The sequence below is a fragment of the Gallinula chloropus genome (genome assembly GCF_964237585.1).
Source record: "Gallinula chloropus genome assembly, chromosome: 2".
Taxonomy (NCBI): domain Eukaryota; kingdom Metazoa; phylum Chordata; class Aves; order Gruiformes; family Rallidae; genus Gallinula; species Gallinula chloropus.
This window is the reverse complement of record NC_140086.1, coordinates 14738135-14981209: the sequence shown is the minus strand read 5'-3', so window position 1 is coordinate 14981209 and position 243075 is coordinate 14738135. Positions and strand designations below refer to the sequence as shown.

General features: G+C 40.5%; 4 protein-coding genes across 7 annotated transcripts in view; 2 read left to right on the top strand and 2 right to left on the bottom strand.

The window, feature by feature from the left end:
- Positions 1–20152: 20152 nt before the first annotated feature.
- COL14A1 (collagen type XIV alpha 1 chain) lies at positions 20153–139277 on the top strand (the record flags this gene model as incomplete). Its single annotated transcript, XM_084280445.1, has 47 exons — positions 20153–20240; positions 25819–25935; positions 27034–27177; positions 29517–29603; positions 53573–53728; positions 54446–54565; positions 56557–56721; positions 57109–57270; positions 58629–58780; positions 59758–59887; positions 64961–65106; positions 66443–66572; positions 69653–69792; positions 72096–72222; positions 73303–73442; positions 79329–79461; positions 80438–80509; positions 81290–81441; positions 85289–85418; positions 86429–86551; positions 87816–87965; positions 88627–88743; positions 91000–91146; positions 92662–92748; positions 94053–94192; positions 95425–95548; positions 96649–96792; positions 98024–98188; positions 100462–100500; positions 100715–100853; positions 103088–103230; positions 104647–104756; positions 106430–106588; positions 111334–111411; positions 111688–111774; positions 114623–114676; positions 115078–115173; positions 116120–116173; positions 117361–117414; positions 124738–124791; positions 125714–125785; positions 127738–127773; positions 128199–128265; positions 128761–128949; positions 136491–136568; positions 137468–137623; positions 138952–139277. 47 exons carry the CDS (start codon positions 20153–20155, stop codon positions 139275–139277), a joined length of 5679 nt encoding a protein of 1892 aa, XP_084136571.1.
- Positions 139278–141617: 2340 nt separating this feature from the next.
- MRPL13 (mitochondrial ribosomal protein L13) lies at positions 141618–173634 on the bottom strand (the record flags this gene model as incomplete). 2 transcript variants are annotated; one of them, XM_084280559.1, is made up of 7 exons in its annotated part: positions 173589–173634; positions 172710–172833; positions 168778–168871; positions 167644–167704; positions 160109–160195; positions 159670–159791; positions 141618–141931 (listed from the first exon to the last, which is right to left on the bottom strand). In XM_084280559.1, the coding sequence occupies exons 1-7, from the start codon at positions 173613–173615 to the stop codon at positions 141907–141909; spliced, it is 540 nt and encodes a 179-aa protein (XP_084136685.1). In that variant the 5' UTR covers positions 173616–173634. The 2 variants fall into 2 exon arrangements, with proteins under 2 accessions (XP_084136685.1, XP_084136686.1); XM_084280560.1 differs by lacking the exon at positions 141618–141931 and having other exon boundaries at positions 159666–159791.
- A 148-nt stretch (positions 173635–173782) lies between these two features.
- On the top strand, positions 173783–199118 carry MTBP (MDM2 binding protein; the record flags this gene model as incomplete). Its single annotated transcript, XM_084279874.1, has 22 exons — positions 173783–173855; positions 174280–174360; positions 175324–175397; positions 175486–175631; positions 176090–176148; positions 177036–177180; positions 178247–178364; positions 178949–179083; positions 179785–179879; positions 180646–180718; positions 182292–182409; positions 182787–182960; positions 184102–184215; positions 185522–185686; positions 185986–186079; positions 187451–187606; positions 190065–190160; positions 193045–193311; positions 194869–195115; positions 195800–195913; positions 198017–198082; positions 199083–199118. The coding sequence occupies 22 exons, from the start codon at positions 173783–173785 to the stop codon at positions 199116–199118; spliced, it is 2646 nt and encodes an 881-aa protein (XP_084136000.1).
- A 4550-nt stretch (positions 199119–203668) lies between these two features.
- Positions 203669–243075, bottom strand: part of SNTB1 (syntrophin beta 1) — a 114906-nt gene continuing 75499 nt past the window's right edge. Inside the window, exons 4-7 of one of the 3 annotated variants that reach the window (XM_084280048.1) lie at positions 216803–216942; positions 209725–209921; positions 207898–208088; positions 203669–203796 (exon numbers count right to left, since the gene is read on the bottom strand). In XM_084280048.1, the coding sequence (XP_084136174.1) occupies positions 203785–203796; positions 207898–208088; positions 209725–209921; positions 216803–216942 (540 nt within the window). In that variant the 3' untranslated portion in view covers positions 203669–203784. Of the gene's footprint in view, positions 203797–205982; positions 206331–207897; positions 208089–208313; positions 208354–209724; positions 209922–216802; positions 216943–243075 lie in introns of those variants that run through there. The other 2 variants (XM_084280047.1, XM_084280049.1) reach the window with 2 other exon arrangements.

Genomic DNA, 243075 nt, shown 5'->3' with positions numbered 1-243075 from the left:
TGTGTAGTACCAAATTGTAGCTGGAAAATACATAGTATGTAGAAGCCATAAGTTTTTTGGGAAAAAAATAATTTAAAAACCCCAACAATTTAGCTTGTTTTAAAATTCTTGTTAATATTTTAAAGAAGCAGCAAAATGTGTGTAAAACCAAATCCAGAAGAGCATCCCCGAGGCAGGTGCAGTGGTAGGGTGCAGCATGGAAAGGTTCTGTCACATTAAGTTTCTTAACAGCATCACAGAAGAGAAAAATGTCATAGTTAGATGGCTAAAATTATGATTTACATTCTTAAACCCGTGTTCTCAGTAAGGAAAAGGCTGCAATTAATGCTTTTGCATATAAGAACATTTGAACATAAAATGCAGTAGATAAGAACATAGTAAAGATATATGTTTGCGAAATATTTTGGTTTCAAATGTAGCCAGCTACCCCAAAAAAACATTTCCTTTAAGGAAACAACTTGCATTCACACTGTGAAGTAATTAAAACTTTTTTCCATATCTTCATTTTCTAAAATCTTTATAAAATATTTGCATATATGTGCAAACCATGCTTGTATCTACTGAAAATAAATGCACGTGCAGATAAGCAGGCTTGACTGAACAACTGATTTGTGAATGGAACTAAACTGAGCTCTTCATGTTTATTAGCAAAAGTTTAATTAAGCGTGGTGTTGAGCAAAGCCTGGGAAATATTAAGTGATTCCACTCAGAAGAAGTGCTGAGCTGTTTGCAGGGTCAGGAATCCATTTAATTCCTGTTCCCAAAGTGCCCTAACAGTCTTGCTTTACCTGCAAAGTATTGTTGGAAACAATATTTTCTTAAAACTCATTTAAATGTTGCAAAAAGCTACTGGCTTTTACAGGTACATTTTCCTGTTGCCTGTTTTGTTTTATAAGCATTGTCAGGCCAGCTGCTTTTCGAAGATAACTTGCTGCACCCTTTTGTTTGTTACTGCAGTTTGGGATGTGTGTGCTTTGTTTGTTTTGCCAGGCTCAACAAGATGCTGTTGAATATTAAAAAAATAAATATTTCATCTTCCATTACGCTCCAGCAGGCAAATCATCTCTTCCAAATGTGCTTAAAAGAAGCATTTACAAAAGGGTGCTGAGTTATCCTCTTGAATGTTCATTTTTAATGCTAAAATATGTATTACACTTTTCAAATTTTGTTTCCTCACCCCCTGTACATGTATCTGCACGTTTGTGTTATTGTTTGTTCTCCTAAGAGATTATTTTCTGAGGGTTATTGGTTTACCTTTCTTATAGCAGCCTCAGTATTCCATTCCAGAGACCATTTAAATATAAATCCCCTTGACCTCATCTCCTACACAGTTACAGAAAACAAAAAAACTCTTCTGCTTCAGTTGGAAATTGCATTTAGAAGAGGAAGGCACAGAAAAGATTTACCTGAACTCTCACTGATAATGGTTTCTTTTGCAAAAAACAGACAATGCAATGTGCAGAGCTTCTGGAAGCTGTGTAATACAGGAATTAAAAAAAATTATAATGAAAGTCAAATTGTCCACATTTTAAAGGCTCTTTGATGATACCCTTTTACTGTAGTTATCACAATTACCTCCAACAACAGGCTTGTAATTGCAAAGATGGCTTTTGGCCCTTGGGCTAATGCAGTGCTCTTTTCCCTGATTTGTAGATCATCTGAAAAAGAATCACAGCAGGGTGATGGCATCTACTTCTACTTACCTAATTGGAATCTGAACTCAGAAACCAGTGTCTTGGTTCTGTTGCATACACACAAGTGTTGAGTGCCATCAAAGATGCTTTAGGGCATTTGAGACATTCTTATGGGACAGAAAAAACCTATGGGGTCCAACCCCCCTGCCAAAGCAGATTCCCTAGGACAGGTTGCACAGGGAGGCATCCAGACAGATTTTGAATATCTCCAGAGATGGAGACTCCACCACCTCCCCGGGCAGCCTATTCCAGGGCTCTGTCACCCTCACTGTGAAAAAGTTCTTCCGCATGTTGGTGTGGAACTTCCTGTGCTCCAACTTGAAGCCTCAGTCATGGTTCTCCCTACTACGCCTCTTGCACCACAGTCAGTCATGTATCCCAGTGTTTGACATCTTGGCTCTTGGTACAAGGGCAGCTTCTGTTTATCCCCTGTAGCATAAGCAGGACTAAGGCAGTGTTTGAAACCAAACAAGGAATTCAGAGTGAAATTTATAGAGAATTTAGGTGCTGACATTAAAAAAGAATCATAACCCCCAACTTGTTAACCAACACAGGTGTTCAGAGGGCCATCAGTGTTGAAGTTCCTAACATCACATAATCACAGTATCACAGAACATTAGGAGTTGAAAGGGTCCTCGAAAGATCGTCTAGTCCAACCACCTGGCCAAGCAGGATCACCTAGACTAAATCTCACAGGAACTCATCCAGGTGGGGTTTGAATGTCTCCAGAGAAGGAGACTCCACAACCTCTCTGGGCAGTCTGTGGCAGTGCTCTGTCACCCTCACAGTGAAAAAGTTCCTCCTTATAGCCACATGGAACATCCTATGCTCCAGCTTGCACCCGTTGTCCCTTGTCCTATTGCTGGCCAGCACTGATACGTTGTGACTGTTGTGACTGTGCTACTAGCTGACTTACACAATTTTATGTTCAATAGGTTTTACTACAGGCAGCACATGCTCAGGTCTCTTACTCCCACCATTCTCCAAGTGCCACCAGAAGAGCTCCTAGACCCACCATGCAGTAGCTAAAATCCACATGGGCAAGCTAGATGAGTAAAGTCATCCAGGAAGCCGGAAGAGGAGCAGAGCTGAAGCTTGTTCTCTCAAGCCCTTGGCAGGTTTGCTGCTCTCCAGACAACCCTTCAGAGCCTTCAGAGGGGAAGGCAGGCACACACCCTCTAACACAGAAAGGCAGCCTTTCCCTGTATTGATTGCAACCCACGGGCTGCGTGGCTGTGGAAACATATTCTCCTTTATGTATTTTGAATCATCTGTAGCTGTAAATGTGTTATTTGCGACCCCTTATGTTCCGTTTTGGCAGGCTCTTGTCACCCCTGTGCCAGGTACCCGTCGCGTGCAGCCGACCTGCGAGCTCTTCAGCTCCACAGCCCTCTCCAAGCTCCTCTCCAGCTCCTCTTCCTCCCAACCTTTGCGAGCCAGAGGCTCCCTCTGCGGCAAGCCTCAGCGCCAAGCTCCGCCGGCTGCCAGCTGAGCTTGCTGAGGGCTGGATCAGGCCCCGCTCCCCGGGTGCGGTACAACCCCTCGCTCAGCGCAGCGCGTGGGAGGATGTGGAGGCCAAACGGCACCACGTCTTGCGCAACCGGCCCCGCGCCGCGCGGCGAGAGCCGTGTGTACCCAAGCGAAGCCACAGAAACAGTCTGCGGTTCCTAGAGAAGCCGGTGGCACAAAACACCCTCAATAGCACATTCAGTTCGGGGCTTGGTTTGTCCAGCGCATTCCTGCCTATTGCTAAAATGCAAGCGTCTGGAAGCCCAGAGGCTTTGCAGAGGAATAGCATCATAGCTGAATAATGAACTGTGTTACAGATCATATAGTGTTGTTTGTAAAATAACAGAAGTGGAAATCACAACTGCAATATGTGGTTTCACTCATGTAAAGACTGTAACTGTGAGGAGTTCAGATTTTAATTTTACCTCCATCTATCATTCTAATTTTATTACTGACATTAATCACATATAGAAAGCCATATAGATCTTACATAATCACTAGGCAAGTGAAGGAAATGAATGCTAATTTAATAAATGCTGTTGAAAATTCTCTGAGAATGCAGTTTAGGTAAATTCAGTAGTGAATATCAATATTTATGGTGAGGTTCTGGTTTATTTACCCACTTGAACATTAGGAATAATTCCATTAACTGCAGAAAAGTGTCTCTTGACTGTAAGAGCAGAAGCAAAATTACTCTGACCTTTTATTGGCAGGTTGATTTTAACAGCAAAAAGATAAAAGACAACTTATATTTAGGATATCATTTTGTAAATCTGAACTGGACTTGCCTACCAAAAGCAGTCTTGGTTTAATATGAAAAATGATTCAATGTGAGAAGCTCAGATTTGACTACGTTGACAATCTAAATCACCCCAGAGAAATAACAAGACAGAAAAAAAGAGAGCGCATGCTCATTGTGACTGCTGCCAGTACAGAATTATGCTGTTCCACTGCTGTATGAGGTGGTTATTCAGCATCACTAAAGCACCAAATGTTGTTCAGCACCTATTTTAAGAGGTTACTTTATATGTGGCAGACTACTTTTTCACCTAATCCGGTGAACTCAGAAATAAATCACAGCACTGCACTCTGAGAGTGTTCATCTCTTTGTTCCTCTGTTCAGAAAATTTTATCTGCCATGAAATATGAGGAAAATCTTGGAAAATGAACAGAATGTACATAGCAATCTGAACTTACTTGCCCTGCCTTGTGGTTGCAACGCTCACTGAACATGGCAAAAGGCCATGAGTGGAATTGTTTTTAAAAGATAAAACATATAAACGATGTTTCACACTGGAGAAACAATGCTGTCCTTCACTGTTTCCAGTTTTTCTTTTCTTTAGAGTGCAGGCAGTATCTACCCAAGTTTTAAAAGCTGTCAGCAAATATAATGCGAAGAGAATGAACTTCAGACTGTGGAGAAAGGCAGAAGCATGATTTTAGGAAACGTACCTTTATGTTTATCAGTTGATGTCGGTAACAAGACACATGGTTACTGTCTGTTCCTCCTTTACTGAGACAGTACAGAACCAGCTATGGGCAGACAGCACCTGGGGGATTGCTGCTCGGGAAGAGCTGCTGTGTGAGAGCTGAGCCTGGGGCTTACTGAATTTCAAAGGTGCTTATACCTCTCTTTGAAATAAGCTGATCCTATCCTCCTATTCCTTACCAATCAGTTTCGCTCTTGATTTTAATGGAATACAGTGAAATCCCACTCCAGTTGCTTTTATTATTACATAATTCAAGTCCTCATTGTAGACTCCTACAGCTTGCTATGTCCAGTGAAGAATAATCTTACTGAGGAAGGCTCGTTGCCCTGAAAGCCCACTCTGCTGTTCAGCTTCCCAGGTAGGCTCTCCAGGCTGGCTGAGTGATGATGGGGAGCAGGGAAGATGAGAGGGTAAGCTTTCCAAAGGTTAATGTCAGTCAGTGTCTGACTTCTTCATGAAGAGTTACCTGTGTTACACAGGACATGGGGAGGCAAGGTATTCCTTTGGCTGGCATAAGGAAAAGAGAACTGAACAGAACAGAATAGAAACATGGTCCATCTTGATTTATTTGATCTGCTATCTAATTGTCTGTATACTCAGTCTCTTACACAGGCTAGTACTAATTCTAATGAACCAGCGTATGCAGAAGCAATAGGAACGTACAGTTTGTTACTACGAGGCCTCGTGCTCATTTCTCAGTGGAACAGCATTCAGGGCTTCCAGATTTTAGGGACTGATCCTCCAAGACAAACCTCGCTGATATTTGAAGGGATGGATTAGCTGGTGCCCCAAACAGCAGTAACTCCTTCCCGCGTGCTGAATTGTTGTTGTTATTAATATGACTACTATTATTATTGTTATTATTATCAACATTGTGAAATGCCCAGTGGCCTGAAGCAGATGTTTTGGCTATTCTTCCAAGTCTGCAAACCTTGGGACAAATGTTTTTTTTTATGCTAGACAGTGATGAACATCTACTATTCCACCAGTGCCTCTGAAGATCGTGCTGTAAGAAACATTGTGCTCTTTGAGGCATATTTTTTCCTGGGGCCCTGTTGTAATCTGATTTACTTTAAACACTGGGCTAATTTAAGCAGGCCCCAGACAAGGATTTTCCTGTGAAGTATAAGATTAAGAACATTATTGCAGCCAGTGCTAATATTAAAAGAACATTTAAACTAGCATTTATGAAGGATGCCACCAGCAAATTACAGTGAATAATCTAAAGGAACAGTGATAATCTAAAGGAAACAGAAAAAAAAACAGAACCAAGAGATGATATGCAGATTATAGTACTTTGTCAAAAAAGACCTGAGATGAAAAGTCAGCCACTACAGTTAAATGAACAAATACTGGAAAATGGAGTAGCATCCTGGATGGAGTGTTGCTGAACATCCTATTTTTACCTGGGTTTTGTGAAGAACATGGATTGAAGTGATGTTCAGTGCAAGATCCAGATGCTGCAAAAACCTGCACAACTGCATCAAATACAGTCTCTGAGTGTTGAGAGGAAAAAAAAATAGGCTAACCCCAAAGCTTTTGAGATGTTATCTGCTTTTTGTGGCTGTAGATTACTGCCTCTGCTTTTTACAACTTCACATTCTTTGTCACAATACCTTATAATTCTTTAAGTCATCACATCAATGGCTTTGGATCATAATTACTACCGGCTATTTGTTTAAGGCTAGTATATACAGTTGCTTCCCTCCTGTGTAATTTCCTGTTATTTTTGGCTTTATATTTAAGGCACAGAAGTCATGCTCAGTGGGAACCGTCCAAGCACTTCCTGGGTGCATGTGTGACACAGCTAGTTCTGCAACACATGCAGAGCAGAACCAAAACTTGCCTCCTTTTCTTTATCATAATGATTATTGGTAAGTGTTTAGGCAGCAAATGGCCATCGTAGTCTACATCATCCTTGCCAACACTCACACGTACTTCTGCAGTGTTGGTATCACTCTATGACTTGAGCAGGAGTCCCATGCAGCACCATAGTCCATCCCATAGTAGCACCTTCTCAGCAGAGGAACTTTTTATGAGTTAGCTTTGGGTGAATTGAACCCTTCTGCACAGAAGCTGAGTAATACAGGGTTTTACAGCTGATCATTACTCGGTGGGTGGGTTTTTTTAGCAGATACAGTACTTGAATTTGCATACACAGAAACTAGACAGAAGTTTGTTAATAGACAAAAGTGATTTTTGTCCAAGACTGCCCCCCTCTGTTACTGCTTCACAACTAAGAAAAAATGTTTAAAACTGCTCTGAATTCTTCTCCTAATTGATAAAGTAGAATTTCCAGTATAGTGATTTTTAGTATTGGTAGTGATTGGAAAAATTAACTGACAGGTATTTCAGTTGCTAAAATGCCCCATAAATATAAAAATGGAAGTGATTTTGAATTTTAGTAAGCATTTGAGTGGGGATATTTTATTGAGCTGCTTGCCACAATAAAATTTCATATTTCTCTTGGCTTCATTCACATTTTATAGAAAGTTACTCTGAAACACAGGCTATGATCTTTTGCAATAATACATCTTTTTTGGCAAATACAAATCACAGTGCTATTTCTCTTTTGTAAAATTTCTGCTAAGGTCGATTCAGTATTTTATTCAGAGAAAGCTACCTCTGTATGTTTAACATATACTTAAATAAATATTGGAAATCTGGGTCTTGTTTTGAAATTCTCAATTGTAATGCTTAAAAATGTGTAGGGGTACAAATGTAGGTACAAAGCACCCATCTCTGAACCTCATCACCCACTTCAAATCCCTTAAAGCAAAAGCAACAAAAAATTGTGAGCAATAAAAACTGCTGTTTGAAAGGAGAGTTTTGTTCAGGTGCTTATTCAATGGCAAAAGAGACTTGTGTGTTGTGATATTCTGGGATACAGCTCTCTTTTCTAGAGTCTGATGAGCAGACTTGCTTTTCTAAAAACTGCAAAGTAGAAAACAGAAAATACTAATCGAAGAGCTGGAAAAATCAATCATTGGACAGCATTTAATTAATCTTGCTTCTCTTGTCAAGAACTTAACTCTCACAGACACGTGTACTAGGAAAGTGCTTAAAGTGGTCTGAGGCAGCCCAGAGGTGTGCAATTATAGCATTCAAGATTGAATGGGGTAGGAGCTCAGCCATGAAGCTCAGTGGGAGACAAACAAAACACTCTGCTTCTTTTAGGTAACAGTTTAAGATACGTGTTACTGGGAAAGGAATTCTGCCTTGTTCCAGACATCTCTTGTATTCATTACTCAAGGTATATATTACAGAGACCACCGCAGTATTGCTTCCAGCTCTTACTGGGTTTAGATACTCATTTCAGCCTGGATTTCATTCCAAAGAAAATTACTTCTGGCACAGCCAGCCAGAATCCATTGGTCTTCTGGTTATTCAGTAAAACATGGGGGGGATCCTTTCTTCACGGTGGTACATTGTACCATTGGTGGGCTGCAACTGAATCTGCAGCACAGTGTAATCCAGTGAAAAGAAATCTGCACCCACTTTTGCCATCCTAATGCTGTATTTGTGTCAACCTATTTCCAGCCACTGGTAGATCTGAGCATCATAAAGCTTGGTCCTTCCTCTTCCCTAAGGGCATCCCTGCCTCCTTCTAGCAGCCTCACAGGATTTGCCCACCAATTTCAGCGCTCTCTCCAACTCATTGAGGAAGTCTCAGCACACAGTCTGGGACCCAGTGGGAGCAGTGATTGTGTATTTGGCATTTAGACTGCAAAGTTGCTTTAACTTTAGTAACACTTTCTCCTGTGTCTTCCTCTTAGACACACTGATGAAGCGTGGGCTACATAAGCAGTCAGTGATGGGAACTGAGAACTGGCCACATTGCTTGGCTCAAGGGATTGGGATCACCAGCCTGAAATCCAACTGGAGGTCAGTCACTAGTGATGTACCCCAAGGGTTGATTTGAGCCAATACTGCTTAACCTCTTCAGTAACACACTAGTTGATGGTGGATAGTGCACCCTGACCAAGTGTGCAGATATAACAAACTAGGCGGAGTGGCTGATACACCAGGGGGTTGTGCGACCATTCAGAGCAGCCTTGAAAGGCTGGGGAAATGGTGAGACACCAACCTCATGAAGTTCAGCAAAGGGAAGCACAAGGTCCTGCCCTGGTGAGTAATAACTCCTGGCACCAATACACACTGATGGCCAACCACCTGGAAAGCAGCTTTACAGAAAAGACTGGGGTTCCTGGTGGACAAGCTATACCTGCAACATGCCCTCACAGCAAAGCAGGCCAACAGCCTCCTGGGCTGCCTGGGGCAGACCATTGCCAGCAGGTTGAGGGAGGGGATCCTTTCCCTCTGTCCAGCCCTGGTGAAGCTGCATCTGGATGCTGGGTCAAGTGCTGGGCTCCAGTCATGGAACCTCACAAACCAGGCAAACCCAGACAACAAATAATTAAAAAAGACATTTATTTTACAAGATGGAAGAAAAAAAAAAATCAAACTAAGTTTTATTTTACCTGAAAGCACTCTGAGCCTTCAACAGACATTAACAATCCACAGGTTCAGGATGTTGTTTGCAATGTTATTACTGCACCACTGACTTAAGGGCCCCTAAGATTTATGGTTAATAACCCAAAACATGCCAAATCACTGACACATTCAAGATGAGATCTCTTAATCTGTACAGAGCATGGCATCCCAATCCATCCCTCTGACTGCAGATCAGTTGCTCTGAGGGAGACCAACTCAAAATGACTCTCTTGGGACTCCATTTATACCCAATTCTAGTTTGACCTGTGGTCATATATGGTCATGTAGTCCTTCCATTGGCCAAAGATGTCAGCTTTGTTACCTGTCAACTGGAATGGCCACTGCCATGTGGGCATGATTCAAACTCTGTCGGGAAGGTTTTCCTGTGGGCAGGTGCATCTGCCACAGCTCCCCAGTACAAAAGAGGCACTGGAGTGAGTCCAGTGAAAGGTCACAAAGGTGATTAAGGCCTTGCAGTATTTTTTATAAGAGAAACTGAGAGAGCTGAGGCTGTTATGCTGAGAAAATAGAAAGTTCTGGGAGATCTTATCCATATAAATACCTGATCAGAGGAAAGGAAGAAGAGAAAGTAAGGTTCTTCTCAGTGGTACTAAGAAACATGGTGAAAGGCATTGGTCACAAATTGAAACATATGAAATATTATCTGAACACAAGAAAATGTCTTTTTTTTTTCCAACTGTGAAGGTGGTCAAGCACTGGAGCAGGTTGGCTAGAGGTATTGTGGAGTCTCCATTCTTGAAGGTGCTCATAACTCAGCTTGATATGGCCCTGCCCAATCTGCTCTAGCTGTTCCTCTTTGAACAGGGAGGGTTGGGCTATATGATCTTAAGAGGTGCCTTCCAACCTCAGCATTTCCATGATCCTGTGTCGTGCTCACAGGTCCAGAACATTGCTCAGCAGGAGACCAGGAGCCTGAGGAAGAATAAACACACATGAGCTCTCCCTGTGCAGTGAGGTAAGGTGGGCTCCTACTGTTTGAGTACATATGCACATCAGAGAGGGTAATGTCTCTTCTGTGGTGTACTGCCTTTTCACTGCAGCTGTGAGGCTGTGGGTGCAGGAATTATTGCTCAAGGGCTGTAACGTGTGGCTGAACTCACTGCCTAAATGGATCTGAATAAGATACACTTGTCAGAAACTAGGAAGAGGGAGCGTAGCTCCTGACCATATCTCCAGGCTTGTACATCTAGGTCTGTGACTCAGCACTGGCCAGAAAAGGGCTCAGGACCCAGCTCAGATGTTGAAGTATAAATCCAGGATAGATGAATCTCACCTCACAAATCTAAAAGGATCTGTTTTGATAGCAGAATGAAAAACTAACTTTACAAAATGCTAAACTCTTCATTCTCCCTATTACCTTCTGGAACCCTCATACTGAGAAAAATACATGACTCTCCCTATGGTCCCTTTGTCCAGTTCTCCTGCACGTTTGGAGGAGCAGGACCAACCCTAAACATGAATTTATATGCTTCCATGGCATTGGCTTCTTAAGTATCCTTTTACCCACTTCATTATGTGTAATGCATTTCAGATCAATAAATCCAGCATCTCACTGAAGTGCTGACAGAACTGAAATAATCTAAAAAGTATCAAGGAAATGACTGTGACTCATCAGACATGCCAACCAATAACAAAGCAAAGCTGGACTGCTCTGGCAGTTTCTGCCTGAAAACAGAGCTGTAAAATGGCCACACTTGTGGGGTTGATATCAGAAAAACAGCTGTAGCACAAAGTAAGCCACCCAAAAAAAATTCACAAACAAATAGGTAGCCTTTTCAGAAGTAATTTCACTGCATATTCATATCACAAAACAATTGTGACATTGTTTTAACTAATGAAGACAAGAAAATTAAAAAAAAGTAGGCATGGCTTATTAGCCATGTCAGAGACAGTGTATCACCGTTACTTTTTTCATTAAAATACTTTTTCTATTTTTTAATTTGGGAAGAATACTGTCACAAGTCCTTCTCTGATCTCTCAGCACACGACTTTGTAAATCAATTATTGCAAATGTTGACAGACTGATCTTGGCAAACCACCTTCCAAAGAGCATTGCCTGTACCATCAAATTTAACAAGATTTACAACATTTAAAGGAAAAGTCAGGTAGTATCACTTCTGTCTTTGTCTGTTCTCTCAATAGCAAAACCAAAACTCTAGGAATAATGGTTAGACCTAGGGACTAGTTCCAGTCATACAAACAGACGTTCCATAGTCAAAATCATTAAATGTGACCAGAGTTTTGGATGCTGGAGGAGAGAGAACATTTACAAATGTATCTTAGTAAGATATGTTAGTTTAGGAGATAAAAACAATACTCACCTTTAAAAAAAGAAGTAATTGTAGTAAAGAATGCAAGACCTGATTAATTTTTAATTAATTGATATTCTCATTTCTCAAGTCTTGGGAAAAATGGCACAGCAACTAACATTGCATTTATTTGTATATCAAAAAAGTCAGAGAAATATCCTTTGTATATCCCAAAAAGCAGAAGATGAGGATTAAAAAGATGAGTATTGGTAATTACATGGTAACTCTTCCCCAAAGCCACCAATATCATCCATTATTCTGGCTTTTTTTGAGTTCCCACAAATACTACAGTCAGTGATCCATCACTTGGTTCAATTGTGCCATCAGGTATTCAGCCCAGCTCACCTTGAGCTCATTCGCCTGCACTAATTCTGTTCTTGCATCAGACTAGTGGGATGGCTTCCAGCTGTTGTCAGTATCATTCCCATGTAATTGTGTTTATAGAAATTTCATGGAATCTATACTAGCCAAGCAAAAGGTGGTCCATTCACATCTTCTTGGTGTGAATACTAAGATGTGGTGGCAGTAAATCATTGTCACTCTTTTGAAATCACTGAGGCTTGGCCAGTTCAAAATAGCAGAAGGTGACTTCATGAGGCCATTTCACATTTAATAAATTTCTTCTCAAAAGTTCAGGGTTTGTTTTTTTTTTTTTTTTGAAAGAAAGACAAAAAGGTAACATTGGTAAATCATTTGCATGTTAATATTGTGCATCTTACTCCATTTCCAGATGTGCAACTTATGTTAAAAGCTTTCCCTTTTAACGTTAACTTGAAGTTTTAAACAACACAAACTCTTCATTGTAATTAGGCAAGGAGATTTATGGAGCTTTCCAGAGGAGCTGAGTAAAGCTCAGTGGAAAGAAGTGTGATTCACCCTAACAGGTGAACAAATGGTATAGAAATAATATCATAAATCAGGAAAATCAACTGATATTGATAAGTTCAGCCAAGTTAGCCTTCAAAGCCTATACTTTTGTAGAATCACAGAACCACAGAACGGTTTGTGTTGGAAGGAACCTCAAAGATTTTTCTAGTTCCAGCCCTCTGCAATGGGCAGGGACACCTTCCACTAGCCCAAGTTGCCCAAAGCCCCATCCAACCTGACCCTGAACACTACCAGGGAGGGCGCAGCCTCAGCTTCTCTGGGAAACCTGTGCCAGGGTCCCTCACAGGGAAAAAAAATCATCCTAGTACTTCTGTATCTCCCCTTTTCTAGTTCAAACCCATTACCCCTTGTCCTGTCACTGCACTCCCTGACAAACAGTCCCTCTCCATCTTTCCTGCGGCCCCTTCAGGTACTGAAAAGCTGCAACAAGGTCTTTGCATGAACTTAAAATATTGGTTTCACTTCTGATGCAAACAGGTGATTAAAAATTTAAGTACAAAGTCATCGGAAAGCTTCAGAGATTTACAGAATCTATTTACCAGTCAGTGGGAAACTCGGGAGCTTTCACCGAGTCCCAGTACTCTGACTAGCTGCAACCACTGGAGGGTGTTCATGGACTGTGCATGGTACATTATAAACCGGTTAAAAAGGGAGAGAGGGAGCCAGAGAGCCAGGCTCTCCTTTTGACAGGCTGTTCCTTGTCCTGCCCTGAAATACATGAGCCAGCAAGCAGTCATGGGCTAGGTGATTTATCTCTACATTTACCCAAACTTCTAGGGCACTGCAAGCAGACCTACTCATCTGCTTGTCTTATGGATATTATTTTTTAGCTAAATACATATATTAGGGACTGAAAAGGTACAAAATATTTCACATTTAGCCTCAGTGGGCTGTACGTCTTACTGCTTCAGAACAATTATTAGGGATTGTTATCAAGCTGCTCTCTTCTTGACTGGCACAAAACATTAGCCATCTCACACAGCTGGTGCTGCAGCAGAGCTGCTGCAGAGGACAGGATCTCCCATATTCCTAGAGCTGGGAGATGCTTTCTAGATCTAGGAATGTTTTTTATCTTTGCTATAGAAAACAGCTGGACTTAAAGAGCTTCTTTAAAACTCAAAAATGCTTCTGCAGCTTCAGGGGACGTCTATGTGTGCACTGTGAATTTGGACAGGAGTCTGCAGGACTGGGAATCCAACTCAGCAACAGAAAGTCCTGCTTTACAGAGTTAGTCACAGTGATCTCTCTGAGACTTAATGCCTTCCTCTTCCCTAAAGGGGCTCCTACTCACATTAGGAAAGGGATGCACGTCTGTTTCACCTATGCCTGTTGCTTCTTAACTGCAGTCCTTCCATGATTTAATTTGTAATTTTATACAGATGACCAAGCACATTGTAATGAGTATTTTCATTCAACCTTTTGTGTTCTCAAGATTTACAGACTTTGTGAGTAGCAGCCTTAATTCAGCAGGATATACCATGGAGTAACTCATGCTACTATATGAATGGAGATCCTGCAATTCCATCTGCCCATTGCAGTGCCTAAGAATGTGGCAAAAATGCATGTATGTACTACAGCGCTTTTAATCCAGGTTTATACTAAGGCAGACAAGTACTGGAACACTTTCATATAAATAGTTCCCCGGTGACTCATCAATCTGCACGTCGCAGTGCCCGGCTCTGGGGGATGCTTGCATTCCAAGCCGTGCTGCAGAGCGGGCACCTTTTAAATCGTTTAAACCAACTGAACGAGTAACTTTGGGGAGAGGAAAATGAGTTCAAAGGTAGCGAAGGCAGGAGAAAGAGGACACCGAAAAGCACTGCACTTGCGCGGGTAACGCTGCCCGCACCCCGAGCCCACCCTGGCCCTGGCCCTGCCTCCCCGCGCACCTGGCCGCGCCCCCGCCGCGGGGCTCGGAGGGCTGGATCTCAGGCATCGCTCATGCCTCTCCCCCCCTTCTTTCCACCTTCGGCTCTATAATTGCCCGCCTCCTTTCTCTACGCTTTTTGCCTTATCAGATGCGGCGTAGTGAGGGGAAGAGCGGCCAGAGGGGAGGGAAGCGGTTCTCCCGCAGCCGCCTCAACACCCGCAGCCCTGAGTGAACACGAGCGGCCGCACCCCCACCGGCTGCTCCCCCGCCGATGCCCGCACAGGTCGGTGTAAACTCCGCTTCGTCTCCCTCGAGGAACGGGTTGGGAACAAGGGCAGGAGCGCTTCCCACCCACCTGCCCGGCCACCCCCACGGCAGTCGGAGCGGAGCCCCAGAGAGAGAGAGCTGGGCGAGGGAGGAGATGTTGGGGTGGGAAGCGGCGAGCCTGGGGCGGGGAGGAGGCCTTTAGAAAACCCTGCCAAAACCTTACTTTTAAAAATAATCATAATTAAAGGATAGCCAGTCACACTTTAAAACGGAGCGTCTGGTGGTTGCTGCCCGCGTTCCCCCGCGGCTGCATCCTCCTCCTCCCCTCCGCGGCGCGTCGAGGCAGATCGCTTCGCCCCGGCTCCTCACGCCCGGCGCCCGGAGGGTGTTATTTTAGCGGGCGGCTGCCCGGGCAGGCGAGCCCGCCCCCGCCGCGGCGGTTCCCCGCTCCCTGCCGGCGGGGGGTTCCCCGCGGGCAGCCCCTGAGTCTCATAGGGCCCGTTCTTCGCCTCAGCTCCGCGGGGCAAGGAGCCCCTTAACGTAGCCCTCTTAACGTGGTGGTGCTGGCGGGGAAACCCGCTTTCAGACGGGTGTTCCGAGGGTGCTGGTGTCGGGGAGCGCTCCGAAGAGGAGGCGGGGTGCTGGGAGGTCAGGCGCGGCTCCTCACGCCAGGCTGGAGCCGTGTCGGGGGGCTGTGGAGAGGCGAACGAAATGCTCCCATTTGGTCCTGGCACCACCTGCGGGTCTGCGACAGCCGGGACAGCGTCCCCGCCTCGCCGCCGCCCCGCTCCGCCGCCCTCCCGCGCTTCCCCTGCGGGGGCAGCAGCCACGGCGCCGGGCCCGGCGGCTCCCTCGAGGTCGCGGTGGTGCCGGGGCAAGTCTCGCGCTTCGCTTTTACCCAGCGGGACGCTGACCGGAGAAACTTGTCCCTGCTCACAGACAGTGTGTGTGTGGACCGCAAGGTCACTGCTCCGTAAGAGCCACCGAGACAGGAGGAGTAACCCCTCCTGTCTGGGAAGTCAATGCCAACCTCCTGCCCTGGGGAGAGATGCCGTGGCTGTGCTGGGGCAGCTCAGCCTCCTTGCCCGGGCTCCGTGCGCTTCCCCAGCCAGGGTGGTACAGAGCACAAAGATGTTACGTTTCTCCTGGGCTGGGACGTCCCAAAGGCAGCTTGTTCCCTCACAAGAAGGTGCCTGGAGCGAGCCCGCCTGGAAGAGGAGCTGCGAGCACAAGGGGAGTGGGGCTCAGCTCGTGGGCAGGGCTCTTGGCTTGGGAGGGTTTGGTCTCTGCTGCCAGGGCTACTCTCTCAGATAACTATTACCAAATAGTTACTCAAAGGTGAAACATAGAAAAAGCAGGCAGGAAAAAAGAATAAGGAATTTCTTTTTATTCTCAGTGATGTCAGCCACAAGGTGGCTGCAGACTGGTCGTTGCAGTTCCTAGTGAAGGGAACCCTGAAGTTGGGGGCTGTGTGTGTGTGTCACTGCAGAGGTGAACTTGTGCCTAGTTTATCCAGCAGCGATTGTATGTGTCCCAGTAATTCTAACTTCTCTGTGGAATGGCTTTCCTTTACAAGCATCTGTAGAGAGTGTTTCTTTGTAGGATTACTTGTCAGTATCTATAGGCTGTATTTGGGAGGAGGGTTTATATCAAATCTAGCAGATGGGAAATTGAGCCACTGATGTGTGCAAGTATTTTAATGTTTGGGTTATTACAGGGAATAAAATCCACACATAGTCCGTGGTGACTTCATTGAAGAATGAGTTACATACTGCTCTTTGAAAAGTCTACTTGGTCTGAGTTGTATTCCTGAGTGAGGAGAGAAGCCTTGATACCCAACATAAGATACACGAGGGGTGTGTTTCTGACTATTTAAGACTTAACCATCTTAATTTTTTTATATTGCCTGTCACTAGGCAGCTGTCTGCTGACTGTGTTAGCTGGTCTGGATCCAGCTCTTGGATGTCTGACTCTGTGTTCATGTAGTAGGAAGCCTGAGCACTTTGCTTGAGTTTCTGAATTCCACGTGGGGGATGTGTCCTAATAACTGGGTGTAGCAATACCCAAGTTCCTGGTGCACAACTTTGTTATTGGATCTAGCTATTTGCCTTTGTCTTGGGAGGTTTATAATGTAAGAGATGGATTAAATATATATATATATATATTTAAGTATTGTGAAATTCATTGATAATTTGGCTAAAACTTTGCTAAGCTCCTGTGGGGATAGAGTTCACAATGATTAAGCCCTCTCTGTTTCTAGGTGGTGTATCAAGCATGTATGACTGGCATTTGCAGCAGTAGACCCACCAAGTAATGGGATAACTATGGCAATTTGTGAATACTTGCAGAGGAGATGTAGATCTTATTCTCTTACCTGTTTAATAATGCTTGAGGTACTTCAGTCTATTGTTTATATTAGATCGGGTTCAACCATTTGCTTTGTGCCTTCCTCAGAAGATGATGGAAACATGGAAGGCAAATTCAGTGATGGTATGTTGGGAACATTAGTGAAAATGAAACAGGAGGTAAATGAGAGGGACTTGCAGCACAGAAATATGTAAACCAAAACTTAACAAAGTAAACCTTCAAATGTTGACAGTAAGAAATCTACTTTTAATTGTCTTTAGTTCTTGTAAAATACTAACAGGAGAGGGCAGCAAAAATTCTTCTTGGCCCAGGAAATTGACTAAAACTAGTGCAGTAAAGTTGAGTGATAGATAAGCATTTATAAGCACAATGTTACAAGCATATTGATGCTCTCCAGGCAGACAGGAGGGCCAACTGCATCCTGGAGTGCATCAAGCACAGCATTGCAGCTTGTCTGGGAGGTGATTGTCCCACTCTACACTGGTGCAGCCTCAAGCACTGTGTGCAGTTTTGGGCACCACAGTACACAAGTGACACAAAATGGAGAGTGTCCCGAGGAGGATGACAAGGATGATGACGGTTCTGGAGGGGAAGCCTTACGAGGAGAGGCTGAAGCCCTTTGGTTTGTCCAACCTGGAGAAAAAGAGACTGAGGGGAGACCTCATCATGGTCTGTGGCTTCCTGACACAGGGGAGCGAAGGGGCAGGTACAGATCTCTTTTTGTCAACCAGTGGTAGAACCTGAGGGAACAGTATGAAGCTGTGACTTGGTTTAGGTTGGGTATTAGGAAGAGACTCTTTACTGAGAGGGTGGTCAGGCACTGGAACAGGCCCTCCAGGGAAGGGGTCACAGCACTGAGCTTGTCTGAGTTCAAGAAGCCTCTGGAGGATGCGCTCAGTCCCATGCTTGGCTGGCCCTGTGTGGAGCCAGGAGTTACACTTGATGATCATAGAATGGTCTGGGTTGGAAGGGACCCCAAGGATCATAGATCTCCAACCCGCCGCCACAGGCAGGGACACCAGCCTTCAGCCTGGATCTACACAAGGCTGCCCAGGGCCCCATCCAACCTGGCCTTGAACACTTCCAGGGACGGGGAATCCACCACCTCTTTGTGCAGCCTGTTCCAGCACCTCACCACTCTCTCTGTAAAGAACTTCCCTCTAATATCTAATCTAAACCTTCCTTCCTTTAGTTTTGATCCATTTCCCCCTTGTCTTGCCAGTGTTTACCCTTTTAAAAAGTTGATTCCCCTCCTGTTTGTATGTTCCCTTCAGGTACTGGAAGGCTGCAATGAGGTCCCCCCAGCAGCCTTTTCTTCTCCAGGCTGAACAAGCCCAGCTCCCCCAGCCTCTCTTTGTAGGGGAGGTGCTCCAGCCCTCTAATCATCTTTGTGGCCTCCTCTGAACCCTCTCCAACAGTTCCACATCTTTCTTGTATTAGGGGCCCCAGATCTGGACACAGTACTCCAGATGGGGCCTCACGAGGGCAGAGTAGAAAGGGACAATCAGGTGATTGTCCCTGCTGGCCACCCCTCTTCTGATGGAGCCCAGGATACCACTGGCCTTCTGAGCTGCAAGAGCACACTGCTGGCTCATGTTAAGTTTCTCATCCACCACAATCCCCAAGTCCTTCTCAGCAGGGCAACTCTCAAGAAGCTCTTCTCCCAGTCTGTATCTGTGTCTGGGATTCTTCCAGCCCAAGCGCAACACCTTACACTTGGCAGTGTTGAACCTCATTAGGTTCCCCCAGGCCCACCTTTCCAGCCTGTCAAGATCCCTCTGGATGGCTTCCTTTCCTTCTGGGGTGTCTACCACACCACTCAGCTTGGTGTCATCCGCAAACTTGCTGAGGGTGCACTCAACTCCATCATCGATGTCATTGATAAAGATGTTAAAGAGCACCGGTCCCAAGACAGACCCCTGGGGGACACCACTTGTCACCGGCCTCCACCTGGACATAGACCCATTGACCACCACCCTTTGGCTACGGTCTGTTAACCAGTTTCTTATCCACTGGATGGTCCACCTATCAAATCCACATCTCTCCAATTTAGAGAGAAGGATGTGGTGGGGGACTGTGTCAAAGGCCTTGCACAAGTCCAGGTAGATGACATTGATTGCCTTCTCTTTATCTACCGATGCTTTCACTCCATCATAGAAGGATGATCCTTATGGGTCCCTTCCAAATCGGGATATTCCATGATTCTGTCTTGAGGAGTTCTTTTGTATCTGTTGAGTAGCTGTACTGGAAAGTGTTAAAGGCCAAGTTCAGGTAGGCGGATACATTGCCCCTCTGGAACTTGTTCTTTGGCACCAGTTAACCCAACTAGTTCATCTAGGTCTACTTTGAGTGTTCACATTGTGCTGCACTCTAAAGTCTTGATGTTTCTGGTTGATTAAGTTAGAGGAAATATTACTCCATGGTACTACCTACAAATAGAATTAGTGCTTAGTCAGATGATACACTGCATGTCTTCTCAGCTGTATTGCTGTAAGTGCCAGGTAGTACAACAGAGAGCACAGACTAAGTTGAGTAAGACAGGAACAGGAAAAATAGAGTAGGCTGTAGAGGACAGTGAGAAGAGGACTTGTGTTTTCTCAGAACAAAGTTCTACCTTTTTTGACAACTGACTTGCAGAATTACTTGGTTAAACTGATCAATGATTGTTTCACTGGGGTTATTGAATACATATGTTTGCTATTTTATGGTAGGCTTTCAGGGAAGTTCTCATCTTTTTTAAAATTTTTATTATTACAGAATCCTGAGATACATAATTTAAGATCCCATCCTGGATGTTTCCTAGTTTTAGCCCTACTTTGTTATTGAGAGCTTCAGAGCTCTCTACCACGGGTATTATGATAAGGTGCTAGCGATGCTGGATTGTATAAAGATACCTATTTTTACCTCGTTATGCACAGGAAAATCTACTTCCAATACTCCTGTATGCTTAGCAAAGAATATAATTTTTTTCTCTCTGTGGGCCGAATTTTCAGGAATGTTGAGTGGCTCAAATGTGTTTCTTTGTTCTTTTCAGGTAAAATATGCTTTGGTTATAAAATTGCTGTTAGGATGAAGTTTTGGCTCCACTGATGTTTACAACAAATTCCTAGTTTTTTAAAAATGGAAATCAGATTTTGCCTATAATTTTCATAAAGTTGATGCTTTATCTTTGCAGGTTTAGTAAGTCTGTTTTTTCCCCCATGTGTTTTCAGACCTGCTGATACTGTGTGTTTTGAGGAGAAGATGCTTTGTCGGTATGAGATACAGAGCTGCTTCCTTTTGGCTTTTTTAGCTGTCACAGCTTTCTTCATCAGTGATGCCCAGAGCCAAGGTAAGTCATCAATAAGAGGGTAGAGCTCTGATGTGCAGAAATAGACTTCCTTCTTCCAAATACACATGTTACTTCCCTCTTAGTAGGATGTAGATCCAGTACTACTGAAATGAAGCAGCAGTTTTACTGCTGATCTCAGGGGTGGAGTAGAATTATACGTTCATGTGAGCTCTTTGAACCTACTATCCCAAATATCATAAATCTCTTTGCAAATCCATGTACCTCAAACTGAGTTATATGGAGCATTTTTTTAAAGCTAATTTACATGAAAGTACTGGTCAGAAATTGCCATGACTATCCTCTATGTAATCAAGTAAGCTTGAAGGACCAGCTATGGTACTTGTGTTGAATGCATATATTTTTTTTCTTTGTTGGAACAGTAGCTATTGTAACACTTACATCATAGTGTTGCACAGGACCATTAAATGTCACAGACTACTTCTGCAGCTTTTTAAAAAATCTCCTTTGTGGGTATTAAAAGATACTGCTGAGATTGTTAGGCTGAAGTTCTTGTTGGATCATACTGACAGGGGTTTGACTTCTAGAGAAATCCTATTGCTCGGGGACGAAGGGAGGAAGAATGCCAATGAGTTTTTATGATTTTGAAAGAAAGATGTTTCTCTCAATCTTATATTTATATAATCCCTTTGATATGAGACTGCATAGGCATAACTGGGAGCAGAATTTGATCCTGGGGCTCTTCTAGAGCGTCTTGTATAATGCATTATTCACGAGCACATTCAGAGACTAATGGCAACCTGAGGCTTTCCAAGTTCTGGTAAATGCAAGTAGCAGCGCTGTCTGGCCTGCGTGGCACTCAAGAGCAGGGGAAACATACCATCTTGGATGTCTGGGAATCTGCAAGCATTTTACAAGTCTCTGCCGGAACACATGTAAAGGGGACACATGTAAGCAGTAATATTTACTGTGGGCGATGTGAGGTGAATGAAGAAATACATGTTCCCAATGTTCAACACATCAGTTCTGGTCAGAAGTGAGGTCCAGAATGCTTGTGACTTAATGAGCCAATAAAGCAAAGCATATGGTTAGTCTTCTCTCTATGTGTTTCAGTCCTCATACATATGGTTAAGATTTGCAAAACAGGGTTGGGGATTGAGATCCATCTCCAGAAAGTTTTGCGTAATTCTTTGACCTTGGAAACTATACTCTTCCCTCTCCACCCATCCCCACCCGCCCACCCCCATTTTTTTTAAGTCTGATTTAATCTGTTACATGTAAGGGAGAAAACTCTCAAACTATTGATACAATGAAATGAAGGTCAGAGAGATTTTTTTCCACAATCATCACACTAGCAGAAAGCTAGAGTCAATGTACTTGGTGAATAAAGAACAATACTTCCCTTGTTCTTATACTCTTTCAGCAAGCCTCAACTGCTGAATGCTGTCAGCAGTGTGATACTAAGCTAAGTGCACTGTTGCCTTGGCCCAAAATGACTGTTGTGTTATTGAACGAGGTGATGCAAAGTCTCTATTCCATGTTCACACAATAAAAGTATCTCTTGCTACACTTAAAGTAATAAGATATTTCTCAAATCATATCTCTTCTTGAGATATTGCAGTATCTTCATGCAGCTGTCTATTTACTATTTAATACAGCACTAACAGTATATTTGTCTTTTTAAGAATTTGTATGTTCTGCCAGCACGTAGGAAGAGCTGGTATTAGTTCCAGCTTGTTTCCTCCTTTTGGCAAAGATGCATAGGTAAAGGTGTGTAATGTGACTTCTTGGAAAGGAGTATGTGTCAACATGCCTGAAGCTACAACTTATTCCTTCAACCAAGGAGCTATCTGCATTGAGCTACATGGTTTTGTCTCTTTTGTTGCCTGAACGCCTTATAAACCACACAGTGCCCTTCAGTTTTGACTCCACAGCAGTTTATTTTTTCATCATTGCTCTTTCTTCCTTATTCAGCATAACATCACTTAAATGAGAGTAACCAAAAATTCCAGCTTTTATCTACTTATGTTCTTATACAGTGCACAAAAATAGCATTGGGCAAGAAAAATACTTTAGAATTTTCCATTTATTCATAAAGTAACTTGCTTTAAGTTTTTTCCTTCTGTATTTAAAATGGAAACTTTTCATTGTGTAGCAATAATGTCCATGTGTTACTAATGTAATTGCAGTGCATTTTAAATTAGTCAATTCTTAGGACAAAAATAAATTTGAAGCCACTAAGTTAAGTTAGTATCCAGTCTTAGAGTACTGGATGCCTCAGAGACCTACACATGTGCAATTCACAGTATTTTTCCTTTCTGTTAAGATACTGAATAGTTCAAAATGCTGTTTCCCAGGTTGTCCATGGGAGTCATGTATTTGGAGTGCTAATTTATCTGGTGGCATAAACCAATGCCTTGAACTTGTCTGTTGCTTTCTTTTGGGTGACTGCTCTAATGTTGCTGACGGCCATTCACTTTTGCATTCCTGTAAAACTACTTAACAAGCTCTAGCTACTGATTTTTATCAGTTAACTGACTCAGCTTGGATTAATTTTTTTCCCTTTCTACAAGAAGTGAGATTTTGTTCCACAGACAATAAAGGTCCAAAGAAATAAAGATATCCTCTTCAGGTTGGTGAATGTGTAGTAATTCCCATCAATATCTTGTTGTCTGTTCAAGTATTAGTTTAACTTCCTTAGCTATATGTACTTTTCTATGCCAGAACGTTAGTCTTTGCACAACTAAGATGCAGTTGAGTACCTGTCTGGTGAATAAATCTTTGCTTTGGTATTGTTAATTGCTGTATGGGAATGCCTGTTCCACTGTGCTGCCCCTTTGATACAAAAAGAACCCAGTGAAAATTGACTAGTTATGTAAAGACTATTCTGGCACAACTTTTCTAGTCTTTCACATTGTAACTCTGTAGTAAACAGAACAACTTTGGTGACTGTGTCTTTCTTTGCTCGTAAAATCTGTGATTGTTTTTAGGGCTCCCAAAATTTACCTGGTTTGGTGATGGCTAATAGCAATTAGGCCAGACCTATGCTTCTTTGTTAGAAGGTGCTTTCATAAACTGTTAAGTTGAAAGTAGGATGGAAGGGAATAACAGGGGAAGGAAGAAGATGGCAGAGAAAATGAACTCTGAAACTCTAAGTCATGATATTTTTTTTGCTAATCCTTGGTGTTACTTTTTTGCTCTCTGCTCTGCCTTTTCATCCCCATATAAATTTACCACTTAATCCTTGTAAAATGGAGCACACACTTGCATACTGTGGTTGTTCAAAAGCTTATTTGATATTCCTTAGGCAAAATAAATAATAAAAGGAGCTACATATTTTGCAAACTTCTAGGTATGATTTGTTGCTCTTGGTTCATTCATCCCCCATTCATTGTGATTTATGTATAGCTCAAAGACAGAATGAATCTTGAGAATGAATTAAAAACTGTAATCCATAAATTCCGTCTGCTTGGCCTTCAAAGCTTTTTGCCGTAGTCTCTGTCATTTTATTACAATTACAGCATGCTGAATGTTCTTGCAGAAACCTGCCCAGCTAAACATTTCACAATACAAGGGCCAAATTTTCAAAGAACTGATTTTGTATTTGCAGTAATTTCTGCACACACTCTTGCTTGTACCTTCTCTTTCTCTAAACTTAAGGAAGGTGACAGGCAGTCTGAAAATGAGGTCTGACAAGATTGTCCCCGGTAACTGGGGACATGATGGTTTTGGTGTAAGCCCAACGTTTTGAATCAGCACTCTGTTCTCTTGTTCCACTTCCTGAGCTTGTTCTTTGAAGTCTTTGGGGATGTGGAGGTGTTACTAAGCTATTGGTGGTGCTTATGTGCTTTCTTTTCTGTGTTCTGGTGTTAAGTCCCTCAAGGCAGAGAACTGCAGAACCTGCCTCTGATCTGGCCAAACTCTCCTGTACGGATTGAGAGGCTGGATGCAAAGGAATATGTCTCTTGTGTTAAACCTCCAGACTTTTACTTCTAAAAACCAGAAGTGTTTTTAATGGTAGGTGACATGAAAAAAGCACCACCCCAAATATATTAAAAAACCCCAACCCACTACAGCCTGCCTCTTTCCCTTCTTCCCCCCCTCACCCCTCCAACCTGTTGGAAAAAGAAGCACGTAGGAAAAAGTAATCAGTTCAGGACAGGTCTTTGGCTGCTGCTAGTGCCAGAGCTGCATTGACTGTAGCAGGTTAAATGGAGCGGCCAGAGACTGTTGGCTAACACGTCCTGCCTGTTGACTCAGATGCTCCATGTGTTGTAATCTTTAAACATCAGAAATATTGTGAGAACTGTTGGTTTATTCTATCTAATGAACTAACAAAGTGTGCACATGAGTTTAGTCGACCAGAGCTATCTTGGGTAGTGCAGGAAAAAACCTGCTGCTTTCCCCTTCAGATAATTCCCCTTATTGCTTAGACTTAGGCTTAGGCTGATAGTGGTAGTGACACCAAGGGCTTGGAACGTGAAGAAAAAAGGTTAGGGGTTCTGGAGGTAGCAGGAAGATAAGGAATAAAGTTGGTGGAAGAGTTTAAGCTTTTCCAGCCCTTTCTGTTCAGCTTCTGGGTGGCTTCCCTGGCTGCCTTTCCTTCTTGATCTGTTAGTTATGTGAGCCAAACCCTGTTCAAATCTATGAAGGTTTTCCTTCAGTGACAACCTTGGGTGCCACAGGCTGTACCTGTAGCAGCTCTGCTTCATGTTTTTGCTATAAAAGAGGGATGTGGCTCCCAGAAGCAGAACAGAAATACTATTTGGGGTGTTGTCCAGCATCAATGGAGCTTACCTGAGCAGAGGGACGCAAAGCTGTTGAATACTAGTGTATGTGCATAGACATAAAGTTGCTGATACTACAGTAACAACGTAGGGTCGATTTTTCCATTGGTTCCTCTGCACTGTTTCACTGAAATATCACTCTTTCTCAATTGTTTCATGCTTTTACTCACCTGCTGCTTCTATTTGAAATCTAGGTGATGGCACACTAGAAATAGAAGCCAGATTGCCCCTGTTTAAATCTCGACTAGACTGCCTCTGGTCTTAATGAGGCCAAAGCAGCGCTTGCAGTGTGCTGCTTAGGCCAGGCTTGCAAATTGGACACCTCATGGTCCCTCTTCCTTGTGCATGTCTGTCTTTCCTCTTGGTTATTGTGTCTTCGCAAGGCTTTGAAAATTTGGCCCTGAATGACCTTCAAATGTGGGGAAATGCCCATGGTAATGTGAGGTAAAGGAGACTAGGTAATGTGTATTGCCATTGTAAGCAAGGAGAGCAATTTTAATTCTCATATATTAACAAAGAGCATTTTTTTATTACCAGCTTTGCCTGCTATACTAGAATCTTAACATCTAACACTGTCTGTCTTTCTGTCCTCTGCTGCTAGGATGCTAGTTTGTTTTTATAAAGAGATGAAAAATACATCTGAGGGAAGTAGTGCACCCGGGGATGTCATTTTACAAACTAATAAACTGATGTATGTGACATTTTGAATAACTTGCATCCTTTATCATTAAAATTTTGTGTTGTCCTCCTATATGTGTTCATTTTTGTGTTTATTATAAAATTGATGGTTGCTTTTTATATGAATTTAAAATGTTTTCTTTCCCCACTTGCAGTGTCCCCACCAACAAGACTAAGATATAACGTAGTCGGTCCTGACAGTGTACAGATATCTTGGAAAGCCCCCAAAGGGCAATTCAGTGGATATAAGCTTCTTGTCACTCCAAGTTCAGGTAAAACAAAAGTCCATACTTTCTCTTTTAAGGTGAAAGGGCAGTATTCCTACAGCTGAAGAACATTTCAGAGGCTAGTGTCATCTTTCAGGACAAAGGACCTGTGAGCAAGCTGTGGATAACAGTTTTGATTGATTAACAGAAGTGAGAAATCAATCTCAACACAGTGTGGTCATAAGGCATAAAATACAGGAATTGACTGGGTAAGGTAGAAGGGGGTGGATGCTACGTACGCTTCGTATGCAGTTGTTGGGAATCGTCACTGACAGTTTTGCCTTTCCTCTAGTGGGATATAGGGAAGTCTAGGAGGTGTTCAAGGAGGAGCATAGGAACCCGACTTCAGTCAAAGTTGTATCTCCCTGAGTGAGCTCCCCAGAAAAGACCAAAAAGTTTTTTAGGTCAAACTTTAGAAAACCCCTAAGACCACCCCCACCCCCCCCCCCCTTTAAAATTTTTTTTTAATTAAAACATGAAATAGGAAGACAGGCAGCACAATGGCTATGTCAGGGTAACTGTGTAGAGGTACTACTTCTGTACATATTTAAATTTAGATATCGGTACACTTTTAATATACAGCTAAAATACATATTTGTATATAATCATTATATATGTATAAATATACATGGAAATGTTTAATATTTGTATTTATACATAAGAATTTCTTGCCCAAAGGAAGTGGGCAAAGAGGGTGTTCAGAGATGATATGGTTTTGATGGGATCAGAATAGGCAGCCAATCACAAAGCAATGTGAAAGGCTGTGGGGATGACATTACTAAATTTGATGGCTTTTTGCCATATGTTTCTTTCTTAATTAATAGCTTTGTTGGACATGATGACTATTCCACAAGGCCCAGACAGAAAAGCTGATTCCTTGCTTGTGGAGTGTTTCTGTATAAGAAAACTGGTCCATGTCTTTGGTCAGACTGCTTAACTTGTTGCTTTTCTCCTGTGCCCTCTGGCCTGGCTGTATGGATAGTCACAGAAGTGGCATCACTTAAGTCTCATAGCTCTTGAGGTAGTTTTAAGTTGTTAGTTTCCAGTGCTATAAAAATCCCAATGTTATGTATTTATGGGTTGTTTTGTCTTCTTTTCTTATAGGTGGAAAAACCAATCAATTAATTCTTCAAAACACAGCAACCAAAGCAATTATTCAAGGTCTTATTCCAGATCAAAACTATGCTCTTCAGATCATTGCCTTTAGTGAAGACAAGGAGAGTAAGCCAGCCCAAGGCCAGTTCAGAAGTATGTGTCGTCTTATGCTTGATGCAGAATTTATCCAATGTTTAACATAACTTGTGAAATTGTAACAAAATCTGACACCAAGAGGGACAATGGTACAAGAGTTTCTTCCAGGGTGGAAGGCTAATCATAGCCACAGATTTCAACTGGCACATAAAGTGCGAGATCTAAACTGAGGCAGTTGTTCTTGCACAGGAGACTGCTGCTTTGGGCTCTTTGTTTCCACTGGTTTGAATCCCTTCCTCCCTGATTCCATTATGAAATTAGGCAGTATCTGGTAGAAGAGAATATTCAATGAACAGAGAGAAGAGAGGAAGTGCTATATTCTGATGCTAAAAAAATTCCTTTTCTTCTTCCAACTTTTTATTGAAATATTCTTATAGCTGTGCCAACTGGCAACTAGTTGCTAGTTCAATGATACTATGAAAGGCTAAATTCTTACTGTGCTTCAGATGTCAAATACATTTACAAATTATGCTTAAGACTTTATCTGACCCTTAATGTCAGTATCATAGTGATATATATTTTGTAGCTCATTTGTCTTGATCTGTGTCTTAAACAGTTCAATTAAATATGGTTAGTGGAGATTTGTTCAATAAAGAGAAAAATGTGACAGTCTGGGAGTACACTTGAAAGCCTACTGAACTCCCTTGATACTGAAGATTTCTCACTGTTATTGCTAAACCACCTTTCTCTTAGAATCAGCACAAGATAAAATACACTGGCTGCTTAATGTGGTGTGTGTCAAAGTCTTTCTAATTTTTCATTGCTACAACTCTGTGTTTACTACTTTAAGTTCTGTCCTGGCTAGGAAGCCCACAAAACCACAGATTACTTAAGCATTAAAAAGCAGTCCACAGAAACCTACACTAACTTCTATAATATTAGCTGTGGCTGGTTTTTAAAGTACCTCTATTCATTAGGAAAAGCGGAACCAGCAACTTCACTTAAAAATACAGGGTTATGTTCCATTTAGTGTACTTATTCTTTGCTGCAGGTGAAAGCATGCAGTCAAATGAAACTCTGGCCTCTACAACTACACTATGATACCTTCCTTGCACAAGTAAAATCAGATACAGACTTACATGAATCATTGTTTTTTTTCTGTCCTGTATTCTGTGTTTTTTTTCCCCTTCTCTGACAAGTGGTCATAAATTCTTGAGATAAAAAAGACAAACTTATATAGTGCTTTGAGAATATTCTCAGGTTTAGTGCATTGGAGCTATCTTTTAATGCTGTTGAGTTGTAGCTGATATACAAAGAAATCTCAAGCCTATAATAAATTCTTAATGTTAAGAGTATTCCTCTTTATATAGTCAGGTATACTTTCATATTCTAGTGCTGCTTGTAAGTTTTTGTATATAGTATGTAATTAACAAAGATCACTAGGGGATTTTTTCTTTTAAAATGCAGGTGTGGGTAGATTTGTGAGTAAAACTGGTGTTGTCTTGTCTGTTCTTCTGATGGGGTTAGAATTTTGACAGTTAGACATGAATTTTCCAAATCCAGAAATATTTGACATGATATGGCCAACTTGTCTCCTGTGAGCGTTTACATGCTTTTGTACTGTTTCTCTGAAGACTTGCCACTCAACAGCATTGCCATGGGAGGAGGCCATCAAACGGCTCCTTAGCTTGCTCGTAGCCTTTCCCTTAGAAAGCTAAGCAATGGCATCTTCTTTGACTAGTATTATTCTGGTATTGTCATGTCACTGTACTTTGGTTGGAGACTCTATGCGAGGATTAAACCCAGATGCTGAATAAAACCTGGTGTTACGGTGGCGTTATCTGTAACCCAACTAATAACCAAGATCTACCTTGGTAAAAGCTGACTCCTCTGCAAGCTTGTGGACCTCAATTTGCTTTTGAATCAGTTTTGAATCAGAGCTTTGGAGCAATTTTGCTCTCATGGGAGTATTTGGAGCCCTGAATACAGTTTTGGGCATGGGATCTGAGCTGTTGCTTTAAAGAGGATAATGTAACAACTGGCTTATATGCTTTTGTGTTAAATCGAGTTCTGAAATGCTGGACTTGACCCAGCTAGCTTTGCCAATTTTCTGGACTGTATTTTCAATGCTGGATCTTGTAAGTGTGGGCTTAGGTGCTGATGTCACTGTGTTTGGACTCTCCTGTGTGAGGAGAGTCCCTTTGAGAACTTTAATGATGACAGGATGGGGAAAGATTCATAAAATAAACCCGAAGAGAGGGAGAGAAAAGCCAGTAACTCACTTGTTACCTAAGCATCACAAGATGTTCTGTGCAACTTCTTTATGTGGAAGAAGAAAATAACATGCTTCTGACTGCACTATTTTGAGTCTGATTTTTCCCCTCTTTACTTTTCAGTTAAAGATATAGAGAGAAGAAAAGAAACAAGTAAATCCAAGGTGAAGGATCCAGAAAAAACAAATGCGAGTAAACCAGCTCCAGAAGGTCAGATCCTAATACATATGACTTGTGTGATATTCTGAAACTAATCAACTTTCCTATTTAACTTGGCCATTGTATAGATTTTCTTTAAGTCAGTACTTCAAATCTGGTTCCTGGTGTTAAGTTAAACGGAAAAGAAAAAAATAATTTTCAGAATATCGGAGAGTTTCTACAACAAAGGTACTGCTTTTAGTTCCATGTTTTGCTTTACTGCAGTAAGCACATATAGCAGAAAAGCAGACTTTGAACCTACATTAAAAAAATGTGTTGCCTCTACTTCCCCAGTGGGTGCAGTTTGAGTATTGAAAGAATCACATGTGTGTATATATATACATAATAAGTCATATTATCTTGTCTAGAAGACAGACTTGCAGTATTAATTCCCACCTAAGGTCAAATTAGTGTTATTGTATAATCAGGCACATAGATAATTCTGTCCTAAAGTAGTTCATATATATGAAACCATTTGAAATATTTTTTTTTTTATATTTCATAGAGGTAGAAAAAAGAGTTAATTTTTCCTGGTTGCAAGGAGCCCATCTTCTAGTGAAATGTGACATTTCTTGTCATGAGAAGCTTGTCTAGTATGGGCAGTAAAGTCTATTTCAAGCTTAATATATAACTCTATTTCCTGTTATTCTAAAATTCAAATAGCATCTTCTGTATGAAGTAACCCCAACAATAATTATTCCCTTCCACTGTTATGTATGATGTACAGAACTAGAACAGACAACAATAGCTTGATATGACCTTAAATAGCCTCAGTGTGAATAAATTGGACTGTTTCAAGGATCCTGTTTCTCCAGTCCCTTTTAGTTCTGTCTCCTACTAATGCACGTATCAAAGACCTCACCCAAAGCCTGTTGAAGCCCATGCATATTTTTCTCACTTCAGTGGGTTTTTCTTCTTACCATACATACTTGTGTCATGTTGTATTTATTAACACTGAACAAGTTTGTTTCCATACAGCATTTCTGAAGCACATGTGAATTCAGCACTTTGAGTGCAGTGGGGAAAATGTTAGCTAGAGTTTGTAACACTGAAAGAAGCGAGTTATACCTGCTAGGTCATGGTGGGGGTAGTGGATAGGTGATCTTTCATGTCTAAAGGAAGACTGAGTGGGAAGAAATGAGAGAACTAAAGAAGGAAAATGTGATTTGTTTCCTTAATGAAGGACAAGTGATAAAAGTTGAAGGAGGGAAAACTGGACCGGTAATAGGAAAAAGTTGATTAAAAGCAGAGAGAGGAAAGTGTTTGCCAGACTGTGGGAGAGGATTTATGCTTTTTCATAGAGTGGGGGCAAAAATACAGTTGGCAAGAGGAGATTGGAGTCTCTCCCTTTTTAGGATTCTTGTTTATTTGCGAAGTCTTTAGCTCAATCATTTTCCTCTTCACCACACAACCTTTTACTCATCTAATCTTCAGTCGTATTGGGGCAGTTTGTATCAGAGCAAGATACGCTTCCATCCTGGGGTATATATCTGAAAGAAAGGCAAAACTTACTAACTTCTTTGTCAGCAAAACTGAACAGAAAGGAAAAACGTTGTCCTGATTTCTAAGAATTCTTGATTTTTGTTTAGCCCTATTCCCAACCCAGCTATATTTAAAGTAAAAGACTTTTTTTCCTACTGTCTAGCTATTGCATATTTCTTCCAATTGCGCACTATAATGATTATTCAAAGTGATGGAGATTCCAACTGAATGACTTCAGTGGGAGTAGGGTGAGAGTCCAAGCAAAAACGTTGTGCAGAAATAACAGCATCAGCAAAAAATTCATAGCTGGGATAGAAGTGAATTCAGAACTGATACACAAAGAGTAATGGTATCAAAACTTTCCTAGTTTAATATATATTGACCGTTTTGCCTCAAATTGAAATTAGGTTTTTTAAAAAAAGAACAGTGAGTCTGAAAGAAACAGATTAAAAGAAATGAGTGAAATCTTATGGCAAACCCATGAAGAATAACTTGATCTTCTGCAGATGTTTGACGGGAAATGATTTGAGTATGACCAAATGAATTCAGGCCAGCTGTTAATTGGTTTCATAACAATTCAATATATGTCTAACCTTGATGGATACATTTTGTGGCTGTGTTGTATCTTTGATCAAATTGGTAAGATCTTAGGATTTAACAGTACAAAAGAAATTCTTAGGTATTAGAATATCTTATCTGAAGACAAGAGCAATCTTTGCCCACATAACAAATTGAAAACAACCATTGCCGAGACTGGTATTGTCAGTGGTTGTGGCTTCTGCTGTTGTCTTGACTGAAAGATTAGCAAAAGCCTATTTTCCTATTTCTGCAAGTATTGGAGTCAAGTTGTGATGTAAGGAGGTACCTTCTGTGAACATGTGCCCCCTTGTTACAGAAGGGTGTTTATACAGGAAGAAACTAGAGTGGCTTTGAAAGCCTTAGAAAGGCACAGGTCAGCAGTCATTTTCATGCAGATGCCGGATTGCCTGGCAAAATTCTCCAGTGTGAGTATCAGAACAGGTTTGGCATTTAGTAGATTTGAAAATTCAAAATCAGTGTTTTGGGGCAAAAACTGTAAAGCACAACAATAAACCTGTTGGTGTGTATGAAGAAGCATGTGGACTCTGCCAGTAATGCAAGGTCCATTTTGTAAAATACGATAACTCGTGTAACCTGCTGATTTTCCATAAAGGTACAAAAGGCACATAATTACCATATCTATAAACAACAAATTTGATATGCCTTCTTCAGAGTCACATAATAAATCCCAGAAATTTCACTTTCAATTTCAGCAGGACAAAGATTTCACCATAACCCTTCTACTCATAGAAACCAGTTCTTCACTAAGAAATGCAAGATGGACATCTATTATAATGATTCCAGATGGTTTCAAGGTTTCTCACTCTTATGTTCACCTGTGGCTTGGAGGACTGATTCTACAGTGCTGTCTGCTATTTGAGTACCAACTGTCTGAGGCTCTAGGTAGTGCTGGGAGATGTGGATGTCTTCTGTGTGAACAAATCTAGCTTTTTCTTCTGTCCTTAAATTCGATTGTATTTGGGTTTCACTCTGTGGAACTCTGTCAGTGGCTTGTGTGGCTTGCTAGTAATTTTTCAAGCAGCTTCAGTAACCTAGATAATTATTTTTCCTCTGTTGTGTCCTGCTCATTCAAGTGGTTTGAAGAGATTTATTCCTTTTTTTCCTGCTTTTTGTACTGTGCTCTTATCTCAACCAGACCTCCAGTGTATATCCAGGTAATGCCATTGTGCCAAATTAATTCAGACTTAATGTCTAGCTCTCATCCATCAAATGTTCACTTTATATTTGTTTTCCAGAAATCTTCTCTAGTTCTTCTGCACAACCAATTTAAAGTTTTGAATCTCCTTTCTCTATTTTTCAGAACCTGTCGGTTTTCAGCTCGGTGATTTATTGCCGCTCTGTACACTTGTATTAATAATGTCAGAAGCCTTTTCTCTGTCTTTCTGATGAGATAAAGCTCACAGACTCAGCTTCTTTCAGCACGCACTGATATTTGAGTACTTGTACTCTGGCACTTCTCCAAAATCCTCGTGTACAAAGCTCCTTTCTGTGCAGTGACAGGGGTTAATACATTCTGTGCCTTCTCAGATGTTTTACAGTTTCTCAGAGAGCTTCTGCAAGTGATTCTCTAATCAAATCCCTTTGGGGAGGAGAGAATCACAGTGCTTAGACTGTATCTTGCAGCACGTATGCGAGTATCCTTTCTCTGCAGAGTATTTATCTATGTCTGAAATGTTTTTAGCCACCCATTTAAATGAAAACAACAAAACACTGGGGACCAGTTTTATTTTCTTGCTTGTGGACTTCATTTTGCGGGTTTTCAGTTAAGAGGTGTAGTGGCTTAGTCTAGGCCAGCAGCCAAATTCCCACCTAGCTGTGTCCTTGTCTCCCCAGCAGGACAGGAGACAAAATGGTAAGAACAGGAATTGAAGTGCTTCTAAGTTGAGATAAAGGCAGGGAGACTGTTTACCAATTACCTTGGTAGGTAAACAGAGTCAACTGGGGGAAATAAATACTTAATTGCCAATTATGAAAACAACAGCTTTCTTTTCTGCTTTCCTAGGCTCAACTTGACCTCCTCCCAGACTTTTCTCCTCCTCCATCATTATCACTGCATGTTATGCTCAGTCCAAGTCCCTTCAGAGAGGAAGCAAGCAGTGCAAAAGGGGTGTTGAGAGGTTATGATCAGGGCATAGTAGTTTCTCTCTGCCATTCCTTTCTTTTTATGCCTTACTTCTCCAGTGTGTTCCCTCCAAAGGCTGCAGGGAATATCTGCACCACCACGGAGCACCACCTCTGACCTTGGGTTTCCCTTTGAAGTTTCTCACTCTTTTTTTTTTGTAATTATTTTTTACCTTTTTATTTTCCCCCTTCTTCTCCTCTCTCTGTATGCCATTTTCAATCCTTTATCAAATAAGTTTTCTCAGAGGTGCCACCAGCTGTGTACAAGTACAGGGTGGCCTCTGGTGTCTTCTCAGAAAACACCCTTGCAGGGCCACTGTTGCCAATCCTGGGCACAGACACCCAATACAAGAGATGCTGTATTAATTCTCTACTAAAGTATTTATGCAGTCTTCTTACACCTGCCTTGTTCAGAAATTCCTCTATGTGAATCAGGATGATTTAGGACAGCACAGAGCACAGATGGACTAGGCTTGACTTCTGAATCCAGTTTTCACAGGATAAGCCATCTACAGACTCCAGACTGTAAAAAAGATGAGAAATAAGGTCCCATGAAAGATGATGTGACTTGTGTATGATGCAGTGTAACATTTACTTTCTCGTCATAAGCTGCGTGTAATACAGTCATACAGTAAGTATGACTTGTTAGGGACACCAGAGATCTTCACTGCACTGAACATTCCGGTTAGCTCAACCTTCCCAAATCAAAACTGCATTTCATCCCTGGAGCAAGTCCATTAGGGACAGGTGTGGGTTTCTTACCAGTTCCTGTGAAAATCTGGTAGTGTGTGGCCCAGTGGGACAACTACAGCTTTTAATCCCTTAGATGCTTCTTTCTGATGGAGGCACCTTTATCACATGCTAGGAACAAAACTGGCAGCACATCCATCACCTGATCTGCCTGGGCTGGTGTGGGGCCAGCTGGGTGATCTGAGGAAAGGGGTATTGTTCATCAGTTCCATGCCCAGAGTGTATAGGAGGAAGCTCTAGAATAAATCAACTGACAATAAAAGCTTAGATCAGAGTTTCTTATTGTAGAAGGCTGAAATAAGCAGGTAGAAATTTAGGGAAGAAAACTTCTAGCTAATCTGTTAGGTCATGGATATAGAAAGGACAACTTGAGAAAGGAAAAATAAATTAGACACTGGGTGAGTGGAAAAATAATGTAGAAACCATAGTGGGCCTCAGAGGTAGGAAAAAAACTGCAGAAGCTCTTTGTAACATCATACCTTGTCAGCCACTAAGTCTGATAGAAAGGCCCGGATGCCAGTTTATATTAGCTGTATGTAGGTAATATAGCATGAGCTAATGTTAAAAACATTGAGTGGTGACTTCATGGGTCTCGAGTGATATTCCTGCATTTGTATGTCAATTTAAATATATACGTTTTTGAGGAAGAGGTAACAGTGACCTGTAAGGATAAGCAAATTGTTCCTTTGAAAGAATTTAGTATTTTTAGTTATATTACTATGAATACATAAACATATAAACATATATTATATAAATTATATATACAAAATTATACTATTATTAATTATATTATAATTATGCATATAGCTACATACAAGTTACAAATATCATGGAGAATAGCTCCTTACTCTCTCAGAGCTCCCACTGAACACATGCTGGTCCCACTCCCATCTACTTTTTTTAGTGTTGTGCAGAGAAGAGACTTTGGTTGCATTGTAGTAAATTCCCAGTTTGTACCACTTTTAGTCTTCAGAACCATAAAGTCTCCTGCAAAGAGACCTAAATGCATCTGTCAAGGATACCTGCCTGGTAAGTATTTATAGGACTAAGTATGCCCACAGCTTCTTTTAGGAGCTGTGCTCTGCCAGTGCTCAGAACCATGCAGAAACTATGTCTCTTCAGTGCTGGATATTTTGTAGTTTTTCTTTTTAGCTTCCTGCTCCATGGCTAGAAAGCAGATGGAATTCTCAGCTGACTGCACAAACTATGTAGATATATCCAAAGTTACTCTGTTTTGCACTGAGAGAGTCTTGGACTTTTTTTTTTTTTTTTTGGTCTTCCCAATGTATTTTACAGTATTATATTTTAATAATGTTTACACCATTTCTTCAGTTTTTCAAATGTTTCTGGATAATTTTTCTTTTTTCAGTGGTGTGCACAGTAAGCAAAAGGCATACCAAAAGGTGTACCAAAATTGCATGGAATACATACATATATACACATATAATAACTTTTGCAGTGAGGTGACATTGATCTTCAGATAGTGATAGAAATGAGAGGTGCAGTAAACTTGAAAAAAATCTGGTTTTCTTTCTTCTTCCAATACTATCATCCTTGATGCAAATAAGCTTTGATGTTTATTCCATAGCTATTGAATGGCACTGTTTAAACAGAGTAGAAACACTCCACATATTAAGATAGCATTCAGCAGAAGAGATTAATACTCTAATTCATTAACTCATCTGTTTAGTTAATGTCAGATGCTTCAGTAAGTATTACTAGACAGTGTGAAATGAGCGCGATGAGGTATTTGACTAAGCCACAGGAATGAATAACTTCTGAACTTCTGCTCTGTTGGCTGTGTTTCATAGTTTTACTCACTTTATCCTGGCTAATGTAACTGCAAATGTTGGTTTTAGTCATGACATTTTTCTATTTTTTTTGTTACTTACTGAACTCCTAGGCTATGGAACTCATTAACTGTGTCTTTACACAACTTACAATTGGCCTTACCAACAGTGTTTCCCTGAGCTTTCTGGAGGGCACTTTAGCCAGCAGAAGAAAGAGATTGTAATTATGTGTGGGCAGCTTTCTCTCATGCTATTCTGTTCTTCATAAACAGTCCTAATCTTTTCAGCCCTTGCACATTCATCTGTTTCTGCGAGCTGAGGGTAAAAGCAAAGTTAATTGGAAAGTGCTTGATTCTTCCACTGTTGATGTGAGTTATTTTTTGTCTTGTGACTCCTGTAGCCCAGTAGACACAAGCAATGTTGCCCCAGCTCCATGCTCCCAGATCCAAAAAGTGGCAAGACTGAGCATGTAGTTTCAATAGGTCTGGGGTGATAAGCACAGGACAAACAAGTAAAACCAGCCACCTCTGTAGATGGAAGTGGCCCTTTTTATCCCTTTAGCTTTCTATTTTCCCATGCTCATTCCTTCCCAAACTACCTTGATCCCTCCCTTTCATTGCCTTTTGTTCCTTCCCTAAACATATCATACTAAATCTTGTACAATCCCCAGATACTTTTTCCTGCATCCCATATGTCTCGTTACCCCCTAGGCAGCAACTCCCACCAGTCTGAACTAGATGTGCTCTGAGGGAAGTACAAGTTATAAAAATGTGTTGCTGATCTTGGAAGATACCAGCAAGATGAGCTTCCTGTAACTAATGATTGGTTTCTGGGATTATGCTGGGTTTATACAAGAGGCAAACACTGAACTACTTGGCCTGAGGCTTCATAATAGGTAAAACACAAGGTCACCAGGGACGTATCTTGTGGCTTTTGAAAATTCTGTGATTCATATTTGCTAATCGGGTGTTGTGTTTTTAATTAAAGTTTCTGCTTACCTTTTTTGTTTGGTTGGTTTTTGTTCTATTGTGGTGCAGTATGATATCGAAGGGTTGCTTCACAGAATCACAAGGTTGGAAGAGACCTTTAAGATCATCCAACTGTTCCTGTCCTATGCTAAACCATATACCTAAGTACCTCATCTACCCTTTTTTTAAACACATCCAGGGTTGGTGACTCCACCCCCTCCCTGGGCAGCCTGTTCTAGGCCCCTGCAACTCTTTCAGTAAGAGTTCAACTGGATGCAACCAAGTCTACTACAAAATTAGCATCAGTGAAGTATTCTTGTCAAGTACAGTGCTCTCCCTGGTGAATGTGGTAGCCTGCTCAGAACTAGCTAGCTCGAGGAATTGTACATTATTCTCCTTTATAAAGTGTAGAAATTACCCTGGACATCAGTTTCTCAGATGTTGCAGAATAGGAATAAATGAATGCATTTCATACTATTTAGTAGTTATGACAAGTTCTTTGAACATTGTCCGTCCTTCAGTATCATAGGGTTCATTTTTGGACATGTGTAAATTCAAGTTTGCATCAAAAACTACAGTGAAGTTTAGAACTACTCTTTTCATTTGCCTAAATAATAGGCTACTGTCTAGGTTTTCCCTAAAAGGCTACATATACATCATATGTAGCCTGAGACAAATATTTAATCTTTGCTGTGTCTGTAGGGGTATGTGGATGCAATAGCTTGTCAAAGGATGCACGTTTGCTGCCATTTCACTACTTTACAGCTGGGGATGCATGCTCTGTGTAGGCTGTTATGTTACTTCAGGACTGGTTTTTTTCCAGTTTACTTTGAGTTCTGTGCTTACCATTGTGACAAGGATTTTACTAGTATTTGTCAAACTCGGTTTTCAGCACTGTGCAGCATGCAGTGACGTACAGTCTTTTGTACTGGTTGTGAACAGTTCTTGTGTGTGTGGTGTGTTCCTGCTTGCTCTACAACCTGCTAATCAATTAAAGGTAATATGAATATAAAAATGAATCTACTATCCATGCTTCTGTAGGAGGGTGACCTCTGCTCCCCATGCCTCCCTTGAGAAGACTGAGGAATGCTTTGACCATGCTGCAACATTCCGAGAACGTTTTGGAACATTTTGGACCACCAGAAAGCTTTGGCAAACATTTATAATTATGGTCCTCTCATCACATTCTTCTGATTGCTCTGAAGCTGCTTAGCCCAGGAATAGTTTTGCAGACCTATTCTGGTTTCACTTTGGCTTTGGGCTCACTTGGCTTTTGATTCAATGTTATGGCCAACCTTAGCCTAAGCAGAAAATCCATGATGAATCGTATGTCAGGTTTCACTAGTGAAAGCAGCACCTGGCCATCTGATCTTTGCCAACAGAGCTATTTACTTAAATGCCCCCACCAAGTCTGCTGTGTTAGTCATGTCACTGCTGATCAGTCACCATCCTGATGTGGTACTGGAAGACCTCTGCTCTTTACTCCACTTAGAACCTACAGAGCAGTCCTATCTGGAGGCACCCATCTATGTTAGAATGGCAGAACATGGACTGAGCTTTTTTTTTTTGGCTGTGACCATTTTTTGCCTTGTCCTGTGCAATGGATGGCTTTCTATTCTTCTGTGGGACTTCTTCTCAACTTCAGGCAGTGCAAGTATTTTTTTAAAAACAGGAGGTGAAGTAGACTTATTAGAATATACCATTGCTTTCCCTGACATATGAATTTAGGATACCCCATCCAAACCATGTTGGTTTCTATGATTCTCAGAAGGTAGCATTTGATGAAAGGTACCCATTAAGTTTCTAAGCTAGCCTATAAACCTGTGAGCCACCATGTAGAGCTTTGTACATCAGGAATTCTTTGTTGGTCATGGGAGAACTTTCAGGAGGACTCTGTTGCAAGGAAAATTTTGGGTAAACTCCCCTTCACTGTCTGGAAAATATAGCTCATTTTGCTGTGGATGAGCAATGCTTGTTCCAGGAGTTCATCACATGAATTTCTCTGGAGGACACAGCTAAGCTTTTGTATCCTTTGACTACTCCTTGCAACTTGGATTTCCTTTTCCAGTGGCAATATTTTATGGACCTGGCCAGGATCCTACGGCAGACTGCCTCCCACAAATGGAAAACTTGATAGGAAGCATCAGCACTGACATGGACAGAATTCTTAAATACTTTTCCTTTGCCATCATTTTTGTAGTTGCTTTGGAGAAAACCAAGCAAGCTACATTTAGAGACTGCAGCATTTAGATATGCCATCTGGCCAAACTAAATAGTCATTAGTGTACATGCAAATGTGTTGAAATAATCTGAAAAATAGACAAGTATTTTCTTGAGGGAAAACAAGATCAAAACTGAAGTCCCAAAAGTGCCCATGAAGGCTGGAATTGGGAAAGCCTTCACTTTCAGTAGAGCACTTTGATCTGGCAGGAGGAATCCCTGATTCAAGTGAGATCAAGGAAGAGTGAAGAACAGAGAAGGAGAGATTTAATTGGCAGGTGTTGATTTTAACACAAGAAAGGTCTCATTTTGCAACTGTCTGGTTTGGATATCTGGAAATCTGTGAATAACTTTATTATTTTGAGATTGAGTATTAACATGGATGTTGCTGAATCCATCCTTTGATTTGAGTATGCTAGACAAACTCTTAAACTCTTGCTTTGTTCAGAAAATAAGTTTGGCATTAGAAATTACGGCCAGTCTTCATTATTATCCAGAGATTCTACTTATCTCCTGGCTTCTCCTTTCTGTAGGAGGAGATGTTTTTCTTCCTTCTGTCAGGATGTTAACATCATACAAAGGGTCATGGCTGTGCGTTGTTTTTTATACTTTGTCCTAGTCCAGGCAGAAGCTGGAGATTGGGCAAATTACCTTTCTGTTATCCACAGTCTTGCTCCATGTCCCTCTTTAGGAACTCTCCTTGAATTCATCTACTATATCAAAAAGTAGACACCGTGTTGACATAGATATCTAGGCAACTTGTAGCTTAGGGAAAAATAAAAAAGCTTTATAGCTGCCTTTCTATTCTCTTGGAGTAGAAAAAGCAACTTAGCCTATCTTGGACCTATGTTTGAATTTCAATTTTGCCATAAAATGATCGAACTACTTAGGTCCATAACCCTTGATTTACAAGATGTTTGTCCTCATATCTCTGCGCAGTAAGTATCACAGAATCACAGAATGATTTGGGTTGGAAGGGGCCTAAAATATCATCTAGTTCCAACCCCCTGCAATGGGCAGGGACATCTTTCACTAAATCAGGTTGCCCAAAGCATCAAAGGTTGCAAAATCTGGCATTGACCACTGCCAGGGAGGGAGTATCCACAGCTGCTCTGGGCAACCTGTTCCACTGCCTCACCACCCTCAGAGTGAGAATCTAAATCTATCCTCCTTAAGGCCACTACCCCTTGTCCTGTCACTCAACATGCTTGTAAACAGTCCTTCCTCGGATTTCCTGTAGACCCTTCAGGTACTGGCAGGCTGCTATAAGGTGTCCCTGGAGCCTTCTCTTCTCCAGGCTGAACATGCCCAACTCTCTCAGCCTGTCTTCACAGGAGAGGTGCTTCAGATCTAGCATCCTCTAAACTCATTCCAATAGGTCCATGCCCTTCTTGTACTGGGGATCCCAGAGCTGGACACAGTACTCCAGGTGGGGTCCAATGACAGTGGAGGGGCAGAATCATCTCCCTTGACCTCCTGGTCATGCTGGTTTTGATGCAGCCCAGGAAATGTTTGGCTTTCTGGGTTGCAAGCACGCGTTGATGGCTCATGTTGAGTTTCTTGTCCACCAGCATCCCTAAGTCCTTCTCCTCAGGGCTGCTTTCAATACATTCTTGGCTCAGCCTGTAGTTGTGCTTGGAAATGTCCTGATATGTATAATGCTTGGAAAGTCTGAACCATTACCAACTGGAAACCTCCTGTCTGGGGTTGTCTTTTTTTTTTTTTTTTGGTAGCTTTCTCTAAGCCACTGACCATTTTTTTCAGTGCTCTATGCTTAGATGAAGTGGGAGACTTCTATTCATGTTCCTGAATTCTGATTAATAGAAGCTCAGCTGACTGAATGGTCTTTTATGTCTATTATTCTCCTCAGAATGCTTTTCATTGCTTGAAGTCATTAGCTCTCGAGCATCCATCCAATCCACAGTACACTGGTACAGTTGGATTCTGCTGGAAGCAAGAGATTGTTACCTTAAGTCAGATTCAGGGTCCATGTTGATGTGTTTCATTATTGAAATATTTTAGTTACTACTATGCTGAGACACTTCTTAACTGTTGTTCATCATCTGGTAGCATGAATTCTCATAATTTGAAGTGTATAGGCTTGCTCATGACTATGTATACTCCAGATAAATATGTCTGTATATTATGAGTAATGGTTGTCTTTGACATAGACACTACTTAAGTCTTTGAAACTGAAGATATAGTAACAAGTTGAAATTCTGTTAAGTTTTTAAAAATCTATGTGACCTTGAAGGGAGAACAAAAAAAACCTTAGAGAGCTGGCATTAGGCATTAATAAACACTGAAGTGCAAAACCAAGAGCCTATTGTAAGAAAGCTATGATCATAAAGGATTGATGCATTCATCAGCAAACTTATCTATCAAGGATTTGCACTCTGATTGTAATGAATCCTGTGATGAACAAGCTGCTTTGTGCACATTCAGCAGCAAAATGGAGGTTAAGGTTAATGCTTTGGTGTGTATTTTCAGGGACTGTGGTCCCTGAGGTGGCCTTGTCTTGAATGTGACCACAGGATGATGAATTTTTTGCTTTTCAGATGTCTGCTGTAAATGTTCTCTGTCAAGGCTGTCCTTACATTTTGAGAGGGGAGTCTTGTTTCACAGCCTGTCTCGTTTGTCTGATACGCTGTTGATCAACATTAAGCAGGAGCTTTTACTGAGCAGAGATGATTTCAGGGTCATTTCCACCCTCGCTGCATAATCTGAGGGACTCTGTGTTCTTTCTGGACCTGTTGAAACAGGACTGATTCTGGACTCTTGTTATCAGGACCCTTTGCCCGATGCCCTGTGTGCTGAATAAGCCTTGGTCTTACAACTGGGCTGTGCCCCTTGGTTAAAAAGGTGCTAGTTAGTGGCTGAAACAGGACTTTCTTACCTGCTGAGTGGTCTGTGTTTTCCACCCCAGGTCTTCTCGCCTGTCTGATTAGCTGTACTGCCTGTAGTGCCTGCGTATGCTGGAGTCCAGTTTCTTTATCTGGCTGCTAGGTTTCACCTGCGTGTCTTTGGCTCATGAAGTGTTTATTTGGCTCGTTACTCCCCAGTAAGTGGAGCTGTGGCTCTCCTGGAATCCTCAAAGGAGTTCTCCTGGAATCCTCAAAGGAGTTCTGGAATACTCGAAGGAGCTCCTCTGGAACACCAGCTTGATGCTTGAGCATATTTAGGTTCCTTGTATGCAGGAAAGTTGGATTTAAGGGTGCATAGCAGTGCAGACAGAGGTTTCAGCAGCAATTGTTTGTGTCAGCAGGGTCTTTGGTTTGGTTTGGTTTGTTTATGTGGTTAAAAATATCTGGTGTTTTGCACTGATCTTTCCAGGAATTATGATAAAGGAAAACTGTGAGGATAGGGTTGGTAGCTCCTTCAAAACAGTAAATTGGCTTTGGCCTGTGAAATATTACTCATATCTTATGTCTTGTCTCCCTACTCTCAAGACCTTTCAAACTCAATGTCCAAATTTAACTCAAGACCTAGGGGGCTGGGTGGGGGTGTCAAACTGTGGAAGATGTTTCTGTCATAAGAGCTTCCTTATGTTTAGTGGTTTTGTGTTCTCTAAGAAGCAATTACAAAGAACCAGTTACAAGCAATGAGGATGTATCTGCAAGAGGTTGGTTGAGATATTTTTATTACTTTGGTTGGGCAGTTCTGCTTAGCTATACCTTAAAAAAGAAAATGACACCCAGAAGACATGTTTGTCTGAAAAGAATCATAGGTCCTTTGCCAGTCTTGCAGCTATTAGTGTTTTATTAATCTGGGAATAGGAAACAGACAGTGGGAGGGAAGCCCTAAACCTGATCTAATAGAAAGCCATTACACAAGTACTATTTATTGGCAAAAAAAAAGAGAGCAAGAACAACTGAAAACATATTTATGAAATATTGAATAATTATTTATTGAATATTGAACATTTTTTCCTTTGGAAAAAAAACCCAAAACACAAACTTCCTCTGTTGAGCTCCATAAAACTAGTTTCATATGGTTTTATATGGTTGCCCTCACCCTGCTTTTCAGGCATCGGTGTGGTTTAACTATGTGTGCATATTGAAGAACATGGACTTAGTTAAGGGCCAGCAGCTTTGTTTTGATTATGGCTTTTGTAACTTGCTAAGTAGCTACCAGCCAAAATAAAAATAAACCCATATGTGTAAGCTGAGTCTGTACCCTGGGACAGGCCTCTCCTGGTTTGATAGCTCCTACAGGGGTTATACACTTTGCGTAGCGGCCAGTAATTTGCTAATTTGAACAATTAAATATTTGCCTTTTCCTCAGTGTAAATCATAAATTCACTCTTACAGATTTAGAATTTGCTGCTATTTCTGGAAGATTTTTTTAAAAAATATCATGCAGTGTAATCTTTAGAGTCCCATTGCTTCCTATGCAGACCTTTTCTGTAAAATCAGATCAGTATTTTTCTCATATGTGTGCAAAGTAAAGATAAAAAATTGCCTTCCTCTGTAGTGTGAAATAGCTAAGAAAATCCCTGCACTGAAGCCTTTAGGATAAGGTTTTGCATTAGATTTTTGGGTTTGAATGGAAGAGAATATTCAGTGAATTATTTTGAGATTTATTATTAGTCCTTCTGTAGTTTAAAAATGTCTGTCAACCATATATGCTATTGCATAACTGGCTTGCCTGTATGCATTGTGGATGGTACTCTGAGTACAAGATGAAAGAAATAATAAGTGAATACAAGGGATTGGAATCTTGGACAGAAAAAAATGTTGCAGGTTTGAAGACAGGGTAATTAGCACGAGGGGAAAAAATGTAACCTGGCTATTTAGTAGTTTGTTTATGGTCAGGAATAGTTGCTTTAGTGGATGTGAGGAATTTGAAAGTCTGAAGCATGAGAAAAGAAAATCAAAGGTTATCTTAAAGCTCACTTAGGAAAAGATAACTGTGGTATGTTTATTGATGCTTAGTCCACTGATGAGGACTTCAGTACAGTGCAGTGGCAAAGAATTTTGGAACTCTTCTTTTAAATTGTTCTTTGAGACATAACCAAACAACCACAAAAATGAAATCCTTCAAGGAAGACTTTTTTTGTTTTAATATTTATCTACTTTTGCTTAATGCCACACGTTTTAAGAGACTGGGATCAAAAATATAGAAAATAATTAAGGCAGTTCTGTTGCCTGGATCTCTGCATTGGGTGGTAAACTATGAACTGCATAGAATCATAGTCACAGAATGGTTTGGGTTGGAAGGCAGCTCAAAGCCTATCTAGTTCCAACCCCATGTCATGGGCAGGGACACCCTCCAGCAGACCAGGTTGCCCAAAGTCCCATTCAACCTGGCCTTGAACACTGCCAGGGAGGGGACAGCGACAGCTTCTCTGGGAAATCTGTGCCAGATCCTCACCGCTCTCACAGGGAAGAATTTTTCTCAAAATCTAATCTAAATCCAGCCTCTTTTAGTTTGAACCCATTACCCTTTGTCCTGTCATTACACTCCCTGTAATGAGATTCACTCTCCATCTTTCCTGTAGACCCCTTCAGATACTGGAAGGCTGCTACAATTTCTCCCTGGAGCCTTCTCCAGGCTGAACATGCCCAACTCTCATCCTGTCTTCACAGGAGAGGTGCTCCAGGCATCTGATGATCTTTGTGACCCCTAGATTTGTTCCAATAGGTCTTTCTTGTAGTGGGGATCCCAGAGCTAGACACAGTACTCCAGGTGGAGTCTCATGAAAGCGGGGTAGAGAGGCAGAATTACATCATTCTGGGAGCAATGGTCAAGGGCATGAGGCTTCTGGTGGTCGTCTGCTTGATTCTGCTTATGAGGGGAAAGAGCCTGAGGAGGAATGGGCAGATCCTGTATGTCAAAACTAGTTTTGTAGCTGTTGTCAGCAGCAGTGTTTAGGTTTCTATGATGATTGGAGCTTCTTTGGGGATCAATAGCTTCTTGGAAGAGATGTGATCCTTTTAAGTGGAGAAAAATCATCTTTGCCAACAGGCTGGCCAGCCTGGTGAGGAAAGCTTTAAGACAGGAAAAATCCACGAGGGAGATGACAACCTACAATTATGTGAGGAGTGGGATGATGGGAAAGAGCATATCTTCAGCAAGCTGGCAGATGACATGACACTGGGAGGAATGGTTGATACACTGGAGGGTTGTGCTGCCATTCAGTGTGCTCAGCAGCCTGAAGAAATAGGTGGATAGGGTCTTCATGCAGTTCAGCAAAGAGAGGTGCAGAGTCTTGTCCCTAGGGAGGAATGATCCCAGGCACTGGGATGTGCTGGTGGCTGACTGGCTGGAAAGCAGCTTTGTAGAAAAGGTCCTGTGATTCTTGATGGACAGCAAATTGACCACAAGCCAGCAATGTGCCCTTGATGAAGGCCAACAGCCTTTTAGACTGCATTAGGAGGAAAGTTATTAGGAGGTTGAGGAAGGTGATCCTTCCCCTCTGATCAGTCCTGGTGAGGCCACATGTAGATTTCTGTGTCCAGAGCTGGGTTGTTTTCCCTGTAGAATACAGACACAGACTTAACGGAGTGAGTCCAGTGAAGGGCCTTGAGCCGGATTAAGGGCTTGGGGCATCTTTGAAAAGAGGCTGAGACATCTATAACTGTTCAGGCTAGAGGACAGCAGGTTCAAGGGATGTCTTTGTGTAAAAATACACATTGGAAGGAGTAAAGAAGACAGAGCCAGATTCTTCTCAGCTATGTCCAGTCCAAGGCACTCAGGTTCTGGAGTCTCCATCCTTGGACACCTTTTAATGTAACCAGACATGGCCCAGAGCTATCTGCTGTAGTCACCCTTGCTTTGAGCAAGGGTGACTCCCACCTCTACTACCCCTGTGATTCTTGGAGTTGGTGATTTTTCAGAATAGGGTGTTCACTCAGACATCTCTGCCAGTTAGACAACAGAAGAATTGTTACACAGGCATGAATTCCATCCCGAGCTTTTGTGGATTGACATGTGGCATCAAAAATTAGTCATGATTTTGAAGACTGTCACATATTTATATCAGCATATACATTGGTTATGATAATATAATTTCAAGAAATACTTGAAGGCAATATAAGGACTTGAGTTTGAAAGTCTTCTGCACTGTAACTGTATGATTTTTTTTGTTTCTGGCCACACTGGCCACAACACCCTATATACCTGGATCCATAATACAGGGTTGTAATGTAATAGTGCTGCAGCAGTTCAAGTAATCTTTAATTAGTTCTGTGTTAGTGGCTTTCATAGATATGCAGCTTGTTCTCTCAGATAGGCTCTTTTCCATTACTTTTCCTGTTGTGTTAAAGCCTTAACTTAGGTACAAGCTCAGGTACACAACAGCTCTTCAGCGTGGTTTAGAGGGATTTATACAACAATTCATGTTGAGGATTTCTGAATGCCAGTTTTGCATGCAGCCCCTTGATTAACTGATTTCTAGATATCTAGAGAAAAATGCCTCAGGGATTTCATCCTTCAATAAAGCAAAAGGGAAAAAATAATCCGTTTAAATCCTGGCATATTTGTTACGTAGGAATGGTGGATGAATATGACCATATTAATAAAAAGTTCTATTTCTCTGCCTTGAAAAGTAATTTAGACTTTGAGACAGCCGTTTAATTTAAAACATTCATGCAGTCAGATGCAGAACTGGGAGCAAAGAATACTAAAGAATTATCACTGTAATCTACAGAAGAGTTTCTTAGGTTTCTTGTACTGTACAGGAGGGTTGTGGATCATCTTGAGTGTAAATCATGATCTCTAAAGGGACACAGTATCTCGCCATGTTGAAATTCAGTTTCAGGAAAGATTTCAGCAGTGTGCTGTGTTCTGCCTGTTGGAAGAGAAATGAAAGAAAATGTTTTGAACTCTCAGTTTAAATGCAGGGGGATTTTGAAGCATGTTTTCCTACCTAGATACCCAGACCAGGAGAGTTCAGTGTTGCTATGCAGGAAGCTGCTGCAGAGATCAAGTGCTTCAGTGCTGTCAGTGACCAGTGGTCTGCCAGAAAGCATCAGCACTTTCTTTCATAATTACCCTTTATGTTTATTCTGTCTCTCAAATAAATTAAAGAGTTAAGATGTAGAAAGAAAGTTATAAAAGTTTTTAAAATTAGAGGTTCCTTACTGCAAAAGTATAGCTATTTTAATGTGTGTGTGGAAAATTGCAAAGAAAATGGCTGTAGCTTCCTTCTCTCACACTCTAGAATTAGAAGTAGTATATATAGGTCATTAATGGGTTTTATCAGCTACTTTTTTCACAGAATCACAGAATCACAAGGTTGGAAGAGACCTTTGAAGATCATCAAATCCAACCATTCCCATCCTATGCTAAACCATATCCCTAAGTACCTCATCTACCCTTTTTTTGAACACATCCAGTGAAGGTGACTCAACCACCTCCCTGGGCAGCCTGTTCCAGGCCCTGACAACTCTTTCAGTAATTTTTTTTTTCTAATATCGAATCTAAACCTGCCCTGTTACAGCTTCATGCCATTTCCCCTTGTTCTATCTCCTGTCACCTGGCTGAAGAGACCATTGCCCACTTCTCTACAACCTCCCTTCAGGTAGTTGTAGGTGGTGATAAGGTCTCGCCTCAACTTTAATTAGTTTTGTGGCTTCAAATTCAAAAGCATGCTTTAAATAATAACATTTATCTATTGCTGTGTACTTTTTGAAAGAAGCAAAATTATTCAACTGCAACATTCACAGTCAAATGTGATGGGATTAGACACAACAGATTCAGTAGATCTTAATATTCCAACTACTCCAAATAAATTTGTAGGTCTGCCAGCTGGGCTGTATTAGTTTCCTGGAATAGAACAAGGTGCATGGGAAAGGGCTGGCTGCTTTATTTTATTTTGTTTTTTTTCTAGGGAGCAGGGACAAAATTCTAACCTCGTTGGGCTGCTCTTTCAACCTAATGATGTTCCAGCATTTGAGTCCTTCAAATTCAAGCTATGGTTGGATTTAGTTCAAAGAAAAGCAGTTATGTTGTATGCATTTGTCTGGTCTGTAGCCTGACATATGGGATGTGTTAAACTGAGGTCTAAGTGCAATGATGATATCACCAGCACAGTGCAATAATATCAATGTCAGAAGCGTGGACTATGGAGTTGCTGAATTATGGAGCTGAACACTGCCTCACGTCCCTGTATTTTTTAACCCTTCTTTTAAAAGAAGTGACATTTTGCTGATGTAGTTTTATATTGCCCTTGTCTTCAGTGGCGCTTTGGTGTTGTCAATCACTGTGGAGAACTGACTTTTCTCTGTCACTATGCCAGCCATTTACTAACAAGATATTTTTCACTTGCCTCTGTCATCAAGTTTCTCGCCTTTTGTGCTTTGTTACCCTCTGAATGAGTCTTCCATTCATGCTGCATTATTACTGTATTATTACTGACCTCTACTTGAACTTTCTTCCTCTCCTTACACATATATTACTTGACTTTTCCATTGTGACAGAGAGTAAGAAAGGAAACGACATATTGCAGACTCAGAAAGAATTACAGTCTTAACTTCTAGCCGAAGAAGTGTGTGTTTTGGCTCTTGAAAATGAGAACAGTTTCATACCAAGAGGAGGCAAAATATTAAATGCATTTCTGCAAAATGTATGATGACTACATGCAAATCCAACTGGTTCTTCTAAGGCACTGAATCCATCTGGGTGGCAGTGCCTATATTTGCTGCTTTTCCCTTTGCCTTTCAAAGAATAACAGTATTAACTCCAAGAGTCAGAAAGCCACTCAAGTCTAAAAATCAGTTTTGTATTTGTGTCCCAGTAAGGCTTGCAGGGTTTTTGTCAGACTTCTGGTTTTAACATTGTTCACAGAGTACATGTGTGAAAGAATACGAGCAGGTTGAAAATGCAGCCTCAGAGGAGTGGGCAGTGCTTAAAGAAACTTGCAGACCCTGCCTTTTTCTGTGCATCCCCAGTGCTGCCAGAGCCCCTCCCAGTCCTCACTGCACTCCATTCCTTTCAGTAGGATGTCTCAAGGGTCTTGTTTTGCTGGCTCCAGTAGCTCTTCCTCTATCCCAGAGAGTTCAAGCTGGATCTTTTTTTCAGTGTTGCCATCATTGGCTTCACTCTCACCCAAACATGGGTCTTGATTGTCCTATAGCACTTGCACACTGGAATCTCAAGGAAACGTATCACCTTTAATGTCAGGAGTCTTGAGGGATCAAAGGCAGGAAACATTTGGTAGATGCAAAATTCCTTCAGTGCTGGTTATTCTTTGAAAGATTCCCTGAAACAAAGGACCTGAAGTTCTTGATGATGATACAACTGTTGGTGATGCTGAAGCAGGTTTTGTGCAAATATTTTGTCCTAATACATTGCTGGTAGCCTTTAGTTTTATGCTGGTGTCTTTGCTGGTGAAATTTTGAGCCTATGCCTTCATCTGTGACATCCAGAATGGAGCAGACCAAGGTCCTTCCTCCTCAGTTAGCTTCTTGGCAGAGTGGCACGTTCCTTCTGCCAAATAATGCTACAGAGATTGTAAATTAATAGAAAGTCCATTGGTTTTTTACTTTCTCCTCATCAAACTCCTTCACAGAGTAGGCGGATGCACTGAAGACAGTTTCTGATGTAAAATATGTAAGCTGTGTTTTTCTGACTTTAGGGTGTTAGCAATTCTTTTATTTTTTCTAATCTAAAAATTGCTGGCTCTGTTATTGTTTGCTGTGGAGTGCAGCACTGGAGTAGAGTAATTCTATCTGTATAACATGAGGAAACATTATGCAAAATTAGGTAACTGCTCTCCTCCTAACTGTCCTGCACTTGAAACTGGTGAGTATTGTATAATTCAGAGGATAGTGATGCCTTCTCTCTCATTCCAGTTTTCCTGGTGAAAGGGGAATATGCACAAGCTGGTCGCAGTATTGAATCTGCGCTGTAGTGGGCCAGAACACTGAGTGTTGGAAGCTGTTTTTTAATATGGAATTATATGCTGTCATCCTCCCTTAAGAAATGTTTTTGAGAAAATTGCCTATTAAATTACTTTTAGATAGTTGAAATGTGCAACATTATCCTCAAACCCCCTAGGAATTCATGACCATGTATGGAAAGATTATTGAAAAAGACATTTGCTAGATGTGGTAATGGAAACTGGCTAATCTCAGTGGGGCTTGTAAATTATTTGCTTCACACTCTGTCTTTTAGACTAACTTTATAAACTAAGATGATATAGTGTTTGTATTCCTATCAGGTTTTTAAGATTTCTATATAGTATGATATTCTGTTTAATATCTCACTGTTGTTTATTCCATTTTAGGGAACTTTCTACAATTCTATTAAGTACAACAAGGAGAAAACATAAGCAAATAGTGGGTGTACAGAAGTAACAAAACGTAAATATTTTATGCAGAAAAGATTCAACAAGTATCTCCTATCTACGAAGAATGAATCAGAATTTCACATTCTGTGACATTGCAGTACAATCTTGGATCAAACCACACATGCTTTTTAAACAAAAAATAATTGAATGATACTATTTGCACTGATCTGATGATGTGGAAATAAAATATTGAAAGGAATGCCGTTATTGTTTTCTTTATTCTTTGGGTTTTGCTTCAATGAATGGATTTACTAAAACCAATGACAGGTTTTATTCACAAAGCCATCACTGTAACATTAAAGAAGTCTTCTAAGCAAAGCTTGTTGATATGAAATGAGTAAGATCTAGGGTACTGACTGGGTTTCAGAGTAAGTATAAAATTTTAGGATTAGAGAAGGGAAATACAGCCACACAAATCCTGTTGCCCTCCTTGGACTGTACGATTAAACCACTGGGACTGTACTGAAAAGGTACATCTGTGCTATAGTACAGCTGCTTGGATGTGAATCAGGGTTCTGGTCCAGTTCTATCATTCTCACTGGTGTTGAGTAGTGTTTTATTTTGCCAGTTGTTCTTTTGAACCTTCAGAAGCTACTCATGGCCAGGGTGAGAATGGCACAATTGAACTGCTTGCTAATGGAAGGCAAATACTGCAAGTGATGCCGGCTGATTAACAGGAAGTTTATTTGGCAAAGATATTTAAAACATTAATTTTTCCATGACTGGTAAGTTCCTATTAAATCACAAACTAGATTCCAGTCCTGCTGAAACCAAGGGAGGTTTTCCTGTTGACTTCAGTGATATAAAGATTTGGACCTCCTCTAGATTTGTCTTCCAATTTAAGATCATTTTTCTGATGCTTACTAAATGTTCCTCAGTGTTTATACATTAAAATGTGTTGCCAATTCAAATAGCGATGTCTTGTACTGTAAAAACTAAAATAAAATATTTGTTTTGGCATCTTTGTAAGTGGAATTTTTGTCATGTGTTTAGAACTTATTCTGCACTGCTAGCTGCACGTAGGAAATGTTCCTTGCTTTTCTGAAAACATTTTCAGTACATGTTTAAGACATTAACTGCAACTTTATGGATTTGGCCTCTTGCTCAGTGGATTTATACTACAGTATGAATCTAACTCTTAATTATTACTAATTGTTTGAAGTCCTTCTGCACATCAGTTTGGTTTTGTCTGAGACTATAATTCTCTCTTTAATGAAAAAAGATTGTCATTAATAATACGGTGTATTAAATTGCCAACTGTGTGGTTTATTCCCTCTCTGGAGCAGGAGAGCTGCTTGTGAGCCAATGCGAGCACCTTTTTGATTATTTTTCACTGAATTGCTACTTTTATTCACTGAGCATCTCTGCTCAAGATCAGTTTGTTTCTACCTATGTACTTGGTGATTCCTAAGTACCACCTTGGATTTTGGTATCCTTTGCCAATGAATTTATGTAGTGGATCCTGAAAAGATTGATGATAAAAGTTGTGCTGCAGGTTACCTCACTGACCTGCAGGTATTTTACTGTGTTCAGGGACATGATTTTTATCCCTGCATAGTTTGAGGTGCATGATGCCTTTCCTACTAACATACTTTGCTTTGACTTTCCTACTTCTGTCTGTGTTCTATAGTCAATCTGGGGGGAAGTTTGCTAGTTTTATACATTGAACATAAACTTTTGCTTAGTATACCTGTGTAAAATCACTTATTTTCCCTCCCTACAATCTGAATCCACTATTTCATCCACCTTACTGTGACAGTCACACAACTGCTTCTGTGGGGTGTGGCAATTCTGTCTGAGATTCTGGAAACTTCTTCCTTTCTCTTTCTTCCCTTCCTGTCATTTTCTCAAACAGAACATAGAACTTTTGTTTGGGCTTCTCAATTTCTTAAGAACCTTTATCCTTAAAAGCCTTCTTGTTGGTTTATCTTGCAATTGGTGTTTAATCTCTACTCTGGTTTCCTCTGATTTCCCTACTGGTTAGCTAAACCTTAGAGACTATGAATATGCATCTTTACTAATTCTCATCAGATCTTTTCTGCTGCTTTTTTAATGCTCTTTTATTTTTTGTGTAAAACTTAATCTTCACATGGCCCTAGTTCTCATAGAGACTGTGAATCTGAATCTGAGGTCTTTCCATTTTACCTTTGCTGAATTGATTGCCTCCTACTTAGGCTTAATACAGCATATTCAATTGATCTTCAGTTTTACTCTGGACTCCCAGGGTGAGGTTCAATTCCAGCTTTAGCAATCTGCAATGGCAGCTAAAGAAGTTTTCTACACAGTTGCTGAGATGTATAGAAACACCTCCTTTTCTGTGCTGACTATAGAAGGTGTCTTGATAGCTCCTTTGTATGTTTGCATCTCTAAATAGCACTCTGCACTGCCTAAACCTAAGGTTAAGTATCCTGAACTGTATGCTGTATGTGTATATTCTTGAGAACTGCTTGTTTGCTTCTGTTATGTGACAGCTAAATTTCCTTCAAAGTATTGTAATTTTAGAAATAGCATCTCTTTTTCATGGGTATCCCAACAGTAATTTTGAAAAGCATAATAAAAGAACAGAAGTAGATAATGGCCCAGCTGTTTTATTACTGAATTTAAAACAAATATGTTTAGTGATTTTACTTATTTCTTACTTTGCCCATGGAACAAAGGTTTATGTTCTAAGAGTAGAGGGAGGAGGAAGAGATACATTTATTAAGATACAATTTTATTTTAAATTAACAATATTGTTTTCATTTTAATTATTTACAGGAAACCTGTTTACCTGTAAAACTCCAGCAATTGCAGATATTGTGATACTGGTAGATGGCTCTTGGAGTATTGGCAGATTCAATTTCAGGCTTGTTCGACTGTTCCTGGAGAATCTGGTTTCCGCTTTCAATGTGGGATCTGAGAAAACAAGAGTAGGTAAGGTCCCCTTTTTTCTTCTTTTATTTATTTTCCCCATAATATTTCTGTAGCAATGTAAAAATTTCATGATTTAAGGATAGTTAAGAGTTTAATGCTTCTTAATTGTAAGATTCATCCTTGCCTGGAACTAGCACATCTGTCATAAGAGTAATGCTGCTGGAATGTTTGCAGTATTAATTCCTCGCAGTTTACTGTGACACTCAGCTTATTTAAACTCTAATGCCATGTCAGTAGAACAGAACAAACAGTGGGAACAGTCTTACTGTCTTTGGTCATTATTAGATCAAACTCTTGCAGTTTGATTTTTGGAGTAAGAGTGATCCAATGCATGGCTTTTCTCATGGTTTAAACTGACTCAAATGGTATGTATCTGTTCTGCTACTTATGCTTTTAAACAGACTAAAATATATTAAATTGTTCTTTTTCAAAAAACAGTTTCCTATTAAACTCTGAAAAAGCTGTATATTCCTTTTCATTTACTTTTCTTAGTGCCTGACAGAAAGGCTTTGAAAATAAATTGAGGAGTTGCCACTAGGAACAACTTTATACTATTTTTTTGGCATCAAGCAATGCAGTTTTTCTAGAATGGTAGCAAAGTGGTACACTTACTATGGTAAGCTGTTGATAACCAGGTACATAAGATGAAGATAGTTGGGGAAAAAAGAAGAAAAAACCCTTTTGTCTCTTAGTTAACCTTAATTTCTGGTTCTTTAGGTCTTGCACAGTACAGTGGTGATCCTCGAATTGAATGGCATTTGAATGCCTATGGCACAAAAGATGCTGTGCTGGATGCAGTCCGTAATCTACCATACAAAGGAGGGAATACATTAACAGGTATATTCTATGTTTTAACTTTGCCTTGCATTAAAAAACATGTTCTGCTGCACTGAGAAGTGTTAGTGCTTATTATGAAGGATGGAAGGGATTGGGGTTTTGCAGCTTGATAATGGCTTGATCTAATGTCTGCCAAGTCTTTTCTAAAGCGCTTGTTTCTTTGGCTTCACTGGTAATCTTTCTGCTCAGGACAGGGTCTCCTAAAACAAAGTGTACATGAACCCTCTGTGCTGGAAGTGAAATCTTTTACTGCTAGGGAGAAATGCAAAATCCATTCACAATGTTCATGCACAGAGCTTTATTCTGCAGAAGGAAAGAATGTTGTTTCAATAGCTGACAATTGGCAACAGTAACTTTTCAAACAATCACCTGGGGCTTTTAGGTTTCCACTGACCTTTTAGTAGTTAGAGCACTGCAGCCCCAGAAGGCACTTGGTGATGGATAAGTGGGGAATGCCTGTCAGCCTGGGAAAAATACCATCTCTGAATACAATTCCAGTATCATCAAAGCAGCAGTTAGTAATATTGGCAGTCTTGCCAGGAGAATGATATATCCAAAGACCCAGACGTGGCTTTAAGTAAATCACTGCATTGCTTTTTTAATTTATTTTTATTTTTTGGCCAGGAAGGAAGAGAAGAAAGAATGTGAAATATTCTTCTTCTCTTCTGCAACAGCCTTTGTTTTGGTAGAAGGAGTGATTGTAGTGGGACACAGGACAGAAGGGCTCTAGTATGATTCTAGGAATGAGATTACTGTGGGGTAGCAAATACTAAGATATCATTATTATTTTATATGGACATTTGAAGAAGGTGAGTTAGGAACCTTTGCAGTGCGAGACTTAGGAGAGTTTTCAGATAGGATCTCATTGTCACCTGAGGAGTTGCTCTTCTTCCTCCACTCTAAATAATTACTAATTATTAAAACAGATTCTCCCTAAGAGTTTTATAAGCTTTTCTTCAGATTGGAAATTGGAAAGAAGAAAGAAGCAAACAAAGTAAGATTTTATATAGTATGGGGGTTTACTCAGCTATCCAGATCATGTGCTTTCGTATAAGCCATGTAGGTACAAGGGAAGTGGACTTGCTATTCTGACTTTGTAGAGTAAGAAAGAAAAGATGATACATTAACAGGAAGATTAATTTAAGTTTCCATAGCCAGTTTACATTGATTAATCAAAAGGCTGCTAAAGACAAGTATCACCTTCTCTGTAGTGTAGGTTGCTTGTTGGAATTTAATCTTTCCAGGCAGCCAACTGTATCCTGGGGTGCATCAAGCATGGCATTGCCAGCTGGTCCCGGGAGTGGTTTGTCCTGCTGTACTGGTGTAGCCTCACTACAGTACTGTGTGCAGTTTTGAGCAACACAGTACACGAGGGACACAAAACTATTGGAGAGTGTCCAGAGGAGGGCAATGAGGGTGGGGAAGGGTCTGGAGGGGAAGCCTTATGAGGAGAGGCAGAATTCCCATGGTTTGTCCAACCTGGAGAAAAGGAGACTGAGGGGAGACCTCATCATGGTCTGTGGCTTCCTTACAAGGCAGGGGGGGTGAAGGGACAGGCGCTGGTCTCCTCTCTTTAGCAACCAGTGATAGAAGCCAAGGAAATGGTATGAAGCTGTGACAGGAGAGGTTTAGGTGGGATATTAGGAAGAGGTTCTGTACTGAGAGGGTGGTTGGGCACTGGAACAGGCTCCCCAGGGAAGTGGTCACAGCACCGAGCTTGGCTGAGTTCAAGAAGTGTTCTGGATGATGCCCTCGGTCCCATGCTCTGACCTGGCTGGCCCTGTGTGGAGCCAGGAGTTGGACTTGATGATCCTTATGGGTTCCTTCCAACTCAGGATATTCTATGATTCTATGATAAATAAATTCTTCTTTTATACTTATTCTTCATTAAAATATTTCACGTGATTTTTAAATTGAGTGGAAGGACAAACACTGTAATAGTAGCAAAATGAATGGTCCTTTAAAGTCTTTTAAAATGTTTTCTTTTTTAGGTCTTGCCTTAACATACATTTTGGAAAACAGCTTTAAGCCTGAAGCAGGTGCAAGACCCGGAGTGTCTAAAATCGGTATACTGATCACTGATGGGAAGTCCCAAGATGATGTTATCCCTCCTGCTAAAAACCTGCGAGATGCTGGCATTGAGCTTTTTGCTATTGGTGTGTGTTCTTCACTATTCAAATATTGTGTCCCCTTGTACTTGGGTGTATTTGTACCTCTGTTTTAAGGAAGGATTATTTTCTGTTTGTTACCTGTTAACCATCACTTTTAATTGAAATCTTTTATATTGCCTCCAATTCATTGCTGTGATAACTGGAACTTAGCAGTATACATGGATGCTACTCTCTCAGGAGATAGCTGAATAAATGCCAGTTACGCTGGTAGAAACTAATGTCATGAAGTAACACGATGACAGAAAAAGCTATAGTTTGTCATTGAAATAAATAAAAGGATTGGATTTTAGTAAATTTTTATCAATCTCTGCGCATACTGGATCTTCTCTTTTTTGTTGTAATTATTTTCTTTATTTTTCTTTCCAATGAAAGGTGTAAAGAATGCAGATATAAATGAACTCAAGGAGATTGCCTCTGAACCTGACAGCACACATGTCTACAATGTTGCTGACTTTAACTTCATGCATACAATTGTTGAAGGTCTTACCAGAACAGTGTGCTCACGAGTTGAGGAACAGGAAAAGGAAATCAAAGGTGAATAAGAAACAGGATATAATGTAACTTAACATGGATTTATAGCTACTAATCCTGTTCCAAATACCTGCAGTTCTAAGCTGGCTTCTGGCACTGATGCTGTATATTCTTTTGCTCACAAGACAACACTTTGTCAGGGAAGTTTTATTCTTGCTTTGATATATTTGACCTTTGTTCTCTTTCTTTTTGATAGTGGTAAATATTATGGTATTTTGTAGTATCAAAAAGTAGAAATATGTACATTAATTCTGCTGTAAATATTTCCAAGTGGCGGGTAAAGAAATTTTTTTTTTATAATACAGAGGTTTGGGGATGAATTACTTTAACAGCTGCACATGGAAATGTTACATTTGTGTTGTGCTTTCCATCTCCTAGCTTACTGTTTTTAAGTTTTCAAAATTTTCAACCATCAAGATTGCTTTGTCCCTTCCTAATGATGGACTTTCCCCCCCTCCTTCTCATATAATACACAACAAAGATATTTCAGGGCATAGAAATTATGGTGGTGAATAAAACTGTTTTTATATAAAAAAGTCTTCTCTGGCTGCATTTTTTTTTGCCTTTCTGAACAAAAGAAATGGCTATGAGAAAGTGTTGCAGCTTGCCAGAGTAACAGTCCTTATTTCTGAAGGGCCTCAGTGGATTTTGTTTGTATTCCTTATGATTCTGTAATATCACAGAAATGCCGAGTGATTTTTCTATAAGCTTGTTAATATATATCAGTAAGGAAAGCTGTCTTTCACACATGTTTCTACCTGTGCAATGAGAAAATGTTCATTAGTAAGGCTTAATTCCATCTTTTTCTTCTTTATTCATCTGGAAATGGGAAGACATACAGAATTATTACCTGTGTCTTGCTCGGGTGGGTAAACAGTCAATTGGGACATTAAGAGGGAGAGGATGGAAAAACCATAGAGGGATGAGACATCTCTGTGGAAAGGAATGGTTGCCAGAGAAGATAACCATTTGCTACATCTTTTCAGTCCGCTGACAGGCAGCATATATGTTTCCAACCTGCAGAGGAGCACAGGATGTCACAGCTGTGTATGTGACTGGGAGAAAGCAATCTCAAAAAAAACGACCCAGAAAGAAAGGGCTTGAAAGAATGTTGAAAGGACAGGAAGGCTGAGCTTTGTATTTTTGTCTCTTTATGAAGGTTTATGTCCAGGGAGGCCTAGTTCCACTGAGAAATCCATGTGCAGTTTTCATTCTTATTAGTTCTTCATTTCTATTGAATATGACCTAAATAAATGTGCAGTAGCAAATTATTTGATTTTCTGGTGAGGAGCTTCATCAAATAAACCAAATAATTATTTTGCAGAGGAGAATAAAAAACTTTGTGTTGTTTTCAAACCTAGGAACAATTGCTGCTTCACTTGGGGCTCCTTCAGATTTGGTCACATCTGACGTAACAGCTAGAGGATTCCGGGTTAGCTGGACCCATGCACCAGGCAAAGTGGAAAAATACAGGGTTGTGTACTATCCCTCTCGAGGAGGACAACCAGAAGAGGTAATGGAAAGAAAAGATTTCCAGATTTTTTTTTTTAAATACAAAATCAAGAACTAGCCAGACAGAAAATCCATGAGCTTATTTAAATCTACCCTGAAATTCTCTATGCAGGCTCTGAAGTCCACTTCTGAAAGGAGATATGGTCACATTGGATGGTGGGAAAGGTTAGGTAGTAGCCAGGCTGCTTCTCCGTCATATAATTTAAAGTAGATGTGATTTAAGAATAAGAAATTTTGGGGAGTGGGGCAGACTGCCTGTATATTTGTTTGCATATATGATTGCCCTGTCTATAGATTTCCCCTGTGTCATTCTGTTCGCAAGAACAGGAGAAGTAGGAGCTGACAGTAAGCCAGGTGTACAGTTCTAAGAAGAAATAATTCATAAAAGGAAGATATGATAAGGATATGGTTGTGTGTCTTGACTTCTACAACTGGTCATTGACAATTTTGGGAGAGGTATTTATTTGAGTAGGACTTAGGCATTTTGAAGACAAAAAAATATTTACAAAATTGAATGGAAAGGCTGAAGAACAAAATTATTTAACTAAAGATATATTTTATTTCTCTATGTACTGGAAACTTGTTTAACATGTATGTGTATTAATGTAATTTGAAATACTCTGTGTGTACTTATTTAGTACTAAAGGAATATTTATGATTATGTAGTAATTATATAAAAATGTATCAAATATGCTCTCTTAAGCTGTATTGCATACAGTTTATTTATCTAAGCAATTATCTTGTACTAAATGTCTGCTTACATCAGCTATAAATTTTGATTTATGCATACGGCTGTTTTTTTTCAAACAAGTTACTGTATGTGAAGGTAGCAAAACCAAATTTGATTTATGAATTTAATTCTAGTACACTGACTCATAGATGCCAGTGTTAAAATTGTTTGAAGGAGGGATTGACTGGTTTGATCATGATATAGTTACTTTGCTTTATGTGTATTTAATTGAATTTTCTTCTAAACAGGTTGTGGTAGATGGAAGCTTATCAACAGCAGTTCTGAAAAACCTCATGTCTTTAACGGAATACCAGATAGCTGTATTTGCTATATACTCAAATGCTGCTAGTGAGGGGCTCCGTGGAACTGAAACTACACGTGAGTATCATTATGTTCCTTATGGATTTGACTGTATTTAATCACACTGTGTAAGCATCAGTCTTGGTGAAAACAAAATACCAAAGAGGGTCTTTTTCAATTTAACTTCTTTTAATGCATTTGCCTTAAATTAATTTCTGTTTGAATTAATACTGGGCTAAGTTCCAAAGTCCAAATGCTCTGTGGATATTTAAACACTGAGAAAGGTTTTATCTCTGGGCTGAAATTTGAGGTTTGTTGTATTGAACTGCAAATTAGAACATTCCTGCACTTGGAGTGTGGAGCCAAGCTCTATAGATAAGGTTTGTGGCTGAAGATGATTTCATGAGTGGAGGATTAGGTGGGACCAGAAGTGCCTGCCTGTGATTCCCACTGGTGCCAAAGATTTCAAGGTAACCTCTGTAAGTTCCTTTCTTTGTGATTCAGTTATTTTCTTTCTGTAAAATAATGACTCGGGAATTAATACATGTCAAGTTTGGGGTTCTATAATGAAAACTATGCCTGAGACCATATGTTGCTATTGATTAGAGCAATTTTATGTATTAGTATGCAAAATATAGTTACCTTTTTTTGTAATTATGACAGATACTAGGAATGGAAGTAAGAAGTAAATTTTTTCTTCAGACTAGGAGCCAGGAAATCAATGTGATATATCAATAGTTGATATCTGCTGGAAAAACAGCACAGCAGGGCTCAAACAATCTAGAGAAATTCTACAGTGCTTTGACAACAACTTCCTGACAAAAGTGGTTGAGGAGCTAGCGAGAGAAAGTGCTCTGCTGCAGCTGATACTTACAACCAAGGAAGGACTGATGGTGGGGAGGATGTGTTTAAAGCCACAGGTTACCTTGGCTGCATATGGTGAAATTCAGGATTTTTCCTGAGCAAAAAGCAGGACCACAACTCTGGATTTCAGTGTAGCAGTTTTCAGTCTCTTCAGAGACATTAATGGAAAAATCCCAAAGGTATGGGCCTGGCAACTGATACCCAAAGATCACATCCTACAAACTGAAGAAAGATCCATCTTTGACAAGTAGGATATCAAGTACAAGTGAGAGGAGGCTGGCATAGGTAAGCCTAACAGAACTCAGACATAAAAAGGATGTGTATGTGAGATGGAAGAAGAGGTAGATTGACCCAGAAGTATAGAGCTGCTGTATGATCTTGCATGGGTAAGTTTAGGAAAGCCAAGGCCAACCTGCAGCTGATCTGGCAAGAGATGTGAAGAACAAGAACAGACTCTACAAACCCATAAACAGTGAAAGGAAGTCTGAGGAAAACATAGGGTCACTCCTGAATGGGACAGAGGATCTGGTGACAAAGTGGAAAACACTGAAGTACTCACTGCCCTCTTTGACTCAGTCTTTACTGGTTAAAATGGCTTTCAGAAATCCCAGACTGCTGAGAACAGTGGAAAAGTCACGAGAAAGAAAGACTTAATTTCATTTGAGGGGTACCAGTACAGCCAGCACTTAAGCAAACTGGACACACGTTACATCCATGGGACTGGATAGGATGCACCTGTGAGTGCTGAAGGAACAGTCTTATGTTATGATCAAGAGTCTCAATTATTCTTGGTAGATCATGGTAAGTGGGAGATGTCCCCACTGAAAGAAAGCAAATGTCAATCCTTTGTGAAGCAGGATCTAGGGAACTACAAGCCAGTCATTTTCACCTCAATACCTGGGAGGGTGATGGAGCAACTAATCCTTAAAACCCTTTTCTAGACACATACAGGACAAGGAGGTGATTCGAATTAGCATGGGTATGTTTTACCTCGTGGTTCAACAAAGGGAAGTGCAAAGTCCTGCTCCTGGAGGTCTTCATAAGAGAGACTGAGACAGCTATGGCTAGTTGAGTTAGACTAGATGATCTCAAGAGGTCTCTCTTCATCCTCAATGGTTCTTCGATTCTGTGTCAGTGATAATCTTCCCAATCTGAAAATAAAGTAGGATCGTACAAAATTGGGACTTGTATTTTAATCTCAGTCTCAGAAGATGTCATCTCCAGTCACATTATACACCATAATACAGTGTTAGGGCTTGTTTAATTTATTGATGCAAAGAGAACAGTCACATACTGAGCCAACAGGATTGTTTCACATTGCACCTGGTATTCCTTTGAAGTCACCTAGTCAAGTTCTGACAGAGCCCAGCCGTGCTGGCTTTGAGATCTGATCAAATCACACCCCAAGGTCATGTAGCACTGAGCATTTTATACAGCTGTCTTTGATAGTGTGTTGAAAGTAATAGTCTGTCATGTGCAAGTATTAATCACTTCACATACTAAAATACCTGCAGTTTGAAAGTACTCTTACTATCTTAGTGGAGAGCTATGGAGAACTGCAGTTTACATTCCTGCCTTTGTGTGAGATACTGACAAATGATGGTAGCCACCCATCACAGTCATTCATATAGAACGTTTCACATACCTATAAGCTATTTTCAATCTAAATAGATACATTCAATATACATAATGCACAGATAATTAGCAAGGTTTCTGATTTAATAGTCACTTCTAACTTGAAATTTGAAAGGCATTCACATTTTTTTAATTTGCTGCATATATACTTTTACCTGGTTTAGTTTATTTCAGTTGTTTTCTAGTAGGCTTAATTTATCCAGAGTATTAGAATAATCTGGTAACTGTTCATGATACAAATCAGCATCTACTGGATATTTATCTTTGATATTCTAAGATCTTCAGTTGAAAATTCGAATAGAAAACACCACTTGTTTAATTTTCAAGTTACCTCATCCTTAAATATTATTTATATTACCAGGGTATCTAGGAGTTCCTGATGAAAGTTAATATATGAGTCATGTGTTTGAGGTAGAGCATGCTTTTCTTGTAGATTTTTAGAATCAAAATAAGGAGAAGGACATGTGATGGATACTCTCTCTGTAAACCTGGGGCAGTTTGAAAAGGAATGAGACAATGTGGTAGAAAGGGCCTTCAGCATATCTGAACATGTAGTTTCTTTCATTAGGTCTCAGAGGTCTGAGTGGAGCTCTGAGAGAGGAGACATGTAGTTTCTTTTTGTAATTAGAGGAATTGTGGGAATTCATGGGAATATAAATTAACATATCAACAAGGGTTTAAATAGGATAGAGGTAGGTTGTTCTACTCTGATTTTATGAGACCCCATCTGGAGTACTGTGTTTAGCTCACGGGCCTCCACCATAAGTAGCACAGGGACCCATTGGTGTGAGCCCAGAGGGCCAAGAAGATGGTTAGAGAGCTGGAACTCATCTCCTATAAGGACAGGCTGAGATAGTTGGGCTTTTTCACCCTGGAGAAGGCTCCAGGGAGAACTTCTAGCAGCCTTCCAGTCCCTGAAGGGGCTACAGGAAAGATGAAGAGGGACTATTTACAAGAGCATGGAGTGACAGGACAAGGGGTAATGGCCTTAAACTGAAGGAGGGTACATTTGAATTAGACATTGGGGAAAAAAAGCTTCACTTTCAGGGTGGTGAGGCCCTGGCACAGGCTGACCAGAGAAACTGTGGCTGTCCCCTCCCTGGCAGTGTTCAACGCCAGGTTGGATGGGGCTTTGGGCAGCCTGGGCTAATGGAGAGTGTCCCTGCCCATGGCAGGGGGTTGGAACTAGGTGATCTTTGAGGTGCCTTCCAACCCAAACCATTCTGTCCTGTGAAAGGTATGGAAGTTAAGATAGATGGATAACCTGGAAGTGGAAGCCAAAAGAGAAGGCTGGGTTGAAGTTTTGCTCATGTTTACAGGCATAAACAACAGAATGATTGAATGGCCTCAATGAACAAGAAAAGATGAGGCTTGTATGTTTTGTATATGGGAAGTTAAGAGCTCTCTTAGAGCTTGTTGAACATAATGTAACAGATATTCTACTTCTTGGAGATGCCAGCTAAACAGGCTGCAATTTTTGTTTGGATAAGGAGATTAAAGAAGCTCTGTGAATTATTAGAATTGGTTGTTCAATCTGTATTTGCAGCTCAGATTCTTTAGAAACCTGTGAAGCAGAGCTTTGTGGATGCTTGACATCCAGCTTCTCTCTGAATTCCTAATAGGAAAGTTTTGATACCAACTACCAATCACTTTTTGGTTTTTTTCAGACCCTTTGAGTCACTGTAGGGATTATTCTTAGTGTGGAAGTTCCAAAGGAGCAGCCAAAGTTCCTTTATATCTCTCCAATGACTGGATACTTTGGTGGAATCCATCAATGATGTAACAACTCTGCAGAGGCCTTGGGATGTTATTCTGTGAGAGGAAGAAAGTGAAGACAATTGGAGAAGTACAAAATGCTACTCTAAAGAGTTACAGAAATACAGTGAAATATTCAGGAACCCAGATTGGTGCTGCATTCTCATATCTGTGCTTTAAATTCACAAATAAAACTCCTAATCATGTTCAAATTTCACTCAGCCTGCTTAATTGTACTCACCAGGTTAGCAGTCACCATGATTTGCAATGGATGATCCTGCCCACATTTGCATAATCCCTCTGACGTAGGCCTGGGAGCCAGTTTGGACTCTCCAGGCTTTAAACACACAACAGTTTGTAGTCAAAATATTTTGACACGCGCAACATGCTCATTCAGGGATTCCTCCAGGGTGCCCTACATCATGGCTGTCTCTCCCACGCTCTGGCTTGGGAACTATTGCCAAATAGACCCACCTCTGGGGACTGCTCCTTGTTCCTAATAGCAGCTGTGCCCATTCTTCAACAGCGAGTGGTCATCCTCCTGCAGATCAGGAAGAAGGAAGGGTGAGATCTGAACAGGGTGATTTGGTGCTTGAAAGAACAGAAATCCTCCCACTTGAAATGTTCAAAGACATTTAGGACAAAGAGCTGAAATGCTTTGTGTGGGGTAACTCTGCCCTGGTGTTAGAATTGGTTAGGTCATCATGTCCTTGTTTTTCTAATTCTGCGGTCTTTTATGTACTAATCAGCTCTTCATACTTGTGGCATACAGACAGCACTTCCATGTCTGGAGATAGCTCTATTCCTTTGTGTTTCCTTGGGTAAAATAAACTGTTTGAAAAATAGCTGGTTGTTCAAGTGAGACAACTGAAGTGCCTGTCTCCTTTTCCGCTGTAGTTGCCTTGCCAATGGCATCAGATCTGCAATTGTATGATGTGTCACAGAGCAGCATGAGAGCGAAGTGGAATGGAGTAGCGGGTGCCACGGGTTACATGATCCTATATGCTCCTCTCACAGAAGGATTGGCAGCAGATGAGAAGGAGGTGATGTATTATGCTTTCCTTAGAATAGCAATTATTTTAAAAAAAAAGAAATCCTTTAAAAAGTAAACGAGAACATGGCCTTTACCCTCCAACTTGATGAGTAAAATACTTTGGGTTTTTTTTTTCATTGACTGCCTTAAGTACTGCATGTGTTACAGACTATGAATAAAGAGCAAAAACCAGTTGATTATTTTCATATGTCATTGCCATAAAAATGCAACAATATCAGCTGAATTAAAATAACTTCTTTGAAATTATATATGAGCTGATACTGTATCATCATATAAAACTAACACTCAAAGTAAGAAAAAGTAAAGTACAATTAGGACATTTTCCAAGTGTATTATCAGAAGAATATGAAATTTAGCCTTTGTTCTCATCGAGACCTTTGAAAGTAAGTAAAATTTGCAGATGTGACATCCATTGGTTTCCTTTTAGTTCTGTTTAAGTTTTTATTTTTAAATTTAAAAACCATATCATCCATCAAAAGTGATTTTTAGAAGACAGTTTTAGAAGGAAAAGAAGGTGGGACAAGGTAAAGCCCAGTCTTCTGCCATAAAAATAGTAAAAGTAGACTTTTAAAAAATTACTAGAAAAGTTCCAAAGGAATTCTGGTCTAGGATTTAAAAGTTTTTATGGTCAAGTTTCTGTATGTATAATTAATATTATGTACAACATCTCTGTTCAAGCAAGAACACGAAAAACATGTTGGGGCATGAGAACTAGTGGAGAGTGTAGGAAGGTACTGACAGCTCACATAAGTGTGTGCACTCTGCTAAATGAGTGGCTGGGAGTGCGTATTTCTGTTAAAAACAGGGCCTCCCTGAAAACTAGCTGATGCAGGAGGACTGAGCCTTACGCCCAAGAAAGGCTTTTTTACAATAAATCGGTCAGTCCATGTTACTGTGGCTCTTGGTGAAGATGTGGAGAAGGAAAATGATACACACCTTAAATGGTGAGAAGTCTGAGCCTTGATGCTCAAGGAAGTTGATTTCCCCTGTGAAGTTTCAGTCCTGTGACTGAAGACGGAACAAAATGTAGTGGGAAGTGAAAAGGTCTTAGTAACTGCATGTTCTAGAGAGGGCTGTTTTATCATCACTGATGTGACTAGTTACTTTTAAAGTCCTCTTACCTTTATGTTGGTTTTGGCTTTTTGACAATTTTTGATTATTGTGTAAAATCCCAAAATCTCAGGCCAAGTACTGCAGGCACAGTATCAGACAAATGCTCAGCAGAACATCTGATCACAAGTCTAACTTCAGGTGTGTATATAGCATTCTTCCCTATCACGAGCTATTCAGAAATAATGTGTCTTTTTTTATTCATGGTGTTTTAGATAAAAATTGGGGAGGCTTCAACAGATCTTGAACTGGATGGACTGTTGCCAAATACAGAATATACAGTCACAGTTTATGCCATGTTTGGAGAAGAAGCTAGTGATCCCCTTACAGGACAAGAAACTACATGTAAGTTGTGCATATCTGTCTTTACTTCATTGTTAATAAAGCTTCAGAATAGTCTTTGCACGTATTAGAGCAGCCATCTGATTTGAATAGTCCATAGGGCAAGGTCTTAGCTATTTCTCAGCGTGAATACTTAATTTATACAGGCTCAGGATGTGAGTTTCTACAAAACAGCTTGGTTCTGGAATGTGGCTGTAGACTTCTCTCACTTGTTGGTAGTGGTACTGTGGATATACCTGTTGATCTTGGTGGAACTACTGATGGGTTTCTGAACTTGCTAAAGGTGAATGAAGGTCACCATGGAGAGCTAAATTGAGACTGCTTTGTTTAGCTTCCTGTCACCAGAGAACAAGGTGTGTGTGGGAGACTGCTGAGTTTGAGATGTTCATTCCTCTGGCTCAGTAGTACAGACAGAAAAGAAGCAAAGAGGAGGCTTCTATCCAACCCCTGCTGCCCAACATCTGTTAAATGTTGGAAAGTGCCTGTGCACTCATGATAGGTGGTGTGTTTTTAATAAGCAGCAAGAGTTTTGCCAGCTAAATTCTCTCTTCTGCTAACTGTACACAGCATTGTAAGTCAGCCTTCTAAATAACCTCAGCATTTGGAAGACAAAGGAATCGAAAATAAGTGATTATACTGCTGGGATATTTCTGGGACTGCATTCAGTGTCATCTCTACTGCTCCCAGCAGTGGAGCAATTGCTTCCTTTTGTTTTGTGCTCCTGGCAGGAGTGAAATGCGTTGAAATAAGCTTTGTGCTCCGTGGCCAGTGTGAAAGTGACTTACATTTAATAGGTGAGAAAAATTCAGACATATGAGTGCTAAGAGAAGAGACAGAGCAATTGCCTGTCAGATCAGCAAGTAATGGTGGAAAAAGTTCTAGGAATGCTGTTTGAACTGGGTCATCTCTAAGAGGACCCAGAGTTGTAGACAGACAAGTACAAATAGGGAACTACTGCAACCTGGGCGTGTTTGTGGACTTGAAATGTGTGTAGAAGAGTCTTAATGTTCACAGAATCAATTCTTTGGACCTTTGACCTTCTCTTCCTTTCTCCCTCTATTTCACTCTTTTTTCTCCTCTCTTTCCTCCTGCTTTTGCTTAATATCTGCTCAATATCTGTTTTTCATTTATTCTAAACAGTAGTTTATAACTATGCCAACCTGAAATCGCTTCATGTCATATGATCTTGGAGGCTGCACAGCTCTAAACCTGGCTAACACATTGGAGGGAAGATCACATGCAAATTCCAGATACATTGGCAAAAGCTGAGGATTCATGACCACAGCATTTGATCACAGAATCTAGTAACAAATGTTAGTCAGCCCATCATCACTGCTGTTACCAGGCCAGAAAAAAACAACCCCTAACTACTCTGAACTTTCATTTATTTTTAGGGCAAGTCTATGTAGCCAACTCTGACCAGGCTTTTGCATGTTTATAAGATTGGTTCTAACCTTTCATATACATCTATTCAAATAAGCCTTCTTCTAGCAGACTTTGATTGATAAGGTGGTAGGGCAATCTGAGAGCAAAGAAAGCTCTTGGTGAGCGCACCTGTCCCACGTGGTCAGTGTTCAATAGTAATGTCTTCCCTGTCCGGATTCAGATTTAAGTTACTTTTTGTTTTCACTGCAATTATTTCTGGCTTCCAACTAATGAATAGACTACCTAGTATTTTCTCCCTGGAGCGTGTATCTGCCTAGAAAGTGATCTGCATAATTTGCAGCAGTATTGTGTGTAATATCTGCTGTAGAGAAACCTTTCTCTGTGCCAGAGGCATGATCAGCAAGTTCATTCTGTGGTGTGGATTCTCTTTGGGGCCGGGATTTATCAAAGACTCACTGTAAATATCATGTAACTCTGGCAGCCTGTCTGGTTGAGAGCTGTCAGGAGGTTGGTTCCAAAAGGATAGAGCTGAGACTGAAGTGTTTTGTGGTATGGCCTGGATGATGAAATAAAGTGCATTCCGTGACTGACATAAAGTGGAAAGGAAAGCCAGCACGTGATACGGCCTCCACTGGATTCTGAGGAATATACTGAATACCAGAAAGTGTGGCAAACCCATCCAAAATAATTCCAATGTGTCTCCTCTTTCCCTATAGTCAAGCTGACTAAACTCTGCCCAAGGTGGTTAGGTCTTTGCTTGCAGATTCTAAGTTGATATATGGCCTGGCTGAATATCCGGCATAATATATGGGGGTTTTATCTTTTACTTTTTCCCATGTGCTCTTGTGTGAGGGAAACAGCTTCTGAGGAGCTGGTATTTATCTGTCCACATGGACTGGGGAGGAGTGTGTGTGAAGTCAGGATGGATAGAGAAAGGTTTCATGATTCAGGGGAAATTAGCAGATGTCAGGCTAATACAGAACCTACTGCTGAGAATAACAGCACAAATTGCTTTTTCTGCTGTGAAAGAAAAGCGGATGCAACCTGAGACCCTCTTGTATGACCTCCTTTTTCTTCAGCTTATGACAGTCAAGGAATATATAGTATATAAATGTGACTTTAACTGCGATTGCTGTTAGGAAACAGATTCTTTGTGTAATAAAAGAGGAAAGGTTAAGCAGAGGTAAAAAAAAAAAGCAACTTTGGAGATTTTCTGAGTGAGTTATGCTTTTGGACAAACTTGCCCTTATGTCAGGGACTTTCAGGATTCAGAAAGGGCGTGTTTTTTCCCAAAATAATATTGTCATGAAATATTCTAACTTGGATACTCAGAGAAAATGAATGCATATATAACAAAGGGCTAGTTGAACCAAACTATTTTACAAATACACAGATTTATTGTAAGTACTGTGTAAGTTAGATCTTCCTATGATGTGTTCTATGAACAATAATATTATTTCTTTCTTTTTTGGTATTAGTTGGGATGCATTTAGCAAGACTAAGTTCTGTTTCAGCAAAGATCTAAACCATTTTACCTGCCTTGATGTACTTGTGTTGCTCCATTTATGTAGGTCTTAGTATAAATATTGGTGATTAAATTTTTGAATGGAAAATGTGCTGTTTGTTTTCAAGACATGAGAAATTTCATAGCTGAAACCTGGAATTGCTTTCATGGGTTTATCTCTTTCCTTTTCAAGTGCCTCTAAGTCCACCATCAAACTTGAAATTTTCTGATGTGGGACACAGCAGTGCTAAGCTAACGTGGGATCCTGCTTCCAAAAACGTAAATGGCTATCGCATCATGTACGTTAAAACAGATGGAACAGAAACCAATGAGGTAAATTATTAGCATCTCTTTTAATTAAGGATAACTTTTATAAACAAAAGCTACCTTGCAAGCTGTAACAAATGAATTCTGAACTCAGTGCAAGTAAACATTTGCTTTGTACTGGGTATACAACTGGAGTGGATCGTATGTGGGGGAAGCAGTAATCTGAACTTCTTCTTACACACCAGAACACTCATTGCTGATGCACAAAAACTGCAGGGCACTATTCAAGTAGACTATGTGTATGGTATGGAAATACTTATTCCTGATTTGGTCCAGATAAAAAGTCTTTCAATATATCATATCTATGGAGTCCAGTTCATTCAAAATGATAAACTGAAGGCTTCACCTCATTCTCTTAACATGTATTGAAAGCTTGATTTCTAGAAACAGGGTTTGGCTTGAACAGGAGGCTGATACCAAGATGGTCTAACTTATCTTGCATTTAATAATCTACTTACATAATATTTAGCTATACCTTGTTGCTAAAGGTGCTTTATAGTAACTTTTAGCTGCATGAATTCTGTTACAGAATGAAAAATGGCACGGAATGATACTAATACAGAAATGTGGAAAAATGCAGAAAATTAAAAATAATAATTGCAGTAAATTATTCCAATTATTAAAACATTCCAGATACCTTACAAAATAAGTTTTCAGGGATAACTTAGCCTTCCAAAATATAATAGTTATATGTAACTGTGTTTCTTCTGGGACATAAGAGGCCTTTCATCTGTACAAGATGGAATATTTGTGTTAAACCTTAAGAAATTGTTCCTGAGTTTGGAAGGGACTGTATGTGTGCAGTGTTTTGTGTCTTTTCTTTCTGCTAGGTCCCTTAAAATTTAAAGTAGAAATCACTTATCCTCTTCTTATTGATAACCTTGAATATAGATAATACTGTATTACAATGTACTCATCACAATGGTATTTGAACATCTCAGGGTCATGGTAATATGCATTATGATGTGAGTGAACGTTCAGTAGGTTTTTATCTACCTCCTTATTTTCCTTTCTGTCTTGTTCAAAGAGCAGGTGGAAATGTCTTGTTTGCTCTGCATCAGTAGCATTTCCCATGTGGTGCCACACTAACGTGACACTGAACAGTTGAACTGATAGACTGCCAGTTTATGCAGCTTTGAGCTTTATCTCCCTGAGCAAAGTGATGTTAACTGCAGGTTAGATAAAGACCAGATTAAACTGCCATCTTTTCTCTCCACAACATTAAACATAATGGTTTATACAATTAATATCTATGATGATGGACTGGATTCAAAAGCCCCAAAATACCTTCCCCTTCTGGGTTCCTACATGCATAATGTCAGTATGTTAGCTAGTGAGGGAGGCTTACTGAGGCTGAATTCTCCTTTTCCCTTGTTTGTCATAAACAAATTTTCCTTTTCTCCGCTTTGTTTATAATTGATTTTGTCGGCTTTTCTAGTACTGAATTTATACTTGTTCCTGGTTTCCCAGAATTTCTCTACTAATTACATGGTATTCGCTTTCTTGATTACTCAGCTGTATTGCAAACAGTGATAATCATAGAATCATAGGGGTTGGAAGAGACCTCGAGAGATCATCGGGTCCAACCCCCCTGCCAAAGCAGGGTCCCTAGGACAGGGCGCACAGGTTGGCATCCAGATGGGGCTGGAATATCTCCAGAGGTGGAGACTCCACCACCTCTCTGGGCAGCCTGTTCCAGGGCTCCCTCACCCTCACTGTGTAAAAGTTCTTCTGCATTTTGGTGCAGAACTCCCTGTGCTCCAACTTGCAGCCATTGCCCCTTGTCCTGTCTCCACAGACCACTGAAAAGGGGCTGGCCATTTCCCCCTGCATCCTATACTTAAGATATTTATAAGCATTAATAAGGTCCCCCCCTTAGTCTTCTTTTCTCAAGGCTGAACAGTCTCAGCTCACTCAGCCTTTCCTCATAGGGGAGATGCTCCAGACCCTTAATCATCTTTTTAGCCCTTCTCTGGACTCTCTCCAGGAGATCCCTGTATTTTTTATACCAGGGAGCCCAGAACTGGACTCGATACTCCAGGGCAGAGTAGAGGGGGAGGATCACCTCCTTTGACCTGCTGGCCACACTCCTGATGCACCCCAGGGTCCCACTGGCTCTCTTAGCCACCGAGGCACACTGCTGGCTCATGGCCAACCTGTCATCAACCAGGTCCTTCTCCACAGAGCTCTTCTCCAGCAGGTCATCTCCCAGCCTGTACTGATTCAAGTGGTTATTCCTTCCCAGGTGCAAGACAAAATAATAATGTAAAACGTATGACCATCGTTTATTGTAATTCTGCTTTCTCCAGGTGGAAGTTGGTCGTGTTGCAACCCATACTCTAAAAAGCCTGACATCCCTTACAGAGTATACTGTTGCTCTTTTCTCCTTGTATGATGAAGGACAATCTGAACCACTTACTGGCAGCTTTACCACAAGTAAGTATTGCTGAACTTTTGAAGGCTGTCCAAGAAGAATTTTTATACACTTACTTTGCTGGAAAGTAAGACCAGTAACAGCAAGTGTCTCTGGCTGTGAATTCAGATATATGGAATGCTTTCTGCTATTTTCATTTGCGTTTTCAGCTTCTTTGCTCCCTTATTATGGGGTCAATTTTATCCTTACTCGTGAGAGTAATCTCTAGACATCATAAACATGCTTGTGTGAATAAGGTTAATTTCTTAAATCTTTTCACAGTTAGACATTTTAAAGCATCTTTTATTGCACTTAGGTCGCAAAATTTTTGTCTCCCAGTTTTCTGAAACATCATTCAGTGTGGCATCTTTTATCTCTCTGGTATGAGGAGTTTTGAATCATACATTTCACCAATAAACTCTCTAGGCAAACAAAGGGTGCAACCTTATATACAAACAGAGAAACTGGGACACCAAAAGCAGAAAACATAATACCTCGAAGGCTCCCTGTATTCTTCTTGACACAATTTCAGTTTCTGTAACTGTAGTTCTACAAGTTGTGTGTTAAACAAAAGGCTGATGATACTTAGCAATACATAATATTGGAAAGAGAACAACAATGGGAAGAGAAGAACTTTGAGGGAGGAAAGACAAATGGGAGGTGGAAGAAGAACAGCATGCATACATGGAACAAGAGGCTGATGCCTACATGCAAATGGAAATGCAAAGAGTCTCAAGAAGTGGCAGAGATTGGGACTTAGTTTTAAGGTAGAGGTAAATGAAAGAGTATGGTACACAGGGCTCTGAGCACAGGAGAAGGAGGAATAAGGGTTGCATGGAGCTCCTTCAGTGGAGAGATGGCAAGAAGGTTTGCCTAGTTAGAGGAGCATGTACTGTGTGTATTCTCCTCCCTCTACTACTACAAAACCACTTTCCTAAGTACAAATAGGTGTGCAAAGAATGTGTAGTACCTTTGTTATTTACCTCCCATGTTATGCTATTTGTAACAAACTGCAGGTAAAATGGTAGGTACTTGACATTGCCATCTATGTAAGTGTCAGAGAATAATTTGCTCTCACTTTTCTTTTGCATAATATTTTGCAGAAAGAGTACCATCTCCCCAACATTTGGAAATTGATGAAGCATCAACAGATAGTTTTAGGGTCAGCTGGAAACCCACCTCCTCAGATATTGCTTTTTACAGATTGGCATGGATTTCTTTGGATGGAGGGGAATCCGAAGAGGTGAGTTGCCTTGACTTTTGGAGTGTGTGGAATGGAAGTGAGAACTGCATTCTGAGGACACCTGTGCTGCAACTTCTGCCTATTTAATATGGCTGCTTGACTTAGAAAAATCTGTCCCACTGCAAAGCTCTCTGAACCAAAATCAAAATGATATTCCAGTTTCTATTTGAAGAAGAAATGAGGAGCTAAGAGCCCTTTGTAACTAATTAACCTAATCTCTCCTGTACCAACTGCCATATAACTAGTGTTGCTATTTGCTGCTGCTTCCATTTTTAGACGCTTAGAGGTTCCTGTGGCTTTGCTGTAAAGAAGATGACAGCAGCTGAGCCAAAGCAGTAATGTCCTCACATAAAGCTTTGCCTTTGTTGAATGTGCTGACTGTGGTAAAATTGCCTGTGCAGCGTTAGTTACGTAACGCTTCTTGGGAGCTATCATGGCCAGGGGATCAGGCCTAGTCAACATGGATTTACAAAAGGTAGATCCTGTCAAACTAACCTGATCACCTCCTATGACAAGGTGACCTGCTTAATGGACAAGGGGAAGGCTGTGGCTGTGTCTACCTGGACTTCAGTAAAGCCTTTGACACGGTTTCTCACAGCATTCTGACTGAGAAACTGGCTGCCACTGGCCTTGACAGGTGGACCCTCAGCTGGGTTAAAAACTGGCTGGATGGATGGGCCCAAAGGGTGGTGGTGAATGGAACCAAATCCAGCTGGAGGCTGGTCACGAGTGGCGTCCCCCAGGGCTCAGTCCTGGGTCCAGTCTTATCCAACATATTTATCAATGACCTCGATGAAGGGATTGAATGCTCCCTCAGTAAGTTTGCAGATGACACTAAACTAGGAGGAAGTGTTGATCTGCCTGAGGGTAGGGAGGCTCTTCAGAGGGATCTGGGCAAACTGGACTGATGGGCTGAGACCAACAGGATGAAGTTTAACATGGCCAAGTGCTGCACATGGGACATAACAACCCCATGCAGCGCTACAGGCTTCGAGGAGACTGGCTGGCGAGCTGTCAGGAAGAGAAGGACCTGGGGGTGTTGGTTGACTGCAGGCTGAATATGAGCCAGCAGTGTGCTCGGGCAGCCAAGAAGGCCAATGGCATCTTGGCTTGTATCAAAAACATTGTAGCCAGTACGTCTAAGGAGGTAATTGTGCCCCTGTACTCAGCACTGGGGAGGCCACACCTTGAGTAATGTGTGCAGTTCTGGGCTCCCCACCATAAGAAGGACATTGAGGTCCTTGAGCAAGTGTGGAGAAGGGCAACCAGACTGGTAAAGGGGCTGGATGGCAAATCATATAAGGAATGGCTGAGGGTGCTGGGGCTGTTTAGCCTGGAGAAGAGGAGGCTGAGTGGAGACCTTATCACTGCCTACAACTACCTGAAGGGAGGTTGTAGAGAGGTGGGCGATGGTCTCTTCAGCCAGGTGACAGGAGATAGAACAAGGGGAAATGGCATGAAGCTGTAACAGGGCAGGTTTAGATTCGATATTAGAAAAAAAATTTTTACTGAAAGAACTGTCAGGGCCTGGAACAGGCTGCCCAGGGAGGTGGTTGAGTCACCTTCCCTGGATGTGTTTAAAAAAAGAGTTGATGAGGTACTAAGGTACCTCATGGTTTAGCATAGAATGGGAATGGTTGGACTTGATGATCTTCCAAAGTCTTTTCCAACCTTGTGATTCTGTGATTCTGTAATATTAGAAATGGAAAAGCTTTCACAAAGTTGACTTATTAGATTGTTCCTTTTTAACTCTTCATGGTTCTCTCATGTTTTCCCCTTCACAATGTAATTTTTGCTCAACGTGTTCGTGCGTTTTCTCCATTTTAATCAACTTGAATTTTTAAATTAATTTCCATCCTTTTAGCTTTTCCTGTTTTATTCTCTTTTTCAAACTATTTTGCAACAGCCACTCTCTTCCTTTCCCAGAATTTCACCTTTCACAGTCTATCACATTTCCTCTTTCTTTATTTACTTATTCTTTTGGTTTCTTTTGTACTGCTTGATCTTTAATGACTCTCTCAAACATCTTGGTCTCTTGGAATCAGCACTGTGAAGAGAGGCAGTATCTGCAGACTGTTTCTCTGTGTACAGAACTCAATGTGAAAGATGAAATTTTCCTCCTGTCCCTATGCTTTGACATCATTTTGTCATCTGTGACGGCAGAAAGCAGTCATTCCAGCTTAGGTTATGTAGGATTATCTTTCTGTAAATTTAGCTTAGCTGATTCTTTCTTCCCTCTCACCTAGTGAGAGGGAGTCACAAGAAAGAACAAAATTACAGGACTGAGCAGGGAAAATGAGTTGTCAGATAAGTGAGTGGACACAGGTCATCCCCTCACATTTTCTCCTGCAGTAGATAAACTGATTTGTTTCTGTTTAAGTTTCAGTGAGTAGCTGTCAGTGAATCCCTTTAAGCCATGTGCATTTTTAAGTGAGATTTATATCTGTGTTCTCTGAGTGTGAGAATAAATGATCAAGAAGTATTTGAACTTTTAAGGTTCCACTGGTTCATAGTAGTCACAAAGAACTGCTGGAGGCCCTAGTATTTCAACATACTGAAATATTAAAAATACCCGAGCTGCTTTCTTGCTCTCCTTGCATGACCTCTCTAATGGGGTCAGGCCTAGGATAGCAGAATACCTCCAGGCTGTTGCCTCTTTAAGCTTCTTTCCCAGCTAAGTGATCAGTCATGCAGAGAAATTGCATGCACTCCCTCCCTCTTTCTCCCAAGACCCAACTTGCCAATTAGCTGAGTGGGGTCAGGGTGCGATTGTGAGAATTACACACCTCTCTGCTTACTTCACCCACACTGCTGATCAATGAGGAGTGTTTAGTGTGGTGTTAGCACTAAAAAGCCAGAATAAATGTAAGAGTGACCTTTTATTTCTAGGATACAGTAGAGAATGCATGCTGTTATATTTGTGTGCTTGTTCCTATTCCTGCCTCTGTTATTTGTCCTCTCCACTTGAAAGTTCAGCACCTTGTGTTCTGTTTTTTGTGGTCTTCTCTGTTGGCTAAATTAGCAAGAAGTGAAAGGTGATGGAAGTTATGCTTCAGAAAGTATGCCAAAGTTGCATGTAGGATAGGAACTCTGTATAGATATTTGATCATTATTTGATATACAAATAGAAGGTCTGGGGAATTGGAAAGGAAGATATTACTTATACCTACTTAGTATACAGCTAGATTCACTCAAGCTTGTTTCTAAAATTTTCCCCAGAAAATCTGTACCAGAATGTGTGCAGCGTGGGGTGCCTAATTCGTTATTTGATAGTTGTAGAAGGCACAGCCCCAACTCATTTCTTTCTCCTTTTGTTTTTTGTATTTGAGTTCAGAAGGTCTGTGAGTGTTTTATGCATCACTCTTCCCAGAACCAATTGGAGAAATCTCCTGAAGTAATTAAAAAATAAAGTGTGATCCACTGTTTCTGTGATCTGCAGTAGTAGAATTTGTGCAGCATGTATCACAGAATCACAGGGGTTGGAAGGGACCTCGAGAGATCGTCGGGTCCAACCCCCCTGCCAAAGCAGGGTCCCTAGGACAGGGCGCACAGGTCGGCGTCCAGACAGGGCTGGAATATCTCCAGAGAAGAAGACTCCACACCCCCCTGGGCAGCCTGTTCCAGGGCTCCTTCACCCTCACTGTGGAAAAGTTCTTCCACACATTGGTGAGGAACTCCCTGTGCTCCAACTTACAGCCATTGCCCCTTGTCCTGTCCCCACAGACACTGAAAATAGGCTGGCCATTTCCCCCTACATCCCATACTTAAGATATTTATAAACAGTAATATGGTCTCCCCTTAGTCTTCCTTTCTCCATGCTGAACAGTCCCAGCTCACTCAGCCTTTCCTCATAGGGGAGATATATCAATTATTTGATTTCTATTAGAAGCCTTGCTTTGATTCTGTATATACAGTGGCCACCTTTTACAAACTTGCCAGCGTTATCTTAGAGAAAGAAGGTTGGATATTGTAGTACTGTAGTATCTGTTAATTGTAGTATCTGTCTGCATAACCTAAACACTGTTCCCAAAATCAGTCAGCCTGTTTCACCTGAATTACTGCTCAGGCTCCTTGCATTCTGCTTTACAGCCCCTCCAGCTCCAACTCCTGCCCATCTGCTTATGCCTTCCAATAAAATAAATGATACACACACAAAATCTGAAGCAAACCCTTCTGTTTATAGTTAACATTGCACAGGTGATTCCTCTGCTGCTATCCTAGGTAGAAATAAGGAAAATTACTAAATAAAACATCACACCACATAGCATACGTATCAGCACGTGACCCCTAATCCACAAGTCTACAGCGTATGTTCTTTCACATCGCATTCGGATGTGTGGAACCATAACTCAGATTGTAATTCTTGCTGAGAAACAGCATTTTGTAAGGCTGTGCAGATGCTGAATGCATTTGTCATAAAAGTGCCTGAATGGTAGAAATAAGAATGAAAATTGACCTAACCTGTTGTGTTGCTTTCACTGATGGATGTTTTGAGTTTTAGTGACTTTTCAAATGCAATGCAAATGGTCATCTATAAAAATGAATTAGTTGCGAGTGAAAGTATAAGACTACCCATTAGAAAAAACAGCCACAAAATAATAAATACATTTTAAGTATTCTTAAAAGTTTTTTTTCTAGATATACTCTGTGATACTTTTTATTTCAGCATAGAATCATAGAAAGGTTAGGGCTGGAAGGGACCTTAAAGATCATCAAGTTTCAACCCCCCTGCCGTGGGCAGGGACACCCTCACTAGACCAGGCTGCTCAATGTCTCATCCAACCCGACCTTGAACACTGCCTGGGAGGGGGCAGCCACCACCTCCCTAGGCAACTGGTTCCAGTATTTCACCACCCTCACAGTAAAGGATTTCTTCCTAATCTAAATCTACTCCTTTACAATTTAAAACTATTGCCCCTCATCCTGTCACTACATGCCCTTCAGGTACTGGAAGGCTACTATAAGATCTTCCTGAAGCCTTCTGTAGGCTGAACAAGCCCAACTCTCTCAGCCTGTCTTCATAGGAGAGATGATCTTTGTGGCCCTCCTCTGGACACATTCCAGCAGTTCCATGTCCTTCTTATGTTGGGGACTCCAGAACTGGACACAGTACTCCAAGTGGGGGTCTCATGAGAACAGACCTTCTGGCCATGCTCCTTTTGATGCAGCCCAGGATATGGTTGGCATTCTGGGCTGCAAGGGCTCATTGTCAGCTCATCTCAAGCTTCTCATCTACCAACACGCCCAAGTCTTTCTCTGCAGGGCTGCTCTCTATCACATTGTTTCCCATCCTGTATTGATGATGAGGACTGCCCTGACTCAGGTGCAGCACTTTGCACCTGTTCTTGTTTAACCTCATGAGGTTCACATGGGCCCACTTCTCCAGCTTTTCCAGGTCCCTCTGGATGACATCCCATCCTTCTGACATGCCAACTGTGCCAGTCAGCTTGGTGTCATCAGCAAACTTGCTGAGGGTGCCCTCAACCTCACTGTCAATGTCATTGGTGAAGATATTTAATAATACTGGTCCCACTATGGACCCTTGAGTGATGCCATTTGTCACAGATCTCCATTTGGATATTGAGCCACTGATGACTACTCTTTGATGTGACCATCCAACCAATTATCCACTGAACAGTCCACTCATCAAATCCCTATCTCCCCAATTTGGAGAGAAGGATGTTGTGGAGGACTTTGTCAAAGGCTTTACAGAAGTCCAGATAGATTACATCCATTGCTTTTCCTATTAGCTATTAGCATAGCTAACATCTGAGTGGAGATATTTCATTTATTTTAAAGAAGAAACCATTTTCTTTCATTCATTTCAGGCAATGCATATACATTAATCAAATGCAGGACTGATATTCTCTAACCTTGCTGTCTTAGGTTGTCATAAATGGAGATACAGACAGTCACGTTATTGAGGGTTTGTTGCCCAACACAGAATATGAAGTTTCTTTGCTGGCAGTTTTTGATGATGAAAGTGAAAGTGAAGCTGTTGCTGTTCTTGGAGCTACATGTAAGACAAACTCTCAATACTAATTTTTTGGAGATGTTTAAATGATTTGATTTTAATGAATATATCTTATATTTAAAATATAGTCCATCTTTGGGTAGCTATAATATTGCAGAATGTGGTGGTTTAGTCCAAGGGCTTTGCTGGCTGTATTTTTTGCCTGTCTTATTTAATATCATGAGGTAGATGGCACTGAATCAAAATGATGGTTTGGCACCCTATATGAGGAGTGGTATTAATAACCTTTGGATCTGGGTAGATAATCTTCCATCCTACACTTCACTATTTATTCTTTAACCATGTTTCCTTATGAGAAGATATATTTGATTTTTGGAGGGAGTAAATGAAAGTAAATAATTTACAAAAATTTAATTTAAGATGTTTTGGCATTTAAAGTATACCCTTTTCTATGTTAGTTGTGTAACTTATACGCATTAGAGGTTGAATTCACTCTTGGCTGAAATAGTGCTCTAAAAATCTTACACAGGCATCCTGTGCCATGTCTACACATTTTTTGAACAGCTCCAGGGATGGTTACTCCATCACCTCTCTGGATAGCCTGTTCCAATGCTTGAAAATGATGCTGGCATTGCCCAGTGTTGCTGAGAGTACTTTGTGGTTTTGACTTAGACAGAAGTGATGTATCCTTAAATAGCCATAAATTCAATTAACCCGATAACCTTAACAAATAGTCAAAGTGGAAGTCATTATGCACATCTCTGCTAGAAATGTGGGAAACAATATGCATTCCTATTTAATTGCAGAGTTTATAATTATGTCTTATCCATAGATCTGCGGGCTAATCCTGCAAATACATATGCCTAAAGTAAATAAATGAATAGTTCCTTTGTAGTGTCTGCAATGCTTCAAGTGTGTGGGATACTTGTAGGTGTGAGCACATAGTTTCCTTGTCATAGTTACAAGTACTCTGACTTCCACGGCTTGTTGAATTGTTAGTGAGCTGAGTACTGTTTTTCAGTTGCGAGGACCACCACAATACCGACCACGGTGACCACTACCAGTACCACAACTTCTAAGTCTACCACAGCAGGTAAACAGAGTAAATGTGAACAGTTCAAATCCTGAATATAGAACCAAAGCTCCCCACGAGCACACACAGGTCTAGGGACAGAGAGTTGTGATATTACCAAGGAGCTGATATCTTCAGGTCCTGATGGTCTGTGGGCTCAGCACACTGCCATGGCAGACGTGGGGAGGTGTAGACCCCAGGAAGGGGACATCACTGGTGAAAACTGCACACTGTTGCACTCCTGAACCACCCTTCTGTGTGTGGCCAGCTTCCTTCATGTGCTGCATGTGGGTGAGGAGCCAATGTACAACACAGTTGTAGGGACTCTGAATGATACCAGTGATATCACATAGGAACAGAGAGACCAATTTGGAAAATTGAGCTCTCTTCTCTCTTTTCTCAATATGATCTTGGAAACTTTTCAGAATTTTCCTTAGTTTTGAAGGGTATTTTGTTTTCCTTGGAATCAGAAAACTGACTTTTAAGGACAAACATTTCCAGATTTTTCCTCTTCCATAGCATTTTAGCTGCAGTGGAGTTATGGCGATTATTGTAAAGCTCCATAAACCTAGTAATATAATAAAGCATATGAGGTAATATAAGTTAATATTATAGGACAACTATTATTTTATTAAATGGGTAAAGTTTTTATGTTACTAAGCCCAAGTATGACTGACCTGTATGGATTTGCCCCACCATCTTGATTTCACCAGAGCTTGAAGCTACCTGGTTATGATTGGCAGAATTTTAAATCTAAAAATAGAGTTGAGAAAATATTTAATATTTTTTTTTTTGCTTTAGTTTTTCGAACGGGAATCAGAAACCTTGTTATAGATGATGAAACAACTTCAAGTCTGAGGGTGATGTGGGACATTTCAGATTACAGTATTCAGCAGTTCCGAGTGACCTATGTCACTGCAAAAGGTGACCGTGCTGAGGAAGCGGTAAGAATGGTCTGTATGGGTTTTGTGAATGGCTCTATAAACTTGAAATGTTTGTTTCATAGTTGCAAAAGTAGTCCTCTCCTTATATGACATTGCCGTTGTAATTACTAAAAGATATGTGTTTAGTATTACTATGAGATTGAACTTCAACCTTTCAATCATATAGGACCTGCTGCACTGCAGCCAACAGCACTCAAATATAAGATCAAGGAGCAGTCACACAGATGTTTAAAGAAGTCACAGTTAAAAGGCTAGCTGCTCTTTTTCCTATGTCTTTAAAATTTGTCTGAGTTTTGTTTGCTGAGGTTCTGTTTGTTTGGAGGTTTTTTTGAACTTTTTGCTCCTAGACTGCTCTATCCAGAGATTGGGCTTTAACAACTCCTAAATGCTTGCACAGGAGGACAATCTTAATCAGCAGCTTTTCCTTCAGCAGTTTTGCTCCTTTCCTAGAAGTCTTATTTTATACTAAAGCAGTGTAAATGAAGTTCAAACACAAGTGTTTTCATACTGCTTATTAACTTGAACATGTCACAACAAGGACTGTACCTTTTAATCTTAGTGCCTAAGAATATTTGCTATTTTTCTAATACCATGTGATGGTTAAAATTAAAATTGCCTTGCTTGAAAAAAGATTCTGGTAATCAAGATTTTGGAAAATACTTGAAAGAATGAAGACAGCTACATGTATTCTTTTGAGCATATAGCAAATAATTAAAACCCCTATCTGTATTATTTTCAGGATTTTGCAATTTCTGAGATCATTTCAGAATTTTGTGTGGATTTTTTTTTTTGTTTGGGATTTTGTTTATTTGTCTCTGGTTTGTTTTGGGGTTTTTAAACAATTGGAGAAATCTTAATTTTGTTGTGCTTTGTTTCCACAAAACTAAATTATAAAAATTTGTATTTACTCTATGTAAATACATTTAAGAGATTAAGTTGTGTAATTTGAGGTTATTTTCCTAGTAAATAGCTCAGAATGCAAAAATATTCCCCATATCATTCTCCTTCTGTGTCTGTTGCATGAATTCCTTTTATTCATAGAACAGTTATATCAAAAATATAGAATTCTAGAGTTGTTTGGGTTGGAAGGGACCTTAAAAATCATCTAGTTCCAACACCATAGGATCTATTTTTTTTATGTCTAGCAGCTGACATTTTGAGCCCCATATCAGGCTATGTCAATAAAAAATATTAAAATGAGTTAGTTGAATACCTTTTTTCTAGAAAACACGAATCAGTCTTTTTCATTTCGGTTTCATTCATCTTATATGAGACTTTAGTAGAAAATTACATTTTAGCCATCTCTTCCAACTATAATCTGAAAATGAAGTTTCATTGTAATGATTTCCTTTTGGGCTGGAAAACATGCTTTATGAATATACCTCAACTATATGATAGTATAGTTTATCATACAGTTGCACCAATTGTACCGTTCTTCTGACAATAACCCAAAGTTTCTGAAATTCAGATCCCAGATTTACTGTTTCAGCTCTAGAAAGCAGCTTAATCAAATTGGATGATATAAATGTAGTTCTGCTTTAGTATTCAACAATTATTACTTTAAGAAGTGAGAACTGTGGGAAAGGTATTCAGATTCTGATTATCAGAAGGATGTTGGAATTTATTCAAAAGATCATTAAAGCAAATTCTAAAATTGAATGATTAAGTAGGTATCTTGGCTCAACTTCCACAGATTATTTAATTTGAAGTACACTCTCAAGTGTCATTATCTTTGGTCACAATTCAGCAAACAGATTAACCACATGTCTCTGAAATTAATCATGTACATAAATACGGAATAAGGAGTGACATAAGATTATACTTAAAATTAAGCATATTTTAAATGGAAAGAATGTATTTTATCCTATGGCTTCAAGCACCTGAGAGGTGCAATAAAGATGCCAATAAAATGGCAGAGATGTTCAATTTTTAGGGGACTGTTTATATGTTTGAGTATACTTCTTAACCAGAACTCAAAAGTTTTGTGGAATTTGGGCTTAAATATACTATAGCGTGACAATTCTGTGGTGGATGCTTAGATTTTTTTGGCTCTGATTTCAGTGATATAAATTTCAGTTACTCCTCCCTTTCCATAAAAATATTAATAAGCTTTTTAATCCTTTATGCAATTGGCTGAAGATCAGGGACTAGAAAATGTAACAGAATATTTTTTTACTACAGAAGGGTCAAGACCTAAATTGCCTGTATGTTTTTGAATGTGCTGTACAGACTGTAAGGATCACAATTTTTTCTTCCTGGAAACCAAGAATGTTTCTCACTGCTGAAAATTATATTGTTCTGTAGAAGATTTCTGATGTGTACATGTGGAAAAAGATACTTCCCCATGCTTGCATCTCCATTTGAGAATATGTATTGGAGAGTTTAGCATGGGAATTTCTCATGCATCTATCTTTAGATGGTTTTGTCCCATTTTGATCAATAAATGAAGTACTTTTGTCAAGTCTCAGCACCTGTGTCTACTAGATTAATGTTCTTCTGTGTATCACTTGCCAAAATTAGAAATAGTTTGAATGTAACCTGAAGCACTAAAACTGGTGAGTATATGCTTCAGAAAATTTTGTTCTGCTATCATCACATGCATCAGTCTTTTTTGAAACAACAAAATGCTTTTAGGATCAGTTTCTGCTTTTCCCCCTTGAGTTTAAAGGGCTTGTAGGTCTATCAACGTCTTGCCAAATATGTGCATTTGCTGGTTCAGGTGATAGGTTCACACCTATGGAGATCAGCCACAGAGAGCCTAAAACATGAGGTTGGACCTTGGGGCTGTTGTTGCTCAGAACATCACTTGAGAGCAAAGGTTTTGTGAAGTAAACAAGTAAATATAGGACTGGTTTATCTTTTTTTTTTTTTACATTTTTTGTGGGTTTTTTTTTTTTTTTACCATGTCCACTGTGCTTGGTAGCTCCCATTCAAGCTTTGGAAAGTCCCTGAGATTAAAATTTTACTGACAAGTTAAAAGATTGCAAGGCTTTACTTGAGCACCTATACTACCACTATTGTAATACTAATCACACTATATTATTTATTTATTTGTATGTATTTATTTTTTAGCTCTGGCTAAAATACAGTAATCTGTTGTAGAGTTTCAGAAGTAGCTGCTTAGGGGGAAACCTTGGACTATATTAGAAGAAGCAATACTTAATTCAACACTTTGAAACATCTACTCTCGCGTATTCAAATCTGCCTGGAGGGATTTCTCCAGTTTCTCTACTTGTATTGGGTTTCTTGATTGGACTTGGACTGCAGAGCATCCATGTTTCATGACAGTTTAGGATCCTCTGCTATTTGTGGAATACATTCCTACTTCCTCACCTAAATAGCTACCTTCATTTCCTTGTCCCCAGACTAAATACAGATGGGACAAACAGGTCTTATTCCTGATTGCTCAGTTCATGTTTCTTGATCTCCTGAATTAATTTTCCTTCCTGCTAGGGAAGAAAGATTTTTCCGTCCTCAAAGAATATCAACCTTAATTAATGGGCTTATCTCTGGCCAATCACTTTAATTTCAAGGCTAAATACAATAAGAGGATCTATTTTGTATGTACACTAAAATTGTTTAAATACTAACCATCCTTATACTAGCAATAGTTTATGGGGCTGTAGTGGCTCATAGGTTTAATATAAAACTGTGTTACCTCATAGGCACCTTCTCCTTTTTATTTTACTCTGATGTAACTAGTAGATCTGCTAAAAGGTAGGAAAATGTCATTATTTTACCATAGAGCATCAGAAATACTTAAAAATGCAAGCTTTACATCAATACTAAAATGTGGTGTCAGAGATCACATAAAATATAAAAAGACCATTAAGTTTGTTTCTCTTATTCTGACCAGGTAATGGTGCCTGGGAGACAAAACACTCTTCTGCTTCAGCCTCTGATGTCTGACACAGAATACAAAGTTACCATCACTCCCATCTATTCTGATGGGGAAGGAGTCAGCATCTCAGCACCTGGCAAAACTTGTAAGTACAAATTTTCAGCTTGTCTTCGGCCAGGATGTTCATGGAGAAAAGCTTACTCTTTTGGTCTTTTTTTCTTGGTTGTAGTGACATATTTTACTGTAAACCTGAGTTATTTTGCGTGACTTGTATGACTTAAGAGATTTATATTAATCTCAGTTCATTGATTTATAAACAATAGGTTACTTCTAATTGACAGGTGGTATTTTATATTCAAATACTGTGAGTTTGCAGAAACTTGTTGAGTAATAAAGCTGGTAAATCCTTGATTGATAGCCCACCAAGGACAAGCCAACTAATGCAGAAAATAAAGTAAACAGAGCCTGTTGGGATAGTATCAAACCAACCATTGTACTGTTAGATTTTCTTTTGTGTGAGATCATTACTTCCTAAAGGTCATCAGAAATGCTGCTGAACTTTTTATAAAAGTGATTGCATTATCTCCAGAGTTCTGACCAAGTACCAAAAGATTACTCAGCTGTAGCTTAAGTTCCCTCTCTACTGTGTATTGATAGAAAATCATCTCATTATGCACTGGTAGTCATGATAGTAGAGTTTTATTGAATTATTCTCCTAATTTACATAATTTATGCCTAAATTGAAGACTCACAATAATTCTTTTGATTCCATTTGAAAGCACTGTGTTCACATGATTTGTACATTAAAAACTGTAGTGCACTTGACAGAAACTATACAAATAAAAGACAACTATCTCTGAATTGTCTTACATTTTTAAGAAACTGCAGGTTCAAAGTTGGGAACTAATGTGAGAATTCATTGTTTGTTGAACAAAATTCATAATTAATCCCTGGTATCATTTGGTATAACTCTTTTCAACACATCAACTCCACTGACTTGATGCCAAGGAAGAACTTGATTAAAGACTTACATTCTGGCATTTTTCACTGTAAATCTGAGATTACTGGCTATTTCACTATTTGCATGTGTATGTCATATGTTATGTATGTGCTTGTATGAGATAAAGTTGTAAATGTTCAGTGGTTTCCTTTTAGTGCCCTTGTCAGCTCCTAGAAATTTGCGTGTCTCAGATGAATGGTACAACAGATTACGTATCAGTTGGGATGCCCCACCATCACCAACAATGGGTTACAGAATTGTCTACAAACCTATCAACAGTGAGTTTTTAAACTGATTTTTTGGTTATTTGTTTTTGTCCATACAATGTCTTGATATCATCTTTTGCTGAATTTTGTACTTGAATCTTAAAGTTACTGTTACAGCCCTGAAAGTGCTATTATTTAGGTGTCTCAGGTTTTTAAATAAGAGTTTCATAGTCACAGAACGATAGTTCGGAAGGGATCATTGGATAGCATCTGGTCCAACAACTTGATCAAAGCAAAGCCAGTTTGGAACAGGCTTTGCTGGACCTTCTCCCATCATGTTTGTAATACACCTGAGGATGGAGATTTCAAAACCTCTCAAAGTATCTGTTGCAGTTTCTTACTACCTTCACTGTGAAACTGTTTTTCCTCTTTGAACTCTTTTGAACTATTTTCATAACTTCCCATGTTGCAAATTTTGTGTTTTCTCTTATCTACCTATTTGCCACAGAAGAGATTTTGTCTCCATCTTCTCTGCGCCCTCCTTTAGATAGGTGTAAGCAGCAGTGAGCTTCCCCCTTAGATGTCTCCTCTTAAGGCTGATAAAACCCAAATCTTTTGGTCTGTCCTTTTATGTAATTTTTACCATGACTCTTCCTGTTTATTTTAGAGACTGTCTTTGCTCTTTTTCCATACCTCTCTTCTGAGTTCTCCTGTCCTTAAACTTCCTTCCCCTTACAATGCAAACAAAGCTTTAGTTTCCTTGACTTTTACTCCCACCTGACACCTCCCCTAAAAACTTGCCACTTGTTGCCCATTTTGTCTGTGCTGCATCCTTTTCCCACCTGCACATTGCAACTAGACAAGGCACCCATTCTCCTTCAAAGTTTTATTCTTTCCTATTTTCATTATCATTTTTACACAGTGTTAAATGATGCTGTTGTAGAAGAACCCCTTAGGGACTGTTTTGCTGGCTGGGACTGTTTTGCTGTCCTCCCCTGTTGGTCCTGGCACACCAGCAAACTGAGGAGATCTTTGGCTGCGTATTTAGGGCAGTAGTAAGTCACTGAAGCAGAACAAAAGAGTCTTAACAGATGCCAGTGTCTAGCCCTGCCCTAATGAATCCCACTACTGAATTTCCCAAGTGTTTTTGTGGCTCCTAGCCATGCTAGGACAGAGCAGAGTGTCTTTGTTTTTGTGTATGGTTTAAAAAAAATAAAAAAGAAGGCAGCGGTAACTTTAGGAGCACATGAGATTTTGGAATTGTCTTAATATTTGTTTTAACTACCTGCTAACTCTGAATGAGCAAATGATTTCCAATCTCTTTCATTTTTTGCAGTCCCTGGTCCTGCATTGGAGACCTTTGTAGGGGATGATATTAATACCATTCTCATTCTAAATCTCTTCAGTGGAACGGAGTACAGCGTTAAAGTATTTGCTTCATACTCAACAGGCTTCAGTGATGCCCTAACAGGCGTAGCCAAAACCTGTAAGAATGATTTCATGCTGTTCAGATCTCTACAGGCTGTTTCTCGCTATAACTGTGGCTTTGTGCAGCTCCCTGAATGAATTTTCACATGGAAGACTTTCTCATTTCTGCACAAATTGTTTTCCTGAAATTAAAATATCGTTTTTTATCATACTGTATCGGGCTTTAAAATAATCATCTGGCTGCTAGCAAGACAGGGGTCATAAACCAGATATTGTTTATCAGCCAAGTATACTTGCATCGTAGGAGATAGAAATGACCTTAATAGAAAGTCTATTTAGCCATTTTTTCCTCCTAGCTCCATATGCATAATCTTCTTTAGTCTTTATATATCTAAGCTTCAATTTTAAATTAAGTTTTGACACAAGTATTGCTGTTAAATTATATTTTTACACTCACTTCTAGTAACTGAATTTTTTCCATTGCTCATTATTTAGTCTTAACTAAATTAACTGAAGTCCCAAACTTCAGGTCTAAAGACTTTTTTTTTTTTTTTTCTTTCCCATTTTGGGTTTTCTTGGCATAATTTTTTGTAAGTAGAATTTGAAATTCTTTGTTAGAAAAGAATTGTCAGAATGCGATTCACTATAATTCTTTTATCGTTTTGGCTTGTATGTCTTATTAGAGGAGTAAATCTAAGATTTTGGTATTTAATTTTCAGTGTACCTGGGTGTGTCTAATTTGGATTCCTATCAGGTCCGCATGACCAGCCTCTGTGCTCAGTGGCAGCTTCACAGACATGCTACTGCATACAGGGTCATTATAGAATCACTTGTGGGTAAGTAATTAATCATTTTGTATGGACCTATGGTCTAACCTGGGAATGTGAATTGCCTAAGTTAAGAAATTGTATGCAAACAGATCTGTAAAGTGGCTTCTGAAATAGCTGAAATGATGGACAGAAGACAGTTGAAAGATTCAGGAGTAAAAGGAGCATTAGTGTGATTTTATATCAAACAGATATTGATTACTTGTCCTTTTTTATGGGAAGTAGTTTTACCTATCCGTAGAAGCTGGGTGATCACCTGAGCTTTTCACTAGTGTGAGGGACAGAAGGTGGATAAAGGATGAATTGAATACACCTAAGATTACAATTAAACCATCAGTGATGGCTCTGTAGGATTAGGATGGATGTGGGAAGAGGGCATAAACGTACAGAAAGCTCTGATTAAACCCAGACCATGCTCACAGAGCAGTGTCCAGATTTGTCTGTTCTCACTCCATTAATTATTAATTATAGCTTGTAGTCATGTTACTCATTTGGGTAAACATGAGATAGCTTTATGTAGCAATGCATAGTGTCTTGATGCTTTTAGCATGGACTGTGTAGAGGGTGAATTACAGCCTTTTGTGTCTCACTGATTCTCAGCTGTAGCCAGAGGAGGTTATGGAGAAGTCACTGTTCAGGCTCTTATCCCCAGCAGACATCAGTGATCTTTTGGATGGTGACAAATTATAAGCTTGGAGAACTTGAGTGATTTGTAGTGAATAACATTTAATAGGATCTATCAAAGGTATCATGAAAAATAATACCAATTTAGTTGCAAAAATATAATGACCTTTCTATGGCATGTCAAAGGGATGGTGATAGAATTTATTTGAAGGCCTGGAATACAGACAATCTCTTCAGAAAGGAGAGATCTTGGCTGGCACAAGACAGAACAGGTTTCTTTCTCATCTGGGAGCTAGCCAACTTTCTGTCTTCATCATATAGAGCTGCCAGAACTAAGCCAAAAGGAGCCTAAATATAAGCTGAATGAGCTGAAGTGCGAACAATTGTTTCCTATTAACATTTAACATGAAGAGTTCTGATTGTCAGGCTGGTTGTGTGTCACATTCAGGCAGTGATCAATTCATACTAATGTAGCACCCCCTAATAAGCATCAGGTGTTTTTTCCTTGGCAGTGAATCACTGGCATTTTTTGTATATACTTGTCCTGGTTCTGCCCAGGCAAAAGTCAACCTCTCCAAGCAGCCAGCACAGATGAGCTGAGTTAGCACAGGTGAACTGAGCTTCCTTACCACCTGTTTTCCGCACCACATGACATCACCCCCCCATAAAAGGTGCTGGTCAGGAAGGGGTGCTCCTGGGTGCTTGCAGGGCAGTCTGAGTGCATCTGGGGCATCTGGTTGGTCTTTGCATCATGCAGCACTCTGTGTTATTGTTGGGTCAATAAGGTACTCTGTTATCACTGTGTGTAAGTCAAGTTTGCTGTGAGATGTTATTGTTCCCCTTTCACGGTACTTTTGTCAGTAAACTGTCCTTATCCCAACCCACAGAGGCTCTGTCTGTTTCTCCTGTGGGAGTGAGTGAGCAGTGTGTAGTTCTCAGCCTTCCTCAGGGACTGAAACACCACAATACTCTATAAAATTTGAGAACAGTGGCTTGCAATTCACTTCTTTCTGCTAGAGGTTATGAATTAATTGTGCCGAAGGTTTTCTTCTTATTATTAAAATATGTCTTCTGCTATTTCAAGTACACAGACATTTTCCGCTATCAAAATGTTTTTCAATTTAGAAATTAGCAGACTTAATTTTGGAACAGTGTACGTACTATTCCTTAACAAACTTGTTAAGTGGTTACTAGTGGAAGCTGGAATACAATACCTACTTTGGGCTCTCTTGCAATTACTAAGCACATTACAGACTCTGAGAACCAGAGGCATAGACAAAGGATGCTCTAGAATTACATAATGAAACAATTCCTCATTAGACTCTAATAATTTAGGACCAGATCCAAAGCCTGTTGATGACAGCGTTAGTAGGTTTTTTATTAACTTCAGTGCATAGGGTGAAAGTAATCTTTTTTCCTGTGGGTGTCTGCCACATTCCTCAGCTCCTACTTAATATGAAGAATGAAATGCTACAGAGACTTCTCTGTAGGGATGAATTTCCAGAAATAAGGCAGCATGTAGCTTATTAATTTATGTCAACTACTTGTTCTGCATCTTCCATCATACCACCTTATTTCAGACTTCAATTACATTATTCAATAAAACAGCACAGTTTTAATGGTTCCTTTTTCTAATTCCAGATGGCAAGAAGCAAGAGGTAAACCTTGGTGGAGGGACACCTAGACACTGTTTCTTTGAGCTGATGCCCGGGACTGAATATAAAATCAGTGTTCATACCCAGCTTCAGGAGATAGAGGGCCCTGCCGTAAGCATCATGGAGACAACATGTGAGTAAAATAAACCAGAGTTCAGACAGCAGTGATAATGCTTGATTGCTTCTTGTGTTTTGTGATTTGCCTACAGAAGTGCTATTCCTACACAGTTCTCTTTAGCTGAGTTTTTAATTTTTCAACTGCACTGTGACTCCTCCACAGAAGGGCAGGATTCTTACAGCACTGCTGTGTGTTACTTGTCAATTCTCATTCACTCTGGACTTCTTAATGAGAATGGAAACAGGGAGGATGGTTTAGTTTTCTTCATAAGAAGTCCCACTAGGGGATACTCTGAAAATATGTGACTTCATAAAAAACAAATCAAAACAATACAAAAAACCCAAACAGAGTTTTGTATCCTGCAGTTCTTGTCATTTGGTAAAAACTTCACCAGAGTCTGTGTAACTTACAGTTAAATGGGACTTTGATATCCTATCTACTTATTATTTTAAAACAAGCAAGTAAACTAAGCTTTTCATTATTATTCTCAATAACAAAAGACAGGCAAAAAACCGAACCTCCTCACATCTCTGAATGTGAGATCCTGCTCTCATGAGTCCAAAATATTGCAAAACAAAGGAATTGAATAGAGCAATTATTTTAACATTATTGATCTCTCTTCAGGACCATTTTCAGTCTCAGTGATAACCACCTTCTCACGCTATATTACTGTTCACCACTATGCTGCTACCCTTCTCTCAGGGTAGATAATTCTCTTCAAGTGAAACCTCCCACACTTACGGTTTCTGAAAATTCAGCCAAGACTATATTGAAAGGCACTAAATAGAGCTCTTGCATTCAGCAAAGCTGTCAGTCGGTGATCACACGTTCAGCTAGGTTTCTGGGAGGCTGTCATTCCAAAGCTTATTGCCATGAGGAGGATGAGACACAGTAACCAGTTTGCAGAAACTCCCTTGTATAAGTTGCTGCTGGCAACAAAGCCACAGTCCTGTAGAAGTTGTGGTTGGAACTGCATCTCCAGCTGGAAACAAAACAAGGTCTTCCAGTGAATTCAGGAAAATCTTGACCAGGAAAGGCTATGATTGCTCTAAGTGCAGGCGCTGGCTTGTTTTTGCACTATGTCTTGTATTTTGGAATGCAGGACTAACATATTCTTCTTTCTGGATCCAGTAGAGACCTACTTTCTGTGAATAAGGGCTGGTTGTGGTCAGGGAGGAAGAGTACACTGACATTTTACAAAATAAATTATGGATACTGGGTGATGGTTGACTACACTGGAGAAACACAAAAAAGGGGCAGTTCCATCTGTAGTTGAGTGGTATCATTATATGCTTCACAGTGACATGCAGCCATTAATTGCTCCGTAATAGTGCTATCCTTTTCCAGGTGGTCAGTAGAGGATGACATTGCATGCACATGTTCACCTACATTTCTTCCAATTGCATAACCAGTTGATTAGAGATACTGAATTTTAAATGTGGAGATGAGTAGAAGATGCTGTGTTTAATAGATATAAAATTTCTTGGGCTTTTAAGTATTTTAAAATTATTCCTTCTTTTTATTTTCCAGTACCATTTCCAACTCAACCACCAACAACACCTTCAACACCACCTCCGCCACCTACAATCCCTCCTGCAAAAGAAGGCAAGTGCTCATGTGTGGGTGTGTAGTATTTTTAAGATGTTGACGCAGTGTTTTTCTGCTTCTGATGCACTTTGAGACCTGTGGAGATCAGATTTCAAAATGCATTTGCTACAGCAACACTGTTAAGGCTGCTGGCTTAAATGTAATCAGCCAAAAGTCTGACATCATTATTGTATTGTTGAAGTTTACAGAAAGGAGAGTTAATATGTGTGATATTTTCCAGAACTCCTAAACCATACATATTCTGCAAGTGAAGCAGATATCCTAGGGTAATTAAACTTCTAAATCAGCATTATTTTTCTCACTACCTAAACTTAGATTTTTTTTTTTTAGTGTTGCACATGTTCAGTCTCTTCTCTCTTTAAATGTAAATTTCCTTCTATTTATTATTGGAACATCTAGTGTTTTCTACAGAGTCTCATAAATGTTCCTCTGAGGGGAGCATGTTGTTGGACACTGAGGGTCAAATCTGTTGGCTCAAAGTTGGCTGACAAAACTGATCCACAATAATAGAGAATTTAATCCAAGGAGTGCAGGGTAAAGACAGCTTTGTGTGTGTGTTTTAGTACTACATAACTGTCTTTATATTTTTTTAATGCAATGAGTAAGCAGCAGAAAACTAGAAATAAGGGTATATATCCCCCTGTTTAGCTGAACATTTTTCTTCAAGATGAAATGTGTTGAAAAAATTACTTTGCTTTAAGACTGTTTGTTTCTGTCCCCGAGGAATAGACTCGGATTCGTTAAAGCACTGAAGGTTCCCATTTCCCATCAAAGAGTCAGCAACTCATGTGGGCAGGTGTACATCTCTGCAGGCCATTTTACATAGGAACATGATGGAGCAAGAGGAGAATGGGGGGAAACCTGAGTTGCCCCTAAATATTGCAGTTAAGGGGGCAAGCATTAGGCACTGCAGAGCTTACGGGTAACTTTTGAATGTTCCAGTTTTCCAGTGGGAACCTCCACAGTCGAGATTTTCTTATTTTTCTTACTGCATCATGCTATGACTGTGGGATTGTTTATGTATGACTTTACTTAACAACCTAAATAAAAATGAAAACGCTTAGCCAGATTTTAAAGGCCTGTTATGACCTTGAAGCGTATCGTGTCAGTGCAGACCATCCACCCCTTGCAGAGCTCAGCTGTTTCTACACCTGCGCTGAAGTCAATGCCAGCAGGTCTGTTTGCTAAAGCATTAGTAACTAACATTAACCAAGAGCTTTTCATGATAGTTACATTTTCTTTAGTGATTTATGAGATTCCATGAGGAGTTGAAGGATTGCTCTAATTCCAAAATACTTGCTTTTCCTTCTCAGTGTGCAAAGCAGCCAAAGCTGACCTAGCATTCCTGGTGGATGGGTCATGGAGCATTGGAGATGACAATTTCAATAAAATAATTAGCTTTCTCTATAGCACTGTTGGAGCTCTGGATAAGATTGGTCCTGATGGAACTCAGGTAATCAATGTGTAGAGGGACAGAGAGAGCGTGAACTTGACAGGGTATTTAGACTAGCACCAGGAGTGAAATGAATCAAAAAGTAATCGATGTCATTTCACAGTTCTGTTGAAAATATAAACTGCTCTAGGAGAGTATTTTTTTCCCAATATCTTCTTTTATACACGTCATATGGTGAAATTCATTATATGAATTTTGCTAATAAGAAGGCTGAGTATCATTTTAGTCTCTTCTAAATCATTCTAATGAGATTTAATTTGTGCTAATGTGTTTGGTATTGGTACTCACTGTTGTGTTTATTGCTAGATAAGCTAAAAGTGGCATTGATATAAAAAATTGAAACTTCATCTATTTAAAATCACACACTCTACAAAATCTACAAGGCTTGAAATAAAATATACTATTTACAATTTGTTCTATTTATGTATTTGATTAGAGAGATGCTTTAATCTGTGCCAGAAAAGATTATTGCCAATATAATGTGTTACCTGTATAATGTACAATTTGGGATAGTATTGAAAATTATTTGTAACTTATTCAAACTCTGAAGAATGTTCAGTTTTTACTATTTCTTACTATAGAGCTAATTTCCCGTAATATAGGCCATGGTGCTTCAGAAACAGGCACAAGCCTAAACTTAAGCATGTGCATTGCTACTTTTAAATCAGGGATGCCACTTATGGAATATGAAGTTTAATATGTGTTCTGTGAGTTACAGGGATTTAGTGGTTAGTATTGAATTACAGGGTCTGGATTAATATAGCATCATATATGGGAGAGGCAGTATTCCAGAATATGTTCTTGCATCTTCTTATTACTTCAGCATTACTCCCTAACTTAAGTTACTTATGCGCAGCTATTAATTCGTGGAGACTGAATAAAGTCCCTGCAGTTCTGTGTATGAGTAACTGTACACGTGTGAGCAGCTGTAACTAGGATTTTGGTTTTGGGCTCGATTGACATTGCTTTGGCCAAAGCAAAGGGTAGTACTTTTCTCATCCTGTTTGTTGCAAAATGAAATTAGAAAGTGTTAGGTTGTTGCCAAGGGTGCAGAGAGTAAAATTAAATTTTATTTAGTGAAAGCTTCTTAAAGAAAAAATAATATCGTGTCTTCAATTTAGGGATGAAGCAAAGCTACAAGATAATCCCTTGTTTTAAATGTGCTGATTCCCTCACTTTTTGCTTATGCACTGGGTGGTGCTTAGTAACAGACACATTTTCTGTGTGCACAGGTGGCAATAATTCAGTTCAGTGACGATCCCAGGACCGAATTTAAATTGAACGCATACAAAACAAAAGAAACTCTTCTTGAAGCTATTCAACAAATAGCTTACAAAGGAGGAAACACAAAAACAGGTGAGAAAGATCATGATTGTGATGGAGATTTTCTCCCTGCTACTCTCTGTGCAGTATTTCTTTCCTATTGGCTAAGTGGTTTAATTTATCAGTGCAAGTCCAGTGACAACATGGTATCTCCACACTGGAGGTGAAATGTTGGGTTTTGAAGTTAGAAAGTCTTTGTATTCTGCAGTTTACACCCTTCACCAGCTTCTGCTGCCTACACACACCTCTGACCAGCTCTGGGCCAGGGGGGAAGAGAGGGAGCTAGACTAAGGCAAATGACTTTGGGGATTGTGGAAACTGGAACAGGTTCTAGTAAGAAGTCGGCTTGGCAAGTGGAAATGTGGGAGGGGAGAGAAGGTGGGAAGGAACTTGCAGAGGATGTAGGAAAACAGTGGGCAGACTGGAGGGTCTGTTACGAACCAGGACAGTTAAGCCTCAGTGATATGTTTAAGACTGTTAACTGAACACAGTTCCATTTTTTAATTAATCCCTTAAGACAGCTCTCTGATGTGAAGAAATTAAAGATGAGTGCTGAAAGGGTTAAAATCTGTTTTAGTTGGAAACTATGTTTTGTTATTCTCCGACTGCACAGAAATTTCTTGCAGCTGTTCCACAGCATTTTGTTTCAGTAGTATCAAAACAGCACATTTTCCATTTACTCAAGAAAATGCTACAGTGGCACTTTCAGTTGTTACCTGGACTGTGCTGTACAATCTGGTAAGGGAAGATTTTGGTACGTCTAACCTACACAGAATACTCTTTCCCAGGCATGGATTGAAGAAATGGATGGCTGGAGCCATCGATGGTTTTCAAAAGTTAGGGTCAAAAATAAATTTTTCTAAAGCTCCATTTTGGTAACTACAGAATGCACCAATTTACAGACTCCTGAGGATCCAACAGCCCTTACTGAAATTCATTTATAGCTAGGTGCTCAGCTTTCTTCAGTCTCATAATTATTTCAGTCTTAAATCATAGCTCTGAGTAGACACTTTTGAGACAGATTATGTGGAGATACCTTCTATTATTGATGTCTAACATACGTCATGAGAAGCCAATAGAAACTGGATTTATGTCACAGTCAATTTATGTTGTCAATTTTTTCTGTTTCACAGGCAAAGCCATTAAACATGCAAGAGAAATCTTGTTTACAGGAGAGGCAGGAATGAGAAGGGGCATTCCAAAGGTTTTGGTTGTCATTACTGATGGGCGATCACAGGATGATGTGAACAAAGTCTCCAGAGAAATGCAACTAGATGGTAAAGCATGTAGTCTTAAGAACAGTTCACATTTTCCTTTTTCTCATTAATTGTAACTGTATGTGCAGGCATCAGATGAGGACAACTTGGAAAAAACAGCAAATGCTGACAAGCTCAGAATATCACTAGGATATGGTTAGACTCTAATATTTTTTTAATGTTTAATACTGTTATTTTTCATTTTGGCAGCAGTACTAAAATCATGTAGCTGTCAATTGCTCCCATGATGAAGAATTTGGGGGATGTGATCTTGAGATCTGGACTGTCATCTATGAAGTATAGTCTTATAGTTACAAGCAAACCAAACTGATTTGTTTTCTATATAAGAGGACCTTGTATAGAAGGTCAGAGCATGTACTGACCTGCATCTGTGATAGAGGCTGGCATGAAGAAGTGCTAATCCTGGATGACATGTGAAGATGTTGTTATAATATGTTAAGTCAAAGTTTTGTTATAGTAAAAGCTCCACAGAAGGTGTTGAATGCCCCTGGGCCTCATTTGAACTTAGATGGTATTGCCTGACTGGAGAAAATTTGGGACTGAGCCACGCATGAACAGTGTGTCCATTAACAATATTCAGCCTGATGTAGACAGGTTTTTCTTTTATGGAAAAGAAAACATTGAAAAACTTCTAGGTAGTTTGCTGTTCTTCAAACATGTGGGATATAATTGCCATTTCATTAAAATCTTTGAAGTCATGCTCACATTTCAAAATATATTCATGGAGAATATTTAAACATATTCAACTAGTGCAATTAAGTTGCTGATGAAATGAGAATGCATTTATTTCAGCAGTGGCTTGAAAACTGATTAATATGTGGTAGAGAACAAAATCTGTAAAAGACAGGAAATTAATTTCTGTGCTTTGTATTTATGATATACTTGATACATGGATATTTTTGTCTGTAACACAGTAGAGTATTAGAAAATTAGAAGAGCATTTAAACATATGTTAAAACTTTAAACTACTGACTAGTCTTATATGTCTTCAAGAAAACACTTAAGCATTAACTTTAACTGATTTAAATGTAGCCAAAGGAAATATCTCACAGAGAATGCATTGCCTTTATTTTAATTACATGCATGACTTTTCTTGTATTATAGGATATTAGTAAAATTTCCACCATTCTATTTATTCAAGAAAGGAGCCAGTGCAAATACAGTTGTGTTCATATTGTATTTCCACTCTCTAAATGAAGGACTCATGAGTGTGTTCTTTTTTGGTTTACAGGTTTCAGCTTTTTTGCTATCGGAGTGGCTGATGCCGACTATTCAGAGTTGGTTAATATTGGCAGCAAGCCCAGTGAAAGACATGTCTTCTTTGTGGATGACTTTGACGCCTTTGCAAAGATTGAAGATGAGCTGATCACTTTTGTTTGTGAAACTGCATCAGCAAGTTAGCCATTTTCACTTATGTTTGCTTCTAAAATAATAAGTGCTGAGGGGTTTTGTAACTATTTTTTTTCTACTGAGATGTATTTTTAACATAATTTACTGTATATATTATAGCTAATGTTATTTCCATAAAAAAATAAGGAAATGAATGTACTGTAACTTCAAAATAATTCGTCATAGAATCATAGAATCATAGAATTGTAGGGGTTGGAAGGGACCTCGAGAGATCATCGGGTCCAACCCCCCTGCCAAAGCAGCTCCCTAGCACATATCACTCAGATAGGCGTCCAGGCGGGTCTTGAATATCTCCAGAGAAGGAGACTCCACCACCTCCCTGGGCAGCCTATTCCAGGGCTCTGTCACCCTCACTGAGAAAAAGTTTTTCCGCATGTTGGTGTGGAACTTCCTGTGCTCCAACTTGCAGCCATTGCCCCTTGTCCTGCCTCCACAGACCACTGAAAAGGGGCTGGCTGATTCCCCCTGCATCCCCTGCTTGTTTGCTATAAATCCAGAATACATCTATTGGTTGTAAAAAAATTATTTCAGATTTTAAATTTTTAATTGGTCAGAATTTAGACTAAAATGTTAATTACATTTAATTTTATAGACTATTTTAACTATCTGTGAGAGTAGAGTTAGCTACATCCCTTATTATTCAAATCCTGTGGCTAATTTGATGTATTTGATGGAGCGACTGTTGAATGGATGAGGAGCTGGTTGGATGACCACATCCAGAGGACAGTCCTCAGGAGTGTTCAGTACAGGAATGAGACATGGAGCTGTCGGATCAGGTCCAGAGCAGGCCGAAATATGATCAAAGGGCTGGAGCACCTCTCCAGTGAGGGCAAGCTGAGAGAGTTGGGCTAGTTCAGCCTGGAGAAAAGGCTCCAGGGAGAATTTATTGAGGCCTTTGAATACTTTACCAGGGCTTATAGGAAAGATATGGAGAGACTTTCTAGTAGAGCCTGTTGCACTAGGAGAAGGGGTAATGGTTTACAGCTAAAAGAGGACAGATTCAGACTAGATATAAGGAAGAATTTTTTTTACTTTAAGTTTGGTGAAACCCTGGCACAAGTTTCCTAGAGAGGTGGCAGATACCCCATCCTTTAAAACATACAGTGTTGGATTAGATGGGGCTCAGAGCAACTTGATTGAATTGAAGATGTCCCTACTTATTGACAGGGCCTTGAACTAGGTGACTTTTAAAGGTCCCTTCCAACACAAACTACTCTATGATCTATTAATGGAGAGCTAATCATAAGTGTTTGTATTATCAGAGAAAGCAGACAAGTTGTAGCCTAGCAAAAACCACAAAACATGCCCAAGCTCTGAAATCTGTGGCACTTCAGGCACTTTGGAAAATGAAAGGAAAGACATTCTGGAACATCACCTAATGGTTAGAGGTCAAAAATTCACATACTTTTAGGTGTGTGCCCTCAATATGTTTCTTACATATAAGCCACGAAGTAGGCACTGTGTATATATAGCTGATGTGAAACATTTGTGACTCTAAGACCTTGTGAGTTATATCAGGGTGGGTGAACACAAATATGGTGCTTATGTTCCATGAATTCTTTGGTTTTAACTATTAACTCTACTTTCAATGGTAGGGAGAAATTTAAATCCTGAGAAAACTCTGAATCACTGGAGTATCCTAGTGTGTCATATTTGACACCATGATGGGCTTATTGATTTCCCAGGCAGCATTCCTAGAAGAGATTAGTGTGCTGTCTTGCCTGCCAGAAGAAAAATATAAGAGATTTATAGCTATTTAAAAAGAGGTGCACACATTGTCTGCATGCAATTCAGATCTCTGTTGCTCATGAAAGCTATTGGAGTTTGAAAGGTACAGAGAATGCCAACTTAAGTAATTGAGCTTGAAATGGAGGTCGGATGGAGAAGCTCACAAATAGAGAACTAGGGAGCACTTGCTTAAAACCCAGTGTCAGACATACATTTTTAACACAACAGGCAGTGATTTTGCTGCCACAAGAAGTTGTGAAGGCAGCTTCATAGAAGGATTAGATTCATTCATGGACAGCAGATCCATGAAACATTACTGTTTGCAACACACAGGGATATATCCTTTAATATCTGTGCTACATCCTTTTGCATCCCAAGGAGCAGAGTGGAAGTGGGCAGGTTTGCACACCCTTCCTAAGCAGCATATCGTTTTGCTGTTCTTGGGGAGAGAGTACTAGGCTGGGTGGATTATTGTTCTGACCCAGTGGGACATCTCTTGTATCCTTAAATATATTTTCTCTTCTTTTCCAGCCTGCCCATTGGTAGTTAAAGATGGCAACAATTTTGCAGGTAAAGTATTTTATGTCCATTTTTGTTCCTGATTTATGGAATCCTTTCATTACCTGATTTTCACAGTATTAGGCAATAAATTTCCCTTTATATTAACAGCTGTTAAACAGATGGTGATGTAAAACTCTTTGATGCAACTGGCTTTGTCCTTTTTTGATTTCTGTAATGTGGTATTAATTTAAATTAATAGAATTTATGTTTTGTTGCCTTCCAGGATTTAAAATGATGGAAATGTTTGGCTTGGTTGAAAAGGAGTTTTCAGCTGTGGAAGGGGTTTCAATGGAACCTGGTACATTTAATGTTTACCCATGTTATAGACTACACAAGGATGCACTGGTATCCCAGCCTACCAAGTATGTATTAAATTATAAATGATAATAAAACATATGAAGATAATTGTTCAGTGCAGGCAATTATTCATTCCAGGGACCTGTATTTTCACGTTAGAAGAGCTGAGAGGCTACTGTATATCTATCTACACTATACTGATAAATAGGAAGAATGCTTTGTCTCTTGAGTACTCAATCAGTTTCATTCAAAAATAGCAGTTGTGGAAGAAAGCAGGGGAGGCAGTTTCAGACTTGTACCAGTTCAGCTCCTAGCAACTTCTTGAAGAGTATGTCCAGGCAGATTCCAGTATGTAGTCCTTTTTGAATGTGTGTTTTAAGTCTCATTGCCTGCAGAATGTCTATGAAGAATGAGAACTTGCTTTATCTAACCTCAGTCACTTTTACTGTAGTCTATGTCCATTCTTTGATTACAAAGGAAGATTATCTCATTCTGAAGAGTCTGTGTGAACACCATCTAGTACCTTCCTGGGAGGTAGGACAGTTCAAGGACTGTGTCCTTGGAGAAATATGGTGGAGGTGGTGAAGAAACCTCCCATGAAACTTACAGTCATTCCTCTGAGAGGAAGTGATGGAAACTGTCCATTTCTGCTATGAACCATGTGTTGTGTTTGGTTCTTCTCAGTTCAGTCCCCCACATTGTATTAAGTGGCATCAGAGAAAAGCAGTGGCTCTGCTTAGTTAAACACAGCAACATGTTACAAAAATTATATTTTTAGATGAGACAAATAAGAAAGAAAAACAGTGGGGAGTTGCTTTTAAGGTTTATATTAGATGTCATCTCAGTCTTTTTGTGTGATTAGCCTGCTGTGTGCCAGTTGGAGCTATACTTCTTGGAGCTGTTTCACATTCTCTGTGCTTCGGTTCCTCCTGGGTCTAGACTGAAATGTCCAGGGATTAACCTTTCTCACTTCTTTTTCTTTTTCCGCTTCTTTCTAATTGGATTTCTCAATTCTTTTTCCCTTTCTGCTTCTTTCTAATTGGATTGCTGTATTTACATGATCTTCTGTAGCGGCCACATCAGCTCAGTCTTACTGCTTCACTAGGCTTTCACTCTCTTTCATGGTTCAGAGAATACCATTCTCTTGATGACTGCAGGTATGTCTGAATAACACCACTTGTTTTTGTCATTTCATCTGTGCTGTCATTGTCAATAACGTTATTCTTTCTGAGCTCTGTATCCCTAAACCTTGTGTTTGCCTTGCCCTGCTTTTTGAATTTTCTTTGTACAGTGGCCATACTCTAAGACTTCTTTCTTACACCTGTTGAGTTCCCCCTCTCTTATCTCTATGGAAAATGTGTGGTGTTTCATCATCTACAGATACTGAGCAGAATATATTGATTACATATCACATTTAACTCCTTTCCCAGTATGATTCATATCTATACATTTTATATGTGCCAGAAATGCTTTAGGAGCAATGGATCATATTTGGGGAAAAGAAGTTAATAAATTTCTTCAGGTTTCTTTCAGATCCCTTTCCTATGATTTTAAGGAATCAGGCTAGTTAACGTTTTCAAAACAGTCAGTTGTTTCAGACGCTTGTCCAGATGTTCCACTTCAGAGTTTGACAATGAAAGGTTAAATTAAATTGGAAGCACTAAACAACAAATTTTAGGATATGGCCTAAAATAACATACTAGCTTTATATCATAAACTTCCTTTCTCCTTTTTGCAGAAGTTCTAGAAGAACAGATTGTATTTGTGATGTGTGATCTGTTCCAACTCCTCTCTCTTATATATTGGCTTTGAAATGTATAACCTATATCAGCTATAATTTATAAAGCTTCCTGTAACAGTCTGTCACTCCTAATTTTAATCCATTAGTAATGATTTAATGACAAAGGATGTGTCTATTGAGATTACTCTTCCAATCAACTTCTGTTTTCTTTGTTAAACCAGACAATAGCAAATGTCTTGTGAGTAGCTACTGGTTTTTTAAGACCTTTTAATGTAATTAATTTAAGCTTTCCTTCAAACAGACCTCTGATTTGACCTTCAAATTAAAAAAATAATTAATAATTAAGGGTAATCTTGTAAATTTCAAGGGAAAAGATAACTTATTTGTTCATATGTATTATTTGGATATTTATCAAACTGAGTAGATTCTGCAAATGCTTATTCATATTGCTTCTTAGTCTTGATTTCTAAAGAAATATTCAGAGGAATAGGAAGCATATTGAGTAAATCACCAGATTTAATGTTTGTTTCAGTTTATAAAACGCTATTTCTCTTACAGGTATTTGCATCCTGAAGGTCTCCCTTCTGATTACACCATTACTTTTCTCTTTCGTATACTCCCTGACACACCTGAAGAGCCATTTGCTCTTTGGGAGATTTTAAATGAAGGATATGAACCACTGGTTGGAGTTATTTTAGATAGTATGTATTTCATTTTTTGTCAGTGACATTTTATTTAACTGTATGAATGATTAATTCTATGTCTAGTTTTATTATTGCTAGTGTTTTAATCTGCTGCCAGAACAAATACCTGAGTCTGAAAGGTGATAATCTCTAATGGAAGTTTTTTAGGTTTAATTTAAAAAAGTTTAATTTGGATTTAGTCAAATTTTTGCACTCTAAACTGGGAGGAATGATATTAAAATAAAAAAAAAAAGCTGAACTAGTTGTAAATTGATGTTAAGTAGATACTCATTTGCTTTTAAAATGTCTGCTCCTATGAATCTGTTTGTAATAGAATCTATCTTAATACAAGCCAGCAGTGCTAACAGTAGGGTATATGTAGAGGCAATGTTGTCTGGTGGATAGCAGACTTTGATCTAGAGACATGAACTCTTAATGACTCTTCATTTCTACTTGATTTGACTTCCACAATTGCAAAACAGGGATTATAATTTAGAAGGTTTCCATATTTGCTGTTGAAACACTATAGATGCTATGATAGTTGTTCTTCATAGCTGCCAGTACTTGATCTGTTCAATCTGGTTTGCCCATTCCCTCTTCTAATTACTTTCCTTATCTCAAATTCCTCAAGCCCCACGGTGGGTACCAAAAAGAACTGTGGTGGTTTGACCCTGGCTGAAGGCCAGATGGACATGAAAGCTGCTCTATCACTCCCCCTTTCAACTGGACAGCGGAGAAAATAAATATTGAGAGGCTTAGGACTCAAGATAAGGACAGGGAGAGATCATTCTGCAATTAGTGTCACGGGCAAAACAGACTCAACATGGAATGAAAAATAGACACTACACTACACACAGACATCAGAGTCGGATAATGAGAAGTACAACCAAATCTTAATATATCTCCTCCGACTCCTCTCCTCTTTACAGACTTAACTTCATTCATGATTTCTCTCCCTTCTTCCCCCGCACTTGTTGCAGGGGGAGACAAGGATGGGGGTTTCAGTCAGTTCCTCACAAGTTGTTTTTCGTCTAAGTGTGGCATGGGGGAGCATTCCTCACACTCTTCCCCTGCTCTAGCGTGGGGTCCCACCTACGGGAGACAGTCCCCCAGGAACCTCTCCGAAATGAGTCCTTTCCCAAGGGGTTTGAGCTCTTCACCAGTTGCCCCAGAGTGGGTCACTTGTATGGTAGATGTGGGTGAGGCAGACTCCCAACTTTTGGCCCATTCTTTCTGTCTAATAAGAAAAGAACATTTCTCTGAGATAACTAGTTACTTCCAGAGCAGTATATCATTTATGAATGTGTTTTACTTACATGTGATCTGACATATTTGGTGGTCTTTATTAAACACACAATGGACTTTTTCAAATAATATCTCAGGCATTTTCTTCCTTTAATGAGCCTTTTTTATTTTTTTTTTGTTCTCACACAGATGGTGGTAAAACTCTGACTTTCTTTAACTATGACTATAAAGGAGATTTTCAAACTGTGACTTTTGAAGGTCCTGAAATAAGGAAGATATTTTATGGGAGTTTTCATAAGGTTAGTACTGGTAACAATAATAATAATAGGTATTCTGAATAAAAGGTTTGTGAGTTTTTAAAGTTTTGAAGTATTTTTTCATGTGGTCAGCTGCTGCCAAAAGAAATGTATTTTGCATATTCAGAATCATCTTCCAAACTGCCTCAAGTCTCTTTGCAATGTTGAATTAATGTTAAACAAATCATAGTTTTTATGTTGAAACTGATGTGATCAATTTTCATCTCATGCTTTGTGTCTGCATTTTAGAGTTGATTAAAAATACTTGCCTTGAAAAGTAATTTAGAAATAAATTGACTTTTTATTTTTAGGTTTGGATTGAAAATGTAATTCAAAATGAAAAGAAAACATACAGGAAAAAAAAGAATTATCCCTTTTTTGACCAGGGTTGTTATTTTTAAACATATTTTAATGGCTATGCCATGTCGAACTTTTCTTGGCTGTTAGAGAACTTGTAACATTCTTTCCAAAAGTAGATGAAGTAGTGCTGGGATTGTAGCACATATTTGTTGCGGAAGGTGCTTTTGTTCATTTTTATTTCTGATGTTTGTATCATTCTTAAGCACCACAAAAGAACACTCTGGACTGAGGGATGGTATTTACAGAGCTTAACTTTTCAGTATTTCCTTACTAGTCAATGAAGCAAGAAAGGGAAGGTAGGTAAGATCTGGGGTCTAATTCTGGCTCTCTTAAGTTGTGCTTTGGAAGAATATATGAGTCTTTAGCAAATGCACTTCTTAACTATTTTTCTGCATTTTGAATGGTGATTCTTGCTATAAATGTGTGTGAGAGGTGAAGGAGTCCAAATTCACCACAGTTTTTCAGTTACTTAGTTCCACCTGAGCCCAGAGTAAAGCAGCTGCAGGACTTCTTCCTGGTGTTCTCTCAGCTCGGACTCTGAACTCCATGTAGTGTTCTGGTATAGAGAAGATACTGCATATCTCCCAGCTCTTCTTCTGGTATCCCCACCCCCAAAATTGTTTTTTCCTTTGCTTAAGTGAACATTTGCTTGTGACAAGACAATTGTGGCCAGGTTTGTCCTGTCTGCTGGGAATGTCTCTCCCACATCATCGATGGACAACTGAGTCAAGGCAGGAGGAAGTAACTTTGTTGCTATGCTTTGCTTTTCTGTACTGTGTTTGATGTGATTTGATTTTTTTCAGAGTAGAAACTTCACTATGAAAGGTTTTCCTGTGTGGTTAATGCATAATTTATAGCCTAAGTTTTACTGCCTAGTTTTGGCTTTTGCAAGTGGCTATAAAGGATGTGTTGGTGAAATTCAGTGCTATATAGCAGGATCATACAAGGCCCAAGAATTATTACTAACCATGTAAATCAAGGGCTCTTTGGGATCTGGGGATTACTAAAACATTGTGTAGATCTTTTATCAGGGATAAATTATTTTCTTACTGAATAAAGTATGTAAGATGGCAATTTGTATGCAGATGTTCCATAAACAGAAAAATAGGATAAATTCATTAAACAGATTAAAAAATAATTCAGGTTGGAAGTGACCTCTAGAGGTCATTTACATTATTTGCATGGATTGTTATCTGAGTTTCATTAACAAGTTTGAGTTAGGACCTCATTTAAAAAAACCAAACAACCCTTTTCCCAGGAAATTGATATATCCTATGTGGTCCTTGGTATGCTAAAGCATCTGTTCTTTTGTTTAGTTGCATGTTGTTATCAGCAAGACTACAGCCAAAATAATTATTGACTGCAAGCAAGTGAGTGAGAAGACCATTAATGCAGCAGGCAATATTAGCTCTGATGGTATAGAAGTGCTGGGGAGGATGGTCAGATCCAGAGGACCAAGAGACAACTCTGCACCAGTGAGTAGAACAAGAACAATCCTTTAAAATATCTTAACAACAAGTGTTTGGAATCTTTGCAGTTAGTTCTGAGTTGAAGAAGAGTGAAGTTGTATTTTAAACAGTTTCAACATTTCATAAATTCTGCAAAAGCCTGCAATAATTCTTAATATGGGCAAAATAAATTTTGATTATATTAACAAACCACTAGATTATCGTGGTTCAAATGTTATGCTCAAACACATACGTGAGCACAGTTGATACACTTAGATGGGATTTGTATTCCAAACATTACTGTGTAGAATAATAGTGTATTACAACTCCTTTGTCTAGAGTAATTTAAACTTTATTTTGAATGATAATTATTTCCCGTGTCTCCTACACTTTTCTGCCCCCAAGATCATTAGCTGTTCACTAAATAATTGAACTGGTTTGACACAGATGGCCCCCAAAAGCCCCTGTCTTAGTTTATCTAGTTCTTTTATAATATAAATTATTTTAAATGTGAAAGATCATCCCAAGATGATCCTTTCATTCCTCTGAAAATATTCTAAAAGCAGTAATTTATCATTGTGTTTGCATGGCAACAGAGGGGAGTCTTTCCATTTTGCTTCAGATGTCATTTTGTTTGGGTGTTTCAGGTAGATTTAGTTGTTGAAGTATCAACAGCCTGGCAATGATCTTAGGAAGGCTTCTTTGCTGTGCAGCACTGTGTGCTAATTTTCTTTGAACTTTCCTGACCCAAGAATGAGGTTAGCAGAGAATGTGAACCTTGAACTCAAGACTCGATTTGAATAGGAATGAGGTTTCAAAAATGTATTTGCTTGCTACTATATGAAATATTCTTGTTTAGTAAAAAATAAGCCCTTAGAATACATCTCTGGGTACAAAAAAGAGCCTTGAGGCCCCAGACTTATGGATAATAATTATATGAAGTCTGTAAAGACAATTACACAGAGAAACCTTTGTAGTCACATTCCAATAGAAACAGAAAAAGGCAAACTTAGGAAAACTTGGAATTAGAGAAGGCTTTGTAAAGAAGTGGAAAGAAATGCTGTCTTTTGTTAAAGTCCAGGAATCTATAAAAGATAAGTCACACTGCCCACTCACTGCAAAATTTGGTTTTGTTCAAATGAGCTGTAAAACTGACGTAAGGCTACAAATGCGTAGATAAAGACGAAAATTCTTTACTCCAGAGTACTGTTTAGCTGCCTTCAAATATTCCCACCTATACAAAACTACAAGCAGGTCAAGAAAGCACCCAAATACCATTCTTTAAAATCTCTATTCTGCACATTTTATTTATATTGAATGAGTCATCACATTTAAGGCATGAATGAGTTGGTTTCCTCTACTTCAAAACTTAGGGGACATGAAAGAAAGCTAGTGGGAGGCAGGGCAGAGGTTCTTATCTGAAAGATTGTAGATCTGTGCATCTCCTCACCATAGAATTTTTGTGGGTGCTGAATATCTGTACAGATTGTAAGGAAGCCTGGACAAATGAATGAAAAGGGAAATATTCGTTGTTTACAAATCTGGAGAAGGAAATCTCTGATCTGAAAATCCTTAGAAGCTAGTAAACTGTAAGGTATAAGTATGGTTTAGACCCTTGCGATTTATTAGATATCACTTGTGTCACTTGGATATGGAATTTTAGGATTTAGTGTGTTCCAGTATCCTCACAGTTTTAAGAGACTCACAAAGGTGCACATACAACAGAAATTCCTTTTTGTAAAATCTTTTGAAAATTGTTTTAAACTTATATGAAAATTGGGGTGGTTTGATAGTTCTGAGATGTTCTTTTGCCATCAGCTGTTTTTTCATGAAATGCTTTGACTGTAGTTTTAGAGATCATAGAATGTGTAAGGTTGGAAGGGACCTTTAAAGGTCATCTAGTCCAACCCCCTGCAGTAAGCAGGGACATCTTCACTAGATCAGGTCGCTCAGAGCCCCATCAAGCCTGACCTTGAATATCTCCAGGGATGAGGCCTCCCCTATGTCTCTGGGCAACCTGTTCCAATGATCTACCACCCTCATAGTGAAGAACTTTTTTCTAGTATCCAACCTAAATCTCCCCTTGATGGTTATTACATAAAATAAAAACAGGCAAGCAGTTATTTTGGAATAAAAACTGACAGTGTTTTGTTCTGACTGTATTCACAGGGAACAATTTAACATTGTCAAAATGTTTTGGGTTTTTTTTTTTTCCCTATAAATGATTCCAGTGCAGTCACCTGAATGTTTCAGGCAATATAATTGTATCAGAGATTTTTTCCCACTGATGCATATACTGTGCAACAGTTCAGTGACCAGACAGCAATAAAGATAGATAGGATGGAAAGGGGATTAGGCTAAAGGTGCCTAGCCCTTTTAGCATCCCATAATAGTGAAGCATCTGGATTAGGTACTCCAGTCAGCTAGAGCAAAGAAAGCTGACTGTGATACTACCTGTGTAGCAGGTAGAGTTCTTTATTCACTCAGTGGGATTTAAGGGAAAGCCCAGCTTTAAAGCATTGACTATTCACAATTCACAACCCGTCTCTTTATTGAGGTTTCCTTTTCTTATAAATTTAATCTATTTCCCTTCATGTATATATACTGTTAAAGAAGCAATGTGTGATGTGGTCTGCTCTAGAGGGATCTTTGCAGAACTGTAGCCTGATCGGATGAGGACAGGCAGACATTTCCTTGTTACTGGTTCTGATCGCAGGGCTGGATATTTAGAAAGTGAAATCACTATGAACACAGAGAAGTATGAATAAATGTTTAACAGTAGCAAAGAAAGCTTTGTTTAGTTATATAGCTGGAGTCAGAACAACCCACGTAATATTTTAAAGTAAGAATACTGAGTCATTCAACATTTGGTTAGTGAATAGAGCAATTCAGAGAATGTCTATTTGCTCTTTATTTTACACCAACATGCTTTGTCACTAGGGATCTCTAGATTATTGTCTAATCCTGAGAAAATGAATGCCTGTACACGCCTATGCAGGACTGCAGATACTGTCACCCTTCTATTCTTTGGGATATTTCTTTACGGAAAGGGTTGTCAGACATTGGAATGGGCTTATCAGGGAGGTGGTGGAGTCAGCATCCCTGGAACTATTTAAAAGGTGTATAAATGAAGTCCTTAAGGACACGGTCTAGAGGTGGACTAGTCAGGGTTAGGTTACGTTTGGACTAGTCCAACCGAGGTGATTCTATGATTCTGCAACAGACTAGCTTGGGCTGGACTGGGTTATGGAAAAAATGGCAATACAATTTACTCTGACACTAAGTTGCTTTCTGCACAATCACCTCAGACATTGCTGCACTCCTTTTCTGGCATGTCTTACTTGCTTAAGTGTAGTGTTGTGCAAGTGCCCAGGGTAATTCTGAGTCCCAGAGCAGTATGTTAATGTGTGTTCATGTGCTACTGTGCTCAAATTAATGAGTTCTCATGAAATTTGTAGCTTTGGGATGTGCATCAGAGGTAGCTCCACATGGACCCAACTTGAATTTGACATAGCCAGGGACATAGATTGGTTGAATTCAGGATAGACTTTTATGGAGCCAAACCAAAGGTCCGAAAGCTCCCTTCATACTGCTCTTCAGCTAAGGTGTTTAGCATAGACCAAGCTCATGTGTGTCTCCATCTGTAGTACAGCATATCTACAAGCCAGCTAATTTGCTGGCAGCTAAGAAGAATTTCTATATGCATATGAAAGTATTCCTTTACTTAAAATACAATAGTTGACTTAAGAAAAAAATGAGGCAAACCCAAAGGTGTACATATGTAGTTAATATTAACAGCTTTAGAAACAATGTAGTTTTAAGAAAATCTGTAAATGCATGCCTCTGTTCTAGTGTTAAAATAATAACACTGAAAATAATAATGGGAGCAAAACCAAAGAGAATTCTATCTCTAGCAGTTCCTCAATTTTTTAAACATGTGGGGTTAATTTAATGGGATGTTCTGTTCCCCTGTCTATTCAGTATGCACATAAATGAGGCATGGAAAAAGAATAGAAATAGTAACAGAAGAAAGCTTCAGCTCTCTAGACCCCTTTGTTCAGTTCAAGCCATAAAGGAGACAATTGGTTTTACCACTGAGTCTTATTTAGGCCATTGTTTCTGAGTATGTAGCAGCCATTACTTTTACCAAATCTGTGTGTTCTTGTGGATTAAATTCTTGTCCAAACCATGTTCACAGACCTGCAGTGAGAATTGGCTTTTCTGCCCAATGTTGTCATGTGTTGAGCGAGCTTTTCACCATCCTTAAACTTTCATTGCCTGTGAATAATATGGGTAAGAGAGTAAAGTAAAATAAAACTGGAGAAGATGATAAATATTATTTGTGGCTCAACTCCAGTGTTATAGGCTACAAGAAACCTTGTCTCAGATAAAATCTGAGTACCAGACCAGTGAGTTAATAGGAATTACTCAGTTTTGAGAAGCTGAGGTCTCTCTTGCCTGACTCTTTATGCCTCCTTTGCTAGAAAAATCTCTGGGAGGCATCATTGGGTAAAATCAAGAATTTAATCATGGAGGTGAGGGGTAACCTTGAACAGCTTGCTCAATCCACATAAGGTCTGATAGTTAGGACAAGTTGGCTAGAACAAAAGCTTTTTACTGTTTAAATTATCTTATTGGTGGCTAGGTGCTCCAAGTTGATAGCCTGTCCTCTGTTTAATGTAAGTGCTTGCATTAAGGTACTGTTCTTGCTGATGCCTCCATTTTGCCCTGATCTTACAACTAACAGGCATTTGTACATTGTTTCAAAACAGTTGCAGTTACAGATGTTTGACATTGTTTGTGCTACCTCATGGGCCAATCGTGATAAATGCTGTGAGCTTCCTGGCTTGGTAAGAAACACCTTTCAATAACTGTAGAATTTACCTTTTACTTTCCCCTTTATTGATTCAAATGTTTGAAATGGAAATGGACATTAAAGAGTTTTCAAAAAAGCCCAAGACAGGTTGGATTACTTTTCCTATTGCAACTCAATGAGGTGTAAGTTTCTAAATCAAGTATGTGTTTTTGAGGCACCCACACGGTATTGTGTCTTTGGGTAATAAAATTATTAACTTCTGAATTACAGCTTTTGATATAATTGACTTCCTATCTTGACTTTTCCTTAGAGAGATGAGGAAAATTGCCCTGCCCTTCCTCATGCTTGTTCCTGTTCAGAAGCTAATAAGGGTCCCCTTGGACCTCCTGGACCACCGGTAAGGTTTTATTCCAGTTTGCAGTCAACTGAACCAAATAGGGGATTGGCCACTTTCATTTGAAGACGTGAATAAATTCATATTGTATAACTAATAAGGTTAAGTTAAGGTCTTACGTGTTGGCAAAGAGATAGAATTACATTCACTGTATAGGAAAGATGCCAAGCAATATGCTGTAAAATATCCCCTCACCCAAAAAATCAGATGAGTTTTGAAGGGTTTGTGTTCTGTGAAAAAGACAGTGGCATAATTCACACAAAAATGCAACTGATTTTGAGTAGTTTGACCATGTTTCACAGTAAAATGAAAAATGTTTAAAAATTATTTGACTGGAACAATATGTGTTACTATAGTTCAAAATATACACATATCAGGAACTGCTCAAGCTTAACCCAGCAGTGAAATGATGTACTTCTAGTTATTACATTTAACAATACTTTGAGTAGCATAGTGCCATGCAAGAAGAGGCTTAAAAATCAAGCAGAAAAATCACTGCCTCTGCAGAGGAGTGTGTGATTCTGGAACTCAGCCTCCTGTAAGCGATACTTTTTTGCCAGACAGTTAGATGGCATAGCTCTGGAAAAAAAGGAAGAGGCCTAGGAAAAAACAGAGCAAAAGAATAAAGTCAACGTTCATCTCCGTGCCAACCAAAAGTCAGAAAGTCACATGTGCTATGTCTGGTCAGTAGTGCTCCAAGTCATTAAAATGTCACGTGATTTTTCTCTAAGCCAAGGATTTTTCTGTTTAAGGAATCAGGATTCTACCCTGTTGCCAGTTTTAGACATCAGACTAAAAAGGCTCCAAATAAAAGGCTTCCATTTGTTTGGGGTGGTAACCCTGGAAATATTTTTTTAAGCTTTTTTGGATGTGGGTCATTTGGGTAAGACAAGTATCGTTCAGAGTTAAGATTATCTGGCAGTTTTATTATGGGATACTGGTTTTGTGGCTTAATCTTTCTCAGAATTCGATCATGGAATCTGAAGTTCCCCACAAAGTAAAAGTAAGATATCACACAAAACTGATACCTGCATTTTTGAGAGAAGTGCTGCAGAACTGGAGATGAGAAAGGAGATGAAAAATACTGAAGGACTGGCAAAGATTAATTGCAGAGACTAGCTTTCAGTGCTTCATGGCTTTTAACTCTTAGAAAGAAATATGGAGGTGACTTGACAACAGTCGATTAAGAACTGTTTCTGGGGGCAAATTCCTGGCTATTGAGAAGTTATCTAAAATAAGAGGAAAAAGGCATAACAGGAATTCTTGGCTGGAAGTAGAAGCCAAAGAGCAGAATAATTTGTAATTAGTCATACAAGCTTAGTAGTTTTGGGAATAACCACCAATGCAAGTTTATGAGAAAAAATGAGGAAGGATCTTGTGATGCTTTCATCTTAAACGTATGCTTTTCTGGAACTTTTACCAGGCAAAGGGTACTGGGTTCAAAACATGGGTGACTGTACCAAATTTGGTGTGAATTTTAAAGCAGATGATTTAATTGGCTCAGTATCAGGCTATTTTTAAGTACATATTCTTACTCAGTAAAAATGTAATCTGTTTCTGACAACAAAATGGGAGACAAGTGTGAGATTTTCCTTATGTTAAAAAGTTGCAGTTATTTTGCCGAGTATTTGCAGAGGAATTTTTAATCTAAGAGAGAGGGAGGAGAAAGGCAGATAGGCAAAAGGGCAGGAGGAGCTACTGGGCTGGAATGAGCAAATGTGAGGACCGGGAATTTGGGAACTGGTGACTAGAATATGGTTCTGTGGAGGACGTGGGATGAGATTTTAAGGTTGGAACTGAAAGTGGAGGAATGGACCATGGCATAGAGCTGTGGGTTGGAAGTGAGAAGACTAAAGTACCTCGAACAAGTAGAAAACTGCTCTGTGACAGCATGTATGAAGACTGCATCATTGTATTGTCATTCAAGAGCAAGAGTACTCTGATACGTCCAAATATTTTTGTTATTTGCATTCCAATTTCAAGTCTCATGGATGCTACACATGCATTTAATCTGATAAGCATATTTTTTACTCATGTCTTTAACTGTTGTTATTTTTCTAAAGAAAGCTATTCAGTTATGGTGCCTAGTTGTATAAGGTCCTTTTTGAGAACAAAGAAGGGCGAATCCCTGTAAGGCTTATGTCCCAAGAGATTGGCAACATACTCGGGTGGGGGAAGAGGGAAATTTATCTGAAAATTTTCTTTTAAAAACCAACCCTTTATTTATGCTGTCCTAGAGGACAAAGCACATACAACATATATATGCAAAACACATTCATGGCAGCCATCCATAGATACATTCAACTCCAGTGTCTCAGACGATACTAATAAAAAAGGCAACATTTGATTAATAAATGATGAACAGATGTAGACACAGCTGAAGAAAGCAAAAGAGAGAAAAAATGGACAGGAATATTCTACCTAAGAGTAGTTCTAAATTAAACTGCGGTAAGTCTAGTAGAACCTGGAGTTCTCTTTGCTGAAAAATATTCCTGAGTCATTGGACACTCAGGCTTTGACACTGTGGTGGTTTTGGTGAGGACAGCTGTGCAGGAGGTTTCAATAACTGGAAGGGAACCCATGGCCACATGTTGTATGCATTTCCTAGAGTGTTATTTTGATGCTTACGTGGTGTGCATTGTTGGCTGTAGAAAATACTCACATCTGTGTTTAAATTCGTTCTTGTGTATGGCCACATTTATGTATGTTCTCAGTTTAATTACTCCAGTGGAAGGATGTAGACGGGATATTCATTAAATCAGCAAGAAGAAAAAACTGTTTGGGCTTATCTGGATGTCATTTTTGTTTCAGAGTTTTGGTTTTCAGCAAGTCCCATGTTTGTTCTTCACAGGGTGGTCCAGGTGTCAGAGGTGCCAAAGGTCATCGTGGTGATCCTGGTCCAAAGGTACTTTGGGCAGCACTTTACAGTTGGCAGAGGCACAGGTTCTTGGTTTATCTCTGCTGCATGTAAACCTTGAAATGAATTCCAGATTGTCTCTGATGTTGTCGAGGAAAATGCATAGTGAAATGCCATTGGCATTTGGTGTGTCTTTTTTCATAACAATTGCTTGTCCTGGTTGTTCCTTGATAAAAGACATAAAGTCCAGACTGCTGCTGTTGCAGCATAAATCTTCATTTTTTTGTATTTATGAAGGAACTAGGCAGTTTTAAATTGAACCCGAACTGCTCAATCAAATGTTAACCCATATTTCAGATGCTTTTGAGTCTATTGGCATTTAATTCTTCAAACAGAAGCTGCCTTTGTCCATATGATAAGAGTTTAACTTATGTCCTGTGCTACTTTAGGGACCAGATGGACCTCGAGGTGAAATTGGTGTTCCTGGACCACAAGGACCTCCAGGACCACAAGGACCCAGTGGACTTTCCATTCAAGGGCTTCCAGTGAGACTTAAAAAATCAATAGCATTCTTTTCTGTGATTTTTGAACAGCACATGTCTTAGATTAAACCAAAATATCTTTTGGTATCCCCATTAGAATCTGAATTTTGATATTCGAAGTGAAATCACAGATTTGTGTATAACCTACAATGGAATGGGGTTCAAGGCCAACATTGCTTTTTGTATTTGGATCTGAGCTTTTAGTGAGCTGAAATGATTTGATCACGGGTTGCATATGTCCTGGGTATTAGCATCTAAGCCTTGAGACAAGTGGAAAAAAAACTTGCAGTGAGGGTTGTAGCATTACCCCAAACTAAAATGTTAATATTTTATCTTTTTCTGGTTTTGATATTGCTCATCACAGATGAGTTCTGACTTGAAAGGTATACCCAAGCAGAAACACCATATTCGCTGCCAAAATTAAGCAATAGTGTTCATTACACTTCCAGAGTCTACCAGTGGAGATAATTGAGCCTGGAGATTGGAATGTTGTTGTGAAATAAGTCTCAGAGTTTCATCATAAAGGCACGTTGGAAGACTAGTAATCCAACAACACTAAACTTTTTTCATATATATCACTGTTAGATGGGTACACACAGGCCTTCAAAGACAGTAGACACATTTCTCTTTCTGCTAGGCTTTTTTCAGAATTTACTACAGTATAAGACAATTTCTTCTTTTTTTTGCCCCACCTATATGATACAGGTTAATTCAGGTTAATTCCAAAGTCTTTTAAAATCAATTTTATTTTTATTTATTTTCTATATTTGTAAATCTTCATTTACAATTTTGGAAACAGAATCTATAGGCTTGCTTTCATCAGGAAAAGAGATCTGTTTTCTTATTGATGGGTTGGTTGTCTTTTATTTTTTTTCTTAAGCTAAAAAACTATTAAAAATAGTGAGGTAACCATGTATTTGGATTAACATGTGTAATTCTTAACTCACAGGGACCACCAGGTGAAAAGGGAGAGAAGGGAGACCTTGGTTTTCCTGGCTTGCAGGTATTCCCTAAGTTATTGTTTAACCTGTCACTTTCACTTTAAATGTTGAGTTGGCATCATTGTGCATTTAGGGCACATATTCAAAGCTGCTGAGAAGTGTGTTGTTGGGGTGAATGGAGATTTTGAATCAGGTATGTATTTTATGTTGGTGTGCAGTGACCAAATCATTCAGGGCCTGAAGAACTGATTGCTTTCTTGACTTTGTTAAACACTGAAATTGGGTCTTTATGGACTCAGAATCTGTCTACTCTTCGCTTTCTGCTGACACAGTGAATAATTGGCATTTGCTTGCTTTCACTTTAAACCCTTAAAATTCTTCCTAGAATTATCTAGGACAGATCAGACACTTATTTTGATGCCATCTTTCACAAGATTGGCTTCTTAAAAAGCTGTAACAGTCAGTGAATCTTACCCAGGTTGGTATCTGGAGATTGCATTCCAATTTATTGCTGCTGTCCAGGATTGTTTGATCTTCCCTTTTCAGACGTCCCTCTTCTGCTGATCATAACCCTCCAGTATTTGTTGGTTATTACCAGATTTCCCTTTCTTGTTTATATATATGTGCTAGGGATAGTAAAATCATACAGACTTTCCTCACCAATCATGTTTGTTAGACCACTGCAGTAATGGTCCCAGACTGCTGCTCTTCAGCCTTCATGAGCCAGAGTGTGACATTTTATCTGAACAATGGGCAACTGCTGGATGTAACTTCCAAGCCTGCCTAGGCAGGATTTCCACTTTGATACTGCTGTGCTGACTTCAAACAATATGGTAACAGACCATATTAGCAATGAGAAAGAGAAGTAGCAGTTGTGTTTTTAGGTTCAGGTACTGATGCCGTGCAGTGGGGTTACACTGACATGACACTGGAATGGTGTAGACAATCAAGTTCTTTTCATCTTAGTGGCACAGGATACCTGACCTGATGAAACTGTCAATGTTCTTAACAGAGGATTGTAGTGGGGGTGTGAAGCCTGTGTGTGTTTTACCAGTGTTTAACCATCTCTCATTTCACAGAAAAACCTTCTTTACTGAGTCTCTTCTATGGCCACACCCATTATTCAACTCCCCTGTTCCATTTATACAAACAGTTATACAAAAACATGTCATACAGTTTCACTGGAAAGTGGTTTAGTGGGATTCTGTTAACTTGACCTCTTCATTTGCCCTCCCTTTATAATACTTAGGGTGTCCCAGGAGCATCAGGTTCACCTGGAAGAGATGGAGCTCAAGGTCAAAGGGTAAGGTAAAATGAATGTGTTTTGCATTTATTTTATGTGTTTCCATTCCTTATTGGATACATTTCCCACTGTGGTTGATTTATTTTTGTTATGTCACTTGTATTTTGTAATTTCTGGAGACCCACATCTCTATGCCAGTCAGTAGAGAAGACAGAGATAGGGCGGAGTATCCTTCCATCTGCTAGATCAGGGTTTAGAAATACTACACAATAAACAAGGAGCGATGGACTATGTGTGTAATGCATTTGATAGAGTAGGTCTCACTAGTATCTAACACTGCTAATTAGTTCATTAACTTACACATCTAAAATTAGGTGGTACCTAGATAATTAGGTAATTACTATGCAATCCAATGCAATGATCTAAATTTGCTTTCTATCTAATTAGTGAATGACAGAGACAACTGCAAGGGGTTTTAGTATTGAAAGTGAAGCAACATCTGCAAGAACTGCTGACATAAAGAAAATATAAAAAAATTAATCAACCTTATTCTGCTTCTGGTAGAACAACTGAATATACTTACAGTCTGTCTAGGAACTTGTAAAAAAATAATCTTCATGTCCATATGTGCAGTTAAACCTGTAAGTTCTCCTCCTTGTCTGCTTGGGGAGACTTTAGTTTCATTATTAGACACGCGCTAGAAGGTTACTGTTAGCATAATACTAGGTTACTGTCTACAGCAGAAGTTCATTATTAAATATGACTTCTCAGTTTTACTTGAACAAGATTCACATGTTTATGATCATTTTTGGGGTATGTTAATGTAACTTGAACTTTGGAGAAATCTGGACCTTTTTGGGATTTCTGGCATAACCTGAAACCTTGTTTTAAAAAAAAAAATCATATAGTGAAACACGTCTATGAGCTCACTGTTATGAATTTAAGCATTGGCAAATCTTTATGTGTAGAATTAATTCCATTGAAGTTACTGTAGAATATGGACAATGCATAGATAGTAATTTTATTAAGATAAAGATTTACACATTAGGATCAGATGAATAGTTTTCTAATTTTCAATGAAATTTGTAGTGAAATAGGAAGGTAAATATATTCTTTTTTCTACTTTATAATACCCTGATGCTTTCTGTACGAAAGCTCGTTTTTGCATGTTTTTAATAGCGTCATTTGGACTGTACTGGAATTCTGCTCCACCTCCCCCAACCCCCCCCCCCCCCCCCCCGCCCCAATTTCCCCAAGATTGGTGTCACCTGTTCATCTCCAGGTTAATAAGGACTTGGAGTCTGATGGACATTCAGATTTTTGCCATCATGCTGTCTAATCATGGTCATAGCCAGGTCAAGGTGACCTAGTGCTATGCGCTGCCTCTTTCTGCATTCCTGATCGCCAGGGACACTGAGCATTCTGCAATTCAGAGAGAAGAATGCTCTATATTTTTACTTTATTCTGTAGTTAACTTTATATTTAGCAGTGGAGGCCCTCAGCCATGTTTTGATGTCAGCCAGCAGTTCAGAACTTCTCCCACATTGAAGTCAGCAGGTTGTTGAAGAGAGAGAGCGTTTCTGAGAGAAGCTAGTGGAAGACCAGTGAGGCAAAGGCTGTTGGTACAGCCTGAAAAGGTCATGCCAGGCTTATTCTGTAGAGGATCCTAGTGTTGTCTATAATAAGGCAGGACAATTGCATAAATTGCCGGTTTTTATAGATATGGTAATCACATTTCCTTCATTGGTTTGCTTTCTTCTGGTGTTAATCAAAGAAGCTGAATAAATAGCCTAGTTCTCATAAAATCATGTCTGTTAGCCTGCTTTTATCTCTGTGTGACCCTTGTGCAATGTTATCCAGCAGCAATTATTTCTATGGCAACAAATAATGATGTTATATTAATTTTATGGTGGTGTAACTCATTTGATTCCTGTGAAGTTATGACAACATAAAATTGCTTTTAATGGGTGAAGATTCAAACTGGTGATTTCACCACAGTCCCTTTGAAGGCTAAGCACTGGAGAAAGTCATAATTCTAAAGGGCATAACTGCAGCAACAGCAAAGGGGAACTGGAAAATTCCTGAGAAGTAAATTGCCTTTTTGTATAATGTTCCCTTTGTTGGGCTTCCTCCTGGTAGCCAAGATGCCAAAATGTTTTTCAGCTATTATGCTACTAGAACCGAGATTTTCTATGTTATTCTTAGCTTAGCCATGAATTCCTCATTGGTCTTTATTGTTCATTGAAATATTTTAATTATAGTGGTGCCAGTGCTGTAAAGTACTTAAACATAAGACTAAATCATGCTGATTTTAATGGGAGGTAAGCACGAGACTGATGTTTCTTGGGAGATCTCCGAGAGCTTTGCTGAACTGGGGGTAATGTGATATTAGACTCAAGAAGGCCTGGATTGGAGGGTTTTTTCCTTCCACTTGCTGGTAGTTGGAATTACTTTACTTTTACAGTTCTTCTTCTTTCATTTTTATTGTGATTTCTAGCATTAATAATTTGTTTTTATTGTTGAAATCAGCTGAGTAATGGTCTTATTTTCCTTTTGAATGTTTTAATTCAATAATTAGACTTTTTTTTTTTTTTCTGAACTTCTGTTTCAGTCACCTCTTAATTTGTTTTTCATAGCTTTTAGTACCTCATTAAGAAATAAAACAAACATATCTCCTGTCTGGTCTGTGAATTCATACCAGAAAATTTTCATAAGACAGTACCCTCACTATGAAAAAAAGTGGAATTAAATAATAACACCATATGAAGATTGACTCAGGGTTTTTAAAACTGTTGTCTAATAACGGAGTAAACTTTCAGAATATCCATGATAATGTTTTTAAGCCTGTCTGGTTACTGATTTAACTCTACATTTCAGACTCTACACTAGGAACAGTCCCCTCCCTTCTCATCAGCTTCTGTTTATAAGAATGTGTCATAATAGATTTTTATAAAATAGAAAATGGCTGGGGTTGTGGTTGCTGTGTGTCCCATATTTGTAGCTGGCAATATTGAGAGGTTTTACTAAAGAGAACAGATGGTGTTCCTCCACCAACTCAGTCTCAAGTGTGTCATGTTGAAAGGTATAGTTTGAATTGCACATGCAGCAGAATCCAAACCAACATCATGCTTCTTGTGAATATGTGGACAGTAATTACTCACTCTTGTGCTTTTGGTTCATCCCTTTTGGCCAAGAGTATAACGTTTGGAACACTGTTTAGATGTGTAGGGAGAAGGGGAAAAAGTCTTTCCTTTCCCATATCTCCATGGCTACCATCCAAGATCACAGTTGCAATCCCTGTTCTTTCTTGCAAAGTGCAGGCCACCTCAGAGGACAGATCTATGCAGCTGCTGCAAGGGAAGCCTAGCACATCATGCTGAGCCACTAGCATGCTCTGCTTCATGGACACAATGTAGGGAGGGCTCTCCATAGTTCTGACTCCCAACTTTGTATCTTCTGTGCCCATGATGTTACTGCTTGTTGTCACCTTGTAGTTTCCTCAGGGGTGTCATCTCCTGGCCAAGCTTCTCCTTGGCAAAGAGGCCTGGTTCTTCCTTAGCATTTTGGAGGAAGCTCTGCTGGATGCACTACCCTCTGTCAGTTAGGGATGGGAACACAGACTTAAACTGTGAAGGGGTTCATTTCTCTTGCTCAGCTGCTGCAGCTAGCTCGGATTGCAGAAGAATTGACCAATGCTACCTTATCCTGATTGAAGATGCTGCTTTGCAATAAGGCAGCTTCTTAAACTTTTCTTCAGCCTCCAGTGACTCCTGTTGAGAGCAGAAGGGCAAAGAGACCAGCTGTGATACCCAATGCCTGCATTTAGACTAGTAAATTTGGATATTGCCAGAACATGGTTTTGGGCAGCCTAACACTTCCCATTCCTCTTGGCAGCATTATGCTGGGCCAGTTACAACTCATGCAGCCATTTCCAGTAGACAGTTTAAATGCATAGTCTTTAGTGGGATTTATAGAATCATAACATTAAGGTTGGAAGGGACCTTCAGAGGTCCCATTATTTTCCTAGCATGTAAAGATAATTTCCTGTTTCCACTTGTGTGTATTGCCTCTTGTCTTGTCGTTGTGCACCCCTGAGGAGTCTAGTTACACCTCTTTTTCCTCTGGTCAGGTAGTTTAGACACCACTAAGCTTGCAAAGCAGAGCAATCTCACTTTCAACCTTTCTTTGTGTGTCCTGTGCTCCAGCCCCGGACCAGCTTGCTGGCCCTCCACTGGACCTGCTCCAGTATGTCAATTTTTCTTGTACTGAGGAGACCAAAACTAGACACAGCCCTCCAGAGGTAGTCTTAGAAGCACTTAAGAGAGGCAAAGAAGCATTTCCCTTTACCTGCAGCTGAACCTGTTGACTGTGCTCCTAACGCCAGACCACCTTTGCTGCAGGGACATGCTGATGAGTCTTGTGCAACCTGTTTTTCCCTAGAAACTCCCATTTTATTTCCACAAAGCCACAGACATTCAGTCATGTAGGTTGATATGAGCTGTGTCACATCTTTCTGTCTAAGGACTTGTTTAATTTACAAAGGCATAGTTAAAGGGACACAGATACACAAGGAAGAGGAGTGTTACCTTCCAGATACCAATCTTAAAAGCACACTGCAATTACTGGAGAAGAAATATGACTGGTTGACAAAAGATATGCAAGAATATCTTTATATTATGAAGAACTAAGAGTAAAATAATTTCAGGCTATCATCTTGTAGATGAGATTGGAAGTTGCAACAGGGAGAGAGGAAACGCTAACAGTGTTATTGTGTGTTAAGGGAGAACTGGTTTATTTTGATTAATTAAAGGCTGGGACTGCGTCAGAGAGACGATGCTGTTGTGCTGTGTAATTCCCCCAGTCATTCTGGAGGTGGTCAAAGAAAGAGGAGACTTCAATATATGGGAGAGTGAATAACATTTTTAGTAATTCAGTGTTCTGAACACAGATACCTTTGTGAATTCTCACATTGGTCTAGTTTCTTTTACATTGCACGAACCAAAAATAATGTGGAAAAGAGCCAGAAGAAATATATTCTGTCTTCCTTACAATTTCCTGGTACCTACTAATCTCCTCTGCTCACTACTCACAACCTCACAGCAAGTACCAGATCCATTCCAGCCATTGGATGGTCTGAGTAACATCATCTTCAAACCTCACTGACAGCACAAACAAATGTATTTGGATTTTTTACCTGCTTAAGAGAATAGGTATTGCCATAGTCTTGCTTGAACCAAACCTTTCTATGAATTTATTTATAAATACCAATTTTTACATCTAACAAATACAGTAGGAGGTGATTTTTTAGTGTGTGTGCGTGGCCAAGGGATACAGACACAGAGCCAAGAGAAATTAATCCTATGAGACTAGACAGGAGATGATTCTTGAGCAGCCAGGAGTAGGAATACTGCTCAGAAGAAAGAAATTATAAAACCTATTCAAAGAAAATGTAATGCTGATCATACTGTTAGTTCTGCTCTTTGACTGGGATGGGAGAAGGGAGAGACATACAGCAGGATTTTTCTTTAGAAGTTGGTGGAAAGCTCTACCCTTCCCTCCTCATAGTTAAATTAAGCCTGTAGGAAGGTCCAACCTGTTTTCATGCTGCTTTAGGACTGATCAAAACAAATGCAAATTTTGAATCTTTGCTTTACAGAGTGAAACACACTTTTAAATATGAAGGTATCAGTTTTCCTGAACCTTTTGCTGTTACAAAAATGAGTCTAGCTTGCATTATCTTTTAGGGACTTCCATGTTGTTATAAAACTGTGAATAGATATAATTGAATTTTTCCAAATGTTTTTCACAATTAAATGCTTCTTCCAGAGAATATCAGAAATCCCTATTTAATGCCTTTTGCTGCATTTTGAAATTCCTTATACCATCCCGTTTCCTCTACAAACATCAGTTTTGAAGACTGAACACACCTTCCTTTGCAAATATATTTAATTGAGCTAGGCTTGTGATCTTAGCACTGTATATGTCTTAAAATTATTGTGATAAATACAATAATAGTATCTTTATTTCAATGCTACTTAGCTGTTACATTTGCTTAAGTTTTTACTGTGATAGGGGAGCTGCTTTGGTCCTTGAAGCTTCAGGAACCATCTGGCTACACTGTGAAATAGGAAAGTATTTCCTTATCAAGTCTAAGGATGCTAAGATGACATAATAAGAGTGGACCATGTGGCTTATTTTATCACCGAAACACCCTTCTGGTGGAATTTTTAAAAATCCTTTCCAGGTACATGGCAGATAATATTCCCCAGCCAGGTTTTTTAAGCCATGTGATAGCAGGTTTGAATCATAGTTTCCAAATTATGTAAAGCATAAAATGAGTAGTTCATGCTATATTCATTACTAAAACCGTGTCAGACACAGAGGTTCAGAAATAAAAACACCAAGAGAAAAGGATGTGGGTTTTTTTCTGAAGCTGTCTGAGATACTGAGTCCTAGAATGTTCTTTACTGTGTGTGTCAGTATTAACACTTCCAAATCCTCTCTTTCCTTATATTTTCACCTCCTTATTCTGGTCTTGAGACTGGGATAAGATCATATTTCTCTTTTTTAGGCTATGTTGTAATTAAAGAATTCTCTTATCATCCAGTTGTTGGTGCCTGCAGTCACCAAGCTGTTGGGAAACCTATGCTGTGTAGTGTGTGCATACAAAATGTGCATATTGGATAATTTGCAAAAATACTTCATTAATAGTATCTTTTCTTCTACATCTGGTCACCTTTTTTTCTATGATTTGCTTGCTTTTCCAGTTTCCAAGTTATCTTTAGGTTTTGGCTCTCATTTCTGGACGCTCCAAAGCTTGTCCATAATGTAAACCACATGAGCATTCCTGCTGGTTCCTGAATCAGGACCTCGCTGATAGCTCGTACATATGTATTGCTGGGCAGAGAGATAGACTCTCAATTGCCATCTTTCAGCACTTAATCAGTGGGACTGAGAATAGTTGAAACCAGTGAGAACAGCTGTAGAAGCGTGACCTATCTTGTGGTAGAGAAGTCTGATAGCAAACACTCTCGTTTACCTCACTAGAGCAGTGTGGTAAGTGTAATTCAGTCAGAAGAGAAAATTGCCAGACAATTTGCCAGTTTGGTGTTGCTGCTTCTTACTTCAAAAGGATTGTGACACAAGTTGGATTTTATTTTTTTATTTTATTAACATCCCCAATACTATAGCTCCTTTTCAGAAATAAACCCTCCTCAGGGAAAAGAAGGGAATTTTCTTTTAAGAAACCATTACCACTGGCTATTAATTTAAGAAAAGACAAAGAGCAAAAAAGAAAAAAAGACAGTCTTCTAGATTAAATGAAACAGATTAATGATGTACATACATCAAATTTTATCAGCTTTTTATATTTCTCTTTTATAGGGCTTTCCTGGCAAAGATGGACCCACAGGCCCACAAGGACCTCCTGGCCCAATGGTGAGTATTGGCCCTGGAATTCATTACTGTAAAAGCAACAGGATTTGGGGGGATTTCAGTTCACTCTGTTATCTATCTTTCATGGATCGACCAAGGCCAAGGGTTCTCCTTGGAAGTTAAAATTCTCATGACACACAGGGTTGGCAGAGAGCTGCTTGTCCAGTGTAATTTCATTTCACTCTTACTTGGCTCAAGAAAAAATGTCTCCCCTGGGAAGGGAAGACAGTTGTTCTACCAATAGATTGACAGCTTTTTCTTAGTCACTATGTAGAGGTAATTATCTTAATATTTGAAACAAGACTATATTTTTGTAAGAAGTTGGGATTGTTAGTTGAAATGGAACATCAAGCTTTTCTTGGTCTGGAGGCTGAAGGTGAGTGCATGTATTCAAATGCTCTCATAGAGTAGTCAAGGAAGCCAGTAGAGGCCATGTTCAGCCTTTAAAGCAAGACATATGTCGCTTTCAGAATCAGCCTCATCCTTCTCAGCTAGGGCTGCTAGGCAAAGTGAATGCCTTCTTGATACATTTAAGATGTTAGGTGAAACTGCTGGTGGTACTGAGTATTCTCTGAACAATCCTGTTCTTTCTACAGAGAATGTTCTGAGTCCCCCCACTTCCAAACACAGTGGTAACATCACAGGATTTAGTCTTGCAGTTCGGTGATCTTTGCCTGTTTCAGAAAGCAAACAACATAAATCTGTTTTTCCTGAGAGCTCTTCTCAGAGCTGTACTCTTGGTGCTCTTTCCTGCAGCATGTACTACTTAGTCCTCTTCCAGCATGTCCAGTCTTTGACTTGCAAAACTGCCTGTGTATTCTCTGCTTTGTGAATTTCTTCTCCATCACAGTTATTCCTCCCATCAGGTTTCATGGATTTTGATTTTCATCACCACTAAGTATTTTCTTTCCTTTTTTCCATGTAGGGCATACCTGGTGCTCCAGGTGTTCCAGGTGTTACTGGAAGCCAGGGGCCACAAGGTGATGTTGGAGCTCCTGTGAGTAAAATTAATTAATATTGCTATATTTGTTGTTGTGGATTAATTTGTCTCTGATCTTGACTTCACTGTTCTGCTGAACTTCTCAATATTTATAGCTTATGATCTGTTTGCAGTTAGTGGCTAAGCGAAACATCATATTAGTCTGTCTTTGTTTATTCTTCATAATCAATTTTATTTGTTGATCTTAAATGTCAATGTTTGGAATATAGGGATTAGAGAGTGAAAACACAAGATTAAAACACAGAAGTTAAAAACATAACAGTATGTGAATTTGTAGTCTGTCTGTAATTACTTTCTCCTTTTCTCATTTGCACTTCAGGCAACTCTCAGGAAATTAAAGTATCCCATTTAGTAACTTGAATGTTTCCAAAATGCTTTTCTGATTTTTTAAACCATGAAAATACTGTGTGAATAAAAATTAGCTTTCATGGTTACTCTGGGTTTACATCACAGCAACTGAGTAATGATCAGGGATTTTTCTAGAATGTTCATATAGATTTGACCATCAGTTTCATTGAGGGAAAAATTACAGCCACTATACTGCAAGTAAGTATTAGGAACCTGTAATACTAAGTTTGTCTTCCAGGTCTTTACTATATAGAAAACCATACATTTTAACCAGAAAAAGGGATACAATTGTAAAATGAATAAATTAGTAAAAGAGATTTACAGTGAAACTCTATCTCTGTGACAGTTCAGACAATATTGTGTATTCTCATTTTAACATTTGACCACTTGGTTAATTATGAAACCTGCTCAATTCTTTTTCCAGTGAATGTTCTATTTAATGTTTAGTGGCATCAGAATGTGACAGTGTGTACTGATTCGACCTCTAGAACAGCATTTTTTCCTCTCAAAATCCAGTTTTCTTCGGAGACTTAGTCCAATGCAAGCATTTTTATTTGGTTACGTGGAAGTGAAATGACTGATAATATGTAAGCAAATATAATAAACAGTTATTAATATATTAGCTTTTATAATAACTAATGCCCACTTCTGCATAATTTCTAACTGTAATCATAAAATCAACTAAGGAGGTTTGATGAGCTATGGAACTTATTTCTATCAATGCATAACATGCTGACTATTGAGTTCCTGTCCAAACACATTCCAGATATTGAACTAGACTTCCTAGAGTGTAGATATTCCTGTGAGTTGTGTAAGACCTCTGCTATGAATGTTTGGACTGTAGTAGTTCTGGAAAAAACAGCTAGGTGGGTAAAAAATTACTGAGTTTCAAGAACTGTCTTTCCCAAATGGTAAGGTTATTAGAAACAAGGCCTAGAAATAATCTTTCAGTCTTTGTAAGAGTTTCTTCTTTCCATGATAGAATAAGCTGTGCTTTAAGCATGCATCAGCTATCTTGTTGCCTATTCTTGCAGGAGCTTCTGATGCAAGGAAAGCTCTGTGAGATGTCTAGGGTGCCCCAAAAACCTCCGCTGGTGAAGCTGTAACTGCCCCAGACAGCTTGGTCCATTCCATATTGATCCTCACCATCATCAAAGCATCTTTAATGTCATACTTAACGTTCTGTGCAGTTGACTCCCACTGCTGACCGTTAGTAGCGGATGCAGAGCCTCAGTACAGCGGATGCTACAAGTTTCAGACCAACATTTTGTCTCCCATCAGCCTTCTTTTCCTTATACAGAGTGATGATGAGGGGCGTTTCAGCACAGCTGCTGGCTTACCCTTGCTGACATTTTAGACGAGAATTCAGTATGTGACAACCCCCGAGAAAGTCACTGTCACCATGTAATTGCCAAAGGTGACTATTTTGTTGAGTACTGAAATGGCAAAGGTATATTAGTTATTGTCAGCCTCCTGAAACCATGTGCCTTGTTTGGTTTTTCTCCTTTTACTGTGATGCTGCAAGGGGAGAAATGTTTAGGCATTGAAAAGTTTGAGCGAGAAGAAAATTCGAATTAAATTTGCTTTGAATCTTTTCACAGGGTCCTCCTGGAGCTAAGGGCGAAAGGGGTGAGCGGGTGAGTCTGTGTTCATGTTAGCCACCATTTTCTTTCCTGTCTGGCCTTCTGCCTCTTAAAAAGTTTCTCCAACAATTTATGTTTCTCTTTATTTGCAGGCACAATAGCTTTCTCTTTGCAATCAGGCAAACGTTCCTTCTTTTCCAGACATTCTTGTATATACAGCTAAAGTAATTTTTTGAAGGTGAGAGGTATGTGGCATTAAGCATGTCCCAAAATCTCTCACTAGGGTTATCTTCTCTGACCTCTGCCTGTTGGCTAAAATCAGTAATGGGAACCAGGGAAAACCCAAAACTTTTGGGGCTTTTCTCATCTGTGAGGATATAATCTCGGAGGGATAATAAATGTCTTTCATTGCTCTAAGCTTTTTCAAGAGAGGAATGATGTAAAAATTGTGTTTTCACACTGTGGCTGCTGTTATCTAGGGTGATCTCCAGTCCCAAGCGATGGTGCGTGCTGTTGCTCGGCAAGTGTGTGAACAACTCATCCAGGGTAAGGATATCAATACTTCATATGCTTTTATGTCTAAAATGGATCTTTTCTTACCTTAGTTACGTACAAATATGTTGCTTTGCAGAGCATCCAAGGGGATCTGTTTGTTTTAGTCTAGGCAGTCAGGATTTATGCGCTGACTAGATTTATGTACCATTAGAGCTGATTAGCATCAGGCAGCTAAAAAAAAGCCTGAATTGTCTCCAATCTAATAGAGTATATAAATCCTCTGCTGCAAGAGTTTTAAGTCATTACAGGCAAAATTAAAAAAAAAAAAACCAAAAAACAAACAAAGCAAGAAAATAAAATTCCATATAATAGTTCTTCCCTTTTTGTACATACTCCCTAAATCACTGTTTCTCCACTAAGTACACAACTTTGTATTATCAAAGCCTGACAGACCACAGCCTTGAGGACCTGCCAGTGTTCTGTTCAAACTTTGTTAAACCTGATTCTCCACTGCAGCTTGAAAACGAGGACTTTTTTTTCTGACAGGTCATATGGCAAGATATAACTCGATTCTGAACCAGATTCCAAGCCAGTCTGTCTCAACACGAACCATCGCAGGACCTCCTGGTGAGCCAGGTCGGCCAGGGGCTCCAGGGCCACAAGGAGAACAAGGATCACCAGGCATGCAAGGGTTTCCAGGAAGTCCTGGTCAACCAGGAAGACCAGGAGAAAGAGGTAGGCTTCATACTTTGCATACAAAAAATATACCTCCCTTTCCTGAGATGTTCTGATGGCTTTTGTCTTCTATTTAAATGTGAGCGCCACAGTTTTCTCAATAGTTGATCGTTGAGCTCAACAGAGACTGTAATGAAAGCTCAGAGACTCTGTCATGAAGGTAATGCAGGCTTTGTGTGATTTGTCAGGATCAGACAGAGGTTAAATGCCTAAACTGATGCAGATCAGTGGCAACTAATTGGGCACATCCCATCCCAGAGAGGGAAAAATAGCTCCTAAACTGATAGATTCATGTTGGAAAATGATTGAGCTTTTCTGCTAAACTTGAAATGTGACAGACTCAAGATTTCTAAGTTGTGAGAGACTGAAAGGAGCAAGGTTGATCAGAAGAGGGGGAAAAAAATCCTAGTTTATGAGGAGTTGAGATGATCAAGGAGAGGAAACATTGAGGTCAGAGGGGAGTAATACAATGAAATGTTCATTTACTGTAATCCTGTGCATTCTTATGTGTGTGCTAGATGTCTTTCCCCTTTCCTACTCCAGCACTGTTTAATAAAGAATCAAGCACCATGTTTTGATTTACTTTCTCTGTGCAATCCTGTCAATCTTTGGTGCACTGGAGTAGCACTAACAGAGGTAGTTTGAGCAGATCTGTGATTATGAAAGTACTTTGAAGAACACCACATGAGGAAGTCACCAAAAACCCAAGAGAGTAGTGTCATATTCAAGAGTGATGGATTGATGTTGCTATTAGAAAATCTAAGGCAATTTTAAGAATTAATTGCCATGAAAGCTGATTAGTTCAGGATCTTAATAATTCCAATTCACAGTAGCTGTGGCCACCAGTGTTAAAGTATCATTTTGAAAAGAAAGTCTTTGAATCAACCTATATGAGACTCTGGGTCCTTTCTTCCCCTCAAAAAACTGTAATTCTAATTACCTTCCTGACAAAAGAGGCAAGGTTTATGGTACCAGCTTCTCATTTGTGCTGCTGCCCGCTCCAGTAAAGACAGGACACTGTCCAGAAAGAGGAAAGAATGAGGGGGTGGGAGGCAAGTAAGAAAGAAAATTGGAAGAGACAGAAAGTGAGGAACTGACTTTAAAAGCAGTGACCCAGAGAGAGTGAGTGCAGATTTCTGGGTAGTTGCTTAAAATACAGATATATTGGAAGTGGCTTTTCAGGCAGGAACTGTTGAAGTACACAGAATGCTTTCCTGATGCTTCAGGAATGGAGGAACCAAATTGTCAGGCTACATTGACAGGAAACCTGTCAGCATTTAGCATGGAATTTGCATTGTACGTGTTGTGCTGAGGCCCAGCCCTGCATGTTTTGCTACTGTGAACTCAGACTGATTGCATATAGTCATTAAATGATACATGATGTGGGTTAGGCCACTGCTGATGATAATTATATCTGGGAAACAGCATTGGCAATAGACTGAGCACAGAAAGGGTAAAAGAACATTTAAAAAAAGAATATATTTTTTCCCTGTCCCTGTAGAAAACTGATGTTAGCAGAGACTGATTTTGGCAGGTAGTGCTTGTGGGGAGTTTCCCACTTGGTAGAGAGCAAGCACTTACCACACGTACCTCAAGAACTATCATCAGTCAGTCAGGGCTCTCTGCAGAATTTCTTAAATGCAAAGCCAAATGTTGGGAGAGTTTACAGTATTTATAGCTTAAAATTAGATTGTTTGGAGTAAAGAGAATCTACATGTAAACTTAAAGTAACTGGCTTTATTTGAGTGAAAATGGCTTTTAGGCCATTCATGTAACTGGAGCCTTGCACAGAACCTGCAATGAAGAGGAAGGAGCTCATTCAGAACCCAGGAAAAAAAACCCGAAAGTAAATTATTAGTCCATAAGCATTTAATTTCTCCATAAGCAGCTGAAATTTTACATTGATAGTGTGCCTGATGTAGTAGCAGTTTATTTAACAGAAAGATAGTTTTTGAGTTTTAAAGACCCTTGAAATACTCGAGAATCCATTTCTAAGGAACTGCTCTAAACTAACCCCAAAATGAAGCAGTGAAAACTAACAGTTATTTTGACCAGCTTCATGCCTGTCAGGAGTTTCTTGTGTGTTCCCAGTTCTCCCTTTATTCCTAACTACGTGTCATACAGTGCAGTAGTAGACTAAAATTCCTCTGTTTCTGGATGGGTTTTTAGTTTCCAGTGAATGGAGAGGAGGGTAAATGAGCTCAGACCCCATCCCTTGCTGTGTTCTCAAGCTTTGTTTGTGCTTCACTTAGCAAGCCACAGTGTAGTGTTGACCTCCAGATCTCCAGCCAGACACGTGGAAATCTTTATGAACAATGTGTTTTTTTCATTGGTGTCATCAGCATTTTGGTTGTGTATGAAGTCAATTTCATGTTCAAACTGATGTCAGACTAACAATACTGAAAAGTCAGCTTCTACCCTGAAGTACAGAAAACACACTGCAAGAGTGACAGCAGTGTCCATAGGAAGAGCTAAAAATAATTAAATATAATAGAACAGAAAAAAGACTGGGTTGTTTATTTAGCTGCATTGGTTTTTATTTAGAGCATTTCTTTTTCTCCCTTCAAACTGTGGGGCTTGCTGCACAAACTTGATACTGGCTCTGAGATGAATGGCAAGGTGCTGGTAGGTTGGGAAGAGAAAAGGTGCGGGGGGTCAGACATTCCCTCCTGCTCATCTCTCTTGCCCACCACCCAGTCAGTCCCTGCCTGGGAGAAGGGGGAACTTTTGCAAGTAGCACGTGGAACTGGTTAGACATCATGCACCAGAGACCTCTGCACTGGAAAATGTCAGCAGTGAGAGGTCTTGAAGAGGTCCTGACATCAGTGAACTTCCCTGCTAGCTTGCCAACCCAATAGCTGCTTTTCCCTTGTTTACCTTGTCACTCTGCCAAGCGTTCATCAGATGTTTAGGAGGGAGGTTTGGAAAGTGTATTGGAGTTCTGCTAGAAACTTTCATTTGAACTTCTAGGTCCAGGGTGTCCCGTTCCTGGATGGATTCTCTCACTAGTAACACACTGAGCCGCCCTTTCTAAGGAAGACCACCTCAGTGCAAAAGGATAAGTCATTCTCTTGACAGATTGAGTTCTTGGTGTCTGCTGACAGCTGAGATCTGTTTTTTCCAGCGTAGGCATAAGTCAATAGATTAAGATCACACTAAGACATTTGTAACTAGTTCCTGCAATTGATGATTGGTTTAGCCCTGTGCTGTGGGGTCTTTGTTGTGTTTTTCTAATAAAGCAAAAAGCAACACCTCTGTCAATCTCAGTCTTCATTAGCAGTATTAACACTCTATTGGTGCCCCAACACATCATTTGAATTTGACCAGTGATCTAAAGATTAAGGAGGCTGCGTTGTGGTATCAGTCCCATAGAGCTCATAATTCCAGATAAATTACCACATATGATCTCTTACATACTTGCATAAATATAGGAGTTTGGAAAAAGCCAAACACTGACTTTTCCCAGCACTCACCTCTCTCTTTATTTCAACTAGTGCACAGCACTGGTTTCTAGTTTTATATGTCAGCTAGCTTGAACATCTTGTGTTTTGAATTTAGGTTTATGAACTGGAACTTAAATACTAGAATCTTGCTTCTGAATGCTCAACAAGAAGATGAACCGCTGCAAAATAATACAGAAAAGAAAAGATTTGGTGTGGGGTTGTTCCTCTTTTTAAAGTTATATTTATAATATACAGGTAGTTTTCTCAGCTTTCAGGAAAATTTAAAAACTGTAGTAAAAATTACACCAAGGCACTTCTAGCTTTCCAATGCTGTGAAAATGCAGTTGTTCTACTGCTGGGTGGACTTTCTGCTCTCATTTATGAGAGTCCTGAAGTGATGCACAAAACTTAGGGTTACTCACTCCATCCCACTAGGATTAAAATACAATAAATACTTAAGCTGTCACTGGGAAAGTCACTGTTCTCAAGTACAGCTTTATCCATACTTGCTTTCTGGCTTCATATGAAAGAGTTAGTTTAGTATGTGTTATCAAAACCCACGTGTTTACAGCTCTGATGCCAAAGTTCCAAACAAGTTAAGTCGAACTTTTGCAGGTTGAGGCAATTAAGTATTTTTACTTCTGATTTTAGCTTGATTTTGATTAAAAAAATCACCCTGTGTTATATATGCATGATGGCTACAACTGAACATCTTTGATAGAAGACATTTTTGGTAGCAGTCTAATTTTTTTTCTTTGCAATATGCAGTTCTCAAAGGATGGTATTCTTTTTAAGACAAAAATAGATAAGCAATACCTAAGATTTCCTTTTGTGCAGAAACCATGGACAATTAATTTTCTTTGCTAGCGAATGGGGCTGTGATCTTTGTTTTGTTTTTAATAACTGATGCTATCAGAGAAATCTTTAGCACGGCATTGGAAATAATTTATTTCAGTTGGTTGTGATCTCCATGGGGCTGAACCCAAGCCATTACTTATTTTGGATGGGGACAAGACATAAAAATAGTGATTAGCGTGGAGAGGGAGAAACAGATGGTATAGCTGAAATATGTCCAGAGTACAAATATGCAAAGAGTTACTAGTTTCTGAAGCCACTCTAACTGAAATGGCAAATTTCACACTTTTGTCCCTGAGTGATTAGCTGTTGCAGTAGCTTCCATGGAGAGTGATGTCTGGTTGACATTCTGTAAGCTAAAATGATATGCAAAGATGACCTTGATGCATATCTAATGATATGCAAAGATGACCTTGACAGAAAGGGAAACGGGAATTTTGCATGTCCTGTCATTTATAGGAGGGAGCCGTTACCTATGACCAAGAGGTCTATGAATCTATTAACTTACTCTGACTACAGAGCTTTGGTGGAAAGCCCACTGGGGGAAGCCCATGGAGTGCTTCATTTTAATTTATGTGAGTTTTGCCTTAGGAGTAGGGTGTTCTTGCTTTGGTGTTTATGTTCTCTTTCACTTGGGTAACCTTTGCTGGAAAAGAGACTAAAGGAAACCTGAAGCAGACTTGGATCTTGGCCTTCAGTGTGTTTGCTTTAGGAACCCGATATGCATGTGATTTCAAAGAAGGTTTTCCCTGCACAAGAGCTTCATAACTTGTTCCAGAATGAACATTTTATTCCTAGCCTTAGTAGATTTGTTCCATATTTATCATTTCTTACTGCAGTTTTTTCTGTGACATCAGGTATGGTGTGTGTAAAGAACAGTAACTGAAGGGCTGTGATTTAACAACATCGTGGTGATTGTCTTTGCAGTCACCACGTAATGTTGCTGTACAGTGGGGTAAGCAATAGTCCTTGTACTAAACACCTGTGTAGAGTCCCAGTGGTTATCATGGGTCAGTCTTCTTGTGAGCAAATAAACCCACACATCAGACTGCCTTTTGCAAACGGCATTTCTTAAGGGCAGGTGTGGCAAGGGACAGCATGGATGACTTCACCTTGTTAAGAGGCCTGCAACAGAAGTAAGGAATTGCAACAGAGGAATCTCTTCAGGGGTGTGCAGCAAGCCAGGGCTAAGCAGGTTTTAGGTATCTGGAAACTGCATTTGGAAAGCAGGACAAGGGGTTTGCCTGAGAACTTTGTCTTTAAAATGGGTGGAATTCAGTTCTCAATCACAGGTAACATGGGTTTTTTGGCAGGTTGTCCCAGGAGCGTAAATACAGGTTGGAACATGTATCTGCCACCTAAGTCTGCTTCCTACATACACCATGCGACAGCATGGCCATTCAGCAAAGGCTCTGGATTGTGCTTCTGAGTGAAACTGCAGTCTCTGCTAACCAAATGCTGGATTGCAAACAGGAGCTTCACACTGGAATTGGAAGAGTCTCTGAGAGCAGGAATTCCATGTCTTACTTTTCTAAGAAGCCCAGAAGAAAAGCTATTAGCAAATTTCAAGATGCCTGAGTAATTAAAACACTTAAAGCCCACTGACCTTCAGTGAGATTTAGGAGCTGGGGCTACCAGAGGTTAGAGATGTAAACTCCCTGAAGTTTACCTTGTGGGCACTTAATAATCTGAAGGTCTAAACCAGTCTGAATGAGACCAATAAGTACCTTGTACAACCACGAGGTAAGGTAGGTGTACTGCGGCAGTAGCAGCAGTCAGAGGCAAACTTGCTCTGCTTTGTTCTGAGACCACCAAAGGTGTTGCATTAATGGTGCTGAACCCTTCACTAGCAAGAGGGCTTTGTTTGCTCAAGGCTACAGCTTCACCAACCTGGTCACATTACTTTTAGTAATCTTGTAGCTTGGCCATTCCTCACACCCTTCCCCTGCACCAGTGTGGGGTCCTGCCCACAGGAGACAGTACTCCATGAACTTCTCCAACATGAGTCCTTTCCCACGGGGCTCCAGCTCTTCCCCAGCTGTCCCAGCATGGGTCACTTCTATGGGGTGCAGGCATAAATCATAGAATGTCTCTCATGCCCAGACTGCTCCAGCCTGGTCCATCACAGCCTGAGCAGGAGGGAAGGAAGTAGTCCAGTCAGCTGAAATTGTAGATACTGCCCCATCAAAGGCAGCAGCTGTTTTCTTTCTACTTTGTTTTTATGAAGGTGCTCTATATTGGCTTTGACTCTAAAAGTGTGGAAGCTGTGAAGCAGTTGGAGCAATTACCAGTGCTGGGAGGTCTGGAAAATGGGGGGAAAAGTCCCACAAATGAGCCTGGATTTGGTGTCTTTGAACCATCCAACTCAAACACAGACTTTACGGGAGTTTCCAAGTTGCCAGTGGAAACTCAGGGTCTGGAATTTGTAGTTTTGACACCTACTTTAGTTTGACACCCCTTATTGTGATCGCTGCGTAGAGAGTCTTTTTATGGGATGCCATAGTGGTACTGCAGAAGGGGATGGAAACCTGGAAGAAGGTTGTGTCTTTGGATTTTTAGATCTGTGATCTCCATGGATCAGACCCAATGACAGAAGTTTAGGGCATGTGCAAGTGCAGGAACACAACCCAATGGCTGTGTACGTTGGAACATCTGAGTTTTGTGACTGGGAAACTGAGATTGGGGAGGAAGGATTTTTGACTGCACTGAAATGCCTTTCTTGCATTTTAGCAAGATTCTGCAATAACCACTGGTAACTCTCTCATATATAGAACCATCTTATGCTGACCCACTCTTTGGGGGGGGGGTGTGAATGTTTGAAGGAAAAAATGGCTGTAGCATCAGAAATTTGACACTTCTGGGCCACACAGTAACTTATAGAGAGCTTTGTGAGGCTCTGAGGATTCTCCTGACTTACAGTAGTTGTACCTTGGTATAGTCCAGAGGCAGCTTTCCAGCAGGACCTGCAGCCTGGAAACTAGCCAATGCTTCTGCATACCACCTCAATGAAACCGCCATGGCAGCAGGGATGTTTAAGACCCCAGGAATGCCATGTTTGCCCTGAGAGGCTGTCAGGGAAGGGAGGGGAAAATAGAACCAAATACTTCTTTACTTTTATTTCCTTCCTTCTCTGCCATCTGTTTTAAAGTGAAAAATAACCTAGGGAACTATAACCCTGGTTAGATAATAAACACTGCACCGTGCTTTGTTCAGAAGAGACTCAGATGAGGACTCTTTCCTTAGGCTTACCAGGCGAGAAAGGAGAAAAAGGCAACCCAGGAGTTGGGACACAAGGACCCCGAGGCCCCCCAGGATCTACAGGTAAAGTTGTTGCATTTGGGACACCTGGGTTAGACCACTCTGACACATGTGCAAAGGCAAGAAGACCTGCGTGGCTCTGGCCTCCATTTCTGGTCTGAGCAGCTGAAGAATCAGTAGTTAACTGTCATGTTTTTCTTAATAGGTAGTATGACGTCATGATGCATCATCTGATGGTACCATGAGTCACATGAGTGTTTTCCTTTCCTGTGTGATAAACTGTTTCTCCAAAACCTTATTTTTAATGTTTTGGGTTGGTTTTTTTTCAGAGATGAAGTCTGGAAATGGAAAAAAAAATCTGGATTAATTGCACTTGCTTTCCCATTGACTCAGTCATACCTAACTGTAACTTGTCAGAGAAATGTGTATTAATCACAGGGATTTATATTTAGCTCCTGAAAAAGCAGAGAAGGTGCTATCCAGGTCCTGTTGAATCAGAAGTAAATTGCCTTGGCTTCATTAGGACGTTCCGGCCATTACAGTACCAGAAGCTGTACTGAAAGTGAGTGGGTGAAGCAGGAGCTGCATAGGCTATCCTCCCCCCATCAAACTGCCTTTCCAAATGTCTGACACGTGAAACATTTTCTCTAGTACAAATTTTTGGCTAAAATCTGTCTCTGGCAAGGAAGAAGGAGCAGAAGCCAGAGAGGAGGCTCGTCGGGAGCAGGGAACCCATTCCCAATGAGCCTCCTCTCTGGCTGCTGCTCTGTCTGCCTTGCCAGAGGTAGGCTGCAGCCTTTCCCTCGGCTTGCTGAGATGCTCCTCTGCTCAAGTTGTCTTCTGGAAGTGTTTGCAGCACGCTCAGTGCCATGTTTTCAAAGCACCAGATCTGCCAAGGTGACCTCAGCTTTCTGCTGTATGAAAGACACTGCTCAAATGTTTAATTTCCCCTTTCTGCTCAGGACCTCCAGGAGAAAGTCGAACTGGCAGCCCAGGACCACCAGGTTCTCCAGGCCCAAGAGGTCCTGCTGGCCATATGGGGCCCCCAGGCTCACAGGGTCCTTCTGGCCCACCAGGGTACTGCGATCCATCCTCCTGCGCTGGTTACGGCATGGGAGGTGAGTAGCCGTTGAGTCGGGGCGGCTGCTGTTTGCAGAGGTGGGAGTGGCATTTTCTAACAGCCAAAGTAAGATGGAGGCTACAGGATCCTATAAAACACAGTCGCTCCCTACAAACATGAGTGTCCAGAGCTGCCGTGTTTGGTGGGACTGCAGCACGGAGGCAAGGTGACCCCAGCGTAGTGACCAAAGGAAGTCCACCAGCTGACCCCGGCCTGTAAAACGGATCCTGCATAGTGGGTTTTTGTCCTTTACGTCTCTGTGTAGATCCTGCTCCATCCCAGCGGTCTGTGTGTTGATCCCCCACCTCCTGTTGTTTGTGACAGCAGAGTTTCCTGTTTGTAGTTCTTCAAATGTGTTGTTCAACTTCCCCTTCCGTGTGCCTCTGAATGGCATGAGAGCATGACCCTTACTAAACCCCTGGTCGTGTAACCTGACACGGGCATGCACGTGTCCGTCATTAACCGGCGAGGCAATCTGGAGACGATGATTCTTCCTACATCTTCTCTGTATCCTCCTTTCCCGTCTCGTTATAGCACGGAGAGGCCGTGGGAGGAACTTAACACAAACATTACCAAACATTATGTCGCCCAACCTAAGATTGATTTGTAAAACACCAGTCACAACAAATACTACGTGTTAAGGCAGATTGTGTAACGTTGAGGGTTTAATCTGCCCGTGAGCTGATTCGTATGTTTTACTTACCTGGATGTTTTTGTTGTCGTCTCTTCCTGTCCTTTTCTCCTCACTTCCCCTCCCCGTTGTTCCTTTCCTGTTTTAAGGCCCAATCCCTTACAATGGCTACCGATCCAGAAGGTGAGAAGCTCACTCTGGTTCAGGTCAGAGGTGGATGCTGAACTGCTCTGTGCTTTCCATCAAGGATATTGACTACCACTAATGAACTTACTAGCTGCTGTACATGCACTCCGCTTCCTTGCACTGCTAAAAATTATTGCCTGACCCATTTTTGCCTGTTAATCATGTATTCTAGCCCGTAATTGGGAGACGCTAAAGCAGGCAGGTCGTGCAGTGTATAATGAGCACAGTGTTACAACTGGACGTTTGACAAATCCTGGTGGTGGTTTCCAACTAACTTGGCTGTCTGTTGGTGGGTTTCCAATCGCTCCAGCTTATTAATTTTGTTAAATGTTTTCACTGTTCCTTTCTGTGAATAAAAGATGTGTATTTAAAGATTATATATATACTCGCACACATTATATATAAATATATCTCTATATAAAATGTCAATTTCCTAATGAGTGCTTTAATTTTCTACTCCCCTTCTCCCATGTTAACCATATGAATACTCTTGGTGGTGGTGGGTTAAGGTGGATACGGTGAGCCAACTGATCAAGACATCCCAGTAGTGCAGTTGCCACATAACTCCTACCAAATCTATGACCCCGAGGACCTTTACGATGGTGAGCAACAGCCGTACGTAGTTCACGGGTCCTACCCCTTACCACCCCCATACTCCCAGTCCTCCTATCCATCACCTCATCTTGCTCAACCAGAGTTTACTCCCGTTCGAGAAGAGATGGAAGCCGTTGAACTGAGATCCCCAGGCATTAGTCGCTTCACCAGGAAGATAGCCAAAAGGAGCCTCCAGACCCCAGTGCGCAAAAGGGCGAATGGAAAAACCCCCTCTCAGTGAACTCTGTACAAAAGGGAAACGTTTTATGTGCATCTGCGCGTGGCCTTTTGTGCCTAACCTGTCACGGAAGATGTTTACAGGCTCTTACGTTAACGGAGGAGAAAAATAAAAGGACCTGCTCAGTTGACACAGCAGATAATGGTACTTACCTTGCATGCCAGAACCGTAGTATGTTAGTGGGTCGGTGCTAGCTGGAGCTGGGAGGTCACGTGTAGATCTTTCTCTGCCGTACTGTTCCATATGCTATTCAAACTGTATCTAAACCACTGTGCCCAGGTAGTTGGTGTTCCTAGAACCATTCCCAGGAGTTAATGTTCTTTTTTTATCTGCATTTTCCCAGTTGATTGTGGTCTGTTAGTTTTGGATGCGTTGCTTCACTAGCAGAGTAACCCTGCTAAATTCACTGGAGAACAATGTGTAATCAGGTTTCCTTGAGCCCCGCTATTACTTTTGCCAAGAAATCTCGTGTTAATGGAATATTTGTCTTTTAACCCACATGATATAAATACACAAGAATGTTCCGTGGGAGCACACTGATAATTTATTGTGAACCTCTTTCATTTCTGTTTTGTATGCAAATAAAAGTGGCAAGCTTTTATATGTTAATGCTGCATTACATTGATTTGTAGCTTGGAGCAATTGCTTAGGTCTTTGGGGAACAGAATAAAGAGAAGAGAAAACCTTGTCCTTTTTCAACGCTTCTGGGCAAAGGTTTTATTTGAAAGGCCATGGGCACTCGGGATGAATGGTATTTTGCCCTTTGAAAACTCTGTATGAACAAGTGGAGAAAGCAACTATGAGATGAGGTGCTTGTACCATCTGTGGATGGGAGGTTCTGAGTACTGGCGTGCCACAGGCGATGGCCTGCATGTGGATTTGCTTAAGGCAGCCTGGGTCAGCTGATGATGATGTTCAGTGATAGGACAAGGGGCATGGGAGATTCTATGTGAAAATAAGGAAAACCTTTTCACTCTGAGACCTGGAACAGACTAGTCAGAGAGGTTGTGGAGTCTCCTCCTTCGGAGGCGTTCAAAACCAGCCTGGACGTGTTCCTGTGTGACCTAATCTAGATGATCCTGCCCTAGTGGGGAGGAGGGGGGTTCCATTATTCTGTGATTCTACAGAAATGAAGTCGGCACGTTCATGTGACAGGACCCTTTGCTGGGACAACGCCAAAGCAATGCCTACCACCAAATCATTATTTGATACAGTGAAATAGGATTATAAATAAAACAATTATTTTCTTCCTATTTCATATAGAGACCACAAATTTTCCTCACCAAACGCTGTGAAGTTTGGCAGGTAACGCATCAGCATCTTCTACTACACAGAAAACACCAGGCGTTTCCATTCGTCACACAACAGCTTTGGCTGGAGAGTTTATCTGAGCAGAAAAGTAGTAATGAAGTTCCTGTAACTAAACTGCTGTAACAAACCAATTTTTAAGACTTATTTTGCATCATTCAACACAAGTTCAATTTCTTCAGTTGCTTTTCATAATAAAAATGCTGCTGCTACATTCTTTCAGTAAGGAACCCGTGTTCCTGTGATGTGAATCAAAATCAGCTTTGGGCTTAAGAGGGGAAAAACATGGAAAGGGGAAGACTATCTCCATCTGATCTGCCTTTGCTTGTTAGCTCAGTAAGAATCACAGAATCAACTGCAGGCAAAGTATTCTGTGCAGAGCAATTCTTTCTAGAAGGCTGCTGAAGCCTGTGAGGTCAATTGCCACGGGACACAAAAAAATGACCATCACAAATCTCATCCCCTCCTCATTCCTGCCAGACACAACTTTTAACAATGTTTTTCTCACCTCTAACAGCACATGCATACTTCATACGTACCCTGCTTCCCCTGAAGAGCTGTGGTTACCTAATGTACTATGGCTCTGCAGTTAGTCTGACTTTGCTGACCACCACCACAGCAATGTCAGTGGGTATATTCACCTAAAAAGACAAGGACACTGCAGGCCTGCGCGGGCGTCACCATTACTTTCATACAGCACAGACACTCCGCATCCTACAGAAGGCATCCAAAATAGCCACACAATCCACTACAGAAGCAACAGAAGTGGCTCAGGCCACTGTTGGCCTTTTGGTTTTTTAACATCCAGCAAAGAGAGAAGGAGTTCTACATGAACAGCTCCTTTTTCTGGCATTCCCTCATCCATCACGCTGTATAAGGGCAGATCACCTGTTTTACCAGAAAAATCAAATCAGATTCTTTACTGACAGCCTGCCCCTCATGGGAGCTCTGTGATCACCATTATTCACTGCCCTCCCTGCATGGAATTCCAGTGATCAGCTTTCAGAGTGAGATACTCCATTTCAGTAAACAACGTACTGTTTGCATGATATGCAAATATTCATTCAAAATGTATCAATTATTTAATAACAGTATTAAAAGAAATGTAATTAACAAATACCAGAGCATACAATGCAGAGTACAGGTGGTATTGACAAGATAGTCTCTATTATTATCTGTTTCAAATACAGTAATTTTTATAACCTTCCCAAATGAAGTTTGCTAATACCCATCAAACCCACCCTGTACAGAAGGGTTGACTGAGATGCACAGATGCTTCCATGCTTGAAGAGTTTTATTTCTGGTGGCATCGCTTCCTCTATCATCACTTCCTTCGGAAATCCTTAGGTCTGGAAAAAAAAAGAAAGAAAAGAAGTGCTTTAAGAAAAGTACGGGAACTGCAGTGGTTTTGTTCTGAGGATGCAGTGCCGGCCATATCTGGTTTCATTTCCTTATGCTTGAAGGTTTTGTGCTGAGGAAGAAGAATATTTCCTGGATTACATAAAAAAGACGAAATGAATCAAAGACATTTACTAAGAGCTGTAAGAATCTACAGACATCGGGACTATTAGTCAAGGTGTTTCTTAGGGTCTGCTCCTACTTCCCTAAGCAAAACAAAAAGCATCTTTAACTGAATGCAGACTCAATGGCCTGAAGTTAACAGCATAGTCCACCACAACACTACTAGAAAATTAAACCTGATGCTTTAAAGAGAAACCTATATTGACTCTTAAATGTCCTGCAAATCCCATCTGCTTGGATGGCAAACATGGAAAACGCTCAGACAACAGAAAGCTGTTTGTAATCCTCTGCATGTCCTGTTCACACACGTCACTGTCTCTGCCCGCCACACACCCACATTCTCCCTGAACTGAGAAGGTCCAGACTTGAGCACAGTTTTCAGAGGAAGGCTCAGTTTGAAGGCTGGGTGCAAGTTCACATCCTTACCAGGTCCTAGAGAGAAGTCAGGGCTCTGCTCAGTCGCCTTGACAAGAACAGTGCAGGGTGATGGTGCCTGATGTGCTGGAGATGCACACTGTGCATGCGCAGGGTGAACGGGTTGCTCTTCACAGCACGCTGCACCCCTCCAAACACACTACCTGCCACAACCCTCCCTGTTGCAAGTACAGCAGCCCTTCAGCCATGACTATTCCGATTGCTTCTCTCCTACCCAAATCCAGATAGGCAATCTGGGCTGGAATTCCCTAGAACTGAATAAGACACGAAGTAGCGAAGGTGTAGTGACCGGGCAGTAAGGTTTGCAGTGAAGTTGAATGAAAACAGTCTGAGGTAAGAAAAGCTGTGACCCACAACAGGAATCCAGGTTAAATTTACAAGGGTGGCCAATTTTATCATTAATTCTGTTCATCAGTGCAGATGAAAGGCAGATGGCAATAGAGGTAGGGAGTTTCCTTTGGAAACAGAGAGTTTAGATGACTGCAGAGGTGCCATACAGCAGTCTAATATTAATTAGTCATTAAAACCGTATGTCACAGATCTGTCATTTTTCAACCAACAGCACCGCAAAGTGAAGCCATCCATGCAACTCCTGCATGAGCCCATGGGTTTGTATATGAATTCAGTCTGTGCTATTTCAAGTCTATCATATAAAATCTGATGACTACATGAATTCTGAAGAACAAACAGAAAGACAAGCTTGTGTTCATACCGTAATGAATCATAACGCTTCTTTGTTTTCCGTTTAAAAGGCATATTCTGTATTAACATTTGGGTTCATATCTTTTGTGCATGAAAGAACCCCTGAGAGCACCATATCCATTGTCTACATACTTGGTTAATGCCAGACTTGAACGTACCCAACATTGGATGGCACAAGGAAGTCAACTCACACTTCCTAGAATCCTGGATTTCAGACATATTCTGCATTTTGTTACCCAGATCTCACCCCTGTGTGCCATAATATTTACCTCCTTATACTGCACGTTTTTTGTGAGAGCAGGATTTGAAAAAATTCTCAGCAGTGACTTTGAAGTTTTGTCATTGCATCCACCCTAGGCAGGAGGGCCAGTGCTGAAGGGCTTTAGAGATGCAGCACGGTAAGGACATCACTGCTCTGCAGCTTCTAGTTAGTACTCTTTTCTATAGGGGAATTCATCCTCTTGCACACTGCTCAAAGCTTCTCCCATTCTTCTTGGAATGGCAGATTTAAAACTTCACTCCAGGGTTGTGCTGGAGGGCAGCAGAGCCAGGGCTCTCACCATACTTTGTTCTGGCATGAAAACCCAGTCATTTTTTGTTTTCTTGCTTGTTATCTGCATTTCAACCTTAATGCTCATTGTCTTACAAGTTAAATGCAGAAAACATTGGTCTCTTAGTGTGCAGTCCGACGAAGTTAATGAAGCTTAAACACAGGATTTTCTACACTAAAACACTTGTGTGAACAAACACAAAAGTTTTTAAAGCCTTTTCTATTGCCACAGTAGGCTTTTATGCCTACTGGTGCTTGGCTTTTAGAGGCCACAATCTCTGTTTTTAAAGCCTCCTTGGCACCAGAAAAGCCAAGCCTTGAAAAACGCTGCCTTTGGCAAAAGCATTATAAATAGTTTGTCAGACGAAGACTAAAACCCCACACAAACCTTGTCTACTCAGGGAGAATTATGAAGAACACCAATGGATAACTGCTCATTGATAAATGACATAAATCCATGCAAGAGTGCTCCTCTTTGACGGCAGAGCTTTCACCCTTCCTCAGCAAAGCATCGAGCTCATGCATTTGGAGCAAAGGAAATGATACCTCCTAGAAGAGATGGCACAGAAATTCTCCCAAAGCCAAGGCTGCACATAGCTGATTCTTTCTTTTCTTTTTTAAAGGTAACATTCTTGGGGGAAAAAAAAACCAAAACAACTGTATATTGCTAGCAGGCTCCAAGACAAGGGGAAATAGGAGGCTAATGTGGGAACCAGCATCTCTGAGATCTATGCTGAAAGACAAAGTATGATGGGTTCACTGAAAATATGTAACACAAGTCTGCAGCAGATGTCTGCCACCAAAACACTACAGAACATTTGTCCCACTAACATTTTATACTGTGCATAAAAAGCATTAAGACACAGTCCAGTGAACTCTAGGCAAAATACTCAGCAAATTAAATTAACATCTAATTACAGCATGCCTTATATCGCTTCTCTCGCTTCAAATTTTTACCACTGAGTAAAAGAAACTGAAGAGCTGGTCCTAAGCTCCGATTACAGATTTAAAATCTTTTCAGCTCTCCCAACTTTCTCCCACACTCACAGCTATCAGAGGAGGAATAGAGAGATGTAGAATTCTGAGAATCCAGTCACTGAACCTTACAAACCAGGTAAACTGGCACAGACCTGCAGTTCACAGGATCAGTTTTTGCTAATAGAAAACAAACGGTTCTTAGTGGTCCCCACTGTAACTGGTGGCACTTTCTTGTACCCAAAACTCAGCTGAATTATGGTATTCCAAATAAACGGCATCTTTTAATATGGATGCCAGCCCTACACTCTTCAACGCTGAAGAATCAAATGGACCAAGAGAGTTTCCGCATTCACAAGGAAACCATAACTTTTTCACTCTGTACCCCACTTCAAGATACAAGACTGAGGTTAAACTACACTGCAGATCATAGGCCAAGGTTTTCTCTAGAGGCGAAGTCTGCTTTATAATCTGACTTCTCTCACACATACACCTGAGCATACCTCTTTGTTTAACCAATGCTCTGCAAAGCCTTTCTGCTTGGATATGTCTGATTTCTAAATAGTCCTGAATTTGTCTTCATTTCGAGGACTGCTAGTCCTGTCTCTCCAGCAGTGACAGCTGTCAACGGTCATAATTTCAAGCAAGCGGGAATCCCGCCTGCAATACTGAGAGAACCGGTGCAGTATCAGGAGTGAACACACATGCATCTAAAAAAAGCATTTCTGAAATTAAGTCTCATTATGCAACAAAATAGGCCAAATGTCTCCCCAAAACATCAAAATATCAGCTATATGCACCTATGGTTCATGTCTTTACTCTCTACCATAACTCCCATGGCAGAGAAGCTCCATCACTGACAGCAGAGATTGGTATCTTGACTAATTTTTAAGTCAGTGAAGAAAGGCAGGGCTGTAAGTGAAGAGCCATGCTATTTATTCCAAATAAGTAAATGCTTTACATTAATACTCAAGTTTGGTGATCACCTCCCCCCCCCCCCCCCCAACTCTAATGTACACCACTTTGTGCAGCTGCATAAAACAAGATTATCTTCAATCGAGGTCAGTTCCTTGATTCTCTTTATTCTGTTGCTACACTAACAGGATGGAAAGGCAGAAAAAGTGATGGATGATACTTAAAAACAGCGCTTTTGCCAGAAGAAATGCTCATGAAGCTATGACCTCAGCCTCTGAACATCTCAGATGGCGAACAGAAACTCAGAGTACAAAAAGACCTACTTGCAGAGTTGCAATTATGATGGGACTCGCCCCTTCCCATAATATTCAATTTTCTTTTTCAGTATGATGTGAAATGTGCTTTTCCTATGGCATTTTTCCTGTCCAAGCGGACAGAACAGAGACCCTTTCCAAAAGTTAAATGTGTTCAGTTCTCAACTCCTGGAGCGAGTATTTATCTCCTCTAAGTCTGAACAGACTTCCTACACAGTTCCATCTTTATTAAATTCTTGTCAGCACATTCCAGCAAAGATGTTTCCTCTTGCCTAGCAATGTTTTGTGGAGGTAGAACAGCCTCAGAAAACATAAGATAAAATAAAGTAACGGTGTATCTGTTACTCTGTGAAGGCAAAATCCAAGTAATCACCAGTGTGCATTATATTGCAACCACCTTGATTTCAAAAATACACAGACTAACATACAGATACCTTCACTGCCTTATTTCTCGGCAAGTGAGAACCCCTGGTAATACAGTCCTTCATGCAGACATGAAAAGTAGCATTACTTACCTCAAAGACATAATAAGGCTAATGCTCTAGAGTAATACATGATGCTATTTCCTATGTAAATAAATTACTTTACAATCCTTCACAGTGCTTTGATTTTCAGATAATCCTTAAAAAAAATATTTTCATTTTTAGTAACTCACAAAACTTCTTCCAAGCTACATATTTTAACCCAAATTGTTCTGTTGCTTAGAACTTCTAAATGCATTGGGATTATCTATAACAATATAATTTATAATAGATGATGCTCTTCCTTCATCCAAAAGAAGTTACACACCTGCCTAAGTTTTCTTTTTCAACGACATGCTGCTGAAATAGCATTTGATAAACTGACCTCATCTTTTTTTAAGCTCAAAAAACCTGGAGTCATCCCAATGTCTACTCAGAGCACTTTTGTGGTTACGTTGCATTGTCCGAGGCATTTCAAAAGAAGTTATATGAAGTCAAGTGTCACGGAGTTCCTTACAGTCGCTCGTGCGCTCACAAGCAGCTATTCACGACTGCTAACCAGTGGTTTCAGAGCTGCCTCTGCTGAGGCCTAAGACTGTCAATGCTACAGAAGTGACCTGTCAATACGTGCTCTTGACGCAGCAATGCACACCTGGTTTGGAAGCTTTGAAGATCTCAAACTGCATTTTTTTTTCCCTTCACCTGAGGGCAGTTACCTTACTGCTGGAGAACGTGACTCAGTGACTCTACTTCTGCAATCTCACCAGCACTGACAATGCGTGCTCAGAAGGATTTAGCCTTGCATCAGCACTGTAAAAGGTCAGTGCCTGAAGGCTAACTAATGCTGCACACTCACAACCTGACACAGGGATGAAAGCAGTGGTAGAAGAGCAAACTTGAAAAGGACAGGTTGAGAACTCTGTTGAGATGTCACTGCTTCCATGAGTGAGAACACCCACTCTGGGTGCATTAAAAACCCCATAAAAATTAACAGGTACCCTGTATGAAAGGCACATCCGTCTCTTCCATTCAGCCTGTGCAACACTCCCTATTACTTGAAAAACTTCATGTCTGGTAGGATTCTCACCTGCATAGGTTATCCATCAAAAAGACCTATCAATCATAACTCACAGTTATCAAAATGCCTGAAGAGTAACTCATGCCAAAGCATTTTAGGTCTGTGGTTGCTATGAAACTTTTTTCCACTGGCTTTTTTTTCCTCCCTGTTTTCTGCAGAAGAGTGGAGAATTCCTCAAACTGCTGAATGAGTTTTCAGGATGACTGTGGTTCTACAGGAGTTCTGTGTGGTTTTCCTACGAGGTTTTCAAGAACTCTAAGTAACAACAGGGATAAAAAATATCTCCACAACTTGGCTGAAAAAACTAAAGCACGCAAAGAAATGTAGTTTAATTAAGTGTTAAATAATAAATACTTTAGTAAAGTAGTTAAGCGATGATATCCACTGGCTCATAAATGTGTCTTTTAGGAGAGTTTATAAACACCATAGTTTCTAACAGAAGATGACAGACAGAGGAAGACCAATTAGTGCAAAGATCACGTGGATTGATCATGCCACAGAGTACCTACCCCATAGCCAGTCGTGCTCCAATCACTCTGAGGAAGTGGGACGCTACATCCGTATTACTGCAGCACTCTTTTTCATATGTATGGAAATCACAGTCACAGGAATGTGGGATTATTGCTAACTGATGACAGGGGGCTGCTTACACAAGATAATTCTATGGCTCATCTTTCATGTCCGCTTATTAATTATGACAATAGGTGGGTTTTATTCTTTTCTTGTAAGAAAAGGTTCTGAGTAATCTGTTTTCGTATAAAACTGTTGCACAACATACAAAGCATGAAATTTGTGGTCTGTCTGGCATACTTTTTCATAAAGGTTAATTAACGACTACAACTGTAAAATTTTGAGCACACTAAGGTTCATTTTCACAGAAAAACTTCAACAGAGCGCCAGACTACTGCAAACTCCAAAACAAGAGGAATATATATATTTTTCAGGTACACTCCACAAGTTGTGCCAAAGTCAACAGCTATTAGGTAACTGCACTATAGCTACAGGGGATTTCTGAACACATTTCATCTGTTTGACTAATCACACTAGTAAATCAAAACCCAAGGATTAGACACAGCTATCATTCTCTGTAAAACCAAATTATGTGGCTACACTCAAATATCAACAAAGTTTGGAGCTGGGGGAAATCGAATTGTTTTTCTACTCAAGATGTACCTACTACCCCAGGGCAGCTCTACGCCTCTGGTAAAACAATCAGTGAAATGGCTAATGATATTTAAATTATCACCAAGTTTCCAATAACCACCTTGGCCTATTCTAATCATGAGCTTCTTGCTCTGCTTGGGGGCAAAAAGACCTTTTCCATATTGGCATAGTTCTCATGCAGACCATTATCTTGGCTTACAGCACTTGGAGAATAAACCACAGTAACAGAAGCTGCATTTAGTAACAAAACAGAGTAAGAAAAGGTGGGTTTACTGATACTGTTATGCTAGTAAAACGATAGTGATAGCCTTTTCCTGCAAAAAGCAAGCTTAAGATAAGTCTCTTGTGGTGCTCAATTGCAGTGTGAGGTTTTTTCTACATAAAAAAGCACTTTTAAAAATTTTTCAAGTGTCCATAAATCAAGTTATTTAAACCAATGCTAATATCTCAGTGAAGTTAAGAATGGCTTTTTACAATTTAAAACAAATTGGTCACAATCCCACTTTGCCTAAAATCAAATTAAGCAAAACTGAACTGCAATGTTTTAAAACTACTGTCAATCCCAGATTTTAACCTGGATTATGTGAATTCTTTCTGGAAAATGATTTAAATTAAATCAATGCAATGTAAACTTCATCTTGGTAAGATGATGCTTTCTGCAAATGAAAGGGTTTTCTTTAAGTGGTATATTCTGCTGAAAACCATAGGACTGTAGCTTAGCTTTGTCCAAAACATTACATTATTCTTCAAATAAACAGAGAAGTGAGTAAAGGAATGGTGAAATGCTTTCCAGACTTACTGTCAACACCGAAAGTGAAAAAAGTGAATCTAGACATTTATAAAAGAGGAATTAAAAAAATAATCTTGTTCTAATTTCATCTGGGGAAGCAGTTCAGCAGTGTCATATACCACCATTCGCATATTGCCTGTCAAATTCCTATTCAGTTTCTATTCTCACATACAAGATGAAGAGATTTTAGGGGAAGGGGAAAGCAGCTTTGGAACTTTCTTTTTGAAGGCCTCTTCAGACAGCTTAAGTAAAAGAGGCCAGTTACCCATTTCGAAAACCTCTTACCTTCACCTCTAGTTTTAGATAAACATAAGCTGCCCCCAGGTAAAGTGTATGAGATCCAGCAGCGCTGGCGTGTTTCACGCCTGCTAGAGAAAAGCCAGTAATTCATGTTAATAGTCTAAACAGTCTAAACATGGATTTGTTGGATTTTTAAGATGATTAAGCTACTGACCCTTCTTGATTAGTGTCCAGTTGCTGCCTGCGGTTAAAACCTAATGTAGAGGAGAGGAATTTTCTTCTCAAATACCTGTGTGGCTTTTTGTCCACGGGACTTCAGATCCAGCTCTAGTAGTGTGAAACGTGAGACTCAGTTATCTTCAAGTCCCCCATTAAGTGAAATGCTACATAAAATACTGAGATATTTTTGTGCCCTCGCTCTAAAAAAAAAAAAGTTACCAGTGATAGTTCCCAGATTTTAATGGGGGTTAGTGATCTCCAGTTTAGTTACTGGAATTCCTACTGAAAACCAAAAAAGCCATAGAAAATGAACGTCCAGAGGGATTCCTCAAAGAGTACATTGGAACAGGACTGGGCTGTGTTGGCAGGATAGCTTTTTCCTGGTTTATACAGTTTGATTTTAGGAAAAAGTCAGACTTGCTCCAGTCTTTCACAGAAGTTTGTGTTGGCCTCTTCTCTCAACACCAATACATGCTAGATGTGCTTTGAGAGAGAAGACGAGCACTCAAGTTGGAGGGGGAGTACTTAATCCTGCTACAGAAACACCCCATAGCCCTCAAAAGGAGCCAAACACTACCGTGGGAGGCATCCTACAAACATAGTTCAGACCCCAAAAAACTGGCAGACAGTCTCTGCAACTATGCAGGAATTAAGAAAAAGGCCACAGGAATATATTTATTTCAGTAAAGAATTTTTAAAGGCTCATGAATAAACTGGAGATGGTCTTTATAAATAACAGCTCAAGACATCACCATATTTGGAGGAAATGTTATCGTTTTTTGTTTCTGAGCTTCACAATATACCCAGAGTAACCACTCCCACATTTTTAATTTTGAGATGCATAGAAACATACAGCTTGGAAAAGACCTTTAAGATCATCAAGTCCAAATACTAATGTGTCACTACCAAGTCCACCACTAAACCATGTCTATAAGCACATCTACAAGTCTTTTAAAAACATCCAGGGATGGTGACTTGACCACCGAGCTGGGAAGTCTGTGTCTCCCCCCAGCCTCCTCTTCCTCATACTAAACAAATCCCACTTCCCACAGCTGCTCCTCATAAGATCTAAACCTGTCACCAGCTTAGTTGCCCTTCTCTGGACACACTCCAGCCACTCAATGTCCTTCTTGTAGTGAGGGGCCCAAAACTGAACACAGCACTTGAGGTGCTGCCTCAACAGTGACAAGTACAGGGGATGATCACTTCCCTGGTCCTGCTGACCATGTTATTTCTGATACAGCCAGGATGCTGTTGGCCTCCTTTGCCACCTGGGCACACCGCTGGCTCATGTTCAGGTGGCTCTTGAATAACACTCCCAGGTCCTTTTCTCTGGACAGCTTTCCAGGCACTCTTCTTCATGCCCACAGCATTGCTTGGGGTTGTTGTGACCCAAGTGCAGGACCCAGCACTCAGCCTTGTTGAGCCTCATAGAGTTGACCTCTGCCCATCCAGCCAGCCTGTCCAGATCCCTCTGTAAATCCTTCCCACCCTTAAGCAGATCAACAGTCCCATCCAACTTGGTGCCACCTGCCAACTTACTGAGGGTGCACTCAATCCCCTTGTCCAGATCCTTGATAAAGATATTGAGGAGAACTGGCCCCAGAACTGAGCTCTGGGGAGCACCACTTGTGACCATGTGCCAGCTGGATTTAACCACAAGTTTTGGGCCCGGCCAGCCAGCCAGTTTTTACCCAGCAAAGTAAAACAGCCTTTCCCTCATCTACTAAGCAGACAACCTTGTCCTAGAAGGAGATCAGGTCAGTCAAGCAGGATCTGTCTTTCATGAACACATGCTGATGGGACTGAGATCCTGGTTGTCCTGTACATGCCACGTGATGGCACTCAAGCTGATTTGCTCCATGACCTTGCCTAGCACTGAGGTCAGACAGTATTAACTGCCAAGTTATAATGCTTTTAACACAGCACATCACTGTAAATACTCCAAATATCATTTCTGTATCCAAAATAATGTGAGGTGTCCTTTGGTGTTGGATCCTTGTAAAGTTGTCTGAAGAAATTAACAGACAAAAACTTTATAAAAAAACCTTCCAGCATCTTGTATTTATAAAAGTACTGTTTATAATATGATTTCAGCCACGTACCCAGGATATCTCTGGCTTGTCCTTCCCCCATTACTACTACACCCCAGAAATAATTTGTGTAACTAAAAATAAGAACTTACATTAGAAATTGTAGAATTGCCTAAGACAACTAGTACTGTAAGACATGGGCAACTGTGACTGAAAGGATCTATTAATTCAAAGCCTTTCTGTTTGCTAGGAACATCAGCAGTAGGCTTCAGTTTGTCTCAGGTTTGCAAGGTTGGCTTTAAGGAACACAAAGCTAGGAAGGAACCAGAAGTGGAAGTCAGCATTAGGACAGAATGTACGACCAGATTATCAAAGCCATCTGCGGTTCCTAGATGTCCAACATGCTTGTGTTTCATCACTTACAATTTTTTTCATTCAGAGAACAGTGTGATTCTCTGCTTTCAAAGCCATGGAGTGTTGTGATGAAGTACCAAGAATGTGTGCTACGCCATGGGGGTGACACACACTGACAATACTGGGACCCAGCCCAGCCTGTGCTGTTCAGCTCTAACTAAATTACAGCTTTAGACCAGGCTCTGCAACCCCCTGCCTCAAAGAGGATGTACAGGTGGGGGCCAGAAATCAGGCAAGTTACTCAGAAAAATATACAGTTAGAAGGTGTTTGGTTTTCTTAAACCAAATTTCAGAGTTTACAATACATCAAGTATTAAAAATGTCAAAAGTGTTCAAGGACTTTCTTCCCAGAAAGGCAAGAGAGAGGCTGTCTGGCCTGAGGACAGTTCCTATTACGGCTGGCAGCGGAACAGGCGCTCAGTATGCACACCAGCACCAGCCTGAGCACACTCCTGGAGATCAGACAGCTCTGCTTTCTTAAGGGAAACTCTCAGGAATGCATCCATCTCACTGGAACAACACAGAGCTGCTGTTCTATGTGTTGGGTAACATTATTTAAATATTTCTTCAAAATTTCCTGCCTTTAAAACTTCCTAAAAGCATATATATGTGCAGACAGTTAAACAACTTTCAAATAGTTTGTAACAGGAAAAATCACACATGAATGTGCTGTAGCCTTGCTTTTACAGAACAGAATTGTTTGCTTAGTCATACGTGACTGGTAAATTCTGTGATGATTTTTGTTTAAAACTCGTTTAAAATACATACAATCTGAAACTTCAAACACACCTGCAATAATGGTTTCATTCATGGTAAGAAGCTACAAAATCAAATTCTGTCAAAGAACTGGTTTTTGATCTTTTCCTCTCTAAATGTGTCTGGAAAATAATAATTTAACTTTCCTGTATCTACATGATTTTCCACCACACTCACATCAGACCTCTGCACTGAGGATCTAAGAGAGAAGCTCTGCAGAGTTTGGGAAGTCATATGGTTCAGGCTAGGGATAAAAGGGAAGAATGCTCAAAGAAAATCTCTCTCACGGGAAATCGGCTGGCATTTAATTCTCTTCTTTCATGGAGCAGGATCTCACTTGATGTCTGATCATGAACTCTGCTATGGTGGAAGGAGGGGTGACAGGAAGGCTCTCCACTCCAAAAAACAAACCATTTGCTAGGTTTCCACATCAGACCTCTGCTTTCTTTAAATACTGTTTCTCTCATTAAGTGTTCCCCTTGGATCCTGTATATTTGTCCATGGTGTGTCAATCTCCAATTACCAGCAAAACAGCCTTTAAAAAAAACATCCATCACAAGATGTTTTGATACAAGGTCTTTGACAGGTTATAGTCCAAGGAGATTATTAGTAGCACGTTCTCTTCACATTACGAATGAAAATTATTTACATATTACTTCAAATTAGAAATGAAATTCTATTTGTCTAATACTAATAACTTCTTACATAAATTCAGTAATTTACATTCATTCCCTGTTTTCTGTCTGATGAGTATTTTATATACCTCATATACAGTGAGGTACATTTCTTGGGTCTAAGTTCGAATGAGAAACCTTAAATATTAATTTTCTTGTTGTAATTTTGCTTACCTGCATTCTATAGCCTTACATACGTGAGCTATGGCTTTCTTTTGATATTTTCCATGAAAGGATACACCTACTCTTAAAGGCCTAGTATAAATGATTTTGGTTTTCATATAAGGAAGATGTTCCACACAGTGTGTCTCACTAATTCCTTTTTTTTAAAATAGTTCTCACAGGAATTTAATCCCCTTTTGAAGCTCTATCCTTTGTTAAACAGAGTAGTCACCAAGCTCAGGAACTGATGGAAGATATATAATAATTAAAAACAAAAGTCATGTGAGGCAGGAAGACTTATTAAAACCATCTGAAGAAAAAAAAAAAGCAGTCCACAATTTTTTCTGCATCCTTCATTTCCTGATTTATTGTAGGGACCACTCTTACTGCTTAGACACTAACTATAGGTTCTGAAGAAGCTCACACTGAAGTACCCCACAATAAACACACACGTATCCTAAATGCAGAACACAGCTCACAGAGGAAAAAAAAAAAAGGCTACTCATTTTCATACTGTGTGTTCTCACCCAGACTTCTAAGACCCTAGAAAGGAGAAACAAACAAAAGCCCAACGAAAAGCCAAAAAGGACTAACACATCATCATGCATCGGGGCTCTCGAAGAGTTTGTTAAAATATTTATCTATTCCACTATCTGTGTTTTTTCACTTTCATCAGACAAAAAGAACCATGAAATAATCTGTATCAGAAAGGACCTCAAGAAGTTTTCTGCAGCCCACCTCCCTAAAAGTAGGACTAACTTCACTGTTGCATCAGGTTGCACAGAAACTTATCCAGACAAGTTCTGAGCACCTCCATGGCTGGGGATTCCATTTGTCTGGGCAGCCTGTCAGCTGGAAAAGAATAAAATTACATGGAACCTGCACAGAAAGTCAGTTTTGCATGCTGAGATACACATGTATTCCTACCGTATCTGGATTTCCAAACACCAACTAATGTTCTCTTTATGTTTAAAACTTTTCTGAAACAATTTGCAGAACAGGTAACTCTTTTTTCAGGACATTGTGAACTCTAAAGAGTATCAGATTTATACAATCATTTTTTAACTAGTCTGTCCTTGGTTTGTTGAACAAAGCAGCCTACACTATTTTGTGCCTTCTTTGACTCATTTCAGAGGCACACAGAAAATAGCTATGCACCTCTAAAAACATGAGATCATTGAAGGATATGTAAATATTTAATTCTTTGTTGCTTCTACTGTCTTTGAAAGGAGTAGTACAAACAGTATTTCTTCTATGGGCTCACACAAAAGTTCAGAACTCAAGAGTTTACTGCATCCAGACATTCATAGAGCCTTTCTTCTGCTGCCTTTGGTGCAAAGCTGTCTACTTTCAGATATTCCAGCTGGCATTTTCATCAGAACACTGATCACTACAAGTCACTTTGAATCCCCTTTTACAGATTTTTGTGCTTTACTTATCACATCAGAAAGTTATTTTACCAAATTTGCTCAATTCTCTATCTTTTATTTCACAAGTACGCACCCCGCCCCTTCCCCCAGCATTCTGAGCGCTACAGAATCACCCTCAGTCAGGAAGAAAAGTATCATTATTTTTCTCATTACTTCAAATTGGAAACTCTGCCCCAACACAAAAGCTGCCAGCGAAGTAAACTGAAGGCTAAATTAAAACTCATCTATTGACACTCACATCTGACATCCATGATGGTCTGGCTGCAGGCCAGGCCAGGCAGCTGAAGTTACAACAGTGACTGCAGCAATGAGCCCTGTGGCTAGTGGAACGATGGTAGATGAGCACCTTTGTTCCCAGTCTCTCTCCTAGGGCTTACCAGTTTCTGACAGCAGAAATAAAGGTGGGACTGATGTCCAACACAGCAAAGGTATGGTAGCTGTGTTAGGTATGTCCTCCTGCCTTTAAAAGTGGCTCTAGCTAGAGTAGCTGACTGAAGGGAACCTTCCAGATCAGTGTCCCCGCACAAGACTGTTGAAGTTCTTCCAAACTGCTCTTTGCTTCTCCCTACCCCACTAACTCTTCTCATCCCTGACACTCTCTCACACTCATTTCAGACCTTCTATTCCATTCCTTTCAGGTCCACATATTGCCCTGGCTCTTCTCACCAGAATTCCACTTGTGTTACTCACCCATCCACTAGGAGAGGCACTATGATCCTCTCAGTTGAAAGCCTCCAAATCACCTGCAAGGCTTCTAAAGCAGGAGCACTCCCCAACCTCTAACTGGCACAGGGTAAAAAGGCTGCATAGAGAGAGCACTTACTGGGTCAAAATTGCAGAGGGAATAGAAAATCTGGAATGCATGTTTCTGCTTTGAATCCTTTAGAGGCAATGATTCCAACAAATGACAGGAAGGGAATTCTAGCTTCAAATCTAGCTTCAGAGAAGTGGTCTTTTCTGCACCCAAAGATCAACATGCTCAAGTAGTTTTTCTTAATGCTAAAATGATGCTACAAGGAAACTTAGTTTGACAGCAACAACTAAATCAGATGGCATGAAGTTTACTTGTCCTCTGCCACACACCCCTATATGCCAATGCAATTAAGGTGGCCCAGTGTTGAGAAGATGAACTCAAGCAAGAATACGGCAGTGTGTGCTGACAAAGAAAAGCACTGCAAAAGCTCTCGCAGCATAAGTGTTTCCTTTGACAAAAAGGAACAAAAGGCACACTCCCAATCAGCTGGTTCAAGCCAAGTGCCAGATTCCAATTCAGTGCTAGATCTTCATGTGAGAATCTTTGTCAGTATTAGTACTAAAGACAGTTACACAAGGGTATAATAAAGCATATGGCATGACAGAACTATCAGCTTTCCCCTGGTGCACTGCAGAATCCTGGCCATTGGTGCAGTCTAAATTGCTTCAGGGCTAATCCAATGAAACCTCATAGGAACCAGGAGATCTCAACATTTTCAGTTCCATCCAATAAAAACACACCAATGTGTGTAACTGATGTAGGTAAGGAAAAGTCAAAGTCAGTCTGCCTTCTTCCACCTTAAAGAGGGCTTAAAGCCCCACTGGACTTTGCTCCCTCTTACCAGAGACTGTAATACTGAGGTGTCTCAGATTACAAAGAACCCATTCCACAGATGTTAATTGAGTACCACCTGGGATCAGGACCCTACACAGAACTGATTTTTCTACTAAACTTTTGAAAATGTTGGTCACATTCATGAGAACACAGGAGAAATATGACAAAACCATAGAAATTTCCAAAATACTCTTATTTTTATGCTGTTGATACCCTTCCCCTATTTTAGAACAAAGACCTAAGTAAACCCACATTAAGCAAGGACTATCACAAAGGAGATACTGATAAACAGACATGCTTTTTTGTGTGTGCAGAACACGCTTCTTTCAGATGTTCTCCATATGACATTCCCCCGATACGTAAATACTTCCTACCACAGCCCATGTTAAATTCTACACACTGAAAATGAGCACAGGAGCTCCACTAAAAAATATTTTGGTTTCTATTGAACATGCAACAGAACAATGGACAATTATTCAGTTTTCCATCAAAGGAATATAAATCCTATAAATACATGTGAAATGGATACAGACATTTGTCCTGGGATTTCTTAATTGTGTTTGTCTGGCTTAAGCAGTGAGAGCTGCTGGCCTGTAACAGGAATTACGAGCACGCTTTGCTTTTGAATTGCAAGAAAGGAAATGAACACTTGAGTAGGACATTATCCTATTACCACTTTTCTTCTGGAAAAGTTACATCCCTTGTCCACATACCTCTGCTGCCTTACCTCTGCTTCTCGTGAAAGGTTAAGCACACGTGCCTTGCAACACATGCATTTGTCTTACAACACAATGAAAATGCATGCTGTAATTTAAAATGTTTAATTTACTTAATAAAACCCCACCACAAAACCACAGAAAAACTGCATTTAATTTTAGCAAGCAAAAAGAATCAGGGCCCTTTTAAAGCTGTACCTACAGTTTTAACCGTGGAATAAAAACTATTTGCATTCTCTTACCACTTATCTATACCATTTAAGAGTAGTCTTATCTGAATTTTCTCTTATGTTCCTTAATTCAAATTCTATTTTGTTCCTCCAGATTTACTTTATATTCCTACTTAAAACATCCTCTCTCTTTGTATTTAAAGGCTTCCTCTGTTTGTAAGGTTATGAGTTTTGATACTTTATAATGGTTTCTTCTACTGTATAAGGCTTGCCACTATACAGTTACTAATAGCTACAAATCTAAACTGTGTAGATGCAGGAGAACATTCTGTAAGTGTTCTACAATCCGCTGGACAAGAAAATCCCCATCAAACCTACTAAATGCTCCTGTAAAAACATGAAGTGTTCAGTGCTATTGATTTGAACAAGACTCAGTGAAGCAAAGGAAATTCCATCTCAACATCAGGGAATCCTTCTTTACTGTGAGGGTGATAAGCACTGGAGCAGGTTGCCCAGAAAGGCTCCGGAGCATCCATTGTTGGGAGATACTCAAAAGCTGTCTGGATATGGTCCTGGCCAACCCGCTCTAGGATGCCCTACTTGAGCAGAGATGTTGGACCAGCTGACCTTCAGAAGTCCCTTCCAAACTCAACTATTTGCGATCATTCAAATGTCAAGACACCTTAGAAACCATACCTTAAGCAGACTCATGAGCAATAAGGTACCACCATTTCAACAGCAGACTTCTGTCCACATTCTGCTAACATACATTCAGTGGAACTACTGTCATGCGGTTTACACACTGTGCAAGACTCACCCCAGGTGTATTTTCTAGGATTAGGGCATAAGTAAATACACTTTTTTACAGGACAAAGAAAAGAATAACCTTTTAAAAACTACTACTGAAATAGAAATACCAGTAATCTAACCAGAAACAGGCCATCACATTGGTCCTTGTGCTAGTTTATAAACACCTTTCCTCACTTCCCTACTTGTTACACCTCTTTGAATTTCGAAAGGACACTCAGGAAAGGGGCCATCTTTCAAAAATTCTTTTTCTGCTGATCACTGTATATGGATCCTGAGCCTAACAGGACACTCAAGCTGAACACAAGAAAAATCATACTGGTACTAATCAGATGTCCCCAGCGTAACAGGTTATTTTCACTAGCAGGTTGATTCAGCGCTGCACATGGTAGTGTAAAGCAAACCACAAACACCCATTCATGTGCCACACAACTACTGTGGAACTTATTTTGCTCAGGGAAAAGAAACTATTTATCAAAATAAACATGTGTTATGTTCCCTGCCAAAGATCTACTCTCCAAGGTCTAATTCAGCAGAATTCTCTTCCTCTGGAGAAAAACTGAAGGGTTCCCCACCAATGAATCATTCTCTCACAGAGCCACGTGGTGTTTCCTTTGGCTACAACTAGCGATTACAGATCATAGAGCACATACAGCTCAAATAGGGTAACAAAGTTTTTCACTCGAGTTTTACTCACCTCCTTTTGATAAAGAGTTAAAAATACGATTTTAAGTAAAGCTTTTCTAATTAAAAGAAAGGCTGGAATACAAAAAAAAGTAGCAACCACTCCCTTCTAATATGATCATTCTTTGCTTTAGTGATGTCCTCTCTCCAAAAAAGGTGGCATCAAGAAGAAAAGAATTTTCTTTCCTTACTGATCATGTGAGATACAGTATGTACTATACAGTACATACTATACAATACATATTCAGTCAGGGTGTCCCTTAAAAAAAAAAAAATCTAAGATACTTACGGTGTCCAAACTTTCGGAAAAGCAGCAACTTCTTCTGGTGTGTATTCATCTAACCTCTTGGGGACCACACGGGGCTGAGGAATCTCTTGTAGAAGATTCTTCTGTATATCTTCTGGAATAACCTGAGGAATATGAGAACAATAGTTTTAGCTATCTTATTAAAAAAAATTAAAATTAAAACCCAACACCACTCCCCCACAAATCCAGACCAAAATCTGTCAACACTACTGCATTCTTCGTGCTAAGTGTTTGACCTAAATACAGAAGACCATCTCACCCATGTCTTATCTCACAATTCTGTGAAATAATAAAGAAAAAAGCAGATTTTTCAACTCTATTTAGATACAGCTTGTTTTTTCTTATCTTCTTATGACAATAATTTTGCCATTAACACTTCCAAATCATACAGGAATGAAAACGTGACTTCATGACTACTTACATCATCTGGGAACAGGTGAAGCCTCTGCATCATAGTTCTTCTCTGAAGGTTTTTTGGAAGCATTCTATAAATAGTCAGTTTAACAATCTGAGAAAAGATAAAATGTCAACAAATAATCAGGCTACAAATAACATGAAAAACATAAGCTGTGCTCCCCTCTGCCCATTCCACTCATCACTGAACCTCTTTTCAGTCAAACTCTTCCATGCTGAAGACCTCTGGCACCATATTTAGAAGGTGCTCTAGACTTACTGGTTTGGAAGAAGAAACATCTTAATAGTCATACAGAAAATTTTTACTTAGAAAGTTAAGAGCTGTGAATGACTGTATATGATCATTCAACTTTGGAAAGAGTTGAGAAGCCTATGGTAACTCCATATCATATCACACATTTATATACACACGTTATTGAGGAAAAATAAATAGGCTCTAACAAATGTACTAAGTGTTCTCAGTGTCTAACTTAACACTGCAACTTGCTGTATTTGAAACTTCTATATAATTAATGCATCATATCACAAGCAAAGCTGACATAGCAAGACACTGCATCATGAACATACTACACATATGTATAATTTATTCCCTTGCTATTAGTTCCAGATGAATAATCTCACTTCTGCGCATCCGGAATGAATAGAATTTATACATGTACCCTCGGTGATGCTTATTGAAAAGTAAAAAGATTCAACAGAATTTCTTTTGGACACTAGTAATTTAAATAATAAAAACCACATTGTTATGGCTTCATCCAGAAGGGGAACATTTGTCAATGTAAAAACAAGGCATGCAACTGTAGGGGACAAAAAGGGTTTTATAAAGGACATCAAAGCATTTAGTGGTAGACCTATGTGCAATATTCTAAGCAGAAGAAACCCACTCTGCCTGTACTCCAAGCCACCCAGATATAAACTAGCTCCAAATGAGAAACTACCCAAGCACGTTTAGCACAATGCAAGTCAATAACCGACAATGAAATGCAGGGCACTAAGCACAAACACATCTTCCAGGCACCTGGATATTTTGAAGAGTATACTGAGCAAAGTTGCTCCTTTTTATAAAATTAATTAAAGGAATTAAATAAAAATTTTAGAGATAATGACTAATACTGAGTTCCCAGCCGGAACTATGTCATTAAAATTAAATTATCAAATGCTGCAAGTGAAATTAGTGAGAAATGTGGGTTCTTAAACTTGCAGCCATTTCCACTTGGATTCTTAAGCTAGTAGACAATGGAGACAGCTTGGCCCCAGTATTATTTTCATTTTGCCATGTCATGGATGCAATGGATAGTAACAACATCAGAAAGTTTTGCTGTCTGTACATTACACCCATGTGGAGAACAAAAAAGAGAACGATAACCTTGAGTTGAGCACGCATCATCCCCACCCCAGCAACTCATAGTAGGGGCAAAGAAGGAACAAAGCCTTGACTTCTACAGTTGTTGTTCCTTGTTGGAACACATCAAATTAAATTATACTTCCCATCCTTCAAGTTCATTCACTTTGGTCAAGAAGAAAAAAAAAAAGCCGGGGGGGGGAAGAGGAGGTGTGAGGTGGTGATTAATCCTATTATTTGAGACTCGTAAGAAGCCAAGTAAGTGTATTACTATGCAAGCTGGAGTGCAAATTTAAAAGGTGATGCTATTCTGTACTTTTATTATTGATTTACTGCAAGGTAATTAGTGCAAGTACAGAACAGAAGGCCATACAGGAAGCTAGGACAGAGAAGGTCCACAAGGCTCACAGCAACATTGATCTCAGTTTAAATTAACTCATTAGTAGAGTTTAACAATTTATTCAGTTGTCGATGGATTCCTACTGCCTCGTCTCCCCAGTCCTTTAGTACCAGCAACCTGTAAAATTCCATAGCCTCCAAAATACTTACTCTTCAAGGGCATGACACTTCCTCCATCAGGTACAGACAACAGCCATCACTGTTAATATTTGGGGAATTTCAAAGCACTGGAATGATGTTTGCCCCAGTTTCTTTTGTAGTACAAAATTCCTATTCGCTGTAGTTACAATTGTCATCTTGAATGCTGCAATACTGAGTTGGCTAATTTATGCACTCATAGTATAAAGATGCTCTTAATCACAGTTATATGACATTACGGTCTTAGATTCCAATTTAAAGGGCTAGATAGGAGGAAAGGAATCTAAGGGTGACTCTAGTAGAACTCTTGCACCTTCAGTCATTTACTACACAGACTAACATTTTATGGGTACAAATCAATTTTTTAAAAAATCTTATTTGAAACACTGTGTGAAGCTTTTAATTTTTGGGATAGGCTTTGGCTCATGTGCAAGTTGCAGACCACGACTGATGTAGAACAAATTCTGAGAAAGATTCTTTGCCAGATAAAACATACTTTAAAAAGGAAATCAACAGAGCAATAACACTCCTGGTCCTGAGAAGCACAAAATAATTGGACAAATTTCCAGAAGAAAGTCTATCCTAACAGCTGAATTAAGTCCAATAAGCACCAGGAAGCAACTGTAGAACATGGGAAGGACACAGTGCTCCAGAGAAAACAAAGTGATTAATTACAGGGCATACAAAAAAACCAAACCCTTGAAGAAATTCAGGATCTACACCAGTTACTCAGAGATACAGTTTGATACTACACCTTCCTTCTACCAGTTCTCAGGTTTCTGTTCTGTATATGATACTGTTCTTTTCAGCAAATATATTACAGGATCCTGAAAAGAACTTTGCCTCTGAGAATTGTATGAGTAGCACAGCAACAGTGCATGTAGTTAACACGGCCATAAAGACTGGCCACAAATAAATTAAACGGCCATTGAATGTCATTTTTCTTTCCACTACTGTTCAGCATTTAAAAAACTTGGAAGTTTAATGTGTCCTTTAAATGAATACATTAATTTTCCATGCAAATTCAAATAAGAAATGCCTTAAGATTTTTTTGGTTAAACAAAGAAGTATTCATTTTTGTCTATTGTGAAGCACAAGACTAAGCCAGCTGTATGACTGACTTAGAGCACCTAGAGGTTTTAAGGTTCCCTAACAGTATTCTCCTCCCTATTCCACACTAACTTCCCTGTGCTTAATAATCCAAACTTCGATGTTTTGCTCTACTAACTTAAAAGCATTGCTCCATAGATATGAAACACAACTACATCTGGTGTTTCAGTAAGTGACTTTTAATATATATGTATTATTACATCACCTATTGCTTACTGATGCAAAGAAAATAGGCTTTCAAATACCAACAGCAAGATTTAACCATGTTTTTTGTCCCAGGCTTTCTTCAGAAGATCATTATTATGCAGATAAAATGGCAAGTTTCCACATGCAAGCTGTTGCTAAAGAGCATTCAAAAGGAGAATTTTAACATGTTAAGCCCTTTCCTACCAGAGCCAGCAGCTTAACCCTGACACCCTGGAGGCTTCCTCACAGCAGACTTACACAGATCTTAATAATCTTCCCTAGCAGGTAACATTCATTCTCAACAATTATTGTCCATTACTTCTTTGTCAGAGGCAATAGAGCCTCTGAATACTGCAAAGGTCAATCCTCTGACAGAGCATTTGGTATTGGCCAAACACGATTTTGTGTATGTGTGAGTTTCTGATGAAGAAAATGAGGATGAGCCAAGTTTTGCTTACTTTTAAAATTAGAAATAGAATAAAATATGATTGAAAACTTTGTCCTGACAGGATTACTACCTGGTTCTACAGATTAGATCTGTCAACATATTTTGCAGACATTTTAATTAAAAGCAGTAAGATTCTTCCAGAAAGTTTTTTCCAAGTAATCTTTGCTCCCTTTCAAATCTGGGAGACAGAAATATACATCTATTAGTCTTCCCATATCAAGAACTTCAAAGCCTGATTTTGAAAGTGTTGGTCTCATGCCTATCAGCAATTTTCCAGCTAAACCAAACTTCGGCATTTTTTATTAAAATACCCCAAGAAAACTCCAAACTTCCATGCATTCAAACACCTGCACCTCAAGTAAAAAGGTTTACCTTTTTCCTTTATTTTCAAAAGATTCTTGGCATAAAAAACCCCACACCAAACCCTTTACAAAGACCTTTCTTAACAACCTACAATGGAAACGAATGCTGTCTGCTACTATATATCCTAAGGGAGCAGTAATGCCATACAGAATATTGGTATTGTATTAACCTGAAGAACAGAGAGGCTGTTTTGTACTACAGCAACAAGCTGTTGTGCCGCACCTAAAGAATGTAGGTAATACTGTTGCCTACAGGTGGTCCAAGAATTTACACTGTCAGAAAAAGAAATGGCTGACACGTGAAGAAGCTATTTGTCTCTTCAATAAGCACTTCCTAAAGTAGCCTGTCCAAGTCCAATAGACGACAGCTATTCTGTTATTCTCCAGAAGAGCAGGCAACTGAAAACACTAGAAACTTTAAGTGGATTCACAGATACTCCCCTCCCCATGCCTCCCAAAGGAACTCAAAGGTGCTAAAGGTAAAAATGTGCTAGACAAATTACTTTTGGTATCTTTTTGGCAACACACGGTAATTTTTACCTTTCCATAAAGACGATTTTTTTCCAAAGTGCTGAAAAACTTGGCAGAATGAACATGGAATCTTAAGTTCTATATAAAACATCAACTATGCAGACATCTTTTTGTGTCCTCTGCCCCATAACAACATAAAAGATACTAAGAAGTAGAAGAAACAGTACTATTTTGTCATACTAAGGCACAAAATTATGTATGTATCTGAGATGAAACACTTGTAATAGGCAGAGGAACTTCAACTAAGAAGAAATTGCAAGGATTAGAAATGGTTGCCATGGGAGGTTTCAAGACCAGTCTTGATAAGCCCCCACCAGCAGCCTTACATCCCATCTAACTGCAGCTGACTCAAATTTGGCACAAATCGCTCTGCAGTACTAACTACTACCTGCAAGGAACACACCAGTACAAACATAGTAAGAGATACACAATCATGTCAAATTCCACTGTGAGAATATCAGACTATCATTCACCCCTATCTTGGTACCTTATGAAGGAACTAGAACTGATCAAGGATGATTACCTAAGCACACTGCAGTAAACATGCATGTAGAATCTGACTACTTATGACTTTCAAACCCCCGTGTCAACATAAACTGAACCACTTTGTATTAAATTATTAATCATAACCTTTTCTAATTAGCTATTAGCTGTGTACCTGCTTTTCCTAAAAACAGTCTCTCTGTATACCAGAAACTATGTTTAAACAAAACTGTAATGGAAAAATACTTCTCTTGGGGATTTGTATGTTTGAACGCGGACAGACGTAAGTAAAGACAGTGCTAAGCAGTTTTGGAGTCCTACGATATACACATATGGCATCTTAAAAGCTTCAATCTTTTTCTTACATAAACTGAAAATAACCATATCCCTTGAAAATCCCTATGCAACACCACACAAGTTTACAAGGTGTTGTCAACATCCTTTTCCTTGGAAGTAGTCTCTTCCATTAATCTAATGCCTTAATTTCTGTAACAGCGCTATTTCCAAAAGTAATGGTGATTCATCTAAGGAAGCGCTGCCAGGGAGAGTTAGAAGACAATAGAACCAAAGGCAGAGAAAAAGCAGTAGCCTCCAGGATAAAAACAACTTTACAGAATGAAGTCTTTGATTCCTAAGAAAGATATGGTCTGCTTCCTACAACCTACCTAATTCCACTATCTTCACAGGAATTGAATTTAACGTGATTAGAAAAGGTCTATTTTTAGCTGAAAGAAGTGAAACACAGAGTGATTTATAAAAGTCTCAACAATAACTATGCATCATTTAGACTACATTTGGAAGATGCAAATGGTACTTAGGTGAGGCATGGTTCTCCTTACAGTAACCCTTTTTCAGGTTTTAGAACTACCTGTTAAAAGTATAGCATGTTCATAAAAGACCATCATAAATTCTATCTTTATCATTTAGTAAATAAATGATTGTAGCCATAAAAATCACTGGCAAGCCAAAACCTGTAACAGCTACACATACAGAATGCATCATGCCAAATTACTATCCACTACTATTAATTACGACAAAAAATACATATGAGATATCTTAAGGAGATGAACCTTGAAATACTACAGCTTCAAGAGAATGAAAGAGTTAATTGCTGAGGGCTCTCCACAATTCTGTTTAGAAAAAAGTTTTCTTGCTAAGTTAGACCAAGCCTTAAGCCACATCACCGTTTGCTGAGCCTCTGTCCAACATGCTTTAGTTATTGGCAATGCATTTAATCCTCCTCTGCTTGCACAGAAATCCAGCTCTGAGTCTGGCAAGAAAAGAGGCAGTTCAGAATGAATGCCAGAAGGTAATTTTCAGAACATCCCATTCTCAGACCCTACCAAATGAGTTGTGTTACACTGCCTCCCAGTGGGCAGCACCTGCCTGAAACTCAAAGGTTGACTAATCCCTTTTAGACATAGAACTATCCATAATTCCCAAAGGAATTACAACTACCTTGCAGCCTAATCACAAAAGTATTAAATAGTACTGAACTGTGGGATTTCATTTCACCTTAAATAAAAAAATTGCAAAAGTGGAAACAAAAACCAGGCAAACACCAGGTGCCTGACCACTTTTTACAGCATCTTGCATGAGAGTCTTGGGACAAGGAAGAATTTCTAAATCATAGATAAAAAGATCATTAAAAAAAGCCACGAATTTTACCACAGATAAAATTTCTCTAGGAAAAGAAGCATTTTTATATTTTATATCCAACATAAATCAAAACCAAAGCATTTCAAAGTAAAAAATGAAACACAGGTATCTGTTAACCCCTGTGAGCCTCATATCATATTCTGAAACACTGCTACTTAGAGAATTCAGTCCTCCAATGCTGATCATTCAAAACCATAGTAGAAGTAATTTCATAACTGTGTAAGTCAACATCCCAAAATGTACAGATCTATCATCCCATTTAATCAACAACAAACACATTCACACTGATGCTCAGCAGAACTAGTAATAGTCTAACACAGACATGTGTAATGGGCTTAAGTTCAATGAAATCACCACTTCCAATTCTTGCACAGACCACAAACACATAGTGCTGCAAAAAAGACTTTTTAAAAAATGACTTATTTAACAAAATCTACAGTTGGATTCTATTTGGAGAAAGAGGCAGCTGTACTTCAAAACATTTTTAAAATTAGTATTATTCTTGCTGGCTCTTAAAGAAGTAGTAGAATCAGTAAGCTGAAGAACAGCTTAGCTAAGGTCAACTTGAGACAGCTCATTTCTGGGAAAGGTCAGCCCTCTGAAACTAAAAGCAAGTGAATCAGACAAAAATGAGTGAAGCAAATGAACTTGATTTGCTCACTTGGACAGCATGGAAGAATCCCAAAAATGTACAACCTACAATCTAACCCTCAAAACACGCTGTTTACTAAAGCACTGTCACAAGCCAACCTTCCAAGAGCCCAGCAGAATGTAATTCAGTTTTGGGCACACAGGTAACTGATCCATTTTGTTTAGGGGAACTTGCTAAATGAAAGAAACCCAAACAGATTTACAAATGAAAGCAAAGAAAGGGAAACACTTACAGCAACCGGATCCTTCAAATGGAGCTGAGTGGCTGTCACTTGTTTGAAACCACCAGGATAGCTAGAAAAACAGAACATACAAGCTTAATGCTATCTGCTCAAGCACAATGTTCACACAAGTATCACTACAACTTCAATAACAGTATAATAGTATCACAGGAAGTTGCTCTCACAAGGCCAAGAACTGTATTGATGGTCTTAAAAGGTCTTTTCCAACAGAAACTATTCTATGACTATTAAAAAAGTCTATCCTGACAAGTACCTAATTTTAACACCATTTCCTCTTTCTTATTTTTTCACTTGTGTATTAAAGTTTGTGTTTCACAAGCAGATAGATATGTTTTTAAAACTGCTTATTAAAAACACCATCACAGCTACAGAATACAACAGGACTAAGATACACAAAACTTGGAAATGTATTAAGAGGATGAAGACTCACAACCAGTCTGTGGCTGACACACAATACAACCATTTTGAAGAGTTATTTACTATTTTCTTACTGGTTTAGTTAAACCATAGTATAATCTGGCATAACTACAGGAAGAAAATGTGACTTCCTGTAAAGAAAAGTGTACTGCAATGCATCCGTCTTCCTAAAGTCTCTGTAATATGATGGAGTTGTGTTAATTCACATTTAAGCATATACTTTAAATGAATACTTTGATGCAAGAACAGTAGCCCAAGAAATTACACAGACATCAGGTAAAGTTTGGTTTCATTTTGATACAATTACACTACAAGGTATCAGCCTAAGTGAAATGAAAATAATCCCCCAATCATTAAATATGCCCATTTAGGGTGCTGCACAGAGTTAAATATTTGTTTTAATAATACAATTCTTTTCACTTACACAAAACCAACTTGGTTCCTTATGCAAGTGCTCTAACAAGAAGTTGTAGTGAAAATTTTTAAGAAGTCATAGGGATGTAGGAGAAAAAAAAGGGCAGGAATTTCCATCAGTTGTGAACAAGAATTTCACAGCACTTCAGCAAAAAGGAATTTCAGCACTGAAAGATCAGTACAAACAAAATCAGCTTTCACAATGTGAAACTGGATACCTTTTAACAATTTGATACTATCTAGTGTTGTCATTGTATAAAATAGGAGCAACTATTACTATTTGACAGTACTTACCCTGTATGTGAAGAGTATACTTTCTGTTCCCATTTGTTACCCGAGAAGGCAATATGCCTTGTATTTATTATGACAACATGATCTCCACAGTCACCTAAAAGGTAGAAATCAGTGGAAAATATTAAGAGAACCATAGTTGTTATTTTGGTTGATTTGTCCTATAAAGTGTGCGATACATATGTGCACATTTTATAAAATTCAGATTTCAAGATCTGAGCTTTTTGAGTCACACCATCTAAATCTGCATTGAAATACCAACCTTAATTACAATTTTGTTAGTGCTGTCAGGTTAGAAGCAGGTGATCAGGTACAATACCATCAGACTAAATAATTAAACTACTGCAATTAATAACCTAAGATCTGGAAATTTGGCTTACAGGCAAGTATATTATTTTATTCAACACTTTATTCTGCATATGCACACATATATAAAAAAATGTTTGGCTCTATTAATCCTAATATTTGTTTAATTTTAGTTTTCTCATAGAGGAGGAGTGAATATTTTTGGCTAAGTAAAATAATTCTACTGTGTAATTACAGCCTATGGCTTAAATATATAAAAGAAACAAAAAGATTAGCTGGAGCAAGGAAAGCCCCACAGAAAAATATCTCTGTTGGGGAAAATACATGTTTTCGTCAATCAGGCAGAAGAAGAATCAATACAGATACACAAAGTATATCAGCAACTTTCACATCAAGCTCCTGAACTAGAAAGTCTATAATCTACCACCAATACCTTGCCAGTAGGTCCTCTTTACTAATAAAGCATTAATAAAACCCATACTATCTCAAAAACGTGATGAAAATACGAAAAAAAGACGTAGTTTTCATTTCACAAGTAATCATCATGTTCAGCTATAAAAGCCAGATGACCCATTCAATCAACTCTCATAAGCATTTCCATACTAGAACAAGAGGAAGTATTGAGAGCCTCAGGAGATTAAAACCCTAAAAAGAAGTTATGTTGAGCATGTATTTTTTATAATAGCATATAATTAATCAATGCAAGTTCCACATCCTATTTAAGTTTTCTACCTTTTTTCATCCTGTGTTCTTTTAAAACTTGACTTTCAACTACAGCTGAAGTACAATTTAAACATCTTCATTGGCCTTTAAGATGCAAGAGCTGGCCATCCCCCATGTGCTGGAAGACAAGCCAGTGGGGAAGATGACCAGCCTGGCTGAACAAAGGTTTGGCTAGGACTCAGGAAAAAAGGAGTTTGGGAGAAGGGGCAGGCAACTCAGAGGGACTACATGGATTGCATCAGGTTATGCAAGGAGAAAGTTAGAAGGGCCAAAGCCAAACTAGAATTTAATTTGGCTACTGCTGTAAAATACAGTAAAAAATGTTTCTATAACTACAATAGCAACAAAAGGAGGGCTAAGGAGACTCCGTCCCCCATTGAATGGAACATAGTGACAAAAGCTGAGTATTTCCAGTCATGTGCTGTGTTAAAAGCATTACAACTTGGCAGTTAAGACCAAGTTTGAACAAGGCTTTATTTTTTTTTCCCCAATGAAATGTAAGGTGTAAGTTCCAGGGGCCTATAGGCCTGTCAGTCTGATCTCAGTGCTAGGGAAGGTCATGGAGCAAATCAGCTTGAGTGCCATCACGCGGCATGTACAGGACAACCAGGATCTAGTCCCATCAGCGTATGTTCACGTTTGACTGACCTGATCTCCTTCTGTGACAAGGTAGTCTGCTTAGTAGATGAGGGAAGGCTATAGATGCTGTCTAGCTGGACCTCAGTAAAGCCTCTAATGCTCTTTCCTACAGCATTTGCCAGGACAAACTGGCTGCTCATGGCTTGGATGGACATACATTTCATTGCGTAAAAACTGGCTCACTGGACAGGCACAAGGACTTGTGGTGAATGGAGTTAAATCCAGCTGGCACATGGTCACACGTCGCATTCCCCAGAGCTCAGTACTGGGGACAGTTCTCCTTAATATCTTTATCAAGGATCTGGACAAGGGGAGTGAGCAGGTGGCACCAAGTTGGGTGGGAGTGTTGATCTACTTAAGGGTGGGAAGGCTTTACAGAAGGATCTGGACAGGCTGGCTGGATGGGCAGAGGTCAACTCTATGAGGCTCAACAAGGCTGAGTGACAGGTCCTACACTTGGGTCACAATAAGCCCAGGCAATGCTATAGGCTTGGGGAAGAGTGGCTGGAAAACTGCCCAGAGAAAAGCACCTGGGAGTGTTATCAAGAGCCACCTGAACATGAGCCAGCGGTGTGCCCAGGTGGCAAAGGAGGCCAACAGCATCCTGGCTTGTATCAGAAGTAACGTGGTCAGCAGGACCAGGGAAGTGATCATCCCCTGTACTTGGCACTGTTGAGGCCACACCTCGAGTGCTGTGTTCAGGTTTGGGCCCCTCACTACAAGAAGGACACTGAGTGGCTGGAGCACATCCAGAGAAAAGCAACGAAGCTGGTGAAGGGTCTTGCGAGGAGTGGCTGCGGGAAGCGGGATTTGTTTAGTCTGGGGAAGAGGAGGCTGAGGGGAGACCAGATCTGTCTCTACAACTACATGAAAGGAGGTTGTGGCCAGATGGAGGTTAGTCTCTTCTCTCAAGAAAGAAGTGATAGGACAAGAGGATATGGCATCAAGTTGTTCCAGGGGAAGGTTTAGATTGGATACTAGGAAAAATTTCTTCACTGAATGAATGAAACACTGGAACAGACTTCCTAGGGAACTGGCTGAGCCACCATCCCTAAAGGTTATTCTCTCTAAGGAATTGTTATGTTATAGACACTAACGTTTTTCTTGTCAGTTAAGGAAAAAAAGAAAGTGTTAAATACACAAACCACAAATTGATGCATACTTTTTAGTGCATATCAAATGTCTCTCAGTAGTAATAACGTATCAATATCTCTTTCAGCAGAAATTCATTTGGTACTGATTTACAGAGTACTTTAGACCACATAAAGTTATCTTTGAAATTACTTTCCAAGATTTTTTAACTTCATGGACATAAAAATATCACAGATCTTTCCCATGGGATGAGCAAAACCATTTCCTTCTTGTGTCTGCTTTATTTTTCACACAGCCTTAGTCTCCAGTGACATCTTGTGGATAAGACGTAATTTGCAATAGTAGAATGCTGGCATCTAAAACTGCTTTAGAACACTGCAAATATTACCTTCTATTATGAAAAACAGATCAAGTATAATTTTTTCATGCACACTCTACATGTATGAGCAAAGTTTAGTGCTTCCTTTATGTTTCAGTAATACCTCTTGTATATCTTGCATGAGTATTACAGGAAACACCGTACCATCAATATGAGGAATCACATGTGTCACTGTGAGACAGACACTATGGCATTACAAATAACAAACAAGATCACAGGTATATCTTTACTGCTGAATCCTCAGTGGTGATTGTGTCTCCCACTTAAGAACGCACCAGGTTCCAGCCTCATCATCATAGAGTACGAGAGATCAGAAGGGACCTCTGGAGGTCACATTGTCCAATCTCTGCTGCAGCAAGACCAGCGTTTGAGTATCTACAAGGATAGACTCCACAGTTTGTGCCCATTGCCTCATGAAGACAGAATTTTTTTGCACCTTATTTACAATGAGGAACCACTCCAATGCTCAAATCTAACCAAGAATCACACCATTATGTGCACTGTGAATTAAATCTTTAAAGTCAATGCAACAAACCACATTTCAAGGTCAAAAAAAGAAAAAAAAGGCAGCATAACTCACTGTAATCCAGCTACTGAAAACAAATATGAATTCATAATCAGCTTTATAGGGACTGATAAAGACAATGACACAACATTGTACAGAGGTATGAACAAAAAAAATGAAGACATTTTTAATTCACAAACAACTGATATGTACAACCTTAGACATCAAGCTTGATTTCAAAATGAAATGAGAAGAAAAATACAAAAATCTTTTGCCTACTGCAATACTCACTTAGTGCATGATAAATAGGCTTATGCCTGCCTTCAAGTCTGAGTACAGTCGCAGCTGCTATTTTTCCTGGTGGCTGCATCTTTGCATCGAGGAGATACCAGGCTCTGGCAAAAGTAGCCCATTGCTAAAGGGAAAGAGAGGTAGCACTTAACAAGGTAAAATAACATACTACCATATGCACATCTAGCTTCTCTAATTAGATCAGCACCTTTTCCACACTCAAAACTACTAGAACAACACCTCCACCAAATAACCTTTAAAGGGACTGAGATTCACAGAATTGTAGGGGCTGGAAGGAACCTCCAGAGATCATCGAGTCCAACCCCCCTGCCAAAGCAGCTCCCTAGGACAGGTCACAAAAATCACTGCTACGTTCTGCCATATACCCGTGCTGGGCGTGCTTCCAACGTAGGTGGCAGAACAACGCTGAAAGGCTACCACCTGAGAGGTTTCTGTTTCAGAAACGACGATCTCTGGATACAAGCTCCCACCATGCATAACTGAGCTGTGAAACGCGGCCACCTAATAATGCCCGGCATTTCTTTCAGTGAGGGGCACAACTCCCCACAGCGAAGCTTTACGAGCCGCCTGCAGTAGGTAGCCCTGTTCCTTCCTCACAGACTGCCACACACCCTCTGACCGGCTCCTGCCCGCGGGCCCCTCTGGGCGAACTCCGGAGTGCACCGCGACGCGGGGAGCCCACCCGCCGCCCGAGGGCCTACTGCTCCTCCGCCCCGGCGCCCGCCCGCCCGCTCCTCATGGCGGCTTCCAGCGCCACGGCGGGCACCGGGACCCTGCCGGTGCAAGGCTGCCGCACGCCCTCAGAGGTAGCGGCTGCCGCAGCACAGCCTGCGCCGAGGGGAAGAGGGCCGCACTCACCTGGGCCGCCTTGGTGTAACTGGCCATGACCGCCCTCCCACCGCGGCTGAGGGGAAGGGGAGCGGAGTCCTTTGGCCGCCGCACCGGCGGGAAGCGGAAGCGCTGTCCTACGGGGGGCGGTGCAAGGGCGGCAGCGCGGGCTGTTCGGAGTGCCGGCGGCTTCGGCTCCGTCCTCGGCTCCGTCCCGTCGGGCCATGGATCGCTACGTCCTGTTCCTGAGCTGGGGGGAGCGCAGGCCCGAGGGGTCGGCGGGCGGCCCTGGAGCAGGTACCGCCACGGGGACGGGGGGAACCGGGCCGGAGGCCCATCAATGAGCTTCCTCAACGGGAGCTCTTCTTTACGGTCTGTGATCTGCGCCCGGCCAGGCTCTTCTGGGTCCCTACCTCGCTAAAGCCGAGTCCCGCCCCTTTCCCCATCCTCTTTCTTCAGTCTTTAACGACTTAAACCTTAAAAACCCTCTTGTGTGTGTGTGTGTATCATTGAGGCGCTGCTGCGGTAGCGCGTTCCGGAGACGTGCGCCACTGTAACGAGAATGGCAACGTTTGTCTTTTAAGTCCCGCAAATCGGCAGTTGAATTTATTTTTTTTAAATAAATTTCTAAGATTAAATTAAGCTTTGTATTGCAATAAAGCGAGACTCGATTTCTGTAGTTCATTAATCTTAAGAGAAGCTGTGGGGTTTTGTTTTTCAGCTTGGACTGCTGCGAGCATCTATCAGTGCCTGAAGGAGAGCTGTCACCCCTCTGCAGGCGCAGACCTGAGCGTGTTCCCAGGTAAATACAGTGACAGACACTGACGTCAGGCAGATGTTGTCAAGGAATTGGCCTGGGTAAATTGTGAGATCTGGGTGAAGTGGGTCAGAAGGGTGAGGAAACCCACCTTCTGCAGGTGGGACTGCTCCTGCTCTTCCTGTGGATAACTGATGCCACTTCAGCAGCTGAGGTGTTAGGGTACAATTTAATAGGTTTAGACAAGGGAGTTGAACGGCTGGTAAATTTCAATCTGGCCTAACAGCAAGTCAGAGTAGAAAAGGGCTTCCTTCTCCGGTTAGTGGGCAGTTTGATATTTTCATTACTCCTATGATTTCTTTTGGTTGTTTTTTTTCAGGGAAAGAGGTGTTTGCTTGTTGGATAGCAATTCTGAGCCCTAATCTGTGAATACGTACTAGATCATTTTATCATCTTAAACTAGATTTCTGAAGATCTGCTTAAGTACTTTTAGGGACTGGGTCTTTGGGTCTTTTTTGTTAAGAAGCACTTTCTTTGTTTGGATATCTAGTGTTGAGCTGTTAAGGCTCATATTGTCACAGTTACCATATAATTGTGATTCCTATGGGGAAACCACTAAAACCTGTTAAAATTAATGAAGATGGGAATGTTAAGCTGTTTTTAACTTCAGTACACAGAAATGTTGAGAAGATTGCATTTTGTGAACTGTGTAGACCTTATTTATTATAGTTGTGATTTAGTTTAGGTGTGACACAACTTCTGCAAATAGAGAGCAGTATCAATCTGAATGGAGTGGAGGTCAATAGTTTTCTTACTTATAAACAGTAAGAGAATCATTAATAGACAATTATGTTTCGATCTTAATCATTTTTACTGCCAAAGTAGAACGTAAGTCTTTGAGGCACGTTAAATGACTCACATAGACTTTCAACAGAGATGGTCATTATGATAGAACAATTAAATTGTAGTGGATTGATTATTTTGGTTAATTGTTTTATCTCTTTTCAGCATGTTCAGTGGCTGGTATTCCAGGTGTAAAGAAATGGTATTTTGCAAGTCATGTTATATGTGGTTATTATCAGGTAAGAGGGAATAAAGTTCCTCAATTATCTGCCTGTCTGTAGTGCAAGTTAAAACTGTGATGTTAAAAATTGTTTTTTGCTTGATTAGTTCTGCAGTTCTGAGTGGGAGGAAGTAAATTTTGACACCCAGATAAATGAAGACTCTCTCCAAACAAGCATTGATGAATGCCTGGGAGCTGTACAGAATTTTGAGGAAGAAGACAATAACAGTAGAGAGTCGCTATCTATGACTGAGTAAATTATATTATTGTTATTATTATTGTTATTATTATTGTTATTATTACTACTACTATAGTGATCTGACAATTAAAAAGCACAAGTTATTACTGGAGCAAGAGTTAGCTGTGAACAATCCCCTACTACTACTGAAAATAATTCTGTTTCATTTAACATACTTTTATTTATTTAGCTACAGATGATTTTTATAGAATAACTGAACAGTTTCCTAGCACCTGACAAAAAGTTTACTGCTAAGAGAAAACTGACAGTCTTGAATCCTACTTCTAGTTTTACTGTAGATTGTTTTGAAGTCATTTAGTCTACTTTTGCCTCAGTGAAATGAGATAGATACATATATCTCATTGTCTACATATGTTTTTGCAGAATTTTAAAGATATAAGATATTTATGTTAGATGTAACTTTTTGATTCTAATTTTTTTTTTCTTTCCAACCAATGTCTTTTCATTTTCAGAATCTATGATGAAGCTGCAGAAAGTCTGCATCAGTTAGCTGATAAACTGCCTGCCCCAGGTATTCTTTCTTAAAAGAGCAATCTCTTTTTATCTTGTTAGTTATTACTCTTAAAAAGTCAGCTGGTAAAGTCATAGGCAAATGGAAAACCTCAGAGGATGTCAGTTTGTTAGCTGAATTAAGTCATATGCAGATCTTGCAAGTAGTTTAAGGAACTTGAGCATGATTGGCCTCACAAATCAGTTTGTGGAGTTGTTTGCTGCTGATTTCTTTGGAAGGCTGTATTTCAGTAGAGATTAAGGTAGCTATTTATATAATTATTTATATAATTCATTTTGCTATTGTCTGAAATGACATCAGAGCAGTAATAGACAAGAACCAATACAAAACATGTAAACGTAAGAAGTTTTAATGAAAAAAAAAATGGAAGGTGTTGTCATCAGACTTACATCTCATTTGCCGGCTGATTTCTTGTGGGTGGGAGCCAAGAAGTTGTGAAGGACCATGCATCAGAATAGTTAGATTCAGGGTTTATAAACTGGAGACACATTGCCTTTGCATGTTAGGGTTGTAGTAGTTTATTTGGGGTGCAAAGGAACCAAGTGTTGAAAGAATAAGAAATAGTGGCTTAGATGGGTGAAAAGGAAGAAAATGCCATAGGGTAGTTATCCTGGAGACAGCACTGATCTGTCAAATACAGTGCTGAGTGAGAAAGGAGAAAGGTACAGAACTACTGTAACTGAGCACAAGGCAAAATACTTTGTGTTAATCTGAGATTAACATTTTCACGAGAGATGTGTGAAAAGTGCTTCAAATCTTGCTGGAAATACTAGAAGTTGATCTCTAAACCCATTTCAATGCAGTTGGTGATAGTACTTTCCTGTTCAAATGACTGAATCATATACTGGATGGTGGTACTTAGGTTCACACAGAACTGTTTTTTACAGGCAGAGCAATGATTGATGTAATCCTGAAGGCTGCTGAACGAGATGGACCCAAGTTAAAAGACTGCTTACCTCTTATCGGTGCCCTGAAGCACCTGAGAGAATGGCACTCTGCGCGAGTCACGATTGCAGCAGATGATTCTAAAGGGTAAGCCAGTTTGAATGTATAGACAAGGTCTCTCTCATCTTGTGTTAGTATACATCAGTGTTTTAAAATAAAAGCAGCACCTTGAGTACTTTACATGTATACTTTGGAAACACATAGATTTGTCTTGTTATTGTTTGAGGGGGGGGAATTACTCATGCTGATTTATTGTAAATACAAGCCCTATCCAGAGGGACAGGCAAAAAACTAAGTCCTCCGAAGTTCTTGTTTCTATGAGAGCAGAAGGTAAAACATTTTCTTCCTTTCCATCGCTTCAGTGCACACACTAGGTTTTGAAGACAAAACTATGTTACACAGTAACTTGGATTGATTGCAATTTTTTTGTTTTTGTAAGGTGAATATAGAACTGCTGTTTTTCCTTTAAATGTTATATTATCTGTGGTATTACATTTAAGGAAGGAAAATAGTAATGTCTGATTTATCATTTTCTTTTTAGAATATGTGGTTAAGATTAATCCTCAGTTAATAGAACTGTTTGTTTCCTGCTGCCTTTCATGTAAAATGAGGCTGTTTGGACATAGAGTTTTCTGATGAAAGCTCTCCTGCTTATTCTTCCTTTTCTGTTGATGGTGCTGATTTATTTTAGAAGATAGGGTGCCAGTAGTAGTCACAGGTGCTGTTGAATTTGGGTAATGCTGGTGCTGCAGTCCTATTTCTACTCACAAGGCTAACTACAAACCATCTAGGTGGGCCAGTGGTAGCCCCAGTGATGATTATCTGGCTTTGCTCCAGCTTCTACGACCAGATCTTCCCATGATATGCTAGCTGCTTGCCATTTCTGCTCTTCTTGATGTCTTGACACAGTTCTTTGCTGTCACATTCATGGAACAACTTCCTTTACAGAGCTCAAAGCAGCAAATATATAATATTTTTTACTTAGTGGAATGTAAAGCTACATATGTCTGTCATAACATCCACAAGACTATTCAGTGCTAAGAGGTAATAGGTAAATTCAGTCAGTGCTACGAAGTAATAGGTAAATTCAGTCAAATTGTACTGCATGTTAATTTGTAAGGCCAAATTTGCTAATTTTATTGTTTTTTTACAGTAGCTGGCAAAAGATTGCAGACTATCTATCAGCAGACTTCGTAACTTCGGATAATGTCATGGATATTATTGATGTAAAAGAACTTTGGAGAGGAAGGATTCAGATATGGGAAAGAAAGGTAAAATAACTTTTTTCACTATGGTTCTTTTTTGAAGCATCTGTGTAGTTCATTTAAAGCATGTACTGTGTGGTGCTTTTTATGCTGATACACAAATTTGGTCTTGACAGCGTAATTAAAAGAGCTAATGTGCAATGTGTCTGGTGGGGGTGGAGAGCAACTTGCTTTTTAGCATGATTAAAGGATAAATGAGATCAAGGTATCAGGATTCAAATTTCAAAAGTCCAGGTGCTCACCTCTGAAATATTTGCCTTAGAACTTCTTGTTCAAAATTAGATTTTTTTTTTGTACCTAACAGAAATGGTTATCATGTAACACTGTAAGTCGTTGTTGCAAGCACATGTCTAATGTTTCTGCAGATACCTATGGCTTTGTGAAAGACTCTGTTTACATTTTCATTATTAACATTCTGGATTTAGTAGTCGGTTACCTCAGTTGACTGTTTTTACCTGGTTTTACAGAACTGCTGGAAACCAATGTAACACTAATTGTTTAAAATAATAATACCTGTAACTAGCTGAAGATAGATAATTTTTCTCTCTCTTTTGAACATTTATTGCCTCTTTTATTCTCCCCTCCCCCAGTTTGGATCAGAAGTTAGGTTTCCAGAATTTTGTATGAAGAGCACTTCAGCAAAGACATTCAGCACTTCACGTTTAAGTACTTGCTTCGCTGTTAAAAAAGAGCAACAGTTGAGGAATACTGATGCTTTGCCAGAGGTAAGTACTATCACTGGTCTTTCTTGGAGCCCCAAAAGTTAATCAGTTTTACTTTCCTGAAAAAAAACCACAAACAATAGGGGGAAACTTAGTCAGAATTTAAAATTAAACATTAAAAATAACAATTGCATAAAAATGAGGAATACTTCTTTAGGTCATGTGGAGATCATTTGTATTCTCAAGACAGATCCCTAAACTTTCATCTGTTTTTTCCTAGGAACGTACCGACTTTTTTTTTGTTTTTTTTTTTTTGTAGTATAAATTCAGATTTTGTTCAATCTTAATACACAAAATACGTAATTTAGTTACCAATTCTCTTTTTATCTAACCTTTTTCTACTTAATTCTAAAAGTTTGTTGTCATTTTACTCTTGCTGTAAATACTTGATAGGAACTGCAGAATCATGTTTTTTCATTAAAAGAAACTTATGTCAGTGAAGCAGTTATTATTTTCATTGTTAACATATGAACATTTTGAATTTGTCTTCTCCTAATAGATTTTGTTTCTCTTTGAAATTGGGTAAGGGTTACAACCTATTTGCATATGGCTGACAGTCTAGAAAGTTAAATTTTATTAAGCAGAATTAAACACCTTCCTAGTTTTTTTATGTAATTATGTTTAATATGGCATTTTGAAATGAGGTTCCACTGAGATAATATCATATATAGTGTTACAGATAGTTCAATTTGATCTGTTTTCAGGTTTTTCATTACTATGGCCCTGCGCTGCAGTTTTTACAGATGGTGGTGCTGTCTGATCTACCTTCCTTTTTTATATCTGATCTGGAATTTGATCTGTATCCTTTTTTAAGGATCTAAACTACTACAGCTAATGCTCTCTAGAAGAAGAATGACAAGCAGAGTCTACCTATGCAAGCAACATGAGGATTAGCAAGGACTCATTCCATTCCAGCCTGGCAAAATAGTCATAGGGATTCTTTACAACCGGATTTTTTAATGTTGAAATTTGAATTATGCAAACAATAACCAGCTATCTTTTGTACTATTGCACATATACATGTGTCTGTTGATGTATATGCCATTTGTGGGGAAAGAATAGAGAAATATTTACTGCTGTGTAAATTTAAAACCCAAACCTTACTCCTTAATGTATGTAGTGGGCTTCACAATATGCACATATTTTTCCACAAATCATGTTTTTTATTGTGAAGGTGCAAAATTTGTGTCGTGGTCTAGTAGAGCAATTTACTCTTGAGTTGTATGGGTTGCAGAGATATCAAGGTATACTCCTACTAGTTCTACATTGATGTATTTTTGGCACTAGTCTTGGGATAGGAATTGTAGCTTAGGCTGTATAAGCCTGCCAGGATTTTGGATCCGTAATTATTTCTTTATGCCTGCCTGTATTAAAGATGTTAGTGGTATATTTCATCATATAACATTTCCAAGTGCACCTCTTTGACTGAAAAGGTGTTTAATATATTTTGTGCTGTTGGAGTATCAAATGTGAGACACTTGCGGTCCTTATTTTACGTATGACGGTAACGTGGCTTGTTAAAGAGTTCTTTGTGAAGGTTCGGTTCCTTAAACAGTTCTCTTCAGGAGCCTGACAAGAAAGAGTATCAAGGAGACATCCTCGCTGCTTTTGGAGCAGATTTCTTCTTTTTCTGGGAAGGTAAAATCTTATTTTTATTTACACATAGCAGTAAACTGAAGATATTTGTATTGCTTGTGCAAGATACAAAAGTAGTATTTCTAAACCTGGCCTCAGTGTAAGGTCCTTCAATATTTGCTTCTAAAGTATATGCTGTGCAGGTATTGGCCATTTGTAAGCCCACTGAACATTTTTCTCTACCTTGTCTGAGTTTCAATCTCTTACAACATTTTGTAACTTTTAATCCTTTCCTGACAGATAATTTCTGTGCTATGATAATTAACTTTCTATTTGTTTATTTGCTTAGTTGATTATTAAGCAAAAGGCAGGTATGATGTGTGTACAGCTTACAAAATGTAGCTAGCTAACAAGAAATGGTAAGCTTTTTATTTTGCACGTGTATACTCTGCTTTTCCATTCTGATTTTGGACAAAAAGTGTTCGTGAAATAAAAAGGCTACTTTCTTCTTTTTTCTTCCCCCCCCCCCCCCTTGGATTGATACTATGATTATTCATAGCCACAGTTTTAGTTTGAAGTAGTTTATCCTGAATGTTTAAGGTGATTTATGCTTGTTTAGGGAAGTTGGGGTTTTTTTCGTGTTGATAAATAAATCTATGCCAGTCAAAACAGAGCCTGTGGTTAAAATGCTGATACAGTTACAATTTGTAACTTAGGTTCTTTATTTACTGTGGAGATGGTATTCTATCCTCAGGCTGTATGTTTCATCTTCAATAAGGACGTCCTTTTAATGCTGTACCAAAAGCATCTTTTGGAATAGCTTTATATTGGTAAATATCCCAGATAATTTTAATTTTTTTTCTAATTTTACGTAAGGGTACTGAAGATTTGGTCAAATATCTTATGCAATCTAAGACCTTGCCTTTCTACTAGCTCTTTTAAAGACAAAGCCAAAACAGTTAAAGCGTATTCTCAGGTTACTTTTTTAGAGTCTGCAGGTGTTGAATATGGTTTCAAAGTAACAATTTCTCTGTTCCTCTTAAGGATTTGGGTCTTTAGTTTACTACAGGAAATATGTCACATTTTGTAGGCTTTTCCAATAGCTCTAAAAGCATTGTTTTATTGGTTGAGTATTAAAATACTTACACTTTTTTTTATTATTAGTGCTTATTGGCTGGAAATGTATGTGCAGACATAAACATAGTGCAGTATCTGATTAGTTGAAAAGGATAATGCTTAGGGAAGGAAAAAATTACATTTTTTTCAAAGGAATGCAGAGTTACTGATGCCAACTATATCTTTGAATTCTCTTTTCATTCTGGATAATATTCTGCAGAAGTGTTTTTAGCCAGATTATTGAAAGACTTGTAATAGGTAACAAATGCCTTCTGTCTATGAAATAGAAATTTAGCAGTTGATGGTCTGTCAACTGGAGCAAAACATGAACACTGTTTCTACAGTTTCTGTGTCCAATGCTGTTCCATCTCAATTGGTAAGAATGACAGAAGTCTGAAGTAAAAATCTTTTCCTTCAATTGAAGTACTTCTGGAATAATGCCAAATCAGTAGCTCAAGAATGAAATGTGAAACAGGTTTCAGTAATATTGCATGTATTGTCTTTGCTTTCGCTGCTCTAGGTAGGAGCTTTATTTACATTGCCATGTAATGTAAGCAGCGTAGTGATCCCGTCCCCTGCCCAGCTGAGTGCCAAGAAATGGAAGGAATATATGGCTAGGAAACCCAAGGTCATTGCTGGTAGGTAAAAGGAGGATGACTACAGGTATATTTTACTGTGGCTTATCTGTATGTGTGTATATACGTGTGTGTGTTGAGTTTTTCCCTATACGTTTGAGATGCCCTTTTTTTCTCTCCAATGAAATTAGGTCAGTGATTGTAACCTTCCTTGCCACAAACACAAAAGCTTTTGGTGAATATGAGTTCAGCTACACAGACTTGTTGTAGAGGAAATTTGACAATAACACCATGGCAAGCTTTAGGGAAGCTACACGTCTCCTTTAAACCATGTCTGTGGTTTAAATCCTGTCTGTCAGCTAGGATCCAGCAGATGATAGCTTGTTTTAAAGTGTGTTTTCCTTTGGGTGTTTCACACTTGCGTTCTAATGTTTTCTAAGTTCCAGAAATTGAACTGAAAGGAGAATCTTGCCGATACTATTTCTTGATACAAGGCAATGGCTCTGGAGGGTGTAAGGCAACCTTGATTCATTCAGCTAGCCAGATCAATGGTATGGCTGCTCTTGCTGCTGTAAATGGAAAGCTGAAGTCCAAAGCAGAAGAAACAGATTCAAGTAAGGATTATTACTTTATTGTTTAAGAGTATCTGAATGCAGGCAAGTGCTACTAAAATTTATATGTTACTTTTATCCATTACAGTCTGTTCAAAGGGAGAAAACAATAAGGAATATTACATTTCCATAAATATCTATATTATTTCAGCAATATTTTTTTCAAATTAATAAAATATATAATAAGAGCTTATTTATTCACACAGTTTACTACTACCAACCAAAGACATGGTGTTGTAGTCAGTTATTTCTTGTAACTGCGGTTAGTTGTAAGTGTTAAACATACAGGGACAGCCAGGCAATACTAATGCAAGCAAAACCTTAAAGTTTAAAAAATGTATTCTTGGTGTGAAAGCTGGCTGGCCAACACCTCAAATATAATCAATTATCTGGTGACAAGCCTGTTTCATAGATGATTTAAAATAAAAACAGCAAGGCTGTCAGCCATGTTCAGTTTCATGTTCCTGACTTCAGTTACTTGGTAGATATCTGTATTACTGCAGAGCACTTAGGATATGAGTTAGCAGATGATCAGCAGCTCTACTAGGTAAGAGCATGTATGTGGAAATTTATCTTGGAGCAGTTGTCCTGCTACAACTATACATGCTAGATAACTTTGCTAATTCATGTATCTGTTCTCACTAACAGTGACAAAAAAAAAAAAATAGCACAATGACCTGCATCTTATTCTCTTATTTCCTTATTGAAATAAATCTGTGTGTGATATGACTGACTGCTTACCATTTGTCCTAATTAAAATCCCATTACTGTGGTGTCAGAAGACTGAAAGTCCTTGACCATATATTGGAAGGAAACTTTCCTGGTGTTAAATATAGGATCTTTTTACCTTCTTTAAATGGTAGGCATGTTAATTGGTTATCGTTATATTGATTTTGTTTTGAAATTCAAAAATACTGGTCAGACATCTATTCCAAGTTATCCCCCTAGTATCTTAATTCAATTGCAATTAATTTCCTTCTTTTATTATGTTTATGCTTAGCCATATTTGAAAGTCTGGTTGTTTCCTTTGAACATGAAATTTGTATGTCTGCTTTGTTTATGTCTTCTTTCAAGAAGCACTGACTTGGTGACTCCAAAGTCCCATGAGAGAATCTTACTAATAGATTCCTCCTGATCTGTACAGACTCTGGTATTGCTGACTTTATCAAGTCTCTGCCTCATTTCTGCGGAGAGGAGATTGTACAGAGAGAAAAGAAACTGTCTCGTCTTCAAGTGTCTGCCTTGAAGGAATACCTCAGTAAGTAATGGGGAGAGCACTGGTAGTTCTCAGATTAGTATTGAAAAGGTCTTTAGTTCAAACTGCATGTGGTGGCTCGCCTTACAAACCCCAGGTGAGCTGGTCGCTTTTTGGAGAAAAAAAGAGGAGTTTTGGAAAGAAACTCTTTTTAGTGTATCCATGATTGTGTGTCACATAATAACTTCTAAATACTGAGGGAAAAGAGAACACTGAACTTTCTTTAAAGGTGGTGGATGTTTGTTACACTAACACTGTGAATTTTTGAGCATAGTTTTGGAATAATCCTATAGTAATAAACTTTTTCTCTGCTTGTCTTTTTTTAATGCTTTTTTCCCCCCAAAATACCACACTCACTGTTGGATGTGCCTTCTACAAAATGAAAGAAATCTGTCTTGGAATATTGGCATACTCAGGGGTTTTTATTCTATTCTTTCTTGCAAAAGTCTTAAACAACAGAGGAGAAGTATGCATTGGAGATTTGTTACATTTATCTTGATACATCATTCATAATAATAACAGAAATGTCATACTCTGTAGGTGTTCTTGACTTTGCAGAGAAGTACATTTGACTGTCCTGATTTTTTCTAAGTCTATTGCTTAAAAAAACTCAATTAAAACAGAAAAGGCTTCTGAAAGATTGGCTAGATTATTGAAAATGGCATACTGTGAAGATAATTTTAGTGTATTACTGCTGACAGAATACCAGCTTAAGGAAAATAAGATTTCTGCTAATAGTCTTGTCTTCCAAACCCCACCCCCTGTCAGCTTGCAGTCTCTGAGTCTGCTCTGATCCTGAGTTTGGAACTGCCTTAAAGCCTGTGTTTTCGTTTGTTTCCATTGAGATAAAGAATGAATAGGAGCAGTTGGGATTTGCTAGTCATCCTAAATTGTATCAGAATTACCTGACCCTTGATATTGTGACCAAAGAGACTGGAAAAACAGGCTATCACTTATGTTGGAGCCACACTTGTGTAACAGTGGTAAAGATGTCTGGGTAAGAGACACTATAACTGAAAGCTTTTTATGCGTAAGCTCAGCAAGTCCAGATGTTTGTCTCTGGGGGATTCAAACCAGGATAGTTTCAGAAAAGCACATAGAAATTAAAAGACTGTAAAAGATGATGTTCCTACTGCTAGCTTTTCTCACTTGCCTGTGGAATAAACCACCCATGCCTTGCTTAGGGGTTCAATAGTAAGTGTCAAGTTAACTTATAGAAGTTTTTTTCTTTGGATTTTAGCAAGCTCCAGTTATTCTTTGTTACTGAGGAAATGCAGTAGCTTTTCTTTATTTCTCTTTCCTTTTTTAGAGAGAAAGCAATTGATTGAGCAGCCTCCAGTTATTTCTACTGATGAGTTAAAAAACTTGTTTGAACATACAAGAGAATGTTTTTTGCACCTTTGCAACACTAATCTTCCTAAACCTCTTCTCCAGAAGGTTGCCAATGAAACTAGGTCATGCACTGTGATTTCTGGTAAGTAGAGAATACATAGCTGATTCTCTTTTGATTTATTTTCTTGTTGCCAATTTGTTACTAAAATGAGAGTCTTTTACCAAAAGGGGAAAATAGAAAGGGAAGTAAAGTAGCTTTCTAGGCTTCTTTGAAAACTGAAATTGCCTTCACATTAACTATTTCCTTTCTTCACTGCAGAAAAAAACAATTGTGCAGAAAGAACCAGGCAGATCTTCCTTTTATATATATCTATATATATTTCCTTAAAGACTAAGATTCTTTATTTCTGTTAACGGTTATCCACCATATATTTCTTGCAGAATCTGATTTAATGGAGCCAAACCCAGTGGAGTGGCCAGAAAGACATGTTCTTCAGAATCTGGAAAACTTTGAAAAAAATAAACAAAAAATGAGGTAATTGTTAAATACTGGAGATTTTCTTTATAGTGGCTATTGAGCAACACCCTAGAGGAACCGTGTATGTTGGTAGCCATTTTAATAATGTATTTCAAACCAGTTTACAATATTTCAGCCAAAACATTGCTTAAAGCTAGAACTAAATTTCTGTGTGTTTACTTGATATCTGAAGTAGTATTGTTTTGATTTTTATTGATAAAACACAGCTGCAAATTATCTAAAAGTAACATAGTTTCAACACTAAATTACCAAATGGGCCTACTGGAAAACAGTAGCCATACCCATACAGAAGCACTTTTTTCTCCCAGCATGCCCAGGGACATTAATAGAGATAATGCAGCAGTTTTTGTGAGTGTGTACAATGTGTTTCTAATCTCCTCATATATCCTAAACAGTCAGGACTTGGTATCAGGTCTCAAGTAGTTTTAAAGTAGAAGATCCTATTGGTTTTATTTTTTAAATTTATATTTAGTTTTGGTTTTTTCTTCTGTGCTGTTTCTGCAAAACCTGTAGCCCTTTCTGTCACTTAATACAGCCTATTGCTTTCAGTTTAGCTCTCTATAAGACATAACGATTTTTGCTGACAGACCTTTAGAACCAGATATCCAGCTGGCTTTTTCTTAGTCACTTCCATCCCATTCCTGTCTTTCAGTATAATAGTTGGCCACAGCCTAGATTGGAGTTCTGCATGTCAGAAATTCTCACATGAGATCTCTGCTTTCTTATGCAGTACTATTAATACTGATATCAGTTGGTTTTTTTTCTCAAACAGGTTTGAAAAGATTCCTGAAGGAACTTTCCGTTTCATAGTCAGTTAAGGTTTATTTCATTGTATTATGAACTTGCTGTCTTCTGCTCATCCTGAATCAGTGTACACAGCAGACTGCTTAACAGTAGAAAAGAGAACTTCACTGTACATGATTAAGGATAATAAAAATAGAAGAGTGGAGAGCTGCAGGCAGGAATGGTGTCATGGTTCTTTGCTGCATATTGTAGGTCTCTTGCTTTTCTTATTTTTGTTGGTTTTATGGGAATTAATTTTTGATCCTACAGGTCCGTAAATGGAAAAAAGGGTTGAATAATGTTCTTCCCATGTTCTATTTCATAGCTAAGCTATAAAATCTTGAAGAAATTACTTTCTTCAGTAGGATGGTAAGAGAATTTGCATTAAACGTACTTTATCACAAACATTCATGTAAATCTTCCTAAGGAGCAAGGTAATTCATATTACTTTGGAAATCTGTTTAATTGCTCCAGGCTAGTGGAGATTTTTATTTTCTTTTAATAAAGTGAAATTATTCTTTTTATTTCAATGTTGTAATCTTAGAGTGGGGTTTTGGGGTTTTTTTTTCTTTTCCCTTTTTTCAGAGTTTCCATGTTTGCACATTCATCTGAGCAATTGCTGGGGCATAAAGATAGCCAGCGGGAATCGTTGACGTTGCTGGATGCTAAAGAATTACTGAAATACTTCACACCAGAAGGGCTGCCAGTGGGTGATCTCCAGCCACTACAAATTCCCAAACGGTAGGAATCCAGCAGATTTAAACCACTGAACACTGAACGTCAGGGAAATGTGAACAACGGCCGAATGACAGGATCAGAATGGCCTAACTGGATTTGAGTTTGTAACTTGCAGCGTCCTTGCATCACATGCCTGACAGTAAAATCAACTGTTGAGGGCCTCAGTTCTTTCAGAATCTGAAGTGGCCAGAGTTGATGATGTTAGTCCTGTGCTTTTAAGTAAGAAATTATTCACCTGGTACACAAAAGTGTGCCAGGGCTGTGTTATAAGCTGCTGCCACCATCTGTGTCCATTTCCAAAAGAGTCATTTCTAGCAAAGCAGAAGTTACTTTGGCAGAACCTTAATTTTACTGTGTGATTTATTTCATTCAGTGGAGTGCAGGGAGACTAGGTGGGAAGACAGAAGTGTGAAAAGGGCAATAGCTGGGCCTATCTAACTGTGTGTGTCTCATGTTGTGCTGAGCCAGTGTTCCTGTCTGCATTCTGAAGTGGTAAACTGCTCCTTAAAGGAAGCTTCTCTACTCTGACTGCTTTGCAAGTGTTTATCATTAGTGTGGCTAATGGTAAGGATTAGTGAATAAACCACTGCTTTTTCAGCAGGAAGGTTGATACAAGAAGTTAATGTCTTAGTTTCCAAGATCTAAATATTTGTTAGAGTTAAGGCCAACCTATATGAGTCAGTGTTCGTAGAAGCAGAGCAACGTGCTGTAGACTGCTTGGTAAGCAAGACAATCTTAGCAGGCAGATAAGTTGTATTTGTTGACCTTTTTTAAGTGTTGAATGATAGAATGTATCATTGATACAGTCCTCAATCCTGTCTTAAACTTCATTATCTGTAATGAATTAAGAGGGCTTATGAGAGGGAAATATCCTATAGGGTTTTGGAGGCTTCTTTTAAATAGTTATGGAGTTTTGAAATTCACTTAAAGATGTTCTGAGTGGAGAATTCAAGCAAGTTTGAAAACACATGTTGAAGATTGAGAGTCTTATACAGAGTTGCTAGCTAGTAAGTGCAGATGATTTTGGGTTTCAGCTGTACTTCAAAATATTTTTATTCCAATTAGTTGTGTGGGAAAGACATAAATATTTTGTTCACTACAAAAATTTTGTTAAATCCCTGATTTTTCAAAAGTCTTCCGAGACGCTTTATAGCATAAAATACTTTGATTCTCTTGAATGATTTGCTTTGAGCTATAGCTGAATGAGGTCTGAATTTGAGGTGGTTTGCCTCAGTTTGCTTGGATTTCTGCCAATTACCATGAGAGTATGATGTTGAAACCTTTGCTTTGTAATACCTTACTGTAATGTGAGTCTCTCTTAGAGATCTCAGACATCTAAGGGAAGTATGAAGCGAAAATCAAGATATTAGATAATAAACCAGACTAAATAGTTTTGTTTGAAGGCCAAAAGTCTGTGAATGGCTTGTGCTGTACATACATATTCTAAGAAACCAGAAAACCTATGAGAATCCATAGCTAGATTGTTTTCTGGGAGCTGGTGAACCCTGGCAGCTGCTCGATTCTTTGAAGTAATTAGCAGCTTTGAACAGTAGATGGTCCAGCACAGTGACTACAGACCCAAAAGTTTTCCTGACCAACAGAAGGAAGAGATTTTCTGAGAGACTGGTGAATTAAAGAAGTTTTCACTTGTTTTCAGTGTTTAAGCTTAAATAGAGGTTTGGTAGAATAGAGTTTTGGCTTTCAGTCTTTCTAAAAGGCTAGTATCACATCTGTCCTGGATGTTTTTCCCAGGTGTTTCCAGCGGTAACGGCACAGAGACAGTCTATGTGAATAAAACTTGAATAGCATGTGAGTTTCAGGTACTAATACATCTTGCCTTCATCTTTGCCCTTTAGGATGTGACTTTTCAGGGTATGCTATGATCTGGCAGCAAGCTCACTCGGTCTGTCTTGCTGTGGCGTATTCTGCTGAAATACTTTCAAATACATTCATATTCTTTAGTTGCAGAGAGGTACTAGCTGGAATTCAAGTACCACAGGAAACAACTGGTTAGTTATGAAGGTGACGTTAGGTGAGATGACAACTGGAAGCTGAAGGGAAGGATTCACTGATAAAAGCAATGGATTGAGAAATGGGAGGTCAGATTCCAGTTTCTCGCAGTTCATCCTACTATTCAGGTGCCCCATTGTGATACAGGGTTATAGCTGCCTGGGTTTATTTGGAGCAGTGGCCTCTAAACTGGTTGAGATTTCTAAGAGCTTCTGTAATAATAATAATAATAATAACAATAACAATAATAGCTCAGCAGGTATTAGTTGAACCTAATTTTTCACTTCAATAAAGATATAGTTTTCCATAGATGCTGTACTCCAGGGGCTTAGCTACAAGATACGCTGGTTTGGTCTTCCTATGTCAAGGCATTTGTTTCTGATTTCTGGAAGTATCATTTATGCTGGCTGTAACTTGTTAAAATAGGTCTGTGGGTTTTTTTTCCTTTCAGTGAAAATGCATTCTTTTTGACACCAGAGCTTACTCCTCGGAAACTCAGAGGTCTGCCTTTTGAAAAAGCAGCTGGATGCCATTATCATGGACTTGAGTAAGTTTCCTGTCTTCTTTTCCTAAAATTATTTTTCGGGTTCTGGTCAAGATTAGAAATGTTCTAGGCAGCATGAACATTAATTATGGAAAACTTTATGTATCCGTCTCCTTTGGAACAACTTCATGTATGCCACCTATCTCTTTCTTACCTTTATTTTAGCCACTGGTTTACATTGCAGCACTCCTACCGTGATGGGAATGTAAAAACTTGTAGGGATTTTTTCCCAAGTTTTACTGTTACAGCTATTCTGATTGTCTCTGAAAACTGTAATTCACAATTGGAAGTGTCGAGGGGAAGAGCATTCATTAGTATGTATCGAATCACTGGAGCAGCACATAGGCTAACTATATCTGTAGTTTGGTTTTAAATTGTAGGAACTTTCAGACTGATAGTCACAAGGTTTACAAGACCTGCTGCAAAGCTACCTGTATGTTCAGGGAACCTGAAACAACACCAGCAGGCAAGTTAGTGGGAAAAGCCTTCGAAAGGATCGATATGGTTAGGACCTATTGGGTCCCAGACAGGCAGTGTATTTGTTAACAGATGGGCAAACATGTTATAATGCAGCTGTGTAAAAGTTGTTTAGAAAAATATAAATATTTTCATTGAGGAGAACACGAAAAGGACATGCTTAAATGTGAGAACAGGTCATTCAGCATAGCTCTTAGGCTGAATGCAGCATATATTTAGAGGTGCAGTGGATACCACATGTAGGCAGTGTGATCTTCATGCAAATTTCTGCCACCTCCTAAAATTGAGTTTTCAGGTTATCAGAATATGACTAATGATGCTGCTGGCATTTTTTCATATCAACTACACAAATGGTTTGGTTAACCATTGGTTCAACACGTTCCCTAGGGAAGAGAAGCCATCATTCCATCTGTTCAGCTAACTGTTTCTTCTCTTATTCCAAGGGGATGAATCTGTTGGCCTTTCTACATTTGTAGCAAAAGGCACAAAGAGCTGGCTGGGTAGATTGAAGAAATGCAGATTTGTCCTCCCAGGCATGGAAACAGGCATGGAAAGAAAGGACTTGGCCATTGTCTGCTGAGTAGCAGCTTGCTGACCTGCCTGACCTCAGCAGGGAGCATGCTGGTGGATTCACAGCTCATCCTGCCTATTCTTATAGCAGATGTGAGAAGTTGGGACCACAGAGAGGCCTGATAGTGTGGAGAGGAGGGGGAGACCCTGGCATGTTAATGTTACAAGACTTGTGCTAGCAATAATGGGTGGGAGCAGTAGAGTGTGGTGGTAGAAACTAGTGTGGAAGGGAGGAACCTAAAGCAGTATGACCAGAATGTGTGGTAGCAAGAGTTATCATACGGTCTTTTGGAGCTGATGTGTTTTGTACCATGGAGCTGTGATTGCAGGTTCCATCTGCATAGCTGCTGTATTTGTATTTGGAAGTAAAATCTTGTCAGAAAACCATGAGTAGCAGTTATGATTAAATCAAATTTCTGGTGTAATGAACTTGTGCCAAACACTTGGATCCTGTGTTGCAAAGAGAAAGTAATTGATGTTAAAGCAGAGTGAGTAAAATGGCAATTTAACTTCTGAAGATAAAAAACATTTTTATCTTGGTAGGGGATGTGATTACTCAGGGGACTGGGAATATAAATAAGGAAAATAAAATACCTTGAAATCTGTAAGTTAACAGAACTTACTCTTATCAGATAATTAATTTATTTCTAGTGGAAAGTCTTACTTGGTGGAGAAACTGATCCAGTGGTCTGTTATTAGAAAAGTTAATTTCTCCCTGAATATGAAAATACTCTGAAGGAAGTGGGAGAAATCAGATCTAGCAATTTAATGTAATTCCATGTTAAGAGATCAAAGTAAAAAATGTCTTGAGTTCCAAACAGTAGGAAAGATTGTCATGTAGTTCAGAGGGTGGGCTGAGAGACAGACAGCTCACAGTGTTCAGAGCTCGGGTTGAGGAGAGCATGGAATAGTACTGAATAATACTGCTGTCTTTCCCTGCACTGGAGGTGATGTACCTAGTTTTTGGCACAACCTGGCTCCTCCTAAAATGTCATTGTGTTTTGGGACTCCTGAAGTACTCCTGACTTGCAAATCACATATATTGTGTTTTGGGATGCTTTCTTCAAGTATTTCCCATGTGATTGCCTTAAAGCATGTGCACTGAAGAAACCCTGGGTTTGTTGGTTGGTTTTGTTTGACTAGAAAATTTGCATTCTCCCAGGAAGGAACAGAGACATATTATATATTATGATATTAGAGTATATAGTTTTTTGCATATATAGCCTGGTATTTTCTGTGTGTCAGTGCTTTTTCATGGATGCTTGCAAGGTCTGAAGATACAGTATCCATCATGATGTGCTGGGTTCATCATGTATGTTGGTTCAGAGCTATTGTCGTTGCTGGCTTATTGGAGCATCACAGGGCTTAGTCTGTTAACAAGGATAACATCTGTTGCCTATGGACTGAATCTGAAAACCACTAAAATCTAAAATAGAAACACTGATCATGCAAAGGTAACGCAGAGCTGACTAGTAAAAAATTCAGTGTCAGCATCCTAACCCATCACTTACTGTTCAAGGAGAAAATACTGATGTCCATGGAAATCTTATTTGTAGGACTACAGAATAAATAGTAAATAACAGTAAATACTATATGATTCAGCTTCTTCACTGAAGTTAGACTTAACACACGCCTGATGTATTGAACTGTATTTAATTTTGCAGGCTGTTGCAAGGTATCTTTCAGAACAGTACATCAGCCCAAACAAAAAAAAAAAGTTTTGAGTATTGTATGATGGTCAAAACTAAGTTGTTCTGTTTTGTTTTATTGGCTTTTTTTTTCCTGATTGTCATAAAACAGAGACTTTCTCTCACAGACTTCTCACCAATTTCAATGCTAGATATTGTCTAGATAACAGAAGAGCCTTAGAGAGAGATGTGGGATATGCTGAACTTCAAACTCGTCTTATTCGCTATGAAACTCAGACTACTTGCACCAAGGAGTGTTGCCCTGTGCTGGGTGTCTTGAGCCCTCTCCCATCTCCTGCAGTCTTGTCAGAGCCTGGAAGTGTCCCTGATGGAGAATCTTTACAGAGTGAACTCAAAACAGAGGCAGCAAGGTTAAAACGCAGATCAAAAGACTTGGATTGTTTTTATCCCCAGAAAAGGTAAGGCACTAAATAAAATAGATCTTTAGCATGAAATAGTTCAGTGGTCTCTTGTGACAGCCATCTTTTCTTTCATCTCCACATGTTTTTAGTGAAGCTATCTAAACAATTGTTCTAGTTTTTAAATCCTCTTCTTTAGTTGTTTTTGTTTCCTCAAGTGTGACCTCTGATCAATAGCATAACTTTAATAAAAACCATGCAGCACAGGGATTTTCTTAAGAGATTTGGGACTGTATCTTGCTAAGTCTGTAGTGCCTTTGAAAAAGTGACAGCCTCATCTAGGACTGACACTGTCAGTGCTGTTGCAGTACTAATACACAACTAAAGGTTTAGAAAGCCTTTTATTATTCTGTACAAACAGAATAATTGAATTCCTGATCCAAAAAACCGCAGGTATAAGATGACCTACCAAAATTCAAAACTACTGTCAGCCTTGTTTCTTGAAGTCTGTTCTGAAAGTCTAGTTTTTAAGACTTCCCTTTGCACCTTATCCTCACTCTGAAGATGCAAACCCTTTGCATCAATACAAAATGAACTGCTATGTAACACTACTTCTGAAGTCACTTTTTACTGTAACACTTCTTCCTTCTTTCCAGTCTGATCAGAGTAAGCCTTTAACAGAGGTATGGTTTTAGGAATACCCATATCTTTTTGCAGCTGGCTGAATAGTTAAAAAAAAGATGTGATTGTACTTAATGCTTCATAAATTGGAGTTTCTGAATTACAAATGCACTTGCAGCTGAAGGATCAAGAATTACAAGGTCCAGTAGAATTATAGCACCCAGCTTCCCATCATTAAAGATGAGTTGTGAAATTCCTGTAGGACCAAAGGAAATTATAGTTTCAAGATGTTTTGTATTATCCTGAGACTGGAGGCCAGCAAGCTGCTCTTCCTGACTATCTAAATGAAGGGTTCATATGTAAAACTACCCCTTTTTTCAAAGAGTTCTTCCTCTTAGTTACCTTACTTCTTCAGTTCATTTCTAGACTTTTTGTAATCAGAGGTGCACTGGATGTGAATTGAAGACTGAATGAACTGGGGCTGTTCAGCCTTGAGAAAAGAAGACTAAGAGGTCAATGTTTATCAATAACTCAAGTGTGGGACACAGAGGGAAATGGCCAGCTTCTTTTCAGTTGTCTGTGGGGACAGTACAAGGGGCAGTGGACTCAAGTTGGAGCACAGGAAGTTCTGCACCAATATGTGGAAGAAGTTTTTCACAGTGAGGAACAGGCTGCCCAGGCGGGTTGTGGAGTCTCCTTCTCTGGAGATATTCAAGACCCAGCTGGATGCCTGCCTGTGTGACCTGTCCTAGGGAACCTGCTTTGGCAGGGGGGGTGGATTCGATCTCTGGAGGTCCCTTCCAACCCCTACAATTCTGTGATTCTGTGATCAATGTGTCAAGAGACCAAATCAGTAAACACATAATAGAATCCTGTTTGCTGTTTTCAAGATTGTGCTGCACTTCACGCTCGTAGCAGCAGCCGCTGTAGCAGAAACAAGGGCACTGAAAGAGCTGGTGGAAATCTAAAAGTTCTTTTTTTTTCTTTTGTCCCCAGGCTAACCAAATCTGAGAGTACAGATTCTCTCCTCTCTCAAGCAAGTGTGAGTAGTGGGAGTCACTATTCAGTTGCTGTAACGAGGAGGCGCTCTGAAAGATCAGTTTCTTTAACTTCGGTGCCAGTGAAGCAGCCTGGGCAGCCCCACAGAGTGACCCCCAAGGCTGGCTCTGCAAGTCGCATGAGTGCAACCAAATCTGAGGCTTCAAAGCCAGCAAAGGAATCAAGATCTCAGAAACACACAAGGGTAAAGGCTTATGTTTGCTTCCTGAAAAAGCACATGCTTAGCTTCTTTCCATGGGACTTGATTTATTATTTTTTTCCTTTTTTTAACTCTAAGTGAACTGTCTTCATCTCCAGTTGTCGTTACTAAATTTCATTCTGTTCACTTGTGTAAGTGAATCCTGAAGGAACTGGGGAGAATGAAAAAGTATCCCTTACATCATGCTCAGGGAATTAAGGCTGAGAGAGATAACGAACAGGAAAATAAGGGTGGGAATGGATATCAGTGAACTGGGGAACTGGGACTGTTTAGCCTGGAAAAGAGGAGGGTTAGGGGACACATTATTGCTGTCTGCAGCTACCTGAAGGGAGGTTGTGATGAGCTGAGGGTCAGCCTCTTCTCGCAGATAAGTAGTGGTAGGACAAGAGGGAATGGCTGCAAGTTGTACCAGGGGAGGTTCAGGTTAGAAACAAGGAGAAATTTCTTCTCAGGAGTGGATAAGCATTGGAACAGGTTGCCCAGGGAGGTGGCGGAGTCGCCGTCCCTCAGATTGTTCAAGGAGAGATTGGATGTATTATGACTATGATGTGCTGCTTCTAGAGGAGAGAGGAGGAAATTGAATGTGTTGGGGTTTTTTTTCCCCTCTCTGACATTTTTTCATGCCAATAATTGGGATGAGTTTTTGAGTGTGTTTCTGTTCTTTCCAAGATGCTGAAGGAGGTGGTTGCTAAGACTCTTCAAAAACATGGAATTGCAGAGGATCACAAGTGCTTTGCATCATGTAGCCAGCGTCTATTTGAGATATCCAAATTCTACTTAAAGGTAACTATAAGACATACTCTCACAGTTGTTTGTCCTTACTTAAGTGAATCCCTTCCTGAATAAAACTTCAGATGGGTTGTAGGATATTCAGACTTGATTAAACTAGTATTTTCTGGCGTTGTGTTAGCAGTTTGTAGAGTCTGTGGATAAATTTGGGACTTGTAAAATGCAGAAGCTAGTTGTACAGTATATTTTGGTGGCTGTTTGTTGGTTTTTAAATGTTACAAAGCTGTAGTCTCTTATGTGAGATAACATGTTAAAGCAGTGGTCTGTAGGTAGAGTCACGCTTATGCCATTCTTTAGCTGTTGTAGCCATTGCCCTGCTGTAGCTGCAACAGCTCAGCTTCTCCCTTGTTCTCAGGCTATTCACTCAATAGGTAGCTTACACAACTGACTCAGAAATTCTAGTTCCCTGACAAAATTAGGTATCTAGTTCCCTTCTCACAGAATTCCTTGTAAATGCATGGAAAATCTGCACAGCTGTCTCAAATGTACTGACTTGGCAGCACTGTGTAGAATTGCATCAACCTCAGTTTTAGGAGGAGATGAGAATTCCTTCCACAATACCGAGAACACTTTGTGAGTCAATGCTTGAGCCCATGTTACTTAGTCTGGGCACAAAATCTAGCTAAATTATGGTACAGGATGTTTAAAACCTCTGGCTCATAAGCTGAGCTGCTGTTTCTGTTCATTTGCATGTGTTTAGCCTACCTGTATTTGTGAACTAACTCGGGTTAGTCAGCATCTGTAAAGGTGGTTTAAGCTACATGAAGTTGTAACTGAAGAGGGCTGAATGCTGACACTATTACAACATCTTGCTGGTGTGCACCATCTTCTTAAATAATGACAACACTGTTTTGCAGTCATTCTGTAAGTGCTCCCAAAGTATGCCCTGAAGGAAGATCTAATCCAAAATCAGAAGGAGCTGTGTGTAGAGATGAGTGAGTAAGACAGGTCAGATGGCTTCAAGGTTCCATTCCAAGCAGAAGAGCAAAACGAAGAGTACTGCAGTCTTCCTGCTCTGTGGAAAGCTGATCTAGAGAGAGGTGTAGCAGGATTTTTTATTCTCCTGAGCTGTTTTGCAGCCTCAACTCAGTAGAAGCCCTTGGAGTCCTTTTCTGTTCTGCATGCTTCAGAATAATAGAATCACAGAATATCCTGAGTTGGAAGGGACCCATAAGGATCATCAAGTCCAACTCCTGGCTATACTCCGGGCCACCCTCATTGCCCTCCTCTGGACACTCTCCAATAGTTTTGTGTCCCTCTTGTACTGTGGTGCCCAAAGCCACACAGACTACTCGAGGTGAGGCCGCACCAGCGCAGTGCAGAGTGGGACAGTCCCCTCCCTGGACCAGCTTGATGTACCCCAGGGTGCGGTGGCCCTTCTGGCTGCCGGGGCACACTGCTGGCTCATGTTTAACTTACTGTTGACCAGACCCCCAAATGGGGGGTCATGTGGCTGGCCTCCAGCGTCTGATCCTCCATTCTGGATGTGTGGCCAGTGTTGGCTCTTCCCAGGAGCATGATATCATAGGTATCATTTTCCTTTGGAGATGAGTAATAAATGATTTTTTTTTTTGGTTCTCCTTTCTCTTTAGCCAAAGTTACTGCTTGTTTTGTTTGAGTGGATTAGGTTGGGCTAATTGGACTGCAAAATAGATGAGCCATTCTAGGATTTTCCTTTCTTGCGTTGATTTTTTTTTTCCATGTCCTTTTTGTTGCTGTTTGCCAGAACTCTGTGTTGTAACCTAAACTCACATTTGATTTCCATGTTTATATAGAAATAAAATTTCAATCAAGACTGTAAGAACTTTGAATATCTTGGTAGGAAAAAGTACCAACAAACATTTCTGGAACTGTGCAGGTTAGGGAAAGTCATCACCTGAGTACTAGGTTTGGGTTGCTGTAGGGAAAGCTGCAACCCACTGGAATATGTAAGCACAAACTGAACACACAAAAAAAACCCAAAGTCAAAAAAATCTGCTGTGGTTCTGAGCTGAGTGATAAAAGGGCAATACCCCTTGGTTATTAGGACTTTTATAATCCAAATTTGAGTGAATATATGAGTTTGCTAATTTCTGTGGCTTTGTGCTTCATATTCAGGATCTTAAAACTTCTGTAGGACTGCTTGATGAAATGAAGAAAACAGCAAATAACAATGCTAAACAGGTAAGAGTCTTGATTTGTTCCTGTAAGTAGCCAAGGATAAATGGAGCTGTGGCATCTTGGCTCTAGGATGGTTTGGTCCACAGCCTTAAGAGATGAAGAGGTGCTTTCCTTTGGCTGTGGGTCTCGTTTCGCTCTCTGATCTCACAAAAGCTTTCTTCCAAACAGTAGTCCCCTGGCAAAATTGCCAGTTAAATTTCTTCAGGCTTTAGGTGGCATTCTAGTTACAGCTGCCAATGTGTCATGTCACGGTGAGAAATGGGAATGAAGGCAATTAAGTGATTCCACAGTACTGGGGGGAAAAAAAGAGAGATAAGGTTTTTTCATTAGAGAGAAGCCTGGATCATTAGGGAATTCATCTTTCCTTGTGTTGAAGGAAATAACATTTCTTTTCAAAGGTTAGGAAGTAATAAAGGCTTCTATAAAACAAAAGAAATTTCTTAAAGAAGCAATGAAAATTACTAATTTTAGGTTTGGGAATAACTGTAAGCACAAGGGATATCAGGCTTGGGGATAACTGTAAGCACAAGGGGTATCGGGTGATCTGATTTGTGCGTAAGGTGAGACTTTATGTGAACAGTAACGAAGAGCAAATGACAGGCATAAACACTCTGTCCTCTGGAAATTAAATAACTGCTGTGAATTCTGAAAAACGTGGTGGAGTGACTGTCTGGGCTGGAAGCACTAATTTTTCAGCGTTGTGTGTGCACCTTGTTGCTAGGACTTGGGGAGAGTGGGGTGAAGTAGCTCAGTTCAGGGGATCTAAAAATGCCTTTTTCTAAAGACATGGTATTCTGTAACATTAGATACAGTTTTGGGTACCTATCCTCTCAGTTTATTAGCAGCTCTTTCTCCTTTTGAACGGATTGCTCTTAGATCCTTTTTAGTGAACACTATACAGGTAGTGCTGAAGAAAGAATTGATGATGTGTATGAGATGTCCTTAAGTTGTTTTCAGGAGCTGGGGTTACATAAAGCATTTGTTTTCTCATTTATTTTCCCAGGTGATTGAGTGGGTTCTGGAGAAGACTGGCAAGTAGTGGTGTTGAAAGGCTGCCCCTCACGCCTTCCCAGAAACTGCAGAGAGAGCACTTCTGATTTTAAGAGAAGCATTAGACTGCCTAACACATGCACACACGTCTCTATACACCGTAAGGACTTTGGTCAGTGTGGTACAGACCCTCTCAAGCACAGTAATGTGTTTTGAAACTTTTAAAAAGTTTTAATTTTTAAAAAAATTCAAATTGAAAAAGGATTTATTTTATATGCTTATTTATTATGTATCATTGATCAAGGGATTATAGCTTGACTTGATTTGATAAAGTTTTCTATGTTTTTCAACCAGTATATATGTTTTTATGTGAATAAAAACTCCACCAGATTCAATTTTAATAAGAAAACTACTTTGTTTTATCTTTTTTGTGTGAAGACCTCTGTTGCTTTTACTACCACTCACTGTTGTATAAGCAACTGTTTGCAGCATCAACCCTTGGCATTTTATAGAACAATTAAGAACATTTGGTATTCTGCAGGTGAAATCAAACCGAATTACAATTCGAGTCACAATTATCTCTGTGTTTGTAATAGAAGTAAAAACCAAACCAAACCAAAAAACTGTCTTTTGAAACTCGGTGCGAGGTCCCATTAAAGAAGGATCGTTGTTTCACAAGCTGTGTTGCTGGTATAATTTCGCACCTACTCTTCATAACACTCCTTGGAAACAGTTCATAGGAGAGTTCTGAGGTTTCTTGTCGTGGTGGAAAAGAAAATCAAAATGATAGCAGCAAGGATGTTTGTGAGAGCTGTGAGAGAGCTGGCATGCTATGATGGAAAGTACTGGAAAGAAAAATTGCTACTGGAGTCACAAACACAGCAAAATACTAAATTTGCCCTCAGTTTCTTAAGTCTCAGGCACGTACCTGGCTTGTACTAGTGTAATTATTCACATTAGCATTATGTTGAGGTGAGGAGTTCCTACCAAAACAAATATGTTTTATAGCTGGCAGTGTAAGGATTTCCTATTCATCCTATAAGCCAGCGTGATTAAAATTGATAGAGATGCTGTGCTGTTGTTTGCTGTGTTCTCTTGGAAGGAAAATGGATTAAGCAATACTAATATGAATCAAAAGTAGTATTTTGAAAAAGTAATTGAACTAAACCATCCTCAGGGTAGACTTAACACTGTAAAATCTACTCATTCTCTGAAAAGCCTTCCTGATAGTGTGACATTACTCTTCGCTTAATTCTATTTTGTGTAAAGCCAGGCCCTAAGGAGGTTTATCTTGCATTTAACTCTTCTGTTCCTTTGTTCCAAGGTGCATTGCTCTCCTGAGCTGTACAAGACCTTTTATATGTAGATGTGTACTTGTTTTAACCCCACGCTGAGGGTAGGAACCCTACCTCTGTTCCAGTGTGAGGATAGGCTCTAGGGAGTACACAACGTGCTGCTTGGCCCAGACAAACAAGGCTGCTTTGGAGTGGGACTGCATGTGTCTGCAAAATGCCACACATTCAGAGCATTCCGGTTAATAACTCAAAGGGCTTTACTGAATTGATGAAATAGAAACACAATGAAGGCAGGTAATTAATGAATTATTTAATAAGTGCACTTATCACTGTGTATGGCTCCCATTTCTTTGCATTCAAGACATAAAATTGCTTCTTTGTGTAATTGTATGAATGGTCCTAAAGCCAACCAATTTAAAATACATGAACACTTAGACTTTTAATGTGTTAAACTTTAAAATACTTTGCCCTTAAAATGAGAAGTTAATGATATTAATCTCCCTTAATATCCAATATTAAATAAAGTTTCTACTTCCAAATAGAGAGAGAAAAGCCTTTAGGTTATAATCTGGTACCTTCAGTCTGAATGCTGGTACTGATGTCCAAACACTAAAGCGAGCTGCCAAAAGTGGCATTTCCCACTTACCTTTGAGGGCTTATATGCTTGTAATTAAAAGTGGTAGTTTACAAATTATGCATAGGTAAGTAGCAAAACTACGTATTGTAAAATACTTGCGATGTGCTGCCATAGGCAAAGAAACTCCCTTAAGGAAAGCACTTAATCTTTTAGCTGGCTTTCTTGATGAACAACTGCCTGATGTCTCTGTAGAACAGCTTCTATGAAAAGGTGGGATTTAAAATTCTTGTGGATTGGTTTCTCCCTTACCTCTCCACGGTGAGCCCTGAGTTTAGATACTATCTTACTTCACCAGCAAGTAGAATTCAATGGATATTGTTTTAATTAATTTTGTAGACTGAAAGGCTGGCCTGAAATAATCAGCAGGAAAAGCACTTAGGGAAACATAAACGTTTTGAGTATTGTTGGTTTGCTGATTCACACAACGCTGCCCAGGTCTGATTTGCTCTTCGTTACCATCTTGGGTTGTTTTTTTGGGGGGTAACTGATAACCAGTTTATTATCAGAATTTAATAGCACTGTGCCCCTTGAAGCTGTGCTAACTGTGCTCAGGCATGCTTCTAACCTGCCAAAAAGCCTGCAAAATAATGTCTACCCCAACAGCACTGAACCAGATTTCCTTACATACTGCAGTTCAAAAACCCCACACCCAAGAGCTGCCAGAGCTCAGCTAATGTGGTGTCACTTCTGTGATACAGGTTGCAACATCACCCTTTGGCTCTAAACTTCAGAATGTTTTCTTGTTTGTAGCTGGTGAACCTCAATTCCAGCCTGACCCATGTGTGCATTCCTGCAGCGAGTTTGGGTGCTTGCATTCATGTGTTTGCAAGTTGGGATAGCAGTCAGTCACCAAATCACAGTTGCAGTGTACCATAACCCATGGGATATGGTCCTACCACATTAGGTACAGCAACACTGATGCGGGTGTGATTACTTGGTGAGGTGAGTACTTCCAGTGTTACAGCAATTACCAACAAACATCACTGGGCTACAACAGAACCTTGGGACAAATGCTCTTCCAAACTCACAAACTCTGCAGTTCCCCCTTGGAATTTGTTTTCTAAAGCCTGTTAACACAAGCATGGAAATTCTGGTGGAAGCAACTACTGGAAAGCTAATCCTATGTGGGAAAAGTGGCTGATATGTTCACAAGAGGTTGTAATCTTTGTTACTTGAAATATTTAATGGATTTTCCCTTGTGCTTTTAAATTAACCTTTTGCCTGGGTTAATCTAGAGGTTCATTTCTATCAAGCAGGCTGAGTTTCTTGAAATTTTTCTAGTATATTACTGCTCTTGAAAATCAAAATCTCCACTGAATTCAAATTTTAGATACCCTAGTTGTATTATATATATAGTAATAGTGTGGTGCATATATATATATTCTTTATATAGCAAGTAACCCCAGTACACAGCTAGTTCCAAACCTGCCAGCGTGACTCTCTTATGAAAAGCAAGGAACACTTACAAATCAGTGAGAGTGTAACAATCTGGAGCACGTTGGTTGTTTAGGCGCCGATTCTGCTTCCACTGAAATCAGGATGTGCCCATTCCCTTTCCAACAGGGCTGAGAGGACATTGAGAAGTCTTATTGTGAAGGGAAATCAGATCAACCTCTACTTCAAACCAGCTGGGGGGTGATGTAGGCTCCCAAGTCCTGGGGCGGGGGAGGGGGGTGGTGTGGTGTAGGAGGGAAATATTTCTCTTCCACAGGAAAAAAGCTTTGGCAAAGACCAATCCTCATGATGGTGACGACAGCGATTTACTTGGTAGTGCAGAGAGTTGTGTCCTGATTTATAAAGTGCCTTAAGAGAGATGCTAGTTCCACCGAAGGAGCAGGACTCTTAGGAAACACCAGTATGCTTCCCTGAACACAATCAGATCGGCTTTATTTTATTTTCTTAACAAACACCTTATTTCACATTTTTCCAGTAACATGTATGTGCCAATACGTATCCGAGTCTGTCTGATGGTGAAGCTGCTATACAGACTTTCTGATCAGACCATTCCATTTACCATCAGTATTTTGTGAGAAGAGTGAAACTCAGGATTCCCATGAGGCTGACCTGCTATACCTCAGGTAAGACTGGAAGAGCAGAATTAAAATCCCACAGCGCCTTTTCCTATATGGGCTGCTAAGGTAAGAATCAGTGGGGAAGAAAACCATCCTCTTTTCCATAACCGTTCGTAAGAGGCCAGGCACATGCTGCTCTTGCTCCCTCAGTGGAGAATCTTGAGCAGAATTTTCAGGTTGTTTTGGGTTTTTTTTCCGCCAATTGCTTCTGTAACTGCCCAGTCAAACACAAGCAACAGAGAAAGCATTGCAACTGCAGCAGGGTAGTCTGAGCGACTGCCCAGAGCATCCCTCTGGCCTTCCAGAAAACGCCAGCAGTGGGGAAAAGTGCTGCATACTTAGGCCCCAACAGCACTGCTACCACCTGCACACCAAGCTCACCCCATGGAAAGCACCAGTGCCACTGACAGCACGTTAACACTTTGAATTTGACATTTGTTAAGGTCATTCCATCGATATGATGTCTAGTTCTCTCACGTAACTGAATTCTTAACAGAATGACTGAGTTTGAAGATGTGCTTTTCCCCATCCCAAAACCAAAGGACAGCTTTCCAAACAACTTGTTTGGGTACAAAGTAAGCTCACCTCACAAAAGTCCAATAAATGACTTTATTAAATATATTCTTTTCCTCTAAAATATAAATATTCACTATACTCTTATAAATGTGGAGTAGGTCCATATTTCATTTGTCTATCCCATCCAAATATGAATCAGTTCAAAATCTGAAAATGAAGAAATAGCATCTGTATTATCATTTTTCTATAAATATATATAATATGAATTTTCTTTGCAAACTGTTTAGTTATTCACTTATACTTCATATAGTACTGAGCACCTTAGATAGATAACATACTGTGTCATTTAATTGTTGGTACTAATATAGGGGTTTGTAGTATTTACAATGCACGTACATGTTAAGTATGACATTCCAGTGATTTGTGTTAAAGGAATAAGGAAATAGTGCAGTATAGTTTACATACGTATTTAACCTACCCCACAGTACGCAAGTTTTCACTTGAAACTGGAACTTTTATAGGAGCCTGTGTCCAGATTTTTAAGTTAGACTTTGGAACAGCAATAAAAGTGTCCTGAATCACTTGTTAGAAACAAGTTAAACACGTTTTACGTGACGATGCAATGTGAGTTCATAGTCAAAGATTCAGTCCCCCAGCGTACCGACTGCTCTCAGCTTCTCTGAAGACATTCTAGAAGCTTCCAAGCCAAAGGAGACCCAAGGAACTGCAGCAGAAGGGTATGTGGGGCAGCTAAATGAGAAATCTCTATCGGAAACTATGGGTAAGTTACGTAACCTGCTCTCTCCTACCTGGTGAATTTACATGAGGAATTAATTTTCAAGTGCAAGTACTGTGACACTAAAACCAAACTTGGCAGCTAGGTGAAAGCCCCCCCCCGGCTTGCTCTGACTGGCAGAAGGTGCTGGGAGCGAGGCTGCTCTTCCAAATGGTGCTCTAGCTATTGCTCTTCAGTGATCGTTTTCAGTATTTGCAAATTCAGCCCATCACCTTAATTTTTTAATTAGTTTCAATGATTAAGATATCTATGGAAACCACCACAAAGAAATTCTGTGAATAAACAGCATGACTTATGCTTAACGCTAAGACTTGGCTTAAAAACAACATGGAACACAACTGTGGTGTTTCCTCTTTGCCAGCTAAATCACATTAAGTTGAACCTTGTATCCTTTCTCAAGAGTAAAAGAAGTGGTGTAATATGACAAGTAAACTTCTACAGACTTTGGATTTATTACTTCCCCTACAGTTCCTGTCCTTCAGAGTGTGAATTTAGGGCAAAACTAAAAGCAAACAACACCCCAGCTATGAAGCGGTTCTGTTTACAAAGCAAGAGCATGAAAAATGTTGTCCCTGTTCTGCTTCTTTCTGTTCCCACCCATTTAGCAGTTCCAGGTGTGATCTGTGTGTACCACCTCTGGCACAGAAGGTCAGAGTTCCCACCTGCCACCCGCACCGTGCCCAATGTAACCATGAACAAGGTCAAAACTCCATGATCCAAATGTTTTGACTTAAAAATAGCAATCCAGGAACTAGAAAGTTAAAGGTATGGAGGTGAAGGTCATAGATTTCACCAGCAAGGAATGATCCTGGACTTCCCAAGTCATGCTTATAGGAGCAGTGCTTGCAATATTTCCCAGCCTTTTCTGGCAGTGCAGGTCGTGTCCCTGCCCCGGAGCATTTCCTCGCTGCTGTGGAGCTGCCTGAATAACTTTTCTGATCTAATCTACAAAACTAAAATAATAATAATAATAATGTTTTCCTCCTTTCTCACATTTGTTCTTTTACCAAGACACACAACCAGCCTTGGCAGATCTAAGGGTGTGACAAGCTTGGGGTAGGACAGGAAGCTCAGCACAGCTTTCTATAGGAAAACTGCTGTGGAAACGTGCTGACAGAAGCCTAGGTCACACCAGCATGGGCTCAGGTTAACTTGAGGATGTCCCTACCGATGCCCCACTGACTGCCAGCTCTCAATATGTCCCTGTGGTGAGTCTGGCTTTGGGTCCACAAGACCCAAAACTTACACAAGATGTCTATCATTTTATCTGAAAATGCCCCTTGGGCTGCTCCAGCTGTTCACTGACCACAGCTGTATTGCTCTGGAGGTGCATATTTGCTCTGCTGGGTATTCAAGCAACAGATTCTGATCGTGCCCTGAAAAAAAAAATCTTCTGCAAGTGGCACCCAGGTTGGCACAGAAAAAATGCTTTACTTATGGGTGGTGGGACAATCTTGTTTGGAGACCTTTTACTCAACCAACCTCGAGCTTGCATCACAACCAACACCTGCTCTTCTCTGCTTAGCCCTTTACTTATTCTATAGAAACAAGTACATTGAAATAGGCACAATTTATGATTCTGAAACAATGTATGGTACTGCACACTTTTACTGTCTCATACAGGATTTTACAACCCAAATTTTACAATAAAATCCTCCCTTTTCCTTGTCATGCCACTTCTTTAGCTGATCAAAATGAAGCCTGGGCCTTGGAAGACTGCAGAAATGACCAAGGCCCAGCACTGAACGCCACGCTGGCGTAGGCTGCTGGCTGGTACAGGTTGCTGCTGCTGCCTGTACTTCGGGTTAGCGTGGTCATTCCGTCTTTCTTTGAAGGAACAGATGGATCCCACTTAGGCCACCAAGCCAAGTCTTGTAATCTTTGCCGACAGGAAGGAATGAATGATGAACACGATTGGTTTTGGACAGGAATGAAGGTCCAGCTGCTGAAAGTACAGAAAGAAATCAAGTTGAGAGTGATTAGATTACAGCTCAAATGAGCAATCATTTACAGAGTACTTGATTAACTGCTGCACGGTCCTTTCAACAGACTTCTATTAATAACCACCCTTTATTACAAGATATTTTGTTTTCTTTGCACACAGCTGCAAATATTTAGGTTACTAAAAGTACGTAATAAACATCTTGAGAGCAGATGAGATGCCGGTGCCTCTGGGCTTGTGTCCACCTGGGTAAGAAGCAGCATCAAACCAAGTCAGATGCTATACACAGTTTTCCAAGAGGTTCAACCCCTCTGTCTTTTCAAGCTTGCACCAGGGCTGGTGGTGGGACTGCTGTGTCCAACCCCCAATGCATCTGCTATTGGGCAGAGCTGAAGCCAAGATACTGCACCTTCAGCTGATGCTGCATGGTTGCTCCTCTGTTCACACAGACAGAGACTGAAGCAGGATTTTTTTTTTCCCCCATGGTTCAGATGATCTCACCACGTGCTTGCCCAGCATGACAGGCTTGTCAGTGCAGACAAGGGATTCAAGACAAGGTTCACAAAACAAACCCAATCTGCCTTTCTACCAGTTGTAAAATTTACTGAGACCTAGTTACGAATCCCCTTGTGAAAGCCTGACAATAAGTTTGCAGATCAGAAGTGAGGTGAAGAATTAAGCACCCAATGTGCTCAGGAACTGCTGAAAAAATATGGCAGGAAAGACCATGTTTACATGCACAACTCATGGCATCTGAACTGCTCATAGGAACAAGCACCTTATTTTTAGGCAGGCGTAAGCAGGCAGTCAGTGCTAACTCTGCAGTCTTCAATTTTTTTCTGCAACTAGATGGTCAAAAATGTCTGAGGTGTAACTTCTTGTCATAACCTCAAGTCCCCATGTTAGAATTAATATCTCTTCTTATGTCCTTCCACCCACCATCATTTAAAAAGTGAAATGGATACATATGCAATTCTAATTCTGGATATGTAGAGAAGAATTTGTTCTTAATGGTAAGAAATCTTTCATCCCTCTTTACAGGGTTTTACCATTTTGTCTCTCCTTTTAGCTGCCCTCATTCTAAAGGCCTCGTCAAGTGGCCTTCTGGTACCTGAAAGGTGCCTATAGGAAATCTGGGGAAGAACTGTTCACGAGGGCATGTAGCAACAGGATGAGGGGTAATGGTTTTAAATTCGAAAAGGAGAGATTCAGGTTGGATATTAGGAAAAAGTTCTTCACTGTGGATGTTCCAGTGGTGGATCACTGGAACAGGCTGCCCAGAGACATAGTGGAGGCCCCATCCCTGGAGATATTCAAGGTCGGGCTTCACGGGGGCTCTGAGCCACCTGATCTAGTGAAGATGTCCCTGCTTACTGCAGGGGCTTTGGACTAGATGACCTCTAAAGGTCCCTTCAAACGCATTCTATGACTCTATGCTGTACTAGAAAGCACAGTGTCTCGGTAGCGGTACTAGAACCTGGGCTGGCCAGCTGTTAGCAGTGCTGCTCTACCCCCGCCCCAGCCTGGAAGAGTATCAAAGAGAAGGTAACAGGCGAAACTCAGGACTTACAATTTCTCCATCCTTTCCTCCAAAATCTAAATAAAGCATCCGTATCCCGTCATCCGAGGACATTTTCAGCTTTTCGTAGGGATATTGTGCAATGGTCTTGGAGAAGGCACCATCTTGCGACTCAGTCGTAAGAGAGAATCCGTGTTCGTAATGGATGGTCAAACGGCACTCCTGGCTTTTGTATGTGCAAGCTGCAGAAGGAAAGAAAATTTTCTCTGGAACACTCTCAAAAGCAACCGATTCCACCTGGCTCCCTCCAGCTATCTGCGTTCTACATTCCATCCCAGCGCTACCCTGGGGAAACCTGTGCAACCTGTCCTAGGGAGCCTGCTTTGGCAGGGGGGTTGGACCCAATGATCTCTGGAGGTCCCTTCCAACCCTGACAGTTCTGAGAACCTGTGAATCTGTGAACTGACCTTTCCTAACGCTGGGCTGACCATGCTCCGACTGGAAAACCTGCAGATATGGGAAAAGAAGAGCAGGCCGCCTGTTCTGTCGGCGTAAACGCACAGGCTGACGTTGTGCTCCGCAGCAGCAGTGCCGCTGTCAGGCCTTTCGGTTCTTCACTGCGGTCTTCATGTTGCAGCTTCGTGCCAGCACAAAAACAATCTGCTGAAGTTTCCTCCTTCCAAACCCTAAGTCACAGCTACTCTTCTTCTTACATAGCCAAAATCAATAAATACAACGCACCACGCACAACAAAATTAGAAGCTGTGAAGGGTTTCCCTGAAGTATTTTGACAAAGATGGAGACACTCCTGAGTCCTCATTAGTGCTGTGGTAATTGAAAAAGGGCCCAGATAATTTTAATAGCTACAGCAGCAGAAAGGCTGCATCTTCCTCACAGCTCAGAAACACAGGCTGTGATCCAAGTGAAAACGTTCAGTTTAGGTGTTCACAGCCCAAGATCTCTTTGGCCCTGTGTGTCTGTGAACAGCTCTGCCAAGCAGGGACCTCAGTGCTGGGATAAAAACACTGTGGTAGAAGTATGGGCTGATGCCCTCCTGCTCTTGGAGAGAAAATGGTCAGCATCATGGGCCTGAGGAGATAGATGTGCCCTTTGGGTGGTTCCCACCACACCCTCACTGATTGCACATTGGAAGCCCTTGCAAAGCAGCTAAGCTCCTGGGGAGGCACAGGGCTGACAGCTGATGGGCAGGGGTCCCCATGCTTGGCAGCAAGGGGCTGCACCCAATGGCTTTGCAAAATCAGAGCTGCCCTGCATCATGGAGTGGGTTGGGGCATTGGCCCCTTCTCTCATATTTTTAGGCAAGAAGTGGAGATAAAGTTCAACAGCCATGTCAAGTGGAGAGCCAGTGCGGGAAGGACACACAGATCCAGGGGGCACTCAAAAGAAGCGTGCAGCCTCAGAGGCCCAGAGCCATCCCAGCCAGCAGCTACCTGGCCAAGCAGGCCTGTGAAGCCAACTGCTGTTACTCACATTCACTTTGCATGTAGAGAAGCACTGAGAAGTGACACCCTCATGTTCAGGGGTGTGTGGGGGGAATGACTCGCTGTCAAAATGTGACTATTGGACTAGCTTTTTACCCAGGTGTGTGGAGCTGGGTGAATAAATGACCAATTCACACTTGTGAATGTGTTTGTCCTCCTCCAACATTTCCCTCTAAGGAGAAACTCCTGCCGGGTTCTGGGAGTTTCTCAGGTCTCAGAAAAACACTCTTTGCTGTGGGTTTCTGGAAAAACCACTGATGATCATTCCTCTGTGACACACAGCCCTGTATGGCTGACTACACCTCTAGCAGGAGCTTGAACTACTCGTGAGTGTTACGAGGAGACAGGGAGGTGCAGCGCCGTAGTTGTTACTCACACGTGGTGATTTCTGTGATGAGCTCTGCAGAATTGTGGCAGCCCTGCACTATGCTCCTTGTCCACAGTGAGAGGTCTCGGCTGGTCTCCGTCCTGAACAGGTGGGTTTCGATCCCTTGCCTTGTACCGGTACGTGTTGCGAAAGACAAATCCACCCCAGACTGCGGTGAGCCTTTTCCTGGGCCGGAATGGACCAACCTGCAATTGGATTTGCAAACACATCAGGGAATTATAACGGTGACAAAGCCCAGTGTGCCAAAATCCCCACCTGAGCACAGCTCTGCTCTGTACGTTCCTAAATGCACGGAGCTGAGAGCACAAGAGCTCTCATCTCCCCTGTATTTGAGCCAAAAGTGACTCCTAGTGACACGTGGAACAGTGAATCACAGCATCACAGAATCACAGAACGATAGGAGTTGGAAGGGACCTCAAAAGATCATCTAGTCAGATGAGCAGGGTCACCTAGGCTGAATCATACAGGAACTCATCCAGGCAGCGTTCTGAATGTTTCCAGAGAAGGAGGCTGCCTCAATGCCTGAAGTTTAGGTAGCACTAAGTAGTACCACTTTAACTGCAAAGATTACACAGCTATAACTCTGCAGAAGGTCCAAAGCAGTGAGTAATGAAGCGGCTGCACATGCAGGTGATGATGGGGATGACCCAGAGGGCCTAATTCCTCATAAGCTGTAGAAAACACCCCTTTGGATGAGAGTTCATGAGAAATCACTGACTGGCCTGTGGTGATGGGAGTTTCGGGCACAGACACGTGTGCTCGCTCGGGTGAGGCAGCTGACTCTGACTTCCACTGTCAGGCTGCAGTTGCCATAAAGCTTAAATACCTGCAGACAAACTCAATGATCACTTCTGGCAGACGAAGTAAGAAGTTCTGTAAAATACACAGATGCCAAAGTACTGTCTTGTCCATACTTTGCCCACGAGAAACCCGCAAAACACAAACTGCTGCAGCTATCTGTGATCTGAAATTCCCTTGCAGTTTTGCTGCAATTAACATTTATTTTCCCTGGCATCACCAGCTGATCTCTCATGACTGGGAGAGATTTGTTTGTCTGGGCAAACGCTAATTTCAGAGAAGATTTTTGAGTGAGGAAATCAATACCTCATACTATTTAATTCTTCCTGAAGATTCTCCTTTGGTTTGGTTTGGTTTTTGTCCCTCAGAAGTGGGGGCAGTGCATACAGAATTTGCTCAGGGACGTGGCACTGACTTGGACAAAAGGAGTCATTCAGAGAAGCATGTCACTTTAAGAGCCAGGCACCAACCCTCTGAGGGAGTCCCAAGATGAAACTAGGGACATTCTTCTGAAAAACCTTCTTTCTGTCCCATGTCTCCTGCTTCCCTTTCCATAGGCAGCCAATGTACTTCACGTGAGGCTATAAAGTGTGTACGTGGTGGTGGAATACTTCTGTTGAAGCATAAACCATTAGATTATACTAATTATCTACTGAATGCTAATTCACCCTCAAATTATTGTTTTGCATCTGGAAGAATAGTTGCCTGTTAGCTGACACTGTAGAAGGATGCCATAGAACAGAGATGGGAAAAAGGCAGGGGAAAAAGCAGAGAGGAAAGAGAAAGGACAACTTCAGCTTCTCAGTTACCAAAGCCCTGACCAGTGTACTGCACCTGAGGCTTTCCCCAGTTCCCTGGCAGTCCCTGCTTACGTCTGGCGTGTGCGCTGTGCCGAACAGACACCCTCCTCTTGCACACCCCACTAGAAGGTTTGCAAGATTTGTTCATGCTCAGGCAACTTTCTTTGGATTTCCAGCATCCACCTTGATTTGATGTTCCCAGGAGGCCCCAGGAGGCAAGAGGGACAGAGTGTGGCTGGCAGAGCTGTCCTGCCCTGGGTCTGGGAAGAAAAACCTCTTCCACAGAAGCACCACCACCTTCCCCAAAAGCTCCCAGAAGAGCTGTGTTAACGCCCCATTCAGCTTTGATACTCAAAGCCTCCAAACTGCACCCTGGACAGATTTTGGAGTTGGGGAGCCAGTGGCAAGCAAACAGCCCAAAAGCTTTATATGCTTTCACTTGGCGTGAGGAGTTGCAAACTCTGAGGGGAAGCTGCATCGTGATAAGTACGGCAGGAGACCAGGAACCAAAATCTTCAGTGACTCCTGCAGCTGCCTGTCCCTGGCTGGTGCCCAGGCACGGGCAGGGCCACTGTTCTCATGCTGCCTTCTGCTACCAGGGGCTGCAAGACAGCAACCCAGAAAATCACTGCCTGAAAACTATCCCATCATCTCCTTGGGTCATTGCTTCTTCATACAGTGTTGATCAGCTGCGCTGAAAATGATCTTCTAACACTTATGATACAGAATATGGGACAGACAGATGATTCCAATTGCTATATTTCCTTTCAAATCCACTCCCCTTCCATGTCCTCATGCTTCATTCCATAAAACGCACTGGCATTTTAGGGTTTTTTTCAGCATATGAATACAACAAAACCGTACTTCACAACGTATTTGTACACAGCTAACATGAACCTTGTTTCCTACCTGCCTTCTCAAAATTCACTCTCACTGTACACTGTCTAAATCCTGACGAAAAATACAACTCCAGACCATGCTTTGAATAATCATACAGTTAAGCATGAACTAGACAACTTTGCTGGGGAACATCTGACAACCTTTTTGTGTCAACTGTCAGCACTGATGTGTCTGGGTACAAATCAAAGAATGCCCAGGCTTTCATAAAGCTGTGTTCACCCGATCTGCAAATACACCTTAAAGGCAAAAGAATAGTCTGAGAAACTTCATAGAGGGCTTCCCCTTGCCTCTGCCTCCCGTCACTCTGACTGCAGAGGAGGTTGTGTCCATGGTACACCCTGCACCCCAGAGCCCGAAAGGCACCCCTGGGCCAGTTCTGAAATATTCATCCGCTGTCCCTGAAGGCTGCTCGGGTCAATGGAGGTGATGCCTGCAAGCACGCAGCAGCCCGAGCTCGCTTCCCTGGAGCAGCCAAAGCCACAAGAGGGCAGGAGAAGGTCGGTGACGATCGAGTCCGGTTGCAGGGCGCACAGACAGCAGCAGCGGCGGCTGCAAATGCAACTCTTGGCACGCTCCGGAGAGACACGGACACGCTCCTAATTTTCCGTAATTTCTCCCTTGTCTCTCTATGCTTTGGAGACCTTTTTAGGCACTATCCTTTGCCAATGTGCGGTACAAGATGAGTACGATCCAACGCGAAGTGCTGGTGCCGGATGAGACACACGGGGACCTGCGTCTCATCCTAACGCTATGAGAAGAGTTTCAACCATTTGCTGCAACAGCAAAATCTCATGGCTTCTTCAGAAAGGACAGTAAAACCAGCACTGACGTTCACACTGAGTGTTCAGCTGCCCAGCTCAGCTTTAGTTCAGAAGAGTGATACAAGCGCAACAACAGTCATGCAGCTCTGCTCAGAAGAAAGCCACTAACATTGGGCCTTTCTTACGTCAAAACCACTCCTTGCCCTGACTTAGCATTTGAAACCTGCTCCAGATCGGGAACGGCTGTACTCTTTGAAACCCAGACACATGCTCTCAGTTCACCCAAGCCGTGCCCCACGGGAGCCACAACCACGCTCACTGCCCCAGGAAGATGAGTGGAGAATGTGCACAGCTTCTGTGTGCTCAAGGACCCCCCTGCTCCTTGCCTATCCCCTCTCTGCTTGTACAGACAACTAATTGGTGCCCAAATTCCTTCACTACCTTTCCATGGCATTAACTGTCAAACTGCTTTAATACTTTCTGGTGACAGGCCTCTGCCTCACACAAAAGCTACTAATCAGAGCCCAAGATGGGCTGCTTCATTATATTTATGTTTTTCATTTCATATTTGGCTAAGATAGATAATGCAATTTGATTGCAAATGTTTAAGATGTACTTATTTAAGCCCCATTCCTGCACTAGAGGGAGGAACTGATATTCAGGCAGAGGAAAAACTCTGAAACAGAGATTATGACAGAAAGGTCTTTGGAGTCAGGGCTGCGAGCCAGCTGCTGTGCCTCCTAATGCGGAGATTTAAAGGAGCAACTTAAATCTCCCCATCTCGGTTTTATTTCAAGCCATTACTTAGATTCCACACAAAACTAGGAAAGACTGACTGAAAAATATTTTTAGGTCTTAATAGCATCCATAGGTTGAAGGTAAACTTATCAACAAACAGAAAGGGCATGTTGAAATTCTGCTGTTCAGATACTGTAAGAAGATTGTAATCCGTCTACCACTTTCCAATTTTCTCTGCTCATTATGTCTCGGGTAGATTAAGCATGACTCTGTACAGTATCTGGCACTGAAGTTTTCCAGTTTCAGCAGCTTTTCAAATAAGCATTAGCTAAGCAAAAATGTTTTCCCAAGGACTCATAAAAATCTGAAAGACGGGAGCAGCCAAGATTACAACATGTGGTCTGCAAACTTTCCAGGTGAAAAGTTCTAAATTGCACTGATCAATGCGCAGAGGGGATTTAAAAAAACCCCATCACGAGGAGGGCAATCACTGGCTGAGCATGAACACAGCAGTCAATACCAACAGCAAACCCTGTGTGGGTTTTTTGGTATAACTGTACTCAGCGTGACAGATCATAAAAGCAGAATCCTGCAGGGTTTTAATCAAAATCACCTGAAACACTTGGTGTAATGATTTAGGGAATCTGTCAGTTTAGGCAATCTGCTCACCTTGGGGATTCACGTATTTATATGTATTTATCAGCCTGCAACTCCATTCTGAATGTCAGGTTCTGTGTTATCTGCTGTCTTTTGACCTGGGTGTTATATTCACAGAGCTACTAGTAAGAAATTACAGACACGGGGCTGGCAGGTTCTCAGGAGGTCAGCCAGCACATCTCGCTTCCCAAAGAAGGGCTCAGTGTGCCGACACGTTCCTGAGGATTACAGTGTTACTCGTCCCTCAAAGACCCCTGCGACACAGACTGTACACCTTTCCTAAGGAATCTAACCCAGTATCTAACCCTCACACCAATTTTTTCCCAGGACCCTGAACCCCCTCTGCCACAATTGCAGACAGCTACATTCCATTGTATCAACAGAGACCTGGAGAACATGCTCCTCTGTCCTGGTTTCTCATTTTCATCTTTCTGCTTGAAAACTATTGACATGTTTTTCAAGGACTTCTCTAGATTAAACAACACAGGTTGCTTAAGTATTCCCCTACGGACAGTGTTTTCTAAGTCTTACATTTGCACTGCTTTCTTCTAGACCCTCTATTATCTTTTTGGAAGCACAATGCCTCACATGAAGGTGGTGTATCACCTGAGGCTTTACTCGTGTTTTGTATTTAGGCTGGATTACTACATCTCAACATTCAGCCCTTCTGCTACAATCCAAGAGGTCTGTCTTTGTTTTCCCAACAACGTTACACTCCAGATTTAAGCAATTTCAACCAGGTGCTTCCTGGCAGAGTAACTTACTTTGCCGTTTGTTCTCCACCCAAACCAGTGCAGCTGATTATTCCCCAGCACTGAACTTTGTGCTTGTCCTTTCTAAACCACATCCCTTCTTTCTTACTATCTTCCCAGTCCATAAAGACCCTTCAGCAGCCTGATGCCTGTGTTGAGCAATTTGTCATTCTCCTGCAGCCTGAAGGCCAATTCTCTTCCACTCACACAGAGTCCTATCCAATAAGGAGATGACTATCCCCACCCAAGGCCAGCCAGTCTGCTATCAAATCTGAATTCCTGAGCAAAAGTAATTAATTAAAATTGTCTGATTTAGTACAATCACTGGTCACTGATGATGGGGACTAGCGATGCCCACCAAAGAGCCATCTTTACACGGCATGATGTGTGGGAAGGAGAGGGCAGGGTGTGCTGCAGAATTGCCAGTCATTGAGGGAGAACTTGGGTGCATGTACAAACGACACCCTGAAGCACTGGAGAAGAGATGCATCACCTTCTGCTGGGGTCCTCTGGCTTCACAAACTCTAAGGCCTTAGTGACACACCTGGACGCAGTGTCTGGCTCCAAGGCTTTACCCTTTTTCACTGGGGACTGCCACAACGTGCAGCAGGCTGCAAGCTGCAAAGACTCATGTTATGATAGCAGAGGTCAGCAGCCAGCTTCCCAGGAAGTCTGAAAGCTCCATCACGGGTAGATGGACTGGGACAAAACAACCATCAGCATAATTCACCAACTTCCATTTTGAATTTTTTTTAAATATAATAAATTAGCAGCAACTCCTCAGTTCATCTGAGGACAGAACTAACAGGCCAAGAACAAAAATTAACTAATGGGAGGTGCAGTAAGAGACCCACTGCTTTTGGCCATGTGCTACCAGCCCTTTTGAAAGCGAATTCATTGCAAACAGTATAATAGAGGCCTGTAGCAAGGCCAAAACAATGGAACAGCAGCTCTTTCTCAAGCCCTTTGACCATATTGGCAGAGAAATGTGATTAAGATTCATGTCAAGAAGCACAGACAGTTTCCACTGCATAAAGGCAACCATGGGAAAGCTCGCTCTGAATTACTGTTGATGGATACCTTCGAAATAATGCAGATGGTTATTTCCCACCTAGATTCAAGAATGTGTCTTCCAAGCTCACCATTTTAACCTAAAAAACCCAGGGATTCATTTCCCAGATAAGGAGTACAAGTTGTGCTGAAATTAAGTGGCCAAGTCCCCCAAAAGCCCCAAACTGGTGGTGCAGAACGGCCACACCAGCACATCCAACTCAGAGCCACAACTTCTTGTCTTTCAGCCTGAAGAAGTGGATGGAAATCTGAGTGCTTCTGCCAAGCCCTCGGGCCTGCACACTGAGATAGAGATCTCAAGAGATCAAGCCCTCAGCCTGTTCAGCACTCCTGCCCCTGGGTCCAGGCCAAATGGCCACGTCCATAATCCTTCTGGTGTGCTTCTGGCCATCAGCCTCGGCCAGAACTTTAAACAGAGGAGAAGTGAGGACTTAAGCTGCACACACTGGCCCACTGAAGAAGAATCTGCTTCTCAAACCACAACATTTCACATGTGATATACAGCTGTGCACCAGCTATACCTGTTCCTGGCTGACTCAGCGGTTCCCACTTCTTCTGAAGTGGTCATAATAAAAAAAAGCACAGGTACCTGGTGGCTAGCAAGGGGTAGGTATGCAGAGGGCTGAACCAAGCTTCCTTCATCCGTGGCATGCTCTCATATATTAAGAGGTCTTTCTCCGTCAAGACCACTACCACTGGCTTCCAGTGCTTCTCATTGTCTCCTGGTACCTGAAAGAGAGCAAAGAAGAGTTTTACTTCTTTGGGCTGTTTGATATCTCCCACCTGAATTTTTAACCAGCTGCAGCAGAGAAGTGCAATCCATCTGCAACTACCATTAGCCACTTCCAGCCCTCCTTGCAGCCCTCCCTCATTACAGGCTGCTCCAAAATGCAGCAGTGGAGGAGCTGGGAGGCAGAGCTGGCTGCTGTTTAGCTGTGGTATGCATAGAAGGACCGTAAATGTGTATTTATAATGTGCACCATTCATGTGTAGTTGGCACACTAACCTGAGCGTTGGACACTGCTGCCACTGTTTCTATTTTTGTGAGTGAAAAAAGCTGCAAAATCATGCCTGGTAAAGCAGAGTGTCAGGTAGTAAAAATAGTGATTCGGGAGCAGATGCTATTTCCCCAGACGTTCACGTCTTCATTGCTTTTCCTTCCTTCATACCATTCCTCCAGTTTTACAAGTGCCAGTTTGTAGAAGCTCCAACATAAACATGGGGTTGAGCTGAAACATTGACTCAGTGACAGATCTGCATCCATATTTCAAACCATCAGTAGAAGATGTCTAAAGACTGGGGCATCAGAGCCCTTGACTGGCTGTAGATGTGGAATTGGCAGGTTAGGTGTGTGGCAGTCCACCTGGGTACACAATTATCGTTATGGGGACCAAGTACAGATCCTGGTTTTTACTTATTCTGCTCTGGCAGCAGAGAAGTGTCTTAAAATAGACAGCAATATGAAAGGGTCTTGGTTTCAAGCAAGAACAAAACTCTTTCACAGACAAGCTCATCACTTTCCTTTTGGTGCACATAAAGAAAAAGAAACCCTGTTGCACAGGAACACTCCCAGCCAAGCTTTCAAAATGAACATCTCAGCTGGGTACTAAAGGGAATGAAAAAAATTCTGAGATTCACCAGAGAACCTTGTTGTCTACATGACTTCTCTATTAAAAGGGAAAGAGTCTTTTGTTGGTTTGTGTTGTTTTATGATGCCAGCGTACTTGCCTTGGGCATGTGGCACTGAGCACATCACTGGATGGAGAAACATATAAAAGGGATTGATCAAAGACCGGCCAGACTGGGAGTGGCACGGCCAGGAACGGTGATTCAGATCCTTACGTCTGACTGAGAACCACAGTTGAAACACTTGTATTTTATATGAAGACAGGATCCCACAAATTTCTAAACTTTGAAGGACAAGACAGTTGTAAGATAGCTTGTACTACAGCACCAATGCCCAAAGCAGACTTTCAACTCAGGTTTTTGGCTTGCAAAGTTCTTAAGAGGTATTTTTCCTTCTGATTTAAGCTTTTCCAACAATCATATTCCCAATTCCAGCATTACTTGCTCACTGGTTGTTCATGTCTCTGTGTTAATCAACTTAAAGCCGTACGCAGTTCATCCTTTTAATCTCTTCAGAAGCATCAATACTTATTTACAGTTTTCTTGTGGGACAGTTTCTCACCATGCAACCTTTCCTTTCAAGTGGGGCTGAATAGAGAAGCCATGTGATTAAGACACCTATTAATACACTCCAGAAACAAACCCAACCCCGAGTTCTTGCAGCCCATGTACCATGGAAATAATCACATGAACAAAAAGCATCCTCAGCTTCTTACTGCCCCAATTCTTCACTACAGCTAACACCCCAGGTCCTAGCGTGGGAATACAGAAATAAATGTTACAGTTAATGTTAACAGTTAATAAAATGTTATGGTTAACGTTAACATTTAATTTTTGAGCACCTGCCTGCGTTCTTTAATTCCAAGATTTTAATACATACTTCTGAAGGCTTCCAGAAAATAAAGAGGAAGACAAATACGAAGTCTGTCATAGGATGAAAAAGCAGGATGTTCAGATCTGGAGGAGCAAACAGGCAGCAGACCGGGCTGTTACTTCATAATTTTCTATTCTGTGGCAATCCAAAGACTATGGGCAGCTGCTCACAGCTTTTCTGCAGAACCATCCTGCCTCTGTAGCATTGTCAACTACAAGCTTTGTTATTAAGTGGCTGGTCAGTCAACTGTGACTCCAGAAACTTTGGGAAACACCATTCCTTGTATAGCAACCACAAGAAAGGAATAAATTCCTTTTGCCAGCTGGTACCATGACTGTTTGCTGGACAGCCATAAACATCAGGAGCCAGAACTGGTCCACCAGCATGGATGTGGTTACCACCTGCACAGCAAAGCCTACAGCTTTGTCTCAATCAAAAGCCCAGTGACTGTGGGGAAGATGTGGCTCGGTCATAAGGTACTGAAGACTCTTTCTCAAGCATCAGTGACTTTATACTACCTCTCCTTGTAGGATGCATCCCCTGTTTGTAAGGAATGAGAGGAGACCAGCATCTGTCCGTGTCCTGACAGAAGTGAGAAGGGCCATGCAATGCACACACTTTTAATCACATTTTTTAAACCTTGCTGGGACCGTTGCTGTCTCACTGCTAAGGAATGCTGGTGTAAGCAATACTGCTGCTATTTCAGACCTGAAGGAGGATTTGTGTGCCTGAAAGCTTGTCTGCTTTTTTCCAACCATAACAGCTGATCTAATAAAAGATACTGCCTTTCCTTAAAAACCCTGAATTGCATTGCTGTTCCCTGATGTTGTTGGGGTTTGGATTAGGCTTTAACAGCTGATGCCGTGCTGTTCGACAGGCAGTTGGCACTTCTGGAAGGTGTCCTGCAAATGGCAATAGCAAACCTTACAAAGGAAGAAGAGAGGCTGCAAACACACCGTTGGCCTGCTGCAGGGCACGTTCGGAGCAAATCAGCACGGGAAATGAATCCAGGTGAAGCAGGTGTCATATCAAGCATGAGTGTAATAGCAAATTACAAAACAAAAGCAAAACCCCATGTTGCTTACAGGCAGCTATGCGAAGGATTTGTTCAAGTTTTAAAGGTTTTAAAATATGACATATAAAGATAATATTAAATACTTCTGTAACAGTAAATTCAAGTATTGTTTGCGATACATTTTAGAGACACCACTACAGATGATGACTCAGGCCAGCTTCATAGCCAGAATTTTGCAGAATTCTGGCACTTGCACAACACTTTCCTAGCTCCAGTTCCCACTTACACACGTACAAAGTGCACTGATCTGTGTTGCAGACAAATAAAATCACCATCTGCTCTAAATTTTTTTTCAAACTCAACCCAATTTCAATGTCTAAAGTGTTAGATGAAGTCTAGCTAGAGGAACGAGAGGAAAGAAAAATCAGTGCTCCTCTAACTTCCCACCACCAATAAAATAAATCAGTGTCTTCTGGGTGCTGTTCAGGTAACTCTGAGCAACAGGTACCAGTGTCCCCTCTCCATCATATCTCATCTCAGGTGAGGTCACTGCTTACTCTCCTGGGCGGAATTCCCCTTCAAGTTAACGAAGCTGTAAATGTTTATGATCTTTTCTTTTCTAGACACACTGTGCCTCTAGATCAAAGTCTTCAGGTACAAACCTGAAAAGAGAACATATTTAACCAAATAACCCCCATGTGTGGTGAAGCATCCTTTCTGCTACTTACAAACCTGTTTGCTCCTTGCACGTTCAGCCCATGAAAGGCAAACCCTGGTTTTTGCTGTCTGCACCTCCCTGTTTTGTTTCTCCTAAGTCAGAAAATCTATCATGTATAGAAGGGATGAAACGAAGCTTTTTTGTGTCCAGCAATATGATGGCTGGGCTTGGGATCACACCAGGGGAGGCCCGTGTTCGTGTCTTGCTCAGCCACAGGCTTCCGCTGTGTTTCTGTAGGGACACCATGGTCTCTGCTGATGTAACAAGCGCCGCTGCAACACGCACAGTGCAGAGTACAGGTGTAAAGGTGATCATAGAATCTTAGGGGTTGGAAGGGACCTCGAGAGATCATCAGGTCCAACCCCCCTGCCAAAGCAGCTCCCTAGCTCATATTGCACAGATAGGCATCCAGACGGGTCTTGGATGCCTCCAGAGATGGAGACTCCACCACCCTCATTGGGAAAAAGTTCGTCCACATGTTGGTGCAGAACTTCCTGTGCTCTAACTTGCAGCCATTGCCCCTTGTCCTGTCTCCACAGACCACTGAAAAGGGCTTGGCCATTTCCCCCTGCATCCCATACTTAAGATATTTATAAACATTAATAAGGTCCCCCATTAGTCTTCTCTAGGCTGAACAGTCCCAGCTCACTCAGCCCTTTCATCATAGGGGAGATGCTCCAGGCAGATGTGATGGTGGACCACAAGTGCAGAGATCAGCTGCTGTATTTCAGCAGCTACATGGAGATGGTTCACGCAGCCTTGGGACGCACCAAACCCCACTGCTCTGAAGACATGCCTTAGCTCCTCCTGCTTCTGGCTGCCTCTGCAGTGGTGGGGCAACATTGCCCCAGGCCTTTGCTTTAGGGTGGACCTGCAGTCTGAAGGTTTGATTCTGCAAATAATGGGGAGGCAAGTTCCACACTACCTGTGTGACAGCTTCTGCCAGTTTTCTGGCAACTGCTCAGGTACTTAAGGGAGCTGCTTGCAACATGCCCTCAAAGAGTAACCCCTTTGATACACAGCAAACAACATTTCAAAGACAGACCAGCTTGTTTTTCCTGCAGGTGATGGGGACCCCTGGCCCCTTTAATAGGTATCACAGTTTCCAAATCTTTAATAGTTTTCACATATAATTAGTTGTCGTAAAGACAACGGACATCTCAGTGGAGATAAATCCTTTTACAAATGGTTTGGCCCTTTGCTCTTTCATCTGCCAGGTTTCCTTTTCATAAGGTTTTTCTTTGAATTTCAGTTATTCATCTACTTCAGGCTGCCAGGAATGGATGAAAGAATACTTTTAATCTATGAGGCTCGCAGATAATTAAATTAAAGGTCTCAGTCTACTCTGGAAAGCTGTTTTATATTTTCATTAACCCAAAAGGGACGTTTCAATTACATTCCCTGTTTAGTAAACAAATTCTGTATTGCCAACAGACTCCGCTGCAGCAAGTACCCAAAATGTGGCCTTTCAGTTCACCGCTGTGCAAGCAGCAAGTTTACAGTTGCAGTAAGCGGTTCAACCCCCTTCTCCATCACTCCCTCCCAAATCCTGGAGCTACAGTATCCTCTCACACAGAGCACAGGATGAGCAAGCAAAAAAGAATTTTTATGAAACTTTTATCTTGCTATTTTCCCTCCTCCATCACTTAAAGTCTCTCCACGCTGACAAGGACCAGCTTCCGTGCAGGCTGGGATATGTCTTGCTACGGGTTTCTTGCCTTTTCACCGTCTTTTGATGAAGTGTTACGTCCACGTTCAGAATAAATTTGATGCATTTACAGAAACCTACTTGTCATTCCTGAAAGTAACAGCTGGGACCAAGAAGGATTTCTGCAAGACGAGCAGCAGCGATGCAGAAATACATCGCGCAAACCCCAGCATATGCAACACCGCTGGTATTTCTGTGAGCTCACTTGACAGGAGGCAATTTGCAAGGCAAGAGTGGGTGTAAGTGACAGCTGTGGGCAGGGGACATCAACACCTCCCACGCCACAGGCGGATGAGATGTATTTTGCTGCTGAACTTTGTAGTTTTAAACAGGAAATAATGTGCAGATTGTTTAAGGTTAAAAAAAAAACAAACCCAAAAAGACAGCAGCTAATGAAAATGAGTCTGCTTTTGTTCTTTTCTCTCTCTGACCTTCATGATAGCTCAAAGGTGCCTTGTGCCATTATCAGATCTGGATTACAGTCAGTGCACACACAACAATCCCCCAAAGGGCACAATATTGCCTCCTGTGAGCAGTGAGCGAGCAATGCACATGTCTGGCCATGGTGCCACTGCTTTGCGGGCAGGCAGAACCACACAGGTCAGGTGGGAACCAGAGCAGGGACCACGCTGACCCACCCCCCCAATGTCCCCAGCAGAGCTCACAGCACGCTGGTAGTGACAGGGACTGCTGAGTATGGACAGAACACTCATGCTCACGACAGGTGTGTCCGAGTCTGAAATCATTCTAATTATCCTTTAAAATGACAAGACACAAGCCAGCTTTTGTCAGAAGTAACACGGTCAAACGCATCAGCACAGCAATATGTTCAGGCCAATGTCCTGATTCTCTGGACTAACAGGAATTTCAACCACCTCTGGCTTATAGCCAAACAGCTCTAAATGTCAAGAGGATCTCCTCAGTCCTCAGTACTCACCCATGCAAGAATGGCAGGTGAACCGAGACCTTTGCTACAGCCAAATAAGAATGCCCGATCCTAGTCCTGTGGTGGAGGTTTGCTCCAGAGCTCAGTGAAGTCAACTGGGGTTTTTCTAATGACTCGTTAGGTTTTGGACTAAGCCTTTGGGAAACAGCCTGCGGGCTGCACGTCTCCCATGCTACAGAGAAGATGGAGCCAAATTCTTCTCGGAGGCGTACAGTGAGAGGTGAGATTTGATTCTGAAACAAGGGAAATTCCGACTGGATACTCAGGGAAAACTTTTCAATATGTTATGGTGGTCAAACACTGGAACAGATTGTGAAATGTCCACTCATCAAGACACTCACAACATAACTGGGTAAGGCCCTTATCAAGCTGGTCTAGATCACTCTGCTTAGAGCAGGGGGGTTGAACCAAAAGACTTCCCTTCCATCTTACGTTATTCTGTGAGCGAAGAAACACTGGGAAAAAATAAAGAAGGGGGTTAGATTTGGATCAGAAAGTCATTGCTCAGCTTGCCCTTGAGTTGTTATTCTGTGCATAAGAAGTTTTTCATGCATATGTGTTGGATGAATGTTGCATCAGTACGAATGCAGTCATTGTAAAATGGTTGTCACAGGTTAAGGATGTGCAGGGTGATTTGTAGTTACCTTCTACCTTAAATCATTTAGAACTGTATTAAATGAGACATGAGCCACCAATGTGCATCTGCAGCCCAGAAGGCCAACCGCATCCTGGGCTGCATCAAAAGTGTGGGCAGCAGAGAGAGAGAGGTGATTCTGCCCCTCTACTCTGCTCTGGTGTGACCTCACCTGGAGTGCTGTGTCCAGCTATGGAGCCCTCAACACAAGAAGGACATGGACCTGATGGAACATGTCAAGAAGAGTGCCACAAAAATGATCAAAGGGCTGCAGCACCTCTCCTATGAAGACAGGCTGAGAGAGTTGGGCTTCTTCAGCTTGGAGAAGGCTCTGGGGGGAAACTTATAGCGGCCTTCCAGTAACTGAAAGGTGCCTATAGGAAAGCTGGGGAAGAACTGTTCGTGAGGGCATGTAGCAGTACGATGAAGAGTAATGGTTTTAAACTCAAAAAGGGGAGATTTAGGTAGGATATTAGGAAAAAGTTGTTCAATATGAGGGTGGTAGATCACTGGAATAGGTTGCCCAGAGACATAGTGGAGGCCCCATCCCTGGAGATATTCAAGGTCAGGCTCGGTGGGGCTCTGAGCAACCTGATCTAGTGAAGATGTCCCTGCTTACTGCAGGGGGTTGGACTAGATGACCTCGAAAGGTCCCTTCCAACCTTACACATTCTATGATTCTATGAAAATGTCTATCCTTGATCCTCCTGACTTGGCAGAGTTTAACAATCTGGATTTCCTTTGCAGTAGATTCCTTGCAAAAGGTAATGAATGTAAGGGAGGGGAAAATGCAGAATCACATCAACTTCATTCCCTGTGAGACATACCTTAAGTAAAAGTGCATGAGAAAAGTTAAAAACCTGCTGTGTTCTCTTTTTTCTCCTGATCCACAGGTCCACAGAAACTGGTTAACTAAATACACCGAAATTCAACTCAAAAAGGAAAAAAAAAATACAATGAGACACAAGACTCAGGGAAGAGCAAACAGGCCGAGAGCACAGGAGGTAGTAAATGCCCCAACACATTTGTTAAAGACACAGATTGCTTTTCTTCTTAAAGAAGGTGAAAGGAACTCAGCTGTGTTTTAAGAAATATTCCGATGCTTTCTGAGTAAAACATATTTTCTTCTATAGCAACTTCGTCAGACCATGAGAGCACTTGTCTGAAATTAAGTAGTGGCAATTTATGATAGCAAGGCTTTGCAAACAGCAAAGGTCCCTCCTTAAAAGATACAGCATTGAGCTAAAAGATTTCTGTAGCAAAACTTGTCCTTTGCTATCTTGTTTTTTTTCCTCTTTTTTTCCCCCATTTTCATTGCTTCTCAGAAATTGCCACAGGAGAGCAGGGAAGGGAGGGGGACATTTCATCATGCAAGGGCTGTGGCAAGAAGACCTGCCCAACCTGTAAGTCACAAGGACAGAGAGAGGAGGCAAGTCAGACACATGGGAAGGTCAGAACAGCCCAGCCAGCACTGGCAACGGAGGCTGATAGAGAGACAGCGGACAGGCCATCTGTAGTTCAACTGACCTTCAAAGCCAGTTTGACTGGGAACAAACCTGTGCTGGAAGAGGTCCCATTTTAAGTATTGTTTATAGAAGAGGTACAGGGGAAGGAGGGGGAAAAAGGGAAAGAAAAACCATTAACCTCGGGCTTTTCTAATCAGTACAGTGATTGAACAAATGAATGGAAAGGCTGAATTGTGGAGGTGAGCACCAAGCTGAGATATAAAGGAAAAAAACCTGTGCAAAAGCGGAGGCAATCACATCCATCTCTCTCTTCCAGCACACTCACACCACACATTCAGGTCAGAATTGAAGATGCCATTAGCAGACACCTTTGCATCTCTTGTGTGTTCATGCATTTTGAGTACACAAGGCTTATCTAATGGGATGTCTGGGCTTATCTGTGGGATGCCTGGGCTCTTCAGACCACAAGGGAGGGTGGTTGGAAACTTGTTTTCTGAAACACATCTCATGAACATATCACAGAAAGGTTGGTGATTGCAACTGCCTGAAGTCTAAGAAATAGTTAAATAAAAATGACAAACTTAAAATGTGGGCTGAACTGTACTCCTAAGACACAGCTCAGTTCTCAGAGAGATGAGCAGCTGCACTGTCTCCAAAACGAACACTGAACTACAAAGCACAATAAACCTCGTACTAAGGGGAACACTGAACTTCCCCTTAAAATGGAGCTGTTCCCTTCCTCTGGTAAGCCAAGCTTGCTCTAGGAAACACTGAGGACTATGGCATGGTCATGTATCTTCATCTTCAGTTTATTGGGCCATTTTGTACGTCAGGGCAAACCCCAGAAGAAAAGGGAACATACCTGTGAACTGTGCTCAGTTAGAGGCAAGAAAAGAGACAGGGAACTTGAGAAGCTCTCCCACATCTCCTGTGCTCCTGCTCGAGAATGGATACTGTTACTCGGTCATGGGGAAAACCCATTTCCTGCAGGTATGTTCCAGGACACCAGGAGCAGCCACCACTATTCTCTGCTATGCCCTGAAGGTTTCTGTATGCCAGAGTTTTGCTGTGAGCAGTTTTCTGTTCAAGCCAAGGTGAAACATGTCATGAGGGAGTTCATCATCATCAGTGGAGTATAATGGTAATTGTACAGGAGTAGAATCAATGTAAAGACACCATAGTTTCAACTCCCTGTCTCTAAAGGGTCTATAACTTACAACTGAATCTGACTTCAGCTGATCAAGTGGGTACCAGATTAGGATAAGTGAATAATAATACCTCAAAAGATACACACACCTCATCTTTCAATTCAGTGAAAGTGCATAGCTTTCTCATCATCAGCTCAAGAACACTTGTCAACAGCACCCAATCAAACGTGAATGTTGGAGGTGGAATTTTGATCTGAAAGTGGTTTGCTGTTTTTAATGATGGCTCAAACATGTAAAACGCCATTTGAAGTTATTACAGTGTCTGTTTAGTGAAGGACAGGTAATCATCAATGTCTACATTCAAACTACAATGACTGAAATCTGTCCCAAAAGATGTTCTACACCTTTCTCTATCACACAGTCTTTCCAAAAATTCAGTCTCAGAAATGATGGCCCATCACGATGGGTACCTTTTCAAGACTGACAGATTCGACTGCTTTACACAAGGGTCATTATAAATCACAAGTGCTGGAAGAAAAAATAGTAATAGCCATATTACAGAGAGAACAAGATGTTTCTTTGTCATTGTTATTATGTTGTCTCAAGGACAGACCAGAATCTTGTGGCGTTTCAGTCTATTGTGTCACTGATCTATAAGCAGTAACACTGATGGACTGCAGTGCAACTAATGACCTCAAGCAAATGAGCGAATTCACTACATGCCTGACATAAAAAGGTGTCAGCTTCAAAAAACACTGATAAAATCTATATGCTATGCTTCATCAACTGGAATTTTGAACATGCTGAGAAATATCTGGAAGCCTTACTGGAAAAGCAAAAATTCATAATAATTTGGCTTAATTTTGAAAACATGCAGAGCAGCCACACGTTTCAGCCTGGAGAAGAGAAGGCTGCAGGGGACCTCATTGCAGCCTTCCAGTACCTGAAGGGAGCATACAAACAGGAGGGGAATCAACTTTTTAAAATGGTAGACAATGGCTGGACAAGGGTGAATGGACTAAAGCTAAAGGAGGGAAGGTTTAGATTAGATATTATGCAGAAGTTTTTTACAGAGAGAGTGGTGAGGTGCTGGAACAGGCTGCCCAGAGAGGTGGTGGATGCCCCATCCCTGGAAGTGTTCAAGGCCAGGTTGGATGGGCCCCTGGGAAACCTTGTGTAGATCCAGGCCTTGAGGTTAGTGGCCCTGCCTGTAGCAGGGGCGGGGTGGAACTCTATGATCCCTGGGGTCCCTTCCAACCCAGACCATTCTGTGATTCTATGATTCTGAGAAGTAAAAATTAGTCAGAATTTAGAATCCAAACCTGCTTATTTAGATGCCTAAGTAAAGTTCTATCACAAAAAGTTCCTATACTTTTTAAGGATTTATTTACTTACCTCCTTGCCATTTGCAAGCTATTCAGGTATTTCACACCATATTTTTTTAAAGAAGGACAGAAACAGAAAGTCTGTGTCTCCATTAGCACAACAACAGACCTCCACAAGCTACCTAAGACACTCAAGGAATATACCTGTTTTCTTGCTGGGGAAAAGAAAGGAACTTAAACTTGTACTTTTCATTACAAGTTGTTTTTCAAATTCAGAATTTTATGATTCTTTTTATTTTTTTTTCTCCTTAGGAACCAAAGCTGAGCACCAAGAGACTTCTGCTCACCCAGCAGGTTTCCAGTTTGCTGCACCCTGGAAGCCAGTATGGAGAGTTGAAAGCCATCACATCAACATCTAACTGTTGGTGGATTCCCAGTGAAGGTAGGGAAGGAACCATTATTCCATTTAATACCCAATTTGCTTTCTTCCCCTCCTTAACCAGGACAAAGTTGAATTGTAACATCTTTTCCCTTTCAGAGATCTCTGTTTGATTTGGGATTTGTTAGTTTTCTAAGGAATGGCTAAAAATGACAAATAGCATCTAACCAAAAAGTGCCACCTGCCTCACCAAACAGCTCAGAATACCTGGGAATAGCCTTTTTCAGCCTTCCAAGAAGGCTTAAGCCAGTCAGTGGTTCAGAAAGGCGAATGCTTAGATTTGAAGAAAGAGGGATGAAGATGACTTGAAAGATTCACAAGTTAACAGAATTGCAGGGGTTGGAAGAGACCACCAGAGATCATCAACTCCAACCCCCAAAGATCAACCTGTTCACCTTCTGCTTAGGAAAGGACAGACTTGGCTCTCAAGACTGGTCTAGCCTGTTCTGTAAAGCCTTCCATGAAAGAAATCCCCAGCTACTCTACTGTAGCTTTTGGCTAGTTTCACCATTGGGAATTTATTGCTCCTGCTGGAGCACATACCACTGTGGTCCTGGGGATACTGTGAGGTCAGGCATCATCACATGCTTGGGAGACTAAGAGAAAACTTGGTTTGGGGTTTTTTTAGCTTTTTTTTTTTTGTTTAAGATGGTCGTTATTCTAACCACGACAAAGTCATTTCAGAAGAGTGATGCTCACAGAGGAAATGGGTAAAGAGGAAGAATGCAGGAGACAAAGCTCAGAGCAGAAGGGTAACTGTAGCTTGTCACTGGTCCTGCGATTTGCTGGGCAGCTGTCATCGCTACCTAGCTGGTACATGAAGAAATGCACACACATCCCTAACACTGCAAAAATAACTGCCAAGGCAGCTTTAATAGGAAACCAGTATTACCTACTTTAGCCAGCCAAAGCTCTCCTGGGGATGTCAAGTGGGCCTTGAAAACCAGTCTAAGGTTTGCTTGGTATTTAAAATACATTTTTAATTCTTGCTGATCCATCAAGCCTTTTTGCTTTGCTGACATACCATGGTTTTGAGCTTTTCTCTCTGGCTACGAACCTACAATAAAAATGGGAGCTCAGCTTTCATAAAGCCACTTAAATTCAGAAAATGGTAGGAGAAGAAATATCCCTAAGGCAAAAGTATTCAAGCCATGAGGTTTGGACCTATGGTCAGGATGTGAGCTGCCACTTCTCAAGAGGAATCCCTTTCCCAGACCTGGTACTGCTTGCATTACAAGATCTGACAAGATCACAGCCCTGGGCTTTATGGCAACAACTCTTTTAATTCATCTACTCTCTATGACAAAAACGTAGCAAATATTGAAGGGCATGTGTTAATAGAAACTATGAATATTCAACAGGGCCATAGGAGGAAGGCAAACATGAAGAGCCTTCTACTCAGCAGTTATCTATGCTTAGCTTTAAATTAGCCATGCAGGACAAACGGATTTAGTGCTGTGCCATGTTATTTCATCTAGGTTACTAAAAGTTGCACAGTTAAAGCCATCAATCTGCAGAACCAAATCCTACAAATATCAGCAGATTACATGCTATAAGCCACATGATTTTGAACGCTAATGCTCTTTATCTGGTACTAATTCGCAGTGTTTTGTATTTTTGCAATAATCACAGTATTTAACTATCCATAGGACAATTCTCCTGAGAACTGATCATTACTCTAGAGGAAAAACTTGGAATAATGTTAATTTCCAAAGCTAATATAAACAGATGGCATGCTACAGGTTATCTCTCTGGGGCCAGGATAGGAAATTAGGGCTTCAAGTTTAAGAATTATCCTTGAAAGGGAAGAATTTAATAAAATAAAGAACTTCCTGGTAACAGCATCAGACTTTCACATCTCTGTACAAACACATCACATATCCAAAGAGAAATAAATGATTTTTGGCACGAGAGATATACGATCTCATGAACCAACTGATTTCATCAATGGAAGGCTCATTCCTGCTGCGGGCTAATAAATCACGCCAGCCAGCAAGTGCCAGCCACTTACAGTAAGAACTGCCCGAGGGTAACATGAGCAGCGTAAGAGCTGCTCTTCTGCAGCTACAAGAAACTGAAAACCCCAAGAGGACAAACACAAATGAGTATTACGGAAGTCACTACACCTAATTCTACCCTTGGTGTTAGATATGTAGTTGCATTGAAGTCCCTGGGAAGTTTTATAAACTCTTTCTTCCAGTTTAATACCTGCTGTGGAGATAAATGTTTGCCTTTTCATTGAGATCTCTTCTGCAGTTTGTACTGGCCTAAGCATCTTACATAAACTGGTATAAAAAATCAGAAGTAACTCAGTTGAGTAACACCACTGTGGAAGTACACAAAGAAAACTGAAAACCACATACTTCATTAACATCACCATATGCTAATATCCACATAACCCATTTCAGGAGTATAGCAAATGGGATGCATTGGATATTGTACCAGCAGTTTCATACCAGAATTTCTGCGTTTTTAAATACCATGTCCTCATTGGCTTCTTTATTTCCTTAGCCATATGGAAACCAGTCAGGCACAATTAACTGTTTGTCAGAAAACAATCCATTAATTAACACCATTCTGTGTGAATGAGCTGAAAATCATGTTCTTTGCTTGCCAGACAGCTTCCATTTTTGCCTCGTGTTAGTGCTCAGAACGAAACACTGCTACAGATACTCTGCTTGACACAACTGACCAAGGGGAAAAAAACAGTAACTGCTGCTGAGGTTTGTCAGAGCAAGCAGCCAGCGAGATTTCTAAAGATAGGTAGGGGGGCAGCAGGCCTTCACCTCTGCATCTCCTAAAATTCTTTACTGACAGATCTTTGATTAAACTGGGCAGAAATAGACTAAATCCCAATTAAGACATTCATATTTGTGGCAGGGCTTGAAAGAGAAAAGAAAGTGCTGGGAGGAGAGCAAGCAAATTGCAGTGTTTTCTAGGCTTAACTTTAAAAATATAGGACCTGACTTCAATTATATTTATATCTGTTCAATTCCACTGACGTCAATGGATTTACTCCTAAATTATGCCAGATGGAAATCAGGCTGGCTATTACCACATTTTCATGTATATAACCAGCACCCCTCTAAAAGCGCCATTTATTCAAAAGTACATCCTCAGACAACACACATCCTCCTGGTAACCCAGCTAAAATCAGGGGAAGGGGCACTCCATGATGGGGGATGGCAGAGGAGAACTGCAGAGCGACAGAAGGGGAAGGGAAAGAGATCTGGAGCAAACTTCCGCTGCTGTTACCCACACGTTCCCAAAACCTTCATTGCTGCTGAATCCTGGGCACTAAACAGATAACCTCTGGGCTGACACAAGACAGCATGGTGCCTATTTGCTTTCCTACTGGAGAAGCAGTCTGTGATCTATGTCACCTCTGAGACCGACATTCCTATATTTCACTTCACAGCTCAGCATCTTCTTTTTCCAGAACTTTGAACCCCTTCGCAAGTCCATGCAGGGCTACAGGTGTGCAACTGCTATCAGTTAGTGGTTGGCTCCTCCTAACTGTTTTACAGAATTGTTCTCTTGCTTGGAAGCGATCCTACAACCACAAGCCACTCCTGCTTGCACTTGCAAATATCCAAGCAGCTGCTTCAAAGGCACTAGAAACCGAGGTTTTACTTGACAATGTCCAGGCTAATGGAAACCGATGATGTACATGACCTTTGATGAGTACAAACAGCCCTGCTGTCCAATCTGAAGTGAAGGAAGACAGAGAAGCTAAAATTCCTCTCTTTGAGGTCTTGCAGCTGTGAAGAATTAATCTTATGAAAGGTGCAGAGAAGGCTGCTCTTATTCTCGCCAATGGAGGATGTTTCAGCACCTTCCAGCCCCTGTCTGTACACCTGTCTGCACCCCAATGGTCTCTGCAGCTCATCCATGGGCTCCTTCCAGCTTCCCACTCCTGTAGCTCAGCTTCATCTCCCAAGCTCTTCCAGTGCTGTCCCACTCTTCCCTTCTCCCAGGCTCTATTCATCTTCTCACACTAGTCCTTTTGGCTTACGTCACACAGGAGCAAAAACCACAACAAAGACACAACATTTGTTGCATGGTTCCATGTTTCCTACTTCTTGGCTACTTCAATGGTTAGAGTTTGGAACAGGGTCTGCTCCTACTGGTACTGTTTATCTGCAGTCTCCCACCGTGGCCTTCAAGGTTTGACAAGCCACTAGGCCCTCTCATACCAACACAATTATTAATATTATGTTATTAACCACAACAATCGCCCCCCGAAGCAGTGCTGTTCTTTTCTTCATTTCCAACTCTTACAACAACACAGCAAGAACCCAACAGTAGGTCACCTTGTCGTCAATAACCAGCTCTCTCAATAAACACAAAACAGGCACCACAAAACATCACAGAGTAGGTTCCCACGCCACTCGGTGCAGCTGTGTGATCCCTCACCACGCTGCTCCTCTTTGCAATACCTCCACTGCCAACAGCTTCCTCCGTCTCTTCCAGCTGCCTTTGCCTTGTTGACATCTGACTGCAGTTTTGGGCATGCAAATTTAAATCTCCTTTTGAAATTTTGGTAGCACTGTAATGTGTGTTTCAATCCTGTGATTCAGGGATCCAAGGGTCATAGCAATAGCAAGAATTTTTTTAAGGGGAATGAACATGTGTGTGTTTAAACCTAAAGTCTGAATGTATCCCCAACTGAAGGGTCCTGCAGAAAGTGTCACGGGATGAGATGAGGCCACAGACAACACCATAAAACACTTCATAATAGTGTACAAGCTTTTTATTCCATAAACAAATAGGCAAGCTTCTATTACCGTAGCAGGCTTCTCCTCAAAGTGAACTTTTTAGAGCCGTTTCCATAAACATCACTGACATTTCCAGTATAAAGCACACAAAAGCAGCTATATCCATACTACACATCAGCAGCCTACTCTGGCCAATGTCTGCAACTATTTTCAGCACAAGATCAACAAATGAATGTTTGCAGAGCAGCATCTGCTCAGCAGAAATGTATAAATAAAAAAGCCCCAATAATAACACGATGTGTTCCTGCAGTTTCAGGAATCTTCCCTATGGCTAACAGTTGTTCATGTCTAGTGATTAAAACCCAGGTGCTTCCTTCCAGCAGAGCTACTGTTACCGTACGAGCACCTGAAACCCAGGGATTCTAAATAACATCTGAATAAACCTTTGCTAAGTCTGTTTGTCTTCAAAAGCAATGTCACTACATTGAAAGCAGCAGGTCCACACTCCCCCACAGAGTCTACCGATGTTCACCCAAAGAAAAAGCCACTTGAAATCCAGAGTCCCTTTTTGCACCATGGCTACAGAACAGCCACAATGTGTAGCCAATACATCCTTCCATAGCAGGCAGTGGAAATCCCTGGACTCAAAAAAAAAAATGTTCCAGGGTATCCTTCTAGATCTTCAAAATGGTCCTCAACTGTCTTGCAGTAGGAACTGGTAAGAATGGCTGTGTTTTTGCTGAAGTTGCTGACAAGATGGCTTACTCTTCATAACAGTGTGCCATCAAAGTGTTACCATTTTTTAGCAACTTCTGACTCTTCTGATCCCTATCTCAAATGAGTTTAATTTCTACTGCCTGTTATGCCTGAGACTCTACTGACTTTGCCGAAAAAAGACTAAGCTTTTAGAAGAGAAGAATACTTACCGTCACTATTAGACCAGAAAAACTACGTGACTCCAAGGGATATTTCATCAAGAGGCCTCTAAAATGGACTGCACAGTTTTCCATGGATCCTACTGTGTGGTTATTACACTAAGGATGTTGTACCACATTGTTCTTGAAATTGCATTATTGCTGTGTGCTGGAAAAAAATCTGAAATCATTACAACAGGTTCTGACATGAGGTCAGGTGTGATACAACAGTACCTCATTTCTCTACCCCTATGGTATGCCTGACACCATAAGTTCCTGATGCTGCATCCACCCTCTCCAGACCCTGGTAATGCTGCATGTACTCTACCAGGAATGATGCAAGAGTGGGACAGTTTCTCATACATCTGAGGGACTTTGCTCTTCCAAAAGATCTTGGTTTGGATTTTCCTACCCACTAGCCCCTTTCTTCCCCTGTTCCTTTCCAGCTGTTTTTCCTATTTAGCATCCAAAGTCTAATGTGAACACCTGATTTCAGTAGATTCTCTGTTTGAAGCAGTAATGGCCCTTCAGCCTTATTGATCAGTTTTAATCACACAAAGAGGAGGACAGAACACTGTGTCACCTGGAGAAATCACATTTATTCTGTCTCTATTTCTCTGTCCCCTGCAGCTGGCTGTTCAGGGCTTACATTAAAACTGGAAATGTGGCTTTCTTATGTAGTCATTGTGCAACTCTTCCTTCCTTTCCTAATCCTTCAACTGAGGAAAATAGCCAGGAGAAGGATATTGTCCATCTTGGGATTTTTGTCCACCTCTCCATAGGGATCATTAGCAAAATACTGTGTTTCCCTACATCAACAATGGTAAAATGACATAAAAATCTGGCCAGTTGAGGGAAGTGTTACTTTTGGAAGCAATCAGAAACAGCTGCTTTCTAAACCAGGGATGCTGGCTGGTGGTGGTAATTCAGTAATTGGTCCTAGGAATTTTATTTGTGAGGAGAGGAGAACTTTGTTGAAGTATTGCTAAACAGGGCATCTACTAATCAAAAAAATATAGCAACACTCCCAAGTTCCTTGCAATACCATGATAATCATTGGATGGTAATCCCTGACGAGGTTAAATCTAATGTTATTCAATGGCTGTTCCCCAAAGTAGATTCCCTTTTGGTAGTAAAATCACCATCTTACTGTTTAAACATTCAGGCTTTCCTCTCTATTTCACAGTTCATAAAGCACCTTTATGGTGTTGAGGGTTTTTTTTCCCCCTGAATAGACAGAAGACGGTTTGTTTTTTTCCTGCTTTGATGAAATCCTATCACCCACAAACAGTCAACCTGTGACGCTGCTCTACCTTTTTTAATTGTCTCCTCCTATTAAGATGCTAGACCTGCACGTCTCTCCCTCAGCCCCAGCGCGATCCTGCGACGTGCCTGGCCTTAGCGCCGTTGGGCCCGAGGTTAATGCGTACACCATACAACTCATTAGCTGTGTGTTACCATCAGAGCCAGAAATCTACATGATTGATCCAACAATATGTTTGGGCTTGGGACCGAGACTCAAATGAGGTCTCACCAAAAGCAGAGGTCAGCAAACTTGGCACAAATGTTGCTGTGCACAGAGAAAGCTTTTCTTCCAAACTATTCATCAGGGAAGGTACAAATGACAACTAATATGGGCCTCATTAAAAACAAGAAGAGGAAACCCCTTGGAGAGGGCAAGGAGGCTCCCTCACTATCCTTTTTTCTTTTCCCAGTCCTTTCCTAAAGCTTTTATTTACGTTACAGTAAAGACAATGTGGAGCTTAAAGGTAGCTGTGGGGCTTGGGGTTTAGGAGACTCGTTAGACTAATTATCTTGATGCGCACTATCAATTACTGTCCAGTTAAGCAGAGAGGGTAACTCTGCAGGCAGAAATAAATCTTCGGAACTGAAAGATCCAGGGAAATGGAATAAAAGGATTTTTTTTATCAGCTCTATTGTTTCTGTTAGTTGAAACTCCAGTGTCAAAACATTTTCCATCTTGAAATAACTAAAATAAAACAGACACTAGTTTAAGAGCAGGAGAGAGGAGAGGAACGATACAAGAAACCTTTTAAACTGTGGATTTGTTTCAAGTACAGTTCTTAACGAGGATTTCACTCATAACTCGAGCACTCTTGCCACAGTCAGGCCCTGAAACCAGTACTTCAAAATATGCTGTTTTACATATGGTATCATCATGTTCTTTCTTCCTCAGGAACCAGGGGTGTTGAAAATGCTATCGATACAACAATGAGGCTGTACGAGAAACACTTCCCTGCAGTCTCCAGAGTTGCTGTGTTGCAATATAATTGTCTAATGGCACATTTTTGCAAGGGCTGTCATCACGGTATTATGGGTATAATTTTATTTTTACAGGATACGATAATAAGGTAAAAGGCTGGTGTTAATAGCCTTAGGAACCTATTACATAAACAGAGGTTGAGGATTAAAATTGGACTGGATTTGTAGAGTCGGCATTGAGTAAATGTCTTGCCACACTGAAAATTACAGCGCATATAACTCTTCCCTTTCCAGTGCTTTGGTTTTTTTTTTAAACTCTCCTATTCTTCTAAAGGTCAGTCTCTCTTTCCAACAGAGAACACAGCTTCTTCTCAAGGTATTTTTAGAAAATCTGTTTATTTTCCTCTGCTAACAGTTGTTTGGCAAAACAGGATACAAGGCACATATTGCTCCTCTCTGTATCAGCAGCGATGCTCTGCTCCTCCACAACACCCCTCGAACATTAACCAGCTCATCTGCCTTAAAAGCACTTCTGGGTAGAGACACACACCTCTGATTGCAAGCTGAGTGGGCGAGCAGGATGGGGAAACACTGTGCAAAAAGTGAGGGGAAAAATCCCCAAATGTTTTCCTCTAAACTGGGGCATTTTTAATAGGAACGGCCCCACTTTCATCAGCAGTTTTCTCTGATTCCTTGGGGGGAAAAGGGCTGCATGGCAGAGAGAAGAAGGGTTTGGGGTTTTTTATGGCCTATTCTGCTGCTTTCTAATCTATTTATTCATGCCATTAATCAAAAAGCTGAAATGGGAGTACTGTTCTGCTAGGGAAAAATCACAAACCCCTGATGACTGGGGGGAGAGGAATTCATACTGGCCAGAACCTGAAGGTCAGCACACCCCTAATGGGCCCCTCCGTTCCCCTGAAGGTGATTTTTAACTTCAAGAGACAAAACCAGTAAATGAAAACAAGGTACCTTTGAACAGAGAAAACGCAGCTTGAGAGGAACTTAATGCTTGGAAAATCTGGGTTTTTTCTAAGACTGAAAACCCCTTTCTTTTCAAACTTCTTCCATGCAGCCAGTAAGCAGAAAAATGTGGACAAACATGCAGACAGACACAGTGCAAGGGCACAGCTCTTGCAAAACACTGTCTTTCTCAGTGCCCAACATCTTGCAGTGACGTGTAATCAGGGTATATCAGCCCTGGGGAGGTAAGAATCAATTGGTTTGTCCCGTACAGCTGAAGTGGGATCTAGGGGCTGGAGGGCAAGCTGAGTGTCCACAGCACTGCAGGTCAGTGCGGTTGGTGAGGGAGATGCTCAGGGCTTCTTTGTTCCTCAGACTGCATTTGCCTGGCTCATCTGAGTTTGCACCAATACATTGCCTTAACTGCAGCCTTCTCACCCTGGACAACCATACCACAGCATCTCCAAATGCCCAGATTGAGCTCCACACTCTCCCCAACTAACATGCTGGTCTGCTTTCTCCCATGACATGAGTGGTCCCCTTGCCTATCCTGCCACTGCTGACACCCTACGTGCATCAGCGGAAGAAGGCAGAAAGAAGTTAGGGGCAGAAGGAGGTAAGTTATTTCCTGCTTAGGGGCATGAAATAATTAGGAAGGGCACTCTCTGCTCCCCACTGATGGCAGGGCTGGATGTGGGTTCAGTAGAGGTCTCTGTTGTGTTATGCAAAATGTGCTTTATTAAGGAGATGCTCATATTGCATTTAAATCGCATTTGAAGACGAAGAAGCATCACTGTCTCCAGTTCTTTCAGTGTCTTGCAGTATTTTCTGTCAGAGGTTGAGAGAAAAAAGGAGGACTTGCCTCTGCTTCTGAAGGAAAGAGATCAAAGCCTTCCTTCACATTCTACTTGTATTTTTCCTGCTTTATTTTCCCAACTGAACTTGACTGCAAGTAAGTTCAAACACAGGCTTTCAAACCTGCAGAGCCCCAAAAGGGAGTTGAGCTGGCAGGTGAGTGAGGGGAGATGCACCCATTTGGACAGATCCAACTGCAACTGCCAAGGCTAAAGGTGGAGATACCCAACATTGTGAAAATTTAGCAAGATCTGGGAAGAAAATACTTTATCTACCAAAACCTACACAGTTCCTTGTCCAGTAAAATCCAGCCCAGACAAGCAGCAGTTCAGGTTTGGGTTCAGGACCACACCAGGCATGTGCTCCACAGCCACCACCCACCACCTTGGAGGAACTGAGAGAAACAGCTCCCACACCCGGGGGGGGGCCGCAAACCCCGCCTGTTTCCTTTTGGCATCCTCTCCTCCTTCCAAGCTACAGCCCACCATTTCCCCTCTCAAACCCTGCCCCGGGTTTGTCTGCAGGACATCTGCAGAGGTCCCTCTCACAGCAGAGCCACAGGCCACCACTGGGATCCCACCAGGTGGTCCAAGTCCCCACTGCCCGCACAGGCAGAGCTGCCAGAGCAGGAGTCACATCACTGGGCACACGATTCCACCTGATGCCGAAAGGGAAAAGTTAAATAAAACTCTGTGTTGGGATGACATTATAAAGGGACTTTGTCATCATTCCTGGGGTCTGTGGAAAAAGTTAAGTCGTTTTTTACACTGTTAGGTCAATTCTGAGGCAGAGGGAGAGAGGGCAGGATGTGATTACCTCTGCTGGGTTCTGGTCAGAGCTATCGCAACCCGTGTGGGGAGGGTGAGGTGACGTGCAGGGCCTCACTTTACACTTCAGCTCCATTTCTGCAAGAATTGTTTCACACATGAAGGGTACCACAGGCACAGTGGTGCTCACTCACTATTCAACTGTGCTCCATGATTACCTAATAAGAGGGTGTTCCCTTCATGACCAAACTGTACTGCAGAAACAGACTTTCCTGCTCAGGTCCTTCACGCATTTGCTATCATCTTCCTGCATTTTTTCAAGATTTATTTGCACTTATTCTTTTTTCCAATCCCCTTGCACTGAGTACTTCTGCCTGCCTTAGATTTATCATGTGCTCAGCTCCCATAGGCCTGGGAAGAAATAGCACGTGTGTGTTACGGATAAAGACTGCCAAAGCCTTTAAAACAGTGTGGTGAGCGAAATGGCTGTTCTCAACCCAGGTTTTCCTTAATATATCCATTTACTGCAGGCACCTAAAGCAAAAAGGGAGCGATGTTACTGCTGATAAAAGTGGCCTGTGGAGGAACCTTGCTGAAGCTGGGAGAGGAAATTACTCTTCATGCTATTTCAGGTTTACGTCTTTCCTAAGAACAGGCTGATCGTTATCCCAGATAATGAAGACTGTTAATGTAATTAAGCGCTCTGTTGTGGTGTTTTACAAAGCAAACAAATAAGTTCCAGAATTAATAAGCTGCAAGGTTAAGTGACACAGGGCAAAAGCAGCACTCTTCATTTGGATGTAAGTAAGTGCTCCATAGCAAGTAATAAGCTGGGATTTAAAAGTAGAATTTCTAATTTAGAGGACACAGAAGGTTTTCTGAGTTGAGGTATGTGTAATGTCCAAAAGGTCAGACCAATTTTAAGATTATGACCAGCTGTATATTATCAATATGAGAAATCAGGTCCTTCTCTAACCACTGAAAACAGGAGGCCAGGACCAAATTGCCTTCTCTTCTTCCTGGGCATTATAGATGGGTAGTGTTCCTCAACGTGCCTAGATAATTAGCAGAGAAAAGAGAGACTGGAATAAAAGAAAAAAATAATTAAAAAAAAACAAACCACCAAGCCTAGAGATAGCAAAGGAGACCACAGTTCAGCAACATACTTTCCTTGCAAAGAAATTAGGCATTTGAGTAATAGTTTTCTTAGCCGATGCCCATGTTTCTAGCAGGTGATTTATCTAGTTAAACCATACACTGATGAGGGTTAAGATACAGTATGACCCAAAACTTGCAGCAGTTTCACCCTAATCACACAGGTACTTGCCACAGCCAGAACTCAGACCTGGGGATTTATACAACGCAAATTTTACTCCAGAATGTGCCACTGGTTCAGCCTGTGCAGCCTGATGAGGCAGCTAGCCCAGGGCAAGAGTTACACGTGTTTCCCAGTCCCTGCCCCTCTGCCACAGGCTCTCACTGCTTCTCTGGCACCCAGATTTGCGTTTATCATTACAAGCCTGCAGAAAGTCAATGCCACCCAATACCTCCACCCAAAGTAATGAGCTTTCTACCAGTGTAACTATCTGATCAGGGTCAGGGTCAGGCAAGCACTGCGATGGAAGAGCCGGGAATTCTAAGCAGAATGGCAGCAGCCCCAGCCACAGAAAAGCCATGACAGGGCTGTTAAAATGCTGCCTAGCAGCTGCTGGGCTTTACGGGAAGGCTGTTAAAATCAGATATTCACAATGTTAAACAAAGGCAAAATGTTGTAACTATGTGATGGGCTGGTGGTTTTCTCGTGCAAAGTCATTTTAAGCTCACTTTTACAATTTGGAGATTGCATAAAATTTTATGACTGAAGCTCCTCTCCTGTCCTTTGAAAACTCATTTACCTGTGATGAGAATAACGACTTGGCTCTGTAGCCGCCTACTTGTTTTGCTACCCAGTGAACATACTTCCGAAGGAAACGGTACAACAGAAATATTTTCATTTTAAACTGGGTAAAGAAAAAACAAACCTCAAATAAGCTCTCATGTCATCTGCCTACATCTTGTTTGGGCAGCTTGCACGGTTCAGAATCTTGCTGTTATCACTCCCTCCTCTGAATTAGAGCAGGAGCAGGAAGATAAATATAATACTGCAATACACAGCTCCATACCGAAGAAGATCACTCTGCTGTGACACGCCTCGCGCTTCAGCTCTAACACAACAATATGGTTATCTAAGGTTTGAGGGGACTGAACAGCCCGTAATATATTAACACACTTTTCATTTCGGAGATAGTGTCAGGAGCTGAAAAACAACTCCAATTCACGGTGTGCTCTGGTTATTTCCCCTCCAGAATGGGGTGTTTTCTCCGCTCTGATCCCTGCACCAGATCTGCGGAGCAGCGACGTGCCCGGTGCAGGCAGACCAGCATGAACAGGAACTGAGTGCTGGGGTTAGGTCCTAATGAGAAAGTGCCAGAGAGGCACTTTTTCTGCAGCTTCAAATATTAACATTATAAAAAGCTACTTGCAGCAACTCCTATTTTAAGTTTCTCAAAGGAGCTTTGAGATCATTTGGAGAAGCCCACTGCCAGCAAGACATTTGACATCCAGAAAGGAGAACAGTCTCCAGCTGCAGAAACACTTCTTCTTTCCTCCAAGGCTACATTTAAGGTGTCACTGGCACAGCAAGGACAGGGAGAGACGCAGAGCTCAGGGGTTCATGTTGGTGGTTGGTTTTTAACTGACGGCGTGGCCGACTGCAGAATTGGCAAAAGGTACCTTTGCAAAACCATTTTTGCTGGAACACCTTCTTGTGTTTGCATTAAAGAAGCAAAAATGTAGATAAAGCTTTTGCCAAAGATGCCTTGGTCTGTTGGAACAGACATTACGACGTGATAAAATAAACTACCATTTCCTCAGAGTTTTAGCTCTCCAGTGCCAAAGACGAATTTGCTCCTCACCAAGGACCTCAAGGGTAGGTGGAAAGCAGGAGGACAAAAGCAGCAATGTCTGTTTCAGTTCCTCTGAACTGAAGCTACGGGATGGGCAGAGCTATGAAAAAGTGAGGGAAAAGTGGAAAAGCCATTTCTACAAGGACTGAAAGGATTCCTGGAAAGAAGAGCGGCAATTAACACACACATGGAAAAGTTCCTCAGTTAGGGTGACATTACTGACTTCTTTTTTTGTCTTTGGTCAGTAGGATTACCTTTACAGGGAACGTTACGAACAGGAAAGACCTGGAAAGATTAAAACCCACACATAGCTGTTCCCTCCTGTTTAGCACACTCCTTAATTCTATGGGACTTGCTGAAGGGAAAAAACAAATGCAAGCAAGAAAAGGTGATGGGGAGCGCATGCAGGTACTCGACATTTCTCTTACTTACAGAAAGGTTGTAGGATGCTGCTGACTAATATAAGTACCTAATCCTTGGCTGGCTTCAGAAACCCTTGGCATGAGGTCAAGGTCAGGACAAGGTTAGTGCCTTAATAAAAGAGGGAATATGGCATCTCTAATGATTGCTTCTGGCTGTTTTTCTCCTTACCCATAATAACACCACAGTGCTTGTTTGCCTTCTTAAAGCGATGCAGAGCAAACTTTCTGTGAACAGGGTTGCAGGTTGCTTTCCCTGCTGACAGACCCTCACAGCCCAACGTGGGGCCCAGTCACGCTGAGGATGGCTGGACCTGCCAGATGGATGCTTCATGCTGAAGACCACAAATTTCAGGCTGTCTTCATAGGGTGGTTCAGTGATGGTGGAAGAACCCTGTTCTCAGGCAATTGCATTAGTACCTTAGATAACCTACTATTTATTTTAACGTTACCCACCTGGGGGAGGCTCTGCTAATGAATCTATTTTTGTAGTGCCATAAAGGTTGAAGTTGAGAGCTAAGTTTAGAGCAGAGACATATAAAAAATGTCAAACCAGGAAATAGCTTAATGAAAGCAGAGAGTAATCACAGCAAATTACAGTAAAATCTCTATGGGATTACACTTTGCATTCCCCAAACAAGCGGAGGAATTAATCTCACTTAGGGTTGTTCCATTTTGCTCAGAATTCACCGTAAGGATGTGCTGTGTAAGTAGCATAATGCAATGCCATTAAAGCTGTCTTAAAAGTCTAAGATGCTTTTCAAATCAGAGTTCAGATTTTTTACCACTGTAGTCCATGGAAAAACAGCAAGATACTCCACATAAAAAAACCTCAACAATTTATGGTGATGTTAGGAGGAATATAAAGCACATGTTTTATTTTGTGGCTACTAATAATGAGGTCCCTTTCCAAACTCCAGTGTTTAGAAAGCAACCAGCAGTGGATGTGGTAGGGTAGTTGAAGAAAGCTGGTATTCCTGGTGTGCTTCCAAAAATCACTGCAAAATTTAATCCCTCCCCACTGGCAAGCACAGGTTTTGCACAAGGAGCATCTAGGAAATCCCCTGCGGTCAGCATCTTGCCTGGCTGCCTTGAACACCTCCTCCAAAACAGCATTTTTAAAATTTTTTTAAACATTTTTTTTAAACATCTGCATTTA